Source organism: Schistocerca serialis, chromosome 6 (assembly GCF_023864345.2).
Source record: "Schistocerca serialis cubense isolate TAMUIC-IGC-003099 chromosome 6, iqSchSeri2.2, whole genome shotgun sequence".
Taxonomy (NCBI): Eukaryota; Metazoa; Arthropoda; class Insecta; order Orthoptera; family Acrididae; genus Schistocerca; species Schistocerca serialis.
In genome coordinates this window covers 84915270-85203627 of record NC_064643.1, presented here as the reverse complement: position 1 = coordinate 85203627, position 288358 = coordinate 84915270, and the positions used below count along the sequence as shown (strand labels likewise).

The 288358-nt window shown below is 43.1% G+C and overlaps 1 protein-coding gene and 1 pseudogene across 3 annotated transcripts; both read right to left on the bottom strand.

Moving 5' to 3' along the window:
- Positions 1 to 109417: 109417 nt before the first annotated feature.
- LOC126484094 (UDP-glycosyltransferase UGT5-like) lies at positions 109418 to 277723 on the bottom strand. Of its 3 annotated transcripts, none has more exons than XM_050107468.1 (8): positions 277648 to 277723; positions 229480 to 229570; positions 197773 to 198028; positions 191497 to 191751; positions 174360 to 174680; positions 160240 to 160462; positions 149959 to 150178; positions 109418 to 109881 (listed from the first exon to the last, which is right to left on the bottom strand). In XM_050107468.1, exons 3-8 carry the CDS (start codon positions 198013 to 198015, stop codon positions 109593 to 109595), a joined length of 1551 nt encoding a protein of 516 aa, XP_049963425.1. In that variant the 5' UTR covers positions 198016 to 198028; positions 229480 to 229570; positions 277648 to 277723; the 3' UTR covers positions 109418 to 109592. The 3 variants fall into 3 exon arrangements, with proteins under 3 accessions (XP_049963425.1, XP_049963424.1, XP_049963423.1); XM_050107467.1 differs by lacking the exon at positions 277648 to 277723 and adding an exon at positions 233582 to 233649; XM_050107466.1 differs by lacking the exon at positions 277648 to 277723 and adding an exon at positions 232868 to 233508.
- On the bottom strand, positions 125404 to 125520 carry LOC126485442 (5S ribosomal RNA; annotated as a pseudogene).
- Positions 277724 to 288358: the final 10635 nt, after the last annotated feature.

The following is a 288358-nucleotide window of genomic DNA, read 5'->3' as shown; positions in this document are numbered from 1 at the left end:
GTTCACCTTCTGAAAATAACAAAAAATAGTGTTCAGCCTCTTTTGTTTTCGGATTTTCGTTTTCCTTTCAGTATTTGTTCTACATGAACTGGTGTTGTCTGCTTTGCGTGAATTACCTTTCTCAACAGTTATACCGTCTATGATGTAGGCTGTGTAAATAAGTCAAAATCCTTTATAAAACAGTTGTTTTACTTACAAGGAAAAAATCTTCACAAAAGATCCATTTCATTCTATGTTTATAACAGGTGTATATTACTTGAGATGTTTATGGGATTTTTTTTGGCTTCATGTACGTGAAAATTAATGAGTAATTTAATTCAGTATCGTGTATTTAGATATAATCGGCGGGATAGTATATGATCAGTTGAAACTCATTTCCATCTTAACCCTATCCTCTCTTATCTCAGACAGAGCTAATATTTTCTCCTAAACTTCGCAAGGCCAGTATCTGACATGTGTACGTCTTCTCCTGCTTTCTGTTGTTGCCTAGAAGTTTTCCCATCATTCTTATCTCGCTTACATCTATGCAGTTATGTTGCAGGATGGGCCAGGAAACTGTCTTCCCCACTGTAACTCCATTGTCATTCGCGAATTTTACGTAATTAATAAAAAATTGAAATTTTTGCTGTGCGTTCGAGTGTCTAATGTTACTTTTAGTTGTCCGTTTTCGTGACAAATATTTTGCGTAATACAGAGCATAATGTCGTGGGATAAGCGTAACCGCTGTATCATGATAGAAAACACCATCTGAGTCGCTAAATTTACATATTTATTTACCGGTTTCAATCGTAAATATATCTAGAGCTGAAACACTAATCACTGCAGCAGACACCTTCGTCCCATACCCCTAAACTTGTACGTCGACCTTCAAGACATGTTGATGTTGCTAAGGAAAGCACAACAATTTAACAAAGTAGTAACATGGAAGGACTAGAAAATGTGCAGGAACAGAAATACCGCAGGTGTTCATGAGTTACCTCTGAAACTAGCTTTGAGGGTAGTAAGCGAATACATTTTCATTAAGATAGATCCACAAATTACCAATTGAGTTTAAAGTGACGTCACGTGTTTATCGAATTACCGGTCAACATGTTTATCGCATTACCGGTTATTTATTTCGTATCACATAGTACTAATTTTAGTATCTTTCATCGCGTGTGTAATAATGACCGTTAAGGTGTGAGTCAGCCTATGGAGCGAGCACTTGTACTCAACAACACGAACTAAGGTAACTTACAAAATTACAAGGCAACCTTCGTACAGGTGATGCGGTCTAAGGTGACAGTGTGAATATATTTTACTTTCTTGTCAGCAGCAATTTGAATTACCTATGTTCAAGGTAAAGCAGTAAAGACATGAGACCCAAAATACGGAGCGAATCCGAACTTCTGAAATTCTTGTGGGCAGTTTATGAGTATTTCAGTATAAGGGTTTCGTGGTCACCAGCCCTCCGTTACACAATAATATTATAATGATGATTTATTCAACTTTTTACCACATTTACCGACACTTCTTTGAAGTATCTTCACAATAGTCAATACGCTGTGATATGCAATCAACAAGAGATACGAATCCAAACAGTGTAACGCAAAAACTCTCAGACAATGCTAGAATACAGTCATGTGTCTCCTGTGGCTGCGGGAACAGTCAGCATAGAATTGTTGTCGCAGTCTGCCACCGCACTCAGTCAGCCCAGACACGAGAGGAAAGTCGGCCTGTTCTTCGTCAGTAAACTTATCCGCACTGCAGTGTATCAGTGTGACACTGTCGCAAATCCAAACCCAGGCATAAAATTACTGAACCGTACTGAATACAACATTGAGGACGAAGAGTCTAGCGGGCTTATTATTATCGACAGAAAGTACGATAAATAAATGGTACAAAGTTGTTTCCAAACAAGACACGCAACACGTACAGTGGGCACTTGCAATATTGCGCGTATGATTTCTGTGCAGTACAGGTACAAACAGGAATGGGAGTAGGAAACCAAACGAAATGCAATTACTCGGTGAAAAGCTACCAGAGCTCGTAGATCACTGATACCAAAATGATGAAAAAATGTCCCTGTCAAACCTCCAAATTTTATCGGTACAGTTCTACTTCACCTAGCCTGAAGAATCCTGACTGTAGGTAACAGTCGAGTATGAAGTATATCAGAGTAATACAACTCGTGTATCTGCTATCCAATAGTTGTGAAAAGAGCCGTCATGAAACCAGGATGCTTGCGTTATAATAAAGACGCCCTAGTTTTCCTCATCTCGATGTATTGCAGCACGAATTTCTGTTGAAAACAGAAATGTTAATACACGAGATTGTTTCGCAGTTGCGAACTCGAACGTAAAACAGTTGATTGCGTTTGACGATCGCTAGGTTTGTAGCTGCAGGAACACCTCTCATCGGTGGGTTCACAATGGCCGAGCGAACCAGCAGTGTTCCAGCTGCTGTTCCAGACGTGAAGCAGCGGGAGTAATACGTGCACTTGCGTCGGTATGGAAAGGTGAAGAACACGACCCGTGCGGTGTTAAATGAAGTGCGTAGCTGCAGTAATTACATGTATTGGGAGTTACAGATATACTAAAGTTAGCATCGTTTCGCACACAATACCACTCAGTTCGAGTTGCTATAGATGTAACGCTGTCTGTGACGTTCAGCGTTGGAAGCAGTGATATTACTTATTACAAGACCAATGCAAAGACGCAGAATTGCGCTTGCTACAGTAGGCCTCTCTGCTTGTGGTGAAAATCGATGTATTACTTGCATCAGTGGGTCTGGATTGAAAGTGCGTGTGGTAGGTAGTGCGAGTTCATGTTCTTCCCGACCGGCATCCAAAATTTTCTTGTTTACTATTGAGTTAACCGCACCAAAGATACAGTAACTCTAAGCACCTCCACAGTTAAAACTAATAATTTATTGTGACTCGGCTATATCGTACTAAAGTCGTGCCACGTTAAGTTATGTCTTTTTTTCTTGTCAGCAGATGATGGGTTTGAGTCTATTATCGCGATGCGAATAATGATTCTTGTTTAAAAGCGCAGTGGCATTCAACTTAAGTGTCTTGTTTTCTCAGAATAAATCTCAACACAACACTTTTTTTCACATTGACTTGATATTGGCAACAGCGACAGTTTTGCGACAAAGTTTCCACAGATTTTTGTAGAAGGTGCAATCAATCCGATTTTATATCTGTCAGTATGAATTATTAGCCTGCAGCTTCTATATTCAGTGAGATAGCGAACAACAACTTATTAGTAGCACATTGTAATTGTTCGTATATTAAATTGTTTTACGGAATGGTAAGCCAAGTAGCGAAAATTTTTGTTGTTGTTGTTGTTGTTCTGGTGTTCCGTATAAAGACTGCTTTGATGCAGCTCTCCATGCTACTCTATCCTGTGCAACTGTCTTCATCTCTGAGTAACTACTGCAATCTGCATTTCTCTGACTCTGCTTAGTGTATTCATCTCTACGATTATTACCCCTCTTGCTTCCCTCCAGTGTTAAATTGGTCTTCTCCACAATTCTATCCAGCACCTTCTCATTATTTACGTGATCCACGCGTCTAATCTTCAGCATTCTTCTGTAGCACCACATTTCAAAACCTCATATTCTCTTCCTGTCTAAACGGTTTATCGTCCATGTTCCACTTCCATACATGGCTATACTCCATGCAAATACTTTCAGAACAGACGTCCTGACACTTAAATTTACACCCGTTGTTAACAAATTTCTCTTCTTCAGAAACAATTTCCTTGCCATTTCCAGTCTACATTTTATATCCTCTCTATCTTGACCATCATCAGAAATTTTACTGGCCGAATAGAAAAACTTATCTACTACTTTAAGTGTCTCATTTTCTAATCTAATCCCGTCAGCATCACCTGATTTAATTCGACTACATTCCATTATCTTCGTTTTGCTTTTGTTGATGTTTATATTATATACTCTTTTTAACACACTGTCCATTCCATTTTTGTTCATTCAAGAGAATTTTCCTTTTCAGGTTGCATAGGCTAGAAACTCACAAACTTTGTGATGCGGCACACAAAATGGTGTCGGTAGACAATCTCGATTAGAAACGTTGACTTCGTTTGAATTTTGAAATACTTTTATAATCAAAACGCAAGAAAATTCAACGAAGATAAGAAGAAATGTCGATTAATGTTAATGGCAGCGTATGTCACGTAATTTGATATTATTTGCGTCCTCGCCATTTAATTTGCAACATAGTAAAAGACAGCACGGCGACTGAGGTTCTCCCTTGTTGATCGGCCCCCTCACCTGTAGCTCACTTTCAATAAAACACTTCTCTGTCTTTAATTGCGTTGTATTGAAATGTTACAAAATGACGCGGTTATAAAAGCAGAAGAATTTATTCATACAACCGATTGTAGGTGATTGCGTGCTTCGATTTTTTTGTATTTCTGGTACGTACAATAATTCGAGTAAAGAGAAGCCTCATACTAAACGTTTGGCTTTGCAAACCGCTTTTGAATACTCGAGCGCAATTAACACGTGACTCTTCGCATAGTTTTGTGGTCCTGTTGCGTTATTTTACACCTTGGACACTAATACATAATTTTCAGCTCTGCTGGCAGAGAAATAAAATGTAGCGTCACTTCAGAAAATCCTTTTCGGTGATATTATTTAGTAAACTTAAAGGAGGTAGGGACATAACTAGATATATGACTAATAATCTTCGTTTTAATTGCTTTATGCGTAATTTACGGAATAATCTTAGAAGTTTTTCTCAGCACATCGGTGCAAGCACGCTTTATCTTGTTCTTATTAATGATGAAACGTGATGAAATACATTTTATAATAATTACTGAACTGAACGTTGACAAAATTTTGATGTAAGTTTTACAATACGTTGACTACTATTGAGAAAATACCGTCGCTTTTGATATAGGATAATACTCCACACTCATTGCATTCTGCGTCTCTGTTCCAGGTCGTAAGGACTTCAGCCGAATGTAGCTCCATTCCACCGACATGCCCTGTATTGAAACTATCCTCATGATTTGCGAAATATAGCTGAAGAAATTCCTTAGTACAACCACACAAGCTAGTGTTCTATCTTTTTTCACATTAACAACATCACATATCGTTTTGTCCTAATATCACTTAATTGGAGTGCTTGCAGTATTGCATATCGATCAAACGTTTTTGCCGAGCGTCTTACAAACATTTACTGCTATTCATAAATTTCCGCGTCTTGCAGTTTAGCGTAATGCCCATTACTCATTGCATTCCATGTATCTGTTACAGGTGATGAGTGCTGATGCAGAGTGTAGGGCCGTTCCACCTCTACGACCTGTACGAGAGCAAGACGTGGAGATCTTGTTCAAATACCGTGAGTACCTTTTTGTGTGCTGAGGATACAAGTAGTAAGGATTCAAGTAGTGTAACGGTTTTGATGCAGTAGCTTTGTTACAGAGGTTGCGTTTGATATCAGCAACTTGTTTCCATATCCCATCTGCGTCTGCTATAATAAACACGAAATGAATGTAGCGTTGCAACGTCTTTGTTACTGTGTTGTTGTTCGCGTCATACATAACATGATCTGAGGATTCTGTGATATTTGCTAAGGATGATCGGTTCTGCTAGTCTTACAGCAAAAAGCACTGTAGCGATCATTTGTATTATGAGTGATGCCAGGAAAAGTCACGTTTAAGGGTATGAATTTTTTACTGGTTATCGTCTCTTCATTAGCCTGATAGCTAAGTAGCAAGGACAGATTCCATAAATTGCGTCTGTCAGTGAGTGAACTCTCTCCCGATGGAACTTTCAGCGAAATTCATGTGGTAGTAACAGAGTTACAGCAAACGCTGAGGAAAGCTTCATAGGTCTCCGGTTTAGAACCACCGTAGTGTGAGTCATATTTCCACTAAATACTGTACTGGTAATGGGTATAACACAGCCCTCTGTGATGGTCTGTGTTTCGTACTTCTTAAACACTAGATTAGTTCATAATTATTTATCACATCAAATAAATTTCTGTTTGCAGAGGGTGCTAACTTCATTATTATTTGTCCGCTAAAAGTGTCGACAACGTTGGGTAGCAGTAAGTACTGTAAGATGTATTCAGCTTTTCTGACATGCAAGAGCAGTAATGATAAGTATTATAGCTGTCTATGTACATACTGCAATTATGACACATTACTAGTCTGTGGCAGTGGATGACTGTGAGCTTTTGCAGATAGATGTTGTTTAGAGTGATGGTGAACGTTTATTTTACAGGCCACTGCTACCGCCATGATGTGCAATCTGAGCCGTCCCCGAGATCCGCGCTCACGTATGTAATATCAAACGTGGCAGCAGGTAAGGTGCAAGAGAGGCAAGGCGGAGGCGAAACAGCCCAACAGCAGCCGCCGCAGCAACACCGCGATGTGGTTGAGGCAGAGGGAGGCAAAGAGGAGGAGGAGGTGAGGGAGGCCAAGACCAGCCGTGGCCTGCTGCGGCGGCTGCTGGCCTGCTGCCTCTGCATTAGGCTGCCACGAGGCCGCAGGTCCAGGAGGACCAGCAGGTGAGTCCAGCCTGTTGTGCCGTGTGTTCAGAATTCTTCAGCTTGGAACTTACCATGTAGCACAGCTGAATTTGTGAATATGCTGTAATTACTGTCTCACACAGTGACCTCTAGGATTAGAGAGAGTGGGGGAGGGATGTTTGGGCTTATCCAGATTTATTGTCTGAAGCTGTGTGCTGGGACTTTAGTATTAGTTCTCATGCTTTAGAATTCTGGTTGTATGGAAATTGCTCAATGAAGTTCAAAGAATGCCCGTGAAGAATCTCCAATTCCAAATTGTAACAGTAACTCAAGGATCAACGAATTGGGTGATTTATGTCAGATATCATATATGTGTTTTAAACAAATTAATCGCAACTATATAACAGTTTTACATGGCTGCTACATGCGTAATTCCTTGTATGGATAATTTGTGTAAAACGATTTTAAATTTATGAATAAATAAAACTAAAAATATTTAATTTATTTCAGAGTTCATCCTGAAGAAGCGCCGACACCTGACACTCTTGCTAAAGAAGTGAGCGCTGCCAACGAAATCCCGGTATGTATTGAAAGAAACATGTACAGAACTTACATAATCTTTGTAAATAGATGTAAGATGTTACTACTTGTCCACTAGCCATTTCACTAGTTTGATTAATAGTTAAGTGAGTAATGATAGAGAATACTTGGCATCATTTCTGACCTGAAGGAAAATTGAAATATATGGTTAATTGTACTCATCACAACAGAAGCCTAGCGAAGCTTAATTTAAATAAGACTAGCAGTAAATAGTAAGTCAGTCTGTCTATGCAGTGTCATCTATGAGTCACGATGTAACCTTGGCTCTACCTGTAAAAGAAATGATATTCCGTGATTAAGGAAATGGTACAAAGTGAAAATTTGAAATTACCATCTTTTTATACTTTTCATTCTCTAGCACAGAGAGTACTGTGGATAGTTTGAGGTAGGTTCTACAGTCCAGATCTTGTCAGTCAAATGGCAGCTGACTTAGTAGTGAATCAGATGGTTCCCCATCAGGAAATGTTTAGGAAGGGTTTTGAAACTGTAATATGCTTTGAAATTGAGGTCAATTTTTCGACATACTTGCTTGGAACTGGAGAATAGGAATACATTTTAATTTATTTCTAGCACATATGACATTTTCTTAGAAAAAATTGTGATAGCTTGGATAGTTAGTTTTGTAATTAATTAACTTTTGATCTTCTTACTTTGTGCTGTGTACTTGTAACACTCATCATGAAGGTCACCGACTCTGTCCTGCTACACAGGCTTAGGAATATGCCCTAGATATTTTTAGCTGGGACATGTCCCTCGCCAATGAAAATTAAAATGGCTACAATTTCCTGTTTCTGTCCACTGTCTTCAGAGATTTGTTTTGGTTGTTAGCTGTTACAATTACCTCTACGTTATTCCAAAACAAGAAGCCTGCTGGGTATCACATAGGTCAAATTCTACCTGCATTAGCTGCTGGCTGGTAACATTCAAATTGGTGAGTTCTCATATGTTAACCAGAAATGCTACATTTTTAGAACAGAATGACATGAGTTAGATGTTGCTATTTCCTCCATATAATGACGGACTGGGATGTTACACACCATGATACAATCAGAAAAATTCCTGTCTTTATTCCTCTATGTTGTACGTTCATACACACACAACAGTCGTCAAACGATAATGAGTGAGGCGTAATCAACATAAAATTTCCCAAGTGTCATGCCTTTCTCGTTTTACCTGATGCGTTGATACACACATTGTAGATGAACATACGTTAATAAAAGAGTGTATGAGTACTGTCCATTTCGACTAGTTACCGATGCAAGAAGATGGGTTACAATAAACATACTTTGTTTGTCATTCAACATTTCATATATTAGCAATCAGAAGCATAGATGCTGAAGTGTTGTATGAAAAACAAAGTACATAACATTTTCACCAAGCAGTGAACAAATTGTACTTGACGGCAATGTCTTAATTGGAGAATAATATACAGTCTACAGGATGATCCCATAATGATGCTACAAACTCTCGGGATTGATAGAAAAGGGTAAATGTATCACCGTGAGGTAGGGGACCATGTCCAGTAAACGAGCGAGTCGAAAGTTATAAGCGAAAATTATTCTGGTGTCCCTGACAGTCGCCTTTCTGCAGCAGGCTCTTCGTTGTCCATACTTGGGAAGAAAGTTGAATCGATAAATAAAAAAAAAAGTTAATTAAGTTTGGACTCTAAAGTGTATACCTGAATAGCTATGAGCAGTTGTTAACTTTTACTACTGTGAAACGCATATCCTGTATTGAACAACTACTCATAGCTCATTAGGTATGTATTTTAGAGCCCTTGTTTACTGGATAATTTTGTTGTTTTGGTTCAAACTACCTAATCCCAAAACATGAAAAGCAAAGAATTTCCAGTAGAAGTGAACCTCTGTCAGAGGTATCAGAACGAATTTCGCTTGCAAATTAAGAATCTGTCGTTTCTGGCCGATAGTCCCATGCGTCGGATTGATATATTTATCCGTTTCCATCACTCTTGAAACTTTGTAACATCATGACGGACAAACACCTTGAAAGCTCGCATTCTCTGTGCTTTCGTCATTCACACCACCATTTACAACAATGATCTAACACTCAGCATAGAGAGAAATGTCTATTTAAACGGATCTAGCGTTTCGTTAACCCTATACTGACTGCAGTGTCTTCATCTGTTGCAGGACGGAAGTGTAGACGAGATGAATAACAGAAGATCGGAAAATCGGTTTTCTTTTGGAATACAAATACTGACAACTGTTTGTCTTGCTAGGTATATGTTTCACTGACGGGGAAAGTAATCCTGAATTAATCTAACTGTGTTTTCCCGTTGCAGGAAACATACTCGAAGGAGAAGCAAGAGCTGGTGTCTGCGTTGGTGCTGAAGCATTTCGGAAGCCCCCAGGACCGCTGCAGATGGGTGGAAGGGCTGCACGAAGATGCCGTCAGCGCAGAAGCAGCAGAGGTAACGTATTGTGAAAGCTTCAGCTACGCAAGCAGTGGTGAGTAGAACAATAATATAAACAGAAATTCGTATACACTAGGCACAGTAAACTGTAAATACAATGTGGTGTTACATCAAAGACTTAATCATTGCGTCACATTCAAATTTTCAACTGAAACTGTTTTATTTGAAGGAGAAAACTTTAGTCTCCGTAATGGTAGTAAAAACCTTTCAGTTAAACGGTTTAATTATCTGTTGCGAGCCTCATCCTGAATTCCGCTGAGTAACTTGTGTTGGGCGTAATTTATAATGCATAGCATGAAATAACGTAAGCAAATACATATTAGTATACTTCCTCTTATAAACTGTAGCGGTTTATAGATAATGAGTTTAGTAGTGTGAGTTCCATCTTTTAAAAGAGAAAACAGGAAAAAATCTTGAAATGTAATTATCGTAGTCTAGTTACCAGTCTTATAACGCAAGATCGAGAAAGGACGTGAAATAGTGAATACATTGTGATATAAAACAAAACAAAAATCCATGTAACCACTACTTCCTCGTAAATGTCCAACACTTTGCACCAACAGAGGACGAACATCTTAAGTATCTACATTCCTTGAATCTGTGTCAGATCTGTTATAAAAATACCGAGGCCGATCTTTTCAACACAGAGCTGTTGACGTTTTAAATGTCACATTAATTGAAATACTAAAGAAAATTAAGTTGTTTATTGGCGGTGTTTACATCATAAGAAGAACAGCGATAGACACTGAATTAATATTTTTGTATCATTGACCTAAAAGAAATCATAGCGAACTGTAGCAGCAGACACTGAGTAAGAATACCGGATTGAAACAGTGTACTTGCACTAAATCAACGTGAGTGTAATGTGGACTCCACATCAGCAGAGCTACAGATGTCCTCGTAGAGTTTCCACGTGTGGCGAGCTAGTTCGCAAGGCAGGGAGCTGGACCAGACACGAATGCATGCCATACGCTGGACTAACAGATGTTGGTTTGATTGACTGCCCAGCCTCAGTGAGGTTTTTAGGCGGTTCTTCATGCTCGTTTAGGTGAATGCTGTGCTGGTCCCCAGTCTCTGCCTCAACGTATACACAAGCAACTGGAATACTAAAACATAAAGTACAGTCAAACTTCCTGGCAGATTAAGACTGTGTGCCACACTGAGACTCGAACTCGGGACTTTTGTCTTTTGCGGGCAGGTGCTCCATCATCTGAGCCACCCAAGCATGACTCACGACCTGTTATCACAGCTTCAATTTCATATAAGCGCACAGTCCGCTGCAATGTGAAAATCTCATTTTGAAAACATCCCCGAAGCTGTGGCTAAGCCATGTCCCCGCAATTCCTTTCTTCCAAGTGTGCTAGGTCTGCAAGGTTAGTCGTGAAGTTTGGAAGGTAGGAGACGAGGTACTGGCAGAACTGAAGCTGTGAGGACGGGTCGTGAGTCGTGCTTGGATAGTTCAGATGGTAGAGCACTTACCCGTGAATGGCAAAGATCCCGAGTTCGAGTCTCGGTCTGGCACACGGTTTTAATCTGCCAGAAAGTTTCATATCAGCGCACACTCCGCTGCTGAGTGCAGATGTCAGTCTATAAAGAACAGTGTTTAGAGGATTCTCAGACAGGTGGTGAACACAGGTTCCCTCCATTAGGCTTAACTTATGGCTGAGGTGGCCAGCCAACAAGTAAAAATTAAAAACAAAAAACTGCCAGGTCGTGAGAACTGTGGACGTCGACCACGCTATAAATGTTCGGAGACAGAGATTATAAATAGCAACTGACGTGAGGATCCGAATAATTTATTTAGTATACCTGGAAAATTAGGCATTACGCACACTGGTTTAGGAATTAAACCTCTTAACATTTGTTTCTTACTCTAAGCCTTTTTTGCGGTAACCGTTGAAATCGTATCGTATGTGATTTAATTGTTCAGTAGGAGGAAATGTTTCAGTAAGAAAACAATGTTGTCAAACACACAAATTTTAAAACCGTGATGGCGTAAAGTATATGAAAATACAGGTCTTATATTACAGAATGTGCAGTGAGAGTATTAATTATATATAATAGATAGCTACATATTTATCCAAAACTTACGCAAAATGTGTAACTTGCAGTATTTCATAGTACTTCCGAGGTTGCTCAGATGTATAGAAATGCTCTGATTTTTTTTTCCGGCATATTTTCCCCAAAAGTTACTTAAAGCTGCGCTTGTGTATTTGCAAAGACTGAACTAACGCACAAATTAATTACTTCCCAAATCTAAATTCCTGTCACATTTCGAAAGTTGGGTAGGAAAGCAGCGGCAAGAATAAACAGATGACTGTGCATTTTACACGCCTCAGCTAGTCTGAGAGTAGAACACATGCAGTTTTATCCAGTTTACGATGTAAAATATACTTCGATATTTCGAGAGTACTGAACCACTGAGCAAGAACTCTTCCTCGTATCCACAACTCTCACATCCTGTCAGCACAACATGGAATGCATGCATCTTTACAAGACACACATAGGCGCTAGAACTTATATTGCACTTGTCGACAAGAGTAAGCAATGTCACCACCATGCCAAATCACTTCTGACATCAAAGCCAGTCAAACATTATAGTGAAGTCATAAAATTAACTATTTTCCACATCTGGGATGCTTCCATGTTTCATTATGTTTATCCACATGTAGAATGTCTGCAAAAAACACGCCAGCAGTGGAAAAAGTGCAGTGTTGACAACGTGTATCACAATGTCTAAATTAATTGTCACACTGTTATTACCCACACGTATTTGTCATACGGGTTTGCAAATCATTATTGTGAATAATAAGTATACTATTTTCACGCCAAATATACATGTCGTTTATGAAAAGTAACAGACAGTTCACGTTCTAAGTTAGGCCTACAACATCGAAACTATTCTAACCAAGATAAGTACTATTTGAGTACAAAAAACAAATACGCATTTTTGAATGTATAATTGAGCCAACTCATTGAGGAGTAACGCCAGTTTAGGAAGGGTGAAGATAATAGACCATATTGAAGATTGCGACTATTATAAAAGATTATACCGAGTCGAGGCGATGTCTCAAAGAAACACATTTACAGACAGCATTTCCTCTAATCAACACAAACATGTAATGAAAACACCCCACATTCACACAACACACACAAACGCTGATGTAAGAAGGAAGGTATAAGGTGCTTTACTGTGATATATTACCTAAAATGGAGAACAACTGCTTTGTTTATGCACACATGTCATAGGTGGGTGACAGAGATGTCAGAAGTATAACTCCAGATCCCTATGACAATTAGCTCAAGATGGAATTGCATTATTCCTCAAAATATGAAAGATTTCTACAATTACATCTACATCCATACTCGCAAGCCACCTGACGGTGTGTGGCGGAGGGTACCTTGAGTACCTCTATCGGTTCTCCCTTCTATTCCAGTCTCGTATTGTTCGTGGAAAGAAGGATTGTCGGTATGCCTCTGTGTGGGCTCTAATCTCTCTGATTTTATACTCATGGTCTCTTCGCGAGATATACACAGGTGGGAGCAATATACTGCTTGGCTCCTCGGTGAAGGTATGTTCTCGAAACTTCAACAAAAGCCCGTACCGAGCTGCTGAGCGTCTCTCCTGCAGAGTCTTCCACTGGAGTTTATCTATCATCTCCGTAACGCTGTCGCGATTACTAAATTATCCTGAAACGAAGCGCGCTGCTCTCCGTTGGATCTTCTCAAACTATTCTATCAACCCTATCTGGTACGGATCCGACACCGGTGAGCAGTATTCAAGTAGTGCACTGTCACCCACTTCCTTTGTTTTCGGACTGCATTTCCTTAGGATCCTTCCAATGAATCTCAGTCTGGCATCTGATTTACCGACGATTAATTTTATATCGTCATTCCATTTTAAATCACTCCTAATGCCTACTCCCAGATAATTTATGGAATTAACTGCTTCCAGTTGCTGACCTACTATATTGTAGCTAAATTATGAAGATCTTTCTTTCTATGTATTCGCAGCACCTCACACTTGTCTTCATTGAGATTCTATTGCCATTCCCTGCAGCATGCGTCAATTCGTTGCAGAGCTTTCTGCATTTCAGTACAATTTTCCATTGTTACAACCTCTCGATATACTACAGCATCATCCGCAGAAATCCTCAGGGAACTTCCGATGTTATCCACAAGGTCATTTATTTATATTGTGAATAGCAACGGTCCTACGACACACCACTGCGGCACACCTGAAATCACTCTTACTTCGGAAGACTTCTCTCCATTGAGAATGACTTGCTGCGTTATGATATCTAGGAACTCTTCAATCCAATCACACAATTGGCCTGATAGTCCATATGCTCTTACTTTGTTCATTAAATGACTGTGGGGAACAGTAGCAAACGCCTAGTGGAAGTCAAGAAGCACAGCATCTACCTGGGATCCCGTGTCTATGGCCCTCTGAGTCTCGTGGACGAATGGCGCGAGCTGGGTTTCACACGATCGTCTTTTTCGAAACCGATGCTGATTCCTACAGACTAGATTTCTAGTCTCCAGAGAAGTCATTATACTCGAACATAAGACGTGTTCCAAAATTATACAACTGATCGATGTTAGAGATATAGGTCTATAGTTCTGCACATCTGTTCGACGTCCCATCTTGAAAACGGGGATGACCTATGGCCTTTTCCAATCTTTTGGAAAGTTACGCTCTTCTATAGTCATACGATACACCGCTGCAAGAAGGGGGGCAAGTTCCTTCGCGTACTCTGTGTAAAATCGAACTGTTTTCCCATCAGGTCCAGCGGCCTTTCCTCTTTTGAGAGATTTTAATTGTTTTTCTATCCCTCTGTCATCTATTTAGATATCTATCATTTTGTCATCTGTGCGACAATCTAGAGAAGGAAGTACATTGCAGTCTTCCTCTGCGAAACAGCTTTGGAAAAAGACGTTTAGTATTTCGGCCTTTAGTCTGACATTCTTTGTTTCAGTACCATTTTGGTCACAGAGTGTCTGGACATTTTGTTTTGATCCACCTACCGCTTGGCATGAGACCAGAATTTTTTAGGATTTTCCGCCAAGTCTTTACTTTCGAATTCATTGAACGCCTCTCGCATAGCCCTCCTCACACTACATTCCGGTTCGTGTAATTTTTGTTGTCTGCTTGGCTTTTGCTATGTTTATGTTTGCTGTGAAGTTCCCTTTGCTTCCGTAGCAGTTTTCTAACTCTTTTGTTGTACCACGGTGGCTCTTTTCCATCTCTAACGATCTTGCTCGGCACATACTCATGTAATGCATATTGTACGATGGTTTTGAACTTTGTCCACTGACTCAACACTATCTGTACTTGAGGTAAAACTTTTGTGTTGAGCTGTCAAGTAGTCTGAAATCTGCTTTTTGTCACTTTTGCTAAACAGAAAAATCTTCCTACCTTTTTTAATATTTCTATTTACGGCTAAAATCATCGATGCAGTAACCGCTTTATGATCGCTGATTCCCTGTTCTGCGTTAACTGTTTCAAATAGTTCGGGTCTGTTTTTCACCAGAAGGTCAAATATGTTATCGTCACGAGTCGGTTCTCTGTTTAACTGTTCGAGGTAGTTTTCAGATGATGCACTTAAAAGAATTTCACTAGATTCTTTGTCCCTGCCACGCGTTATAAGCGTTTGAGTCTCCCTGTCTAGATCCGGCAAATTAAAATCTCCACCCAGAACTATACCACGGTCGGGAAATCTACTCGAAATATTTTCCAAATTTTCCTTCAGGTGCCCTGCCACAACAGCTGCTGAGCCAGAGGGCCTATAGAGACATCCAGTTACCATGTTTGAGCCTGCTTTAACCGTGACCTTCATCCAAATTATTTCACATTTCGTATCTCCGTCAATTTCCTTCGATACTATTGCACTTTTAATCGCTATAAACACGCCTCCCTTCGATACTATTGCAATTTTATCGCTATAAACACGCCTCCCCCTTTACTGTCCAGCTGATCTCTGCGGTAAACATTCCAATCTGAGTTCAGAATTTAATTACTGTTTACATCTGGTTTCAGCCTACTTTGCGTCCCTAGTACTATGTGGGCATTGTGACCGTTTATTAATGAGAGCAGTTCTGGGACCTTTCTACAGACGCTCCTTCAGTTTATTATTACCACATTAATATTGTCATTCCCTGTTGCTTTTTGCGTACTGCTATCTTGTCGTGTCTCAGGAGGCGTCTTGTCGGGCCTAGGGAAGGAATTCTCTAACTTAAAAAACCCACATGTGTGCTCCACACGTACTCCGCTACCCTTGTAGCCGCTTCCTGCGTGTAGTGCACGCCTGACCTATTCAGAGGGACCCTAAATTTCTCCACCCGAAAGCGGAGGTCGAGAAATTTGCACCCCAGATCTCAGCAGAATCGTCTGAGCCTCTGGTTTAAGCCTTCCACTCAGCTCCAAATCAGAGGACCGTGATCGGTTCTGGGAACGATACTACAAATAGTTAGCTCAGATTTCACCCCGCGAGCGAGGTTTTCTGCCTTCACCAACTCCGCCAACCGCTTGTATGAACTGAGGATGACCTGTGAACCCAGACGGCAGGAGTCATTGGAGCCGACATGAGCAACCGCTCCCGGTACACGTGAAGATGTCTCGACAGCAGGGACCGTGGGTGAAGCATGTAACACCTGGGGTGTACCATGCGACCCACCAGTCTCCCCACTGCTGCTACATTCCGAGACAGCAGCCTAAAGACGGCTGGCCGTGGCCATCAGCACGTTTAGCTGTTCGCGAACAGTGGCCAGCTCCTCCTGCGTCCGTACACATCAGTCACACATCCTATCCATCCGAAGAAATCAACAATTTACTGTAGAGAGTTAATCAACTTTTAACTAGACTGCTAATTCACTACAGGCGGATAATAGCTGGCTAAACTGTGGTTACTAGACACTTATTGGTGGAAACAATGAAAATACGCACTAACTGCCTCTGGATTGTATTCAAAACAAACACGAAATCTATGGAACACTATTACTGGTACTAGAAAATTAAAGCTTCCTAAAAGCAGAAACACATGGAAAAAGAAGTGAGGCCGGCCGCGGTGGTCTCGCGGTTCTAGGCACGCAGTCCGGAACCGCGTAACTGCTACGGTCGCAGGTTCGAATCCCGCCTCGGGCATGGATGTGTGTGATGTCCTTAGGTTAGTTAGGTTTAAGTAGTTCTAAGTTCTAGGGGACTGATGACCACAGCTGTTAAGTCCCATAGTGCTCGTAGCCATTTGAGCCATTTTGAAAAAGAAGTGACACGTAAGGAAAACACAGTTAATATTTAAATTTACGTGGCTTGCTACACAGCAGATGTGAAGCAGACGGCAGTTACGACGACACTAAGATTACTGGCACTACAGCCGACTAAAGTGACTTCGTACACTTTGCAAAAACACTGGTTTCAAATTAAATACTTCCACATCTAGAGAGCCTTAGTCCCTCTTACAAAAATTTTATGGAGCCATAATTCCGATTTCAAAAGTTTGTTTCATAATTAGCGCCGACTATATCCAGTCATGTGCAATAACTGCCATCGATTTATGTTTCCTAAGACACGTTATCTTCGCTTCTTCTAAAATGGTGCTGAAAAATAGCCTGTTACACCAAGAGTAGGCCGAGAATGCCTAATTTCTTTCACTGCCTGCCTAGAACTGTATCGTGATATTATAGTTTACATCTTTTACACATAATTTATAAGGTTTACTGTGCTATTTTTCTTATAGCACTTGTGATTAGGCATGGAAAGATCATACCCTAGAGTTCACTGTCATTTTATAGGTACCAGTATGATGAATATGTGTGGTAAATAACAGAGTAATATTTGACTTAAGCATTATTATACTCAGCATAAAGACTGTAATTTTTTCATAGCTAGAATGTCTTTTCCAGATGTGTTAAATGTGAAAGCAGTGTTGTGATACTTGACAAGTTTGTGGAAATTAATTGATCTGAGGGGGTTTTCTGTACTGTTAGAATGACTTTGATGTCAGTCGGAATTTGACATACTAAGAACAGTGTTTACTCTGTTCAGCAGTAGAAATACTCACAAGGGAACATTCTAAGATTTTTGATGATACTTGGTGGATACATAAAGTGCAAATAATGGTATAGTTATTGTCTCGTTTTGGCCATTTTCACTGTTAAGGGGTATAAACAAACCCAAAAGGTAAAGAGTCATTTTAGGATTAGAGGGAATATCTTCAAAACCACAAAATATAAAAGAAATGTGTTCATGTAATTGTTGAAATGTAATTAACATTCTTCAAGCCAGTATAACCAATTTTTTTATAATTTGAAGTTTTGTAAGTTATCTTACCACAAGAATACCTTGTTAATACTGCCAAATGAAGGCTTTCGTTACAACATAAAGTACAGAAACACTCACACCACATCCATCCACACGTAATGAAGCTCGTACCTGAAATGCCATTTTTGAAAATACGTTGTAAATAATGCACTGTCGAAATATTTTCAAGACACCCACTTGAAAAACCAAAACGTCCATTATCATTCTGTTAATTTATTTTTATTAGCTGTGTTTTATGTTTCAAATTCTAATTTTACATTTTAAGTTCAGTTATTTCTTTGTTTTTAGACGACAATTTCACAAACATTTATTTTGTTACTTGAAAATGAAATGTTATGTTAAAAAACCATTACAATAATGACAATATGTAAAGAAATGTATAAAACATAATGTATCGTTACGCGAGAAATGTAACATGAATGAAATTTCTTCCCTGATACACTGAGCAAGCAGCGAATATTATACAAAATTAAGCAGGAGTGTAAGATTGTGGAAGTCGATCTAGTAGGTATAACGATTTGTACCACGCATATTTCAGTACATTGGCGATCGTTGGTGAATGAAACTGATTATGTGGTAGTGACTGAGCAAGATAATATTGCTTCTCAAGTGGAGATGTACATCATAGTCATTCAGCAGTATTAGATACACTATGAAAATGTTCTCACAAAGTTGTTCAAACTTCGAAAGCCATCTAAGTCCATCAGCTTTACCCGGCGCATCAAGGTACTGGGATCTCCACATGAACAAGTTCCATATACTCAAGTGCAGAACTCAAAATTGTTCTTTCATACTTATCACCCCAGGAATCTAACTATAATACAATATTCTCCCACCCTGCGGAAGAAACCTCTGTCAAATGTGTCGATTTGGTCGGACGGTAGTTTCAGCAGATTTCGATGCAGTCACAAGAACATTTAGTGCTTTAAAAGGAGATCCTCGAATTCCCAGTCCAAAGTTTCCTTTAAAACCATGAGAAGGAGGTAAGCAATTTGCCAGCTGCAAAGCCTCTGAATCGTGTGAGTGAAGTTCTCTTTGTGGCGCGCCTCTGTAGCGTCTCACGATAAGGATCGCACAAAGAGTCAAACAGCGTGTGTACTGTTAGCGAACTCCAGTCTACTAGGACGTTGCATTAGAGTACTTACTGGTCAAACCATTATCCACTGAGGACAGTGGCTGGAACAAGCTCTTCACGACACAAGGATTGTGATTTCAGGGCATTTTTCTGTTATTAGTAGCTGTTTTTAAACACTACTATTTGTAGGATATAGAAGTGCTGCATCATGTACAACATGTCTTGTCACCACCGCCGGGGCCCAGTATACAGGTGCTGGCTGCAGACCACGTCGCGAATCTGCCGGGAGCTGCACTCATCGGCGTCTCCCAATCGCCACCTTCCACTGTATAAGCCGCTGCTGTCAACTCTTCAACGGTCTCCTCCGCCACTTGCTACTCCTGGGGAATTCTACAACGCCGCACGACAGCTGCACCTCACAATATTGTTGAGGCTCTCTCTCTCTCTCTCTCTCATGTTGCGGCAGCTACGGACCGTGGTCGAAAGCGAATCTCCTACGGTTGACCGTGATTTGAATACAGTCCTCAATTTATCGACGTTGGCGCGGACTACATGGCCTTATCGTGTGAACTACAACTACTAGACACCGTAACGCCAGCACAACACGCATCTCGCAGCAATGCCGTTGTGCCAGACCTGCCACAAGGACGATACAGACATCCACCGACTGGTTTACTCTGCGCCTATCGCCCTCATCTAACACAACGCGCCTCGCGATTTCAGTGACGTCTTTACCTTACCCTAACGACATTTCTTATCCGAGAATGAAGAGAAATGCAGTACTCTGGGTAATGGGCACTGCCGCTTAGTGCATAGTAAGTATTTCCTTTCCACGAAATTATTATAATTAAATACAATGAATATTTCAAATAAGTTTATGACATAAATGTGTAGCTACTACCATCCATTCTAATTCTGACTGAGAATGTGTGTGGAAATCAGAAATACGAATGCAGGAAACATGCTTGGAAAAAAAAATTCATACCGAAGGCAGGAAATTTAACTTTCGCTATCAGTTCTGTAATTATGGAACCGGCTTTTCTACACCTTCAAAGAAAAGCAATTTCATATGTTTTGATACTCCAAACCAAGAATAACAAACTAACTTTAGTAGTTCATTGTCTGTATCGTTAGAACAAGAGATGAAACAAAAGCATCTAAAATTTGAGAAATGAGTACTGACTTTTGTGAAGAAAAGGCATTTGCAGACAGTGCATTATCGATAAGTAACCTTAATGTTCATGTCCGCTATGAAATCAGATAATTAGGAACAGTTATTCTAATACACCTACATATAAACATTGTGAACGGATGCGTGCAGTTTGTTTTCGATAATGGAGACTACAATGTCCGCACTGGGGGTGGCCATGACACGTTTCATGTGGTGGGTGGAACTGCCTGCATAACACCTAAAACCGCTCTTCAGGTAGAGGACAACGTACCTCGAAAGTATGTTACTGCTCATGCTATTTAAAAACGAGGCATGTTTGATTTGCAAACTTACAGAGACCCAAGTACATCTGGCGATTGTAAAATAATTGCTGCAAAAATGGCTTCGCCGAAAGTAAAACCACTGTCATATGAATACGGCCGAATACTTAATTTGTTTTGGTTGACTGGTACCTGGTTAGAAGGCCCAGAAGAACGTAAAGCTGATTGTGACGGCTGCATGGAAATGCTGTATGCGACGAGAGAGTTCCAAACTTCCGCTGTAGTCCCTCTTACATTCATCAACTTGGCTCCTTCACATCCGTCAACAATTTATACGGCTGTTCTTCAAGCTGCCACAAAAGGGACCAGCAATGGATAAAGAATAACAATGGTGACTTTTGATCAGCCTTTGTACGCTAAAGCTCGTGAAATAGTAGGAACAGCACATGTAGACAGCCTTTTGAAGTCACTTTTCATTCGACTAGGAGGTTCTCACTTGTTAATGCCCTTTTTGTCAGCATTTGGATTCATCATGGCAGGAAATGATTTGGAGGAGTTGTACATTCCTGTCTATGCCAAAAATAGTGTTCAACAAATGATGAACGTGAAAGCTGACACGAAGCTTATTCGTGCTCTCTTCCTAGTCGAAGAGGCCATAATTGCTATATTTTTGAAAACTACTTAAGCTCTCTTTCGTGTGGTTAATGATTAGCTTAATGTTGTCTACTAAACTTGCAAGCATAGTAATACATCTTCTGAAGAATTTACGAAGGCATCTGTAGTGAACAGTCTTGTAAAAATTTTGGGAAACCAACTTCAACGTTCAGAAGAATCAGAACGAACACAAAGACTGTGGATGCACTTCACAGAAATGGTTCAACTTGTTCGAACGTATATTAGAGCTGAGAGAAGTGGGGACTTTCTTCTTTACCTTCACTGTGTACATCAAATGCTCCCCATTTTACATGCGTCGGGTTACTTAAACTACGCTAAATCTGCACAAGTTTACCTACAAGATTCGCTGGAACTTCTCAACTCAATGAGCCCAGAAAACGATTTGTTCGTTAATTGTGTTATTTCACCATCCGACGTTCTGAAAAGCTTTGGTCCGGAGTATGGGTTGACACTACCGTTGAACAGGTTTCGATGACATCCTTGAGTAGCATTGGTGCATTGACTGGAGGCAGAGGAATAACAGCGGCAACTATTGCAACTTGAATCAACACCATGCCAGTTTGTCCTAAGGTGTGTGAAGCAATGGAAGAATACGCAGGTGTGTGCAGCGTCTCTTCAGAGCAGCACGTGGAGATACGAGAGGCAAGGAAGAAAAGAAGCTGCAAGGACTTGCAAACTTTTGTTTCTTGGTTTGAGGAACACAATCTGTTTTCTAAAGCACCCTAACTCTCTTCCTTGTCAGCAGGGGTTGAAGCAGATGAAAACGTAAACTGTGATGAAGAGTTTGAAATTGGAACACTAGCCTTGAAACAGATTGAGAACAACACATTCAATGAGATACACTTGAAAAGAACGTTAGCTGTTAAGTTTCTAGCCTATGTAACCACGTCCATGACAATTAACAACAACACTGCATGTGTGAACCTTAACACTCTCTTACATCGGAGGGTGTGCATAGTAAAGAATGATGAGAGACTTGAAGAAATATTTGAAGTTTAATTATGTGCTTATCCTTTATCCTTGTTCGACGAATCTGGCTTGATGAGGAAGGAAAGCAAATCTTCAATGGTGACTGTATTGGTTTCAGATTGAAATGAATCATCGATGACCTCAGATTCAGAGAAAGTGACCTATATCATTGATGGAGTCACCTCCTTTATCCTGTTGTCTGGAAACGCCCAGCTATCTTCTGATAGATTTGAGAGCTATACACAGAAAACATAATTAGTCGTTATGGGCAAACAACTGTTGTTTTTGATGGATACAAGCAAGAAAACACAAAAGATGAAGAACACGTACCCAGGTCACGTTCCACTACTAACAATGAAGTGAAAGTAGATGACTCAGTCCATGTAAATATTAATTAAAGCAAATTTCTAGCTAACGCTAAGAACAAAATCAGCCTTATTTCTCTCCTTCCAGAGCACATGCAAAGAGGTGGTTCACAGTTCATCAAGCATCGGGTGATGCTAACTTATTGATAGTTTCAATAGCGATTGATGAAGCGAAGAAAGGAGTTGAAGCTTGTTCAGTTGGTGATGACATGGGCTTACCAGTCCTGTTGACTGTCCACACACTATCAGAGAACAAACTGAAAATCGTGGTACAAAAGAAAGGCAATCAGCATGAAAAAGTATAGACTATTTCTGACGTTCTGCGAGGCATTGGGAATATGAAAGGTGTACTCTTAGCAATATACGTCTTCACAGGATGTAACACTGTAACAACTACCTACAACAAGTGGAAAGTGCAAGCCAACAATGCTCTTTGTACGAAACCTCCAGTCTTCAACGATACCAAAGCTGACACCAGTGCAGTGACTGACGCTGGAAAGAATTTCCTTCTTGCGATATTTGGAGCCAAGAACATCAAAGGTCTAGATTGTTTTGGCTACCAATGTTACTTGCATGCTACTGCATGCAGCCTATACACTAATTGTTCAAGTTGGCTGCAGTTCCCCCCACTTCAGCAGCTTCCAGGCAGCATTCATTTAGAGCCTACCATAAGGTGCAGCAGTGGCGGAACGAGAAGAAGAATCCACACGAGTGGGGGTGGAAGAAGACTGGCGAACACTTCAGACCAATTACAACAGTACGTCCTGCAGCTCCCTGGGAATTACTATCCCTCGTAGTGTGCGCTTGCAAAGACGTATGCTTCAGTAGCTGAGAGTGCAGAAAGAGGGGTCTAAACTGCATGTGTGGTAATTGTTCAGCCCTAAGATGTGTTAACAGGGACACGAATATCATACATCAAGATCTAGATGAGGACTCAATACTGATGATAAACTTTACATTCATTTAAGGTCGCATTTAACATTCTACATTTTTATTCAGTATTACTGCTGAACACAGTTTATGAACTTCAAAAATTTATATAAAACATGATGCAATATACATCCAAAATGTCTTATTTTTTGAAGAAAAGCACCCAAAAGCTGCAGTTTTAAAAATAATAGGAATCAAAATGATACAATTATGTATCATGATTATTATACAGGTAATATTTTTATTATAATTCAAAAACATTTATGTTGCAAAGGTATTCATTCTTAATGCGACAATGTCCAGAGAAAGTTCAGAATGGGTTTCTCCGTACCACAGGTTTATATGGCCTAGGCCTGTGGAAGCCTCTTTTCCCTTAAAAAGTAGCGCCCCTTGAGAAGGTGGTGAGGTTGTCGTTCCTTCAAGGGCTTATCACTAACATACCACCGGCCACTAAAATCGCAGTTTACTTTTGCTTTTACAAACGCAATCATGTATAAAAGAGTAGTTTCCTTAGTGATAATGTCATATTTATTCTGTCATATTTATTCAAAAATTCTAAAAAAATACGAAAAATTGCTCTTTTTACACCCTCTGGAACGGTTCTTAGCAAGATTATGCACTGAGCCGTTTTTTTCGCAATTTAATGTAGATTATTTTTGTAGATGGTACTTTACGCGCTAATCTGTATAGTTCTCGAAATATTTAATCAGTACTGATAATCTACTAATTTAACAACATCTGCACCTCCCTTCACCCCAAACCCGACGCTTAAAATTGTGTAACGTTTTACCAAACAATATGTGGACTGTAGAGAGCAATTTGGACCTGGAGGGAAGCTTTTACTTTCGATGTCGAGGTTGGGGTCTAATTGCACAGTACTATTTCCGCGTAAAGCCCTGGGTCTCTGTTAGGCCTACTACGAACATCTTCATGCAGTAAATACTCTGTAAGTCGCGATATCGTGAGTGGCGAAGGGTACCTTGTATATCTGTACTTGCCATTTCCTTTCCCATTCAACTTGCAATTAGTGCGAGAGATAAAAGGCACTCTCTCGTATGCGTGTGTGCAAGCCCTCCTTCATCTTGTCTTTATAAGTCTTACGGGAAATGTTCGTTGGTGGCAGTAGAATGGTCTGCAGTCAGTTAGAAAATACGTTTCCCTAAATTTTCTCAGTCGCGTTCCTATTTGAGTTAAAGAAGCACTTCAGTGAATCGAACCTTCCAGTAATAAATCTATCAGCTTGCCTCGAAAATACTTCGATGTCTTCCTCTAATCCGACCTGTTGCGAATTCCAAACACTTGAGCAATACTGAAGAATGGGTGGCACTAGTGTTCTGTACTGCGGTCCCATTCACAAGTGAACCACTCTTTCCTAAATTCCTCCCAACAAGCCTATTCCCTTTGTCCTTCCGTTCTCGTTCCACTTCAGATCTGCAGTGTAGTTCTAGATACTTAATCGACGTGGCTATGTCAGGCAGTACAGTAGTAATGCTGTATTCGAACATTACGAGATTGTTTTCCTAGTCATCTGAATTTCCTTACATTTTTTCTATATTTAGAGCAAGCTGCCATTCATGGCACCAACTGGAAATTTTGTCTAAGTCGTCTTGTACCTTCATACAGTCACTAAACGCCTTCACCGGATTCTGTCTGTGGGTATTATGTATCCCAAGTAGCCCGCCATCTTATGTCCAAATTTTGAATTTTATCTCATCCATAATCGCCAAAAGCTTACAGTAATTGCTGTGAAATTTCATCATGCTCTTCCTACATTTTTCCTAGGATCAGTATATCAACATGCATCGTAACCTTGCCTTTCGGCGTCTCTGAGATTTCAGATCATAGTCCTGTGATACATGCTGATGATCAGACGTTCAGGTAAAATGAAGGTTTCTTAAACTGGAAGCAACGTCCACACCACAAGAAAGCTGTGTACTGGCGACAATCTGGGTAAAGTTCTGATTGCCAACAGCTAAAGGAAGTGCAGCAAGACTTCTTACTCCATGGAAGCGCAGCAAGACTTCCTTTATTGTCTCTGGTCTGTCCCTTGCTGGCTCTGTTAGGATATTTATTTACCGGTAATTAAGCAAGACCCTCATGGATCCGTCTTTTCTCTTCATACACCATAGTGGATTGTGTACCAGCTGACAGTTACTTCTATTACCCCTTCTTCCGACATTTTCTTCACTTTGTTCTGAATATTTTGCTTTTACATTACTCGCAGTTGGTGAGGATTGACAAAAAACTTGCGAAGTTTCTTCACCCTCAGTTTATATGAGAAGATCCCCACTCGTCCCCGGTGCATATGAAGCACTTCCACGTACGATTTCAAAACATGTCTAGTCCAGTTCATGCGATTCAAAATCTCATAGCTCCCCCCCCCCCCCCACCTCTTCATAAATAGCCCGAGTTTCGTCCTTATGGGCTTCCATTAACCTGAGTGCTATGACCCCTTGCCTTCTACCTTTTTCCACACAATTATCAAGATTCAAACCGGCAGTCTTCCCTGCCAAATTCACAGTGGTGAAGCTCTCTCAAATGCAAAACAATCTCGTACTTTTTAACAAGTCAAGCCCTAATATCGCCTATAATTTCAGTCTTTGTGCAAAGGTTGGATTAAACTAATATTAAGATCTATATTTACAACAGGATACTCGCATATCCCTACTTCCTCTTCCTCTCCCAATAACAAATTTCTAATTTTTTCAAAATGTGTATTCAAAGCTCCAGCTGTTCTGTTACATCAAACCGTTCATTGTTGAGCAGATCCCTCCAGTCAACTCCCTCATACCAGGAGTTCTGTTGGGGTTCAAGGCCTTCTAACGTGGACGATCTCCACTCTTCCCTTTCGTCTGTCTTCTCTCCAGTCATTATTTCTCCTGTCGTCGTATTTCCAGTTATCACTGTTTATTTTGTCAGCGTTCCTCCATTTATTTATGCTACCATAGGGTCGATACTGCGGCTTCCGACGAGGTTTGTCATTCCTTCTTCCTCATTCATTTCCATACTTTATTGGTGGATGGCGCCTTCCCCAATGCTGGTTGTTTGCTGGTTGATGTACTGGTGACAAATTCTCTCTATGAAATTTAGTGACACCCTGTTTTCCTTGCTCCTGTGATATCCAAGCTCACACAGTAGCTGCTGGAATTCTTTGACGCCGTGTAGCGATTCGTACTTCTTTTTGAATCTGACGTGAAAGTTTCGTCACCCAAAGTTGTATGATTTCGGATGGTTCCTATGTCGCTTCCTACCACATCTTTGGAAAATGGCACTGGATCTTGCCTTCTCGATTCTACGTAGTTTTGTCGTCACGATTTCTAATTTCACTTGTTCTTGTTTTCCCTTGCACCAGTATTATTCCAAAAATGTGGGGGTAAATTATTCATATGTCTTACATTGTGCTGCGATCTTTCGCATTTTCGTCGCCGCTTTCTATGTGAAGCGAGCACGGAGAAATCTAATTTTCAGAACAGGCGGCCAAGATTTTGATAACGTCTCGCGGAATTCTTTGGCCCACAACTACGGGTGTAGACGGTTGGCGACGTCCGCGAATGGTGAAAATTTCTGAACTAACACAAACTGCTTCCTCAGCTCCTCTTCCTCCATGCCACAAGATACCGTATCGGCAGTCACAGTGGAAGTTATTGATGGTTCAGAGCGTCGTGGCTCTTCTCTGACTTGTCATAACCTTTCGTTTAGATCTCTTCCCTGTTGTGTTATTCTTCGCTCTGAATCGCTACACTATCTTGTCGCTTGTCTCTTGTCGAAAACTTAAGCTTCTCTATTTCTATCGGTTGTGCTCCAGTGTCTCCTTACTCTGGCGGTTTATGGTTTCTTGCACATTCGCATCAAATGCGTGGTGACCGTCTTTCTCGTTTGCGTTGCTGGCCTCTGTTGCTTGCCTGCTTGGTCGTTTGGTGCTCGCACACTATAGTTGAATTCTTTTATCTTGGCGGCTCGCGCATGCCCGCCCAGACGCGGGAGATTGCTGCGTTGCCAGTTGCACACGACGCACGCTCCAATAGAAGCAGCGCCATAGTATAGCATAGTTCGCAAGCTTACGTTTAGGGGGGAGCGCGCAGTTCATGAATTAAAGCCACCATGGCCGCATTAACCCTTCCGCTGCTTCAAAGACGTGCTCCCTGCATTCCGCGCTGTGCGCGATTTTGTCACTGCACTGCTCGCCTGTGCTGACACATCGTGTTCCGACTGCTTTGACACTCTTTATCATTCGATTCCACAAAAACTATTTGGCCCAAAAATTAGATTTTTACACATCTTCTTGACTGATACCTTCCCCCCATAATACACTTAATTTTGCTTCGATGTTCAACGCAGTTATTATGCCCCATTAAATATAGTAAACCATTGCACGAAATTTTGAAGAGTTTGCAGAGGTAAAAGTCCATAGAGTATACTTTCCGTATGGTCGATTTTTGTTGCCACTATTTCATATAAAATTTACTGTATAACAATATCTCATTTAAGTACCACATAGGTGTTGTATGTAATATTGAGAAATATTCCGTCTTTCGCGACTGTAACAAAAGTTTTATTTACACTGAGCACGTTTGGCTGTATTTTAAAGCACTTTAATCAATCACAAGGAAGTAGACAAAATACATTAAACAAAACTGTGGACTTACAAAAACATTAGGACTTGAATATACCGTCTATCAGTGAAGTGCTCTGAGCTATGTGAAATATAATTTTTGTGTGTGGCACACACAAACATCATTTATTTGCTAAAACACTGATCAGCCAACACAAACGTTGAATATTGTGTTACCGCAGCACAAAACTACGAAAGGTGACTTGGCAATGGAGGAGACAGAATACTGTCCACTGAAGATGCTTCAAAAGAGAAAAACGCGTCTGGTCTAAATAAGTCGCTTATTACAGTTGCAGAAGTATTTCAGTACCATTGGTAAAACTGCGACTGTGGAACAAAAACAAGAAAGAGAACATGCGTACCATTGTGTATGTGCCATACCTTTCATTGACTGAAGTGCTTTAAAATAAAGCCAAACGCGTCCGATGTAAATAAAACTTTTATTACAGTCGCGAAAGACGGAATATTTCTCAGTATTACATACGACACCTATGTGGTACTTAAATTAAATGAGATATTGTTATACAGTAAATTTTATATGAAATTTAGGTATCTTGTCCACATTTCATTCTCAACATTGCGGCAACTAAAATCGACCATACGGAAAATATACGCTACTGACTTCTACCTCTGCAAACTCTTCAAAATTTCGTGCAATGGTTTACTACATTTAATGCTGCGTAAAAACTGCGTTGAACATCGAAACAAAATTAAGTCATTTAAGGGGGGAAGGTACCTGTCAAGAAGAAGCGTAAAAATCAAATTTTTGGGCCAAATAGTTTTTGTGAAATCGAATGATAAGTGCGTCAAAGCAGTGGGAACACCATGTGCCTGCACAGGCGAGCAGTGCAGTGATGACAAAATCGCGCACAGCGCGGAATGCGGGGAGCACGTGTCTGCAGCAGCGAAAGGGTTAATGAAGAGACAAAGCACTAGAAATTTCAAAAAATTGCATTCAAACGAATTTAATTCGTGAAGTAAGGCACTTTGATTTTGTTTTCAAATAATGAAGATTTAAAGCATTGAACAAGGTTTGAACGCACAATCTGTCGCATAGCAGTTCAACACCTTCGCCGTTACGCTATGGCGACCCATTCTGCTACAGTAGGCTGTGAGGGCTATAACACGTTACGCAAAATACTGACAAACACTGTTTGTATGACTATGAATTACTCACGCTTCGTCGAAGTACAATAGGAAATAAACAACTGCCGCTGTTCTTTATTGCGAAAAAGCGGTTCGTGAGATTGATACAAACACCTTTCCTTGCTATCGCCTGAATTAGGAGTCTTATTGCTTGTTTGGTTTAATTAATTAATAGAATATGAATCAATTGGTATAAAGAATGCTTTTTCCAAACTTACTATAAAAGGATGTCTGCTATCAAGACATTGCTTTTGTTCTATTACTTTATTTATGACTGAACGTTTCTAAAACTGAAGACACTCGTCCATGCTCTGCACTGCAGTCGAGGTCTGGCAACGTCGTTCTCTGTTCATTGGCTGACTGTGTTTTGTGACGTCAGATGCGCAGAACGAACCTAAACTCGGCCGCCAATATAAATGACGCGCACTTTAGTATGCACAGTATTCTTATCTCGCGTACTGCATGCTGTGGTTGAATGTGCGTGATAATATTTCGTGTGAGTACGACCCTGATTTTAAATTATTGATAAAACTCTAGTGGACGCAACGGATAACAAGACACATACACACAACCAACGCACTCAGTAACGGGGACAATAACCGCTAGCATTTTTTAAGGCCCACGCCCCTATTCCTACTGGCTTATCAAAAGGGAAAAATGGGATTGCTAGTTGATTTGGCATTATTTAGAAAGCTAACAAGGAAAAAATTGGTGGTAAGGTCTTAGGGGACGAAACTGCTGTGGTCATCGGTCCCTAAGCGTAGATACTAATTAATCTAAATTAAACTAACTTAAGCTAAGGACGACACACACACTCATGCCCGAGGGAGGACACGAACCTCCGACAGGGGGAGGCGCGCGAACCGTGACAAAACGCCCCTGACCGCGCGGCTACTCCGCACAGCAGCTAGCAAGAGGTTCCTTGCTCTTGCAATTATCGATTTGAGCTTTGAGGGACGAGAGGTAATTTTCTGAAATATCTAACACTTTTTTTTAAGGGGACTGAAATTTTATTACAAATTTAGATGTTATGATTGAACATAATCTCGATACTACTGTCTGTGCTGACAAGTACTGAAATAGCTAATTGGTGTCGTATTATGAGCCGATTATTGGTCTCACCATGGCGAGGCTGAGAGGAATTCACTATCACACACCAGGGCACAACCCTTTCATGCCTCGCCACGCTGAAGTACACCGCGAAACACTATGCGAAATGCCGCTACTATATAAATTAAAATCAGAAGGGCGACCGCACAGAGCTGGGAAACTACCTACAGAGATGCTTGAGCAGATCATTTTCAAGTGAGCCGAGCGGAAGAGGGAAAGTTGGCCTGCGAACGGTATCTAATATGATGCACTGCATTTCAAATCTTACCGCCTTCCAGACGGAGCGTCGTTTTGTTCAAGGGTTTTCTGCCTTCTCCCCATATTTCTTGACGTCGTCATCAGATTTCTGGTTTATAGCTCTTATGTGTTTGCCTATTTTTTAGTTAATTTGAAAATTTGTATCTTTTGTGGTGTCACCGCCAGACACCACACTTGCTAGGTGGTAGCCTTTAAATCGGCCGCGGTCCGTTAGTATACGTCGGACCCGCGTGTCGCCACTATCAGTGATTGCAGACCGAGCGCCGCCACACGGCAGGTCTAGAGAGACTTCCTAGCACTCGCCCCAGTTGTACAACCGACTTTGCTAGCGATGGTTCACTGACAAAATACGCTCTCATTTGCCGAGACGATAGTTAGCATAGCCTTCAGCTACGTCATTTGCTACGACCTAGCAAGGCGCCATTACCAGTTACTGTTGATACTGAATCGTGTACCGTCAAGAGCGACGTTCACCATTTATAGATTAAAGTTAAGTATTCCACCAGCTACGTACGTATTTTCTAAATTCTAATTTCCTTGTCCTGTTCCAGACCTCACGCCAGCCTGCGTGAGCTAAAACGCGTGCCTTTCGGCTTCCTCCAGTAAACCGGTGTTGGCTCTCCTGCCAACCACAACCTCTTTTCTCATGAAATCGTGCGTGCCTCGTCTCTTCAATCTCCTTTAAGAGATTCTAGCCCTTCTCAAGCCGTTGCCCTAGTTGTCTGAATTGTGTGTCATTCTTCTCTTCGCTTTTCTTATAACTAGCTACATTTGTTATTTGTTTCCTCAACTCTGTTTAAACTGCTCGTGTTGGAAGGTCCGCAGATCGAATACCGTAGGTGGTGGTGGTGGTGGTGGTGGTGGTGTGGGCTCGCAGTCAGCGTCAGTCTGTGCTGCCCTTTTCACGGCCAGCAATTCCCTCATTTTCTGCCTCGGGTCAAGTTTGGTGATCCTCTGTTCCACTAATTTCTCCCTCAGATATTTCATCGCTGTCTTGTCCCTGATCTTTATTTATCGTGTTGGTTTCATCCTGAGACTCTACTTCGTTCAGTTCACTGTAAACTATTCCCTGACGTGCTAAACTTTACACCCTCGCTCTCGCAAACCGTGGCGTACCAGAACAAAGATATTAAATTATAAACGTACCTGACTTTCAAAGCAAACCTGATCACTTTTACACTACATTTGTCAATCATCACATACACTCTAATATTTTTTCCTCTACTAACATGCAGCAGAGATGCACACAAAACAATAATAGCCACTCCTAAATTTCAACGAGAAATCTCCCTCTCGACAACACAGACACTACAAACCGAACAATATCATTGAGAAAATACATAAATGGTTACGTACCAGAACCCAAAACTACTTTACATTTTGTGAATTTAATTGTTTTTAAGATAGTGACACGTATCCTTCTGTTGTGCAACCTAACTGCTGCGTCAGGAGGTCGCACATCAGCGAATCCTAGGGAGGTGTGGCCAGAATATGCCTGGTGACGTTCTAAAATCTGTGTGTTGACACTCCAGGTTAGTGAACTGGAATCCACGGAGCCGTCACAAAGGAGTGCAAGGGTACCCTCCAAAATGAAATGGCAAGGAAAATTACGGCTGTTAAATGAGCCGCTAATTACAGTTACTCGATTTATTCCAATAAAATAATTGGTAGACAAATGACAACCTGTTGCGAAGTTATTATTCCCGCACAATAATAAACAAAACAAATGCCAACCTGTGGCAATATTAATAACAAGACCTTGGCATATCTGGTGACAAAAGGGGTTGGGAGGAAATATCATAATAATGATTTAATTGTAATCATGGAGTGCCCAATGACTGTCAAGATTTTAATTGCAAACAGATCCTACGACAGAACGGTATGTCACACCTGTGATCAGAGGTGAACGAAACTGTTCTTTGGCGTTAAAACACAAGTCCCCCGACTGATGCTTGAAGCAACCAGATTACTATAAAATGTCTTTAATGTCCATGAAGAAAGACCTAAAACTGCACACCAAACTCAGATTTCGAACTAGTCGCCTAATATAAATACTGCAACTGCAGACAGAATCACTAATATACGTTTTAAGGAAGCCAATTAAGTTTCTGGTTTCTGCCAACAAAACACGGAAACTGAAAAAAAGGTATTTATTGCGTGTTGCTGCTGGTGTACTTTAAATACGATCAGAATCTCTTAGGATCTTCTGATTTCGAGAAAGTCTTATTGTCGTTGCAGTTTAAAACATCACGCACTGAAGGCTGAGCTAAGTTTGGAGCTTAAGTAAAAATCGCCAATCTTATATTTATTTATTTTGTGTAAGTCTCTCAGTTGGCTCAGATACTATTTCTTTGAATTTAAGCTGTATATCATCTAAGTTTACATTGTTGGTTGGTAAGGAATGGAGGCTTTCTCTTAGGAAGACTCCAAGCCTGATTCTTTTAACAGGTATATTTTCGTTTGCTTTTAGTGGATTTGGATGATATCAGACTCGTTGCAACTACCTTGTGATCACAGATCCCAGTGCACCTCATGGTGCTCCCTATTTGCTCACGATTATTTGTTGCTAAGAGGTCAAGTATGTTTTCGCAACCGTTTACACTTCTATATGAAGATGGTATGTGTTCTTTCGGGAATGTCTGAAAGAACAAATACTATCTTTATATAGATAGGGCTTGCCGGCCAATGATTTTCTTCAGCACGGATGCACTCACATTGCTCAAACTCTCACGGGAATCGGTAGATTGCCTGCCGCTAGTTATGTGTATATTAAGGAGGGGCAGTACACATGTAGTGTGTGGACAGTAAGTTGGAAATGTGGGTCTCACGGGGAGCGTGTCAGAGATAAGTCCCTCCAATCGCACTATCGTCTGTGTCCTGGTGGCTCAGTCGGATAGAGAGTCTTTCGTGTAAGCAGGAGATCCTGGGTTCGAGTCCCCGTCGGGGCACACATTCTCAACTGTCCCCGTTGACATTTATCAACCCCTGTAAGAAGCTAATGGACTGGATTTCATTGTAATTTCATTTCCACTTCTAGTGCTCTCCTGAACCAATTGCGCAAAATAACTTTCTGACGATGTTTTATACCTACCACAGGCAGTGAATACGTATTTTCGGCAACAAATCGCGGGCACATCCAAGTCACCATCAACTTCTGTCGTATGGACGGGGTACCTATTTGTGATGAGACTGAAGTTATCTTTGAACTCTTCAATAAATGTCTCACACTACTCGAGAGTGATAAAAGGAACCATTTATTAATTTATCCCTGCTGTTACGTGTAACCTCTACCCTTACTAACTCACAGGCATTATCTACTTCAACTTTGCTACGGGATAAACTACTGCCAAAAGCGTAAAAGGCGCCGCCTAAAACTGAATTTAATCTACGCTTTCTAAACGCAGTTAGGCCCTTTATTAAAATTTCAACTGAACGTATCTCCGACTTTAGCCAACTTTCGGTAGTCTACATACTATTTGAACTCTGAATTGCTGGAATATTTTTCCTTACACTACACAAAAATAGCACACACCACGGAAGCAGACCCAGATATGAAGATTTTGTTGCACTGCGTTCGCTCGTCTTGGCGTCGTTGATTGTACAGTGTCCAGAACTCAGTTGTGCCCCGACATTTTGCACGTCGGCATAACCTTTCAGTACAACAAGGCATGACCTTAGTGCACTCTGATAGTGGACAATCGCGTGTTCTCATACCCAAAGTGTTGCAAAAGGATGTATTGCGAATGGTACACCATGGACTGTACTTGGCAGAGCATGGACGGCCACATAGAAAGGATGATGCCACAGTGTCGGGCATTCGCGGAAAGCCCATCCATCTCACGACAGACATTCGCAGTTTTGCGTGCAACTCAATCCCCATGGCAGTGAGTGAACATAGGCTTTGCAGCATCATTTCGGAACGCTCATTGTCTGATAGTGGTAAATTCTTGTAGAAAGTTCCCATATGTTGTGCCTGTGGCTTCTACCACATCGCGTAGCGCCATTCAAGCGTAGTCCTCCATATTTTGCATAGAAGGTTTCCCAGAAGCACATGTGTTATACAACGGATCACAGTTCACTTCACATTGAACGTTGTTGTGAACGAAACGGCATTCGTCTTCTAACAAGTGCTTCATTTCACCCCTAGTCCAAAGCAGAAGTAGCATCATGCTCACATTTAAACAACAAAAGGCCAAGCTTAGCACCACCCACACACGGGAACAGGCGCTGCAAATCTTAAGAGCCAGACGAGCCTTATAGATGCATGCTGTAACTATTGCACACTATGGAAATGATAACGTGAAGAAGTTATGGCCCTACCTATGAATTCTGAATTTGTGAATTACAAAGGATGAAATATAGCAAGTCAGTTAGACTTGAATTCGTTGTACTTATAAAGATCACAGTTTAGTTAGTAAAGCATTAGTCATTTCGTGTTAATTGTGCTGCACGCTTAGGTGCATACTAAAACAAGCTATTGACAATAGTTGACTTTTGATTTCGGTTTGTGCATGAAGACAATTTAAATTGGCCATGATGTTGTTTGCTGACAAATGGCCATGAGATGAGCAGCGATTTCACCGCGTCGACGACGGAAATAGCATTTTGTGACCCTTAAATCGAGCCCACATTGGTTTGAGGCAGCTTGCAGAGCCCTGCGGCATGTCGCTTTCTAACAGGCAGGCGGCCACTGCAAGGTGTGGAGAGGGTAGTTTGCGGCCGACAGTCGGTTTATAAGGCCTATGAGAGGGGGCGCCTTTGGACCGCCAAATAGTGAAGCTGCGGATGCAGCTGATCAAAACTCAACAATCTCTTTATTAAGATCAGTGTCAAAGTTACGTTATAAAACTAAATCTGTGACTCTGCCATTCATCAGTTGTGGTTCCCTGTTCATTCACTTCATTCAGGTTCAAGATTTGTGATAGGAGGTCGACTCATATGACATACTCAAAAAAATATCTATAGTAATGCAAATTATATGGACAATACATATCATCTGCAAAACATACTGATATTAATCACGTTCTGGAAATACTGAAACATGTTAGAGATGTCATGAACACACAAATTCACAAGAGATGTGTGGTGTCACCGCCAGACACCACACTTGCTAGGTGGTAGATTAAATCGGCCGCGGTCCATTTAGTACATGTCGGACCCGCGTGTCGCCACTGTGTGATCGCAGACCTAGCGCCACCACAAGGCAGGTTTCGATATACGATAGAGCACTCGCCCCAGTTGTACGGACGACATTGCTAGCGACAATACGGACGAAGCCTTCCTCTCATTTGCCGAGAGACAGTTAGAATAGCCTTCTGCTAAGTCCATGGCTACGACCTAGCAAGGCGCCATTAGCCTTACATAGTTTGAGAATTATAGTATAAATGTCTCAAGAAGAATGCTGTAGTCATCAACTAATAAAGTTAAGTATAAAGCAGCTACGTACTTTTCTTGCTACCATTCAATAGTTATCCTGTTCCAGAATTGACGCCAGTCGGCGTGTGTGTACGCGTGCCTTTCTTTCGGCTACCTCAAGTGGCGTAACAGTCTTGTTACGTCACTACAGATTGGCGACGAGTCTACAAAGGATCTTGTGTTTTACTTTGCCCTAATTTATTTGTGTCATGGCTTCGCCACATTCTCCAGATTTACTGTCCGAATTTTATCGCTTGCAGAATCAGCAGACGCAGGCGTTATTGGATGCTCTTGGACAACTCGTCCAGGGTCAACGTGCCATTCAAACCGATGCGGCCGCCGCCGCTTCACCGCTACCGCAGCCACAACTCGCAGTTGCACCGCCTTTTAGGCACTATGACCCGAACCACGAGACTTGGCAGGAGTGGTCCCGCCAGTTTGCCTTCCACCTCGCCGCCTACAGAATTCAAGGTAATGAGCGGCAGCCGTTTTTGCTTTCTTGTGTCGGTGTCCACCTACCGTGTGATAGTGAAATTGTTTCCCCGACGCGACGTAGCAACTCTGTCCTACGAGGAAATTTTGTCTGCTTTGGATGCCTATTTCAAAGAAACAGTTAATGTGGTTGCAAAACGGTATACGCTCTTTCGTACAAAACGTACGGCCGGTCAAACTAATAGGGAGTGGGTAGCGACATTGCAAGGACTTACTAGGGAGTGTTCTTTTGACTGTGACTGTGGTCTTTCTTATTCAGATACAATGGTACGTGATGCAATTGCACAGAACGTTTCTGATGTTCGCATACGGGAGCAAATATTGAAACTAGTTAATCCCTCCCTTCAACAAGTGATAGACATATTGGATAGACAAGACACACTTGACTGTGCTCAGGAATCTTTTGAAACTTCGCCAGCCGTGTGTAACATTAACCGGCCCGCCGGGCGCGCTCGCGCTGCGCGGCCCGGTAAACTGCCCTCGCGTACACCAACACAGCTGCCGCCGCGCTCTAAACCAAGTGTGCCGCGCCAGCCCACAAATGCAGTGAAATCGTGCCCGCGGTGTGCTACTAGACATTCGCGTGAACATTGCCCGTCACGCCAAGCTATTTGCTTTTTTTTAGCCCGCATCTCGTGGTCGTGCGGTAGCGTTCTCGCTTCCCACGCCCGGGTTCGATTCCCGGCGGGGTCAGGGATTTTCTCTGCCTCGTGATGGCTGGGTGTTGTGTGTTGTCCTTAGGTTAGTTAGGTTTACGTAGTTCTAAGTTCTAGGGGACTGATGACCGTAGATGTTAAGTCCCATAGTGCTCAGAGCCATTTTTATTTGCTTTTTCTGCAATAGGAAAGGACATGTTCAAAGTGTTTGCCAGAAAAAGCTCCGATCAGACAATCACAATCATTCCAGGCCCTTTGCTTCGCGCCGGAATCGAACCAATCACACTCAGGATCATGGACCTTCGCCCATGGACATTCATGTAGTTAATTCCGATTCGTCCAGTGCCACTTTCTCTAACAGTGACTGTGTTCGTCCCACAAAAACTGTGCGTCGACGTCGCCGGAAATCACGTCAATTAGCAAGTGATTCTGTACCAGTGTCTATTCCTATTGCACAAAACAGTCGCTCTTGTCGTCCACAGGACAATAAACTTTTTGTGGACTTAGACTTTGAAGGCAAAGTGATACCATTCCAGCTCGATACCGGGGCTGCAGTTTCATTGCTCAATCACGAAACGTACAAACAACTGGGCGCACCTCCGTTGCGTGCCGCAAATGTTAAGCTCACTACATATTCCGGACAGACACTTCCTGTGTTAGGACAGTGCACTCTTCTTGCAACATACAAGGGACAAACCAAACTTGTGTCGTTTTACGTTCTTCGTTCTTCTGCAGTGAACTTGTTTGGCTTAGATTTATTTCAGTTGTTTAACATGTCTATTGTAAATCAGATCCTATCAGTCAATCAGACTGTGCCTTCAGACAGTGTTTCTCGCTTATGTGACGAATTTGCAGACATTTTTGCACCGGGCTTAGGTTGCGCTAAAAACTATGAAGCACATTTGGAACTGAAGGTCAACGCGCAACCGAAATTTTTCAGAGCGCGCAATGTTCCCCACGCATTGCGTGATGAGGTCGCAAGAACATTAAACGATCTAGAATCACAGGGTGTAATTGAACGTGTGCAAGCTTTTCTCTGGGCCTCACCCTTAGTAATTTTGCCAAAACCTTCCGGCAAATTGACTTTCCGTGGACTTCAAGGCCACAGTGATTCCACAACTAGTGACTGCTACTTTTCCTTCGCCCCACCCGGAAGATCTTTTTGCTAAACTGTGCCCGGGTAAATATTTTTCGAAGTTGGATCTAGCCGATGCGTACTTGCAAATACCTGTGGACGACGAATCCCAGCGCGTATTGGTGGTTAACACGCATCTTGGATTGTACAGGTTCAAAAGACTGCCGTTCGGGTGTGCATCCGCCCCTGCATTGTTTCAGCAGTATTTACAAACTATTTGTGCGTCGGTCCCTACTGCCGCAAACTATCTGGACGATATAGTGATCTCCGGACAGACAGAAGATCATCTTGCGAACCTACGAACGTTATTTCAGGTCTTGCGACACAATGGTCTTCGCTTGAGGAAGGACAAATGTGTGTTTTTTGCTCGTGACTTACCATACCTGGGCCATGTCATCAATGCCCAAGGCATACATCCGAGTCCAGAGCACCTCCGTGCCATACAAGATTTACCTTCCCCTCGCAATGTGAAACAGCTACAGAGTGTGTTGGGTAAAATTAACTATTATCACAAATATATGCGCAATGCCTCTTCCATTTCAGCTCCGCTTCATCGCTTACGCCGTAAAGGTGTTCCGTTCGTCTGGACGACGGAATGCGAACGCGCCTTTCGCCAGTTGAAATCGGCGTTGCTTTCTAATACTTGCCTCACGCCTTTCGATCCCCAGAAACCCCTTTTGTTGATGGTAGATGCATCGGATTTCGGGATCGGTGCTGTGCTTGCGCACAAAGTTGGCTCCCATGATCGCCCTATTGCCTTTGCGTCCAAATTGCTCTCGTCTGCGCAAAGAAATTACTCGCAGATAGAGAAAGAAGCTTTGGCTCTCGTGTTTGGTGTTACTAAGTTCCATGATTTCTTGTATGGTCGTCACTTCACCATCATCACAGACCACAAACCTTTGACATCGCTTTTTCATCCGAACAAGCCTGTACCTCCGCGTACAGCGCAGAAATTCATTCGCTGGTCTATTTTCCTCTCGCAGTACCGCTACGATATCTTGTATCGGTCCACTGCTAAGCACGGAAACGCCGATGCGTTGTCCCGTTTGCCGGTTGCTGAGGATAAAGCATTCGATTCTTCCGAACTTGCTTGCCTGTTCATTGATTCGGAAACCGATGAAGTGGTAGAATCGTTTCAGATTGATTTTCGTCGTGTAGCTACAGCCACAGCTGCTGACCCTGTCCTTGCTACTGTTTTGCGTTTTGTTGCTACGCAATGGCCTTTGTCAAAGTCTCGGATTGCGGATCCGTTGGTTCGCCGATTTTTTTCTCACAGGGAGAGACTTTTTGTTCGACGTGGTGTCTTGTTGTTGCGTTCTGTTAATGATCAGTCCCGAGTCGTGGTCCCACGTTCGTTACAGTCCTCTGTCTTACGGCTTCGCCACCAAGGACATTGGGGTATAGTGCGAACGAAACAACTTGCTCGTCAGCACTGTACTTGGTTCGGAATCGATGCTGCGATTACGAATATGTGTTCTTCTTGCATGGCGTGTGCCGAACAACAATCCGCACCGCCGCGGAAAGTCTTTGCATGGCCAAAAGCCACTTCCCCTTGGCAACGCTTGCACATTGATTTTGCTGGTCCATTCTGGAATGCTCGATGGTTGGTTCTGGTCGACGCCTTCAGTAATTTTCCATTTGTTGTCCGGATGTCTTCCACGACGTCCTCCGCCACCATCCAAGCGTTGTCTGCTATCTTTTGTATTGAAGGTCTTCCGCAGACTATTGTTTCCGACAATGGCCCACAATTCATGTCCGCAGAATTTGTCATTCTGCCAGGCCAATGGTATTCAACATCTGACATCCGCGCCGTTTTCGCCTCAGTCAAACGGTGCCGCTGAACGATTGGTCCGGACTTTCAAGTCACAGATGTTGAAGTTGAAAGAGTCGCATTCTCGGGAGGACGCATTGTTGCTCTTTTTGTCTTCGTATCGCTCTCAGCCCCGAGATGGTCGCTCGCCGGCTGAGTTGCTCCATGGTCGTCCTCATCGCAACTTGATGTCTTTGCTGCATCCGCCGCAACAGGTTCCTGTGCAGCGGCAGACTCCTGCTTTTGCTCCAGGCGACGTTGTATTCTATCGCAACTATCGCGGTTCACGGCGTTGGCTCGCAGGGCGCATTCTTCGCTGCCTCGGCCGCGCGATGTATTTGGTTTTGGGGGCCTCTTGTGAGGTGCGTCGGCATCTCAATCAGCTGCGCCTCTGTCGTCGCACGGGTTCTGCCGCTCCCCGTCTGCTTTCAGCGACGGTGCCGTCCTGTCAGCGCCCTGGGGACCCATCTACTGGCTCGCCTCATCCCCAGGTGTTACCGACGATGCCTTCCATTTTGCCCCACGGCGGCGCGCCGCCGCAGCAGCAGCAGCCGCCGCCGCCGCCGCCGCCGCCGCAGCCGCCGGTACTCCCGCCGGCGCCGCCCGCATTCGACGCTTCGCTGCAGCCGCCATGCGCCTCCCAGGGTCACGCGCCGCCGATCGCTTCCCGTGACCAGCTGTCCTCCGCCATGGAACTCCCGCCCGCTCCGGACCACATGACGTCATCGCGCGTCGGCTACCCCGACGCAATGGAGGTCGACCCTTCGGCCCCTCCTGTTTCTTTACGGGCGCATACACCGCATGTTGACGTGCACCCTGGACTAGGTTTTCAGGCGTATCCTAGCTCCCCTCGGACCGAATGGCCGGGTGCGGGTGGAACAGCCTCGCCTGTTGTTAGGCTCCCCACCTCATCGCATACGTCAACATGGGGTCCTCCCCACGGCGGGCGGAAGCCTTATCTCACGACCGTTCGCCGATTTGCGGGGGAGGAATGTGGTGTCACCGCCAGACACCACACTTGCTAGGTGGTAGATTAAATCGGCCGCGGTCCATTTAGTACATGTCGGACCCGCGTGTCGCCACTGTGTAATCGCAGACCTAGCGCCACCACAAGGCAGGTCTCGTGATACGAACAAGCACTCGCCCCAGTTGTACGACGACATTGCTAGCGACAATACGGACGAAGCCTTCCTCTCATTTGCCGAGAGACAGTTAGAATCGCCTTCTGCTAAGTCCATGGCTACGACCTAGCAAGGCGCCATTAGCCTTACATAGTTTGAGAATTATAGTATAAATGTCTCAAGAAGAATGCTGTAGTCATCAACTAATAAAGTTAAGTATAAAGCAGCTACGTACTTTTCTTGCTACCATTCAATAGTTATCCTGTTCCAGAATTGACGCCAGTCGGCGTGTGTGTACGCGTGCCTTTCTGTCGGCTACCTCAAGTGGCGTAACAGTCTTGTTACGTCACTACAAGATGTTTATAAAAATTGAGCTCTTTTATACACAGTGAGGCATAGAACAAGTTGAGTAACATTGAAAAAAACATAAAATATGAACCATCCAACACTATGTTTAAATTTAGTCATGTTTGCAAATGCGTGAGCAATTTCTTTGAACCTAAATGACATTTTGCACACAGCAGCACGATGTTTCAACTTACTAAATACTTTACATGTCAGAATATGGTATGAATATTATATATAATGTGGCAACGCCAATCAAATTTAAAATGAATCTATGTATGAGCGTAGCAGTCTTAAGGACAACCATGTGTAAACTTACCAGATCAACAATTAATTGGTAAGACATGTGACAGAAAAGAAACAGGACAAAATGCGTGACAATTAACACACAAAACATTGAAATTCTGCAGGAATTATATGAACACAAATTTTATGAACACAAATCATTGAACATGAATCTGGTATTGTGGTAGTATTATTCCGATCATCACACATGCACTGAGGTTACATTTTTCACATGCGTGCTGTGGGGATTCATTGATTCACAACATATGGTGGGAGGTAAGTGGATTAGTTTGTTGCATCACCCCCTGGTTGTCACTCACGGCGTGAGTTTGATGATTTGGGTAGATTCCGTCAGTACAATGGACAGCTGTGGGTCACCTTCCAGTCTGCTCAAATATGATAATTACTGGGGAGATAGGCTCACTGGGTGTGGCATCACCTTGCTCTTCGATGACGTGGGATTCATTTCCCCATTGTGTCAGTCACGTGGAAAAAAGGTTGGTGGAATATACACTCTGTGGTGTTTTTAATTTTCATGGAGCAGAGGTGCTGTGACTGATGCTGGTCATTTATTTGGAAACTCGACTGTAACATGAATCTGTGTTGCTAACCAGCTTGCTAGAGCTGAACAATATACAGTTGCGGAGGCTTGGACAGTCGCTCTGCGCTATCAAAGGGTTTACTTGGGAAGATTGTGCTGATCGATACACAGTGCAATGGCAGATAGTATCAGGATTTTCGTGCTGTGAGAACAGAAATATTTTAGCAAGTAATAGTTATGTAGCACACTAATATGTTGTGGTACAGACAGGCTAATGGATAAAAATCACCAACATGAGAAAAAGTTCTTTGCATTATGGTAGAGAAGACTCTTTCTGTCATGAATTCTCAAAGTTAAAGTATGTTTTGGTACAGCGCCATCATTACAAATCCTTAGTAGGGATGGAAAAAACCGACCGATTAAAACCAATATTGGTATTTTTGTTCTGGGAACAGGTGTTTTTCGGTATTTCTTTGGTCTGACTTATAGCATGGTACTTTTTCATTTCTCAGTAATATCCGGTAAAAACGGTATATCAGTTTGCCATAGCAGCAGTGCTAAAACTGTTAGTTTTTAATACTTTTGATAAAGTAATGTTTATTCATAAAATTTCGACTCCTTTGAAATGTTTTATTATTACAGAAATTGGCAACAGCGACAAACACTGTTTTAATAACGACGCCTATAGTTAGAAACTATCAACAAAGAGATGACATAAAGATAGGTGCAGCATTTCAGAGGAAATAACGCACCTGTTGCCATGTGGCAAGGCCTATTAGACGGCCAGTGTGTACATGCGGTATGTCACCACCTGTGGAAAGGAAATCTTCACGAAGTGCTGTAGCAATGATATACATGCCCTTAATTTTGAGATTGCTTCAGGTAGAAAAATTGACACCATCGAAAGGTGACGACGCTTTCTTACTTCGGCATTTGCTGTCGCTGTGCCTGTCCGCTTCACTTTCACAATGTTTGCCAGTGACAATGCAACCAATATACACTCTTGGAAATTGAAATAAGAACACCGTGAATTCATTGTCCCAGGAAGGGGAAACTTTATTGACACATTCCTGGGGTCAGATACATCACATGATCACACTGACAGAACCACAGGCACAGAGACACAGGCAACAGAGCATGCACAATGTCGGCACTATTACAGTGTATATCCACCTTTCGCAGCAATGCAGGCTGCTATTCTCCCATGGAGACGATCGTAGAGATGCTGGATGTAGTCCTGTGGAACGGCTTGCCATGCCATTTCCACCTGGCGCCTCAGTTGGACCAGCGTTCGTGCTGGACGTGCAGACCGCGTGAGACAACGCTTCATCCAGTCCCAAACATGCTCAATGGGCGACAGATCCGGAGATCTTGCTGGCCAGGGTAGTTGACTTAAACCTTCTAGAGCACGTTGGGTGGCACGGGATACATGCGGACGTGCATTGTCCTGTTGGAACAGCAAGTTCCCTTGCCGGTCTAGCAATGGTAGAACGATGGGTTCGATGACGGTTTGGATGTACCATGCACTATTCAGTGTCCCCTCGACGATCACCAGTGGTGTACGGCCAGCGTAGGAGATCGCTCCCCACACCATGAAGCCGGGTGTTGGACCTGTGTGCCTCGGTCGTATGCAGTCCTGATTGTGGCGCTCACCTGCACGGCGCCAAACACGCATACGACCATCATTGGCACCAAGGCAGAAGCGACTCTCATCGCTGAAGACGACACGTCTCCATTCGTCCCTCCATTCACGCCTGTCGCGACACCACTGGAGGCGGGCTGCACGATGTTGGGGCGTGAGCGGAAGACAGCCTAACGGTGTGCGGGACCGTAGCCCAGCTTCATGGAGACGGTTGCGAATGGTCCTCGCCGATACCCCAGGAGCAACAGTGTCCCTAATTTGCTGGGAAGTGGCGGTGCGGTCCCCTACGGCACTGCATAGGATCCTACGGTCTTGGCGTGCATCCGTGCGTCGCTGCTGTCCGGTCCCAGGTCGACGGGCACGTGCACCTTCCGCCGACCACTGGCGACAACATCGATGTACTGTGGAGACCTCACGCCCCACGTGTTGAGCAATTCGGCGGTACGTCCACCCGGCCTCCCGCATGCCCAGTATACGCCCTCGCTCAAAGTCCGTCAACTGCACATACGGTTCACGTCCACGCTATCGCGGCATGCTACCAGTGTTAAAGACTGCGATGGAGCTCCGTATGCCACGGCAAACTGGCTGACACTGACGGCGGCGGTGCACAAATGCTGCGCAGCTAGCGCCATTCGACGGCCAACACCGCGGTTCCTGGTGTGTCCGCTGTGCCGTGCGTGTGATCATTGCTTGTACAGCCCTCTCGCCGTGTGCGGAGCAAGTATGGTGGGTCTGACACACCGGTGTCAATGTGTTCTTTTTTCCATTTCCAGGAGTGTATGTGGCAGCCTCAACCCCAATATCGATCATGATTGGCTAGTCCTTCATCTCGATTAGAAATTTTCGACCTATGTTTGACGTATACGTTTATTAGTGGCAGCAACAGCAACAAAAAAAAAACTGAAGATGGATTATTTCAGAAGCCTGTTATTTTGAGCGGTTTTAATACTCAGGTTAAACTGGACACAAAAAGAACTGGTCTAACTGAAAACCTGTTGTTTCAGGGATGACCACCATCCCTTGTCCTGAGGGTTCCCATAGTGTACAGGAATCCCTCTGACTCACCGGTGAAGGTGGTCTGCCTGCACCAGCTGGGTGACCCTGACAATAGCCGCCACCAGCTGGCTGGCCGCCTGGCCCTCCTCTCCTCTACAGCATCAGCGTCCTCACCTCCCCACCTTGTGTCATTCTGCACAGTCCTCAAGACCAGACTCAGTACACTGATCCACTACAGTATCAAATATAAGCTAATAAATGTCTCTAAGAAAATGACTTCGCAAATGTGGAGTGACTGTGTTGTTGTTGTTGTTGTTGTTGTGGTCTTCAGTCCTCAGACTGGTTGGATGCAGCTCCCCATGCTACTCTATCCTGTGCCAGCTTCTTCATCTCCCAGTACGTACTGCAGCCTACATCCTTCTGAATCTGCTTAGTGTATTCATCTCTTATAATTGAATGTGAGCTCTGCTGATGGCATCATGCTGGTTTATTATTGTTGAAATTTGGGTTTAATGGATTTTTAATTAGTATTAGTCCACATTCTACTCATGCCATCCCTTAACTGTTAATTTGCAAGCATATTAATTCTAGTTGTTCATGTAGATCAAGCAAACAGAGAATGATCAGTTAAACACACATTGTGACACAATGTACCAGTTCATTAATTGAATAGTAACATTCACATATTGTGAGGATTCAGCTCGCAAAGCAGTAGTTATATGACACATAAAATCAACTTCAAATTCCCCTAACAGCTCTGCAGTAAGGCCAGTTCTACAACTGTTCAAAGAGAGAGAAAAATCCTTACTCAAATCAAGTTATGTTAGGAGAGTAGCCTCAAGAAGAACCTGTTTCACACCACTGAATTCAGTTTGCACCTAGGCATCCCAACTCCGCAGAGCATTTTTACCCGTATGTGCGCAAAGACATGGAGTAACTAAAGTATTCAAGTTGATAAAGCGTTTACTACAGTTCAACTTCAGTCAGTTTTAGCAAGATCCCTGTCGCCACAGAATAACAATAACCATTTCAAACAGAAAATTTAGACCATAAAAGCTTGGTTGGAGTAATTACACTGAATCAGTTACTTCTAAGCATAGATGTCACGCGAGCGCTATGCACCGAATCTCACACACTGAACTGTGCTATGACGCTGCACACATGAGACAAAGACGACTATCAAAATTAAAGAGTCATTGTCAGTGGGCAGAGATTAAATTAAATGATGTAGATGGTTTAACCAGCAGTAGCTGCCATAATATAGCAGTAACGCCAAGCAATATGAAAGAGATATGTGCAAAATGTAGCACACATGCCGATGCAGAAGGATATAGAACCCTGACATACTAAAATCAGACCTCTGTATGCTACAATGCATTCTACAGTTTTCAGACACGCTGACTAATCTAACACATCAATGTGCCCGCTACAGATATTTTCTGCTTTAAAGATATAATGAAGATAAGTTGTTACACTCTTTCTGAAATAAGGAAGAAAAATAATATTGAAAGTTCTAAAGGAATTAGCCGAGCTCAGAATAAGTCCGAACGTTAATTTGTCAGACTGATGACAAGAGGCATTACGTAAAGATGACGTATATTTCGGACATGACAGATGCAACCCAAACTGCCAATAACATTATCTTATGTCAGTGGTCGATAGAACTCTTTTCTTTCGGATATCTCACAAAGGATTATTGTAAGAACTAACAGTAAGTTCAATGACAAAAAAAATACATCATCACAACTCACTTTCAACTGGCTACCGACCAAATGACAATACTCATTTATTGAGAAAATTAGCTTTATTAATACCAATGCATTTTCATAGCGCGCATTATCAAGGGTGGGGCGTGGGGCGTACTTAATGCCCATCCTAAAACATAGTGAAAAAATATTAAATTCGTTATTTATTTTTGTCTTACATCAACAACATAGTTTTTGAAGACATAATGATGTGTAAGTAGAGACCGCAACCCGAGAATGTCTCTTAGCATACTCTTACCAACAACAACACACCTAGAGTAATGTGTAATACCAACGGGACGTCGGAGTACTTTACGTCCAAGCAAAAAAATATTTAAGAAACGCAGATTTGAATTTTACTGACAACTTGCTAGTTAGAGATGTTGATGTGTAAGTGAAGTCCTGAACCTGGAAATACTGAATGACACTCATCAGGGAAGTAACTTCTACACTTAAGGCTTAAATTTTTGTGTTAACTTTAACTGAAGAATTAAAATAGGGGATCTGGAAGAATAATTCGTTAAAAACAGTAAGCATATTTTCCAAATTTTAAAATTTAGTGTGAATGACTAGATAACAATATTTCCAAATGGTGGGCATGAAGTGCCCCCGCCCCTATCTATCCTTGGTATTGCGAGTGTTAAGACAATGATTTGAGATCTTTTCGCTAAATGCACATTCGACTAATACCAGCCTTATTGCAGAACCATTATTCGTTAGCATAACTTTACCGCAATTGTAGTTCGTCAGTCAGCCGCTGTGGCCGAGCGGTTATAGATACTTCAGTCCGGAGCCGCGCTGCTGCTGCGGTCGCAGTTTCGAATCCTGCCTCGGGCATGGATGCGTGTGATGTCCTTAGGTTAGTTAGGTATACGTAGCTCTAAGTCTAGGGGACTGACAGCCTCAGATGTTATGTCCCATAGTGCTTAGAGGTATTTGAACCATTTTGAAACAGCTAAGTGTTGATACACGCTGAAAGAAGGCCACAGCTCAGACGTGCCAGTGAGCTGTCATTTGTATTAATGACGTCACGTTGGCACCAAGGAGTCACCACATTTCTGCCCCGTACCATCGTGGACGCGGCACACGATGGGGAGGGTGACACACCCCCTCTTACCCAAATTTCACCCCGTCTATTGATGCGTCTGCGATAGACGTCAGAACCGCGACTCCCAGGGCTGCAATCACACGGCTTCCTAATGGGTGGCCGGGAAAATATTTCAGACGTCCCTACGCTGAGAATCGACACAAAATGGTCCCAGGGTGTGTCATAACGGCGTCGATGAAACCACCCCTTCGTTCTGTGCCTTGTCAGGGTGATTTGATGTGATAGTGGGAAACATTACTATCCTCTCACTGCCGTTATTGACGGATCATTTTGGAAACTGCTTCGGAAAAGAAATACCCTGTTAGATGGCTATTAGGTCTCGGTGGATCTGTTAGACCATAGGCAAAGGAGACAACCCACCTTTTGGTCCAGATGGACTGGCCACTAAGGTAAATGCGTTTCCGAACACCACTGGCCGTGTGATTATAGAGTGTTTGCTCCTAACAATCACTCAAAGCTCTTTTATTTAGTTGAGGACGAGCGTATTAGCTTAGCTATTCTTTTAGCCCCAGATAATGCTTTCGCAGTAGTCTATCACACTCAACAGCACACACGGCGCGGAATACCACGAAACAGAGATTAGCACTAGCTCAAGACACAGTGACAGAATATTCCTGCAGTGGACTATCTATATATATATCACGATTCAGGATATAGGTTATTTATGCTTTTATTAAGCTCTGTCCCAAGAGTACATTTTACAGAATACAACAGTGTAGTCCTACGAGCCAGTAGCTGCTGTCTATTCACAGAAAAAATCCATATGTAGTTTATTTATCATCTCTCTGAACTTAATGATTATTACAAATTTAGTATAAATTTAGCGACTCATCAGCCGTCTTTCTTTTATGAACCATTCCAATACGCACTTCACTTCAAGTGTGAAGTTCTTTCCACTCGGAAGTAAAAAAAAAATTAAATAGAGAATTGCTATTCCTCAGTTAATACCTGAGTCTAATCGCTCGATAATACTTCAACAGCCACTTTTAATAATTACAAATTATTTTAGATAATGGGGTTTTATGCCGATAGCGCTGTAGTGTCCTCAGGTGGTGAAACCAAAAGTACATGCATTTTATACGCTCATAAAAGGGCAATAGGGTCTCTCTATCCAGTGGGTGTCGTATATTACAGAAACTAAAATATATTTTCATCCACCAATGTGTTAACGTAACTTTCCGCTTAATTATTCACGTAGTTTATTTCGATAGATAATCAGAGCTTTCGTGAACACACCACAGTAGTGTTTGCTACAGCTCGAATTTTATTGATAATTAAATGAAACGACTGCTTTCGCTGCCTTATGAGTCGTACCTAGAAATAATTACCTTGAAGTTGTAGGTTATCGCTCCTCTCGCAAGAATATCATAAATTTTTTTGCTCTGTTTAACTTCAATTTATTTCTTTGAATGAAACAAATACGCCATCTTAGAGCAGTGGTGTTCCTTGTATCCAACACAGTTTTAACAATACCAGCGACAAGCTCAGTGATTACAGCCACGGTCGTTCTCCTCACACATATAACTAAAAATGTATCTTTCCTGTTCTTCCTTTCTTTCAAAAATATTAATACTGTTTTCTTGTGGTTATTACTTCAGATTATTTATGATATCTAAAGCAACTACTTTCATTATTGATAGTTAGTATTTCTGTCGTTGTGACTCAACGATATAATACTCTTTTAAAACTCTATTCCTAACGACAGTACCATATAACTTAACTATCACCTTGCTGACGTTTATGAGCATAATTAGTCGCGGGTGAAGGTTATTAGCCTGATTTCGAGAAAAATAAAGAAAAAACTCTATTTTGTGTTGTTATAGAAAGAACCTGAGCTATATTTGGTAATAACTCTTTCTTCCTTAGCTACATACTAACATTTCACAATAATACTACAATGCCATATTGTGACGTTCCAGTCTTTAATGGGTTCATTTTAGGGTTAAGGTGTGAGTAGGTAGGGATCCAGATTTCTAGTTTAGAACAAGATTTTGTTTTATTTTCAATAAATAGTCATTGCTTTACTAATCCAAAGCGAGGAAACTGCGTGTTGCTTAACGAAGGATTGTGACGAGTGTTCTGTTACTTCTCCATACAGAATCCCATTTAAAAAAATATTATACCTCTTAGTCGAGGTATCATCAATCACTGTTCTTTTCTCTTCTAAGACGGAACAGCGCTGACCCCCCCCCCCCCCCCTCCAAGTAAAAAAAAAAAAACCTTCAATTAATTCTCTGCAGCATTTCAATAGCTTCCACATAAAAAATTTCCAACAATTCCATCCATAAAACAGTCGTGAACCACCTTTTGTGTCTCCACCAGACCAGTCATCTAATACGCCTACAATCTTGAGTTTAGTAACGAATTGGTAATCAACCAATTTCTCTCAACAGTAAACCAGTGAACGGATAAACGGACAACATGACCTCATACAGTTGTTTAAGCTTGGGAACGAAGGACAAATTCTCCACTAAGTTATCTCTGCAGCATTCACTGCGTTTCGTGAAACGTTAACATCGGTCAAGAACCGCAACGTTTACCAATATTATCATCCGAAATATTTCATCAATAACCACATACACAGAACCTTCACCAATGTCGTTCTAAACCTCTAAGTACTAATTCACAGCACCAGATGCCAGCTACCAAACGCTTTTGTAAGTCTATCTCTGGCGCTACAATTATTCTCTTTGGTACCCTTATTACGATCTAAACCGACGTAGAACCATTTACCGGGCCAAAGGAACAGCACTAGATTCGTACAACAGTATAAAATTTGCATTTGCTCGGCTGCGGGGTTGAGCGGGGATTCGTAGCAACTACAGCTCCCGACATGAAGAAATTCCCTGCCGCCCGAGCAAAAACTGCCCTGCCAAATGTGTAGTAAGGCCCGTCCAAACTCCCAGTCCTCTAGTTACAATCATTTTACAACATATCGCACTGGACTCGCATTCGGGATGACGAAGGTTCAATCCTGCGTCCGGCCATCCTGATTTAGGTTTTCCGTGATTTCCCTAAATCACTCCAGGCAAATGCCGGGATGGTTCCTTTAAAAAAAGGGCACGGCCGACTTCCTTCCCCGTCCTTCCCTAATCCGATGAGACCGGTGACCTCGCTGTCTGGTCTCCTTCCTCAAAACCAACCAACCAACCAACAACATATCGAACAATACGTTGTACTCTACCATAACCACTAGTTTACATCTCCCACAAACTTCACTCTTTCTTAATACTTATGATAATCCTGAGGCCGTCTGCCTTCTGAGTGAATTTCTTTGTATTTTTCTTCTTTTCTTTCTTTAGTTTTAGTTCATTCCCACTTCTTAATATACATCTACAGGTTACATGTTCTTATCATATCGTAATAATCTTACCGCTGTTACAATTCTGTTTTTCGCTACTTCATTTAGCAATATAAATTCAGTTCTGTTGATAACCTTTCTACTTCACCCACATTCACACGTTCATTCTTACCACAACGCAGGGTACAAGTCCTTCTCTACACCGTCTTTCCCACAAAATTATGTTTACCATTACTTTTAGCAACATTAGCCACCAAGTACTTCTTAATATGGTGAACATTACGTTTCCCTACTTCCTTATCATTATTAACTTCTTTCAGCACTACTGCCATAGCATGAGGAATACTTTTAACAATAAATGGTCATTCAAACAGGTAGAAACACTTTTTCATATTATTATTTAATTTCTGACTTATATAATGTCCACTTCATAGCGCTAAATCTCCTATTCTGAAAGGGTTTACTTTCCCTTCTCTTCCAAATCTTCTTTGTCTAGTTTCAGCACTCTTCTTTAAATTGGTATCTACACGCTTAATTACTTCATATCTAAAGCTACGTATTACAGGTGGATATTTAATCTTGTCAAAAAGACGATACATTTGTATCTTGCCTCCTGTTATCTCTCTAGGCGCCCCTACAGTATTAGCAGGAGGCTTATCTTTCAGTACCCTCTCAATTTCTCGAATAAATTTAGGCCAAGTCAAATGCCTAACCGCAGAACAATTATGTTCAGGCCTCCCAATCAAGCGGATAATGCTCGCTCAAGGATTCGATTTGGGTGACGTTTGGCTATTAACAACTCTTGTACTTTGTTCTGTTTCAAGAACTCTTGAAATTCGTAAGACACAAATTGCCCTTCATTGTCTGACAAGAGTCGCGATGGTGTCCCTACGATAGGGAAATAAAACTCTCCAGGATATGCATAACCGTATTACTGGTCGCCACCATCACTTGACACACTTTCACAAATTTGGACTAAACCTCCAATACATGCACAGCAAAAATCTCTCTACCAACCTCTCTTGACAATAGTCCTAGAATATCAACTGCTGAAATATCTCACACAAACCCTTGGGTACTACTGCAACATGCTGCACTCTATCTTTCTGATTCTTAATCTTCGTTTATTGGCACACCTCACAAGTTCTCTATTCCTTCCTAGCTATCCTACGCTTACTCTTTGCATGCAAAATAATAGTTATGTAAGAGTGCAATACACTAGTTTATTCCAAAATACCCATAAACTCTGTTACAAATTAAGTTGGTACTGCGACTCTTCCTCTAAAAGGTCGTTGTAAGTTGCTAACAAATAAAACGTCGTTACAGCTAATCCACTTCCCTTTCACTGGTTTCCCTACTTCACATCCTTCCTTGATTTTTGTAAGATATTTATCCTTGTTTTGTTCTCTACTAAGATTTTTTAGTAATATCTCTAACTCTTTCTTATATTCCGAATGACGAACTTTGGAAACTGAACTCCTTCCCAGTTCACAACTCCATTCGCTTTCCATTCCACAGACAGGCGAGATAGTGCATCTGACGCAAAATTATCCTTTCCTATAATATGTCGTATTTCTAAATCATTCTCCTGATGAAAAAGAAACCATCGCATCAAACAATTGCGCAAAAGCTTCCTCATCCTTAAAAATATCAATGGACTTAGTACAGTATGAAATCCAATCTTTCTCCCATTGGACATACACATAAACTTTTTTATAGCCCTTGCCACTGCTAAAGTATCCTTTTCAGTAACTGAGCAATTCCACTCTCAGCTGATTAACATACAACTGGCAAATGCTAACGTCACTGTTCTTCCGTCATTTACCGTTTCCTTGACCACCTGACTAACCAATCCAAATCTTTAAACATCAGCAACCACACAAAATTCTTTGGTCATACCTGGATGCCCTAACAATATAGGATCACAAAGTTCTCGTACCAAAGCATCAGACTCTTGCTGACAACTCTCATCCCCTCTCCAAGATGTAGTCATTTATGACAACATGTTGTTGTTGTGGTCTTCAGTCATGAGACTGGTTTGATGCAGCTCTCCATGCTACTCTATCCTGTGCAAGCTCTTCCATCTCCCAGTACCTACTGCAACCTACATCCTTCTGAATCTGCTTAGTGTATTCATCTCTTGGTCTCCCTCTACGATTTTTACCCTCCACGCTGCCCTCCAATACTAAATTGGTGATCCCTTGATGCCTCAGAACATGTCATACCAACCGATCCCTTCTTCTGGTCAAGTTGTGCCACAAACTTCTCTTCTCCCCAATCCTATTCAATACTTCCTCATTCGTTATGTGATCTACCCATCTAATCTTCAGCATTCTTCTGTAGCACCACATTTCGAAAGCTTCTATTCTCTTCTTGTCCAAACTATTTATCGTCCATGTTTCACTTCCATACATGGCTACACTCCATACGAATACTTTCAGAAATGACTTCCTGACACTTAAATCTATACTGGATGTTAACAAATTTCTCTTCTTCAGAAACGCTTGCCTTGCCATTGCCAGCCTACATTTTATATCCTCACTACTTCGACCATCATCAGTTATTTTGCTCCCCAAATGGCAAAACTCCTTTACTACTTTAAGTGCCTCATTTCCTAATCTAATTCCCTCAGCATCACCCGACTTAATTAGACTACATTCCATTATCCTTGTTTTGCTTTTGTTGATGTTCATCTTATATCCTCCTTTCAAGACACTGTCCATTCCATTCAACTGCTCTTCCAAGTCCTTGGCTGTCTCTGACAGAATTACAATGTCATCAGCGAACCTCAAAGTTTTTATTTCTTCTCCATGAATTTTAATACCTACTCCGAATTTTTCTTTTGTTTCCTTTACTGCTTGCTCAATATACAGATTGAACAACATCGAGGGAGAGGCTACAACCCTGTCTTACTCCCTTCCCAACCACTGCTTCCCTTTCATGTCCCTCGACTCTTATAACTGCCATCTGGTTTCTGTACAAATTGTAAATAGCCTTTCGCTCCCTGTATTTTACCCCTGCCACCTTTAGAATTTGAAAGAGAGTATTCCAGTCAACATTGTCAAAAGCTTTCTCTAAGTCTACAGATGCTAGAAACGTAGGTTTGCCTTTCCTTAATCTTTCTTCTAAGATAAGTCGTAAGGTCAGTATTGCCTCACGTGTTCCAGTGTTTCTACGGAATCCAAACTGATCTTCCCCGAGGTTGGCTTCTACTAGTTTTTCCATTCGTCTGTAAAGAATTCGTGTTAGTATTTTGCAGCTGTGACTTATTAAGCTGATAGTTCGGTAATTTTCACATCTGTCAACACCTGCTTTCTTTGGGATTGGAATTATTATATTCTTCTTGAAGTCTGAGGGTATTTCGCCTGTTTCATACATCTTGCTCACCAGATGGTAGAGTTTTGTCAGGACTGGCTCTCCCACGGCCGTCAGTAGTTCCAATGGAATATTGTCTACTCCGGGGGCCTTGTTTCGACTCAGGTCTTTCAGTGCTCTGTCAAACTCTTCACGCAGTATCATATCTCCCATTTCATCTTCATCTACATCCTCTTCCATTTCCATAATATTGTCCTCAAGTACATCGCCCTTGTATAGACCCTCTATATACTCCTTCCACCTTTCTGCTTTCCCTTCTTTGCTTAGAACTGGGTTTCCATCTGAGCTCTTGATATTCATACAATTCGTTCTCTTATCTCCAAAGGTCTCTTTAATTTTCCTGTAGGCGGTATCTATCTTACCCCTAGTGAGATAGGCCTCTACATCCTTACATTTGTCCTCTAGCCATCCCTGCTTAGCCATTTTGCACTTCCTGTCGATCTCATTTTTGAGACGTTTGTATTCCTTTTTGCCTGTTTCACTTACTGCAGTTTTATATTTTCTCCTTTCATCAATTAAATTCAATATTTCTTCTGTTACCCAAGGATTTCTACTAGCCCTCGTCTTTTTACCTACTTGATCCTCTGCTGCCTTCACTACTTCATCCCTCAAAGCTACCCATTCTTCTTCTACTGTATTTATTTCCCCCATTCCTGTCAATTGCTCCCTTATGCTCTCCCTGAATCTCTGTACAACCTCCGGTTCTTTTAGTTTATCCAGGTCCCATCTCCTTAAATTCCCACCTTTTTGCAGTTTCTTCAGTTTTAATCTACAGGTCATAACCAATAGATTGTGGTCAGAGTCCACATCTGCCCCTGGAAATGTCTTACAATTTAAAACCTGGTTCCTAAATCTCTGTCTTACCATTATATAATCTATCTGATACCTTTTAGTATCTCCAGGGTTCTTCCATGTATACAACCTTCTTTCATGATTCTTAAACCAAGTGTTAGTTATGATTATGTTGTGCTCTGTGCAAAATTCTACCAGGCGGCTTCCTCTTTCATTTCTGTCCCCCAATCCATATTCACCTACTATGTTTCCTTCTCTCCCTTTTCCTACACTCGAATTCCAGTCACCCATGACTATTAAATTTTCGTCTCCCTTCACAATCTGAATAATTTCTTTTATTTCATCATACATTTCTTCAATTTCTTCGTCATCTGCAGAGCTAGTTGGCATATAAACTTGTACTACTGTAGTAGGTGTGGGCTTCGTATCTATCTTGGCCACAATAATGCGTTCACTATGCTGTTTGTAGTAGCTTACCCGCATTCCTATTTTCCTATTCATTATTAAACCTACTCCTGCATTACCCCTATTTGATTTTGTGTTTATAACCCTGTAGTCACTTGACCAGAAGTCTTGTTCCTCCTGCCACCGAACTTCACTAATTCCCACTATATCTAACTTCAACCTATCCATTTCCCTTTTTAAATTCTCTAACCTACCTGCCCGATTAAGGGATCTGACATTCCACGCTCCGATCCGTAGAACGCCAGTTTTCTTTCTCCTGATAACGACATCCTCTTGAGTAGTCCCCACCCGGAGATCCGAATGGGGGACTATTTTACCTCCGGAATATTTTACCCAAGAGGACGCCATCATTATGTAATCATACAGTAAAGCTGCATGCCCTCGGGAAAAATTACGGCTGTAGTTTCCCCTTGCTTTCAGCCGTACGCAGTACCAGCACAGCAAGGCCGTTTTGGTTATTGTTACAAGGCCAGATCAGTCAATCATCCAGACTGTTGCCCTTGCAACTACTGAAAAGGCTGCTGCCCCTCTTCAGGAACCACACGTTTCTCTGGCCTCTCAACAGATATCCCTCCATTGTGGTTGCACCTACGGTACGGCTATCTGTATCGCTGAGGCACGCAAGCCTCCCCACCAACGGCAAGGTCCATGGGTCATGGGGGGGTATGACAACATACACTCCTGGAAATGGAAAAAAGAACACATTGACACCGGTGTGTCAGACCCACCATACTTGCTCCGGACACTGCGAGAGGGCTGTACAAGCAATGATCACACGCACGGCACAGCGGACACACCAGGAACCGTGGTGTTGGCCGTCGAATGGCGCTAGCTGCGCAGCATTTGTGCACCGCCGCCGTCAGTGTCAGCCAGTTTGCCGTGGCATACGGAGCTCCATCGCAGTCTTTAACACTGGTAGCATGCCGCGATAGCGTGGACGTGAACCGTATGTGCAGTTGACGGACTTTGAGCGAGGGCGTATAGTGGGCATGCGGGAGGCCGGGTGGACGTACCGCCGAATTGCTCAACACGTGGGGCGTGAGGTCTCCACAGTACATCGATGTTGTCGCCAGTGGTCGGCGGAAGGTGCACGTGCCCGTCGACCTGGGACCGGACCGCAGCGACGCTCGGATGCACGCCAAGACCGTAGGATCCTACGCAGTGCCGTAGGGGACCGCACCGCCACTTCCCAGCAAATTAGGGACACTGTTGCTCCTGGGGTATCGGCGAGGACCATTCGCAACCGTCTCCATGAAGCTGGGCTACGGTCCCGCACACCGTTAGGCCGTCTTCCGCTCACGCCCCAACATCGTGCAGCCCGCCTCCAGTGGTGTCGCGACAGGCGTGAATGGAGGGACGAATGGAGACGTGTCGTCTTCAGCGATGAGAGTCGCTTCTGCCTTGGTGCCAATGATGGTCGTATGCGTGTTTGGCGCCGTGCAGGTGAGCGCCACAATCAGGACTGCATACGACCGAGGCACACAAGGCCAACACCCGGCATCATGGTGTGGGGAGCGATCACCTACACTGGCCGTACACCACTGGTGATCGTCGAGGGGACACTGAATAGTGCACGGTACATCCAAACCGTCATCGAACCCATCGTTCTACCATTGCTAGACCGGCAAGGGAACTTGCTGTTCCAACAGGACAATGCACGTCCGCATGTATCCCGTGCCACCCAACGTGCTCTAGAAGGTGTAAGTCAACTACCCTGGCCAGCAAGATCTCCGGATCTGTCCCCCATTGAGCATGTTTGGGACTGGATGAAGCGTCGTCTCACGCGGTCTGCACGTCCAGCACGAACGCTGGTCCAACTGAGGCGCCAGGTGGAAATGGCATGGCAAGCCGTTCCACAGGACTACATCCAGCATCTCTACGATCGTCTCCATGGGAGAATAGCAGCCTGCATTGCTGCGAAAGGTGGATATACACTGTACTAGTGCCGACATTGTGCATGCTCTGTTGCCTGTGTCTATGTGCCTGTGGTTCTGTCAGTGTGATCATGTGATGTATCTGACCCCAGGAATGTGTCAATAAAGTTTCCCCTTCCTGGGACAATGAATTCACGGTGTTCTTATTTCAATTTCCAGGAGTGTATTAAGGTGCACAGAATTCATTATAGTACGAGGAATATTCCTTCTGTAAAACCTAGAAAAGCCCTCAGCTTTTACCAACTTCTAGGGAAAGGACAACATTTAATTGCCAACAATTTCCTTGGGTTAGGTAATGTTGACTCCTGACTTACAATGTTTCCCAAAAATTCCCTAAGATCTTCAACTTTTAAATAACATGTCCGTGTGTTTCTTCCATGTTCTAGACACTACTAATACATCATCAACATATACAAATACTTTACTTAATAATTATTCTCCTAAGGAAATATCTAATAACTGAATGAACTCTGATACACACAATTCAATCGAAATGGTAGAACTTTAAACTGATAATTTCGCGTGTTAAATAGAAGAGTCGCGTAATTCCGCAATTCCACAGCGAGTATAACCTGGAAATGGCTGGCCATGAAACCAACCATACTTAAATATGTACTATACAGACACCCATTTAGGTCGCACTGTACCGTTTCCTCTTTACATCAGTTCAAATAATGTAACTGATCTAATATTTCCAAGAGGCGTTGGACCTGAGTCCTCACTCCTCTACCAGTCATTCTCTAACGCCATCTGGTAGTCGAGTAACAAGTTCTTCGACGAGATGCAACTCGATTACTTCATTTGAACGGTAGTTCATGAAATTGCGGTTTCCTCCCCAGCTCTCGTTGTATTTCTGTCAGCCAAACTACTCTAGTCTTAGTTTGTGTTGGATACTCTATGACGAATACTTTGCTTTAAAAGCTTTAATAAATTGATGAATAGTTGAAAATACATTTAAATTTAACATCACACTTATATTATTACCCCATGACTCTGGAAGAACGCCTCCAAACGCTTTAAGAAAAATTAAGGGATGCACACAACCAATAGTGTCGAATGTAGGAAAATGGTTACTACTGTCTCTCAGTTCCACTACGCGAACATACTCACTACAGTGAGACTTACTTTTACTAAAGGTGTGTGAAAATCCCCATAATCCTTCTCATATTTCCTTCGATCCACTATCAGCGCACTATCTGTACTACTACATGGAGTGGAACACACACAAGTCCGATTATCACCATCAGGTTTTCGGTTAGTGCTGATTTTGTTCTGGTTAAAACTGCCTTCAGATACTAAAAGGTTAGCATTTTTCACATTCTGTACTACCTATCTGTGTACCTTAGTTATTCAGTCTTATACACTAGTACTTAACTTATTAATCTCGGAATTAACTTTGACGTGGTTGCTACTAATCTGGTCAGTCACATCCTGAAGCGAGGGACTAATGGACGTTTCCTGTTCCTCTTTTGCTTCATTTAATTTTTCCTCAAGATTTCCTATTTTTGTACTAACATCTGTAAACTCAAGAGTAACGTATTATTTAAAACTGCTTAAGTCCTGTTTTGCTCTAACTAACTCATTCCTTGAAACATTGTTGACCTTGTGACAAGTTTTCAATACTCTGTTTTGTCTACCCACGGAATGTTTAGTATCTTCCTCAGCCTTCTTACGAAACTGTTTAATGTCCTCTAGAATTTCTGATAAGAGTTGTGGATACTGCTCTGTCATTTTAAAAAATACTCTAGTATTTCCTTTAAATATCCGAACTTTACTTCACGAGCGTTAAATTCTCGAAACCCCCCAGGGGGTCCACAACTCTTTTGTGGACACGTGCGTAGCGAGCACGGGACCCCGAGCTAATGTGGCCCTCCTTCCTTTCCGGGCTGCATACCTTCCCTTCCCTTTCCGCATCCCTCCCCGTCCCCCATCTTCGCCCCCCCCCCCCTCACCTCTGTCTCTTTCCTTCCCTTTCTCCCCCTCTGGGAGTATGGTTTGTGCCTACGTCCGGAGACGGACGCTCGAAACTGTTCCAAATTCCTTGCTTTTACACTTGCAAGTCCTCGTCCTTCCTCTGTCCTTCTCTTTTCCTTCCCTCTTCTCCTTGCCCTTTTCTCCGCTGCGGCGTTTGAGACCCCCTTTTCTTTCCTTTCCCTTTCTCTTTTTTCCTCCCTGTGCGTGTCTGAAGGCCGACCCACGCACTTCCATGCGTAGCCGGTGACGGGGTAACGCGTAATTCCCCGCCCCGGGTAGACAGGTAGGACACGTACGTACCCCCTGGTAACGGCCAGGCCCAGGGAGGGGTGATTACCCGAGCTGATACCTTCCGAAAGTGCCGATTGGTCCCTCCGTCCGTCTGTCGGGAGGTGTGACCTGAGGTGTGAACAATCACCTAAGGCGGGTGTGCCCTCGGTGAGGGCCCCCACAAGGGAGGAGCGCGCCATCGGAGACGCCGGTAATCATGGGGGATTCTTCCGCAATGGTTTCCTCACCTTCCACTATGTCTGCTCACAAACGTAAGTTCACTGAGTCTCAGCCACAGACGGTTCTTCCATCGTTGCCACAGTTCCTTGTTGTTTCTCGGTCTGACGAAGGTCACGACTTTTCCACGGTCAACCCTTTCATTATTCAGAAAGGTGTCGACGCAATTGCGGGTCCTGTAAAGTCTTGTTCCAGATTACGGAATGGTACCCTGTTGTTAGAAACACACAGTGCCCTCCAGGCTCAAAAATTGCTGCGTACTTCTCTGCTCCACACCTTCCCTGTCCGGGTGGAACCGCACCGTACCTTAAATTCCTCGCGTGGAGTCGTTTATACACGCTCCCTCGATGGATTGTCTGACGAAGAAATTCAGCACTACCTGTCTGACCAGGGCGTCACCGCTGTTCATCGGGTTATGAAAAGGGTTGACTCGAACATCATTCCAACCCGCACTGTCTTCTTGACATTTGACAAAGTTCAACTCCCATCAAAAATCAAAGCAGGCTATGAGATAATTTCCGTTCGCCCTTATGTCCCAAACCCTACGCGTTGCTATCGATGTCAGCGGTTCAATCACACCAGCCAGTCCTGTTCCAATCCGGCCAAATGTGTTACGTGTGGCAAGGATGCCCATGAGGGTGCTCGTCCACCTCCATCCCCTCACTGCATCAACTGTATGGGTGACCACGCTGCTTCCTCTCGAGATTGCCCCGTTTTTAAGGATGAAAAGCTCATCCAGGAAATAAGAGTGAAGGAAAAGGTGTCGACCTTTGCTGCTCGAAAGTTACTCGCCAGTCGACAGCCCACCGTGCCTCAGAAAGGAAAATACAGCATTGTCCTTGCTTCTCCTCGGCCAACAAAGGAGGCGGCCACGCAGACTTGCGACCTCACATTTAGTACCACGGTCGTCAGATCGGCCAGCGCAAAGATCGCCCGTTCAACCTCACCACTTTCGCCTGCCCACTCTATGGCTCACCCCTCGTCAGGTTCTGCTAAATCTCGAGCCCAAAAGTCAGACGCCAAGTCTTCGAAAAAAGAGCATTCTCGTGAAGAGTTTTTACGTACCGCAACTTCACAACCATCGGTTCCTCCTTCATCTAAACATCATACCTCCAAGAAGGCTACGAAGAAACACAGTTCCTCTCCTTCTCCGCCAAGGCGTGTCCCAACTACAGCACCACCTGGCGGAAATCGCCCTCAGCCATCTTCTGTGTCGCCGAGGCGCACTGCTGGTGGCCGGTCAACTGGCCGATCGTTGGTGGCAGGGGCTGCTCCTGACCAACCTATGGATCAGGATCTTCTGCCTTCGACTGAATGCCATTCCATGCTATCGGTCGCAAGCTCTGAGCAGTCGTTGAGTTGACAGCACCCTTGGTCACGTTTCTCCATTTTCTGTTCACCCTATGTCCATTATCCACTGGAATATCCGCGGCATTCGCTCCAATCGGGATGAATTGTCGATCCTCTTACGATCCTACTCGCCGGTCATCTTCTGTCTTCAGGAAACAAAGCTGCGTCCCCATGACCGCTTTGTTCTCCCTCATTTTCAGTCCATCCGATATGACCTCCCCTCTGTTGAAGGCACTCCAGCCCATGGAGGACTCATGATTCTGCTCCATGATACTCTCCATTATCACCCAATCCCCTTAAACACTTCCTTCCAAGCTGTCGCCGTCCGTCTTTCCCTTTCGGGATACACGTTCTCTCTATGTACGGTATACATTCCATCGTCTACACCAATGGCACGAGCTGATCTCCTTCATCTTCTTGATCAGCTTCCACCCCCCTATTTGCTGGTTGGGGACTTCAATGCCCACCACCCGCTTTGGGGATCTCCACATCCTTGTCCACGTGGCTCACTATTGCTAGGCGTCTTCCACCAAGCGGATCTAGTCTGCCTCAACACTGGGGTCCCCACATTTTTGTCTGCCTCCACGGCAAATTTATCTCATTTGGACCTTGCGGTCGGTACTGTTCCGCTAGCTCGGCGCTTCGAATTGTTCGCCCTTGATGATACACACTCGAGTGACCACTTTCCATGTGTTCTTCGACTGCAGCCTCAACTGCCATATATGCGCTCGCGACGCTGGAAGTTTGCCCAAGCCGATTGGACACTTTTTTCGTCTCTAGCGACATTCGATGACCGTCGCTTTCCCAGCGTCGACGATGAGGTCACACATTTTACCGACGTTATTCTCACAGCTGCGGAACGTTCAATACCACGCACCTCCGAATTGCCCCGGCGCCCCCCAGTTCCTTGGTGGAACGAGGCATGCCGGGACGCAATACGTGAGCGGCGACGTGCTCTTCGCATTTTCCGTCACCATCCAACTTTGGCCAACTGTATCCGATATAAGCAGCTCCGTGCGCGATGCCGTCGCGTCATCCGCGATAGCAAGAAGGCAAGCTGGCAATTCTTTATTAGCTCATTTAACACCTTCACTCCCTCCTCGGAAGTTTGGAGTCGGCTTCGACGGTTCTCAGGCGCGCCTAGTTTCTCCCCGGTCTCTGGGCTCACTGTCGCGCATGATACCTTAGTGGACCCCGTCGCAATATCTAACTCATTGGGTCAGCACTTTGCTGAGACTTCGAGCTCTTCAAATTACCCGCCAGCGTTCCTCCCGAAGAAACGTGCAGCGGAAGTGCGACATCTTGCTTTCTACTCTCAAAATCGCGAAAGCTACAATACTGTTTTCTCCATGCGCGAACTCCAACATGCACTCTCTTCTTCTCGCTCCTCCGCCCCAGGACCGGATGGTATCCATGTCCAAATGTTGCTGCATTTATCAACCCATAGCCTGCGCTACCTCCTTCGCCTTTATAATCGAATTTGGACCGACAGTACCTTTCCCAGGCGATGGCGGGAAGCTATTGTCGTTCCCGTTCCGAAACCTGGAAAGGACAAACATCTCCCCTCTAGCTATCGCCCCATTTCTCTCACGAGTAGTGTCTGTAAGGTTTTGGAGCGTATGGTGAATTACCGTTTAGCTTGGTGGTTGGAATCCCGCAGTCTTTTAACACCAGCCCAATGCGGATTCCGACAACATCGTTCTGCCGTTGACCATCTTGTTGCTCTCTCCACTTATATCATGAACAATTTCCTCCGGAAACGCCAAACGGTAGCAATATTTTTTGATCTGGAGGGAGCATACGATACCTGTTGGAGGACAGGCATCCTCCGCACACTGTTCTCTTGGGGCTTTCGAGGCCGGCTACCCCTTTTTCTTCGCGAATTTATGGCAGAGCGCACATTTAGGGTGCGGGTGAACACTACTCTATCCCGTACTTTCTCCCAAGAAAACGGGGTACCCCAGGGCTCCGTGCTGAGTGTTGTACTGTTTGCCATCGCCATTACTCCAATTATGGATCGTCTCCTTCCTGATGTCTCGGGCTCCCTCTTTGTGGACGATTTTGCGATCTACTACAGCTCTCAACGGACCAGCCTTCTTGAAAGACGTCTTCAAGGATGTCTCGATCGCCTCCACTCGTGGAGCATCGAAACCGGCTTCCTTTTCTCACCCAGTAAGACCGTTTGTGTTAATTTTTGGCGACGTAAGGAGTTTCTTCCGCCCTCCTTACATCTAGGTCCTGTCAACCTTCCGTTTTCCGACGTCGCTAAATTCTTGGGTCTTATGTTTGACAGAAAACTGTGCTGGTCCTCCCACGTTTCCTATCTTTCGGCTCGCTGTCTGCGTTCCCTTAACACCCTCCGTGTCCTGAATGGCACCTCTTGGGGAGCGGACCGAGTGGTCCTTCTCCGCCTCTATCGCGCCTTAGTGCGCTCGAAATTGGATTATGGAAGCATAGTCTACTCCTCTGCTCGGCCGTCTATTCTTCGGCGTCTCGACTCTATCCACCACCGTGGATTACGTTTAGTGTCTGGAGCTTTTTACACCAGCCCTGTGGAAAGCCTTTATGCTGAGACTGCTGAACCTCCGCTATCCAATCGGCGGGCAGTCCATCTGAGTCGTTATGCTAGCCATCTGTCTTCCATGCCTGCTAATCCAGCCCATGACCTTTTTTTCGACGCCTCCCTTGATGTCGAGTATGCAGGCCGCTCCTCCTCCCTACTACCCCCGGGAGTCCGCTTCCGTCAACTGCTCCATTCTCTTTCCTTCCGCTTTCCTAAAACCTTCTTGACAACTTGGGGTACAGCACCGCCTTGGCTCCGTCCCCGGATCGACTTGCTCAGAGACCTATGTCAATTTCCCAAGGATGGTACCCCTACACTTGTTTACCGTCGGGCATTTGCTGCTCTATGTGCACAAATGACGGAAGCCACATTTATTTACACCGATGGCTCGAAAACACCGTTAGGTGTAGGGAGTGCCTATTTTGTTGGCGACACCCCAAATCACTTTCGGCTTCCCGACCAGTGTTCGGTTTATACTGCGGAGCTTTACGCTATTCTCCAGGCTGTCCACTACATCCGCCGCCATCAGCGGATACAGTACGTAATCTGCTCAGATTCTCTCAGCTCTCTCCTAAGTCTCCAAGCTCTTTACCCTGTGCACCCTCTGGTCCACCGGATTCAGGACTGTCTGCGTTTGCTCCACCTGGGGGGCGTCTCGGTGGCGTTCCTCTGGCTCCCAGGACACGCTGGTATCTGTGGAAATGAGGCGGCCGATATAGCGGCCAAGGCTGCAGTCTCTCTTCCTCGGCCAGCTATTCAGTCTCTTCCGTTTACCGATCTACGGAGCGGTTTATGTCGCCAAGTTGCTCATTTATGGCATGCGCATTGGTCAACACTTCCCCATAATAAATTGCGGGAAGTGAAAGCCCTTCCTTGCGCATGGACCTCTTCCTCCCGAACGTGTCGTCGGGAGGAGGTAATTTTAGCTAGACTTCGGATAGGGCACTGTCTTTTTAGTCATCGACATCTTTTAAGCGGTGATCCTCCCCCACTCTGTCCCCACTGCTCTCAGCCGTGGACGGTCAGACACCTTTTAATTGAATGCCCCTATTTTAATCCGTTACGCTCCCGTCTACAGCTATCGCCTGATCTATCGTCGATTTTAGCAGATGACACGCGCTCAGCTGACCGCGTTCTACAGTTTATTAGTGACAGTGAAATGACGTCAGTCATTTGAAGCCTTTTTTTTGGGGGACAACCAACCCCTTTCTATAGTGGATTTTTGAGCATTCCTTCTGCCTTTAGTTTCTCAAATTTTATGACTTTGTTCCCATTGCTGCTGATTTTAAATTTCGTTTTTTCCTGTTTTCTACGTCACGGGCTGGGCGCTAATGACCATAGAAGTTTTGCGCCCTAAAACCACAAACAAAAAAAAAAACAAAAAAAAATTCTCGTAACCACACTCAAACAAGTCACAGTCTGCTTGGGTTATCACTTGGCACAAAATAACTCCTTACAGTCCTTAACTCTATTCGCAATTGAAAAGGAATAGCTGTCTGACAACAATCCCAAAAACATTCCTCTAATCAGATAAACAAATAACTCTTGTTTTATTACTTAACGTTATTTGTCCTCCATTCTCCGGAACCTTTCGAGGTGGCTACAAATAGGTCGCCGTTGGTAGGCGCAGTGAAGACATCAGAGGCGCAGCACGAAGTACAATCAGGCTGCATCCTCGTTACGCCTTATCTGTACTCGACTATGTCCCATTTGTCATAAAGTGATTTGAAGTACTATAACTAATCAAACCAATATTCATTTCTTTTATTTAATTATATCGACCGTTCCACTGTAAATAGATCCACTCTCGTCTTCAGGTATGTTCTGTACCATTTTCAGGAAAATAGCTTTTTCTATCACCTAACGCCCTCAGAGTGTACCAACTTTACTATGTACAGTCAACAGTACAGCCTGTATTACATTGTCTATGGACACCTGTACTAATCCTTACTGCTATATGTCCTCATAACAGACAACTATACTATTATCACACTAAAAGTACTGAACGATTAGTTTGTATCCTGTTTCTGGAAAGAAACAGCTTTTTGGGTAGCTGCGAAGTTTCGCTGCATCTTCTGTACCGTAGACAAAAGGGACAACCTGTCTCCTGTCCAGATGGACTGCAACTAAGGTAAATGCGTTCCCGAATCGCAAAGGCCATATGACTAGCGAGTATTTGCTCCCAACAGTCACTCAAAACCTGTTTATTTGGTAGAGGACAAATTGGTTACCTCCAGCTATTCTTTTAGACCCAGGTGTATTGTTTCTCGGTAACCTGTCACACTCAGCAAGATACACAGCTCAGAATATCAAGAAACAGGCATTAGCCCTAGCTCAAGACAAAGCAGCAGACCATTCGCGCGCCGGCGGCGGTTGCCGAGCGGTTCTAGGCGCTTCAGTCCGGAACCGCGCCACTGCTACGGTCGCAGGTTCGAATCCTGCCTCGGGCATGGATGTGTGTGATGTCCTTAGGTTAGTTTGGTTTAAGTAGTTCTACATTCTAGTGGACTGATGACCTCAGATGTTAAGTCCCATAGTGCTCAGAGCCATATGAACCATTTTTTAGACTATTCGCGCAATGGACTGTCTGTATATATCACGATTCAGAATGTAGGTTATTTATGTTTTTATTAAATGCTGTCCTAGGTGTACATTTTAAGCAGAATACAGTGACATAGTTACATGAGACAGTAGCAGCTCTCTATTCACAGTAAACTGTGAACTTTTAAGATTATTCCACATTTAATGCAAGTTTTAGCGATTTGTTAGCAGTCTTTCTTTTGAAGGTCAGAAATCACCAATACACACATCACTTCACGTGTACTGTTGGTTAAACTCGGAAGAAAAAGAAAATAAAGCATTACTATTTCTGTGTCAGTAACCATAGTCTAATCACTCGGTAATACAACAACACCCACTCTCATAGTGAAAAATTATTTGAGATACTTGTATTTTATGATTACAGCGGTGCGGTGTTATCTGCTGCCGAAATGAAAAGTAAGTATGAATTAGTAATTGCGAAAACACCATTAGTCCAAAAATGCAAATTTTACAAAAGGAGAAGAAACTGTATACTAGATGTATGATGAAATGTAGGTTGCGTGCATTCAATTAAAAATCAGCTATGTCTGTTAGCTAAATTTTAACAATAAAATAATGAACTGTAAATTTACCACGTTGCTTGTAGCATTTTTTTTTAATATTATGAACTTATTATGTGGTATCGGAGGGAGAACATTTTACACTAACATTTTAATATCAAAGTTTGTTAATGTTACAAAATATTAGTTTATTATATAAGTTTAATATACAGTATTACTTCTAGAATAGCTTCACACCAAATGTTTATTTTTTTAAAAAAAGACATTGACACAAATCTACGCAAAGCTTGTTGTAAACGACAGATTTCTCTATGAATCATCTCCAGGAATGTCCACAGAGGCCACTGAGCCAGATCCAGATAAAATGTTTTGTACTCTTCAGGAGTATACAGCATTAGTCGTCCGACGTCTTTCAGTATTTTGACATTGACTGGAACTATGTTGTTATGTGCCATTTATGAAGGCAACTTTGGTTGTGTGAGGGTCATGTGAATTAAACTGTACTGTTCTGGTCCGTACAGTTTACGTAACTGTCATCAAACAAACAGTATTGCTCATAGAATTTGGGCCACGATTTGTTGTAAACCAAAATCCCTTCTGTGTTAACAACCTATACTTGAATATTTTGATTTTTGGACCAAGTGACCAACTTTCCAATATAACCCTACAAGGAGTATATTCTGTCTTGTTTTCCCATCACTCGTTTTACGCAAGCAGGTTTACGATGACATGCTTAAACTATATGACCACGCACAGCAGAACGCTAGAACACACATTTGGATCTGCCGGAATTTCGAAGCATTAGCTTAATCACTGAGTCGTTCCTGTATTATGCTGGGGACACGGCAGAGAACACGCGCTATTCTGAAACACATTTATTAATCACTGTCCTGATGTAATCAACCAACAACGATCACATTTCGTTATGTCCTTTGTCAGCTGTATCTTCATGGTACAGATGTAACTTGGATCTGTTGCTTTTTAGGAATGTAACACAGAATACATTAACGTTACGTCGACGCAAATTTAATGCTTCCTGCACTGCGAGCTCAGGAATCTGCAGATACTGCATGTAACAGAAACATAATGACACCACATGCTCATTTTCTGCACACATCTTCTTTACTGCATCCATCTTTGAACTGAATTTTCCTACTACCTTTTTTATGTACCATTAATTCCTCATAGCTGTAGAATATGCTATATCGTTGAACGATTGCCTCTCAGTTTTCGCTGCAAGTGACTCAAAAGAACATCAAATTCGGTTAGTGGCTGCTCAGAGCATAATTAAAACACTCAGTGAAACCCCTGAAATATATTTCATATGACGTGCAAATGTAGCTTTATGAGCATTTCACAAATAGTTTTTGCAAACAACTCAGCATCTAAGTAACACATTTCTTCGGTAGAGTTATGCGTGATATTCATAGGGGATGGTTTAATATGCTTCTCAGTTATCTGCAAGTCTGGGGTGCCGCATTGCTTGCAGTAGCACATCCTATCTGTCTTAGGGTTCAACATTGTTTTTCACACAATACCAAAAATCGTCGCACACGTTCATTTTCAGTGCCAAAAAGGCTGCAAAATTCCGGTTTGCACACTTTGACAGTCCCAGCTTCTGTAGTTAACACGCGATATCGATAATTTTTTTCCGGGGTCTTTTGTGCACCACGCCTTCTTTCTCGATCAGCCGCGTGAGGTATCCATTATGCGTGCTCTTACTTTCAAACTAATGAAATTTACGGAATATTTCAATCTATTCGTGATCAGAAATCACATTTCGATACAGTTTCATACACCTGAAACATATCAGTACATGATTATCAATGTTATATGACAGAAACTGACATCACCATGCAATCCGGAACTCATGTTGTTTCTACCAATTTTTGTAATGATAACATGAGTCCATTTGCAAACATAACTTATTTGTCTGTCTTTGAGGAAAATAAAAATTTTGCCTTTAATGTTTTTATAGAAAGAAGCTTCCAGATATTTTATAACAATTCTTCCTCCTCCTGTTAAATCGTAAGTTTCTTCAGTGCTTTGTCTTACTGAGACTTTTCATTCTTTAACTGGTTTCTTTTGTGGGTAACATATGTGTAGGTAGGGAACTATACTCTAATTTTAGAATACCAACTTATTTTTGTTCCAACAAGTAACAACGGTTTATTCAATAGAAACAAACACTACTGCAGGGTGCTTACCAAAGATTTGTCACGAGTGTCCTCCAAACATTTCTCTACACAGAACCCCATTTATAAAAAAATAAAAACAAGATCGCCATCACCTCCTTGGACCCTGACATAAACTACTTGAAATTATAACTGAGCAAACAACAACTCAGCCTCCTCAGGCAATGGCTAGCAAAATCTACCGACACCCCAATAATCTACTCTGACTCCGCTGGACCACTCGGCAATCCTAAAATGCATAACAGAATGTACGATGTGAAAAAAATTATTGATAAATAGTTCCAGAAAGTCCTTCGCTATTATGGGGATCTCTGAATATTATTCAGCATTATAGTCTCTTTGTCGAAGTCGACTTCCTGTCGCTAGTAACAGTGCTGTCGTCTTCCAAAATCGAACAGGGCCACAACCTCACCACCATCCCCGAAAAATCACCGTCAATTAATTACGTGGAGCATATGAATAGCTTCCACTTTACAAACTTCCAACAAATTCTTCCATGAAATAGTCTCGCATCACCTGTTGTGTCCTCTTGACCTGGTGAGTCACCTAATCCGCTTTCAATCGTGACTTTAGCAACGAATCAGCAGTCAGTCGAATTATGTCATCAATATACCAATGAACACGCAACCTGGCCACATACAGTTAAGTAAGGCTCAGAGTGAACTCCCAACTGTGTGATTGCTCCAGCACACACTGCACTTGGGGAAATCCTATTATCGGTCACGAGCGTCAGTTCTGTCCAGTATTATCATCGCAATCATTTCATCAGCAAACGTATAGACGGGGCCTTTACTATCCTACTCAAACGCGCGGGAAATGCTAAACTCTTTTCGGCTAGTATGTGAAGCAGCCAATCAGATCATCCCCAACACTTCTATACTCGAGGCATTTCTAATGCCGGCCAGTCAGATTAGCACAAGTAATTTAGATTAGAAATGTCGTAATTTCAATACTAAATAATATTTAACGAAAACAAAATGCGATTTCCTTCCACAAAAGACATTACTAATAAATTTAATACTCTATGCCATTTCTGACTGCCTTTTACAAAATCAAGCTCACTCGGACTTACGTCACAAATTGCCCTATTGCGCAGCAATTTTCTCACCCTTGCATTTATATACTTTTAGTAAAATGTCACATTATCACTCTACGTATGTCCCTCATTTACTCTCTGTCTCTCCAAAGCAGTCGCACAACCAAAGTACAATGAAATAATAATTTTCCAACGTACTTCTAATTACGTCAGAAATCTGTGTTAATGAAACTAGAGAAATTCCATAAAATTAAGTTATACGAACCCATACTCTTGGGTGAAGTTTGAATTGATTCTACAGATGAATACATTACAGTCCCTAATACGGGGCCGGCCGCTGTGGCCGAGCGGTTCTAGGCGCTTCAGTGCGGAACCAATCGGCCGCTACGGTCGCAGGTTCGAGTCCTGCCTCGGGCACTGATGTGTGTGATGTCCTTAGAACTACTTAAACCTAACAAACCTAAGTCTAGGGGATTGATGACCTCAGATGTTAAGTCCCATAGTGCTCAGTGCCATTTGAACCGTAATACGGTTTCACAATGCCGGCACGGATATTGTGTGTATTAGGTAAAATTTTACATCTTCGAAAGCACAGAAGTTTTTGATATAAACTTGTAACAGTATGATTGCGTTATCCATAGAAGTTGGTATACCAAGTATGAAAACGTATTGCACGCAGCGTTAAGCAAGTACAACGCTCGTTCTGCCCAGGAGAGGGGGCAAGACGAGATAGACAGACAGAGGTGTAAAAACAGTGAGGGCAGAAGAGAATACGTGAAATGCACGAGGCGTGTGAGAAAAGTATCGAGACGGGCAACAATGCGAGCGATCTGGTAACGCCGTGTTGTTCTTCTTATCCAGACCAGTGCTTTTATCCATTCTTGATACTCAGTCTGAGTTTCACCTCTGAACACCCATTTTGTGACATCTGAGAACTCCATCAGTAATGTGTCGTTCTTATTCTCTGTTACGAAAATGGAACAGCGGTATTTAGAGCAAAGTTATGCCACCAAGTCTGATGTTGAATTGGGAAATAAGCGTGTGTGACATTAGATCACTAAAAACCGGCCCTTAGGAATCATTTCTATCAAGGGCACAAGTTTTTACTGTGGCAAATAGATTTAGGAAGGCCGACAACACGTTGAAGCAGAACTGTGCTCAGAGAGAGACTTCAACTTCAAAATCCGGCCAGAACATCGAACGTGTGTGGGCTATTGTGAGATTCTTTCTCCACGACAAAACCGTCAAGCAAGAGTTTTAAAAAGACGTCCTTTAAAAGCCAGGAAAAGGGTGAATCGACTGAGGCCGGACATTACAGGCAGGTGGATACTGCATTGTGACAACACTCCACTTCAAGTGGTCGCATCCATCACGAATTTTTTGACCTCAAACGTAATTCTGTTCTTCCATAGCCCCACTATTCACCTGATATGAGTCTCTGCCACTTTTGTTTTCTCGAAACTGAAAAATATCTGAAAACGACATCATTTTAGATCACTGAAGAACATTCAAAAGAGTGTGACAGACATGTTAAAGGATCTACCAAATGAAGTCTTTCAAGTCTGATACCAGTACTGCAAACAACTCCACTGGAGTGCACCTCCTGAAGGGAACTACTTTGGAGTGGACAAAATTCTTGTTTGAAAAAATTGTAACTATGATAAAAAAAATCATTCTCATTACTTTTCTTACACATCTTGTACATGACATAGCTACACTTACCTGGGCCAAAGTGCTTGTACAAGGGTTGTATTCTCATAAACTGTACTTGTACAATATGTGTTCTTTGTATGCTATTTTTGCATTTGGGGAGAATGCACTGAATGAAGTGTACAAGGAATTAATGCTTTATATTTTTCCTGTTCTTGGTTTGATACCATAGCGTTGCATCGGTGCCAATGCTAAAATTTAATTTATTCTAAACTTCCTTAATCCCAGTACTTTCCGTAAACAAAAGTGATATTTTTTCCTGGTGCTGTAGGTTAGCTTGTGTCATGAGGAAGCAAGACAACTCAGTCGCAAACACAGCGCTCCACATCAACCCAGGAGGAACAAGACTACGAGGAAGACCGGCAAAGAGATGGACTGACAACGCCAGGGGAGACATGCACGTTGTTGCCTTAAGACCAGAAGATGTCAACTACAGGCAGAAATGAAGGAGATGTAGCAAAACAGCAGACCCCGCAAGTCGCTAGTAATGCTTGGAAAGAAAGAGAGAGTAGGTCAGCTTGTATTAATTTTCCTGTGTCATATTCTCCCTTATATCCATGAAATTTTAATTGTGGAATAGACTGCAATGCCGAGGCGTCACTAGCGTTTAATTAATGCAACTCTGAATTGGTTTACATGGATCTCAAGTGTGATGGAATACTTCGAAGCTATTACTGTGATAACCACTGTAACATGCACTTTGGTCTGTCTGTTTTCTTTCCCTCATTTCAGTTTCAAACTATATAAACTTCTTACATCCGAGTGCTCACACACTTCCAACAATGTAATGCATCACCCAGCCCTCCTTTCTGTTGGTGTTATAGTATCCACCTCTCTAAAAGAGGGTTAAATAACAGAATTTTCGAAATGTATTTCTAGTTTCTCAATTCCATAACCTGGCTTGTTGTACATTACAAAATATCTTTGAGATTATAATTTACTTTTTTTCTGTACAATCACAGTTCTCAGGCTCATGTGTACTTCGTCAATAGGTATAATAATAACCATTTAATATCTTACTTCCCATTCACATCATTATTCTACATCTGCATCTACATGGATACTCTGCAAATCACGTTTAAGTGTATGCCAGAAGTTTCATCGAACCACCTTCACAATTTTCTATTATTCCAATCTCGCAAGGCGCGCGGAAAGAAAGAACACCTATATCTTTCCGTACAAGCTCTGACTTCCCTTATTTTTTCGTAGCGATCGTTTCTCTCTGTGTAGGTTGGTGTCAACAAAATATTTTCGCATTCGAAGGAGAAATATGGTGATTGGAATATCGTGAGAAGTTTCCGCCGCAACGGAAAACGCCTTTCTTTTAATGATGTCAAGGCCAAATCCTGTATCATTTCTGTGACACTCTCTCCTATATTTCGCGATAATACAAAACGTGCTGCCCTTCTTTGAACTTTTTCGATGTATTCTGTCAGTCCTAAAGGGTAAGGATCCCACACCGCGCAGCAGTAATTTAAAAGAGGACGGACGAGCGTAGTGTAGGCAGTTTCCTTAGTAGATCTGTTACATTTTCCAGGTGTCCCGCCAATAAAACGTAGTCTTTGATAAGACTTCCACCACAACATTTCCTGTGTGTTACTTCCAATTTAAGTTGTTCGTAACTGAAATACCAACGTACTTAGTTGAATTTGCGGCTTTTAGATTAGACTGATTTATCGTGTAAACGAAGTTTAACGAATCCCTTTTAACACTCAGGTGGATGACCTTACACTTTATTTATTTACGGTCAGTTACCAATTTTCGCACCATTCAGATATCTTTCCTGAATCACTTTGCAATTTGTTTTGAACATCCGTTGATTTTATTAGCCGTCACCTGCAAACGACCTAAGACGGCTCCTCAGATTGTCTCCCAAATCGTTTATATAGATAAGGAACAGCAAAGGGCCTATAACACTACCTTGGGGATCACCAGAAATCACTTCTGTTTTACTCGGTGACTTTCTGTCAGTTACTACGAACGGTGACCTCTCTGACAGGAAATCACAAATCCAGTCACATAACAGACGATATTCCATAAGAAAGCAATTCGCTACAAGCCGCTTGTGTGGTACAGTGTCAAAAGCCTTCAGGAAATCAAGAAATATGGAATCGATCTGAAATCCCTTCTCAATAGCACTCAACACTTCATGTGAATAAAGAGCTAATTGTGTTTTAAAGGAACGATGTTTTCTAAACCCATGTTGGCTGTGTGTCAATAGACAGTTTTCTTCGAGGTAATTCATAGTGTCTGAACACACTATATGTTCCAAAATCCTGCTGCATATCTACGTTAACCATATAGGTCTGTAATTTAGTGGATTACTCCCACCACCTTTCATGAATATTGGTGTGACCTGAACTTTCCAGTCTTTGGGTACGGATCTTTCGTCGAGCGAATGGTTGTAAATGATTGTTAAGTATGGAGCTAATGCGTCAGCTTACTCCGAAAGGAATCTAATTGGTATAGAGTCTGGACTAGAAGACTTGCTTTTATCAAGTGATTTAAGTTGCTTCACTACTTCGAGGATATTTACTTCTACGTTACAAACAGGAAACCGATCTTACCCCAGCGTACCACAACTGCTTCGGTTCAAATATCTCGACTGTACAGAACCCTGATCCACCCTGTTGTTCTATATGGCTGTGAGACATGGAGTATCCGGAAACAGGACTTCCATAAGCTCCTTGTATTTGAGAGAAAAGTGCTTCGGAAGGCCTTCGGTCCGGTTCTGGATGCAGATACAGGGGAATGGAGGATCAGATACAACCAAGAGCTTGAGGAACTATACCAGCAGCCCAACATAGCAGGAACTGTCAAAGCCAGACGAATGCAGTGGGCCGGCCATGTGGCCCGGATGGAAGATCACAGATGGCCTCGGAAGCTCCTGGATTTCACACATGCAGAAAGAGACCGCCAAGGAGACCCAAGAAGCGTTGGGGGGATGGACTCCATGAAGATTTAAACGAAGTGTCAATAGATGTGAACGGATGGTGGATAGCAGCAATGGACAGAATACAGTGGAGGAGGAAACTTGTAGATGCGTGCGGCCCACAGGGCCTAGTAGTAGTAGTAGTAGTAGTAGTAGTAGTAGTTACTCATGTTGGCAGCCGTTCTCGATTCGAATTCTGGAATGTTTACTTCGTCTTCTTTTGTGAAGGCATTTCGAAAGGCTGTGTGTAGTAACTCAATGTCGCTACGGCAACCCTGTGTTCACTAATCGGTGTATCGGATTTGATACTCGTTATTAACTCAGAATTATTTGTTGCTAAGAGGTCAAGTATGTTTTCACAACCGTTTACTATTCGCGTGGGCTCATGAACTAACTGATCGAAACCATTTTATGCACACCTTCGGAATTTCGCCAACATATCGAGGATAAATTAAAGTCACCACCAAATGTTACCCTATGAGTCGGGTACGTGTTTGAAATCAAACTCAAGTGCCCTTTGAACCTTTTAGCAACTGTATCATCTAAATTGGTAGGTAGGTAAAGGATCCTATTATTATTTTATTCCGGTTGCTAATAATGCCCTCTGCTCATACTAACTCACAGGAAGTATCTGCTTCAGTTTCACGACAAGTTAAACTACTTTTAACAGCAACAAACAGGCCACCGCCAACAGTGTTATCCCATCCTTTCGGAACACCGTTAGGTTCTTCGGAAAAATTTCCGCTGAGCTTATATCCAACTTTAGCAAGCTTTCAGTGCCTTTAAATATTTGAGCATCAGTGCTTTCTATCAGCAATTGGAGCTCTGATATTTTCCCAACACAGCCCACAACTGCCAATTATCCCACTCCTTATGATTGCCCGGATCTTGCAGACTGAGTGGTTTCAAATTATTAAACAAATTAGTAATAATTAATGACAGTCGTAATAAGCCTAAGAACCACAGTTTTGTTTCAAAATTATGTTTTAAGTATCAGATAATTTCATAGTTCCCGCCCCCCCCCCCCCCCCCCTAAAACCATGGACCTAGCCGTTGGTGGGAGGCTTGCGTGCCTCAACGATACAGATAGCCGTACCGTAGGTGCAACCACAACGGAGGGGTATCTGTTGAGAGGCCAGACAAACGTGTGGTTCCTGAAGAGGGGCAGCAGCCTTTTCAGTAGTTGCAGGGGCAACAGTCTGGATAATTGACTGATCTGGCCTTGTAACACTAACCAAAATGGCCTTGCTCTTCTGATACTGCGAACAGCTGAAAGCAAGGAGAAACTACAGCCGTAATTTTTCCCGAGGGCATGCAGCTTTACTGTATGATTAAATGATGATGGCGTCCTCTTGGGTAAAATATTCTGAAGGTAAAATAGTCCCCCGTTGGGATCTCCGGGCGGGAACTACCCAAGAGGACGTTGTTATCAGGAGAAAGAAAACTGGCGTTCTACGGATCGGAGCGTGGAATCTCAGATCCCTTAATTGGGCAGGTAGGTTAGAAAATTTAAAAAGGGAAATGGATAGGTTAAAGTTAGATATAGTGGGAATTAGTGAAGTTCGGTGCCAGGAGGAACAAGACTTTTGGTCAGGTGAATACAGGGTTATAAATACAAAATGAAATAGGGATAATGCAGGAGTAGGTTTAATAATGAATAAACAATAGGAGTACGGGTAAGCTACCACAAATAGCACAGTGAACGCATTATTGTGGCCAAGATAGACACGAAGCCGACGCCTACTACAGTAGTACAAGTTTATATGCCAACTAGCTCTGCAGATGACGAAGAAATTGATGAAATGTATGATGAGATAAAAGAAATTATTCAGGTAGTGAAGGGAGACGAAAATTTAATAGTCATGGGTGATTGGAATCCAAGAGTAGGAAAATGGAGAGAAGGAAACATAGTAGGTGAATATGGTTTGGGGCTAAGAAATGAAAGAGGAAGCCGCCTGGTAGAATTTTGCGCAGAGCATAACATAATCATAGCTAGCACTTTGTTTAAGAATCATGAAAGAAGGTTGTATACATGAAAGAATCCAGGAGATACTAAAAGGTATCAGATAGATTATATAATGATAAGACAGAGATTTAGGAACCAGGTTTTAAATTGTAAGACATTTCCAGGGGCAGAAGTGTACTGTGAACACAATCTATTGGTTATGAACTGTAGATTAAAACTGAAGAAACTGCAAAAAGGTGGGAATTTAAGGACATGGGACCTGGATAAAATGAAAGAACCAGAGGTTGTACAGAGTTTCAGGGAGAGCATAAGGGAACAATTGACAGGAATGGGGGAAAGAAATACAGTAGAAGAAGAATGGGTAGCTTTGAGGGATAAAACAGTGGAGGCAGCAGAGGCTCAAATAGAAAAAAAAAAAACGAGCGGTAGTAGAAACCTTTGGGTAAAAGAAGAAATACTGAATTTAATTGATGAAAGGAGAAAATATAAAAATGCAGTAAATGAAGCAGGCAAAAAGGAATACAAACGTCTCAAAAATGATATCGACAGGAAGTGCAAAATGGCTAAGCAGGGATAGCTAGAGGACAAATGTAATGATCTAGGGGCTTATCTCACTACGGGTAAGATAGATACTGCCTACAGGAAAATTAAAGAGACCTTTGGAGAAAGGAGAACCATAAATATCAAGAGCTTTGATGGAAACCCAATGCCAAGCAAAGACAGGAAGGCAGAAAGGTGGAAGGAGTATATAGAGGGGTCAATGCAAGGGCGATGTACTTGAGGACAATATTATGGAAATGGAAAAGGATGTAGATGAAAATGAAATGGGAGATACGATACTGCATGAAGAGTTTCACAGAGCACTGAAAGACCTGAGTCGAAACAAGGCCCCCGGAGTAGACAGCATTCATTAGAACTACTGACAGCCTTGGGAGAGCCAGTCCTGACAAAACTCTACCATCTGGTGAGCAAAATGTATGAGACAGGCGAAATACCCTCAGACTTCAAGAAGAATATAATAATTCCAATCCCAAAAAAGCAGCTGTTGATAGATGTGGAAATTACCGCACTATCAATTTAATAAGAAACGGCTGCAAAATACTAACACGAATTCTTTACAGACAAATGGAAAAACTGGTAGAAGCCGACCTTGGGGAAGATCAGTTTGGATTCCGTAGAAATGTTGGAACAATTGAGGCAATACTGACCCTGCTACTTATCTTAGGAAATAGATTAAGGAAAGGCAAACCTACGTTTCTAGCATTTGCAGACTTAGCGAAAGCTTTTGACACTGTTGATTGGAATACTCTCTTTCAAATTCTGAAGGTGGCAGGGGTAAAATACAGGGAGCGAAAGGCTATTTACAATTTGTACAGAAAGCAGATGGCAGTTATAAGAGTCGAGGGGTATGAAAGGGAAGCAGTGGTTTGGAAGGGAGTGAGACAGGGTTGTAGCCTATCCCCGATGTTATTCAATCTGTATATTGAGCAAGCAATAAAAGAAAGAAAAGAAAAGTTCGGAGTAGGTATTAAAATCCATGGAGAAGGAATAAAAAATTTGAGGTTCACCGATGACATTGTAATTCTGTCAGAGACAGCAAAGGACTTGGAAGAGCAGTTGAATGGAATGGACAGTGTCTTGAAAGGAGGATATAAGATGAACATCAACAAAAGCAAAACGAGGATAATGGAATGTAGTCGAATTAAGTCGGGTGATGCTGAGGGAATTTAATTAGGAAATGAGACACTTAAAGTAGTAAAGGAGTTTTGCTATTTGGGGAGCAAAGTAACTGATGATGGTCGAAGTAGTGAGGATATAAAATGTAGACTGGCAGTGGCAAGGAAAGCGTTTCTGAAGAAGAAAAATTTGTTAACATCGAGTGTAGTTTTAAATGTCAGGAAGTCGTACCTGGAAGTATTTGTGTGGAGTGTAGCCATGTAGGGAAGTGAAACGTGTACGGTAAATAGTTTAGACAAGAAGAGAATATAAGCTTTCGAAATGTGGTGCTACAGACGAATGCTGAAGATTAGATGGGTAGATCACATAACTAATGAGGAGGTATTGAATAGAATTGGGGAGAAGAGGAGCTTGTGGCACAACTTGACTAGAAGAAGGGATCGGTTGGTAGGACGTGTTCTGAGGCATCAAAGGATCACCAATTTAGTACTGGAGGGCAGCGTGGAGGGTAAAAATCGTAGAGGGAGACCAAGAGATGAATACACTAAGCCGATTCATAAGGATGTGGGCTGCAGTAAGTACTGGGAGTTGAAGAAGCTTGCACACGATAGAGTAGCATGGAGAGCTGAATCAAACCAATCTCAGGACTGAAGACCACAACAACAACAACAACAACATGATTGCCTGAATCTTGCAGACTGAGTGGTTTCAAATTACTAAGCAAATTAGCAATAATTAATGACAGTCGTAATAAGCCTAAAAACCACAGTTTTGTTTAAAAATTATGTTTTAACTACCAGATAATTTCATAGTCCATAAGAAGCTGATGCCTTTCGACCACAGACGTAACGATAACCATGACTCGCTGTTGAAAGCTGCTGCCCGCTGCCTTTTCTTACTTAATATGGGGGCGTTATGAAGCGCTGTGCCTATTGGTCATTCTGATTTTCTAATTTTTTTTCATAGAATTGCTCTTTTTCAGAGCATAGTGACTCAGTTAATTGGGCAACTATCGAAGATAACAACACAAAACACGTAGCGTTACCTTCAATGTAAATGATGACGTTCCTAGAGAATTCACATAAAAAGTTATCCTGAACGGTTTCAGCGTATAGTAGGGAATTGGCATCAGAGTGAAAAACTATCTGAATCACTCCAGTTTATTTTCCTTACCCAGATTTGCATACTCACGATAGACATAACAACAAATATGTGAAAGACGTGAATTGGTAGAATGTAAGACATATTTTGGTAGTGTATGAAAATCGCTAATCATGTGGATAAATGCACAGGTTGCGCATTCAGTAACAGAAAGTGACTGACTGGCCGACAATGTTATCACAGTTATAGTCCACCCGTAATTTAAGTGTGTCGTATCAACAAGGAGCGGCGCTGTACAATTGCCAACACTTTTCTGGATTCTAATCTGGTACGAAACTAGTGGTAAGGTTACTACTTAAACAAGGCAATTTTCCATAACTCGACACATGCGGTACTCTAAAAACTTTACGCGTGTGGTGCGACATTAAACACAAATCATAAAGGATTATCGTTTCATTGGTATTTACACTTCTTCTGCTGCAGGGCGACTGCACAATTGGTTACGAAAATTTTGCACTTGGTGTTTTGCCTGGCTGTAGCATTGATTTGCCTTTGTATAGTCAAAAAACCTGTTTACTTTAACAATACAACCACCTTTAACCATTCTGTTGTGCGTTACAACCATTCAGCTCAATATTCACGAATTGGAAATTCTAACTGGAATAGCTCTACTTAAAACTATCTTCACTTATAGGTCGTCGTTAGTAGAATGATTAGTACGAATTTTAGAGTATGGTACGTTTCTCATGTGAAAGGAAAAATTGAATTATTGTTACTTTTTACTCAGAACTTGCTTTATATGTAAAATTTACCACCTCTTTCTGGTCACATACTGTTTTGAGTGAAAATCATTTCAAAAACTAAGTTTCATGGTTTTACCTCAAACTATTCCTAAGCCGTGGCGTCTCTCTCTAGGTTATGATGTAGACATATAGCATTCTCAAAGGGAAAACATCAAATAAGTGAGATGAAACACGTGGTTACCACAAAAAAAAAAAAAAAAAAAAAAAAAAAAAAAAAAAAAAAAAAAAAAAAAAATGAACAGCTTCAATTATACAGAAACTATCTGCATTAAATATAAATATCGAACTGAAAGCCATTTACATACACGGTTGTACTAAATATTACAGGCTGTTTTACGCGTCGGATAGAAGACAACTAATAATTTCTCAGAGGGTGGTAACAATTTTAGATCGATTCTGTTTACGGCAAAATTAAATTCAGTTTTCGACACACATAGTTAGATGTGAATTAAGCACGAAGCTCACATGTTGCTAACGGGTGTGGTTAGTTATTCCCATAAACAACTCAGACAAACAGTGTAAAAGAAGCCTTAAATACTTTCTGCGTGCGTTTCGCATGTCTTGTGCGAGAATCTCCACTCGGGTTTAACACACTGAATTATTTCAGGAGCTATTCTTGTGCATTCAGTCCGTTTGACGGCTCGACTTTAATCCTCCAAAAACAGTAACATCGATATTGCAAAAGAGACGCCACACGCAACAATGAACGACAGTTGACGATCGCTAAGGTTATATCCGCGGAAACGCATCCCTTCATTCACTTCAAGATGTCGCAGCGGGTCGGAAGTGTTCCTGTCTCTGTGCCGGAGGCGAAGAGGAAGCCGTACTACGTGCCGTGGCACGAGTACAGAAAGGTAAGTGATATGTTGCACACGGTTTCAGGTAAGATCCGTAGCAGTGGAGAGTGCACAGACTAGAAGCTACAGAATTCGGATACAGTGTGCAGCGCTCCTCTTTCATAAAACTACTTTAATACGGACTCAGCGACTTTGGAAGTCACGTCCAACGATATTACTGATTATGAAAGACAAAGATACTGCAACACAGTGTAGTCGTTATTTCTTTACTTGAAATGTGGGTCGATTTGCGTGGTTTTGTGTGCTATGCAGTTCGTAAATAGACGAAATGTGGTGGTGGTGGTGGTTTTTGGGGGAAGGAGACCAGAAAGCGAAGTCATCGGTCTCATCGGATTAGGGAAGGACGGGGAAGGAAGTCGGCCGTGCCCTTTGAAAGGAACCATCCCGGCATTTGCCTGGAGCGATTTAGGGAAATCACGGAAAACCTAAATCAGGATGGCCGGACGCGGGATTGAACCGTCGTCCTCCCGAATGCGAGTCCAGTGTCTAACCACTGCGCCACCTCGCTCGGTAGACGAAATGTAAAAGACGTTGTGTATGACTATCGAAATTCCCTTATCGTTGATACACATTTCGAAGTGCAAGGATTAAATCACTCTAGTTTCCATTTTGTATCTATTTTGAGTTTCAGTAATAATTTGTTGAACTGGCGTGAACTTAGAGCGTGTGCAACTCATCCGTAGTTCGTTCCTGATGGTAAACCGTTGTCGTACGTCGTAGCCAGTCTGGTGATAGTACACGGTAGCAACTGAAAATCAATCACTTCGGTTTTTTTCCCGACTTTAACTCCATTTCTGAAACTGTGGCTAAAAATTGCTCCGAGTGAAGAAAATTTGCGTCTAGTGAAGCAGGGGATACAACCCGTCGGCTTTGATCAATGACGTCATACATTAGTCACACATAATAATGCCTCCACTTCGAGGCATAGATAATAAAGCAGTTCTGTGTTCTGGATAAGCGCTATCATCGCACATTAAAATAATTATTCGTAATGATATTGAGGTAATTTGGAGTATTAGTTTGTTATTGTAGAACAATTTTTAGTGTCTTATTTTCGTTTATAGGAATGGATTTGTCTGTTTGTGGGTATGTAATTTTCGTTACTGTCTGTCTAGGCGAGCTTCGGTTATTCCTCGATATTTCCGTGTGATAAGTTCACTTTCCCAATAGCTTCTTTCACTGTAGTTCACTATTTTGACATATTTCACTGTTTCATGTTTGCACCAATGTGTGTATTTTAGTGTTGTGAAGTACGTAACAGAAATTTCTCAGCTGTCGATCTTCTATCGTTTCCCAGCACTAGTATCAGTACGACATTTTCGAATGTGTACTTGCTATATTACAGGCGAAACCCCTGACACAACTACAACTTGTATCTCGTTCTTCACTTCGCCTTTATACTGACGACACAACTAAAATTTGTACCCCGTCCTTCACTTATCCTTTACACTGACACCATATACGATCGTATGTCAATTGGCGAGCAAGATATAAATGTTGCATATACCTATATAGCTTAAGTAACGAATGGGATACTATTAGCGTGCAAGACAACAAGAAAACTGTATCCCATAGTGAAGTACGGGATACAAATTGTACATGTGTCGTCTTCTTGTCTCCGTGTAGTTCAATTGAGGTACAGGTTGCAAATGTATCTTACGTCTATTTCCACCTTTTCGTTACCAGTGTACATATATAGAGGTCAACGGAAATCTGGTATACATATATTACATACGTAGGCCCTTCTGTCATCAGTAGTACTAACAAGGGGAGGCCGCCAATTGTGAAATTCAGATTCGATTCATACTGCGCATAATAAAAGCTCATGGCCAGAGGTGTAATGTGGCAAAGCACCAAGATGCACTTCTTAGCCGTTGTCGAGAAAATCGACAGTTAAAAGAAACCGTAGCGGTGGAATACTCTCTACGATGAATAATTTTCCACAGCGTTGTGGTGCAGCGGTAAGCGGTCGGGTTCGTAATCCGAAGGTCGCCGGTTCGAATCTCACGCCCTGCAAACTTTTTTTTTTAGTATTTGTTTTTTGTAATTCATATATATATATATATATATATATAATTCCCGGCAATCTGTTGCAACAATTATGCGTATAATAAGTTGTTGAAAGTCATTTGTCGTGGAAAAACTGGCGACTTCGAACATCATTATGTTTTCCGCAAACAAAGTTGTATTTCACAAATATTATTAATTGTCTTCGTAATGTTAACCACGTATAGTTAACGGAAGACGTAGAAACGATATTCCGAAACGAATACGTATAGTCAAACGTTCGAATTAGAATAGAAACCCCACGAACACAAATTTGCTGTGGCAGGTATGAAATATAAACTCCGTTACTCGCTCGTTACACTTGAAGGACAGATGTTGAATGGGCCGAAACGAGCCGCCGCATAACAGCGTAGTTGCATGCTAACTTCGAAAGAAGGTAGATGCTGTCCCTAGCGCAACTTATAACATCGTCGAAAATCAGTGCGGACGGGAGAGCTTTGGTATACCCTGTTAAACAAACGGAAAAATGGAGGCGGTACAATTGGAGCGCGATCCGCCTTCACCATCATGCATAAGCAATATATATATGAGGCACTGAGAGCACAAGCGGACTAACCCCGGAGAAGTCAATATGGAGGAAACAGGTCTCATAATACGGGCCCACAAATAATGTATGTTTGTGATACATTGCAGCCTTGTAACATGCATATGATGTAACTGTGGTTTTATTGAACAATATTTTGACATAGATAAATTACAAAAGTACTATATAGTAGAATATTAGCAGTTTTGTTGTGGCTTAGTCCATTTTCGCTCCAAGTAGTTGAACATTCTCAATGACAGGTCCGTTAGTACGCTGATGCATGTGACAATAGTATTCATTACTAGTATACATTGTACACATTACATGTACCATTTTACATTGGTTTCTGTAATGTTACGCATTGTGTTACATTTCAAAATCATCCACAGGCAATGTTTCTACAGCATTTGATGACGTTTGTAAAGTTTTGTAGAAATCATGATGAAGTGGAGGTACATACGGAAGCAAACTTAGCAGATCCTTCTTTTTTGCCTCTGTAATTACATTTCCATTAGGATAAAGCAGTTCGAGATTGCTGATGCATGTGGATGTTCGTTTGGCCACATCAATTTCCTGAAATGGCTCTTGGTTTTGGTTCGAGTATTTATACAATATTTTGAATCTGTTGGTTGCTTCATACCGCAGCCACTGTATGTTCAACCATTGTACTTTACAATTGCCAGAAGACATTTTTCGATTCGTGATGTTTCTTTCGAGTTGTTTTGTTGAAAAGAAACATTCCGCATTCGTATTAATTACCTTGAATGGATTCCTTTTTCTGGCACTCACTACCACATCATTCCAGTGTTTAGGACGGTAAATATTAGGAAAATACTTTTTTCGTTTCTGAACTAAGCCAAAATCCTGATCACAGGGCAGGTACGAGTGTCCGCTAACTAAAAATTTATGGTCTATTTCCTTCACAGAGAACTCTGAGCTGTTGACAATGTATTGGCACAGTACAGCAACCTTTATGTTTCTATTCTGGCCTCCGCACTGATCAGAGTACATAATTAGTTTTTCAGTCCTGACAAAATTGCGTATGAAGTACAGCAAACAAGAACTAATTTCTTGTGGCCCTCTCGACGCAATGGATTCATGCCACAGAAACATGTATACATCATCATTGTGCATATTGTGGATGCCAAAGCAATATGTCCACAACTGACGTTTGTAATAGCAAACTCCAGTTGAGATGATCGGTGTAGGCAAAGTTTTCATCAAATCAAATGTTATCACTGTAACGTTACCATCTGATTTGCTAAGCAATGTATCACTATGTAAACCTGCCCGTGCATACTCAGCTTTTTGCTGATGGAATTCACGTTCTGCAATTAACTCCGTCCTCTCCTTATCATTATCGGCAGCTGTTATTTTTACCTGCAAAGCATCACATGTTCGACAAGAGTCGGACACTGGTGGATGAAATGACAAATTGAAGTTTTCGTAAAAAATTTTGCGGAAAATAAAATGAGAAACGGGCATTTGCTCCTCTGCACAGTACAGTGAATACATGACTGATAAATTTAAATCTGGTCCTAAATACTTTCTACCGTTATTTTTATGATACGCATAATGGCTTTCATACGCCGGGAATTTTTCTATGAAACGTTTTACTACATCAACTTTGTGCCGAGGTGTTTTATTACCAGGTTCACCTTTACCTCTACCATCACGAGGAGGGGTGGCTTTTTCCCCTTTATTCTTGAGTACCCTATCGATTCTTCCAGCAGATACGGCTAAAGTATTCTGAAAGAATCTTTTGCACACCCTCGTTTCAGACCCATTTGAATTGAGCAAGTAATACAATCTCGTCTTCTCCCTACGTGAATGTTGCTGACCTACGTAAGACCGTGCTTTATCAACGACTTTAATCATGGTAAACAGGAAAGCCGACTGCAGATCGTGGCTGCCTAAATTATAAAACTCATTGAACACTTGTTCCTGCTGTTCTTCGTTGATGTGTTTGTGGCACTCATACCGGCACGTACACTCGCTGATTTTCCGCAATTCCTTTCGAGGTACAAGGTTACCCTTACGGTTTACATACTCTTGACCTAGAGCTCTCCGTTCTTTCCTAACGTTACGAAGCCATTTATCTTCGTTTCTAAGGCGCTTCTTTCCTCGGCTCCGTACCACGGCATCGTCGTTCGTCTCTGGCACGTCCTCTGGAACAGTTGTTGCTGCAGCCGTGCTCGCTCTCGCGTCTCCCGGCACTTCCCCATCGGACGCAAACATCTCTGTAATAACAATATCCATCCCTCAATGTAATATTAACTACACTACAGTAATGGTCAACGTGTGCATTGGTATTCACAGGCGAAGCAATTGCTCAACACAACTCGGCGGGCGGTAAAACATTGTTGTACACATAACATTACAAGTGATCGTTACTTGATTACACAAAATAGCAATACATAAAGTATTGTTTGTATGTCATTCTGTTTTCGGATGGAAAACAACCTGCATTTTCTGAACAAAGTCACCATTCGAGATACGGTACATCTAGACGTGTTTGCATATGAACGCGTTAGTGTACAATCGACAATGTTATCCGCAAAAAAGGAATGGAACACAATACAAACTAACCTTCCAATTGCTCCTCCACGCTTTTCGCAGGGGCTGCCATGCTGATCAACTGAAATACACGTCCACGTGGTCACTGGTCCAATACGTTGTTCCACACTAAATACACAAGTCTTTCGTTCGCCGGCGTCACGCGCAATGGCAGTGGACGGAGAGCATAGAGCACAAATGGACTATGACGCATAGTCCACTCCTGCTCTCAACGGTATCTATCGGCGGTTGAGTGCAACAGCAATGTTTACGTTGCTACATTAGACAAACCTTCAGATAAACAAACAGATCAACATGCATTGCATAATACTCGTATACTGTTATCACAACATGTCAATACCTCAAATTCACAAAACGTGTGGGTTAGTCCGATTGTGCTCTCAGTGCCTCATATATATTTGAATTACAAAAAACTAATAATAAAAAAACTTGCATGGCGCGGGATTCGATCCGGCGACCTTCAAATTACGAACCCGAGCGCTTACCGCTGCGCCAGAACGCTCTAGAAAATTATTAATCGTAGAGAGAATTTCACCGCAACGGTTTCTCTTAACTGTCGATTTTCTCGACAACGGCTGAGAAGTGCATCTTGGTGCTTTGCCACATTACTCCTCTGGCCATGAGCTTTTATTATGCGCAGTATGAATCGAATCTGAATTTCACAATTGGCGGCCTCCCCTTGTAATATGTACGTAAGAAAAGACTGTTAGTAATAGCGGAGACGAAATAAACAACACATCTACAATTTGTCTCCCGTGTTCCACTTAGGGTTTACTGAAGCGGAGGATACATCGTTCGAGAGAAGGACAGGACAGTAATGCTAGTGAAAACGAAGATATCGACTTACGACAAAGTCCTATTCAAACTGTACTTAAGCAACACACTTCGAATGAGCTTTTAATTTGTATCCGGTGTTTCATTTACGGTTTAGTGAAGCAGGGGATACATAGTTCAAGTGAACAACAGGACAGCAATGCTAGTTGAAACTAAGAAATCGACGTACGCTGAACTTGTATCCCGTACTGCACTTAAGCAATACAGTTCGAAAGAGTTTCGAGATACAACTGACATACATGTGACGTGATGTATTCTTTGCTAGTAATATATTTCATTCATTTATTTCCATTGTATTTTTCGGAGAAGTACTAAGATACAAACACGCGATATCGTTAACATGAAAATACTACTGGCCCTTATATATGTGAAGTATAGTTTTTCTCTCTTGCATTCCTTTGTTTCTCAACATTCTTCTCAGCTCTTTCATCTTTGTAATACATGCTCTCTGGGCAATTCTGACGTCATTGGTCAAAGCCGACGGGTTGTATCCCCTGCTAAACTAGACCCCCCTTTTTAATAAAGTTTTACTTTTAAGTATATTTTCCTCTACGTCAGTACTACACAATAAGTGTTCTTCCTCATTAAATGTTTCCTGCAACATAAACTTTCATAGTAGGTTAGAAAACATCTTGGAGATAATCTTTCCTGAAAAATCATGATTACAATAAGACACAACACGTCACATCCACAATCAATTCCAAATTAGCACATGCACAAAGTATCATTTACAAATAAAATAAAGTATATAGCCTTGCTCAATTAATCTCATTTGTCATTTCCTATAGAGTGTTTTTTGTGCATGTTGTGTTCATGTGGATTGTGGTGTGAGTGTGAATAGCAAATCAAGTGTCTATCATATCAATTAATATATCAGGTTCAGGGCAGCAATTATCTCCAGTCATTTAGTCTGTCAGTTTGTCTGCAGGGTATTAATAAATATAATCAGTAACTGTGCTTTGCATGAAAATTGTTAGTTCTTCTTGTGTCTTATCTTCTTGCTGCTGCTGTTATTGCTGGTGCTGTAAAATGTAGATACTTAAGATTATAGCTTATATCTTCTTCCTCTTCCAGCTTGAAGTACCAGATGTGACTTACCTTGTTGTTGTATCAGAATACTCTGCTAAGTGCTAAAAGTTTTCAAATCTTTGTGAGGGTACAAACCTAAAACTCCCTTATTCTTGGGGTTTTGTAACAGATATGCTCCAGGGTGTGGTATACCAATGATTGAGTAAGGACCTTCATATAATGGACGCCACTTGACATTACGTTTTAGAGGTGATGACGATTTGTAGTAAGTCTTAAGTAAAACTTGCATGCCTATTGTAAAGTTTAGCCTTCTTTTCATATTAGCACCATAGTTCTTATTTCTAATGTCAGCTTGTTCAGTAATTGCAATGAGTACTTCCCTCACCTTTTCCTCATGTGAAGGTTTGGTGTCAGAAAATTTTGGTAGTGGGTTGCTCCATTCATTAGTTTCCTTTGTGTCAAACATGATTTCTCTGGGAGTATAGGGTGTGTTGTATATATTTAAATTGTTGTGTATTTCCTCAAAAAGTGCTAGGCAATGTATCCAGTTTGTGTGCTGTGTTGAGGTATAAGTTCTCATGAATCTATTTAACTCTCTAAAAATTCTCTCACAAGGGTTGGATGATGCATGAAACTTTGAAATAAAGATACTCTTAATGTTATTGTCCTTTAGAAATTTTCTCCAGGTGTAATCTACATAATACGTGGCGTTATCTGATAGAATGGCTTTAGGTTTTCCACAGTATGGCATGTAATCATTTGTGAATCTTCTCATGATGGTGTTTGCTGTGGGTGACTTAATGGCAAAAAGTTAATGTGCTTAGAAAATATGTCATAAAATGCTAGAATGTATTTGCAACCTCCAATGCTAGTTGGATGAGGTCCACTAACATCCGTACAAAGTATCTCTCTAGGTACAGTGGGTAAGATAGAGTGCAAATCTGTTTTGGTGGATTGATATTGTGGCTTGGATTTTTGACATACGAGACATTTGCTGATAACATCATATATTTTTCTTCTCATGTTTGGAAAATAGCAATATGTATGTAACTTGTTTAGACATTTCTTTGTTCCGTAGTGTCCCGAAACTGTGTGAGTGTGTGCAACGAGATTGTGTACAGAATCTTGTGGTATGCAAACGCACCAGTTAGTAGCATTTGTGGGTCTTTTGTAGAAAAGTATGTTGTTGTGTAACATGTATCTGTCTTGTAAAGTGTCATTGTATTGTTGTGTTATGATTTGTTTTATTTTGTACCAGTGTGGATATGAATCTTGTAGTGTTGCCATGTTCTTGCATAGGTCTTTGTAGTATTGTGTAAACTGTTTGTCTTGCATGAGCAGTATTCTGTAGTCGTGTGTGTTCTCAAAGTCTGTATTGTTATGGTGTAATCCTTGCGGTAGTTTTGAAAGTGTGTCAGCTATTATGTTGTCTTTTCCCTTGATGTGCTTGATTTCAAAAGAGTAATTCTGTAATGCAAGTGCCCATCGTGTAAGTCTAGGATGAATGAGTTTCCATGACAAAAGGAAGGTAAGTGCTTGATGGTCAGTGTATATAATGGTGTGTCTTCCATACAGATAATAATTAAACTTTTTAAATGCCCATATAATAGATAATGTTTCCAATTCTGTGGTGGAGTAAGATCTTTCACATTCCGTTAAAGTCCGACTGGCAAAACCAATGATCTTAATATGTTCGGAAGTTTATGTTTTAACAAGTTGAAATAAACAACATCCCAAACCAATGTTTGATGTATCACAAGCAATACAAAAGTTCAAATTGAAGTCTGGATGTTCCAGCATGTTAGAACTTACTAAGGCTTCTTTGATTTTAGTAAAGTCATTTTCACAGTCTTGGTTCCAAATCCATACCTGGTTCTTCTTTAATAAGTTTAGTAAGTATCTGCTATTGAGGAACTGTTTAGGTATGAATCGTCTGAAAAATGAGCATAGACCGAGAAATGATTTTAACTGTTTCTTTGCAGTGGGACTGTGGAAATGTCTGATAGCATCTAATTTTGAAGGGTCAGGTTTAATGCCTTGTGTGTTGATGATGTGTCCTAGGTATTTGATCTCAGAACAAGCAAATCTAGATTTACAAAGATTGGCAGTGATTCCAGCTTGTGTGAATCTGCATAGTAAAGTGTTCAGGGTATCAGTGTGTTCCTTCCATGTTTTTGAGGCAATCAGTATGTCATCTACATAGTGTGTAACAGTTTCTAGTAAATCATCACTGAGTACAGAGTTTAGTGCAGTAATGAATACTCCTGAGCTTACATTTAGGCCAAATGGTAATACACAAAATTGATAAGTTCTGCCACCAAACATAAAGGCTGTATATTTTCTGGATTCTTTGCTTATTGGCACCTGCCAAAACGAATTTTTAAGGTCTATTGTAGAGAAATATTTTGGATCCAAGAATTTCTGAAACTGTTCGTCAAGATTTTCTGGTTGTGTCCTCACAGGTAAGATAATTTGGTTGATAGCTCTTGCATCTAATACTAACCTGATACTTCCATTGCGTCTTTTCACTAGGGCTACAATATGGAGATGTTGATGGTTTTATAATATTCCATGTAATCATTTTGTTTAGTTCTTCCAAAACCGCAGGTCGCAGAGCTAGAGGTACATTGTATGACTTGTGGTAATAGATTTGGTGAGGCTTGACTTCAATCGTATACATATATGTGTTGATCCTACCTAGCTTACTAGTGAAAACATCCTTATTCTTAAGTAAAATATGTTTAAGCTGGGATCTCTCCTCTTCATTAATAGCATCACATTCTGATAACTTAGAATTAATTTGTGTAAGTACATCATTCACTACCTCACTGTGTGATACAGGTTGTCGTGTGGAATCTATGTCAGTCTCACGTATAATCTGTATCTTGTAGCCAGAACAGTGCTTGTTATGGTCTACTAGTTGAGAGTCCAAGTTCAAAACTATGTCTCTGCCTTCATACTTAAAATAACAAATACCTTTGGAGAAGTCTACAGTGCAGTCCTTCTCGCAAAGAAAATCAATACCCAATATACAATTGGCAGCAAGGTTTTGGACAACTAGGAAAGGCCATTGTACAATTCCATTTCCCATATTAACGGTCACAAATACCTGCTTATTAACTCTACTTGACTTATTACCTAATGCAGTTAATATTAAACAGTTTTGAACTGGGAACTGTGGTATCTTAGAAGTTTTCTTCATCATAGTATAAAAATTGTGAGAAATCACACTGACAGCAGCTCCTGTATCAATAATTATGTTAGTGGGTATACCTCCTACAATGCCTGAGGTGGAAGACAGTACAAATCTTTTCTTTACATTGTGACAGTGTGTGTTGTCATTTATCAGATCATCAGCTAAGTTTCCACTTTCATTATATCTTAAGAACAGTGTAGGCAACTCTTGTTGTGTAAATGCTAATTTTTCTTGTTTCACAGTTTCACTAGCAAGTGTGTATTCAAACACAGTTTCTAGATTGAAGTTGCCCCCCAAATGTTCCTCAGTCACAACCTGGGGCTCAGTAATGACTGGTTCTAGTTTACCTGGTTTGTCTGGTCATTGGCAAGTGTAGTTGTAGTTTCATTAGTTACCTCAATAATATTTACATTAGGATATTGTCTTTGCCAATCGCCTGTCTGTTTTCGGCTGGCTGAAGTCACTTGTTGATTTGTGTTGCTTGTTTGTGCAAAATTCCCTTGTGGCATCTGAGTATGATTTTGTGGTGGCAGTTGCTGTGTTTGCCACTGTCTCACATAGTACTGGTTGTCGTTCTGGTTAAAGTGCGGTGTAGGTGTTCCATTTCTTTTGTAATCTGTGTTGTTGTTTCTTTGCCAGTGTTTCTGTTTGGCTTTGTGTCCGTTGTTGTTTCTGTTATTCCTACTTGAATTAAAATTATCGTTTCTTCGTTTTTTGTACGGGTTATCTCCCTGTGTATAGTTACAGTTATTGTTTGTGTGCAGCTGTGAGTTGTGGTGATTGTTTTGCACGTTTACTGTGTGTTGTGAATTTTGCTGCGTGTTTGGTAATGTAGCAATGTAGACATGTTGATTCCTACTGCGTGAGTTGTGTGTTGGTTCGTGTTCTTCATACAGTAAATCAACAGCATCTAACTTTTCCAAAAAATATTCAGGATCGTCGTCCGGTAAGTACAGTAATTTCTCTTTAATATTAAAAGGAAGTCTTGCTTTCAGTGATCGGATCACATCTTTTGTTTTCACTGGTTCATTAAGGAAGTGTATCATGTTTAGGTACATCTCGAAATATCTGCGCAGGTTGCCGTTTTTAGGATTGAAGTGTTCGGGTTCAGTGACTTTTTTGCGGATACGTTCCTGCACAGTGGGTGACCCAAACTTATTCAAGAAGGCGCGTTCAAACTGCTCGTCTGTTACACATCTGTCACTTTCATGGTAAGCTCAGACAGCAGCGTCCCCTTGAATGTAATCCACAACGTACGCAATGCGTTTGTGGTCGCTCCACGAACGTGGGAATGGGTTCCTAAAAGCTTTTAAGAAGATGACAGGGTGTACAGCGTTTTTGCCTGGTATAAAAGGTTGGAATTTACGGTACTTGAATAGACTTTCTTGTTCTTCGTTACGTGTTCGTCTGTTCCTTTCCGTGTAATCATTGAATTCTTCCCTGTGTGTACATGGTTCTTCATCAAAATGATAATCGTATTGTATTTCTGGAGATGGGTATCTGTTGCTATGCGCGTCAGTGTATTGTGTATTTGAGTGTTGAATTTCGTGTGTGTACATGTGATCATTTCCGAATCGAGATTTTCTTCTATGTGTGTTAAAATGTGTTGTGGGTGTACTATTCTGTTGTGCTTGGCATTGAGTTGTCTTTGCTTGCATATCGTCATCGATTACTTGCCTATTGTTCATGTATTCCACTACACAATCGTGCACAATACGTGGCAATTTGTTTTGTATACATTCTTCAAAAATTTGATCTTTGTGTGCTGTCCATTGTTTAAATTGTGAATTAATGCGCGAGAAATGGGGTTCTGCCTCTCTCTGTATTGTTGTGTGAATCTGTTTGTGAATGTCAGCTACGTTTGTTTCTATTGTATTCACCTTTAAATTAATTTCGCCATATGCGTGCGTGTTTGATTCTAATTTGCAATTAATAGTGTCACAGGTTTTTGTCAATTCATGGATGTCATTGGCATTGTCGCTTTGTCGTAACTCTAAATTTTCAAATTTTTCCGTAAGATCGTCGACCTGTTTGGAAAGACGTGTATTAATTTCATCTACCATTTGAGTCAGTGTGGCGAAGTCTGATTTTATCTCATTTCTGAAGGCTGCATTGTCTGTCATTAATTGTGTGAATTTTTCTTCATTATCTTGCTTAATATTGGATATGCCTTCCAAAATTGAATTCAGTATAGCGGCAAAATTTTGATTGCAAAATGAGCTTGCCGCCGCCGCGTCATTAGACGTGACGTGGTCTCTCACGTTTGGTTCTGAATTGCTCCTTTCGGCGTTTGTGTGTGTGTGTGTGTGTGTATCGGGTTATTTTGATGTGTTTGCGTGTCTGCATTAATTTCTGTGTCTGAATGTGTCTGTGTATCCATGTTTGCATTACTTGATTGTTGTTCCATTGTGTACTGGTGTCGAGTTTTTACCATATCGTCAATAAATTGCGTGCAAGAAAAATTGTTTAAACGCGTAGTGTGAAAATGTACTGCTAATGTGTTTGTTTAAATGACTGAGAATGATTGAGAGATGACTTTCAGGATCGAAAGTAGCATACGTGTTAATGGTGACTAGCCATGCTGCTTGAATCTTGTGCAATGTCGGCCATATTGTGCAACGTAACTTGCGTATTGTTGGATCGGAATGTAATCGTCTGAATAATGAGATTTCGCGGAATTTGGAAAAAATTACTGAATGGAAACTGAATATTGAATTTAATGCTGAGAAAAATAGTTTTGAATGAAAAATGTGCTTGGAATAAATTGTGGATGGGCGAGTGCTGCGTCTTACCGTACATGTCGTCTTGATGCGAAGATTGCATTTCCAGTCCAAATTGTCTCCAGATTTTATTCGTTTTCTTCAATATTCTCGCCACATAGGTTGTTGCCGGTCAGGATGTACATGAAAAAGAACAATTAGTTGTAGTACAGATACAATAATGAGTCCTGGCACATAGTCGCCAGTTTAACTAATAAAAAATAAAGTAATAATATAATAATTTATACTAATAATATGTAATAATAATATATAATAATTGTAATTATTGTTTTGGATAAGTAAGTAATTGAGAGATTAAAATTTACGCCGTGAATTTATCGAGCATCGCACGTCCGAAAATGTACGGAACGTAGCCAGGGCTCATTATATATATGTTTTGTAGACAAAGTCTGCTATCTGACCTCAGCCTCAATCATGAAAATGGAGTGACTAAAACTACTAAAAACAAAGAAAAGCATACGATTAAATAAAACATATATTCATTTTAACTTGTACATTACGATATAACTGACACTTACGTAAAATTCTAGATAAATAATGACAGATCATTCACAAATGAGAGCGACTTATTAATTCTGCGCCTCTTTTCTGCTAATAAATATCAATATGGCTAACCGTGGAGCCGCACAAAATATTATGTCCTTCTAAGACAACGAATGACATCAGAGTATGCTGATGCCTACTGGCTGTGACAAGAGAGCGGTGTTAATTCCTTTATTTTGCTTTCTCTTGTCTTAAAAAATCGATTCATATGCTCTAAGTGCAGTAAATTAAATATTGTCTATGCTCGAGTGCAAATGGTTACTTAAAGGGTCCAGGTCAGCGCAATCCACGTTCATTTTCCGAGATGATAAATAGCTAGGGAGAATGGATTGGACATGGAGTGCATCAGGAGGAAAAACATCAGGCACGCATCTGATCTGGAATGTGGAGGATTCAGGCGAGAGCAATACATATTCATTTTGAGGGATGACTAACGAATTTCCGCAATGAGTCCTGTTTTCCCACAGGCTGAGCATTTGGCTTGGCAACTGTAGATGTTAATGCTTCAAGAAACAATTACTCCAGGAAGAGAGGTGTTGATGGCGTCACCTGCCCATTGTGCTTTTGCCTGCTGCGAGTGTTTCAGACTGGGGCTAGAGCCAATGAGTCGGGTGGGTGGTAACCATCTGAGAGTGACCCTGCAAGGCTGCTGGGCATCTAATATTGTTGAAAAGCCCTGAGGATGGGAAGACATGTGTCCAGGGAAGGGTTCTTAAGCTTAAGGAGATCATTATAGAGTCCTCCATCAGGTGAGTCGACAAGAATCATGTCCCAAAATGAGGATGGTCGCGGAACATTCACCTCTGTTCACGTAATAAATTACCTCAGGCATAATTTCATTCCTAAGATTTTTCGCTTCTTTTGTAACATGTCGTGAGACAGTTGTCGGCTGATGCATAATAGTGCTTTCGGACAGTTTTCTAGAAGTGGCTGCAGTGTCAACTAATGTTTGAGCGAGATTCACAAATCCTTCACCTCCAATAGCTTCACATGATCTGAGGTCTCGTGCACCCATGGACATATATTTGTCAGTAATCTTGTCTTGAACAGATTTGGAAAGACGTTTCTGGTCAACGCTTGTCACTTGTTTGTTAGACACACACGAATGGCATGAAAGTGATTTCCCTAAATCACTCCAGGCAAATGCCGGGATGCTTCCTCTGAATGGGCACGGCCGACTTCCTTCCCCATCCTTCCCTAATCTGATGAGACTGATGACCACGCTGTCTGGTCTCCTTCCCCAAACCAACCAACTAACCAACCAATGGCATGAAATATGCGAAGTGTCACATGTTACTTTAGCGTGCACATAAAATTCATTTCATTCCACACAACATACATAATTAACGCTGTTACCATCGCCATCTACTATAGGCTCAAATACAGAGGAAATTCATCTTTTGAGATTTGGATCAGGCTCGATGCTTCAAATGGCTCTGAGCACTATGGCACTTAACATTTGAGGTCATCATCCCCTATACTCAGAATTACTTAAACCTAACTGACCTAATGACATCACACACATCCATGCCGAAGGCACGATTCGAACCTGCGACCATAGCAGCAGTGCGGTTCTGGACTGAAGCGCCTAGAACCGCTCGACCACAACGGCCGGGCAGGCTCGATGGTTCTGTACTCACCAGCCATTAGTTTTTGCTTTATTTCCCGTTTTCTGTGCATACTTTCCTTTTTTTCGAAGCACTTGTTGAAAGGTCTCTGCTGGATTCCTTTCATGTTAATTTCTTAAATCTGTTGTCATTTATGGCATAAATTCCTCTTCTAAATTTACTGTGGCGTTTCTGACTATCTGGGAGGAGACTGAGAAGTGGAACGTGTTACTTTTACACATGAACAAGAACGATCTGTCACACTACTACACTATAAAACACAGTTTATATGTAATTCATGTCACACAGTCTCATATGGAATCTACATCCGCTTTCTTTTATATACTGTATATGATAAGATACTGTCATCCCCCTTCCCTTCTGTGTCAGAGGATGAATGAGCAAATGTATTTCTAGTTGCATGCTTGAGGGTAGCAGACAAGCCTGTCTGCTAGAGAACAGTAGGGCCAACGCCGGAACAGGTAGCTACGCTTTCTAAAAGCAGAGAGGTTTCTATTCTTAGTATGGTCCTGTCCGTCCTTTGTCATGTTGGTATAGGAAGCTGCCCCTCTGGCCACTTCCGTTTTGTATTTGTGAGCCACCCTCAGGAAGGGACCATGGCAGTCTGTCTGCGGCGAGCGTCTGAAGTGGTAAGGTATTCGGCTAAGCGCGTGTCTGCTAAGTCCGTAGGACAATGGATTTCTTAAGTTCAGCCTAACTGAAAATTTAACCACCTTTATTTCAGGTTTAGCTCTAAAATATCTAATGTTATCTTAAATTGCAACGCAGTGTAATTCGAGTGTGAAGTTCAGAATATATTCCGGTAGTTGCTTTGGCACTACTTTGTGAGTAAAGTGGAACCACGTGTTGATCAGTAACTCTAACTAGCATCATCAATCTTCAATGCGAATGTGCGTGAGATTATAACGTCTCGTCTTGACAATATTTTTCAATATGGCATCTTTTCTTTATGTTCAACCCATATGGGATGTACTTTGTGAGACCAGTACCACGTGCTTATACAATTGTTTGACCCATCAGGTTAATAGTAAGACGATAGTAACCAGTTTGAGGTTTTTCTTTTGTAAATTGCTTTTCGATCTAATTTATTTTAATTATCAAAATTATTGTGGAGTTACACTCTTTGTGTAAACCAAGTTGACCGCATGAAGCATGTGGTGTAATCATCAAAGTAGCCCTCAGCTATTCTCCTCGGGAAGACACAGAGAGTTAGTATGAATTTAGTATACCAGTGTGTGGTAATTACATGACGGACAGGATTGCGCTACGAACGTAAATTCTTTGATAGAAAATTGAATCGGCTGGTTGTGGTTAATTTCCTCTTGCATACGTTTCAACGTTCTTCGTGTGTCATTTTATGAATGCAGTGTTGTATGCAGTCTCCCAATCTTGGCTCCATATTTGATGTGTTCCGTAAGATTACAAACTCACATTTTCACAATCCTAAATAGGGCACCAGTTTAGTTATGAATCAAGTTTAATATGCTGAAATTTCAATGATCAATGTTAAAATAAATTTCCAAAAATAAACTGATTTATTTCTTTTTATTTAAATTCTCTTTTTTATATATATATCACCGGTTGTCGTATGACTATTAAAAGATTATCATTAATGTTAGTCTGGTTGGGAATTTGGTAAGCTAGACTGGATACCTGGTGAAACAGTTGCTCAGTAATGCAAGGTTAACTTCCCCAGACAGCTCACAGCTTTTAACCCACTTTTGTGGTTGTGAATAGCAGCACCGCTTACACCACAAATTAAACCAACAACGTTACATTGTAATTTCCACACTCATCTCCTGTAGAAAGAAAAACATGAAACTCTGTTAACGTAAGGTCAGTATTACACCATCACTTGTATTCGACATATAATAAGACAAAGTGTATTTGCAAAACACGAAGTACGAAGTTAAAAATACGATTTGCTACAATTTTTTAACGATTCCCGCCTGATTTATTTATCCTCATCGCAATACGATTGCTCTTTAAAGGACCTCGAAGTAGAGGAAAACAGTACTCGTTACTTTTGATTCTCCCCTCCTATTTTCCCTTTGTACCTACTTCTGTGTTCAGTTAGATACCCATAATACAGGTTCCCATAACTTCCACTGACGCCAACTGCTCCCAAGATAACTAAACTAACTCTCAACACCCATCTCATAGATTAAATAACAGTGTAGCTAATAAGTTAGTGCTCTTGCAAGGTTAAGGTGTTTAAAATTAGGATTTAAACAGTGACAAATATGTTATAATATGACTGAAGAGGCTGTGAAGTGCCTTGGTCTTGAATATCGTTTCCACTGCCTCCTGTACGCACTTTTCAATAGGTTCCGTAATGCCCATGGCGTCAGATTATATGGTGGCTGAGGACAGGTCGAGGTCAGATCGAAGTCAGGAGGCTGTCCGACCACCACCTCAGGCGTGGGTGATTAGCAGCTTGATAAGTTGATTCCTGTTTACTGTTTGTACAGTAAAATACAATGGGTGGAGTACTAGTGGGTGTTTCTGCATAAGGTTAGTGCCCATTATGTGCTGACCAGTGCGTGGCTCACAGCCACAGTGATGGCACCACCTCAAGTATCGCCGTGAAGCATTCCTCCCCATGCTGTCAGCATGCAGTGCCATCTGCGCTGTCCTAGACGGTTAGCAAATTTGGAAGAGAATGACCAGGGAACACACAATCCTGCTGTAGACTGTTAACAGGAATGGAAATCGCCAGCAACAGAGTCTGCCCTCAGGAAGAGGAGCTGGGCAGCCAAAATGGCTCACCCCTAGTGATGCCAGAAGAGCAGCTGCACATCTCTGGATGGGAACCAGAGACCCTAAGAGTGGAAGGTGGCAGCAGTTGTATTGTGGTGGAGCCCTCCAGCAGACGACTGGTCAAAGGTGCTTGTACTCTTCTCCTTGATCTCCACGTGGATGACAGTGCTACAGCGAACAGGGTCTAAGCCACAGGATGGGCTTCATGCTCGATGGAAGCTCATAGACGTAGTTGATAGAAGGGAAGACAGGGATAGTTGGGGTCGCTCATGAAATATCGATATTGTTCTCGGAGATAAAAAGATGTTTTGATGATAGCACTCCATTTTCATAAAGAATGATCTATTTGTTAAACTGGATTTAAAAAAAATTCTCCTCTTGTTTATTGTACCAGCAACAAAAAATTTTACACATATGCACCCTACACCAGCACGAGCCTCATCTTGGTATAACAGTAAAGTTCAACAGTTACACCCTTTTAAGACCACATTAAATTACATCATTTATTTAAAAGTCATTAAAATACCTGATTTGTTTATAATAGTGTGCTACAACCTCATTGTTAGCAACATATAAACTTATGTAATGTATTGTGACGAAATAGGTTCCAGTATCACATCAGGACATGGTCTCACACCTAAAAGGATTTCACTGCCATTAATGCCCACAAACTTAAATGTAATTTATTTGTTTCTTATCACACAGGTCACATTCGTAGTCATCAAGCACTGTACCAACAGTCCCATGCTAGATGGGCGCATATTCCACGAAACATGCACTGAAATCGTCACCATCAGATTCACCTTGCTTGACACACTATTTCCCTTGCGTTGGACTCGACAGAATCTGAGTCATACTGTTTCGTTGAGGTTTGTTCCTATATCATCACTTTTCAGTTTTCATTTTAGTTTAAATTATTTTATGCCAATTTTCTTTCTCCCACTTACCTTCTTGCTTTTCATTCCTTTTTTCTTCTGTTTTTTTTTTATTTTTTATTTCAAGTTTTCCCCTCACTGGTGTAGACAAAATACGTCAAAATGATGGTTAGGTCTTCATGCTTTTGGAGTTACTTTACCTGCCCAATCCATGTAACCAGGAAATGGTGAAACGAAGTTCTGTTGGCATTGCAAAACAGTTGCTAACAGCCGGGTTATTCTTTTCAAACTCCAATTGAGACTGGAGACTAGGTGAAGTGATGTGGTCAAGATTTAGGTCAGTTAACAGTAGTGCCGTACTAAGTCTTGATGAGGTGCCAAAACAACCATCAGTGGCATCTCATATGTGACCGGGAATTTTTCGGGATTATGCTTGTGTTGCTATATTTGTTACTGGTTGGTTCGATGAACATATGAGTATGAAAGAAATGCTCCGTGAACTCGAATGGAAATCCTTGCAGGGGTGAATATTTTCTTTCCGCGAAATGACACTGATAAAGTTCAGAGAACCTGCATTTGCAACACACTGCAGAACGATCCTCTTGCCACCAACAAACATCTCGCATAAGGACTGCAATACAAGAGAAATCAGAACCCCTACAGAAAGTTTTTTTCCTCGCTGCATCTGCAAATGTAACAGGAAAAGGAATGACTAATAGTGGTGCAAGGTGCCCTCCACTATGCATCCTATGGTGATTTGTGGTGTATGAATGTAGATGCAGAATAATGATGACTGTTGAACAGGCCTTATATTTCAAGAGAAGGTTATATTCTGTTTGATATACAACATTTTCTGTTTTGATGCTTTCTTTAGTTCCTTATAGGGAATCACTCATTAACAGTTTTCATATCCAGCTGCAGTTGTTCTGAAGTTCACTTAACTTTATCAATTGGTCTAACGTAATTTCTAGGCATGTGAAACAAAGATGTAAAACGCATGTCAAGTGAAGATGATGCCAACTGGGAAAGAAACTGACTGCCATTACCTCATGTCAGTTACCTCTGTTACCCCCACAGCTACCGATATGCTATTTCTGATGCCTTCATACAAACTAAGGAAATATTCGGCATTAAAAGCAAATGTAGTACTGGGTAGTGCAGTTACTACAATTTCGTTCACGAAGTTGTCATTTGAGTACCTACCTTGGTGTAAAAACAGTTATTTCTTAGATGAAAATCTTTGAAATGCAGCTTCACTGCTCTAGAGCTGAATAGAGTCTCCCAATATGGGGGTATCATTACCAGTAGTTCCCTCAATGGCCACTAGGTAGTAGCACTTGCTAAAGTGCTCATGCATCGTGTAAGTTCGCCTGTTTCTGATCACCATTATCTGACTAACGTCATTAACTCAATCTACTATACACTATGTGATCAAAAGCATCCGGACATCCCAAAAAATACGTTTTTCATATTAGCTGCATTGTGCTACCATCTACTGACAGGTACTCCTATATCAGCGACCTCAGTAATCATTAGACACCGTGAGAGAGCAGAATGGGGCGCTCCGCGGAACTCACGGACTTCGAACGTGTGCAGGTGATTTGGTGTCACTTGTGTCATACGTCTGTACGCGAGATTTCCACACTCCTAAACATCCCTAGGTCCGCTGTTTCCGATGTGATACTGAAGTGGAAACGTGAAGGGACACGTACAGCACAACAGCACAGGCCGACCTCGCCTGTTGACTGACGGAGACCGCCGACAGTTGAAGAGGATCATAATGTGTAATAGGCACACATCTATCCAGACCATCACACAGGAATTCCAAACTGCACCAGGATCTACTGCAAGTACTGTGATAGTTAGGCGGAATGTGAGAAAACTTGGATTTCATGTTCGAGCGGCTGCTCATAAGCCACAGATCACGCTGGTAAATGCAAAATAGCACCTCGTTTGGTGTAAGGAGCGTAAACATTGGACGTAGAACAGTGGAAAAACGTTGTGTGGAGTGACGAATCACGGTACACAATGTGGCGATCCGACAGCAGGGTGTGGGTATGGCGAATGCCCAGTGAACGTCATCTGCCAGCATATGTAGTGACAACGGTGGTGGTAGGGTGCTGTCGTGTTTTTCATGGAGGGGGCTTGCACACCTTGTTCTTTTGCGTGGCACTATCACAGCACAGGCCTACATTGACGTTTTAAGCACTCTCTTGCTTCCCACTGTTGAAGAGCAATTTGGGGATGGCGACTGCATCTTTCTACACGATCGAGCACCAGTTCATAACGCACGGCCTGGGGCGGAGTGGTTACATGACAATAACATCCCTGTAATGGGCTGGCCTGCACAGAGGCCTGACCTGAATCCTACTTGGGATGTTCTGGAATACCGACTTCGTGCCAGGCCTCACCAACCGACATCGATACCTCTCCTCAGTGCAGCACTCCGTGAGTGATGGGCTGCCATTCCCCAAGAATCCTTCCAGCACCTGATTGAACGTATGCCTACGACACTAGAAAATATCATCAAGAATCCTTCCAGCACCTGATTGAACGTATGCCTACGACACTAGAAAATATCATCATGGTTAAGGATGGGCCAACATCATACTGAATTCCAGCATTACCGATGGAGGGCAGCACGAACTTGTAAGTCATTTTCAGCCAGGTGTCCGGATACTTTTGATCACACAGTGTAAGTCTGCAGGGGATAGAACTTCTGACAGAATGTGAACTAAGTGGATTGATGAGAACCATAAAAAGAGTACTTTAAGTGAGGTGCTTAGGGTCCAAACTGATTATTTTGTCTTTTATTTACACAAGCATCTTGCTAAATATTGCAGCAACTTAAACAACTGTTGTAATTGACGGTCAGTAGTCCCAACGCATGTATTACAACTGTGGGTAACATGTTTTACACACTTTCTCAAATATCCCTCCTGTTCTCTATTCTGCAATGAGACAAGCAGCTAGAGTCTTGTCACACTGTTCAATTCTCGTTTCTATTGGGATTTCACACAACAATGACTCCATGTAGGAAATAAATCCGTCATGTACATACAGTTGGTTATATAGAGGATGTCCCATTTATCTTGCACACCCGAAGTAACTTTTTCTCCAGAGCGAAATAAGAAAAAGTATCAAACGAATGTTGTGCAGCTAGCAGACGTACATTAACCAGAACGATCGCCTTTCTTATTACATTGTTCAATACGAAGATATGAAGAGCAATAAGTCTTTTTCAAGCAGCACATTGTATTTGTTTATTCGGTAATCCACTTCCTCTCTTCAAGACCTGTTCAAAATCGTATCACAGGGTATCTTTCACGTAAACATGAAATTGATGGTAAACAAACGGACAGACAAGGACAATTCTCACTGGTGCTTTAGTCAACCATCTTCATTTTAAGATCAGTGTGAATACAATGCAAACGAACGAAGAGGAGGTAGAAATGCTACTCATGTTCTTCCCTTTTTATCCCTACAATGGATTACAGTACCAGAAAACGGTATTACAGATCCTTTTTCTGTTTCATGTTAAAATGAATGTTGTGTTTATGTGCACATATGGTATATTTTTGAACAGTTCTTAAGGAGAGGAAGTGGATTGCTGATTAACAATGTAGGTTGCTATATAAAACAGACATACTGCTGTTCATATCTTCGCAATGAACAAAGCTAGAAGAAATGGTGGTTAATGTGCCCTGGTAGCCAAACAACATTTACTTGTGTTTTTGGATAGGTTCGCCTTTAGCAAAACACAATTTTTTTTTTTAACGCAAACATGTTTCACTGCAGTTCAATGGGCTTTTATTTTATGGCTGTTAAAGATAAAGAATGTTCTTTACTGTTTGTTTACAGTTTGTATACTGTTTGTATACAATAAAGAACATTCTTTACCTTAAACAGCCATAAAATAAAAGCCCACTGAAGATGTTGCAACTGCAGTGAAACCTGTTTGGATCAACAAACAAAATTGTGTTTTGCTAAAGGCGGACTCTATCCAAAAACATATGTATTGTTAAGGCAAACACGTGAAAAAAGAACTTGAACCCCAAGATGAACTTTTACTTGACACCGTGGTCAAAGTAAATGTTGCATATTGCCGAAACTCTAGTATTGAACATTGTGATGCAGAAATACGTTACGATACCAATACATTGGTCTTTTTTTGTAACGTAATTCTTTCACTGTAAGGGAGCAGTATGGGCAGTCTATGGCAACTGTGTCACCTGCAAACACTACAGTACTTGTGCTGTGATTCATTACAATAGTTGTGTTGCTTCAGGATAATCCGGACAACAATAACATACAACCAGTTTTCGTATAGTCACTGTAATCGTGAATGGAATAGGACAGGTGGAAGTCGCTGTGCGTCAAAGCGATGTCTCTAGAATCTGTAACATGTTTCTAACGAGAGGGTCAGCTGAAGATTGTCACGGTAGTGGCCACGGGAAAAAAAGGAAAAAGAAACAGGTGTGCGAGGACGATATCTGCGTACAACAGCAAGCAGAAACATTCAACACACTGCTACACGTGTATGGTGGCAACCGAAACAGCTACAGGAGTGCAGGTGTCAACACAAACTATCCGAAATGGGCTCCATGAGCAGGGATTGCACGTCCGGAACACTTCTCGAGGCTCCTCTTCTAAACAGGGTCTGGAGAGAGGCTTGTATCGCACGTGCACGAAACCGCTCGTTGTGCGCCAGCCAGCCGTGGGACACAAACGCTTTTTTTCTGACGAGACTTCTGTCAGTCTCCATTCTAGCAACTATTCGTGTGTGGAGGCAATGAGAACAGTGTTTACACCCTAGCTGTATCGTAGACCGCCACCTTTATCGAGGCGGTTGAGTTATGTTTTGGGGTTGGATCAGGTATGGCTGCAGGACACCCCTTGTGACTACACATGAGAGGACGACTGGTATGACGTGTGGGGATGGCATCCTTGCACGCGTTGTGGCTCCATTTGATAAACTTATTGAAGCGAGATTCACGCTGATGGACGGACACTGTCTGCTCCCATCGTTAAAATTTCTGAATACCTACCTAGTGGAGCACAAAATCAGTCGGATGGAATGGGCTCCTTGTTCTCCATATGTCAACTACACTGACAATGAGTGTACCATACTAAAATGTGCCGCTTGCAATCGTCCTGTCCCACCAGAGACCTTACAGAACCTCATAGAGTGTGCTGTAGAGGAATAGGACAATATTTCACAGGCTTATCTGGGCATTTTGGTAAGGAGTATGTAGCCGGCCGAAGTGGCCGTGCGGTTAAAGGCGCTGCAGTCTGGAACCGCAAGACCGCTACGGTCGCAGGTTCGAATCCTGCCTCGGGCATGGATGTTTGTGATGACCTTAGGTTAGTTAGGTTTAACTAGTTCTAAGTTCTAGGGGACTAATGACCTCAGCAGTTGAGTCCCATAGTGCTCAGAGCCATTTGAACCATTTGTAAGGAGTATGCCTAACCACATTCAAAAGTGTCACCAATTACGAGGAGGGAAAATTGGATGATAAAAAATGTGTCATGGAAAATGAAAGTTAGAAGAAACTCTTGCCTTTGCAGTAGAATCTTTTGTAAGATTTTATTTTTGTTTTTTCTTTTGTTTGTGTTTATCGTCTGGAAATATGTTTATATTCTTTATTTTTGTTTTCTTATGACTGCACCTGACTGAACAAAATCAGTTTTGTTGCTTATTGATAAGTAATCAATATGTGACGTTTATCTTGACCACTCTATAGACGGTGTGAACAGCGTTAGACGTTATCATTGTGAAGGATATCAAGAAGCCGCGTACTCGCCTGAGACAGCGTTATCAGCAACTGACAGAATTTGAAAAGGGTCTCACTGTTAGACTCCATTTGGCCCTCTGGTCGAATCGTGCAGTATCCCAGTTTTTCGGGCATTCAGGTATGACAGTAGCCCGATGTTGGACTCCATGCGAACGTGAGGGTAAGGTTCTAGTCTTCCATGGCTGGCCATCATAAGGCAGGGTCGCTGTATTGTGATTCAAGTGCATCATTACCCTTTTGCATCCTGCCTGCCATCCGAGAATAAATAATGGAATCTTCTGTTATGTTTTGGTTTTTTTTATTTGTTTGTGTTTATCAAGTATAACGCTGTGTGGCTAGGGCCTCCCGTCGGGTAGACCGTTCGCCTGGTGCAAGTGTTTCAAGTTGATGCCGCTTCGGAGACTTCCGTGTCGATGGGGATGAAAGGCCGATGATAAGAGCAATTCAACACCCAGTCCCAGAGCGGAGAAAATCTCCGACCCAGCCGGGAATCGAACCCGGACCGTTATGTACGACATTCCGTCGCGCTGACCACTGAGCTACCAGGGGCAGACTGTTTATCAAGTGGAAATGTATTCATCTTCTTATTTTTTTTGTTACAAATGTACCTAACAGAACAAAATCAGTTTTAGTTCCTATTATGTGCAGTACTGACAATAAGGCGATATGCAACATTTGTTTTGGTCACTGTACGTATGTTATTTTGCTTCAGGATAAAAAGTTATTTGGGATGGTCGAAGTTTTTCTGTAACGGCATAGAATATCCTATAGGTGCATTAGTAATGTGAAATCAACTAAGAAAATTAAGCTGCATCATGATAGCAGAATGATACGCCCCTGTGTGAGGTGCAGTCTCTGTAATTTTACACCCATGGTCTTTCCGTGGGATGTACGAAAGAGAAAGCAAGATATTGGTTGTGTTGTATCCTGCCTACTCGTCAAATATGGGGTACCTAGGAAACCTGCTTTCCTAGATTGCTAGACAACAATTCAAGCAAATCGTATTAATGAATTTTATTACAGAGAATAAATGACAACATTTAACTTTGAAAAATACCAATGTGTCGCAAGCAAAGGGCAACATGCAGTATAAACAATGTCCTTTAGTATAACGATTCCAATACAAATGAAGTAATACAGTGGACGCTTCTATCCAGGTCTCTGGTCTTGACGCTTCTGTATAACTGGGCCGCGACCAGTCGGGAGTGGCGTTATGTTCCCTTCGCCTAGAGGCTGCTGCGGTCGCGTTGTCGTCCTAGAGACGGGTTTGTCAGCGTGCTATTGGCTGACGTTTTGTTCACGGCCCCCTCTGCTCTAATATTCCCGCCTTGCGTGCCGGCGCTTGACTTTACGCCAGAACATGTTGACTCTTCAAGAAATGTATGCTCTCAGGATTTCAACAGTGAACCACTCTGTCATGCAGAATACCTCTCTTGCAGTGACTTCTGCTGGAGTTGGTTGAGTACCTCTGTGCCACTTCTGTGCTTTCTAAATGAAACTATAACGAAACGCACTAATCTTATTTGGATCTTACAGGGTGGCGCACAACATGTGTTACCAATTGTTTCTTTCACAATTTACGACGCACATTAGATATCCCGATGGGATCTGTACAACAGTACCAGCAGAGCTTGGAAAATCAAATGAGTTACGAAATGACGTGAAATTCACGCTACTGCCGCTAGGAGACTAGTATGCAGCAATGGCTGACAATGGAAGACTGACGACACAGCAACGATCGGCAATTGTTACTTTTTCATGAAACGGAAAGCCTTGTTGTGACTCAGAGGCGTTTTCGACGACAGTTTAACACACGATGGGTCACTTGCAAGAAGACCATCCACAGGTTGTACGATAAATTTGTACAGGAAGGAACAGTATTGGAAGCGAAGCGGCCTCGGCCTAAGCCTGTTGGTTCACCGGAGAATATTAAAGCGGTACGAGTTGCTGTACAGAGAAGTCCCGGGAAATCCTGTAGAAAGGCACCAGTGCAACTGGGAATATCCAGACGCTCCGTTCAACACATTCTTATAAGTGACCTCCATTTGTACCCATACAAGATGACCTGTGCACAGAAGCTCACTGAAGAACACAAGCAGAAGAGTCTACTGTTTGCTCAGTGGGCGGAGGATAGGGAAGAAACTCTCAACAACGTTTGGTGTTGAGACGAGGCGCATTTTCATTTAGACGGTGTGGTTAACAAACAAAATGTACGCTTTTGGGCCACTGAAAACCCACAAGTGCTTCATGAACGACAACATTATGCTCCGAGGATTACAGCGTGGGCAGAAATTTCCAGTCACGGACTTATTGGACCCTTTTTCTTTGAAGAAACTGTGAACAGCGAGCGTTATTTGAGCATGCTTCGCAATAGCTTCATTCCACAGCTTCTTGCTACTGCCTTGCCCTTCAACACGCAGTGGTTCATGCAAGATGGAGCAAGGCCACATACAGCAAACACTGTCTTGGAATTTTTACACTAGCATTTCGACATGCGGATCATTCCACTCAGGTTTCCAGGTCGCTTCAATGACGGACAAAATGGCCCCCCAATAGTCCACACTTCAATCCATGTGACTTTTTTTCTTTGGGGGTACTTAAAGAAAATAATTCCCGAAACGTCCACGTGATTTAATGGAGGTCAGATGACTTATTCTTCAAGCTTGCAGTGAAATTATGGAAGACATGTGCCGTAGGGTAATCACTAACTTCAGTGGTTAGGAAACGAAATGGTGGACATATTGAGCATGTGCTGAGTTAGAACAAATCTTCATGGACGGCGCTTCATTGTAGCATCTATTCCTTTCAGATTTTATTGACAATAAAGTTTATATTCAAAAGCAAAATGGTAACACATTTCGTGCGCCACCCTGTATATACTTCTTCTATAATGTCTGTCTGGTACGGTTCCCAGATTGACAATCAGAATTCATACATTGGCCGAATGGGAGTTTTGTAAGCTACCTCCTTTGTGAGTGCACTACACTTCCTGACAACTCTTCCAATGAATCTCGATTTGGCATCTGCCTTGCCTGAGAGTGTTTTTATGTCATCGTTCCACTTCAAGTTGCTTCTTAAGCAAATTCCCTGATATTTAGTGGATGTGTAGTAATTCAATAATAATCCATCTGTGTATGTTTGATACTATCGAGAGAATCGTCAGTCATTGTGTCTATAGGCAGGAAATCTAAGTTTAACACTTGTATAAACAAACATATGTTCCGCCATGCAGTGGTCAAGCATCTGCTATCATAGGATCACAGAACGAAGGTCTTTTATTCTAGCACAAATGAAACATGCTACCATCATAAATGTCCCTTATTTGCAAAAGAGAGAGAGAGAGAGAGAGAGAGAGAGAGAGAGAGAGAGAGAGAGAGAGAGAGAGAGACTTATAAATTCCTTCTGGAACGTATATAGTGTAGGTTGAATGTGTGAAGCAGCAAAAACTCCACTGATTATGACTGCAACAACTGATGAAAACACTTTTTTAATGGAGTCTGTCGAACTCCTCCAAAATGCCATAAAAAATACTAGCAAATATATATAGTACTTATGTTCTCTGTAAACCCACTATCTGTTGTTATTTGCAATAACAGACCAATTTGGCTCTTTCGACTAGTTACAACTTGCACAGCCCTTCGCCAACTCATTTGGTCTTCTTTTTGTTAGCTGGGACCCTCCTCGGCGTGCAGCACCTCAGCAGCGCCCGTGCACCAAAGAAGAGCAGCGCCACAGAGAAGACGACCGCCGCCACCACGAAGGCAGCGACGTCCAGCAGCAGGTACTGGTACCAGGCCAGGTCCAGCACCGCAGACCTCAGGTGCGGCGCCCCCCGGTGCCTGATGACGTACTCCACCCAGTAGACAGCCTCCTCCATCGGAGGTCGAGGTCGGTCCCGGAACAGCTGCGACACTTGTTTGGCGCGCTCACGATACCTAAAAACAAAACATCCATACTGTGTTTTCCATCGCTATCGTAAGCCACGTATCACCGCCACTTGAGAAATCAGTGCTAAAAGCAGCTTTTGCCAACCACCTGCTGCATTCTTGCCACTATTTTGATAATACGAGTATTTGATCAGTAGATGCTTCCTCTGTTACGAGCAGAAGGACATACAAGGAGTGGAGTAATAAGAAAAGGTGTGAGACATGTGCCTCCAAAAGAGTCGCTAAAAGTAAATACGACCAGTCTCATATTTAAGTGGAAGCGATTTATTTAGCAAAGCACAGTTTGTCTTCTACGGTACTTACAAACTTCAAATAATAACATATTTACATCTGGCGTTTCTCATGATCTGTCGAGGTCACTTGATTATGTACATCACGTTAATCTATCAAAAACCTTAGGTTTTATGGAGCAGATAGCTTTACAAACAGGTTTAAATAATAATTAATGAAAGAAATGTAAAACGTTCTGCTGGCTTATTCAAATAATGTTGGAAGCTGAGGAAAGTTTAGTGACGGGGATAAATCACGAAATAAGGCCCATAAGGCGCAATTTTGCATCCACTCCTATTCCCTGTATACGTGAATGACCTCTTACTTCATATTCATGACGCAGAAAAAATATATAAAATTTTTCTTTTCAGTGAAACTTCGAAACGAAACATGTGCTAACTGGAATGATACCACTTTGATACATCCGAATACCTTCAAAGTAGCTACCGAAGGACGTAGTCCATTGGGCCAGCTGGGATGACCATCGTTCAAATCTGCACTGGGTATTCTCATTAAGTTTTCTGTAAACCTCTTATATATAGTGAAGGTGCAGTTAAAGTATCAGATACTACCTAACTTCTTGAATAGGTACCTACAAGATGATTGTGGGCGAACACCACATTCTATACTTGGTGCCTTACTATTACTTTTTCTGTTATGAGTACTTTCTTTCTAACAAATGAGTTGGAGCTTGTACCAGGCTTCGTCTCAGTATTCTGTAGAACCAGATCCTCCAAATCTGATGTATGCACGGTCCGTCGGCTCCCTACACGTTCGTCTGCCTGATAGGACCCATGACCACACAGAGGCCTAAAAATGTTGTATGAAGTAGCTGTGAGGGTACTTGTTTTGGTATAGTCGTGCTGCCTCTCGACCGTTTCCATCTGCTTGGCAGTACGCAAACACCTTCTCGGCTTGTTCCTGATACGAATACCGGACCATTCTGCTGCTTGCAGTATGCTGAGTCAATCCCACAGCCTGCAACACACGAGAAACACAAGGCACGTGATCAAAGGAACTGTCATTCGTCAGCATCACCTGTCGAGGGAACGATGCATTCACAGACAGGTGTGCATAGGACATTTTTCCCTCCATTTCCTGCCAGGAATCCGTCATTGTAGTTTGTCGGTCTTATTAATATTCACCGTTTATAAGCATGGAACGATTTTCACTTTTGGAACGCAATAGAGCGGCGATTCTGCATGACACGATCTCGACAATTCCACAGTAGATTTCTGGAGCTGTGTGGCACCAGACAATTACGTACATGAGCCGTGCGTGGCTCGTGTTCGTGCCGTATCTCATTTGACATCCTGTTTTTCACTGTACTACCACCTCGTTATCTTAATTTCAATTACTGGTGTCACTGAGTTGCCGCCTTGCCTGCCCGTGAGCGGCAGCAGCGGCGCTTATCGATATAAGCCCTGGCATATTATCTTTGGTGACTGCTATTACTTCTCGGTTGTCATGTGTTCGGAGTGAGTTGGGATCTGCCAGTGAGTTGGGAGGCGCTAGCATTGCAGTTCGGACACGGCAGTGTCTGACTTGGGACGCGGCTGCAGTGAGGTCCGGACAGCCACGACTCGCCCGACAGTTGCCGACACATATCACTTGAGTGCGGACCACCTTGGTTGGTCGTCGGTCGGTCGTCTCGACGGACGACGTGTATGTTGGCCGTCGATCGCTTATGAGTTGGCTGCGTGTGCCGACTAGTGATTCGTCCTTGTCATTGCACAATCGCTGCCATTAGTATTGTCTAGCCCTTCGTGCAAGTGTTCGTGAAACTGCGTGTAGCTTGTGATGTCGACTGCTCAGTTATTTTAGTGCTGTCTCCGAGCTGTTGTGTGGCAGTCGGTCGGTTGGTGTGGATCAGCCAGGAAATCTCCGCGTGGCGCAGTGGGCCGGGCTCGCTGGCAGCCTCTACCCAGCGTCGGAGAGTGTGGGAGCTGCTCCGGTTGCTACGAGGTTCGTGGCTCACCGACCCAGGACATCAAAGTTGAGTGGTGATTTAATTATCGAAGCGAGTCTGTTCACGTTGTGCCGTTGGTTTTCATGGTTGGCTGTTGGGGGTATTCCCGTGAGCAACAGCGAGTGTTCGAGTTGGAAAAAGTTTGGCCACCATCCGGTGGACTTTAACTGTATTTTGGTTATTTGAAGTCCAAATGCACCAGCGGAATTTTCCGCCTTGTGGCCGTTACCGTTTCGGTTACCTGCCCTGGCCGCTGACGTAAAATTCAGGCAGTGTCCTTTCCTCACCGTGTTGTCGCGGTCCGACACGTGTGTGTAGTTTTGACAGCTTATGCATATTTGGTCGTAGGCGGCTACGCCTTTTACGTTTTGGCTTTGGAGTTCCTTGTGTACTGCTCGGGTGGAAAGCAAGTCGCCTTGTCGGTGGGTCCGTTGACTGCCTCTTGGTGGGGCTGCCGGCAGATGGGATATAGTTGGGCCGACTACCTGTTTCCCTTAAGCGAACGTTAATATATCAAGTGCAGATCGACCCCCGGAAACTTCCGAGCGCCACTGGCTGTACTACCTATTCTTATTGATGTTTGTTTGTGTATTTTAATGGCTCATAGCCGATGGTTTGAATTTGTATGCTTTTAGTTGGGTTTTAAATAATGGTCCTTCTGCCTTTTGAATTGTGTTTTTCAGACATGGGCTTTCAGCCGTCTTAAAATTAAAATTCCTTACTTGTTAAGTCATAGATTGTTTGGGCCTTCAGCCTCATTTGAAATATTATTTAAGAATAAAACCTTGCGCTTTCTGCGTTTTGAAAATTTATTATAGTTGTGTTTTAAATCATGGGCTATCAGCAGTTTTAAAAATTGAAGAGGTTGCCCCTTAAGCCATATGATTGTGTGACATATTCAGTCGATAGTTAAGCTCGGAAATTTGTGCTGTAATGTTTGGGCTACTAAATAAAGTTATATGTGTTCGAGTGTAACTGGCAGCCGCTCATTTTTGGCTCCTTTCCACAATTCCAACTACCTATTCCGTCCTGTGATTTAACCAGGCGTTTCACTGGGACTGCCGCATACTGGCTAGCCGGAAACTATAAGCACCAGACCAAAGAGCGAATATCGATACACACCGCTGCTGCCACACGGCATAACCGCAATAACCGCGGGAAACCAAACGCAGAGTAACAGTCAAGGTTTAAACCAACGCATAAGCTGGGGCCAGCACGGCTCAGTACAGATCACGTTATTCCCGTAAATTATGGCCCGGTGGTTTATTGACGCTGAGATGGCACCCGATAGCATTCCATATGTCTATCATCGGGTTTAGGTCAAGCGAGTTTGGTGGCCAAAACATCAAAGTTAATTCACTGTCATGCTCCTCAAACCATTCTAGCACAAGTCTGACGTCGGCAGTAATGTTCACGTAGTCAACAGCTGTTATGGAGCACTCGGTTACCACCTCAGGTGGCACGGAAGCTCATGTGCCAAGCTGCGCAGGTGAATGTCTCCCACAGCGTAATACTGCCTCCTACTGCTTACCCGATCTGCGTCCACAGCTGGGTGCATTCACAAACAACAGCCGACCGGGTCTACCAATAAACGTAATTCATCGGATCAAGTGAGAAGTTGAAATTTAATCAAGGTCCAAACAAGACGGTTACGTGCTTACTGCAGTCATTGTTGCGTTGCCGTCGGGTCAACAAGGGAACAGCTAATGGTCGTTGCACCATCGTTGTACTCTGGCATCAGATCTGCCACAGTTTGGCGTCTACTCCACGTTCTGTGACGAGGCGTCGACGTCCAACACCATGTCACCTGCCCATAGTTTCATCCTTCTTCAACCAGATTGGCGTACATGCTCAAACAGCCGAGTGGCTTCGCCGTGTCCAAGATGTCGGCGGCCAGGTGTCGGGCAGCAAGAATCTGCCCTCTGTCAGAATTGTCTATGTCATGGATCTCTCCATTTGCGGCCTGGGTGACTCTCCAGTCGTCTCCGCTCCGCTTGTACACGGTGATTCAGCTGACCGTACCGACGCCGTTTTATGCAACCCGCAGTGTTATATCTGGCCTTCATAAACCACGCGAGAGATTTTCGTACTCTCTCGCTCGAACCGTGCAAACTGTTGGTCATACAGAAAAACCGAACAGGACCTTTTAGTTGGAAGTGTATTGTAGTTAAATTTTGACCCGTAGTACGTTTTCGCTGGAGGCTACGGTTCTTGAGTTATTCAACAAAAAAGAACAAAAGCGACCTTCAGCCGCACATCCACCTCCACACTCACACCTCACCAGTCAAGATTTCTGGTGTGTTGTTCTTTGCTACCGAAGTACAAAACAATGCGAGTACAGGAACTATTCCCGATATTCGCCTCCAGCGTAGTAAGCTGTTTCGTTAATGTTACTAATTTAAACGCGCCCATGAGTCTAACGAAGTGGAAATGAGTTTTGTAAACTTTACTCTGAAATTAATTACGTTGACAATTCGATCCAAATTTAGCCCTCACAAGCAGAGTAGTTTCGTAGTCATAAGGCCTGACGAATAGAACTATGAAATTGTTTATTTTATGCTGTTAAAATTCACAAAATTGTTAGATAAAATTTACACAGACGTCAGTTTTACAATGTGTAGGTGCTCGACTAAGCGGATGGAGTATATTTTTATCTACTTATAAATATTTATAAATGAAGACCAAAAATGGTCGAATGCGGCAAATAATTGGCGCAGTCGCAAATTTTTGCACGTACAGTGGTATGAAGGAGAGCAACGAACAACATACAAGAAGTCCTGAACGATAGCAGCTGAGCCTGGAAATGGTGATGTGTTTGTACCTTTTTCTTGACTAACTCGAAAATTACGGCCTCTTGCAAAAACGTATCCCAGTGCAAAATATAACTGCGGAATGGAAATGAATAATAGGCTAAGTGCCAAAAGACTGGTTCCGTGTTATTCAGTGTTTGTGGTTTTATAAAAATATTTTAGTGAAAAAACCTTAACAATATTGTTTTGTTTATTTTCTACAGTAAGAGTCACACAACAATTGCAAATTTGTTAAGTTCCCATCCTTTTATCAACTGAAAAAATATTTTATTCTGAAAAGCGCAGAACGCGGTAAATGTCATCGGGAATAGACAAAACCAGGTAAGTGGCAAGAAAGAAATCGCTACCATTTGTCAGTTTTGTTAATAATAAACATTTTTCAGATGCATTTTACAGATACACTATCCTGTGATTAAATTATTTTTAATCCTTATTTTAATATTATAGAGCACAAATCAATTTTAATTGATTAACTGTTCTAACAATGTTGAGCTAGCATTTAGTGCAGACCCTTTTTCTTTTCAGCTGACAAGTTGGTTTCGTTGTGACGGTAAAACATAATTGTTTATTATGTAAACGGCAACCCCTTTCTTGAACATCCTGTAGGTGCTGCAGTCTTCAAGATCGTTACACATTGTTTTCATCTTCACGAAGCCAGGTGCAATTCTTTTCACTGGAATCCAACTAGATTAGGAAATATTTATTTTCGTTGTGTTAATATGTGTATCAGCTGTTTTTTTTAAATAAAAAAGTTCCAGGCTGGAGCACTGTAACCACAAATGGAAGGATTGTTAGGTGTTCGAATTCTCCATAAGTTTTACAAAGTTCCTAGGTACTGGACATTCTTCCAGTCTCTTGCGTTTTTCAGCCTCGGCAAAATCTCTGTCACACGCTGCGAACAGTTACAAAGTTTTGTAGCACTTAACCAGCCTTAGCCTTGTCAATGGGCCTGCGCATACTGCTCACGCTATCTTTTTGGCCTTACACGCACTGCTAGAAATGATCGTAGCGCTTAGTCCGCTTTTCAGATAGTTGGCAGCAGCACTTGACGTGACTTTTCGGATCCAACTAAATAAAAAATTTTTTTGGCACTTAGTCTTTATTGATTTCCTTTCTAGAACTACATTAAATTTCACACAAAAATGTCCTGTTCATTTTCACTGTACGACTGATAGTTCGCGCGTAGCGAGCGGGAGAATATGAAAATCTAACGAGTGATTTATGAAGGCCAGATGCAATATCGCGCGTTGCGTAAAACGACAACGGTAGGGGCTACTGAATCACCCTGAGTGTACTTTCGTTAAATCTTCACGTACGTGGAACGCCATCTGCAGCATTCTGTCTCGCGTTGGACAGTGGTCATAGTCATCAGCGTCTATGTAGCAACGGGAAAAGAGGAAGTTGGCCAGATCTTAAAGTATGGTGCGACGGACCGACACCCTTAGTGCATCACAGTAACGAGAGAGAGCGAGAGAGAGAGAGAAGCCGCTTCGCCACGATTTACTTACTGCCGTGAGAGTTTTCACAGAAACGCTCTACAAACTGCGATGGAAAACACTTCGAGGAAGCCGCTGTGCGGCGCGACGAACTTATTCTCACAACTCCACCAGCCACTCTCCAAAAAGAGTCCAGAAAGACATATTATCGCCTCATTCATGTACACTGCCTATAGACGAAGCCAGTAAAATTACACACCTCTGTTATCGACACCCTGCTGCCTTGCGGTCGGTGTGCGTTACGCTTCCACAACTTGAGTGCGACATAAAACTGCGCAGGAGGCCTGCAGCCACGAAGTAAACTTGAGGAGACTTATGCCACTGCCGAATGACTGCCTAGAATAAATGGTTGCACGCTGTTCAGGAATTCGTATTTATTCACGCGTTTCAGGAACAGCGCATCATTAGAACAAATGCCAAAGAAAAGTGCAGAGCCGTAAACGCAAGCGTAATTGACGAAAGTCACTAAGAGTGAATTTACAAGCGGTGTTAGAAAGAATGCTCAAAAACCTGACATATCGAAAAGAAATGTCTCCGTACACAGTACGGAGTCACATGCGTCAGCCGTCGGCGCAAGTAGTCAACTCATAAACAGATGACATGCAAAAGTTACGCAACAGAAACTACCACCAGGTGGCGGGCATATATAAGAACAGTGGAGCTATTTCTGTCCTCAGAAATAACAACTTGATATTGAAACACAACGGGCAGAACAGGTACAAAGATCTAATTACAAACCTAAAAACATATAAAAACAAGAGTACACACAACACTGCATAGCGCATACAAGAAACAACTACTGGCGTTCCAATTTTTTTTTGAGTAGTCAGTCTTCTGATTGGTCTGATGCGGCTCCCGAGGAATTCCTCTCCTGTGCCAACCTCTTTTATCTCAGAGTGTCACTTACAACGTACGTCCTCAATTATTTGCTGGATGCATTCCAATCTCTCTCTTTCTCTATAGTTTTTACCGTCTACAGCTCCCTCTAGCACCATGGAAATACAACTTAATGTCTTAAGAGATGTCCTACCACCATGACCCTGTCTTGCTAGTATTTTCAATATATTCCTTTCCTTGTCAATCCAGCGGAGAACCTCCTCATTCCTTAACTTATCCGCCCACATAACTTTCAACATTCTTGTGTAGCACCACATCTAAAATGCTTCGATTCTCTTCTGTTCCGGCTTTCGCTCAGCTCATGTGTCACTACCACACAATAATGTGCTCCAAACTTTCTCAGAAACATGTTTATCAAATTAAGGCATGTACAAGTTGTCTTAGCCGAGAATGCCCTTTTTCCCAGTGCTCGTCTGCTTTTGATGCCCTCCACGCTCCATCCGCCACGAGTTACAGTACTGGCCATTAAAATCGCTACACCACGAAGGTAACGTGCTACAGACGCGAAATTTAACCGACAGGAAGAAGATGCTGTGATATGCAAATGATTAGCTTTTCAGAGCATTCACACAAGGCTGGCGCCGGTGGCGACACCTACAACGTGCTGACGTGAGGAAAATTTCCAACCGATTTCTCATACACAAACATCACCGTTGCCTGATGAAACGTTATTGTGATGCCTTGTGTAAGGAGGAGAAATGCGTACCATCACGTTTCCGACTTTGATAAAGGTCGGATTGTAGCCGATCGCGATTGCGGTTTATCGTATCAAGACAATGCTGCTCGTGCTGGTCGAGATCCAATGACTGTTAGCAGAATATGGAAACTATGGGTTCAGGAGGGTAATACGGTACGCCGTGCTGGATCCTAACGGCCCCGTATCACTAGCAGTCGAGATGACAGGCATCTTATCCGCATGGCTGTAACGGATCGTGCAACCACGTCTCGGTCCCTGAGTCAACAGATGGGGACGTTTGCAAGACAACAACCATCTGCACCAACAGTTCGACGACATTTGCAGCAGCATGGACTATCAACTCGGAGACCATGGCGCGGTTACCCTTGACGCTGCACCAACGACAGGAGCGCCTGCGATGGTGTACTCAACGACGAACCTGGGTGCACGAATGGCAAAACGTCATTTTTCGGATGAATCCAGGTTCTGTTTACAGCATCATGATGGTCGCATCCGTGTTTGGCGACATCGCAAATTGGAAGCGTGTATTCGTCATCGCCATACTGGCGTATCACCCGGCGTGATGGTATGGGGTGCCATTGGTAACACGTCTCGGTCACCTCTTGCTCGCATTGACGGTTCTTTGAACAGTGGACATTACATTTCAGATGTGTTACGAGCCGTGGCTCTACCCTTCATACGATCCCTGCGAAACCCTACGTTTCAGCACGATAATGCACGACCACATAGATAATATTGTGGGGAAGGCGATCCAAAGGTTGCGTTTCATTGGCAGGGCACTTAGAAGATGCAACAAGTCCACTAAAAAGACAGCTTACACTACACTCGTTCGTCCTCTGTTAGAGGTGTGGGATCCTTACTAGGTGGGATTGACGGAGGACATCGAAAGGGTGCAAAAAAGGGCAGCTCGTTTTGTATTATCACGTAATAGGGGAGAGAGTGTGGCAGATATGATAGGCGAGTTGGCATGGAAGTCATTAAAGCAAAGACGTTTTTCGTCGCAGCGAGATCTATTTACGAAATTTCAGTCACCAACTTTCTCTTCCGAATGCGAAAATATTTTGTTGAGCCCAACCTACATAGGTAGGAATGATCATCAAAATAAAATAAGAGAAATCAGAGCTCGAACAGAAAGGTTTAGGTGTTCGTTTTTCCCGCGCGCTGTTCGGGAGTGGAATGGTAGAGAGATAGTATTATTGTGGTTCGATGAACCCTCTGCGAAGCACTTAAATGTGAATTGCGGAGTAATCATGTAGATGTAGGTGTAGAGGAAGCAGAATTCTTTTAACTTCATCTACTTTGTGATCACCAATCCTGATTTTCTCCCATTTATTGTTTCTGCTACTTCTCAATACTTTCCTCTTTCTTTGATTTACTGTTAATCCATATTCTGCACTTATTAGACTTATTTCCATTCGGCAGATCCTGTATTCTTCTTCACTTTCACTGAGGAGAACAGTGTCATCAGCGAATCTTATCATTGATATCCTTTCACCTTAAATTTCACCTTAAATTTTAATTTCAATCTTGAACCTTTCTTTTGTTTCCGTCATTGCTTTTTTTATGTATAGATTGGACAGTAGGGACGAAAAACCACATCCCAGTCTTACACCCTTTTTAATGCGATCACTTCATACTTGGTCGTCCACTCTTACTACTCCCTCTTAGCTCTTAAACATATTGTGTATTATCCGTCTTTCCCTATAGCTTACCCCTATTTTTCTCATAATTTCGAATATCTTGCAGCATTTGAGATTGTCGAATGCTTTTTCGAGATCGACAAATCAAATGAACGCGTTTTCACTTTTCTGAGATGGTAAAATGACGCTATTTGCGACCACGTAAGTAAATGAACAAGTTGATAATAAAATTATACAGATGTATGAAGAGAGACCTAACACGGAACCTAAGTATCTCTCCTTCTACGTACGCATAAACTGAAGCCACTACTCGCGTCTGCCTGCACATGCAGGTTTATCTCAGGAACTGCTGCATGGGTTTTGGTGTGGTTCTACCCAAATAAATATTTCATACAAACTGACTGAATTCTGCAGAATTCCAGTTAAGCTGTGAAAACGATGTCATCGCCTACCTCAACTCTACAGACCAGCTGTGTCTCAAGAACCCATCTGGCGTCGTGCTCCAGCAGTAGAACGGGTTGCTGGAAATCAAAAGGTTGTGAGCCCCAATCCTAGCTGGCTCACTTTTTTCACTCTGCCTTTCAAATTAGCATTGACCTCTCACTTGTGAATACAAACATTTCGAATTATGACGAGAACTTCAAACTGCCAACTACTTCTTCCCTCACATAAGCGATCGCGATTGGCACTCTTAATTCACTGCAAATTCCACGAACAAAGGGCAGTAAGCTACTTAGCTTTGACGATAACCATTTCATCATCAAGCTGTGACGTGAGAGAATTTGAAATAATCAAAAATTTTTAACTTATAGTTTCGCTGCAATCGTCGGAAATCGGTTGCACAGCGGAAAAACAAGAAAATCCAAAATATGTGATTTTTTTTATTTATTTTTGCCACAAGTAAAGCGTATTCCGAAAAACTGCGTCAGCGAGTTTAGGAACTTTGCTTCGTGTACATACAGTACATTGCTTCAGCAGAGCAGCATGAGCCGTGGTAAAAAAACTGCTGCTTTGAAGAGCGAGCCGCAGCGCGTTGTGTGCGCCCTCGCTATCCGCTTCTGACGGTGGCGCCGCTGTGGTAATCGCAGCTTTGGTGCCTCCCTCTGGTGGGAAAGCGGAAAGGTTGCCTGTTCACGTGCACTTAAGGGGCGCTATGAGCTCTGTAGGGGGGAGTCGGTCAGTCGAGGCGAGTCTAGTCAGTTGGTCAGCCGGCTCAGAGTGGGGCAGTCAGTGTCTGTCTGTCGTCGGAGTGCGAGTATATCTGTCGTTTGGATCAAACTTTTAAGGCCAGTAACTGAGAGTCTTGCCACTCCGCCAGTAACAGAACTCAGCTAGTGGTCGCCCGGTCGGGGCTGAGTTCCCTGCATCTGAGTCTGCGCGTTAGGCCGCTAGTCTGCTCGAGTTGCTCGGGCGGTTGGATTGGTCGGCTGGTCGGTCGCGCACTGATACACGAGATGACTTGTCCGCCTTGAGCGTCGGCGCATGTGAGGTCCTCACGTGAGTCCAGTGGGCAGCACCGTATAGAAAGGGGTAGTGGCTTCGCGGTTCACAAGGGAGCAGGACCACGACATCGGGCTGGCCGGGGCGAGCTGCGTTGCCGTGAGACGGGAGATCGGCGCGCCTTCCTGCGTCCGTTGAAGCAGATGGCAGCGGACGGTTCGGGAGAGCGTTGGGGGTGCTGCGCCAGGTCTTCGCCAGAAATCGCAGTTTATTAGAAGTTTAGTGATTGGAGATATGTTGTTTCATTTACTTGTTAAATTCTACTTGTTTTCTTGGTGAGGCCACCAGCCGCTTTGTTTTGGGGTCGTCCCACCATTCTTCTCCGTTTGCCCACCCACGGGAAGGTGGTTATTGTGAATTGGGTGGTCCGTTTTTCCCTTGTCGAATTGGGGAGGTTTAGAGCAATCTGCGGTTCGGGTTGCTTAGTAAGCAACCCCCCTCCCTCCCCTCTTGTCAATCTGCCATACGTTAATAGCTACCTCTGTCATGTTTGTCGGATTCGGTGTTAACGAATTTATTGCTTAAAGGACGAATTCTTGAAATATGTTTCTATCTTGCTTATCATCTTGGGAGGTGGTATACGTGTAATGTAGAGCATGTTGTACATTTTATGTAAGTGTGCATATTATGGGTTTTATTTAAATAGTCATTTTAGGTTATAAGCTTGCCACCCTTCGCCCGTAAGAGTATTTTTTTTTATTTTTTATTTTTTTTTAAATTGCACTTTCGGTGGCAAATAATTTGCGGGTTGTACCACTTCCATTCCTCTTACGGGGTGCATAGTTTACATGTTTGTATGAGTTGTTAAATTTTTTTGTTTAAAGTAATCTGGTGTGTTGCAGATTTGCACTAGTGTACTCTTTCAGAGGTTGTTGTGAGCGGTCATGACTACGGCCGTGTTGAAAGGGAGCAGGCAAGCTTCTCAGCCCGAAGGCTCCTACTGTTAATATTGTTCTTTGCCTCTAAATAAAACTGTAACTTGATATTTCGTGGGTACTTTTCTGTTTATAATTTTAAATCTGTTTTGAAAAACCTTTTAGGAATAAAGTCACCTTTCTTAAAGGTAATTTTCCAACAGTTACTTCCTGGCAACTACTTCCACGCTCACCTAGTGTGATTAAATGTGTCAATGTTCTTGATGAATCGCCAGTAAATAAACTAAATTTTTTAAGAAAAGATTTTGAAAGTAAATTCGCAGTTCACAGCAGATGACTCAACATTCAGCTTTCTGCCTTCCTCGAATCAAACCTAGGTGTGAACATGGTTCTTTGCGTGGCCACGGTGGCGAAGTTTGCCATATAAAGTCCACGACACAGATTTGTAGCAATGAGTCCCAACAATCCATCACAGTGTGTGCCCAACTTCACAAGCTAAACGAGGTGAACATGTGCAGCGTACGTGTATTTTCTTATTTTTTTCTTTTATCTGTGCTACCTCTGACATCATCTGATACATATTGAATCACTGACATATACACCCATGGTTTGCGTGTAACTCCAAACGCCAATTCTGTATGCAATGCCCGAAATTCGTGCTTTAGGACAACTTTTCTTCCGTGCGCTACTTACATCGCCAAAGTTATATATATGAAAGCGATAGTGATGATGATGATGATGATGATGATGATGATGCCGGACACTGTGGCCGAGCGGTTCTAGGCGCTTCAGTCCGGAACCGCGATGCTGCTACAGTCGCAGGTTCGAATCCTGCCTCGGGCATGGATGGACTTAGGTTAATTAGGTATAAGTAGTTCTAAGTTCTAGGGGACTGATGACCTCAGATGTTAAGTCCCATAGTGCTCAGAGCTATTTGAATCATTCTGATGATGATGATGATTGGTTTGTGGGTCGCTCAATTGCGCGGTCATCAGCGCCCGTACAAAGTCCCAATTTGAGACCTGAGTTTCTCCTGGCGTATACAACTTTCAAATAATTTTTTTACACAGTCCGTTCTTTATACAGTCCAATATTGCCACTGTCACGAGTGGTGGTGATGATGATGATGAAATGATCAGGACAACACAAACACCCAGTCCCTGGGATGGGAAAATCCCCAACCCGGCTGGGAATCGAACCCGGGACCTCGTTATCCAGAGGCAGGAACGCTAGCCGCCGACATATGAAAGTGATGATATCCAGTAACTTAACGCTGAACGCTAGGCAGCAGCCTGCAAACAAAATTCACTAACCATCCAAGTCGTCTCGCCGTGAACACTTAATGTTACCCACTCAAAGAAGGGTCGGATCGCTAGTACATAACAAAAATATGAGTGTTACAACAGCGCATAAACCACACAAGGCACAATTAGGGCCGGTAAGGAAAGAGAAGAGAGGAAAACAAGGAAAAGAAAGAGGTCGGGGGGGGGGGGGGGGGGGGGGGGCAACTTTCTGAGCGTTCTGTGTAACACCTTTTGTAAATTAACTCTTCGCGACTTTCGTGAATTAAGCTTGTGTCTATGCCTCTGTTCTTTTCTTTGGCAGATGTTATGATATTGGGCTGCGCCTGAAACGTGGCAATAAATAAGAGTTTCTGAACCGCAAGTGACCAACATATTCAGCAGTGGCATACGTTTCCTCGGCTCCACGCTTACATTTTAAAGATTTACATAAACGTTTCTTTCCAGGAAGCGTCTCCCGAAAATGCTTATTTCCGGCCTGCATAAAGTGGTTCCACGAACAGGAACCAAAGCGCTCCCTGAAAAGCTCTGGCATTCATAAATATTCTAGCCTCTCAGCTAGCGCCCCCTTGCCAATCGCTTAATTTGTTTTCTTCCTTCACAAACTATGGCCCCTTTCCACACGTAATATCAGAGTGTATTAGTGTGTCAAGTTTAGGTGATAGTAATGGTTGTGTGTATGCGGTGTGGTGTCGTGTTCATGTTGTACGATAAGACAAGGGTAAGAGCGAAAAACGATGCCGGGGCACAGCCTAATGCTCTTGAACAGTACGAAGACAGGACCAGCGGGCATAACGCCCGCATCAGACGTACGGCTCACACGCCCTCACTCTATGAGACACTGTGACAACATACTGGGACAAAGTCTTGTCATTCCACCAGCTCTCCTGCCCCACGCCGCACAAATGCCTACGATAAAAGTACTTTCGTCAGCACTCCTCGAAACGGGTACCACTGAGCCGAACGTCAGCATATAATCCCGCACTCATAAACTTGGTTGTCACATCATGAAATCACTTCAGTGGAAAATTCAGTGCTCGGCACGAGTCTTGGGACAACAGAGAAATTCCGTTTAGCTTCTCCGCTAAGTTCTTCGTCGAGGTGTTGAAAAACTCTTTTACTTTCCCAACAGGTTGCGTTTATTGATAACCGTCAGTGGAATGTTGTGTGTTAATTAATACTGTTACTGATGTGACTGCAATAAAAGTACCAGACTTGTCTAAAAGCAGTGGAGAGTACGTCCACCGACTGTCCAAAATATACATACAGTTCCGCCAGATCATCAAGTCACTTTCGTCCTCATCCATCCTGCATGATACCCCTGAAGTATTACCAACATTTCCGTCAAGAAAAACAAAAAGATGTAGAAACAGGACACCTGCACTAAATTAAAAATGGCGAATATGACAGTTCCTGTCAAAAAGCTCACAGTTCCTAGTAACTGACCGAAAGACATCGAGTAAAACACAAGGGATATCTGGCGTTATCCAAGAAAGCGGTATAGGCCCCTGCTGTTCCTAATCTATACAAATGATTTATGAGAAAATTTCAACAGCCGCCTTAGATTTTTTGCAGATTGTGCTGTCATTTACCATCTAGTAAAGTGACTAGAAGAACTGCGAAATGATTTAGACGAGATATCTATAGGGTGCCAAAAGTGGCAATTGACCTTAAATAATTAAAAATTTGAGGTTATCCACATGAGGGCTAACAGGAGCCCGTTAAATGTAGATTATGCAATAAATCACACAAACCAAGTATGTAAATTCAACTTAATAGCTAGGGATTACAATTACAGACAACTACAATTGTAAAGATCACGTAGGTAATGTTGCGGGCAAGGCGAAACAAAGCACTCCATCTTCAGGCCACAACTGGCCCACCGGGACCACCCGACCGCCGTGTCACCCTCAGGCTGAGTGTGTGGAAAGGAGGGGCGCGTGGTCAGCACACCGCTCTCCCGGTCGTTACGATGGTTTTCTTTGACCGGAGCCGCTACTGTTCGGTCGAGTAGCTCCTCAATTGGCAACACGAGGCTGAGTACACCCCGAAAAACGGCAACAGCGCATGGCGCCCGGATGGTCACCCATCCAAGTGCCGGCCACGCCCGACAGCGCTTAACTTCGGTGATCCGACGGGAACCGGTGTATCCACTGCTGCAAGGCCGTTGCCCAAGTCGAGGAAAACGCGGTGTTTTATTGGGGGATACCTAAAAGATGCAACAAATCCGATAAAGAGACTGCCTACACTACGTGTGTCCGTTATCGTACTGCTGTACGTTGTAGGAGCCCTACCAGACAGTATTGACGGAGGACATGGCAAAAGCTCACACAAGGGCACCTCGGCTTTTACTGTAGCGAAACAGGAGAGAGAGTGTCACGGATATGGTTGCGAGTCGAGGTGACAATCATTAAAACAAAGACGAAATCTTTTCATGAAATTTCATGCATCAGTTCTTTGCTTAGAACGCAAAAATATCCTGTTGGCGCACACCTACGCAAGGAGAAACGATCATCGTCATAAAATAAGAGAAATCAGCGCTGGCACGGAACGATATAAGTGTTCGTTTCTCCTGCGCGGTCTCCGAGGGTGGAACAGCAGAAAAATAGTGTGGAAGTATTTCGATGAACCCTCTGCCAAGCACGTAAGTGTGAATTGAGGAGTAAATGTAGATTTAAAAAAAAACGAAGATACTGCAGTTATCGCATTAGTGCTATGCAGAAATTCCAAGATGGCTGAAATAATTTACGAGCCCTCGGAAAAATGGCTATAACTTCGGGAGCAACGCATATGGCTCCACAGCCTTGCAAAGATTTCGGGCTCAGACAGGACAGGGAAGGGAATGGGATTAACATAGGGGAATTCCCTTGTTCGGCGTTTATTACTGAAGTTGTCCTATCAGAATACCACAATTAACATAGGTTTTGAGGGAATTAATTTATTTCTGTGTTATAGAGCATCGTGTTCACGGACGTACTTCCATTATTCGTGTTTCACTGGACCTGTTTATCGACGAGATGCTACCAGCTGTCCTTATCACCGCGAATTCAGAGCAGCTGCAAGGGCGGCCGATATACTGGTCCACTTTACGTGAAACCAAATTACGCAACACAGCTGTTTGAGAATGCAACAGCTCGGGATATATTATGTCTGCCTTTCCCTTGTATTTCCTTCTCCCTTCGGGCTAGTGATACAATATCGCGAGGCTTAAAAAGAGACATTAATTTCCCCTTGTTAGAATGTTGTTGTTCTCACAATTTTGCATCGTTAAATAGCGCAGCATTTTCTGCACTTTCTCGACGAAGCCTTGCCAGACACGGTCGTCGTCGTTCTGCGACAAGTGGACGGCGTGTCCGTGTCACGTGACTAACTTGACACCGGCGCTCAGCCTTCTTTTCTGCGATGATAACGAGACGGACACACAGCATCGCATCACAATCCGACTCGACAGATCACAAGCAGAGCCTTGTTCTATCACTGATTTGATGCATTGCACCAGGGCTTAATTTCGGTCTGAACGGCATTTCAGCACCTCCTAGGGATTTTTTTAAATCTCGTTGGAACAAGCCGGCACTGCAGATTTTAAAACTGCAGTTCGTCAGCGCACCTGACGATGGCGACATGTCTGATCGCCGAAATATTGTGCCCGTTGGACACTATGGACCGGCAGTACACCCGTGGACTGTTCGGGCAAGAAATATGCCGGGAGAAACTGAAGAATCACAACTGTCTTTTGTTTACGACCGCCAGCAACCTAGAGAGATAGATGTGTAGTGTAACCAGGATGAGTTGAGATTCGTTCCGAAGTTGGGATGGGAAAATTCGACCAGTTAAAAGCGATACCGGTTCTGAATAACCAGTAGTTTCCGGTATTTGTTTGGTCTCCGTTTTAACAGGTATATTTCTCTTTTACTGATAAGCGGGTGTAAAACCGATGTATCAATTTGGCGTAGCAGCGGTGCTCAAATTCATTGTTTCAGATAAACCTTTATTTAAAAAACAGTTCGGTAGGCTTCTGAAAGACTTGTATCGACTTTGAATGGAATTGTTTCTGATAGGAGGATTCGACTTACGAATCGATATATTATAGAAAAAGTATTTATGAACAAGCTGGACAATAAATATTCGCCATTGGTTTAAGTCATTATGGAATTTTAAGTATTAACATATAATTGTTCCCGGTAAATATTGTAGTTTGCCCTCTATCTAAATTTTTCACTTGAATTTCTTCAAAAAATATTTTTGATTTTGTCAGCAAAAAATCAGCTCCACTGGAAATTCTCGTTACAAAGTAGACTAAAAGATGGCTTTTCATTCTAAATACGATAGTTACAGAAAAAGAACGCGAGAAATTTTACACACAAGCTTATTAGCCTACTTGTCTGCCTTTTATATGTAGCAGTAAAAAATGGAAGTTGTGGCATGAGTAATAAATTAAAAACTTAACAACTCATTCACAGTTTATAATAAAAACAGAAATTAGTTAATATGCTGCCGGTGTCTGCGTAATATGCCTTTACCTGCTTCCAGCCTTGAGAAACGGACATTGTAAGATGAAAAACAGAGTTCTCCACCCTTAGTTTTCACTCATTGGCACTGAATACTGTTGATGCCCAAATAGTTGTGTGATCCTCGATTATAACAAGACTTTTTAACAGAGATTTAAGAAGTGTGTACGTGAATACTGGTGCATTTCTTGTAGTTCCTCATTGCTTCTCGAGAAATGAAGCGAACGGCGGACGGAATGTTTTCTTTTATTTACTTATTTTATTCGATAGTTTGATTCTAGGCATCTTCAAACGCACGAGGCGAAAGTCTGAGGCAGTCGTAGAATTTTTCAATCTCTGCCAGGTACTATCGTTTATTTATGGAAATAATAGCAACAAAAATATCGAAATTCGGTTACTTCAAAAACCGGTTATTTTGAGCGGTTCTAACAGTTAGCTTTAACTGGAGATGAAAATAATCGGTGTAACAGACAACCGATTGTTTCAGCAATAACTGCCGTCTCTATTCAGACGTTGTGAATGGTTCATATCGCCTTTTGTTTAAGACAGCCAGCAACCTCAGCGGCCTACTAGCATGAGACGACTCGTGTTACGTATGTCACTGAGAAATAAATAATGTGAAGAGTCTTTGAACGTGAGGTCTGTATAACGTGCTTTAACGAAATCTACTGTGTCTTAATCTATGCCATAGCTTCTGGCTAAAAGTTAGCAGCCTTTCGAGCCGATAAGGAAAACACAAGAGGAGGAGGTATACTTGGATAATGCCGGGCGATACGGGAAGATTTCGGTTAGATTACATCCTGGTCAGACAGAGATTCCGAAATCAGATACTGGATTGTAAGGCGTACCCTTGAGCAGATATAGGTTCAGATCAGTGATGGAGAGTACGCTAAATATTAAGAGATTGGTCAGGAAGAATCAATACGCAAAGAAGTGGGTTACGGAAGGAATGACGAGGTACACTTGAAATTGTCTAAGGCTGTAGATATAGAAATAAGGAATACTTCAGTAGGCAATTCAGTTGAAGAGGAATGGATGTCTCGAAAAGGGATAAGCACAGAAGTTGGAAAGAAAAACATAGGTACAATGAGGGTAACTGTGAAGAAAATATTGAAATGTGTGTGAATTCCAAAGGGGCCAAACTGCTGAGGTCATCGGTGCCTAGACTTACACACTACTTATACTAACTTAACGCTAAGAACCACACACACACACACACACACACACACACACACACACACACACACACACACACACACATGCCCGAGGGAGGACTCGAACCTCCGGCGGTTGGGGCAGCGCAATCCGTGACATGGCATCCCTACCCGCAAGGCGTAACGAAACAGTGGGTAACAGTAGATATACTTCAGTTGATCGATGAAAGAAGGAAGTACGGAAATGTTGAAGGAAACTCACGAATACAGAAATACAAGTCGCTAAGGAATGAAATAAATAGGAAGTGCAGGGAAGCTAAGATAAAATGGCTTCATGAAAATACGAAGAAATCGGAAAATAAGTGTGAGCTGTGCGTGGCTCGTGTTCCCGCCATTATGTATTTTACACACTGTTTTTAACGTACTTCCACCTCCCTATGTTAATTTAAATTACTACTGTCACTGAGTTGCTGCTTTGCCTGACGTTAGCAGCGCGTATCGATATATCCCTTCTCGTAGTATCTTTGCTTGACTGCCATTACTTCCCGCTCATTGTCTGTTGTAAGTTAGTTGGGATCGCCAGTTCGAGTCGCGAGTTCGGGTCTACCGGTCAGTTGTAACGTGTCTGGAGCGCAGTCCGGATCTGCCAGTCTTGTCAGGTTGTGTGTGTGTGTGTTGTTGTCGTTATTTACACTGACGACTAGTTTAAATTTTGTCAGCGTATTGGCTCTGAGAGGTTGGTCGCCTCATCGGGCGACGTGTAACTGGTTCTCTGAGCGCTTCTGGGCCCCTTCAGTTACCATCTTGCAGAACTTGGGTCGCTCCTTTCCTGGTGCAGGGATGTCGTTAAGCCAGTGGGCGTGTTTCCCCCTCACGGTTGCGTCCAAGCCAGTATTTCCGCCGTCGTGTGTCTGGAGGTGAGTGGGAGACGCACCAGCAGTTCAGTCGCAACGGGGCAGCAGTCGCGGACTTACCAGCAAGCAGTCGGTTGGTTGTTGCGGACGAGGGAAGTTATCTCCGCGGGGTGCAGTCGGCTGGGGCCGCTAGCAGTCCCTGCGCACTTTCGGAGCGTGTGTGGAGCTGTCCGATCGCCAGGAGCTTCATGGTTCACCGACCCAGGACGTCAAAGTTGAGTAGTGGTTTCAAGTACCCAAGCCACGTCTATTCATGTTGTGGTGGTTCGCTTCGGTGGTTTGCTGTTGGGGAGTTTTCTGGTGAGCAACACCAAGTGGTTCTACTGCTGAGATTTAGCCGCCGTGCGGTGCAATTAACTACTTTCGTCGACTACGATTTGAGTGCACCAGTGAAATTTTCTGTCTTGTGGCCATTAGTGTTCTGGGCACAGATGTACATTGAGGCAGTGTTCTTTTGAGCGAAGTTAATTACTACCGTGTTTCAAATTCAAGTGTATCAGCGGAATTCTCTGCCTAAGGGCCGTTAGGGTTCCGGTTACCTGCCCTGGCCACTAACGTAGTTTCAGGTAGCGTCCTTTCCTCACCTGTTGTCGCTGTCCAATATGGTGTGTAATTTTCACGGCTAATACATACTCCATTGTGGATTATTACGTTTGTAGCATTGCAGGTTTGAGTTCTCATGTACTGATTGACGGGAAGCAAGTCGTCGTGTCAGTCGGTCCGTGGCTGTCCCCTGGTTGGGTTCCGAAGGATCAAGTATAGTTGGGCTCACCACCTGTCTCACTTAAGTGAACGAGGGCAGACCGATCCCCTGGAGGCCTTCTGAGTGCCACCGGTGTTTAATTATCTGTTGTCAGCTATGTTAAATTTTAGGTTTATGGTTACTTGTTGGTTCTCAAAATTTTGCAAAATTAATATTTAAATTTATCTTTGAAGCTTAAACATTGATTACAGCAATATATTTTAAAATTTTGAAGTTTAATTGCGGCCCTCAGCCATTGGTATTGCACCTTGCATATGTTGCTTCTTTAAATTATTTTATTGCTATCTTAATTGGATTTTTATCTTGTTAATATTTCTTATTGGAGGCCTTCAGCTGTGAAAGAGTTGCATTCGGTAAAGATTCGGCTATGTGCCGCTTTGGTTGTAAAGGTTATTAAAATTACAGTAAATGACAGAAGCAGAAACTGACCTCAACCCTTGGCCCTTTCCACAATCTTATTACCTGATTTGCCCAGCGGGTTTAGCGGGCCTATCAAAGTGATTGTCGGAAGGACTGACTCAGCATATGGTAAAGTCAAAACAACCTTCGGTAAAATTAAAAGCAAGGGTGGTAACATTAACGGGAATTCCACTGTTAAATACACTGAAGGCCTCTATGAGGGGGAAGATTGGTCTGATGTGTTAGAAGAAGGAACAGGAGTCGATTTAGAACACATAGTGGATCTACTACTAGAATCAGAATTTAAGAGAGCATTAGAGGACTTTAGATCAAATAAGGCAGAAGGCATATATAACATTGCATCAGAATTTCTAAAATCATTGGGGGAAGTGGCAACAAAACGACTATACACGTTGGTGTGTAGAATGTATGAGTCTGGCGACATACCATCTGACTTTCGGAAAAATGTCATCTACACAATTCCGAACACTGCAAGAGTTGACAAGTGCGAGCTGTTAAGCTCATGCATCCAAGTTGCTGATATGAATAATATACAGAAGAATGGTATAGAAAATTGAGGATGAGCTAGATGACGATCAGTTCGGCTTTATGAAAGTTAAAGGCAGCAGAAAGGCATTCCGACGTTGCGGTTGGTAACGAAAGCAAGACTAAAGATAAATCAAGACACGTTCATAGGATTTGTCAGCCTGGAAAAAGCGTTCGACAACGTAAAATGGTGGAAGATGTTCCAAATTCTAAAAAAGTAGCGGTAAGCTATGGGGAAAGACGGATAATACAAGAGCCATGAGGCAATAATAAAAGTGAACGACCAAGAACGAAGTGCTCGGATTATAAAGGGTGTAAAATGGTTCAAATGGCTCTGAGCACTATGGGACTCAACTGCTGAGGTCATTAGTCCCCTAGAACTTAGAACTAGTTAAACCTAACTAACCTAAGAACATCACAAACATCCATGCCCGAGGCAGGATTCGAACCTGCGACCGTAGCGGTCTTGCGGTTCCAGACTGCAGCGCCTTTAACCGCACGGCCACTTCGGCCGGCAAAAAGGGTGTAAGACAGGGATGTAGTCTTTCGACCATACTGTTCAATCTGTACATCGAAGATGCGATGATAGAAATAAAAGAGAAGTTCAGAAGTGGAACTGAAATTCAAGGTGGAAGGATACCAATGACACGATTCGCCGATGACATGACTTTCTGAGTGAAAGTGAAGAAGTATTACATGATTTGCAGAATGGAATGAACAGTCTAATGAGTACAGAATAGGGTAAATCGAAGAAGGGAGAAAGTAATGAGAAGTAGCACAAATGAGAACAGCGAGAAACTTAACGTCAGGACTGATGGTCTCGAAGTGGATGAAGTTAGGGATTTCTGCTATCTAGTTAAAAAAACCAATGACGGACGGAACAAGGATGACATCAAAAGCAGACTAACAGTGGCAAAAAGGGCATTCATGGCCAAGAGAAGTCTACTAGTATCAAATATCGGCCTTAATTTGAGGAAGAAATTTCTGAGAACGTACGTCTGGAGTACAGCATTGTACGGCAGTGAAACATGGACTGTGGGAAAATTGGAACAGAAGAGAATCTAAGCATTTGAGATGTGGTGCTACAGACGAACTTTGAAAATTAGATGGAATGATAAGGAAAGGAATGAAGAGGTTCTGCGCAGAGTCGGAGAGGAAAGGAATGTGAAGAAAACATTGACAAGGAGAAGGGACAGGATGATAGGACATCTGTTACAACAGGGAATGACTTCCATGGTACTAGAGGGAGCTGAAGAGGTCAAAAACTGTAGAGGAAGACAGAGGCTGGAATACGTCCAGCAAATAATTGAGGACGTATGTTGCAAGTGCCACTCTGAGATGAAGAGGTTGGCACAGGAGAGAAATTCGTGAGAAAAGAAGAAGAAGAAGAAGAAGAAGAAGAAGAAAGGAAATATTCTTCTCCACTCGTCACGTCCCTTCCGGCGTGCCGGCCGCTGTGACCGAGCGGTTCTAGGTACTTTAGCCCGGAACCACGCGGCTGCTACGGTCGCAGGTTCGAATCCTACCTCGGGCATGGATGTGTGTGATGTCCTTAGGTTAGTTAGGTTTAAGTAGTTCTAAGTCTAGGGGAATGATGACCTCCGATGTTAAGTCCCATAGTGATTAGTGCCATTTGAACCATTTGAACCTTCCGCAGTGGCGCTCGATATCTTTTCCTGCCCAGCAACGTTGTTGGAAAATAAATTGACGCTCAGCTTTCAAGACTCTAAACTTGTGATTTTTATGACTGTGTGTGTGTGTGTGTGTGTGTGTGTGTGTGTGTGTGTGTGTGTGTGGAGTGGGGGAGGGGTGTGGTGTGTATGATTGAAAAGGTGCATTCCCGAACCTAAAATTTTAGAAATTAAGCACTGCAGGGCAAGAAGCCTCAGGATGTAACGTAGGACATCTTTTGACGAGATAATGTAAGCTGACACCTCTCCTTTCCTTGGTGGCTGACATCAGGCGTAAAAATATGTTTCACCACCGCGATTTCAACACAGAAAGTATGAGTGGCAACATGTTGCTGCCGAGCTCCTCCACTTCTGGAAGGCATCCGACACAATTCTCCACTGCCGTTTAGTGAACAAAAATACAACCTTACTGAGAATCTGAGCATATTGGGTCTGGGACATCCTTGCAGACAGAACTTTACAAGCCGTTTTCGTCGAAACACAATCGACAGCTGCTAAGATGATGCCGAGAGTACCCGAAGGGAGTGTTGTAGGGTCACCACTATTTACAAATTTTATTAGTGATCTACATTCTGGGGGATAATGTCGGCGGCGACGTGAGACTATTTGTGAACGAGGCTGTTGTCGTTATTATAGATAGGCTGCAGAGCCGCAAGACTGTACCGATATGTAGAGACACCTGCTAATGGTCGAAGACTAGTGCAGTAGCAGTAACAGTTGCCCCTGAAGTTGGACAAACGTAACGTATAATACACAAAAAGGCGAAAAGACTCAGTACTGGCGACAAGACATCGTAAACAGTAACTACCTAGAAGTAACCATCCGGAGCGGCATCAAGGTGAAATGACTACATTAAAGGAAATAGCGGGAACTACAGATTCTAGACAGAGATTCAGTGCGAGACTCTTAAGGAAATACACTGAAGCGCCAAGGAATCTGATATAGTCACGCGTATTCAGAAACATAGGTATGTAAACAGGCAGAATAGGGCGTTGCGGTCGGCAACGCCTATATAAGACAAGTGTCTGGCGCATTTGTTAGATCGGTTACTGCTGCTCCAATGGCAGGTTATCAAGATTAAGTGAGTTTGAACGTGCTGTTAAAGTCGGCGCACGAGTGATGGGACAAGGAATCTCCGAGGTAGCGATTAAGTGCGGAGAGAGTACGACCACTTCATGAGTGTCCGCGAATATCAGGAATCCGGAAAAACATCAAATCTCCGACATCGCTGCGGCCGGAAAAAGACCCTGCAAGAACGGGACCAACGACGGCTGAAGAGACTCGTTCAAAGGGTCAGAAGTGCAACCCTTCCGCAAATTGCTGCAGATTTCAATGCTGGGCCATCAACAAGTGTCAGAATGCAAACCATTCAACGAAACATCATCGATATGGACTTTAGGAGCCGAAAACCTTATCGAATACTCTTGATCACTGCACGACACAAAGCTTTACGACTCTCCTGGGCTCGTCAACACCGATATTGGACTGTCGGTGACTGGAAACCTGTTGCCTCGTCGCATGAGTCTCGTTTCAAATTGTATCGAACGGATGGACGTGTACGGGTGTGGAGACAACCTCATGAATCCATGGACCATACAAGTCAGCAGGAGACTGTTCAGACTGGTGGAACTCTGTAATGGTGTGGGATGTGTGCAGTTGGAGTGATATGGGCACCTTGATACGTCTAGGTACGACTGTGACAGGTGACACGAACGTAAGCATCCAGTTTGATCACATGCGTCCATTCATGTCCATTGTGCACTCCGAAGGACTTGGCCAATTCCACCAGGACAATGCGACATCCCACACGTCCAGAATTGTTACAGAGTAGCTCCAGAAACACTATTCTGAGTTTAAACACTTGTGCTGTCTGCCAAACACCCCAGACATAGACATTATTGAGCATACAGGTATCTGAAATGCCTTGCAACGTGGTGTTAAGAAGAGATATCCATCCCCTCCTACTCTTACGGATTTATGGACAGCCCAGCAGGATTCATGGTGTCCGTTCCGTCTAGCACTACTTCAGACATTAGTTGAGTCCATGCCACGTCGTGTTGCGGCACTTCTGCATGCTCGCGGGGGCCCTACACGATATTGGGCATGTGTACGAGTTTTGGCTGTTCAATGTATAATTCATCCACGAAAGAAGTGGCTTAAAAACACCAGTTACATCGATTCTAGAGTACTTTCACCAACCTGGGACCCTTGCCAAGTTGGACTGATAGAAGAACTAGACAACATCCAACGAAGAGCTGCTTGTTTCGTCACGGAATCTTTCAGTAGCGCGAGAGCGTAACGGAGATGCACATCAGTCTCTAGTGGCAGATGGTACAAGAGACGCGTTATGCACCACGAAAAAATTACTGCCGAGATTGCGAGGGCGTATGTCCGAGGAAGAGCCGTGTAACACATTACCCTCCCACATACGTCTCACGAAATGATCACGACGAGAAAAATCACATAAATTTACAAAAGTGTACCGACTGCCGTTCTTCAGAGGAGCGTGAGTGCAACAGTAAAGGGGAGATAAAATTCGGGTGACGGAAGTGCCCTCCGCACACGCCATAAGTTAACTTGCGGAGTATAGATATATATACAGATAAAGGTTTAACAACATCGAGCACTGAGGTTAGTTGAGATGTGATAGTAAGATGAATTTTTTTTGTCCTGGATGTTGGATCCATTAGTAATCTGGAGGAAGTTCTGGAAACAGTTGCTAGCCTACACGTGCAACTGGAAGTGAATGTAGTCAAATAAATGGCTCTGAGCACTGTGGGACTTCACATCTGAGGTCATCAGTCCCCTAGACTTAGAACTACTTAAACCTAACTAACCTAAGGCATCACACACATCCATGCCCGAGGCAGCATTCGAACCTGCGACCGTAGCAGCAGAGCGGTTCCGGACTGAAGCGCCTAGAACCGCTCGGTCACAGTGGCTGGCGCTGAGTGTAGTCGTACACGCTTTGCCTGCAGATAAACTGATTGATTGTTCTCGAGTAAGGCAGTAGCCGTACCCGTTTAGCAGTTACAGTAACACCATTCCCCGTTCTCTTAAATAATCCAACTGCTCCGTTTTGAGAAAATTAGTTTTTCACGTATCTCAATGTTTATGACGTCACTTCTCCTCTACTACGTGTCGTACAAAAATATAATCTTGCAGGTAGATTGAGCGGTATGAGTAGATACTGTCTGCAAAATGTGTTGCGAAGAGGGTAAGTAGTACAGACTTAATACATTTGAAAGTCATGCCCCATTCCGAAATTTTACTGTATGAACAGCGATAATGCAGCAGGCGATAAACGTTTCTCCATTCATCATTTTGTGGGGGATGCCAGAAAGAAAAAGTTTCGGAAAGTTTTCATATTTTGTGGATAGTTAGTTAAAACTAAAACTAAACTCCGTCCGAACAGGCCATGAAGGCTCAAAGGTATCGACCGGCCGCCGTGTCATCGTCAGCTCACAGGCGTCACCAGATGCGGATATAGAGCGGAACGTGGTCAGTACACCGCTCTCCCGGCCGTGTGTCGGTTTACGAGACTAGAGCCACTACTTCTCAGTCAAGTAGCTCCTCAGTTTGCCTCACAAGGGCTGGGTGGACCCCGCTTGTCAACAGCGCTCGGCAGACCGGATGATCACCCATCCAAGTGCTAGCCCAGCCCGACAGCGCTTAACTTCGGTCACCTAACGGGATGGATAGTTAGTTGCAAATCGCAAAGTGCTCTCGTTCTCATACAGTGGACGTAACAGTCTGGGTAATTTGCCCGCTGCGAGTTAGCTTCTCAAAACATACACTGTGTCACAAAAAATTCATGCACTCTTTTACATTTCACAACTACAGTACACTTGTTTTCCCTTTTTAGGTACGACAGCTTGAAAATGACTGAATGCGGGCTGAACCTTGAGCAAAGGAAGTTCATTCCGAACTGCTACTGGAAGACAGAGAACGTAAGTAAGGCCGGTATTATACTATAAAGTTTCTTTGTCAAAGATTTGATCAAAGATGTGACCAAATATTCGTCAAATATATTTGACAAAGATCTTTGATGTGGCGCTAAAAAGGGGTATTACACTGTCATCATATTTTTCGTTAAAGTTCAAGATGGCTGACAACAACTTGTTATTAACCGCAGCAGTTGCATGTACCTCAATTGCGGAAGAGAAGCAGGGGAAAAAAGGAAACGTACCTGGGGTAAGCCGTGAGTTTTACGACGACACGATAAAAGCATTCACCAAACTTGTTACGTGAGCTTATAGTGGAGGACGTCAAGTCGTACATCAATTACTTAAGAATGGATGAGCATACATTTCTGTATGTGCTCAGCGAAGTTTATCCTCATATCACAAAGCACAATACTCACTTAAGAACTGCTATATCTGCAGAAGACAGGCTCACTGTAACACTCCTATTCCTTGCTACTGGAGAGAGTTAGGTTAGGTTAGGTTAGGTTAGGTGTAAGTAGGCTGTTTAGGTTCTTATATTGGTAACGCCGCCGCCACGTAGCGCTCTCTGTATGAAAATCACTGGCTGTGCTGTGTGCAGTCTGTGGCTAGTTCGCATTGTTGTCTGCCATTGTAGTGTTGGGCAGCTGGACGTGAACAGCGCGTAGCGTTGCGCAGTTGGAGGTGAGCCGCCAGCTGTGGTGCATGTGGGGAGAGAGATGGCGGAGTTTTGGAATTCGCAATACTGGATATCATGAACTGCTATATAAATTATGACTTTTGAACACTATTGAGGTAAATACACTGTTTGTTCTCTATTAAAGTCTTTCATTTGCTAACTATGCCTACCAGTAGTTAGTCCCTTCAGTAGTTTGAATCTTTTATTTAGCTGGCAGTAGTGGCGCTCGCTGTATTGCAGTAGTTCGAGTAACCAAGATTTTTGTGAGGTAAGTGATTTGCGAAAGGTATAGGTTAATGTTAGGCAGGGCCATTCTTTTGTAGGGATTATTGAAAGTCAGATTGCGTTGCGCTAAAAATATTATGTGTCAGTTTAAACACAGTCATGCATAATTTTCATAAGGGGACGTTTCATATGTCGACCCTTAGCTGAGGATACCTCACTGGAATCTTCTGATATTTTTCTTGTAGTTTGTGTAATTAGTGTAGCTATTGTTTATTGCCAGCGCGTAATTGTAGAGACAATCTCCTTTGTAGTTGCAGTCTTTCATTGTTGTACAGTAAAACAGTTGTGGCATGCATGTAGATTTGCACCAAGTATTTCGCAGCTGCGCTTGCAATTAACTAGATATTATTTTCAGTGCTATGTTAATGTGTTCTCCTATTTTTGCACTTCAAATTGTGCTTCTCTGTGTTATCGTGTGAAATATTGTGACAATAATGGCGTGTGAAAAACGTAACACGCCAAAGTAAACTGAGAAATGACAGTGAAGACGAAAGCAGTGTGTTAGCGCCACCGAGTAATGAATTAACTAATGTTCAGAGTAGTAATTTGGTAATTGTACATAGGGAAATGGAGCGGGCTGCAAACAATGGTGTAGACAGTGAAACAATTAGTGAACAGGGAAGCATTATCGATCAATCGGTCGGCAACAGCTTGCCTCAGGAATCCGAAATGAAAGGACACAATCTTGCAAATACTGTAGATTCAGGTGTTGCGTCCTCACCCTTTTCTCAAATAAGTCAAGAGACATATTCTGCTTTTCAAACTGCGATTATTGTCGGTTCAAATCCATTGCCGAATAGCACTGAGGAACATGTTTCAGACACCAGTGCATTGTTATTACAATTAATGCAACAAATGGGACAAAAGCTTCAAAAGTTAGACACAATGGAACAAAATCTTCAAAAGTTAGAGACAATCGAACAACACCAGAGACAAACACAGCAACAGTTAGACACAATGGAACAAAATCTTCAAAAGTTAGACACAGTGGAACAAAATCTTAAAAAGTTAGACACCACGCTTGAACAAACACGTGAAGATTTAACTACTGAGTTACATAACATCGAATCGAAATGTCAAAAAGTCTGTAATGACGTAAAAACACAAATTTGTGAGCATTTCCAACCTATTTTTTCGCGTCATGAAAATGCATTACAGAATCACGAAGCAGCCATAAAAGAACTGCAAACTATTGTTCATGAAAATCACGACACCTTGCAAGCTAAAATTGACTCAGTTGCATCTACCGATTCGGTTACACAACTTGCAAAAACTCAAGAAAACTTAAAGGACACAGTAGATACGATTTCAACACAAATGGACACTCTGAAACTTGGTTCAGAAAAACACACTGAGGAAATAAGTACACTATCGGAGAAAGTAGCCAAACTTTTGGATCAGTTCACTAACTTATCTGCAAAGGTAGATGATGATCTGAATGAAACAAGACCTGTAGCCATCACTCACACAGAAGAGTATGAACAAATTAAGAAATTCAAACAAAATCAGAATCAAATTAATACGCAACACCAAAGAGAAATCCGGGAAGTACAAGATCAGCTGACACAGGTAATACAAGAATTACGTATTTCAGAGGACATTCGCGCTCCAATATGGGAAGAGGGACATAGAAATACGGAACAGCCACAAAATAATAACACAGGGCACTTCGGAAATTATGAAAGAAATTGGCAAGGCACACCGAATTTTGAGATGGAACCGCCGAAACGACGTAACAATGACCGACATGCGACTCGCCGTCATTACGATTTTGACTATAAGCTGTTCATTACTACACGTACATTCAAAACGTTTAGGAATTCTGCCAACGACATTCATCCACAAGCGTGGGTCCATCAATTCTCTCATTGTATTCCTCCCAACTGGTCATTAGAACACAGATTAGAATTTATGTGTGGCTACTTAGAGAATGAACCAGCTGTAAGAATGCGATCGGTCATTCACGATTGCCACAGTGAAGGAGAATTTTACCATGCCTTCCTCTCAGCATATTGATCTCAAGCTACACAAGACCGAGTAAAACATAGCATCATGATGATGAAACACTTTGAACAATCTGAATTTTCCAGTCTTGTCAAATACACTCCTGGAAATTGAAATAAGAACACCGTGAATTCATTGTCCCAGGAAGGGGAAACTTTATTGACACATTCCTGGGGTCAGATACATCACATGACCACACTGACAGAACCACAGGCACATAGACACAGGCAACAGAGCATGCACAATGTCGGCACTAGTACAGTGTATATCCACCTTTCGCAGCAATGGAGGCTGCTATTCTCCCATGGAGACGATCGTAGAGATGCTGGATGTAGTCCTGTGGAACGGCTTGCCATGCCATTTCCACCTGGCGCCTCAGTTGGACCAGCGTTCGTGCTGTACGTGCAGACCGCATGAGACAACGCGTCATCCAGTCCCAAACATGCTCAATGGGGGACAGATCCGGAGATCTTGCTGGCCAGGGTAGTTGACTTACACCTTCTAGAGCACGTTGGGTGGCACGGGATACATGCGGACGTGCATTGTCCTGTTGGAACAGCAAGTTCCCTTGCCGGTCTAGGAATGGTAGAACGATGGGTTCTATGACGGTTTGGATGTACCGTGCACTATTCAGTGTCCCCTCGACGATCACCAGTGGTGTACGGCCAGTGTAGGAGATCGCTCCCCACACCATGATGCCGGGTGTTGGCCCTGTGTGCCTCGGTCGTATGCAGTCCTGATTGTGGCGCTCACCTGCACGGCGCCAAACACGCATACGACCATCATTGGCACCAAGGCAGAAGCGACTCTCATCGCTGAAGATGACATGTCTCCATTCGTCCCTCCATTCACGCCTGTCGCGACACCACTGGAGGCGGGCTGCACGATGTTGGGGCGTGAGCGGAAGACGGCCTAACGGTGTGCGGGACCGTAGCCCAGCTTCATGGAGACGGTTGCGAATGGTCCTCGCCGATACCCCAGGAGCATCAGTGTCCCTAATTTGCTGGGAAGTGGCGGTGCGGTCCCCTACGGCACTGCGTAGGATCCTACGGTCTTGGCGTGCATCCAAGCGTCGCTGCGGTCCGGTCCCAGGTCGACAGGCACGTGCACCTTCCGCCGACCACTGGCAACAACATTGATGTACTGTGGAGACCTCACGTCCCACGTGTTGAGCAATTCGGCGGTACGTCCACCCGGCCTCCCGCATGCCCACTATACGCCCTCGCTCAAAGTCCGTCAACTGCACATACGGTTCACGTCCACGCTGTCGCGGCATGCTACCAGTGTTAAAGACTGCGATGGAGCTCCATATGCCACGGCAAACTGGCTGACACTGACGGCGGCGGTGCACAAATGCTGCCCAGCTAGCGCCATTCGACGGCCAACACCGCGGTTCCTGGTGTGTCCGCTGTGCCGTGCATGTGATCATTGCTTGTACAGCCCTCTCGCAGTGTCCGGAGCAAGTATGGTGGGTCTGACACACCGGTGTCAATGTGTTCTTTTTTCCATTTCCAGGAGTGTATTTTGAAGAGATGTTGCATAAGAATCAATATCTTTCAAATCCATACAGCCCTTCAGAACTCATCCGCATTTGCTTAATGAAATTGCCTGAACATTTAAGAAATATTATTTTGGCAGGACGTTGCAAAGACGACATTGAAGCTTTTCAGGGACTCTTACAAGAATTAGAAATTGACACAGACAGTCGCGGGATGCTAAAACAGGAAAATAATCACTACAGGTCACATCTGTCACAATTCCGTGACGACAGAAACAATAACTGGACATAAGTCTATTCATACAACGCAAATCGTGACCAAAATAGACACCACCCGTATGACAACCACTGGCAGAGTAATAGTTACAGAGAGAGATCGCATTTCCGTAGTAATGAATATGACAGAGACACTCAGAAACAGACAATTTGGCAACCAGAACAATTATTATCATGGGAGACAGAATAACTTCAGACACAACGGTCCACCGTGCAGTGATAATTCAGGGAGAAATTCTCCACCATGTGACCAACAAGAAAGAAACTATGGAATATACCGACATGACGACAGACGATATGATCGTAACGACAGACCTGAATTCCATCAGAACTGGCGAGCTTCAAACAGGGCTGGGCCCTCTCGGCAAGGCGAATTTGTAGAAGTTAGGTCTCCTAATCCCAATAACGACATGCGCCAACAAAGAAACAGACAATGGCTCGCACCGCAGGCAGCCACTTGCGCCCGCTGGCTCAGGGAAAAATGACATTGACGCTAACCTTGAGCAAAATTCCAGTATTCTTTACAGACGAATACTGCATGATAATTGCATTCAAGTTGAAACTCTGCGTACTGAGAAGAGCAAAGGGTTACACCACATCTCACATGTAAAACCGTTTATTGAGAGATAAACAGTTTTTTAATTTAGTCTTTGCTACAAAATTGTTCACTTCACGTTACTAGTACTCTTTGTCACACTTACAAACTGTTAACATGCAACTATGTTTTAAAGCTAACTAACTATCCAGTCAAGAACATAGGTAACGTAGACAAGAAATTACGAATGCATTGTTATAGTGAACGGACGATGCAGTGTTGTTGTTTGTACATTCTTGCTTGTTAGTTGCACGATCGCGTACCGACTATAAGGCTCACATACTTGGAACATATACCGGCACTGCTAATGAGATTTTCATGCAACATTTTGGTTTGCTTAAGAGTGGATTCTGGATTTCAGGTGCTTTCTGTGAGATACCAGATGACACAGTGGTTAGTTTATGTGACAGCTCCACGATTTTATCACGACACTACTAATGAGTGACAATTTACAATGTTGCTTTTGCGGTGTTTCTGTTTTATATCTGCACAGTTTTTCTGAATTCTTCTGGAAAGTAAAACATGTTTTAGTAGTAACTTTTGTGGTATAGCTACAAGGAGACAGCCTTTCCCATAGCACAACAATACGTTACAGCACAGTACTTTCTTCATCACGGCAATAAGCGTAATATTTAAGATATCTATACGCAAAGCATTTCACTTTTGTTTATCATGAGGTAAGTACATTGACTTCTGCAGAACTTAGCTTTCGGAGGACAATACCTACGACACTTCCACAGAGATTATCTTACAACAAGACGCACAGTTTAGCGCTACAGTACACGTATTTGAGTGATTAATTTTGTACTTAAATCATTTCTTTTTAAAGATATTTGAAGTACAATGATACAAAGGTTTTCCGTAACACATTTCATTCCATTTTTGTAATCTGTAACACCTGAAGGTATAATTACATTAATCCTCAGGGGGTACATGCCTACTTTGTGTATCATGTGTTTGGCAAGCACAAGGAGCCCTAGCTAATATGGTATTTGCTTATACAACTTTACACATCGGTACCATATTTCTCTAACACATAATTACACAGCTATTTGATCATTTAACTGAGAGAGACAAACATTTTTTTACTACGTCAGTGACACATGTTTACGCAATTACAGAGTTGGATTACTTCACACTTACGAAATTGTATTTTGTCTGTACTTTGTGAACTGTTCATATTTTTTTGGTCCCATTGTGATATTATGAGAGCTTTGAATGGTATGGGATCACGATTTTTAAAGTACGTTTGAGGCAGATGACACTTTTGACATGAGCAGAGAATTTTTTTAGGTTTTGAAATTATTGGAGGAAGCTACTACGATTTTGAGAGTTGACTGAGGTGTAATGATGTTATTATTACGACGACTATGTGTATTATGCTGTTGAGGTATGTTTATGATCAATACGCTGATGCTATATGAGGAATTTGGTTATGCTATGTATTTATTATGATGAAATATTGAAGAAGTGTCGACGAATATGTATATGTGTAATAAGGTAAGGAATAATAGTAGTGGTTAGGGACTCTGATTTGTGAAAAAGGATGTTGGAAACCAAGAATCGTAATTTAAGCGCTATGAAATGTATGTAAATGCGTGAATGTATTACAATGCCGACGAAAATTTTTGGACACTGTTATATCAATAGGATTTTGTTTCTACAGCTTGGTAACGCTAAATTCTTGACCTGTGAAATATTTTTATATGAGACTGTCACTGTAGCGGAAACTGCTGTCGTAAATATTTCCGTAAGAAAGTTAAGTGACCACCTGCATGTAATGCGTCGTGGGCACCCAGCTGTGTCAGATGGCTGGAGAAAAAGATATTAGTGTGTGCCTTTTCAGAGGCACAGGTAGAAAAAAAAGGGAGGCCATTAACCTCGCTATTGACATTCCTTTATAGAAAGCACCGCAAATACGACACGCTCATTACTTGGAAACATTCTTACATCTGCACACCTGATTGTGACAAGTATCTTTCTACGAGAGTTCAGAGATTTTTTTACTACCTTATGAAATGCCATATGGCTAATGAATGATGTTTCATGCCTTACTTTGTACATATTTGCTCATTTTCTTTAATATCTAGTTCCTAGCTGCACTGCAGCACTGGCTAAAATAAAATTTTATAGATGTACTAATATAAATATTTTATGCCTACAGATCCAGTAAAAAGAAATAATTGTATGATGTACTTAAAAAAAACGAAGGAGCACAAAAACATTTCACAGGAATTGCATACAGAATTTTCTTTTCAAGTACTTGGTAATTTCTTTTGTAGAAAAATTTGTGGTGCACCACTTAATTTACATAGACATTAAGATGTGAATATACATTTCCCTTGTCTGCATTATTGTCTTTAGTGTAATGTTTTTTTCTGCTTGAGCTATGTCATGTTTACATATAAGTTATTTCATTTGTTGCTGCTGTCTGCCAAGCATAGTGTTACTGAATTTGACTTTGTGTTACTCTTCTAAGCCAGTTTACTACTGATTTGTTTTTCTTGTTTGCTGCACATTGCCATATATTAGTTGTAATATTGCAATTGCTTTGCTAAGTTCTATAATGCTGCTTGCTTCGCAAATCTGCATTTTTTTTTATTGCTGTTGCGTTAATTGTTTTGTGCTGCTGCATTGCCTCGTCCCTTAGTTTAGCATCTGAGCTCAGTAGATTTAAGTTAGCGTAAGAGGGGGTAGCCCATAAGAGAATGAGTTGCGATGAATTTGAAGAAATGCACTGAGAGGTTATACGAGAAAAATACAGAAAGCATGCTTGGATAGGATTTTTTTTGGTGGAAGAAAATGTTGAAATAAGACGAAAGATCTATGGAATGAAGTTTTGGGATGGACTGCAGTACCAAATGTTACACTGAAAACGAACCCTGTCCTTTCGTTTTGTGTTATCCCACTATGTGTTTGTGTACCCTTGTGTATTTGTTTTCTTCCTTTGTCTGTGTAGTTTCATAGAATTTTTTCTTCTTCTAATACTAAGCTACATTCACTATGATGAGGAATACTGTTATCCTCAAATATAATTGGCATTAATAATATGTTATTTACCTTGTAAATATGCTTAGACATTATTTATTCTGTTTTATTTTAATGCTCATGTGTAAAGTTGATATTTCAAAAGTTATTCTGATCTTTTATGTATGTACTCATGTCATAATTCCTGTAACACTGATGTATATGTTATTTCGATTCTTTTGTAAAGCCTGTGTTACTACAAATGTTATCTGTATCGTTATGTTCTTTAATGATGTATTTTGTGCCTTTGTAATTGTATTCTCATGTTATAAAATTGTAATTGACACCTGTTTATCAAACTAAGTAACTTGTAAGCATTCATTTCCCTGCACACATTTCTGTTGTTCATAGTATATGGACAATATGTGAGAAGTAGGGACTGTTAGTGTTTGCACGTGTGTTAATAATTCAGCAAGGGACTGGATAACAGCATTGCTGGTTGTAAGGACAATTCCAAAAACTTTGTGAGTGCACAAGTGGCGGTTTATGGACTTGCTATATTCTCCGCAAGACTCTTCGGGATGGTGAATGTGCACCTGCGCAGTCGCAACAGATGGCTGCTGGCCGTCTCTACATGGACTACAGTGGGTCTGCATCTTTGATGACTCACCAATATCATTATTTCTACAAGGACTGCAGTGGGTCTGCAGCTCTGGTGGCCCACCAATACCGTAATCTCTACCAGGACTACAATGGGTCTACTCTGTGATGACCTACCTACCAATATTCTTCAAAACTTCGTCTGACTCTGCTGTGGATTTGCTCTGTGGTGGCCCATTACCTGTCTGCATTTCAAGAGTCAGCACTGTTCAAATGGTTCAAATGGCTCTGAGCACTATGGGACTTAACATCTGTGGTCATCAGTCCCCTAGAACTTAGAACTACTTAAATCTAACTAACCTAAGGACATCACACACATCCATGCCCCAGGCAGGATTTGAACCTGCGACCGTAGCAGTCGCGCGAGTCAGCACTGTCTTTCCTTTGGAAGGACAACACTACTTCTTCAAGACTGTATGGAAATCCACTACTTCTGTGTGCAATTTCTTTTACTAATGAGACTTTGTGAAAAAAACTGTAATTACTATTATGATGAATGATCAGGGCTATCTTTATGGACTGTGAGAAAATTTTAGCTTTTGATCAACATTGTATCAATAAGAGTGTGCATTTGATTTCTTTGTTATTGTAATTACGATTATGAAAAATTTTAACAAATATGTATTGCCCAGTGCCCAAAACAATTTGTAAAATTTCTTGTGGGGAGCATGGGGGCTATGTAAGTAGGCTGTTTAGATTCTTATATTGGTAACGCCGCTGCCACGTAGCGCTCTCTGTATGAAAATCACTGGCTGTGCTGTGTGCAGTCTGTGGTTAGTTTGCATTGTTGTCTGCCATTGTAGTGTTGGGCAGCTGGACGTGAACAGCGCGTAGCGTTGCGCAGTTGGAGGTGAGCCGCCAGCAGTGGTGGATGTGGGGAGAGAGATGGCGGAGTTTTGAAATTTGCAATACTGGATATCATGAACTGCTATATACATTATGACTTTTGAACACTATTGAGGTAAATACATTGTTTGTTCTCTATTAAAGTCTTTCATTTGCTAACTATGCCTATCAGTAGTTAGTCCCTTCAGTAGTTTGAATCTTTTATTTAGCTGGCAGTAGTGGCGCTCGCTGTATTGCAGTAGTTCGAGTAACCAAGATTTTTGTGAGGTAAGTGATTTGTGAAAGGTATAGGTTAATGTTAGGCAGGGCCATTCTTTTGTAGGGATTATTGAAAGTCAGATTGCGTTGCGCTAAAAATATTGTGTGTCAGTTTAAACACAGTCATGTATAATTTTCATAAGGGGAGTTTCATAGGTTTGGTTAGGTCAGGTTAGCTTAGGTTAGGCCAGTTCAGGTCTCCGATCTTCTCAATCTATTTTTGGATTCAGGGTGCCTCACCTTGTAAAGCGTCTCATCAGCTTCATACATCTCTATTAATTTTGTTGTTGTCGGTACACACCAATTGTATTTAGCGGCAATGTTTATAAAAACATTACAGATGACAGAACGCTGCAGCGATGCTAGCGCTCCACGTGGTAACATTTCACATTGCAGTGAAGAGAAGACAAGCGACTTCTTTGATCAAATCTACAGCGAGCCCCTAGATTCGATCAAATATTTGACGACATTTGACAAAGTTCCCTATTACACCATCAAATTTCTTTGAAAGAGATATTTGATAAAGATATTGCACAACGAAATTTGATAGTGTAATACTGGCCTAAAGAGCAAAGTGAGTTCAGAGTGAAGCTTCAATGAGGTGCATCTACGCGACCCACAATCACTCGCCTGCGAGGTTAGTTTGAGGAAGAAGGAACGTCCAGAATGGGCAGTAAAGCCGTTCCGAAAGACCACGATCATCCGCCGGTCCCACAAGAGAAACAGAATTTATCGAAAGGTTTGAGGAATCTCCTATAAAGTCTGGCAGCAAGCGGCTCGTGAGAAAGTAGTTCTAAAAACGAGCGTCCATCGCATTCTGAAGCGTGTCCTACATAACTCCACGCTCTGAATATGGGTGATCATGACCGGGACATTGAGTTCTTTGAGTGGCATCGAGCAAGAAGCGCATAGGTCAACCATATCCCATACAAGGTTGTGTGGAGTGGTAAGGCCACTTTTAAGTTAAATGATTCCGTTAATCGTCACAATTGTATCTACTGGTCACTTGAGAATCCTCAAGTGACATTGGAAACCATGTTTATCTACCTGGAGTTACAATGTGGAATGATTTATCAGGATTTCTTTCAGTACACATTAACTGGTGAAAATTACCAGACCTTACTACGAGAGTACGCCATGCCACGCATCGAAGAGATGTTTCGGCGCTGAGAATGGTGTTTCCAGCAGAATGGAGGACCTCTCCTCTACCATCGTGACGTAACGGCCTACCTTAACGAACACCTACCGGACAGATTGATAGGACGATGGGGAAGTACCAAGTATCCTTCATGCTCACCAATTTGGATATACCAGGGTATAAAGTCTTTGCGAATTTCATTCCATGTACTAAAATGGGACAGTAACTACGCCTCGAGAACAGGCACATGAAGAATATATGCAGTCAGCATTTGAGGAAGAAAATGATAATGGACTCAAAGAAGCCAGTTGGAGTAATCTGCGAATGGCTCTACATTTGAATAGGGGCGATGCCATTATTTGACGATGTTGGCAGGCATGGGTGAACCACAGCCATACACAGTGTCAAGAGGGAAGCGGTCCACCTACAGAGACGACAGAAAGTGACGACCAAGCAATCGTCAGGGGGGCACTCAGAGCCCTGGATTCGTCATCATCAACATCGATATGACTTGCAACTGGTTCTCCAGTGACCACAAGTACAAGTAATAGGCGGCTCTCAGAGAGGGAGCTGAGCCAAGGCGCCCCTTGCACCACCGACTGCCACTTACCTCTGTATACCAACAAGCCCGCTTGCAGTGATGACGGGCATATTCGGCCTGAAGCCTCATTGACTGGAGAAGAATTGTCTTCGGTGACGAATTGAACCGATGACCAGCGCAGACGTGCCTGGAGAAGCCTCAGACAACAACGGAATGCCACCCTGACTGTCACCCGCCATATGGCCCGACACTTACGTGAGATGGTCTGGGCTGCCATGTCATTTCATAGCAAGACTCCTTTGGTTTCATACACACCACAGCACAGAAATTCGTCGACGATATTCTGCGCCCTGATTTGTTGCCCTTCAAGGCAAGCCATTCTGGGCTTACATTTCAGTATGCTAATGCCCGCCTGCACATAGTATATCTACAGCTTGTATTCGTGCTTGCCCAACACTACTTTGGGCAACAAGCTCGCCGCATCTCTCCCCAATTGGGAACGTTTGGAGCATCATAGGCAGCGCCTTCCAACCAGCTCGATATGTTGACGACCTAAGGGGCCAATTGGACAGCATTTGGCACGATATCCCTCAGGAGGTCGTCCAACAACTGCATCAATCAATACCAAGCCGAATAGCTGCTCGAATAAGGGCCAGACGTGGACCAACGCGTTACTGACTTGTTCAGTTTGCGAAGGTCTTTGTCTTGAATAAAGCATTCGATTTTTCTGAAATTGTAATCATTTGTTTGTCTGTACACGCGTGTCACATCTACCGACTTGTATCCCGCTCGGATAATTCCTTCATGTTGCACCTCGTTTTGTCTTAGAGTGTATGAAATATTGTAAATCAATCTTTTTGCCCCTGTAAGCCGCTAGACCGGCAACCTGCAACAGTGATTTGTGACGAGTGCATCCATTTGGTGATACAGACTGAGAGGAGTACCTGGCATCGTTGAGCAACGCGTCCAGAGCGCTGCTGAACGTGTCGTACGTGAGGTCCTGGTACTCCAGAAGGAGGCCGGTGCCCCTCTTGGCCGCCCTCGCCGCATTGGCCACCTGGTCACCGCCGAATGGAATGGCCAGCACAGGTACGGCGGCCATCGTCGTCTCCACCATGCTCATCTGACCGGCGTGAGTGATGAAAACACGCGTGTTAGGGTGATCTGGAACACAGGGGCAAGGCATCGCTGGTTACTTGTCGTCACTTTCACTTCATTTGCTTCATTATGAACAACACGTTGTAACCTCCCCCTCACTTATCGACCTTAATGACAGTGAAAAATTAAACCGCGTGTACCTAATGGAAATCTGGGAAAAGCAATCGTCACCGAAGTTAATTTGTCGGCAAAGAGCGACGAAAGGGTTACATCTAAATGAAAGGAAAAATGCAAATGAAACTGGTGGAAATTAATTTAGAAAAGGGGTAAAGTTAATAAAGAAAGTAAATGTGCGGCCGTTACGTTAACGATTAACTAGCGGTAATTAGATATTTGAGATTTGGGGGAAATTACGATCGCCAGTCCTAAGGACAATTACTATAGTAACTGAAAAAGAAAGGTTATTACACATATAATTAGCACTAGAAGCGTGGCAACTGAAGGTTGACACGTGTAGTGTGAAAATTGAAAGTTTGTCAGAAGTAATAAATTTCGCTACACTCTGACTTAATTTAGCAAAAGAATTAATAAAACCGGAAAATCGAAAATTAATTTAGTGACTGAAGTTAATAGTGAGCTTTCTTTCTGAAGCACATCGAAATTCAGTAAAATACGGTTAGTCTTGGACTACCTCAACAATCATTTCAAAAGCTACTTGGATCTACGCAATTTAGAAACAAGAGATTTAACTTTGAACTTGAATTAAATAATTCTGAACAATTAACAGCCTAGTAAAATTTAGTACGTACCAAGCTGAGCTGCAGTCACAGGTAAGCTAAAATATGGTAACAAAACTCGCACTCTTAAATTTTGCTTGTGTAATCTAAATATTGTAGCCAGCTATGAATACCTTAACTGAACTTTGAAATTAAAGCAGTGAAATCGAATGATGCTGCCGTTTGAACTTCAACGACACTCGGGTTCATTCCGGAAAAGGAAGGGACCCTGCTTGGTAATGCAATTGGGACAATGAGCAAAAAAGGTTCATGCTAAGTTGCTGTAATTTTGTGAATGGAACAATTTTAAAAGCTGAGGTCTGTCATACAATTCTAAAACTTTACGTGCTTCCAGTCTTCCTTGTTGGTTGATTGAAGGTTTGAAGTCGTCGATCGAGGAGGTGGCGACAGTCACTCATTGTCGGCCGTCGCTGTTGCAGAAGCTGGATGTTGGCGCACCTTCTTCTCGACACGGTCTTCAGCCGAAAACGGGCTCTTGATGTGCGCCAGCTAATGCTTCCCGTCCGCGACACCATGTCAGAAACTATCATAGCAAGTCGAGCGCAATTACATGCTGCCCAACCCCGAAAGCGCGGCAACTCGCGGGAGCGTCACACAACACACCTGCTCCACTGCACCACCCCAGCCTAAACTCTCCTCTGCCCGCGCTCCACGCGGCAGGGTTAACACTACCAAAGATCCTGAACACTTTCGTTCTCCACACGACCTATCGATGTAATCGTTCGATAGCATAGTTTTCCCTAGGCCAGACCCAGCGTAAAAATACAAATAATATTTACAAAACAAACAAATTATACATCGACATAAATGCATATACAGGGTGAGTCACCTAACATTACCGCTGGATATATTTCGTAAACCACATCAAATACTGACGAATCGATTCCCGATTCCACAGACCGAACGTGAGGAGAGGGGCTAGTGTAACTGGTTAATACAAACCATAAAAAAAAGCACGGAAGTATGTTTTTTTAACACAAACCTACGTTTTTTTTATGAAACCCCGTTAGTTTTGTTAGCACATCTGAACATATAAACAAATACGTAATCAGTGCCGTTTGTTGCATTGTAAAATGTTAATTACATCCGGAGATATTGTAACCTAAAGTTGACGCTTGAGTACCACTCCGCTGTTCGATCGTGTGTATCGGAGAGCACCGAATTACGTAGGGATCCAAAGGGAACGGTGATGGACCTTAGGTACAGAAGAGACGGGAACAGCACATTACGTCCACACGCTAGCACCTTTTTATTGGTATTTTTCACTGACGCACATGCACATTACCATGAGAGGTGAGGTACATGTACACACGTGGTTTCCGTTTTCAATTACGGAGTGGAATGGAGTGTGTCCCGACATGTCAGGCCAATAGATGTTCAATGTGGTGGCCATCACTTGCTGCACACAATTGCAATCTCTGACGTAATGAATGTCGTACACGCCGCAGTACATCCGGTGTAATGTCGCCGCAGGCTGCCACAATACGTTGTTTCATATCCTCTGGGGTTGTAGGCACATCACGGTACACATTCTCCTTTAACGTACCCCACAGAAAGAAGTCCAGAGGTGTAAGATCAGGAGAACGGGCTGGCCAATTTATGCGTCATCCACGTCCTATGAAACGCCCGTCGAACACCCTGTCAAGGGTCAGCCTAGTGTTAATTGCGGAATGTGCAGGTGCACCATCATCCTGATACCACATACGTCGACGCTTTTCCAGTGGGACACACTCTATTCCACTTCGTAATTGAAAACGGAAACCACGTGTGTACGTTTACCTCACCCCTCATGGTAATGTACATGTGGGTCAGTGAGAAAGACCAATAAAAAGGTGTTAGCGTGTGGACGTAACGTGCTGTTCCTGTCTCTTCTGTACCTAAGGTCCATCACCGTTCCCTTTGGATCCCTACGTAATTCGGTGCTCTCCAATACACACGATCGAACAGCGGAGTGGTACTCAAGCGTCAACTTTAGGTTACAATATCTCCGGATGTAATTAACATTTTACAATGCAACAAACGGCGCTGATTACGTATTTGTTTATATATTCAGATGTGCTAACAAAACTAACGGGGTTCCATTTTTCAAAAAAGTAGGTTTGAGTTAAAAAACATACTTCCGTGGATTTTTGTATGGTTTGTATTAAACAATTACACTAGCCCCTCTCCTCACGTTCGGTCTGTGGAATCGGGAATCGGTTCGTCAGTATTTGATGTGGTTTACGAAATATATCCAGCGGTAACGTTAGGTGACTCACTCTGTATATACAAATAGTAAAACAATTACAATATACAAAGACACAGAAATGTTATATCTTCAGGTAACAAAATAAGGAAAAAAATTTGCAGTGCAATAGATGGAAATAGGAGGATATGCATTTCCGGCGTTACAACGTGACGAGCGGCAGACCTGTTTCATTCAGATGTTTTATCTAGTCAGCTTCAAAAGTCAATATCTGAAATAGCGCAAATCACAATTTGGTGAAGAAATGACAGCACCAATCAATAATGATGATGATGATGATGATGATGATGCTGATTGGTTTGTGGGGCACTCAACTGCGCGGTTATCAGCGCCGGTACAAATTCCCAACCTTTACTCAGTCCATTCTCAACACTTTCATGAATGATGATGAAATGATGAGGACCACACTGACACACAGTCATCTCGAGGCAGATGAAAATCCCTGACCCCGCCGGAAATCGAACCCGGAGCACCAATCAAGACGATGTTATCTGCGAACCGCGACTAAGTACGCTCCGAATGATATCATCTTCACTGTCTGGCACGATTATAAAAATTTAAGTCTCTAGCGACTGATTAGAGCAGTGTAGGTGCGAGCACTAACATATTACAGACAAGAGCTTATATTTGTACTGAACTTGAACTTTGCTCTTTTGAATATAGGAGTCGAGGCCCCATCATACTTTCAAATCCACAACCTCCGTAGATTTATTTTTATATTTTCCTTGTGGCCGTTTGTTAGTTATAAATTTGAACACAAAGTATGGCAAGATCAACAGGGTCACACACTTTAATACCTAGCTGAAGTGCTCGAACCGACAGAAAAGGAGAAAATTGCCCAGAACACTAGGTTACTGAAAATAAAGAGAGCCTTATACAAAACACAGGGTATTTACAACAAGAAATGTCTGTATGCCTGCACCAAAATTCGTCACTACAATACTGTAATCGAACCTGAGGTGTTATACGCCAGTGAGACACTGATGTTACCCACGAAGGCCGACCTTGAGAACATTCTCACACAGGAAAGAAAAATCATTGGGAAAATTATTGCACCAAACCTCACGGACGAAGGATATAGGCTTCACTCCAGAGACATCACAGAGAAGTTCTCCAACATCACAGCGGACACTAGAAAGAGGCGACTAAAATTTTATGGACACATCAGCAGACTCCCACAGACCAGACACACAAACAGAAGCCTCAGGTACATCCAGCGACTCAAGACGACTGCACCCTGCATGACACGAGTCAAAATTGATCTGGAAAGAGCTCAGTTAGATCCAGCGGACGTCATGGACAAAGCTGTCTATAGATACGAGGTGTACGAGTGGGAATGATGAGAAAACAGCACCCAAAGGCCAAAGTGGACTGAAGAAAGGAAGAGAGGATTTTGTGAACAGGAAGAACAAGTAATCATGAATGTTTCGCGTGGTCTGATAAAAGGCATGTAACGTGTGTAATAATATATATACAGGGTGTTACAAAAAGGTACGGCCAAACTTTCAGGAAACATTCCTCACACACAAAGAAAGAAAATATGTTATGTGGACATGTGTCCGGAAACGCTTTCCTTCCACTTTAGAGCTCATTTTATTACTTCTCTTCTAATCACATTAATCATGGAATGGAAACACACAGCAACAGAACGTACCAACGTGACTTCAAACACTTTGTTACAGGAAATGTTCAAAATGTCCTCCGTTAGCGAGGATACATGCATGCACCCTCCGTCGCATGGAATCCCTGATGAGCTGATGCAGCCGTGGAGAATGACGTATTGTATCACAGCCGTCCACAATACGAGCACGAAGAGTCTCTGCATTTGGTACCGGGGTTGTGTAGACAGGAGCTTTCGAATGCCCCCATAAATGAAAGTCAAGAGGGTTGAGGTCAGGAGAGCGTGGAGGCCATGGAATTGGTCCGCCTCTACCAACCCATCGGTCACCGAATCTGTTGTTGAGAAGCGGACGAACACTTCCACTGAAATGTGCAGGAGCTGCATCGTGCATGAACCACATGTTGTGTTGTACTTGTAAAGGCACATGTTCTAGCAGCACAGGTAGAGTATCCCGTATGAAATCATGATAACTTGCTCCATTGAGCGTAGGTGGAAGAACATACTGATGAAACTAAAATGAGCTCTAGCATGGAAATAAAGCGTCTCCGGACACATGTCCACATAACATCTTTTCTTTATTTGTGTGTGAGGAATGTTTCCTGAAAGTTTGGCCGTACCTTTTTGCAACACCATATATATATAATGTGTGTAATGATTTCAAGCGTGTGAAAAACAAAACAAAAAATTCTTTCGCCTATTATCGTACAGAACTACACGTAGATCCATTTCAGTATCGTGTAGTCAATGTTTTGTCATCATAGTATGTAATAGAATCGAATCACCAGAGCCCCTCTGCTAGTAACTGGCGTGCTAAGCAACTACACACACCCGAAAACTGCCCACAGTTGCCACCTTTCACTTGAGATGGCTTCTTTTTTTTTATTATGGTGGCGTCTGACGTCATTCCTATGACGTCAAACACACTCATGTGTCAGAAGCAAAAGCTGTATAACAAATCAAATGGACATCTGTGCAGTTTCCAACGATGCTGAAGGCCAACTTCCAGTGTAAAACATTGCATAAAATTACACTGGCGGAAAAAATATCGCAACTCCAAGAAGGAGTTCTGTGACAAACGAAAGTTGGTAGGCGTGTTTCTACATCTGAAAGATGATGTCTATTCCAGTTTCACGTCAGTCGAATAAGAGTGACGCTAGTAGCGCCATTACGAGGATGCAAATCAGGTTTGCTTAACACACGCTACGATAAACGTGAGTGTTGGTTACCTTTGAGATTCGACGCGGTGAGCTGATGTTAGGCAAGAATGCTTTACAGGCACCAAAGACGCCATTATCAGCAGGTCCGTGAGTTTGAAAGAGATGGTGTAACACGGCTACGAGAAGCTGGATCCATGATTGTATGATAGCAGAAAAAACAATGGTAGCAGTTACTTCTGTATAATATCTGGGAGTATGCGTGCGAAACGATTTGAAGCGGAATTATCATATAAAATTAATTGTTGGTAAGGCGGGTGCCAGGTTGAGATTCATTGGGAGAGCCCTTAGAAAATGTAGTCCATCAACAAAGGAGGTGGCTTACAAAACACTCATTCGACCTATACTTGAGTATTGCTCATCAGTGTGGGATCCGTACCAGGTCGGGTTGACAGAGGAGATAGAGAAGATCCAAAGAAGAGCGGCGCGATTCGTCACAGGGTTATTTGGTAAGCGTGATAGCGTTACGGAGCTGTTTAGCAAACTCAAGTGGCAGACTCTGCAAGAGAGGCGCTCTGCATCGCGGTGTAGCTTGCTGTGCAGGTTTCGAGAGGTTGCGTTTCTGGATGAGGTATCGAATATATTGCTTCCCCCTGCTTATACCTCCCGAGGAGATCACGAATGTAAAATTAGATTCGAGCGCGCACGGAGACTTTCCGGCAGTCGTTCTTCCCGCGAACTATACGCTACTGGAGCAGGAAAGGGAAGTAATGACAGTGGCACGTAAAGTACCCCCCGCCACACACCGTTGGGTGGCTTGCGGAGTATAAATGTAGATGTAGATGGATGTTCCTTCCGTGATACTGCAGGAAGACTAGGCACGAATTTAGCCACTATACATAATTGCTCGCAGTAGCGGTCACGAGAATGTACGATCGCAAGAACATCAGGTTCAGAAGGCCCACGTGGCACTACCAAAATAAAAGACCATCGTGTTCGGCGTATCTCTCTGGCGCATCGTACTACATCTGCAGCAACTATTTGAGCAGCAGTTGGCACCACGTTGTCACAACGAACTGTTACAAATCGGTCACTTCGACAGCTCCGAGACAGACGCCCTGTAGAGTGCATTCCACTGACCCAAAACCACCGCCATTTGTGACTTCAGTGGTGGCAAGCAAGAGTTCACTGGAGGTCAGGGTGGAGGTCTGTTGTGTTATCTGATGAAATCTGCCATTAGCATCACAGAACGCTTCAAATTGAGGACACAAATTGTGGGCCAATGTCGGAGACAATAACTTCAGGAAGGCCCTCAACGCAAAAAAATAGACGTCAAAGCCAGAATAGTACTGGCAGATGTAGTAGAAGACATAGGTACAACAAAAGGACAGATTAAAACTGTGTGCCGGACCAAGACTCGAACTCGGGACCTTTGCCTTTCGCGGGCAAGTGCTCTGCCACCTAACCTACCCAAGCACGACTCACGCCCCGTCCCCACAGCTTGGCTTCTGCCAGTACCTCGTCTCCTACCTTCCATATCAGCGCACACTCCGCTGCAGAGTGAAAATCATTCTGCAAACATCCCCCAGGCTGTGGCTAAGCCATGTCTCCGCAATATCCTTTCTTTCAGGAGTGCTAGTTCTGCAAGGTTCGCAGGAGAGCTTGTGTATAGTTTGGAAGGTAGGAGACAAGGTACTGGCAGAAGTAAAGCTGTGAGGGCGGGCCGTGAGTCGTGCTTGGGTAGCTCAGTTGGTAGAGAACTTGCCCGCGAAAGGCAAAGAGGTCCCGAGTTCGAGTCTCGGTCCGGCACACAGTTTTAATCTGCCAGGAAGATTCATATCAGCGCACACCCTGCTGCAGAGTGAAAATCTCATTCTGGAAAAGGAAAGCTGCTGTACGCACCAATAACTATCAACCAGCGGGTGTTCCTAAAAGGACCCACAAAATCAAAATGGACGCGCTGCCAAGGCGCTGTAGGCGTCGGCCACGCAAAGAAGCGCTGGCGGGGAGCAGATTGATGCTCCGCGCAAGAGCGACAATTAGCAAGCAAATTCTCTATTTGTTGATGGATGTCGGCCCAAGTGCAGTGACGACGCGCTAATTGCTTCGTCCGCACAATACCCCAATGACCAGCGTGCAGTAAACGGAGAATTTCAGACTGCAGCGAACGAGGTACAACCACACGAGACTGATCACTGTCAGTTCGTAACAACATAACACCGTGGTGTACAGGCAAGTTGTGAAGTTGCACAAAGTAACGTCGAACAAGTGGAATACGAATATACTGCAAAAAGAGTCTGCAAAGAAGCCTCGGCCGCTGTCGCGGAAGCAATGCGACGAAAATCCACCGGAAAACCATCAGCTAATTCCTTATCTTTGCGAATCAATAAAGATTCATTGACAATTCGGAAGAATCAAACACTGCGTCAAGACCGATAGGTAGACGAGACTTCGCTTCAGCTTTGATCTACATACGACGGGTCTGAGCGTCGCATCCCATCCTCGTCGTCAACTTTTGCATCCCGCCTGGAAGGCGGCGCGTGGGTAAGAGCAGGAAAAGGTGAAAATCTCTCGGTATTGCAGTGTGAATTAAAATCACCTTTACTTTAGCAAAAAGAGTAATACATAAATTTGCAATGTGGTGCGAAGTGTCTCGGCCGTCTGCTCTTCATCAAATGGGCTGAATCTAGAGTGGTGCTCGCAGAGCTGAAAAGCGCCTGCTAGAAGAAGCTGTCGTCGTCGTCTGTCGTAGTGCCAACTTAACTGGCTCCTAAGCCGTGATTCAAAATGGTTCAAATGGCTCTGAGCACTATGGGACTTAACTGCTGTGGTCATCAGTCCTCTAGAACTTAAAACTACTCAAACCTAACTAACCTAAGGACATCACACACATCCATGCCCGAGGCAGGATTCGAACCTGCGACCGTAGCGGTCACGCGGCTCCAGACTGTAGCGCCTACAACCGCTCGGCCACTGCAGCCGGCAGTAAGCCGTAGCATCGTTGATATCGATACCACACTTTCAACATGTGCTAACATCAGCTTAGCACTGTATTTCCTTTCTTCTGCTGTGTTTCTTTGTACATCTACATCTACATCCATACTCTGCAAGCCACTTGATGGTGTGTGGCGGAGGGTACCTTGAGTACCTCTATCGGTTCTCCCTTCTATTCCAGTCTCGTATTGTTCGTGGAAAGAAGGATTGTCGGTATGCTTCTGTGTGGGCTCTAATCTCTCTGATTTTATCCTCATGGTCTCTTCGCGAGATATACGTAGGAGGGAGCAATATACTGCTTGACTCTTCGGTGAAGGTATGTTCTCGAAACTTGAACAAAAGCCCGCACCGAGCTACTGAGCGTCTCTCCTGCAGAGTCTTCCACTGGAATTTATCAATCATCTCCGTAACGCTTTCGCGATTACTAAATGATCCTGTAACGAAGCGCGCTGCTCTCCGTTGGATCTTCTCTATCTCTTCTATCAACCCTATCTGGTACGGATCCCACACTGCTGAGCAGTATTCAAGCAGTGGGCGAACAAGCGTACTGTAACCTACTTCCTTTGTTTTCGGATTGCATTTCCTTAGGATTCTTCCAATGAATCTCAGTCTGGCATCTGCTTTACCGACGATCAACTTTATATGATCATTCCATTTCAAATCACTCCTAATGCGTACTCCCAGATAATTTATGGAATTAACTGCTTCCAGTTGCTGACCTGCTATTTTGTAGCTAAATGATAAGGCATCTATCTTTCTACGTATTCGCAGCACATTACACTTGCCTACATTGAGAATCAGTTGCCATTCCCTGCACCATGCGTCAATTCGCTGCAGATCCTCCTGCATTTCAGTACAATTTTCCATTGTTACAACCTCTCGATACACCACAGCATCATCTGCAAAAGCCCCAGTGAACTTTCGATGTCATCCACAAGGTCATTTATGTATATTGTGAATAGCAACGGTCCTATGACACTCCCCTGCGGCACACTTGAAATCACTCTTACTTCGGAAGACTTCTCTCCATTGAGAATGACATGCTGCGTTCTGTTATCTAGGAACTCTTCAATCCAATCACACAAATGGTCTGATAGTCCCTATGCTCTTACTTTGTTCATTCAACTACTGCGGGTAACTGTATCGAACGCCTTGCTGAAGTCAAGAAACTCTGCACTCTTCGCCACTTTTTTTTTGTCGCACCTTGTATAAAACTTTCCGTAGCTGTGCTTAAGTTCGAGCTGCATTAGATTTGAGGTGGCAGTTGTCGAGATCGTAAGCGATAATAAATATATAAACACAAACATGTGACTCACTGAGCACGTCGTTCTGCGGCACCCACGCTGCCGTCTTCACGTTGTCCGGTAGCGACGGCAGGCTGGAGGCGTCCACCTTCCAGAGCACGCGCTGCTCCAGCCTGGAGAATGTGTCCAGCACGGCCTGCAGCTTCTCCGGAGAGAACGAGTCGGGTCGGAACTTTGAGCCGAGGCAGAAATATACCACACCTGCAGGGCTGTCGTCCATGAATTTCTGAATGTCCTGCAATAAAAACAACAGCACCCAGAGCTCTGCAGAATGAGTGTGGCCGTAGGTAAGGCTCACGCAGCATTACGTGACTGTTGAGCGCGTATACATTCTCGCACTGAAATCTGAGACTGTTCCACTCCATTGTTCTGATGTCGTCTGTGCCTGCCGCATGGACACTTCGAGAGTTTCGTGTCCGTTTCTCGACTACGCGGAACGCAATCACATTTACTGTAGTACAGTTCTTATTAATAAGGCACGTGCGATAATGTGTAACGCCAATCAAAATTTTTGTTGAAGGGTGTGTAGTGTGAAGATTTCATTGTGTTTAACGATACGTACGTCTTGATATCCAGGAAGAATTATCAGTCATACGTTTAGTACTTTAACTTAATCTTGATTTGGAGGGGGGGGGGGCACTAATTAAAGGTATTTCGTAAGGGATCTAAAGTATTAAATTTTACATGATTTAAAGCAATGTCTGTGTTGTGTACATAGTTCCGCGTAGCCAGCACGTACAAAACTTTCCCACTAGAGCGCGCCCCACTAAGCACAACAGCGCAGGCGCAGCACTTGCCCGTCTCCGCACTACGAGATGGCGCTGCCATAGAGACGGACCAAATTCTGCTCCCGCCGATCCGTGTATTAATATGTAACACAGCAAATGAGATTGCTGCTAACGTAGAACCTTTTCTCCTCGCGGATCACACTCGCGCAGTGATACATGAATGCGCGAGGTATTATAACAAGTTTACAGACCTCGGATTAGTCTGCCTGCATTTGTCTGCACCAGTCTGTACCAGTCTGCATTAGTCTGTACCACTCTGTATGAGTTCTACATTTGTCTGTACCAGTCTATAGTCAAGTTTCAGTCTGCGCCTAATAAGATTACCATATTCCTGTGCATAGCCATGAAGATAAATGTATAGACACTTTTTTCAAGTATCAGAGATATATGTGAGAATAAGATTAACGTACCAATACCAAAGGAACTTCAGATTGTCAGTTGTAAATAGCATCCAGAACCAAGTTAAGTAATTTTTATGCTTGTTGTTATTTTAATAAACGTGTGTTAAAATTAATCAAGTTTTGTTTAAAGTTGGTCACCGTCAATCTGCTACTCGAAGCGTGCAAGTGGCATTTCTATCATCTGACCTCACGGCAGAAGATAAACACGCCACGATAAGACCACGAGACATATTGCTGACACTCGCCTACTTTGTTAGAGCGACAAGTCAAATAATCTGATGGTGTGTGTACTGAAGGTCTTACAGTACGCACACCACAGTCTGTTAAAAGAATTCAGTATGGTGTATGACAACTCTGAGGAAGATAATGTTCAGAAAGAGTAATAGTTCATCTAAGTTCGAGTTTTTTCTGGATCATTAAACGGTTTCAATGCAACTGCAAAACAACCTGTTACTTATTTACGCAACATTTCAGTGAAGATTATCCTGACTAGTTAAATGAAAAATGCGTTTGGCAAAAACTTGCACTGCCACGCCTTGCACCGCTGACTGAGCAGCCATTATTATTTTCGAAAAAAAAAGGAAAAAAATAGTTTAATTTCCCAAGGATGCCTGGTAAAAGAATTAAAGAGGCAAACTGCTGCGACAGTGATCTATTTCCGCTCATCATTTTTGCAGTTCAGATAGAACAGAGCCGAGTTATCCATTGCCATGGTGGAAGTCTATTGCAGGGGCTGAACGAACCTTTTGTGAAAATATTAGGAAACGTTTTCATTTGCAAAATTTCATACGAATTCAACAGATGCGTTTTATAAGAAGGGACATCTTCGTTACGCAACAGTTAACCATTGTCTGTGATTGTTCTGTGGCAAAGCCATTCTGAGCATTAAATGCATTTACTGACAGCCAGATGCAGTTTAGATTAATTGGTATCACATACATGAAAAGTAATTAGCACAGTTATATTCGCATTTTAAAGTAGGGTAGCAAAGGCGATTCTACACTCATGCTCATAAATTAAGGGTAATTGCAGAATGTGGTGCCACACAACGTGGCACTAGACAAAACTGGCGCTAATAGCATAGGCACTTAGGGGACACACACGACACAGATCTGTAAGTCCACGGTATTGGTGATAAGTTGAGAAAACCGTCCCGAAACACATGTGCTACAAAATGCCACTGCTTCCTGCGCATGTACCCCGACACGTACACAGGCCGCCCAACGGGTTGGCATACCCTGGATCAGGTGGTTGAGCAGCTGCTGGGGTGTAGCCTCCAATTCTTGCACCAGTGACTGTCGGAGCTCCTGAAGTGTCGTAGGGGTCTGAAGACATGCTGCTATACGTCAACCGAGAATATCTCAGACGTGCTCGATAGGGTTAAATCTGGCGAACAGGCAGGCCTTTCCATTTGCGTGACATATTCTGTTTCAACGTACTCCTCCACGATGGTAGCACGGTGGGGCCGTGCGTTATCATCCATCAGGAGGAAGGTGGGACCCACTGCACCCCTGAAAAGGTGGACATACTGGTGCAAAATGACGTCCCGATACACCTGACCTGTTACAGTTCCTCTGTCAAAGACATGCAGGGGTGTACGTGCATCAATCATAATCCCACCCCACACCATCAAACCATGACAGGTCCCTTTCAAGGACATTAAGGGGTTGGTATCTAGTTCCTGGTTCACGCCAGATGATGGTTCAAATGGCTCTAAGCACTATGGGACTTAACATCTGAGGTCATCAGTCCCCTCACTTAGAACTACTTAAATATAACTAACCTAAGGACATCACACACACCCATGTCCGCGGCAGGATTAGAACCTGCGACAGTAGCAGCAGTGCGGTTCCGGACTGAAGCGCTTAGAACCACTCGGCCACAGCGCCGGCTCACGCCAGATGAAAACACGGCGATAATCACCGTTCAGACTGTACCTGGACTCGTCCGTGAGCATAACCTGGGACCACTGTTCCAATGACAATGTAATGTGTTTTTGACACCAGGCTTTACGGGCTCTCCTGTGACCAGGGGTCAGTGGAATGCACCTTGAGGTCTCCGGGCGAATAAACCATGTCTGTTCAGTCGTCTGTAAACTGTGTGTCTGGAGACAACTGTTCCAGTGGCTGCGGTAAGGTCCCGAACAAGGCTACCTGCGGTACTCCGTAGCCGTCTGCGGGCACTGATGGTGAGATATCGGTCTTCTTGTGGAGCTGTACACTGTGGGCGTCCCGTACTGTAGCGCCTCAGCACATTTCCCGTCTGCTGGAATCGTTGCCATAATCTTGAGATCACAATTTGTGGCACGTGGAGGATCCGTGCTACGACCTGCTGTGCTTACCAGCCTCCAGTCGCCCTAGTATTCTAGCCCTCATAATGTCATCAATATGTGCTCTTTGAGCCATTTTCAACACACAGTCACCATTAGCACATCAGAAAACGTCTACACACTTACTCGCTGCACCGTACTGTGACATGCACCAACACACCTCTGCGTATGTGACTGCTGCCAGCGCCACCGTGCGACGACCGCAGGTCAAATGCACCGCACTGTCACATCCTGAGGTGATTTAAAACCGCAAACCGCCCACCAGAGCGTTGTTTCACCATGTATCAGCATTATCCTTAATGTATGAGCATGAGTGTAGATCAGACACAGTAATCGGAATTTCAAAAGGTATTTGCTTTCACATTACTAGCCAGAGATTTTGGCGCACACGCACAGCTTCCAGTTACGAAGTAAAAGCTCGTAAGTTTCAAAGTGAAACACGCCCTTCGTTTTACATTGTCGCCACCGCAGTAAGCAATCTTCACTTCGCTACATTTGTTACCTCTTTGTATTGCTTTGGCTGAGGCTTTGTTTATGTAACTATTTCTTTTTCGGTACTGTAGTGAAAAACTATTGACTTGTAGTGAGATAACCTGTTGATACGAAAGTCTGCCGACTTGCGAACTGTACAGTAGCTTACAAGTTACGTGAGACACTCATCCGTATGTAGAATTCAGCTGGCGAACTGCATCTCCCCTGTTGTACAGTGGCAGTTCCATTTCTTTCTCATCTATTCTTTTCTCCTCTTCCAGTACTTTTACATCTTTTCACCACGTCTCATTTTTCTTTCTTCACACCACTTCACACCTGTTCACTCACTGCTCCTGCCTTGGAATCCTACCGCATTTAACTCTTTCCTTCTGAAAATCTCTCTTTCTGTTTAATCTTCTTATTTTATTTTGTTTATTTCTAAACATCTCTGACCTAAATTGTTGTTAATTTCTTTCATCCAACATACTTGAAGATATGTTTTGTCGGTCCACTGCCGTTCATACGTTATAAGTACCCAAATAATATCAATCTTTTTTCGTTACTGTTTCTGTTATTTTTTCTATAGTTTCCTAAATTTCATCATTTGTTCTTAATTTCCAAGCTTCTTTCCTTTCAATAGTACCAAAAATTTTCTGCATGACTCTTTCATCTATTATTTCTGTTTGTCTAATTTATAATTTGGTATTAAGCACTCACATTTTGCAATTCATGATTTTTTCCTTTCTTGACGTTCAATTTTTATTGCAAACTTTTTTTGCTATTCATACACCCTTTGCATTTTGTTTATCCTTCGCAGAATGGGAGATTTTTCTAACCCATTTCCTAACGTTATCTCTCCTAGATATTCGAAATTCCTATTTGCCCAATGTACGATTATAATTTTTTTTTAAATGCTAGTGATAAATTTAGTTTTATTTTTAGGGATTCTTCCACCTGCTCCACCGTCCGCACATTCCGAGAGACAGACTTGTACTTCTGCATCCGATCAACACATAGTATAGGAAAATCATCTGTAAGTACCAGGCAATGTATTTCACTACACTGTTCCTTCCTTCCCAGTTTTATTGATGATACTTGATATTCATTTAAGTTTTATTCTGCTTCCTTATGCTCCTTTGTAAGACACAGTCAAAGATGACTGGAACAAGCCATCACCTTGTCTTACAATTATATTTTATTTCATGTATTCTGGTAAATTAGGGCCAACATGCATTCTACATAGTTCACATTACATTCATTACGACACACATCTTGTAAGAGTTCTTACACCAAACATAGTATCTAACAGCTAAAATAGCTTTGACGTAAATAGTGGAAACAGTAGATGCTAGAGCATATAAAGAAGTAATTTATTTGTTCATGAAACAAGGAATTCATACTACAGGCAGGTAGATTTAAACTGAGGCCACTGACAGCAATCGCTGTGAGAGACGTGTGTGGGAGAGCAAGAGGAAGGTTGCAGAACACAGATAACGGAGACAGGGGCAAGGAAGAGCACCGCGCTTCCCATATGAGGGCTAAGTCCATGAAGGACAGTATCATTCTTTTCGTTTTCGCAACTGTCACCACAGTAATGGGATGAAAGGAACGACGACGAAACTTATTTTACATATTTGACACATTCGTTACTACGAAGAAACTGCTCTCACACCTAACGATAGCTGTAAAAAGCTTCTGTTGTATGAACGGTTTATTGCTTGTTGGCAATAATTTCGAGCAACAGCAAATGTAAACACGTAGGCGGACAAACCCATGATTTTGTGCGTATCGCACTTATATCTGAAATATTTCACTTCTTTGCATCGTCTGGAGGTATAAGCCTACGGATCTGTGGAATAGCTGTTTATCACGAAACCCACCTATTCTGATTACGATGGAAGAAATCGCCATTATGTGATTGTTGTAATGAAGAAGAAGTCGTGAACCACCTAGCAGTTTCTAGGACCAGATACGTCATAACAAAACTCTTTTATTTGAGCATTACTTACAGCAGATGTTCCCTTTACGACGAAGAAAACTGGACTTGTATTGAATGTTATGTTCAACCAAATAAATACAGGAGAGACAAAAACGTACGGCACAAATTGCAGAACACATTTTTCACACGTAGACGAAGAAATTATGCTTTGTTTCCAGGTTACAGCTCATTTTCTCCAGCTCATTAATCAAGAAAAATACACACGAACAGAGCGCTTCAGCATACCACATGTAACTCTTTATCACATGAGATGTCCAGTTACGCTCTCTGTGGGCACTGACACATGCATTAATCCGTCGTCGTAGAGAATCTCACATGACAATACGGCCACAGTGACTCAATGTCTTGTACTGGGGTTCATACAAAAGAGTTTTCAAATGCCCCGCAAATAAATGTCCTGTGTATTTAGGTCCGGAGACTGTCGAAGGCCAGCCAACTGGTGCACTTCTACCTGTCATCTGCCACTGAATCTGTTATTTAGAAGCCGACAGACAGTAACACTAACATTAGGAGGTGCTCCATTATGCATGAAGTATATGTTTTGTCGTCCGCAGCTCGTGGTCTTGCGGTAGCGTTCTCGCTTCCGGCGCACGGGGTCCCGGGTTAGATTCCCGGCGGGGTCAGGGATTTTCCCTGCCTCGAGGTGACTGGGTGTTGCTTTGTCTTCATCGTTCCCTACGCTCCTCGGGGTATGGGACTCATCATCATCATCATCATCATCATCATCATCATATGTTTTGTCACACAGCTAAAGGCACATCTGCTAACAGATCAGATACAACATTCTCTGCGAAATTATGATAACTTTGAGCCTGGTGGAAGAAAGTGACGCCCTACCAACGAATCACCGACAATGCTGCTCCAAACAGTGACAGTAAATCTTGATGACTTGCTTCAACAGTTGCGTGAGGATTGACGTCGATCCATACATGCCGACGGTGAAAATTTACAATCTGATCTGGTCTCGTTGAAATTCGTTGAGGAAAATGAGTTCTGACATGGAAAAAGAGTGGTTCCAGACCCATGTTAATATAATTTGTCTACATGAGATGAATACATTCTGAAATTTGTGCCGTGCATTTTTGTGACACCTTGTATTTGTTATCCGACTGTCTCTGCGTATAGTGGACACTACGTTTAGATATTTTGTATGATAGCTATGAGTCTTTTATAGTTATGATAAAATGTCTTTATGTACAGTTGCATAGTGGAGTCATGTTCCACTCGCTTGAGAATATAGTCATTTTTTTTTCTTTTTTCTGTGTGATGGTTAACGAAATTCTCATGTAGACTAGTCATTAAAAATTAGGGTACGTAATGGATATGGATATACAGGGTGGTCCATTGATCGTGACTAGGCCAAATCTCTCACGAAATAAGCGTCAAACGAAAATACTACAAAGAACGAAACTTGTCTAGCTTGAGGGGGGAAACCAGATGGCGCTACGGTTGGCCCACTAGATGACGCTGCCATATGGTTCAAATGGCTCTGAGCACTATGGGACTTAACATCTGAGGTCATCAGTCCCCTAGAACTTAGAACTAGTTAAACCTAACTAACCGAAGGACATCACAAACATCCATGCCCGAGGCAGGATTCGAACCTGCGACCGTACCGGTCGCGCGGTTCCACACTTTAGCGCCTTGAACCGCTCGGCAGCTCCGGCCGGCGCGCTGCCATAGGTCAAACGGATATCAACTGCGTTTTTTTAAATGGGATGTGGCGGTTTTTGCGTATCATCAAGTTAGACAAAGGCAATGAATATGGATGGTATGATACTCTATGGTATTCTGCGGTTTGAATTCACTCTTTTTTTTTTTTTTTTAGCAGTTGCATTGATTAGATTTTGTAAACGATACTGACAATATTATACACATGTATAATGCATTATTCATACTAAAACTTCTCCCAGATAATTATTTTGTTCAAATTGCACAAGAATTCCACCTGACGTAGTGTAGTAATGTTGACTGTAAGTTGTGTTCATATCAATAAAATTACAGATCGTACATCTGACCTTTTATAATTTTTGTCTTCGATGAATTTAAGTATTCTTGGCAAATTGATCATAAAAAGGAACCACAGAATACCACCCGCACACAACACTGACGTATGCTACCAGAAATATTTTTCTCCGTGATTCGTGCGTAGTTTAATTTTGGCCTCATACATCAGCAATGAAATCTTGTTCAACAACAAATACCATCAGCACTGCTCTTAGAAAATGCAGTCTGATTCGATTAATTTTTTCTTCTATAAATAGAGTTCAGTGCCACCGGTGCACATTTATTTCTTACACATCGGAATATTGTTTGCAGTTTCAAGTAATTTAAATTTGCCGCTGTGATAAAAGTTAAGATGGCGGCCAACAAAAGTTAGAGGATTTCTTTTTTAATTAAGATTTTCCTTTGCTCAATAAATAATTAATCATTTAAATTTATGCCGCCAATAAAAAAATTATTAAATTGTTTTGCAAATTAGTTTAACACAAACCCATGCTATTTTCAAATAGAAGTACAGGCGAAGTTGCTACATAATCGCAACTAACAATGGATGCGCTTCTTGCAGCTATGATAAAACAATTAATACAAAATTATAATTAAAAGAAGAAGTGAATTTTCAATAATTAATCATAAATAGTTTTAACGCATTTGGATCTATTTGATTTTACCAGCAAATGAACATAAAAGTACAATAATTTTACATTAAATGTTTTTCATTCAACAGACCTCAAATCGATTCGCGTCTTGCGTCGGCGACGTATATCAGAAGAAGACGACAAAAGGGTACAAAACAAAAGAAAGACAGATTAACAAAGAATGTGAAATAAATATTGTGTCTGTTTTAGATAGTTATCATCTTTTTAAGAAATAATTACATAATTGAATGAGTATCATTGAGTTGCGTAATTTTCTACACGTTCATATTCCACTCGTAATATATATATATATATATATATATATCATGGATGTTATAAGGAACCCTCATTTTTTATTACATATTCGTGTAGTATGTAAAGAAATATGAATGTTTTAGTTGGACCACTTTTTTCGCTTTGTGATACATGGTGCTGTAACAGTCACAAAATAATGGTTCACAATTTTAGACGAACACTTGGTAACACGTAGGTTTTTTAAATTAAAATACAGAACGTAGGTACGTTTGAACATTTTATTTCGGTTGTTCCAATGTGATATAAGAAACTTTATGAACTTATCATTTCTGAGAACACACACCGTGATTACCTGTAAATACCACATTAATGCAATAAATGCTCAAAGTGATGTCCGTCAACATCAATACATTTGGCAATACGTGTAACGACATTCCTCTGAACAGTGACCAGTTCGCCTTCCGTAATGCTCGCACATGCATTGACAATGCGCTGACACATGTTGTCAGGCGTTGTCGGTGAATCACGATAGCAAATATCCTTCAACTTTCCCCACAGAAAGAAATCCGGCGACGTCAGATCCGGCGAATGTGCGGGCCATGGTATGGTGCATGGACGACCAATCCACCTGTCATGAAACATGCTATTCAATACCGCTTCAACCGCACGCGAGCTATGTGCCGGACATCCATCATGTTGGAAGTGCGTCGTCATTCTGTCATGCAGTGAAACATCTTGTAGTAACATCGCTAGAACATTACGTAGGAAATCAGCATACATTGCACCATTTAGATTGCCATCGATAAAATGGGGGCCAATTATCCTTCCTCCCATAATGCCGCACCATACATTAACCAGCCGAGGTCGCTGATGTTCCACTTGTCGCAGCCATCGTGGATTTTTAGTTGCCCAATAGTGCATATTATGCCGGTTTACGTTACCGCTGTTGGTGAATGACGCTTCGTCGCTTAATAGAACGCGTGCAAAAAATCTGTCATCGTCCCGTAATTTCACTTACGCCCAGCGGCAGAACTGTACACGACGTTCAAAGTCGTCGCCATGCAATTCCTGGTGCATAGAAACATGGTACGGGTGCAATCGATGTTGATGTAGCATTCTAAACACCGACATTTTTGAGGTTCCCGATTCTCGCGCAATTTGTCTGTTACTGATGTGCGGATTAGCCGGGACAGCAGCTAGAACACCTACTTGGGCGTCATCATTTGTTGCAGGTCGTGGTTGACTTATCACATGCGGATGAACACTTCCTGTTTCCTTAAATAACGTAACTATCCAGCGAACGGTCCGGACACTTAGATGATATCGTCCAGGATTCCGAGCAGCATACATAGCACACGCCCGTTTCGCATTTTGATCACAATAGCCATACATCAAACGACATCGACGTTTTCCGCAATTGGTAAACGGTCCATTATAACACGGGTAATGTATCACGAAGCAAATACCGTCCGCACTGGCGGAATGTTACGTGATATCACGTACTTACACGTTTGTGACTATTACAGCGCTATCTGTCACAAAGTGAAAAGAGTGGTCGAACTAAAACATTCATATTTCTTTACGTACTACACGAATATGTAATAACAAATGGCAGTTACTCTTTAAAAAAAAAAAACGCAGTTGATATCCGTTTGACCTATGGCAGCGCCATCTAGTGGGCCAACCAAAGCGCCATCTAGTTTCCCCATTCAAGCTAGAAGAGTTTCGTTCTTTGTAGTTTTTTCGTTCGATGCTTACTTCGTGAGATATTTGACCAGGTCACTATCAATGGACCACCCTGTATAGTATCTAACTTTAATTCTTGACTCACCGCGTTAAATATTTGTTGCCTTTGGAACTCTTTAATTAAGCAATCTGCACATGGGACTGGATGTCTCTTTTACCCATTTTGTGATGTAGGTGAGTATGCAGTGTGTCTGCGTGCCACACAGGGAGCTCAGGTTCTATCGCGAGTACTGTCAAGAGGGGAGCAGCGCCGATGTGCTGTCAGAGTCTTTAGGAGAGTACTTCAACGGTAAACCGCGGTTTCGGTTTGGAAAGGCCGAGACTACCAGTTGAGAGAGCGGTTTGCTGACTACGTCATCCTCATAATGACGTCCAAACGACGCCTCAGGCAGAGTCACAGCAAAGCAGTCTGGTCACCTCTGGTTTTCTAGAATTTTACACCATACAGCTTCTCTAGAAGTTGCTCTGAAGACCCTCCTTCGACGGAAATAATATTTTGTTGTTTAACGTCCCATCGAGATCATGGCGTGAGAGAGTACCAACTTGGATTGGGGAAAGAGGTCGGCCCTGTCCATTTCGAAGGAACCATCCTGGTATTTACCTTGAGCGGATGGTTGAAAGGTAGTGTGGGTAGTTGGTTGATTGGGAGAGGAACAGAGTGGTTAAGGAACTTAATACATCGTCACTCACTCGTTCAAACGGTAGTCCCCTTGGCTACTGACACTAGCTGGAAGAAAAGAAGGAAGATTAGGATTTAATGGCCCGTTGACGACGAACTCCTTAGAGACGGAGCACAAGCTCGGATTGTGTCAAGGACGGGGAAGGAAATCGGCTGCGCCCATTGAAACGAACCATCTCTTCATTAACCTGGAGCGATTTAGAGAAATGATGGAAAACTTAAATCCGGATGGCCTGACGCGGGTTTGAACTGCCGATATTCCGAGTACGAGTCCAGCGTGCTAACCACTGCGCCACCTCGCTCACTGAGATTAGCCTGAAATATGATCTAATTGTTATAGTGTGTAGGACTAGTAACAATGAGGCACTGACAGCAATACTGATGTCACATGTGGGAAATAACTGGATGAGAGTAAAAGTGAAAAGGCTAAATATTTCTTGAAAAACAGAAGGGCTGACGATAAAAAAATAATATGACAGAAGCAGTTAGGTTGGTACTACCATGATAGATTTACGCAAAACACAGAATATATAGGTGTGGATACAAACAGCCGTACTTGGCAATGGGAGTCCAGCGCCTGACTGCTAAGTCACTACACTGATCAGGCAGGACATAACGACCAACCTGTCTACTATCGATACGAATCAGACTTGGCGATACAAACTTCACGTGGTAATTAGTGACAGCTAGTCAGACACATGCACGGCACACGTAGTGAGAGTGCTGTGTATTGAATGGGAAAGTATGTGACCTATCTGAATTTGACTGAAGGCACATTATTATGGCCTGGGGTCTCAACATGAGTATTTTGGAAACGGCACGACTTGCCAGGTGTTCGAGTAGTGCTGTGGTGAGTATCTTCAATGCATGGCGAAACCGAGGTGAAACCACATGCAGACATCGTGAGGTTGGGCGGCCAGCCCTAATTACAGATTTTGGACGTCGTACGCTGGGCAGACTGGTAAAACACGACAGGCGGTGAACTGTGGCGGAACTAACATCGAAAATGGTTCAAATGGCTCTGAGCACTATGGGACTTAACATCTGAGGTCATCTGTCCCCTAGAACTTAGAACCACTTAAACCTAACTAACCTAAGGACATCACACACATCCATGCCCGAGGCAAGATTCGAACCTGCAACCGTAGCAGCAGCGCGGTTCCGGACTGAAGCACCTAGAACCGCTCGGCCACAGCGGCCGGCGAACTAAAATCAGACTTTAAGGCTGGGCAGAGAACAAATATGTGTAAACACACAGTGCACCGAACAGTCCACATGATGGGCCTCTGCAGGCGACGACCATGTATGTGTCAATGTTAACACCACGACATCGGCAACTATGACTGTAATGGACACGTGACCGTCGGCATTGGACATTGGTGCAGTGGCAGAGCACTGCACGGGGCGATGTATCCTGAGACCTTCTTCATCACGCCAATGGGAAGGCGCAATCCATTATCTTTCAGGGGTTCAGCTCCTTGATACCTGTACTGTGGGATGGAGACAAGCTTTCAGCACCTCCATTATGATCTGCAGAACATTCACGTGGGCAGCCATGGGTCCATTGTATATCGTGCAAGGCGCTATGATTGCCAAGGAGTACCGCACAGTGGTTGCATACCATGTACACCTCTTCTTGAAAGTCATGTTTCCCGACGACAGTGGCATTTTTCAACAAGATAATGCGCCATTTCACAAGGCTAGGAGTGTGATGGTGTGGTTCGAGGAATATAGTGGCGAGTTCCAGTTGATGTGCTGGAGCCCTAGCTAGTTAGATCTGAACCCGATCGAACACATCTGGGATGTGGCTGCAGGTTGGATCAGAGCTCATCGACCCCTTCCATGGAATTTACGGGAATTAGGAGATGTGTGTTTGCAGATATGATGCCATGATGCGTCCATGCTGTTATCATGCCAAAGGTGGACGTACTGGCTACTATGGAGGTGTTTTTGCTGATCAGTGTATGTGCTTTAATCAAACTGAACCTATAGGGTTCCAGGGACCTTTTAAAGTCTCAAACATCTATGATGTATATATGCAGACTGTAACGATGAGTGAAATTTTCTCTGGAACCCTGTTCATTTGATTAAAGCATTTATTCCTGGCTTTCAGGCAGGATCCCACATTTCGATCGATGATGAGGTGCTATTCCAATGTAGTTGGAGATCCTCTGCAATGTTGTTCTAGTTTATGGGGAATACCAGTGCGCTGAGGCTCGAATGGGAATTTGGATTGGGGAAGAAGGCACACTGTGGTAGTATGTGCAGTTGTACGAAGCCACTCTGCTAGTGTGACGTAGTAGTTAGCGCATCTGACTCGTGAGCAGGACCGAGAGAGGTGGCGCAGTGGTTAGCACACTGGACTCGCATTTGGGAGGACGAGGGTTCAATCCCATGTCCGGCCATCCCGATTTAGGTTTTCCATGATTTCCCTAAATCGCTTCGGGCAAATGCCGGGATGGTTCCTTTGAAAGGGCACGGCCGACTTCCTTCCCCATCCTTCCCTAATCCGATGAGACCGATGACCTCGCTGTTTGGTCTCTTCCCTCAAACAATCCAATCCAATCTAGTCGTGAGCAAGACACCCAGTTTCGTATCTCAGCCTTGGCACTTAGTTTTATGCTGCAGGAATAGCTTGATGAAATCCCATCGAAACTTTGAGTGTCATTTTCTGCGAAGCTATTGCGTGTTGGCCCCGAAGACAAAACAGGTGTCCCTTTGTTTTCATCCGATCACCCTGCCAAGGTTCGAGTGTATGAGAGGGCGTCCTACGGCGTGTTTCCCCTGTAAGCCATCCAGAGTATGTTGAAGCTCATGCTATCTACCTGCGGAAGAGGTTTCGGTTCTGCGACGTGCAGACCTGCGACTTCTACGAGGGCGGGCACCTTGGGGATGACCTGGTCGATGCTCCAGTGGGTGTTGAGCAGCACGAGGCTGGCGTTGCGCACCAGGTCGTGCGTGGGCGGCACGCCGGGCCCGAAGGCCTCGCGCACCACGGCGTCCACCTGCCAGTCCGACAGCCAGCGGTTGCCGAGCCGCGTGTACACGTAGGCCACGGAGTGCTTCAGCCGCTGCCAGAAGGTGAACGGCGCGACCGCCTCAGAGTTGAACAGCTCCGTGTACGCCGGGTGATCCGGGTTCCCCACCTGTTCTGGCAACAAAAACACTCTTCTGTAAAGGTCAAATAGGGGCTTCAGGAAGTAAGTTACGCATATCGTCCCACGCTAAGACCGTGGCGCACTGTCAGAAGAAAGTACATATTCCGGGTTTCCTGCAAACACATTCCTGCTGCGATTCGGTTAATTGGAGCATCATTGTTATAAATATCCCGATAAAGTAAAGACAAATAAGTTCAAATGGTTCAAATGGCTCTGAACACGATGGGACTTAACATCTGTGGTCATCGGTCCCCTAGAACTTAGAAGTACTTAAACCGAACAAACCTGAGGACATCACACACATCCATGCCCGAGACAGGATTCGAACCTGCGACCGTAGCCGTCGCGCGGTTCCAGACTGAAGGGCCTAGAACTACTCGGCTACAGCGGCCGGCGAGAAATAAGTATTCGATAAATGTGAATGTATGCTTTCCCGGCGTATACAGCTGGCGAAGAGTTCTCGGGCTTCCAGCCGGGTGGCGGTGTCTTCAAACGGCGACGTGTCTACGAGTGACATACTCGTCATCTTCTGGCGAAGTGCCGAGACTTTGCGGATGCCGGTCCCTTTATACCTGCGGCGTGCCCCCCACCACTTGGCCGCGGGAGGCTGGGTCTAGAGGAGCCGGCGGGCGTGGTGGAGGGGGAAGCGGGTGCGCCGTTCATGTCTCCGTCAGAGCATTCCGGTCGCGTCTCGTGAACTGGACGGTTCTTGGTGCGTTTCTGGCGTATTGCGGCTAATGCTGGATTCCAGGCCGCGCTCAGTTGATAGCCTTCGTCCCTGTTCACAAGATTCTCGTGGACCCGTATTTCTATTGATTCTTTAATGACGCTATCCCAATAGCTCCCGGCTCGGCACAGCACCCTGGTGTTTTCGAAATCAAAGGTGTGGTTTTCTTTGATGTTATGTTCAGCTATAGCAGATTTCTCTATCTGTCCAAGTCGGACATGCCTGATGTGTTCCTCGCACCTTTTAGAGATGCAGCGCTGCGTTTGTCCAATGTACTGCACACCACATTCACAGGCAATGCTATATACACCAGGTGTGTTGTGTTTGAGTGGGTCTTTAGCTGAGCCGAGCAGCTCTTTCGTCTTCGGCGGTGGTCGGAAGACGATATTTATGTTTGATTTTCTCAGTAGTCTCCCGATTTTGGCTGATATGGGCCCCAAATATGGAAGAAAGGTGAGTCTCTTGTTAACTTCCTCTTCTTCTTCCTGAAATTTGTCAGCCTGTCTCCTCATGAAGGCCCTACCAATCTGTGTTTCACTGTACCCGTTTTTTTCCGAAATACCTCTCTTATGTGGTGTAACTCGTCTGAGAGGCTTTCTTTGTCACAAATGACGTGCGCCCTATGTACCAAGGTGGTCAGTACTGACTGGCGTTGCGCCGGATGGTGGCAACTGGTTGCATGGAGGTACAGGTCTGTGTGCGTCTTCTTTCTATATACTGAATGGCCTAGCGTGCCATCCGCTCTCTTCCTGATCAGTATGTCCAGGAATGGAATACAGCCATTCTCTTCCACTTCCATCGTGAAGGTGATATTCTCATGTATGCCGTTTAGGTGGTCCATAAACCACTCCAGTGCCTGCCTGCCATGCTGCCAAATCACGAAAGTGATAGTGGAAGAAGTGCCTGGGTTTACGGTGAGCAGTCTGTAGTTTTTTTTTTTTTTTTTTGTGGTTTTAGGGCGCAAAACTTCTATGGTCATTAGCGCCCAGCCCGTGACGTAGGAAACAGGAAAAAAACGAAATTTAAAATCAGCAGCAATGGGAACAAAGTCATAAAATTTGAGAAACTAAAGGCAGAAGGAATGCTTAAAAATCCACTATAGAGAGGGGCTGGTTGTCCCCAAAAAAAGCTTCAATTGACTGACGTCATTTCACTGTCACTAATAAACTGTAGAACGCGGTCAACTGAGCGCGTGTCATCTGCTAAAATCGACGATAGATCAGGCGATAGCTGTAGACGGGAGCGTAACGGATTAAAATAGGGGCATTCAATTAAAAGGTGTCTGACCGTCCACAGCTGAGAGCAGTGGGGACAGAGTGGGGGAGGATCACCGCTTAAAAGATGTCGATGGCTAAAAAGACAGTGCCCTATCCGGAGTCTAGCTAAAATTACCTCCTCCCGACGACGCGTTCGGGAGGAAGAGGTCCATGCGCAAGGAAGGGCTTTCACTTCCCGCAATTTATTATGGGGAAGTGTTGAGCAATGCGCATGGCATAAATGAGCAACTTGGCGACATAAACCGCTCTGTAGATCGGTTAACGGAAGAGACTGAATAGCTGGCCGAGGAAGAGAGACTGCAGCCTTGGCCGCTATATCGGCCGCCTCATTCCCACAGATACCAGCGTGTCCCGGGAGCCAGAGGAACGCCACTGAGACGCCCCCCAGGTGGAGCAAGCGCAGACAGTCCTGAATCCGGTGGACCAGAGGGTGCACAGGGTAAAGAGCTTTGAGACTGAGGAGAGAGCTGAGAGAATCTGAGCAGATTACGTACTGTATCCGCTGATGGCGGCGGATGTAGTGGACAGCCTGGAGAACAGCGTAAAGCTCCGCAGTATAAACCGAACACTGGTCGGGAAGCCGAAAGTGATTTGGGGTGTCGCCAACAATATAGGCACTCCCGACACCTAACGATGTTTTCGAGCCGTCGGTGTAAATAAATGTGGCTTCCGTCATTTGTGCACATAGAGCAGCAAATGCCCGACGGTAAACAAGTGTAGGGGTACCATCCTTGGGAAATTGACATAGTTCTCTGAGCAAGTCGATCCGGGGATGGAGCCAAGGCGGTGCTGTACTCCAAGTTGTCAAGAAGGTTTTAGGAAAGCGGAAGGAAAGAGAATGGAGCAGTTGACGGAAGCGGACTCCCGGGGGTAGTAGGGAGGAGGAGCGGCCTGCATACCCGACATCAAAGGAGGCGTCGAAAAAAAGGTCATGGGCTGGATTAGCCGGCATGGAAGACAGATGGCTAGCATAACGACTCAGAAGGACTGCCCGCCGATTGGACAGCGGAGGTTCAGCAGTCTCAGCATAAAGGCTTTCCACAGGGCTGGTGTAAAAAGCTCCAGACACTAAACGTAATCCACGGTGGTGGATAGAGTCGAGACGCCGAAGAATAGACGGCCGAGCAGAGGAGTAGACTATGCTTCCATAATCCAATTTCGAGCGCACTAAGGCGCGATAGAGGCGGAGAAGGACCACTCGGTCCGCTCCCCAGGAGGTACCATTCAGGACACGGAGGGTGTTAAGGGAATGCAGACAGCGAGCCGAAAGATAGGAAACGTGGGAGGACCAGCACAGTTTTCTGTCAAACATAAGACCCAAGAATTTAGCGACGTCGGAAAACGGAAGGTTGACAGGACCTAGATGTAAGGAGGGCGGAAGAAACTCCTTACGTCGCCAAAAATTAACACAAACGGTCTTACTGGGTGAGAAACGGAAGCCGGTTTCGATGCTCCACGAGTGGAGGCGATCGAGACATCCTTGAAGACGTCTTTCAAGCAGGCTGGTCCGTTGAGAGCTGTAGTAGATCGCAAAATCGTCCACAAAGAGGGAGCCCGAGACATCAGGAAGGAGACAATCCATAATTGGAGTAATGGCGATGGCAAACAGTACAACACTCAGCACGGAGCCCTGGGGTACCCCGTTTTCTTGGGAGAAAGTACAGGAGAGAGTAGTGTTCACCCGCATCCTAAATGTGCGCTCTGCCATAAATTCGCGAAGAAAAAGGGGCAGCCGGCCTCGAAAGCCCCAAGAGAACAGTGTGCGGAGGATGCCTGTCCTCCAACAGGTATCGTATGCTCTCTCCAGATCAAAGAATATTGCTACCGTTTGGCGTTTCCGGAGAAAATTGTTCATGATATAAGTGGAGAGAGCAACAAGATGGTCAACGGCAGAACGATGCTTTCGGAATCCGCATTGGGCTGGTGTTAAAAGACTGCGGGATTCCAGCCACCAAGCTAAACGGTAATTCACCATACGCTCCAAAACCTTACAGACACTACTCGTGAGCTAGAGGGGAGATGTTTGTCCTTTCCAGGTTTCGGAACGGGAACGACAATGGCTTCCCGCCATCGCCTGGGAAAGGTACTGTCGGTCCAAATTCGATTATAAAGGCGAAGGAGGAAACGCAGACTATGGGTGGATAAATGCAGCAACATTTGGACATGGATACCATCCGGTCCTGGGGCGGAGGAGCGAGAAGAAGAGAGGGCATGTTGGAGTTCCCGCATGGAGAAAACAGTATTGTAGCTTTCGTGATTTTGAGAGGAGAAAGCAAGATGTCGCACTTCCGCTGCACGTTTCTTCGGGAGAAATGCTGGCGGGTAATTTGAAGAGCTCGAAATCTCAGCAAAGTGCTGACCCAATGAGTTAGAAATTGCGACGGGGTCCACTAAGGTATCATGCGCGTCAGTGAGCCCAGAGACCGGGGAGAAACTAGGCGCGGCTGAGAACCGTCGAAGCCGACTCCAAACTTCCGAGGAGGGAGTGAAGGTGTTAAATGAGCTAATAAAGAATTTCCAGCTTGCCTTCTTGCTATCGCGGATGACGCGACGGCATCGCGCACGGAGCTGCTTATATCGGATACAGTTGGCCAAAGTTGGATGGTGACGGAAAATGCGAAGAGCACGTCGCCGCTCACGTATTGCGTCACGGCATGCCTCGTTCCACCAAGGAACTGGGGGGCGCCGGGGCAATTCGGAGGTGCGTGGTATTGAACGTTCCGCAGCTGTGAGAATAACGTCGGTAACATGTGTGACCTCATCGTCGACGCTGGGAAAGCGACGTTCATCGAATGTCGCTAGAGACGAAAAAAGTGTCCAATCGGCTTGGGCAAATTTCCAGCGTCGCGAGCGCAGATATGGCAGTTGAGGCTGCAGTCTAAGAACACATGGGAAGTGGTCACTCGAGTGTGTATCATCAAGGGCGAACCATTCGAAGCGCCGAGCTAGCGGAACAGTACCGACCGCAAGGTCCAAATGAGATAAATTTGTCGTGGAGGCAGACAAAAATGTGGGGGCCCCAGTGTTGAGGCAGACTAGATCCGCTTGGTGGAAGACGTCTAGCAATAGTGAGCCACGTGGACAAGGATGTGGAGATCCCCAAAGCGGGTGGTGGGCATTGAAGTCCCCAACCAGCAAATAGGGGGGTGGAAGCTGATCAAGAAGATGAAGGAGATCAGCTCGTGCCATTGGTGTGGACGATGGAATGTATACCGTACAAAGAGAGAACGTGTATCCAGAAAGGGATAGACGGACAGCGACAGCTTGGAAGGAACTGTTTAAGGGGACTGGGTGATAATGGAGAGTATCATGGAGCAGAATCATGAGTCCTCCATGGGCTGTAGTGCCTTCAACAGAGGGGAGGTCATATCGGACGGACTGAAAATGAGGGAGAACAAAGCGGTCATGGGGACGCAGCTTTGTTTCCTGAAGACAGAAGATGACCGGCGAGTAGGATCGTAAGAGGATCGACAATTCATCCCGATTGGCTCGAATGCCGCGGATATTCCAGTGGATAATGGACATAGGGTGAACAGAAAATGGAGGAACGTGACCAAGGGTGCTGTCAACTCAACGACTGCTCAGAGCTTGCGACCGACAGCATGGAATGGCATTCAGTCGAAGGCAGAAGATCCTGATCCATGGGTTGGTCAGGAGCAGCTCCTGCCACCAACGATCGGCCAGTTGACCAGCCACCAGCAGTGCGCCTCGGCGACACAGAAGACGGCCGAGGGCGATTTCCGCCAGGTGGTTCTGTAGATGGGACACGCCTTGGCGGAGAAGGAGAGGAACTGTGTTTCTTCATAGCCTTCTTGGAAGTATGATGTTTAGATGAAGGAGGAACCGATGGTTGTGAAGTTGCGGTACGTAAAAACTCCTCACGAGAATGCTCGTTTTTCGAAGACTTGGCGTCTGACTTTTGGGCTCGAGATTTAGCAGAACCCGACGAAGGGTGAGCCATAGAGTGGGCAGGCGAAAGTGGTGAGGTTGAACGGGCGACCTTTGCGCTGGCCGATCTGACGACCGTGGTACTAAAGGTGAGGTCGCAAGTCTGCGTGGCCGCCTCCTTTGTTGGCCGAGGAGAAGCAAGGACAGGGCTGTATTTTCCTTGCTGAGGCACGGTGGGCTGTCGACTGGCGAGTAACTCTCGAGCAGAAAAGGTCGACACCTTTTCCTTCACTCTTATTTCCTGGATGAGCTTTTCGTCCTTAAAAACGGGGCAATCTCGAGAGGAAGCAGCGTGGTCACCCATACAGTTGATGCAGCGAGGGGATGGAGGTGGACAAGCACCCTCATGGGCATCCTTGCCACACGTAACACATTTGGCCGGATTGGAACAGGACTGGCTGGTGTGATTGAACCGCTGACAACGATAGCAACGCGTAGGGTTTGGGATATAAGGGCGAACGGAAATTATCTCATAGCCTGCTTTGATTTTTGATGGGAGTTGAACTTTGTCAAATGTCAAGAAGACAGTGCGGGTTGGAATGATGTTCAAGTCAACCCTTTTCATAACCTGATGAACAGCCGTGACGCCCTGGTCAGACAGGTAGTGCTGAATTTCTTCGTCAGACAATCCATCGAGGGAGCGTGTATAAACGACTCCACGCGAGGAATTTAAGGTACGGTGCGGTTCCACCCGGACAGGGAACGTGTGGAGCAGAGAAGTACGCAGCAATTTTTGAGCCTGGAGGGCACTGTGTGTTTCCAACAACAGGGTGCCATTCCGTAATCTGGAACAAGACTTTACAGGACCCGCAATTGCGTCGACACCCTTCTGAATAATGAAAGGGTTGACCGTGGAAAAGTCGTGACCTTCGTCAGACCGAGAAACAACAAGGAACTGTGGCAACGATGGAAGAACCGTCTGTGGCTGAGACTCAGTGAACTTACGTTTGTGAGCAGACATAGTGGAAGGTGAGGAAACCATTGCGGAAGAATCCCCCATGATTACCGGCGTCTCCGATGGCGCGCTCCTCCCTTGTGGGGGCCCTCACCGAGGGCACACCCGCCTTAGGTGATTGTTCACACCTCAGGTCACACCTCCCGACAAACGGACGGAGGGACCAATCGGCACTTTCGGAAGGTATCAGCTCGGGTAATCACCCCTCCCTGGGCCTGGCCGTTACCAGGGGGTACGTACGTGTCCTACCTGTCTACCCGGGGCGGGGAATTACGCGTTACCCCGTCACCGGCTACGCATGGAAGTGCGTGGGTCGGCCTTCAGACACGCACAGGGAGGAAAAAAGAGAAAGGGAAAGGAAAGAAGAGGGGGTCTCAAACGCCACAGCGGAGAAAAGGGCAAGGAGAAGAGGGAAGGAAAAGAGAAGGACAGAGGAAGGACGAGGACTTGCAAGTGTAGAAAGCAAGGAAATTGGAACAGTTTCGAGCGTCCGTCTCCGGACGTAGGCACAAACCATACTCCCAGAGGGGGAGAAAGGGAAGGAAAGAGCCAGAGGTGAGGGGGGGGGGGGGGCGAAGATGGGGGACGGGGAGGGATGCGGAAAGGGAAGGGAAGGTATGCAGCCCGGAAAGGAAGGAGGGCCACATTAGCTCGGGGTCCCGTGCTCGCTACGCACGTGTCCACAAGAGAGTTGTGGACCCCTGGGGGGCAGTCTGTAGTGCCACCTCCTCAAAGTGTTCCATATTAAGATTCGCGATCCCTGGAGCAAGGGGAGATCCCATGGCCACTCCATCCACTTGTTCATAATGCTCTCCATTGCACTTGAAGTAGGTGGTCGTAAGTGCATATTCAAAGAGCTTCACTGTTTCAGGCTCGAAGTGCTGATTAAGGAGTGCCAAGGCGTCTTGTAGAGGTACTTTCGTGCACTTACGACCACCTACTTATCGTCTCTTTGTGGTCTTTCCGCGAAATGTAAGTTAGCGGCAGTAAAATTGTACTGCAGTCAGCCTCTACAAATTTCCTCAGCAGCGATTCACGAAAAGAACGCCTCCTTTCCTCTAGAGACTGCCACCCGAGTTCCTGAAGCATTTCCGTAACACTCGCGTGATGATCAAACCTACCAGTAACAAATCTAGCAGCCCGCCTCTGAATTACTTCTATGTCCTCTCTCAATCCGACCTGATACGGATCCCAAACGCTCGAGCAGTACTCAATAATAGGTCGTATTAGTGTTTTATAAGCGGTCTCCTTTACAGATTAACCACATCTTCCCAAAATTCTACCAATGAACCGAAGACGACTATCCGCCTTCCCCACAACTGCCATTACATGTTTGTCCCACTTCACATCGCTCTGCCATGTTACGCCCAAATGCTTAATCGACGTGACTGTGACAAGCGCTACACTACTAATGGAGTATTCAAACATTACAGGATTCTTTTTCCTATTCCTCTGCTTTAATTTGCATTTATCTATGTTTAGAGTCAGCTGCCATTCTTTACACCAGTCACAAATCCTGTCCAAGTCATCTTGTATCCTCCTATAGTCACTCAACGACGACACCTTCCCGATGCTATCGACAGGGGATCTCAAGTTGATTCCGTATTTCTAGGTTTCTGGAAAGCTTTTGACACCGTTCCTCACAAGCGACTTCTAATCAAGCTGCGGGCCTATGGGGTATCGTCTCAGTTGTGGGGCTGGATTCGTGATTTCCTGTCAGGAATGTCGCAGTTCGTAGTAATAGACTGCAAATCATCGAGGAAAACTGAAGTGATATCAGGAATTTCCCAGGGAAGCGTCCTGGGACCTCTGCTGTTCCTGATCTATATAAATGACTTGGGTGACAATCTGAGCAGTTCTCTTAGGTTGTTCGCAGATGATGCTGTAATTTACCGTCTAGTAAGGTCATCCGAAGACCAGTATCAGTTGCAAAGCGACTTAGAAAAGATTGCTGTATGATGTGGCAGGTGGCAGTTGACACTAAATAACGAAAACTGTGAGGTGATCCATGTGAGTTCCAAAAGAAATCCGTTGGAATTCGATTACTCGATAAATAGTACAATTCTCAAGGCTGTCAATTCAACTAAGTACCTGGGTGTTAAAATTACGAACAACTTCAGTTGGAAAGACCACATAGATAATATGGTGGGGAAGGCGATCCAAAGGTTGCGTTTCATTGGCAGGGCACTTAGAAGATGCAACAAGTCCACTAAAGAGACAGCTTACACTACACTCGTTCGTCCTCTGTTAGAGGTGTGGGATCCTTACCAGGTGGGATTGACGGAGGACATCGAAAGGGTGCAAAAAAGGGCAGCTCGTTTTGTATTATCACGTAATAGGGGAGAGAGTGTGGTAGATATGATACCCCAGTTGGGATGGAAGTCATTAAAGCAAAGACGTTCTTCGTCGCGGCGAGATCTATTTACGAAATTTCAGTCACCAACTTTCTCTTCCGAATGCGAAAATATTTTGTTGAGCCCAACCTACATAGGTAGGAATGATCATCAAAATAAAATAAGAGAAATCAGAGCTCGAACAGAAAGGTTTAGGTGTTCGTTTTTCCCGCTCGCTGTTCGGGAGTGGAATAGTAGAGAGATAGTATGATTGTGGTTCGATGAACCCTCTGCCAAGCACTTAAATGTGAATTGCATAGTAATCATGTAGATGTAGATGTACACCACAGCATCATCAGCAAAGAGCCGGACATTGCTATCCACCCTATCCAAAAGATAATTTATGTAGATAGAAAACAACAGCGGACCTACCACACTTCCCTGGGGCACTCCAGATGATACCCTCACCTCCGATGAACACTCACCTTCAAGCTATTTCTCCACCGTTCCAACCTCGAATGGCGCGCAGAAAAAATGAGCACTTCAATCTTTCTGTGCCAGCCTGATTTCTGTTACTTTATCCTGATGATCATTTCTACTTATGTAGGTCGGCGCCAAGAGAATATTTTCGCAATCGTATTAGAAAGTTGGCGATTGAAATTCCACGAAAACAACGCCCTCCGGTGGCACCAATATGAACTAAGCCAGTTGGGTTCTGGAGCTCGCTGTGAACACACTAAGTGCAGCCATCTTGAATGACGGTACTTGCGTCAGGAGAACGCCCTCTGGTGGCACCGATATGAACTAAGCCAGTTGCAGTCCAGACCCAGAGGAGAACACACATGCTTGAAATTGGTTAAATAACAAAGACCTCTTTTTTCTGCCATTTTCTTTGTGTAGTAGTGATAACAGCGTATGACGCATTATCATGTTGGAATTTGAACTTCTCGCCATTTTTCTGGGGGAGTGGAGCGTGGCAAATTTCAAACTTCCCACCAAAATCCGCCACTTTGGATGATGTCCTCACCGCCATCTTGTATAACGGTACTTTGTCCCAAAATCACCCTTGTTCCAATACTGTGGGGGTGTTGCAGGGAGAGGAGAGGCGTGGATGGGGGTTGGTGGATGGTGAATGGGGAGGGCAGGTGGGGAAATCCCATTATGTCACAATTTCGAGAGTACTCTGGTGGTGGTATTGTGAACTAGATCAGTCAGTCTGCAGTTGTGGAAGAGGGCAGGTCGTTGCCACCTGTATGTTTGGTGGCAGGAAGAACCATTATCAGTTCAGCATACTGCTAAAATCAGTGTACTGTCCACCACACAATGTAGCCCCTTAGAGTAATATTACCTACCTGCTGGATTAGCTGCAATTGCCTCTTGCACAGCTAGACTCCCAGTAGTTACCACAGGTGGCACGCAGCCCTACGGTAACCTGTCAGTGGTCCTGGTGCAGTACAGTAATGATGTTTCTGCTTGGAGCTGTCAGCAGTCTTGGCATGTGGGACAGTGCAGCCACAGTGGTTTCTAGCACCATGCATCTACTCAGAGCTGTTTGCAGATGCTGATTATTTTATACAGACTCCATTTTCGGTGCATGTCAGTGGTGTTAGTGTTCCATTTTCAAGATCTTTATAGGTGGAATTTAGGACACGTTTTTTATATCAGTTTTCACCATATAGTTGGGTGTTTATACATTGTTTTTGGTACCGCTTTTTGCAATATGCTTGGATCTTTATAGGCGAAGTTTTTGTTACCATTTTTTGCAATATGTTAATGGATCTGTAGCTGTGCTAATGATTTTTGTAGACTGATGATCTATAGCAGCGTAATTAGGGCACGTAGATACTGGAAATGGTAATACTTGAACCTTACTGAGCTTTTCCCACCAATTTCTAGCAGTATTGAAAAATTCTTCCAACAGGATAACACAGGCACATCAGAAAAACTGATGAAATAAACGAATCATTCCACACCAACAGCTCAGTCCAGACTGAGCTTTTCCCACTAGTCACCAGGGGACACTAGGGTCTATGGGAGGAGAGTTTATTGTAGAGGGGAGGGAGGTGGGAGGGTGGAAAACCCATGACATGATCCGGTGACAGCTTTAGTGCGATGTTGCCACATCTACCGACGCCATCTTGAATAAATCTGGCAGCAGTGCAGACTGCACCCATAATGACTCTCTGCTTCCACCCACAGACAACACAAGCTTTGCGAAACATTCTCAGTGGAGAGTTTGGAGGCATCCATTATACAGTCCAGATATGGTCTTGCACCATGCGATTGCCATCTTTCAGGCTAGCTGAAACAACATCAGTGGTGAAAGATTTCTATTGTTGAGGGTCTGAACCACTGGTAGAACGTTCTGACCAATACTCACAGAGGTTTGGTGACTGTGCTGAAAATGGGGTCATGTATTTGTGTCTCTTTCAATAGAAGTTACTTAGCCTGCTATAATAATGTGCAACTTACTTTTTGGTGTTCTCTCTTATCAGAGATTGCACATTTCACTAGCGAAATTGGCTCAATAGCAGATGAATTGGAGAAACAAGTGGCACTGTTGTTGAATAGTGTTTCCTTATGGGTACATAACCAGTTGTCGTAACTGTCCTCAATTTCTAGGGCAATATATATTTGTACACCTATCATATGATGACGGAATATGCTCAATTGTGTGTCGAGCCCATCAATTCTGAGCTGACTTCGCATCATGAACCTGAAGGGTGGTTTTCTCAAACATAGGAGAGTGCTGAGCAAAAGTATTTGAGGGTTTCACTTTAGGTTTTACACAAGCAAGTTGCCAAATATGGCTGGAATCGATTCGCCACGTCAAAGGCCTTCCCCTTCTCGCACTGTGACTCAGATATCAGTATCAACACAGCAGAATCACTGACATAGACAGCAACCTGCACTGGAAGACATCTCAGTCCGCACTAGGAAGCACTCACAACACGTCGAGTGGTGCCCTCAACTGCAATGCGTGGTCAGTATATGGGCACTGGGATCGATTGTGCAAGAACACTTCAGACCGTCAAGAAACTAGTGACAGCCCCTCCACTGATTGACGAAACCTGCTGGACCTTTGGACCTTCGATACATACTGAATAACTACAATGGATGACTCTGCTACAACGATGACTTGGCTATGAATTTTTGGACAGTCTGCTTAATCTGCCTTGTTCTGTATTGGGATCTAGTGACACTGAAATCTGTGTAGAATTGCAACACCCTGTAAAAATAGCCCAAATGAATCCAAATTTGGATGATGTATAATAACCAGTATAGCAGACAGGCAGCTGCTGTGTGGTGGGAAAGGTTAGTGCTACACCGAGCTGACTGAATGAAAAGCCATCAGATGGAGCAAAAACATGAAGTTCCAGTACACAATGTCGGTGACAAAGACATGAGTGTAGGTTTGAATGAAACAGAATATGGATTCAGGCGAATAGGTGGGCTTTTATTTGGCACGAACAGTTTACGAACTGTTTCACTTCTTGCATTGTAAAGGTGTTGAATAAATCGGTGTATTTATCAGTTTCAGTGTTGAATACTTCACACCTGCCGCACAGTGTAATGACCTGATAACGATGGCCACTCGTCGCAGCATGCACCACAACCTCAGAAGACTGGCGCACAGTCCTTGCTCTGTGGCGTCCCTCGTCCACTAGATGTGTGACAGGGCAGATGATTTGGAGAGTCCCAGAACCATACCCTTACCAACGGCGTGGCCCCCAAACCATTCTGACATCCTAGTCTTATGTTACTTATTCCAATTAAGTTCGAGTGTGGCGCCAGCCGCTGAATTTACATGACTATGCAGAGTATTTGTATCACCAGCTACTCATCTACTCTTTTTAAGAGAGTGACAAATTTCGGTTGAAAATGCTCGTCATCGTATGTTTACCTAAGCCAAAAGAGTGATATCAAACTATACTGCCTGACAAACGAAATCAAGCACCCAGAAGAGGAGGAGTAGAAAACAAACAGACACTTCATGGTTTGAGAGGGTATGTGGTGTTATTTCAGTGATTATAAAGTCCACTCAAATTTACAAAAAAATTTCACAGTATGAAACCAATTATTAGTTTCATGTTACATCCCCTCTGCTCTGGACGGATACAACAATTCTATTGGGAAGGGTATCGCAACGCCATTTTATCCTCTACAGAAGCCAGTGGGCCTGAATCTGTTGTAACTTGTTCTTGACATCCGAGATACTGACACTGGAACAGAGTTGAAGTCCACGCTGGTCCTACCATGTTCTGCCACAGACAGATCTGCGGATCTTGTTGCCACAGAACCTCATCATGCGGACAGTTAATACTGACACGTTCCATATGTGGATGAGCATTGCTCTGTTAGAAAGTGGCACTACGACAGTACTGCACGAGAGGTACAGTAATACACGAGAACACAGAATATCTGTCATGCATGACTGTGCCATCAGAGTTCTTGCAGCCACTACCGGCGGTGTCTGAAGTCATACAAAATGGCTCCGCACAGCATGACACTAGGAGGAGTGTAACTTTGCTTGTTGAAAGCATTTGAAAGATGGGACCTACACCCAGGTCACCACCGTACACTCAATGAAGGTTACCTGGGTAATAGAGAAACCCCAATTCGTCACTGACAGAATGCAACGCCATTCAATATCAGTGCATGCTTCCCAGTAACGACACAACTCCAAACACAGCCATTTGTGTTTTGATGTTAATGGCTATCTAATTCTCTAATACAGATGCTTCTAATCTGTGACCAATGGTCCAGAATGACACAGAATGTTCCAGGGTGCCCATTTCTTGTTCTCAGATGGCAGGTATTGATGTGAAGGGGTTACGATGTGCTTCTCTACAGAATATGGTGATCCTCCCTTGTGCTGCTCGGATGTCATGAACCAAAACCTCAATGCTGAATGCGCTGTGTACAAATGCTACCAGCTAGCCTTTGCAGACACATGTGATGGAGTCATGTTCGTAGTTCCTAGGTGGTTGCAAAGCACTGAGCACAGTTATGAAACACTCTCGGTATCCAGCTTCCAGGCAGAAAGACGGCCTCTGGCTCTGTGCTCCACGACCCTCCACCAGCAGAACTTGTTGTGAACCGCCACCTCTCTCTCTTTCTTCCTGTTCGATTGCATTCTGGTTCACTTCACCTAGACTGGCATTCAACCTGAACTTCCACCCCATGGTGAGCACCACGTAACCCTTATCACGGAATATATGCTTTCTTTTTCGCAAACCCTTCCCTTATTATTTGAAACTAACTTCCTGTACGCCCACTCTCAAGTCCCATAAGAAGCGCACTGACGATCTAGTGGCAGTCAAATGCGATGATACTCTCGACCGCCACACCAAAGGCTACTGGAGTAACCCCAGTCACTGTTCAGCTTTCCTCTCTCTCTCTCTCTCTCTCTCTCTCTCTCTCTCTCTCCCCGCACAGTGGCTATCACTTCATTGCTCATTGGAGTATGAGTATTCCAAATGACGAAACATTCGATGGTATCATCTGTGCCAAAAATACGGAATTAAATTATTTTCATTAATTTGTAGCGATGCAGTTTTAGCATATTATGCACATTTATCAGGGAAGGAGAAACTACACTGAAGAACTTATTGACAAATCCATGCTATACATCCATTGCTCCAGGACCATTACACGTAGCTTACACACCATCGTTTGAGGGACTTACAATATCAGGGGAGAGACAACTGACTGAAACCAACTATAGACAACAGATCAAGGCTGCGGAAGGAAGAAATATTCGACGATGAGGCATTAGAGACAAGAGCAAAGGCTATGGTTGGGAAAGAACAGGGAAGGAAATCGGCCGCGCGCTTTCAAAAGAATCGTGCGAGCATTCACCTTTAGCGATTTAGGGGAATTATAGAAAACGAAAAGTGTTGTAGCCGGATGCTGGTTAAACCAGCACCTTCCAAAATAAAAATCCATTATCTTACCACTGCACCACTTCGCTAGGTAGTTTAAGAACGTGACACCAGATAAACTACCACGACTATACAAGTTTATATGATCTTGGACTTTAAGAGTCAGTGCAGTTGAAGGCCCAATTAGAGTTTCTAAACATCATGACATAGGATCAAGGAGAATCCGGATACATTTCCGGGAAACCTCACTCCAAGCAGTTTACCTGTGAGTTAATCAAGCACAAACAATGGGTTACAAAAGTAGCTGATGAATATGCTGCAGAGCAGCCGTACCCCAGAGTTATTCGACGATCAGGATGTGAGGAGAAACGTGCAGCCGATGGAATCTGAGATATTCGTCGTTCTTCGAATAAGGCAATAGAATGTGCGGTTACACCGTGGATCCGTTTAGTCAGATGTGTTTTAAAAGGCAACACTCCTCCTGCGCCAAACCAAAACTGTGGGTCAAGGTGTATGGTTCGTCATTTGCATACGGATAAGATGACAGATATCCCCATATTACGATCACATGCCGCGCTCGTTTCTGTACCAAACCCTCTTCCATCCGTCATGTCCACACATGCACCATCACACCTGCTCCAGTGCTCCAGCACTGCGTAAGAAGCTGTACAGTCCCTCACAAATATATGGACAAGCCATCAGTCATCTCTACTATGTCCATATGGGAGGGATCATGTACCAGATCATTTTCGTGCGTAACTCCCTTCTATTTATCGGATCCATGCACGTGTGTCATCAGCCGCACAGTGTGGCCGCGCGGTTTGAGCCGCCAGTCACGGATTGCGCGGCCCCTCCCGCCGGAGGCTCGACTCCTGCCTCGGGCATGTGCGCGCGCGCGCGTTGTGTGTGTGTGTGTGTGTGTGTGTGTGTGTGGTGTGTGTGGTGTGTGTGGTGTGTGTGGTGTGTGTGGTGTGTGTGGTGTGTGTGGTGTGTGTGTAACTTACGCTAAGTTAGTTTAAGTGGTGTGTAAGTCTCGGAACTGAGGACCTCCAGCAGTTTGGTCCCTTAGGAATTCACACACATTTGAAAATTTTCGAACACATGTCATCGCACCCACTACGGTCCTCCACAGCACTGAACTAAAATTGAGTGCGAGGCTATACAGTTCGTCATGACCATGCAGACTATATGGTAGGTGCGCCGTTCGATGCTATCTCTGCTTGGTCCAGTACCAGTTGTTTCCGTTGGATCCTTATAGGGATCTCTGTTATACAAGCAGAGACATTTATGACAAACCTATTCGCCTGAGACCCACCATTCTATTCCATTCACCGACGATGTGTGCTGGCACTTGCCTTCATGTTTCCGCTCCATCTGACGGCTTTTCATTCAGTCAGCTCGGTATAAGATTGACCTTTCCTGCCGCAAAGCAGGTGTCTGCTGTACTGGTTACTATACGTCGTCCAAATTTGGATTCATTAGGGCTATTTTTACGAGCTGTTTTCAATTCCAAACAAATTTCAGTCCAGCTTCTTATCCAGCATTGATATGTTGGCCCATTAACAGTGTGAGTGTCTCTGACGAAACTTTTTCGGGGTTGGTAACACTAGATTTTTCTCCTAAAACCTACATAGCTTACTCACCGTGACAGCCAGAATACTGAATGGGAAGTGACGTACCCTGTCGTGCGTCCAGGCGAACGGGAAGCTGGTGGCGACGTTGATGAGCGGCACGCCCAGGTGGTGCGCGAAGGCTACCGTGCAGTCTGCAAAGTGGATGTCGGTGATGACCACGTCGTAGCGGTCAGCAGAACGCACCAGCTGCCGCGTCTGAGGCTGCGAGAACGCCTCCCTGCAGCCTTCTACGTTGCCCATCCAGCCATAGGCGTAGCCCAGCGTGATGGACCGCAACACAGGGATCATGTCCACCGACATCTGGGTGAGGAAAGTACAGTAGCCCTTAGTGATTCTAATGTTATGTGAGCCTCACTGCTTTTCTTTTTTTAACTAATTTGTGCCTGATTTTATTCCGAGAACCCCACTAATGTACGTAAATACCGTAAATGTAAATTTCATTCAAATAGTACTTTAAGTGAAGTGAAGCGCAGTTGGACAGCAACAAACTCTTTAGCGCGCAATCCCTGCAACGATAGTAGTGGTGAATCTTTGAGTATGGACTCTAAAAAAAAGAGTTGCCAAACATTTATGTATACAAATTTCCTGGAAGTGAAGAACAGAAATATCTTGTTTTTGGAAAAGGAGGTGAACTTCATTGTCGTTGCCATCTATCAATAGACAGATTTGTAAGTGTACAAAGTTCACTAAAATACAGGAAAAGAAATGCATTCTCTATAGTTTTCATTCAATAAGTAACAATCTCTCATAATTTCTCAAATTTTACAGTAATTGGATTATGTTCTTGTACAATAGTATGGTGCTGAACTCCACTGACCAATTTTGATGTAGCAGGACATGTAGTTTGAAGGAAGTATGTGTGCTAAGCAATCACTTTTTCTCACGAAAAGCAGATTGCTGTTTGATCTTATTTACTTGCAACAGTGGTCCCTTAGGTATGAAAAGCTACGAAAACTTGGGCTCAAAGCTATCCGCGAAACGGCCAAGTAACTAACAGAGTTGTATTTTAAACCTTAAAGAACAATAACTTCGCCGGCTTTGGTGGCCGAGCGGTTCTAGGCCCCACAGTCCCGATCCGCGCGACGGCTACGGTCGCAGGTTCGAATCCTGCCTCGGGCATGGATGTGTGTGATGTCCTTAGGTTAGTTAGGTTTAAGTAGTCCTAAGTCTAGGGGACTGATGACCTCAGATGTTAAGTTCCATAGTGCTTACAGCCATTTTTTCAACACATGAGGGGACGAAGCAAGCAGGACATACAGATCCGATTAGCGCTAGCAAAGCGGCCATTCCTGGATGAGTTGCCAGTATTAAACATCAGCCTTAATCTGAGGAGGGAATTTCTGAGAATGTACATTTGGAGAGCACCATTGTATGGAAAAGAAAATAATCGAAGAGTTTGAGATGTGGTGCACCAGAAGAATATTGAAAATTAGGTGGACTGATAAGGCAAGAAATGAGGTTTTCCGCCGAATTGGCGAGGAAAGGAACGCAGGGGAAACATTGACAAGAAGGACAGGATGATTGGACATGTATTAAAACACCAGATAATAACTTCCATTCTACAAGAAGAAGCTGCAGGGAAAGACAGAGATTAGCGGTCAGAAGAGCCATCACTAAAAAAAGTGATAGATGGAGGGCAGCAGTCAATTATGTTGTTCTTCGGAGAAAAACTGGAATGGAGTTATCAGATGTAAGAGAACGAAGCCTATTTTTGGTTATTTCTGAACAGAACTTGGCATGAATCAAGTCAGTACTTTAATTTTCATCTACCATACGGCATTAGACCCCTTTCCATGAGAAATGTAATCAACTGTCTGCAGAGCTAAATGAACCTAGTCCACAATGCTCTTGTTTTATGACATTCACAGATTCATTGCGTATCTTTTAGGTTTAACATTTTGTAAAGAGAATGTGAAACCTATATTTGAGTTTTAATAGTTTGATCAAATGGTAAAAGTTTAAAAAAAGCGCCAACAGCATCTTGCATCAGCGTCATTTAACCGAGAATGCGCCGAACTTCATGATTCGTTTTCAGACTCGTGCGCTCGACAACACCAAAAATGGCGTTAACTCTCCACCTGAAAACGGAAACTATGAATGTGAAGTATGTCGAGCCCGAGAATTCATTCTTGCATAACAGTGATGACTTCGGTATAATCGAAAAAGCTAGTAGAAAAGAACTATGCATTTAAGTGCCAGAGGAACGGCTCAAACCCTTAAAATCGGTAAAGAGAAGTAAGCCTAAATTTGCAGCCGTTTTAGTGATTGTAAATCAATTCTAAGCACCAAAACTTTGGAAAACTCCATAACTAACAGGAAAGGGAACGCACAAGGGCACCCTATCAATTGGACGTATATAGAGTGGCTGAGATTTCAAAATGGTTTGCCGTGAATTGCTAAATTCAAATAAACTTTAAACTAACTCTGTACTTCCTTTGCAGAGACTAATCAGGAAAAGAAAACACAAGTAAGAACTCTCCAGAGATAGCAAATGTGCATCAAGATTTACTTTATCAGTCTCTGCAGAGATAGCAAACGTAAACGTGCATCCAGATTTACTTTATCAGTTCGCAAGACCAGTGACTGCGAAAACGAGAAACGATATGAATACAACATCAGTGGTGCCGGTCGTGCCGCCGATGCGACACATATTCTAACAGAACATCTCTGTACACCCGAACACTCTCCCCAGCGACACAACTTTACAGGACGACGATGCTATTTCGTGTACCTAGCATGTTAACAACACTTCAATATGCAGGTGTGACAACTGTAATACTAAAGCAGCCCTTCTAAGCGGCACTTCTATGAAAACTGAAAGAGCGAAATGTCTTTGAGTTATTATAAACGGTGACAGATTTGTTTGTTTTGGAACATAAAACTAATATTGGTGATAACCTTATGTTTTATATTTTGGTTTACTTAGTCTACTAAATGGCGCCCAATTTTGGTGTAAACGTTTGTCTTTAATCTCCTTTCTGCAGCTCTGGAATACTTCTGCCATCGTCTGATCTGCATTCTGTACGGATAATTTGTTTACTCCATTCAACAAGTATTGTAAATCTTTCTAATTTTCTCAGCGAATCTTATTATATATATTTCCTCGCCTTGAATTTCAATACTACTTCTGAACTTTGTTTTAATTTCCTTCATTTCTCCTACGTTATAGCCGGAGAACATCAGAGGAGAACGACGGCATCCCTGCCTTGGCTTCGTTTCAATAACAGCATTTCGCTGCTACTCGTCCATTCCTCTTGTTCCCCCTTTCGGTTTTTGTGTACTGGGTGATTATAAACAAAATGCAGCAGCTCACAGAGATCTAGCGTGGGCTCTTATTACTGTATGCAGCGAAACTTGGTAGATATGCTAAAGTTACGCTTGGAAAAAAAAAATTAGTTCCAATTTTAGCCACGAGGTGCAAATCTGGCACTGTATGGCATCTCGTCGTCATCTCCAGTCCTCATATTGGACAAATTGTTTAAGCAGCAGTTAATCATCACTTGCTTGACCTTCTCTTCCCATGTCCCATTCCTAATCTATTACATGTGGAAACATTTCTATACGTCTTTCTTGTATTCACGGTGCCATATTTGCACCTGGTTAACAAATTTATAACTAATTTTTTCCGACGTAAATTGGTTCTGCATTTATGCATTAGAATATCTAAGAAGTTTTGCTGCCATACGATGAGGACAGCCCACACTGGACGTCTGTGGGTTATCACACTTTAATTATAGCCATCCGGTGTATTGTCCATCGCACAGTTTCCTCTGTGGCGCATACTCATTTTTCTGAGGATTCCAAAAATCTTGCATCACTTTACACTGCTGAATGCTTTCCGTAGGTGAACAAACCCAGTGGAAGTAGCTTGAGTTTTCTTAAATCTTGCTTCCACTATCAAGTGTTAAATTACGAACTACCTTCCGGATGCTGTTACCATATTAAAGCGAAACTAATGGTCGTTTAACAGCTTCTTAAGTTTTATTTTCCATTATTCTGTATGTTATTCTTGTCAGCGACTTAGGTGCTTGAGCCATAATGCTGACTGGGCACATTTACCTACTTTTGGCGTGTTTGGAGAGTGTGTGGGAAGTATGAAGGTATTTCTCCAGCCTCACAGTTTACACACTAACTTGAGTTGTGACTAACTTTAAGCTTTGCCTCGGCTTCTGATTCAGCATTACGCCGAGTTGACAAGTCGCAATATAAAGCACTCAGCGCGAACTTTTTATCACAATGAGCGGACATTTCGTAACGGACGCTCTTGGTGGATGTTCAGGAGCAGCCCAGCGTGTGTTTTACATCAAAGCATTGACTGAGCGGGCGTCACCGCACACCCTACCTCCCACTCGTAGTTAAGATTGCCTTTTTTATCCTTCTGTCTTCAGACTGGTTTGATGATGCGGCCCGCCACGAATTCCTCTCGTCTGTCTACCTTTTCATTTCTGAGTAGCAGTTACCAAGATGACTTGTATTTAGCCCGAATGGATAGTCGTGACGACGAAGATCCGTCTGAGAGATGAAAGCGTGAACTTAGTCTCTTTCCCAAACTATCAAAGTTAGCGAGATGAATGTTGTGCGTTCCTGCCTCAAATGTGAATAGCGAAAGAAATTCCAGCGCGGTTTGGAACGTTATCTCAGACGGAGGAAGAAAACTTGACCCGAAACTAGTCCATCCATTGTAATTACGCCAGCAGGGAATAATTTGTTATTGTTAGATTTCTAATTTGTCAGGTGTGAGTTCGCATACGTACATTTGAATCAATAAAGCAGGTGGTGTTATAAAGAATGACAATGTAATTTTTCATTATGAGACCGACAAAAGTTGGCAGTTACATAGTTTTCCTGTGAAAATGCAAATTATTTCTAAATTTTCGTTATTAGATAAAGCACGCTATTTTCTCTTATGCATCCTGACGGTGTCACTGTTACACAATCACATAGGAATACATGTGTACAGCATAACTAAAGTGACGTGAGTGTATTGCCATCAGCTGGTGGGACACCAGCCTGAAGACACACACAGCCGGCGGCTTCTGTCCCCCCCCCCCCCCCCCCCCCACACACACACACACATTATTCAGTGGCGATCAATTGTTCTGATACGATTAGTCTTGTAAACTCTGATTTTATATTAATTACGGGACAGTGCTGAGGAGAAACAGGCGCCCTTTTATTTCTTTTTCTTAGCTGAAGATGTCCCCCTTATGTGGCACGTTGCTCAACTTCCTCTGGTTTTACGTGTGGACTCACGAACTGTTCTTGGTTTGCTGTTGACAGCATGTGTGGTCAGACTGTCAGTGAATGCCTCTACCTGGCTGCTGGAAGTTTTTCAGTCAGGCCTCACACAAGCAGTTACAAATTTTCTGTGTTAAACATCGCTTGTTATTTCTTGAATTCTTTGCCGTTTCGGAGAAAGAGAGATACTTTACTCTCTGAAAGTTACCTGTCAAATATGGAAATTGACAGATGTATAACAATTCAAACGCTTCTACAGTTCTTGGCGATGGAGTAAGTAGGGGTGCATGACCGTCCCCCCCCCCCCCCCCCTTCCCCTGGATACACTCCTCTTTTTAAGGTACGTTCTCAGATACCAACGAAAGCTCCAGAATGAGATATTCACTCTGTAGCGGAGTGTACGCTGATATGAAACTTCCTGGCAGATTAAAACTGTGTGCCGGACCGAGACTCGAACTCGGGACCTTTGCCTTTCGCGGAAAAGTGCTGTACTATCTGAGCTACCCAAGCACGACTCACGCGCCGTCCTCACAACTTTACTTCTGCCATTACCTCGTCTCCTAACTTCCAAACTTTACAGCAGCTCTTCTGCGAACCTTGCAGAACTAGCACTCCTGAAAGAAAGCATATTGCGGAGACATGGCTTAGCAAGGTTCGTAGGAGAGTTTCTGTAAAGTTTGGGAGGTAGGAGACGAGGTACTGGCAGAAGTGAAACTGTGAGGACGAGGCGTGAGTCGTGCTTCGGTAGCTCAGATGGTAGAGCAAAAATGTTCAAATGTTTGTGAAATCTTATGGGACTTAACTCCCAAGGTCATCAGTCCCTAAGCTTACACACTAATTAACCTAAATTAACCTAAGGACAAACACACACACCCATGCCCGAGGGAGGACTCGAACTCGGCCGGGACGATGGTAGAGCACTTGCCCGCAAAAGGCAAAGGTCCCGAGTTCGAGTCTCGGTCCGGCACACAGTTTTAATCTGCCAGGAAGTTTCACCAATGAAAGTTTTTAAAATGCATTACTGGTGCAGAATATTACTGTGTCAAAACTCTTAAATTTGTTAGGCACCAGCGAGACACTCACCCCCTTGAGGTGGTGCCATTCGTCCCTGTGCAGCGCTATGTCGTGGTAGTTCCGCAGAGGTGTCTTCCTGGGGAAGTAGCTGAGCACCGTCACGTTGTGGCCCCTGGCTGCAAGCTCCGACAGCAGCCGGTCGAACATGACGAAGTGGCTGGGCGCCGAAAACCAGAGGGGCGCCAGGATGTTGGCTCCCTGCGAGCCCAGGCTGCCCAGCAGCAGGACGGCGACCAGCAAAGCATGGCGCATGGTGAGATCCCACCTACATTCAACACAAAGAGAGTGGATAGCATCTACAGTGAATACTATCACAGTGACTGAGCACCAGAGTCCATGCACACTCACGGACAGAAACAAACGGCAAACAGTCTGAGGCTAACTCCAATAACAAGGAAGTTCGTCATAAAACAAAACACGGAACCGTCTTAACTGGCAAGTGGAACCTTCACAGAGTGTGAACGATGTAAGAGAGAATGGTAGCACTGCCGATGTGCAGCCTACCCACTCGTCCAGTAATGCTGCTGGCAGCAAGTGAGACATGCGCCCTGGTTTTGTTCTCTCACCGGCAGTGCCAAAAGTCAACTCTGCAGTTGTGCTTCTAGCAGCACACATAGACACGACACCACATCTCCAACCACCCTCCCGCCCCCCCTCCCCGCACCCTCGGGGGAGCCAGTGCTGCAGGCATCAATGCAGAAACATGGGAAGGCAAGCAACTAGGTGGATTGGTGTGCTTGAGGAGGCCGTGGGGTCTGTCCAGGTGACACAGCGGCAGTGGCAGCGGCGGCACTGCAACAGCAGATGCATATTGACAGTGTTGGCCTCCATTGCCTCATCATGTTGCAGCACTGGATAGTCAGTGTCTCCAGCCTGGTAGCAGCATACAGAGTAAGTGACCCAGACGGTGTTGAGTCAGTGTGGGAAAGACATTGTACATGCCAGTGGCATAGAAACTGTATCATTGGTGGCGACAGATGGGTGCGGTTGATGACGGGCAGCCACCATCTATCATTGGTAGAGTGCCTGGCGCAGCTGGCGGTGATGTGTTGACTTCGTCAGTCCTCAATAGCTCCTCAAACGAAGGTGCCCTTGTGGTGCTCAGCACATGTAATGGTGCAGTGATTGCAGATGGACTCCCTGCCAGTGTCTGCCACGTTCGCGGGTGCAGCGGGTCAGTACTCAACTGAGGTTGCAGCTGGTTCTAATAGTAAGAGAGCAATATGTGGTAAGCGTCCAGAATGAACATTCACCAGCCACACATCACTAGCACCTTCGCCAATAACTGTGCCAGCCACTGACCAAAATACATGCCCAGGCAGAGGTGCCTGTGGTAAATCACAAAGGCTACAAGCTTACCTCAGATTGCAGAGCAGATGCAGCAAAGTCCTGTCAGCTGTCGAGGATCCCTGTCAGGCTTTTCCCATGCAGCATTGCAGTCAAGTAGGTTCAAATGGCTCTGAGCACTATGCGACTTAACTTCTGAGGTAATCAGTCGCCTATAACTTAGAACTAATTAAACCTAACTAACCTAAGGACGTCACACACATCCATGCCCGAGGCAGGATTCGAACCTGCGGCCGTAGCGGTCGCTCGGTTCCAGACTGCAGCGCCTAGAACCGCACGGCCACTCTGGCCGGCTAATATGCTCTGCCTACCCATTCGATTCCAGGTGAAGTGGTGCAAACGTGCAGCGGCAATAGCATTGTGGTTGCAGAAATCTGTAAACAGCGGCGATGTGAACTTAGGCCATTATCAGAAGTGATCATATGGGGGAATCCTTCAATGACCAGGGTGAGAGCCCACACTATAGCTTCTGTGGAGGTGGAGCACATGTGCAGGTCATACGTGCAATTTGACACTACATCTACCACCACAAACCACACATAAAATGGCAGAAGGGGTCTGAAAAATCGATGTGAATTCAGTAGCATGGCTGACGGGGCATATGTCACAGAGCCAAAATTCTTGGCGCCACTGCTTTCTGTGTGGCATTTATGGAAGATCTTTTCAAACACCAGTTAAGTGCCAGGCCAGCAGACAAAACATCGTGAAATGAGCTTCATTCGGGTCATACCTCAGGGACCATCCCCCAGGACCAGAGGGATGATGATCTGGGAGTTGCTCGAGTTGGTGCTAAGGAGGAGAGTGCCAACTACTGTCAGCCAACGATGTAGAAAATAGGTGCAGAACAGACCAGACTGCTTGGTGGTTAGCCACTAGAGCCAAGCACTGCACATAAAATTGACAACCTGTCAGAGCATGGTATCTTGCTGAGTGGCCAGTGCTATGTACTGGACTGTCACCAGAAGTCAGTGCCTCATGTGCTACAAGTGAGCAGAAATCTGGACACACACCAATTTCGTTTTCTTGAAGGCCAGGGCAGGTCCTACGAGTAGGTGTGACTATGTGCCCACATTAACATGCTATGCCATGGATCTGTAATGTATTTCATACTGGTACACACTGATAAACAAAACGCAAACTGCAGCCGTTTTGCTGTCCTGTCAGGAAATTGCGAACAGGAGCCAAACAGTGCTACAAATGGCTTATGGTCGATGATGAAATAGAATTTGGTCCCATAGAAGAAACCATGGCATTTCTGGACTATGAACGTCAGGACTAATGCATCCATTTCCAATTGATAAGAACTGTGTTGAGAGGCTGTCAACTTTTTGGAGCTGCGATATGCTGTTTAGAGCCATCAGTGTTTCTATGAGCTAAAATCACTCCATCCCCGCACTGGGAAGCGTCCACTGCCATTACAAAATTTTGCCCAATGCAAAAGTACCGATAGTGGATAAACATTCTGTTGTAGCCTCCTGACCAAACGAAAGGAGTATCTGTTTTTCGCAACTTATTCTGTGGATGAATTATATCCACTGAATTTGGGAAAACTTGGAATAAACTTCGCCCAGAAGCGACAATAGTTCGTTCTGCTTTCGCGGTTTGGGGAGGTTGTCGGTAGCCGCTACATGGTGCCTCGTAAGTTTGATGCAGTCCTTCGAAAGAAGGTGGCCGAAATATTCCATTTCTGTCTGAAAAAACTTTGACTTCTGCTGATTTATTTAAGGCTCATTCCTTGAAATTTAGTGAACAGAATTCGAAGATTGACAATATGTTGCTATGGTGAGGAACTCATGGCAATCATGTCATCAAGACAGTTTGCATAGCACAGAACATCCTGCATTAATACTTCAAAAATCTTTGCTAGAGGGTAAGAACGCACACAATGATGAACTGCAGGCACGATCCATGGAACAACTGAAGAAGGTTTTGACGAGCACACTGGGTTGAGAGGTGGTATTGAGCCGAAACTGTAGAGATGATTCTACCAATCAGTTTTTGAGAAACACTCACCACCCGAAATTTGAACGAGTATTCCTTCAGGGTGAGGAATAGCATAGATACAGGTTGGACGTTTATGGTGACTTAAAATCCCCACGCAAAAGAAGCGTCCCCGTACACTTCCAGATAACAAGCAGAGATGTATCCCACAGGCTGGCAAACAGAATAGGCAAGGCATGACAAAATTTGGGAACGACCATCGGGTTAGCGGTGATGTGGGTCTCGTAGAATTTTATAGCACCAAGTCCTAGCGGAAACTGTGACCCAAACTCGTGACGGATATCGTGTAACACCTGAAGTGGGATGGAGTCAGAAATGACATACACAACATCATGAAATTGAAAACCGAGAACTGTAAACATGTCAACACAAATATGTTCCCTGGTATAACACTTTCGGGGGATAAAAGTATGACAGCTGTGTGACAGGCTGCTACTGAATGTCATTTGAACTGGCCTTGGCCCGTGACCATATGACGATTGGTGGAGGAAAAAGAAGGGTGACTCAACACTGACACGTTTCAAGACTGACGAGAGACACACGGCCTGGAAAATGGAATGGCCGTTGCCGAATCTGCAGCGAAATATAAATGTTGATGGTAATATTGAACTCCTGTTTGAGCACCAGCGTGACACTATGAACCTCTAGAAACTTCACATCCACGTCTGAATACTGGCCGCGTGGGCATCCATGGAAGCAGTCACCAGGTGGCCTCATTTAGAGCAAGCCGCACACCGTGCCTGCCAGTTGCTGGCAGCGACTACGGACGTATCCGGACATAACCGGGAAACAAGGAGAAATTGTCAGGAAGAGCCACAGTCCAATGGCGAATGGTGCAAACAAGAAGAAAACGACGAAGGTGCCAGGGAACAATGCCATCACCGGGACAATGAACACACCAACGCTACTTCCACTATGCACTCAAACTGTTCAGATGCAACCTGTGACACTTCGAACGCATGAGACATCATCAGGATCTCCTCGACTGTGGGATCTTCTAAACGCAGCACGTCCTTACACACCTCACTGTCCGGAGCAGAACAGACAACGATGTCGCATATCAGAGTCGGCATAGGCCTGTTGACAATGAACACAAGTAAATCCGTACCTCTGACTTAAAACACAGGGGTCGGCTACCCATGCCTGATAGGACTGGCACGGTTTCTTTTGTTGCTGGTGAAAGCCCATATGGGAAGCCACAACGAAGGTTTGCTAAGGATAATAAGTATTGAGGAACTCCCACAGACGAAGAAATGACAATTCCGCAGGGTCCCAAGCTGCGAAATCCTGCTGCAAATGTCGGACATGTGAGTCACCCCCTTCCTTCGCCTCCTGGAACAGTGGAAATGCTGTAGGAAGAGATGGGTGTAGCGAGGGTGACTGCGAATGGACCATGGCACGCTGCGAAGTCGTAACCAACTGACAAAGGGAGTGTAACTGTTGCTGCTGCTGTTGTAACAACTGAATCAACGCCGGATTCATTGCACTCGCAGTATACGTGCCGGAAACTAAACAACTACATTATCAGAAACTTTTTCACTTGTAAGAAAATACACAATGAATCCAATTGCAATGACTGCAATTGCAATGACTGAGTACCACAGTACATTCATTCACTAACACGGACAGAAACAGTGGGAAAACATCCCGAGGCCAAAGGTGAACTCTGCTGTTGTGCTGGCCGCGGCGTACTTGGACAGCCGCCACAGGACGGCCTACAGTCCACCATATGACTCCATGTTTCAGTGTACATTACATGGGCTACAGAAGAAATAAGGACAACATTTTCTGATCAAAGAAATATCTAGGTCTCCAGTGTCACAGAGGAAACAAGCGAACAGAATATCTCGTCAACATCGATCGTTAACTGACAGACGTGACAAGAAATAACGATAACAGACGACATTCCACCAATACGAATTCGATTAAATATGAGAAGCAGAAATGTTAGATACCAATGTGCCGTCGACGTCGACGTCACTGGAGGTGAAGCACTACGTCTAATGATCGAATTGGCCGATGATCGGGCAGGAAATCGGCCCTGGACTTCGCAAAAGTTTTCCGCATTCTTTCTTGTGGAAAACTTAAACCCCGATGGCCAGACGAAGATTTGAACCCAATCCCTCCTGAATGTGAGCCCAGTCCCAGAACTACCACAACAGTGGAATTCAATTGGACCTTCATGGAAAAATCACTCAGCTGAACGTTCAGGCGCTGAAGATCTCGGCGTGTTGCAACAAAAGGAAACTATTGTCAATATCAGGCGAACTCAAAATGACAAAAGCAGTCTCCTCTGCACCTTACGTTTCCGAGTGACTTTTTTTGTTTGTTTGCACGGAGTAACAAAACAACAGTTCGAATTTCATATATCATTCGAGGTACTGAAATTTAAAACTCTTTGCCATTTTACGAGAGATTTGAGATGTGAAATAGGACTTCAGATCTTATTCGTCACAAGTTATCGTGCTCGTGAAGGACCAGTGTCTTTCGAAAACTGAGAATGTAAGACTGTTCTAACGGAATTACTCTAGTATTCTTGCGTCAAAAATTTGTATATAGACACAAGTACATGAAGAATTCTTTTCGGTGTTCCGTAGCTCAATCGATACAAACGGAACCGTTAGACGATAACTTTGTTGTACGTCTGTCCGACTGTTAAGACCCATTTTCCTCATGAAGGGCTACATGTCTAAAGTTGAAATTTATGTCACAAATCGAGGGTCGTTGCCCCACATTTTTTTCTCGGAACTTATTTGTTGCAGAGAGTCACAATTTGGTGACAATATACATCAATATGTCTTGTCATATATATCAACATGTCTTGTCCACGTCCTATTTTTCCACGTAGTTTCCATCACGTTCTGCAGCCGTACGCCAACGTTGTGGAAGAGCATGTATTCCCCTCTGGTATAAGCTCTTGTTCTGTAGGCGTAGCCATGTTTTCACTGCACTCTCGTCATCTTCAGAGTGTGTTCCCCGTACAGAACCTTTAAGCGGCCCAAAGAGGTGGTCGGCACGAGTAGGGACATCCGCACTATTCAGTACGTCTGGAACAGTAGCTGTGACGGGACGTCTCGAGCGTGGCTGATCATTGAGCTCTGTTTCTCCATTTCCTGAGGCTGTAACTTTCTTTACCCATCGCCCAACTGTACTCTTATCAACTGTAGCATGGTCCTACACTGCACAAAAACGTTTATGGACGTTCACCACGGTCTCTTTTTCTGCATACAAGAATTCAGAAACAGCACATTGCTTGTAACGTGAGTCATATGTAGACGCCATTTTGACGCTGTACTACGGCTCTGCCATCTGCCAGAACGGTTCGAAATTTCACCGGCGCACAGAACAAACATCAAATGTAAAGCACCAACAAGGACGTTTGTCTGTGTATATTCGTGGCTTTTTTTTAAAAAAAAATACGGAGAGTTACTTATTGAACGACCCTCGTACTAACGTCTATGGTCTCTAGGCGACGTAAATAATTTAGCTTCTAAGTCTATGAGATACGGCCATTTTTTGAAATTCGCAGACTGACTAATCGCAACCTACACGGTATTTTCCGTTTAACTACAATCATAAATATTTGCATGAAGTAAGGTTTCAAAGTACAAGTCCAATAAAAAAAATGAATTTGTAATTGTATGACATAAAAAATATTATTTGCCATAACAAACTTACACTGTGTTCGCATTTCGTAAAATATCTCAGGAACTGATGTAGAGATTTTGATTCTGGTTTTCATTAATAAGTAGAGTGATTCACGACGAAAGTTTGTGTGTGTAATTCACAAATATTTCGGACTAACCGCCTGAGCTACGATGAAATGAAATGCCCTGTCGCTGCGAAAGCGATGCCTCTACCGTCTGACGATGACAGGCATAAGACACTATCGTTGGGGGTCCTTCACGAACTGTTCATTCCCCATACAAACCTTCCCTGACAGTCTATGCCCACGACATGTACAGCATCTGGTAATGTGTCAAAGTAATACTAGTGATATTGCAGGATTGCACTTCCATTGTATGGGATGTAGCTCCGACATTCCATTAAATATTCGTTGAAGCATTCCACTGAACAATTTGACTTTTGCGTAACGGCAATAGCCCTATGGCCGGTTGTGCGTTCTCTTCTCTTGCTACTTCTGTCAACGTTACCTGCAATAGCAACAGGGACGATAGCAGATGTAGTCAACACACCTCAAATTGCAAAGGACGTTAATATAGCACCAAAATTAATAAAATAAATGAAAAATTACAATCGCGAATGTGAAAAACACAAAAAAATTCATATTTAAAATCTGAAATTAAAACATTCTTGAAAGTCTTTGAATTTCCACAACCAGTATCCTGCCAGTATCAATATCGATAACAGGCAAAAATCGTCGAGATTCTCAATTCTCCATACGGATGAGCTATCTACATAAAAGTTTGCGATGAACCTTCAGAGTGCGATTCCTAGTCGTATTCGTCGGTTTTCTTCTTTTCTTCCTGCTTATCAGTCTTTGACTGGTTTGATTCTGGCCTTCACTTTCCCTATCTTCTGCTAATATTTTCATCTCTACATTTAAACTACAACTGCACATAATAATTTTAGTCTGCTCGTCCTAGGGCTTGGACAACGTATCTGATGTCCCACTAACCTGTCCCTTCTTCTGTTAAAGGTTATACCTCTCGAAGCACATGGTCAGAAAAAAAACTACCGCCTGTGATTCTTTTCCTCGTCTTCATCTGCAAGGTGGCCAGAAACGGTCTGAAAAGCTTGTAAGGCTGTTGCAGGGTAGGTTGTGCTGAAAAATAAATGTTAAGAATAAAAAAAATTCGATACGTTGTGCCATTTCCGAGTTAATTAGCATTTAAGTTAACCAATCAGGCCCGCCACGTACAATTAGTGTAAGCTGTTGTAATGTTGATGATGGCACACCAGACTGCTCAGACTTTAGCTCAGGTTCGATCCTTACTACCGCCCCATGTCCAACTTTTGTATCGCTTTGTCATTCGGTTTTACGAAACCAAACGGCGAACTTGTTTAGCAACACCATCTCTGGCGAGCTATTTGAATTTTTGTGCGCAACGGCCGCACTGGCTAACTTCAATGCTAATTAACTCAGAAACGGCGCAACGTATCGAGTCTTTTTCTTAACAATTATTTCCCAGCACTGCCTACCCTGTAATACCATTACAAGCTTTTCAGATGTTTGTGACAACCCTGTACGTTAAGATGAGGCAACTAATTACTGGAAGTAATTCTAATTAATTATTGGAACTAATTCTTTTCTGACCATGCGGTGCGCGAGGTAACTAAGATCGTGTTGTCCATACGTGCGGTGAGCCAATCACCCATACTGCTGAAGCAACAGCTGCCTCTGAGGTAACTATGAAAATAAGACTATATCGAGAGAAAGGCAAAGAAGGAAAAAACAATTAGCTATTTCGACGAAACAGAATCTCTGCTGGGAAGGATACATGTATTATTAGCAGAGAAAACTTGCTCACAATTTTTTAATTGCAGTCATTAAGTAGCAGAGTCAAAACGTGGTCATTACATTGCTCTTTTGTTTTCTTTCAAGAACATCTGTAGCAGGGAATATTGCTATAATTAAATCACTCGGAAGCGAAGTGTATTTTCAGATGGCAGCGGACAGAAATTAGACGCTTATTACGATAAGCACCAAAGAGTCCTGTAGATCCCACTTACAAATAATTTTCCTGACATCCCATGATCTCCATTGGTTTGGTATGGGTACGTATTCTGAGTCATTTCTGACACAAAGTATCGTCGATCATGTATCGATGAGTAATGGGATTCCCCTAAACCCTCTTATTACCCTACCTGACAAAGGTCAGTTTCCCTATGCGTAAATTGGCGAGAAATTAAAAGAAATGCAACAAATTAAAAATGCCAGTAAAGTAAACACATAACCCAGTTGTGGTAGTGTATTTCCTACATAAGAAAGGTTGTCGTCCTATGTATAAGTTGCCAGAGAATCGAAGATGATGCATTGTCATGCTGGCTGACCTGGAATAATGGACCTGGCTCTATGATGTCACAGTCCAAGACTTGAGATACTGGTGACATCAGAATCCAAGATGGCTTGCCTGGAATACAAAATGCCGATCGAACATGGCGACCATGGCATACTTGCGAAGCTCTATGACGTCAGAATCCAATCCACTGGCACTGGCTGTATGATGTCACAATCCATCTCAGATCTATTGAGCTATTTATAGCAGTGTAGCATTCAGTTATACGGGTGCAACTCTGGGCGTATTGACACTGACTCTATGACGTCAGAATCCAAGTTCTGGAATACTGGTACTATGCTGTAAGAGGCAAAGGATGTTTGTGCAGGTCCAGGCTGGACAAAGAATGACCTACTTGGCATGTTTCCCCAAGCTACTATTCATTCAGAGGTATACAATCACTGCATATTGCTTCTCTTAACTCTAAGTTTGGATCTCTCAACTTGAGTCTTTCTTAAAAGAAACGGTGGAGGGATAGTGCTTTCTGGACACACATCTGTGCCGCCAACCCTACTTATTCCCCTAAATTAAAGTCAAACTGTATGCTGTGTCGTAGGAACACTTGCGTCTATATTTAAACAAATACCTTCCCAGGGAGAATTCCCTACTCTGCGGTCGCGAAGTTCGTGATCACCAGATTGGTCGAGAAGTCCGCAAATGCCCCCAGCCGCGGGATCCCCTCTTAAGAGCCAAGTCGCCCTTGAGTTGTGCCATCACGTACCGGTCACTGCTCCGTTCAAGGAGAAACCACACGCGTACTGCCGACTCGAAACTCTAACGTGAAGTGGAGTACAGAAATTTCGATTCCCAGCGCTAGTATGCTTTTGAGAGAGCACTGCAGCTACTGCCTGCATGATTCGAATTAAAATGATAGGAAACATGAAAAATGCAGGGACCATCCTTGTGCTTTAAAGCATATGAGAGGGTCAAAATTCACATAAATTGGAAATGGCCTATAACCCACACGTACTTTCTGTATGGAAACTGAAAAATCTAGAGATGGTCATTAATGGACACCTGTGCAATGGCTCTTAAGTACAAAATCGAAGTACTAAGCTTGTACAGTTCACTACTAAAATTTGTGTGTGGAATGGAAGGTGGTTATTTCATTGGCAGTAACATAAGCAACCATCACAGAGCCATCAAACACGCGAACTTCCATGCACCAGGCGTGTAACGGTAACATTTCAGTATGAAACATGCTTAAATTTATTTACAAGACTAATCGCACACGTCGAAAACGCAGCAAATAAATATTATGGGAAAGTATGATATTTCCCACAAGAACAGTGTTCAATATCACACTAGTACACGACATTTCAAGAAGAAAAACGAATCTATCGTCTCCATGTAGCTCCAAATGATGCCTGACGACTGTAGCACCGCCAGCGAAACACCACACTCTACTACCTTCGCCTGGTGCAAGGACTGTGAGCGCTACACCTTGAGAGTTCAAGTAGAGACCTTACAGCAATCGCCCAGTTATGTCCAGCAAGGGAGAACCCAATGCGTCAGTGTACAAAGGTGGTTTGAAAAGTTCTCGGAATCACCAAGAGAGGTCAGCGCTAGCGCAACGTGTTGTTCACGTGATATTCATTGGACCGTTGCCTGTAACCACGTGCCACGTCAGTGCTCTTGAAAGAGAGCTGTGGCGGTGATGTGGTTCTGTTATTATTTCCCCTGTAGTGATTTGCGAAGATGGAAAAAATCGAGATTCACGCAGTGATTAAGTACTTCGTAAAGAAAGGTACGAAAGCAAAGGACATTCATGCCGATTATCAGAGTACACTGAGGGACTCTGCTCCTTCATATTCAGCTGTTGCAACTGGACAAAAATGGTTCAAATGGCTCTGAGCACTATGGGACTTAACATCTGAGGTCATCAGTCCCCTAGAACTTAGGACTACGTAAACCTAACTAAGCTAAGGACTTTGAACATACCTGCTAAGGTTCAGTGACCGTGTCAAAATTATATTGGAACAAATAAGCCCTCGGTCACAAATATTAAGTCAAAATTGACCTGGTTTCGACGCTACTATGAGCGTCGTCTTCACAATTGGACTAACTGTTCTAAAACATATTAGGTATATAGTACATTAATAAAATTAAAGTTTGTACTGACTGGAAAAGATGCAGTACTTACAAGTCACATATTAAAAAAGATTTAAGCCGGAAAGGCGATGTCATGAACAGTTGTGAGATGGCGAGCCGCTAAGGGCTGCTCGTACTGTGAACGAGGGTTGCAACAAGACTGAGGTGCCCACTTTAGAAAGTGTGGGCAAGTAAACATGGTGTTGCTAGGAGTGCCATCTAGTAGCCGCAGAAACAACTAGGCTACTGTACATTCAAAATTACACACATGAAATTGTGATGCAGCTGTTTCAGGCATAACGTGAGCATTAATAATAACAGGATGAAGTTACATATTTATTTGTTTTAAATAGAGGTACATTTTGTAACGTAGAAAACGTTAGCCATGACATACAAGAAAACAGCAAAGGTGTGACAGGAAAACAACATTTCGGTAAACTGCATGAGGAAGTCTGAATCAAAGATGAAGCAATGGCTTTATACAGTCAAAAAAGTTTTTATTTCGCAGCTGTTGAGAATGAGGCCATCATGACGAGTGAGATGTTTGAAAATCTCCAATTCCTCTAAGACATCTAACCTACGCCCCTTATTTTCGGTATGCAGAATATTGTTATCGCCTATGGCCTTAGGCACGTTTCCAGTAATTAAGAGATGATCGGCAAAGAATGAATTTAGGGGACTGGTGCCGTTCTTTCTCAAAAGATGTTCTTTATATCTGATGGTGAAAGCACGTCCAGTTTGCCCTATATAATAGGAAGACCATATACCGCAGATGATCTTATAAAGATGATCCGACTTTCTGTAGTGGAGCGAACGGATTTCAAATTATGAATGAAGTTTCTCTTTAGATTATTATTTGTAGAGAAGGCAACATTCCAGTTGTATTTGTTGCGAAGCATGCGCCGAATTTGATACGAAATGGGTCCTATGAAAGGAGTAGAAAAACGTTTTCTTTGGGTTAATTTCAGTGCATGAGGTGTTGAGCGTGGTAGTTCTTGCAGTTTTCTTTTTTTAGGATATCGTCCACTATGTTAGGCGTATATTCATTATTGACTGCTATGGTTTTAAGTAAATTAATCTCCTCATTAAACTTTTCTGTTGAAAGTGGTATGGAGGTGGCTCGGTGGACGGCAGAGTGAAAAAAGGCCATTTTTTGGGACTGTGGATGAAAAGAGGAAGCAGGCACAATTTGGTCAGTATAAGTCTCTTTTCGAAAAATATTTAAAGTGATGTTATTGTCTTCTATTGTAAGAGTCAAGTCTAAATAATGTAATTGGCGGTTTTCGTTTTCGAGTTCAATAGTGAAAGAAATTTTTTCATGGAGGTCGTTAAAAAGTTTAAATATATGATCAATTATATCGGCGGGTCCGCTATAGACGAGTAGAATATCATCAACGTATCTTGCTTAAGAAAGGATACCTAGTGAAGCGGCTGCGACACGGTTAAACAGCTTTTTTCCAAGGAATTGGTAAAGATGTCGGCGAGGATGTCGGCTAAAGGGTTGCCCACAGCGAGCCCATCAGACTGCTGGTACAGTTGTCCGTTGAATTCAAAGTAGTTGCACTTGACAACGACATTAATGAGATTCATAAAGTCGGTAATCTGTTCATCTGATAGATCTTTTTTAAATTGACGTAAGTTTTCTTCCACAATGATGAGCGTCTCATGTACCGGGACATTGGTATAAAGATTTTTAATATCTAAGGAGAAAAGCTTGGTGTCTGAACTGCATACTAAGTTTTTAATATTTTGGAGCAAAACTTGGCTGTTAGGAACAGAAAAATTATTTTCGAAAACGAAGGATTTTTTCAAAGTTTCGTGTATAAATCGGGCCAAATCGTGATATGCGCTATTCATGCTATTGGAGATTGGACGTATTGGATGATTAGGTTTATAAATTTTGAACTGGGACCGAAGTTTAGGGGGCTGAAGTTTAGGGGGCTGAAGTTTAGGGGGCTGAAGTTTAGGGGGCTGAAGTTTAGGGGGCTGAAGTTTAGGGGGCTGAAGTTTAGGGGGCTGAAGTTTAGGGGGCTGAAGTTTAGGGGGCTGAAGTTTAGGGGGCTGAAGTTTAGGGGGCTGAAGTTTAGGGGGCTGAAGTTTAGGGGGCTGAAGTTTAGGGGGCTGAAGTTTAGGGGGCTGAAGTTTAGGGGGCTGAAGTTTAGGGGGCTGAAGTTTAGGGGGCTGAAGTTTAGGGGGCTGAAGTTTAGGGGGCTGAAGTTTAGGGGGCTGAAGTTTAGGGGGCTGAAGTTTAGGGGGCTGAAGTTTAGGGGGCTGAAGTTTAGGGGGCTGAAGTTTAGGGGGCTGAAGTTTAGGGGGCTGAAGTTTAGGAGGCTGAGGGTTCATATTGATGAGTAGTTTCTTTTGGAAAGGTTTTACAAGAAATTTTGCATTGTTAATGGCTGAACTTACTTCTTTCTGTAGTTTAGGAGTCGGATCATCATGCAGCTCCGATATGTTGTTTTCACTGAAGAAATCTTCAGTTTTAGAAATATACTCAGAAATATAAGCAGTGACTAGACAACAACCTTTATCGGATTTAGTTATTAAAGCATTTGCTGTTTTAAGTTTATTATTAATGGAAGTTACTAAAATTCTGTCGTTATGCGTAGCATTAGACAAAAAGTTGCATTTTTCTCTAGCATGCGGGTTACATCATACGCAATTCTGGCTTGAGACGCATTATCTATCTTATTATAATCGAGACCGATTTTTAAATCAACAAGCATATTTTCTCTCTCATTTATGTCTGACAGATTAGGCCTGACACTGTATTTTAGTCCTTTTCCTAACAGGACTTTTTCATTCTCAGTAAAGACGAAGTTGGTTTTATTTAAAATTCTTTCATGAAAGGCGTGACTGCTTTTTTGAAATGTATTCTGAGGGCATTTTTCATTAGAAAGCAGACAAAAAAGATTGCTGAGCTTATTCTCGTGTATCTGCATTATAACTATTTTACAAATCTCTAGATGTTCGTTAATTTGCGTCCACATGTCGTCAATATTAAAATTATAGTTAACACGATAAGTGTTTGTGATATTTAAGTACAAATGGTATGCTTCTTCGTCAAGATGGTCTTTTTTAGCGTATAGCTCTTTTATCCTATTACAAATAATATTCTTAATGATAGGTATAAAGGACTTTGGATTTTTCATACATAGAGAAAAATTGATGTAGGCTTTTGTATAAGTCGGGACAAGTCCCTTTTTTCACACTGCTTGTTAAAATAGATAGCCTTTCCGGCTTAAATCTTTTTTAATATGCGTCTTGTAAGTACTGCATCTTTTCCAGTCAGTACAAACTTTAATTTTATTAATGTACTATATACCTAATATGTTTTAGAACAGTTAGTCTAATTCTGAAGACGACGCTCATAGTAGCGTCGAAACCAGGTCAATTTTGACTTAATATTTGTGACCGAGGGCTTATTTGTTCCAATATAACCTAAGGACATCACACATCCATGCCCGAGGCAGGATTCGAACCTGCGACCGAAGCAGTCACGCGGCTCCAGACTGAAGCGCCTAGAACCGCACGGCCACACCAGCCGGCTGCAACTGGGCAAATGAATTTAAATTTGGTCGGGAGAGCTTAGATTATGTTCTGCGCAGTTGTCGGCCAAGATGTGTCACTACTCCAGAAATCATTGCAAAAGTGAATAAAATGGTCATAGAGGATCGCCAATTGAAAGTGCGTGAAACTGCTCACGCTTGCCAGACGTCATCTGAAAGGGAATATCATATTTTAATTGAATAATTAGAAATGAAAAAAATATCTGCAAGATGTGTGCCGCAACTCTTCATGCGGGCCCAGACACATGTGCCGTCGCCATGGCAAAATTACACGAACTAAGGTATGAATTTTTGTCACACCCGCCATATTCGCCTGATACGGCTCCGTCAGATTTCCAGCTCTTCCCAGAATTGAAAATTTTTCTTGGTGGACGAAGATTCACTTCAAACGAAGAACTGATAGCCGAAGTTAACCACTATTTTGCAGGTCTGGAGGAAACTCATTATCGAGATGGGATCAAGGCACAGATTGGACCAAGTGCATTAATCTACAAGGAGACTACATTGAAAAATAAAAAAATAAAAAGGTTCAGTGATTTAAGTACTATTTTCTATTCCGTTCCAAGAACTTTTCAAACCACCCTCATACATACTCTGCGGCTCACGGGACTCGCCACCGACTGCCGGCCTGCCGAAGTTGTGCTGTGGACAGCTCGCCTCTGACAACCCACAGTGCATGTCAGCCGCAGTGGACTGCAGTTAGAGAACAGAAGGGTGCCCCACATCACATCGGTTAGGAAGACACCGAAACAATTCTTAAACCATTGAATATAGTAACGGTATCAAAGAATATTGTAATGACAACACTGAATCTTGTTCTGAAATCTGCAAATATATTACAAAACAATCGATCTTCATATAAATCAGAGAATTTCCACATCAAAATGTATCTCATCACTATATCAAATCTACTCAGCAAATGACGCATGATAGCAGTCACATGATTGAATTTCATGTCAAATGGTTCCCAGCTCACCATGCATTCCACAATGCACACATGACATCAGACATGCCCTTAGAATTTGTAAAGTGAGACAGCTGACAGCATACATGTTGGAATTATGTAATACATTTATATCGGATATGAGAAAGTTCCAGAACATCGTTCTAGAATAAGTTATATTGAGTATGTTCGAGAAGTATCGATTGTGGTGACAGCTATGTTTGTGTATATATGCGTGAGTGATGAGGCGCAATAGATAGTCTTCGTGTGTCTTTTGTAAAGTGAACATATGTATATTTTAATAAAGGATTTTATAAGTAAAAGTGTGAACGTGATTCAAAACATGGTAGCAGAGCGTGGTTCTATTATTGAAAAGAAAAGTAGAAGTTAAATATTATATTGTGGCCGTCGCGTGTTATTCAGAAAGTTCGACATTGCTATTCCTGTATTTGATGGCGAGGACTATGGGAACTGGAAGCAGCGGATAATCATGTACCTAAAAATGAAGAAATGCCATACAGTGACTACGAGGGCAAAAGTGAGTTCAGACAACGAAACGTGGGATGAAGAGGACTTCAAGGCTATATTTATGGTGCAATCACAAATAAGCAACTAGAATTCGTGAGTGACAGAGAAAGTGCTTTCGAGATCATGAAGAAATTTGATGAATTATATTCGAAAGAGTCTACAGCTCTTCAAATATTATGCAGAAACAAGTTGGACAAATTGAGGTTAAGTGATTACAGTGATACAGGGACATTTTTCAGTGCATTTAAAAACTGTAAATGAGCTGAAATCTGCAGGCGCTAAAGTAACGGAAAACGAGAAGTTAAATTATATGCTGCGAACGTTACCAGAGTCAATGAGCTATATTGGGGACTTAGTGGACGTCTTGAAGGAAGAGGACCAGACAGTTGAATATGTTAAAAGTAAGATTCAATTATTGAATGCAAAAACTGGAAATGAAGAGGTAAAATCAAATGCATTTCACATGGAAAGAAAATTGAATTCAAGAAATCAGGAGCAAGTATGTTATCGATGCGGCAAAGCAGTCACTTCAAACGTGATTGTAACCAGGGAAGAACAAGCAACTGAGGCACATGGCATCGTGGAGTACATTTTCAAAGTAGCGACAGAGGTAATGGAAATATGCGGCGTGGAGGCTATAGCAATGTACAGCGTGGAAATTACGGCAACATGTAGCGTGGAGGTTATGGCAGCAGGCAACGTGGTCGAGGAGAGCAGCATGGTTTTAGCAGCGGTCGGCATCACAGCAAGCAAGGTTACCATCAGAGTGATCATGGTATGAGTAGTTTTATAACAGAGGTTAATTCTACGATAGGTCAAAATAGAACAGTAGAGTCAAGTAACAACAATCAAATTCAAATCAATTGGTTATTAGACAGTGGCTGTACTGATCATGTTATTAATAATGAGGAATATTTTTCTAAGAGTATAACTTTAAAACAACCTATAAATGTAAAAATTGCTGATGGAAAAATTTTGCAAGCTACTAAAGTTGGTAATGTAATTAGTAATTTTCCTGTCTATGATCAAATGGTTCCAATTAATATGCGAGATGTTTTCTTTGTAAAAGACATAGACAAAAACTTGATCAGTTATGCCAAAATTACAGATAATCACAAAATTGTATCGGTAGAGAATAATGCTAAAATTTTTAATAAAGCTAATGGATTGATTGCGATTGCATGGAAAGAGAGTCGGTTGTATAAAATGAGTAGTACTATTAATAAAGGAGAAGTTAATGTTAATGTTATGAGTAAAGACAATAATATGACAACAAAGGAAAAATGGCACCGCATTTTGGGACATGTTAATTTCAATTATCTAAATACTTTATGTAAACATCAATTGTTAGATGGGGTTCCTTCAGAACTAGAATCAGAATTTATGAAATGTAAAATCTGTATCGAAAACAAAATGCATAATGTTCCTTTTAAAAATAATAGAACCAAAGGAAAAGAAATCTTAGAAATTTTTCACACAGATCTAAATGGGCCTCACTCAACTACTGGAATGCATGGGGAAAGATATTTTCTTTCTTTCATTGATGATTACAGTAAGGCAGCTCGTGTTTACACCATAAAATCTAAAGATCAAGTATACAATTGTTTTGTAGAGTATATTAATGAAGTTGAGAATCTCACTGGGAAAACTGTTAAAAAGATAAGATGTGACAATGGGAAGGAATATTTAAATGAAAATGTCTATGAATTTGTGAGACAAAAAGGAATTGTATTGAATGCTTGTCCACCTTATGTGCATGAGCTTAATGGTACTGCTGAAAGGTATAACAGATCCATCATGGACATGTCTCGGTGTCTGCTGGCCGAAGCGCGAGTAGACACGAGATTTTGGCCTGAAGTGGTTTGTGCAGCAGCGTACCTCAAAAACAGAACTTTAGGTAACACCATTGAAAAGAAAACTCCTTATGAGATATTACTGGGGAGAAGACCTAATGTTAATCATTTGAAGTTGTATGGGAGTAGAGTTTTTGTAAGAGTACCTGAGCAACTGAGGAAGTCGAAATGGGATAGGAAAGCCGATTTGGGGGTTTTAATGGGTTATTGTGAAGTAGGCTACAGAGTGCTAATAAATAATAAGATAGTTGTTGCTCGACATGTGGACATTGTTGAAAGTGGTGTTAAATGTATTGGGTTTAAAGATTATGATTCAGTAAGTGAATATTCTAGTGATTCTGAACACGAAAGTATAGAAAATGAAACTGAACTAATAGAAAAACAGAAGGAAATTGAGAAAAATGAAAAGCTTTCTGATAATCATGAACCAGAGAAAGTACTTGAGTTGAGGAGATCATCTAGAGAAAGAAAACCAAAAATATTACATGATTATGTTTACAGCAATTTTATTTATGTAAACTTTTGCAGTGCAAATAGTCCGGAAAGCTTTGAGGAGGCAATTAACAGCGCCGAATCAAATTATTGGGAAAAAGCGATGAATAAGGAAATTGATTGTTTGAAACATGGGAATTAGTAGATAAACCAGTTGATAAAGAAGCCATTGATGTAAAGTGGGTTTTCACAAAGAAATCAGAAAGTGTTTACAAAGCAAGATTAGTTGTCAGGGGGTTTCAATGAAAAGAAGTCGTTGAGGATATTTTTTCTCCAGTAACCAATATGCAAACATTAAAGATTTTGTTGTCATACTGTTGTCAAGAAGGTTTGGTTATAGAACATATGGACGTGGAGACTGCGTTTCTAAATTGTAAAGTTTTATCTGAAGTTTATGTAAAGCAGCCACGAGGATATGATGATGGTACTACAGATAGAGTCTGTAAATTGTATAAAGCATTGTATGGTTTGCGAGAAAGCTCACGAGCTTGGTACAATTGTCTTGACGAGTTTTTAAGAAGTTTAGGTTTTAAAAGGAGTAAATATGATTATTGTCTTTATGTATTGCGAGATGGAGATGTCTTGATTTATTTGATTACTTTTGTCGACGATTTGCTCATTTGCTGTGTGAGAAAAGAAAAAATTGTTAAGATTAAGAACTTATTGTCAAAACGATTTAATATGAAAGATTTAGGTGAGGTAAAAAGATATCTTGGCATCGATATTAATTATGATTGTGAAACAAGAGTTATGAGTTTGAGTCAAGAAAAATATATTGATTCGTTAGCTGCGAAATATAAAATTGAAGATTCGATCTTGTACAAAACTCCAATGGAAGTAAATTTAAAGTTAGAACCAGCGTATGAAGATTGTAATGACGTTAGATATAGAAACTTGATAGGTGCATTCTTGTACGTAAGTTCGGGTACTAGACCAGATATTAGCTATAGTGTGAATTACTTGAGCAGATTCCAAAGTTGTTACAGTAGTACTCATTTTAAATATGCTTTGAGAATTTTGAAATATTTATATTTAACTAAAGATTTGAAATTAAACTATTGTAGGGATGAAAGTGCTGAGATATTAGATTGTTTTGTGGATTCAGATTGGGCAGGTGATAGTGTGGATAGAAAGTCAACTTCTGGTTATGTAATTAGATTATTTGGTAATGTTGTATTTTGGAAGTCAAGAAAACAAGCGAGTGTTACAAAGGCTTCAACTTTCGCAGAATATGTAGCATTGTCTGAAGCTGTAAGCGAGGTGAAACTTGTACATGATATTTTAGACATTTTTAATGTTAAATTTGAAAAACCTATTGTCATATATGAAGATAATTCAGGAGCATTAAATACAGCGAAGTTTGGTAATTTTACAAAGAATTCAAAATACATAGAAGTGCATTACCATTTTGTGAATGAGTATTATTTACAGGGACTTATTGATATTGTTAAAGTAGATTCAAATGAAAATGTTGCAGATATATTCACAAAGTCGTTATGTAAAGAAAAATTCATTAAAATTAGGAATATGTAAAACATCGAGATATAAATGTAAGGAGGTGTGTTGGAATTATGTAATACATTTATATCGGATATGAGAAAGTTCCAGAACATCGTTCTAGAATAAGTTATATCGAGTACGTTCGAGAAGTATCGATTGTGGTGACAGCTATGTTTGTGTATATATGCGTGAGTGATGAGGCGCAATAGATAGTCTTCGTGTGTCTTTTGTAAAGTGAACATATGTATATTTTAATAAAGTATTTTATAAGTAAAAGTGTGAACGTGATTCAAAACAATACAGAAAATCGTTGAATGTATGTTGAGTAGCATGTGGCAGTATTATGCATTGAACTGTCATGTTAAGGTGTTCCCATCCATGCTACAGATCAAAAACCACAACTACTACAAACACACTTGTTAATGTTTTGCAGAAATCTAAGCCTTCTGTCCACTTCTCATGTACTTTACGAAACTGAAGAATAATTCAACTCTAACCACTCTATGGATAGGAAAACCTTGGTATTTGTTCCCTCATCAGGCAGTTGTAGGAATTGCATCTGTCCCACCACCTCTAATGACCTCAATGTTGGCAGGGCATTAAACCCAGTCTCCCTTCCTTCTTTTCCTGCAACTATCACTAACGTTTCTGAAGACTCTGTTAACAATGTTTATGTAGAGGGCACCTGATTATTTAATGTAGAGGCCCTCTCATTCTTTAATCAGGCACTTTAAAAATTTGGTAAGTTGACTACAAAGTCATAAATAGTTTTGTAGTCTATGTAATCGAGTTCCATGCAATCTATATGTAAGTTAGCCATTATAGCAAACAAACTGTTGTTAATTTAAGTTATTCCACCAGTTTTTAAAAAATCTGAAAACTGCTTCCCAACTTCCATATGCACAATGTGGGCTTCTCATAACACCTCATGGACATTGTTACACAGTCTACATCTCCATGCTGAGCATGTGACATCAGATGTCCCCATAGGGTTTGTAAATGGACACAGCTGACATGCATGGAGAAAAACATTGACCATATACCAAGTAACGTGTTGCAGTACTAGCCACTGAATTATCACATTAAGGTGTTCCCATGTCTGACATAGATCCAAAGCCATGACAACAAGGAAACTGGCAGCTCCACACACATTTTGACAAATATAGGTGCCCTATTCGACCCACTCATAAATCAGACATTATATTCTGTATTTTGCTCATGTGGTGCCATCACGGGTCTGTATTTAAAACTGACCAGAAGTCAGGAATGCTAGCTTTATGTTCCAACACATTCCGATAAGATAATCAAAAGAGCAGTTTATATCACACACACACAGACACACACACACACACACACACACACACACACACACACACACACAGAGAGAGAGAGAGAGAGAGAGAGAGAGAGAGAGAGATTTTTCTATAGCCTATCTCATTTATTACAATATTTCCCCTATAACCTATGTTTATTTTTCTTACGATTTCAAACATCTTTTCACTGCCTCATCTGAAATCTACCTTCTTGACAGTCGAATTTGTTGCACACTCTTCCCACCATTGCAGAAATATGGTAGGAAAATACTCGGTAATACCCGTATGTTGGAAGAAACTGCGAGAAACTGTACCAGGAAACCTATCTCTTAGACCTTTCATTTCATGACAATACAAATACTGTGTTTGTTCTGCATATTATTTATAAAATACTTGAAGATTACATGGCACACATGGGAGTACTACTCATCTAACTTACAAGATAAAGTGCATTGGTCACTGTCATTATTGTTGGGGCTATAGCACACTTCAATAAGAGGAGTATCATATAAAACCAATACACTGCTATGTGCTTTACTGTTTTACATTCCAAGTGCTTGAAAAATGAGTCTGTAGACTTGAAACAGTTATTGGGGTGGGAGTAGGACATCTACAACTTGCTGATGGATATTGCTTCTGGTTTAGACAGGCCCATGTTGGTCACTACCCATAAAGTAACGATATAAGGAGATGTTGACTAAAAATAGCATGCTTCATCAAAGCAAAGTTTGGAAGCACTTCTATGTGTCCTCCTCTGATGTGCCACAGAGCCTGTCAGGAACCAGTTCTGCATCTTTCTCCAATACATCTAACGCTGCAACTGCTGAGGTGATTTCAGATTTGTTGTAGGAATTATGTACGTTATTGTAACACTACATGTGGTACCTCTGTACATCTAGTGTGGACTTATCTTAGGGGAATAAGTTGGAGTGGCAGCATGTGTTTCTTTAAAGACACAAGGTGAGAGATCCAAAATTAAGAGTTAAGGGAAGCAGTACGCAGTGACTGTACCCCCCTCAGTGAATAGTACCTCAGGGAAACATGTCAAGTAGAACAGCCTTTGTCCAGCACACACACACACACCTGTACCTGCACAAACATCCTCTGCCACTTGTGTCAGAGTGTCAGTATACCAGAACTTGGATCTGACATCACAGAGTCAGTGCCAGTATGCACAGAGCTGCACTTGTATATCTTCATTCTACACTTTTATAAGTAGCCTGACATGTCTGAGCTGGATGATGACGTCATAGAGCCATTGCCCGAGGCCCATGAGAAAGACAGGCCATGATGGGTATGTCACAGCACATGAAACTGCAGATCTTACAAGTGCCAGCAGCCAATACTGGCAAGGAGCGAGTAACTATTTCAGACGAGTTTAATAATTCTTGCCTGCACATTTAAATGCACGCAAGCTCTCAATTGCAAAAGACAAAGATAAGACATTTAGTAGTTACCTTTTCAAATGGCTCCAAGCACTATGGGACTTTACATCTGAGGTCATCAGTCCCCTAGACTTAGAACTACTTAAACCTAACTAACCCAAGGACCTCACACACATCCATGCCCAAGGCAGGATTCAAACCTGCGACCGTAGCAGCAGCGTGGTTCCGGACTGAAGTGCCTAGAACCACTTGGCCACCGTGGCTGGCAGTTACCTTTTCAATTACATATTGATTTCCTGTGGGCTTTGCACGGTGCTGAGCGTTCACGAAGTATGGTGGACGAGCCAACTAGTATGATGTCATAACTTTGTTGCACGACCCGTATATCTTGTTGGCCCCAGCCATTGATAGTATTTCCAAGTTTTGGATTCTGACGTCATAAAGCTATGTCAATATACTATGGTTGTCATGTTCCACAGCCATCTTGGATTCTGACATCATACTACGGCTGTGCCACTGTGCCAAGATTCAGATTATGAGATCAAAGAACCAGAGTCAGTACTCCATGTCAGCCAGCGTGACAATGCACCATCTTGGATTCTGTGCCAGTTTATATTCATGACGATAACCCTGCTTCTATAAGAAACACACTAGCACAGTAGGGCATGGTTTTGAATTTGCCACTATTTTTGAATACCCTGCCTTTTTCTAATTTCCTACGATTTTTTTTTTTTTTAATTTTCTGCCATTTTAAACATTGGGCAAGGAGGGCCTTGTCAAACAGTTAAAGGGGGGGAGGATGGTGGAGGGGGGGAGAAATCCCTTTACTCATCTATGACACTTTGCACCACAAACAGCCCAGAAAATTACTGATATGTTAATCTGGATTTGGCAATGTTAATAATTGAGGGTGACTGGATGCCCTTCCTTTTGCCACCCCATTCCACCCCTTCAAATGGAAATTTGTGTACTATAGTATGTCTTCATCCAGTGGAGATGTGAAAGTGGAAGAACGTTTTAGAAATTTTTGTGGATCGTGTAACTGAGGAGGGGTGTGGCAGCCAGTGTGTTCGATTCACAAACGTCAGGTCAGGGCACAGGCAGGGTTGCAGCATAACCGGTTCCAAATGGCAGTTGCTATAAGCACATAGAGGTGCTCTGCATTTGAAGAAATCATGTATCCTGCAAATTACATCTCTCACATGTTTATGTAGAATTTGTAGCCTACCAACATCATCAGTACTGACATGTCTCTGCAGAGGGAATAAAAATTCACTAAATATCTCACTATGGTCACGTTCACAGCAGAGTGCTAAGATTACTACTCACTGGCTGCCAGAGAGTGAGTGCATGACATCAGCTGCACAGAACAAGCCTAAACACAACTGTCTTTGTCTGTGACCCCAAATGTAGTCACGAGAAGCCACCTGAAAACCACATCCAGGGTAGCCAGCACTCATTGTTAATCCACCAGGTAGGGTCAATCTGGGACCCACATGCCTACCAGAATCCCAGATGCAGTGTACTAAAAAGCACAGCTATCTGGGCAGTTTGAAACTATTGTCTTATATAATGACAGCACTTTGTTTGATATATGGTACACAAAAATTTGAACATATTTAACATGAGATGTTACAAGCATATACACAGTAGCCTACTAGAAACAGTAACTTGCTGGATTTGCTTTCTTCATGATTCAACATGGGCCATAAAAATCATAAGTGCACTGGACAAAAAAATTAGTCGCCCCCATCATAAATCATAGTAATACTATGGAACACCAGTTCTATATTTTTAGGAGGCCTCAATGTGGTAGCGAAGAGTGTTAACAAATTTCTTTAATAATGCCACATAGAGATGAAGCCACACATAAATGATTAGAGCCCATGAAGCTACCAAATTGTGGGGATACTGATTAATACATTTCACTCAATGTTCCAAATAGTTCCATATGTTTTCTATGGGATTAAGACAGGGTGACTTAATAGGCCAGTCATATTGCAATACGTTGGCCCAGCATTTGTCAAACCAGAAACATATACATGGAGCCCTATGAAACTGGCTTTTAAAATACAGAAATATATCAATGAGACTGTTTAAATAAATATACCTGAAGGAGTGGTCCCAACAATGGTAAGAGAAACATCTCCATGCTGAACTAGACTTCCACATTTTGAAAACAGGCAAATACTCTGGTCATTTAGTGTCAATACTGAATAGTAGAAAGCATTATAAAACTGACCACTTGAAGTATTCTTAGAAATTAATCATCATAATATACCTTTTTCCATAATTGTTAAAGAAAGAACCTGGAATATATATACACACACTTCATTTTCAGTATCAAACATGTAAACTTTACTTCATTTTTATACTTTGTTTTTGTGTGGTTTTGTACAAAAAAAATGCTAAAGGATTAATACATAATGAGGTTGCACATATTTGCACATTTTCCCTCCTGTTTTCCTTGGAACTACTTTCCTTTAATTATTCCATGTTCTAAATAACGCATCTACTTCAAGTCTGCAGTGACTGGCTGGTAAATGTATTATCAGCACCACTAATGCTACAACCAATGGGCTTTTTCTTTTTTTATGTAATTCTGATTATTAACCCACTACTCATACAGATGAAACATCTCTCCAGCAGCAGCCAGCACACACTTTCACATATCAGGTGTCTTACTGCTTTAACTGCAAATCATGTGCATTAATTAATGCAAATGTTTGACAACTGAAAAAGTTAAGTGTTCTAACTAGTCAATAATGTTCATCATAAATGTTGTATCTGAAAGCACTCCAATGAGCTGTTTTGTGTGTTTTATTATTTATACATATGGTTTACCAATTGTGTCACATAAAACAATGTTGATTCCAGACAAATTAAACAGTATGAGATGATAACCGAAGATATGATGAGGATAAATGTGATGTATTTCTGGTGTTTACTGACTACAGCAGAGCAACAGACTGCAATATGTTCCAATAATATTAAACTATTTTCTCTGACATATTAGTTGGAGTGCTATGTCATTATTGTACATTATAAATATGCAGATGTTATGTCACACTTTATTACTATGTATCTCATTTCTAGACAGTGAGAAAGCTGGCATATCTCGTTGAAACAGTAATTTAGCAATTTTGTGTTAACATGGTTCTACAATGTATAAAGTAGAATATTCCATAAATGTCAGTTATTCCAAAAAATTATCAGTGTAATTTTACACCAATTACGTGTACATATGGTGAAATGTGAAGTTTGGTATCTACCAGGTGAAGTTCTGGATCCATCTGCATAGTGACCCTTGTGTATGCCATTAGCGACTGTTGTTTGTTCCTTGCTATCATTACATGGCACATCTGCCCCTGGAACTATTTACCAGTTTAAGATCTCTGAACAATCATTATATATCTATCTGAAATGAGTGTGTCCAGATTTCTTTTCTTTTACCTAGTCCATGTTATCCTATCATTTTTACTCACCTTCCTTTCCCTACAACCGAAGTCTCTCATTACGTTCAAATTTTCATCTCCCTTAATAAACTGAATAACTTTGTTTAGCTCATCATAAATTCTTTAAAGCTCTTCATTATCTTCAATGTAAATAGGGATATACACTTGAACTATGTGAGTTTACTGTGGTGGGTCTAGGCTTTTGTCTGTCTTGGCTGTGATAATGCTTTCAATATGCTGTTCACTTTGTTATCACAAAAAGAAATCTGGCATTCCACGGGCAGGAGTGTGGAATGTTAGATTACTTAACTGGGTAAGTTCTAGAATTTGAAAAGAGAAGTAAATAATTGAAATTAGGTTTAGTGAGAATTAGAGAAATGCACTAGCAGGAAGAAAAGGATTTGTGGTAATGTGAGTACAAGATTAAAAAAAGAAAGGTGTAGCTGTCATTGTCCTAAAGATTGGTTTAAACAACAGTGCTTTAATGGGTATGGTCCCATGAGAGATGGTACACCATTGCCTTCCTCTGATCTCTGAACAGATGTACTCACAATTATGGGGATCCTACAGTTTAATATAGATTTCAAACCAATGTGCAACTAGGCAATTTTCACATTGATAAGTGCTCCCGAAGGTGAAAGAAGTTAAAAGGGACATATAAAAAACCTAGGAATGACAAAAGATTGAATCTGAGCTTTTCCAACCCATAGTTTGGCACTTTACCACAGCAATAAAGCAAATAGGGGAAACACACAATCAGGATCCATAATGAATAACAGAACAGAAATGCTGGTAAACTACTATGATAAGCATAGTGAACACATTATCATAACCTATGAAGACACAAAGCTAAGCCCCCCCCCCCCCCAAAATCCCCAATCATCCCAGATGATGAAAAGATTGGGTAAAATAATGATAAAATCTAAGAAATTATTCAGTTCACTAAAGGAGATGACAATTCAACTGTAATTTGATAGTGGGAATGAGAAGAAAAGGAGAAGCAGTACAACAAGGACATGGGCTGGAGGAGAAGAAGAAAGGAAGAGAAGCCACCTGGTAAACATTTGCACAGAGCACAATTTAACCACTGCAGACAATCAGTTTAAGAATCAGAAAAGAAAGTTGTAGAGGTGGGATAGGCCTGTGGACACCAGAAGGTTTTAGATGGATTGTATAACAGTGAGACAGAGATTATGAATTCAGATTTTAAACTGAAAAACATTACCAGGAAAGATGTAGATTCTGGCCGTAATTTATTGGTCATGAAGTACAGATAAAAACTGAAGAAATTGCAGAAAGATGGGAAATTAAGGAGATGGGATGTGGATAAAAGAACAGTAGTCACCAAGAGTTTCAAACAGAATAGGAAGAAATTATTGACTGACACAGGAGGAAGAAATACAATAGGAGACAAATGGAAAGGTTTAAGAAACACAATAACGAAGGCAGCAGATGATCAGATAGACAAAAACACAAATCCTAGAAAAATCCTTATATAACACATGAGATGCTGAACATATCTGGTGACAGAAGAAAATACTTTTAGGAAATGGAGCTGGCAGCAAAGAATGCAGTTAAAAAAAGAAATTGACAGAAAGTGTAAAATGGCAAAACTGGCATGGCAGTGGGATAAATATGCTGTAGTATGCCCGACTATGAGAAAGACAATGCCATGTACAAGAAAATTATAAAAACCTTTGTAGAAAAGAAATGCAGCTCCATGAATATCAAGATCTCTCATGGCAAACAAGTACAAGTGAAATGGGGAAGGAAGCTGAAGCAGAGGTAAACAAGAGAATTAAACTTACCATGTATATCAAAGGAAAATTCAGTTCATAAAATTAGTAAATTATGAGACAGATCTCTGTCTACCCTCTTCCCTCATCCTATCCACAAGTGAGTCCCTTCATCCTAACATTAGTGTGACCTGCCCAGCCTTTTCTTTCTGTTTCCTCCTCAATAAGGCAACTACTTGCTCCAAAAGCTAAGAAGAGCATCACTTTAATGTGACTCATTTGACACATTATGCCTCTTGAGGATATTTGAGAACTTACTGACTAGAAAATCTGTCTCACACTTTATTAAACTTATTGTGGAAAGAGAAAATGAAGTAAATGATGATGAGATAGCAGAAGTCACCCTGAGAGAAGGATGTGACACATCACTGAAAGACTTAAGTCAAAGCACTTTGGGCAGATGATGTGCCCTTAAAATTATCCAGAGCCTTCGGTGAACCAGCCATGACAAATCTGTTCCACCTGGTATCCAAGATATATGAGACATGCAACATGCACTCAAACTTTGAGAAAAATGTAATAATCCCGGTACCAAACAAGTCAGGAGTGTATATGCATTAGCAAATCATGAGCTTAATAAATCATAGTTGGAAAATACTAATTCAAATTATCTAGTGAAGAATGGCAAGATTGGCAGATGCCAACCTTGGATGAGTTCAGTTTGGTGTCAAGAGAAAAGTAAGTACATGCAAGGTAATACTGACCTTACAACTTATTTTAGAAGATGGATTTAAGAACAGCAAACCTACATTTTAGCATTTGTAGATTGAGAGAAAGATTTTAACAATGTTGAGGAATAAACACAAGTGTGGGTGAAAGGTTATCTACAAGTTGTACACAAGATAGGCTCGAATCAGTGTCACAGCACATGAATGGGAAGGGGGTGGGAGGGGGAGTGTGGGAAGAGTAGTTCAGATGGGCATGGGACAGCACTGTAACCTGTCCCCCAGTTTATTTGAATTGTATGTTGAGCAACCAAAGAAAAAAAACTAAGAGAGTTAATTACAGATTGAATAAAATAAATAAAATCTTTTAAGATTCAGCAATGATATTGTAATTCTCTCCACAATGGCAAAGGACTACAGTATCAGTTTAAACCATTAAAAACTCGGTTTCAGGTTAAGCATGGTTTAAACAGATTTTGAAAGGCTTTTTGATAGGCAACTCCTTCTACTCTTTAGATAAATATCTTAACAAGGACTGTTAGACCAGATTAAGTAAAAATGTCTGTTATATTACAGTTCTGACAGCACTTGGTCACAGCAGCCAAGATTAAGTATTTTGTATATGATAAATTCACTAAAAGTGCATAACAATGTTTCATTCTGACAGTGTATTAATTCTGTAAATATTAACTGTTCCATTTTACCATAATGTATTCACCTCTTTTGACAATCTACTGAGAAATGATCAAGGTACTAAGTATTATATTCAAATGTTTTATATTTTTATGTTATACTTTCTGACATGTTCCACACCCATGAGAATCATCACATTTTTGGGTCTATAGAAACTGAATCTGACCTAATCTTAATAGAATGGATAGTAATAATAATAATAATAATAACAATAACAATAATAATAATAATAATGTCATGTGACGAGGGCCTCCCGTCGGCTTAGAGAGGTTATATGGGAAATGGTAACAAAAGTAAAACAAGGATAATGGAATGCAACCGAATTAAATCAGTCAATGCTGAATGAATTAAATCAGGAAACAGACATTAAAAGTGGTACGTGAGATATGCTATCTAGCAGTGTGATAACTGATAATGGCTAATGCATAGAGGATACAAAATGCAGACTGGCAATAGCAGAAAAAGAGTTTCTGTAAAAGGCAAATGTTTTAACATGTAATATAACTATAAGTGTTAAGAAGTCTTTTCTGAAAGTATTTGTCTGGAGTACAATCTCATACGGAAGTGAAATGTGAGCAATGAGCACTGCAGTCCTGAAGAAGCTTTTGGTCTGTGATGCTACAGAAGAATGCTAGAATAACTAATGAAAAGGTACTAATTTGAACTGGGGATAAAGTTGATTAAAATAAAGGATCAGGATTGACTGGATGTCAAGTGGATGTAGGATGCAATAATTTAGTCACAGTATTTCACTCACATTGCTGTTTTCTTAACCATTATGCGACCTACTCGTGTTACCGCTATTTGATTTTGCATTGACAACCCTGTACTCAGCTCATGACAAATTCTGTTCTTTTTACAGCCACATTTCATGAACTGCCCCTACAACTTCATCCTCTGTATTTCTGTATCCAAGTTCCCTAAATTATCTGCCCAATTAAGGAATGCAACATTCCATGCTATGACCCAAAGGTTGGCAGTTCTCTGGTGATGATGACGTTGTTGTTGTTGTTGTTGTTGTCGTCTTCAGTCCTGAGACTGGTTTGATGGAGCTCTCTACAGTAAAGCTGCATGTCCTCGGGAAAAATTATGGCTGTAGTTTCCCCTTGCTTTCAGCCGTTCACAGTACCAGCACAGCAAGGCCGTTTTGGTTAGTGTTGCAAGGCCAGATCAGTCAATTATCCAGACTGTTGCCCCTGCAACTACTGAAAAGGCTGCTGCCCCTCTTCAGGAACCACACGTTTGTCTGGCCTCTCAACAGATACCCCTCCGTTGTGGTTGCAACTACGGTATGGCCATCTGTATCTCTGAGGCATGCAATCCTCCCCACCAACGGCAAGGTCCATGGCTCATGCGGGTAGGTGGTATCTTTCTGAAAAGGTCCCAGCTGGAGATCCTCATGGAGAATTTTTTGTACCTCCAGAATTTTGTACAAGAAGATGACAGCATCATTAAACTGAACAGTGGCACTTCAAGTCCTTGGGGAGTATAACGACTGTAGTTCGTTCTTGCTTTCAGCTGCCTGCTGTACGAAAAAAGGAAGGCCATGTTGCTAAGGAGATCAGTCAATCAGACTATTGCCTCTGCAACTACTTAAGTCTGTTGCTTCTTCTTCTTCTTCTTCTTCTTCTTCAGGAACCATGTGTTAGTCTGGCCTCTCCACATAAATCCTCTAATGTGGGTGTACCCACCATTGGGTTACCTGTATCACTGACATGCATACACCACCCCATCATGGCAAAGTCCATGCTCTGTGGACATTATGATGATTACTTCATACTATCAACTGCATTGGAGGTGATCTCAGAATCTAAACACAACTGTTCTCCTTATTACAGAAGTCTATTTGACCAGGTCACATAAATATAATCAATGATTACTAGATTCAGTGAAATTAAATGGCCATCTTCAGATCATTTGTATTAATGAAAATAGTATGTCTCCACATTTCATAGTTGGTCAGATTGGTATTTTTTTCCTGAAGGTCTCACTTGTCAAAACTTTGATGTAATTTAAGAGTCACACTGGCTCTCTGTATTCTAATGGTATTTCTGCAACAACTTACCTTATATAGAGTGGTTAAAGTGCATGTATGGAGTCAGTAGCTCTTCCACTGCATGCAGGAGAGAAACAGCAGGTAGAAGATGTGGAATAAACTGCAAGGTAAAAACAAATGGTTCAGTTGGTAAAGCATTTTCCATAACGACACAGGACTGAGCTTTGATACAACTCTACTCAGGAGATTGATTCTACATTTGCTTTCTGCAAGCTACAATCTGTTTTAACTAACTTCAGGGAAATATTCTGAAAGTGTAAGTGGCTCATTGCTGATTCTCATTTCTTATAGTAGTGACTTTTCTGATGATATGTTATATTACTTTTATACAAAAATTCATGTAGCCACATACCCTTCAGATCTCTGCAATAATGTTTCTAACAGTTTTATCGTACTACATCTATAATCATTAATTCCTCATTCTCCTTGATTATTCATGATGGTTACTCATCAAATATAATACTTTTGACTATGTTGAGGAAAAGTTTTCAAAGAAACTGCCAATACTTCTAGGAAAATATAACAGTTACCCAATTCTTCATAGACTGTCCACTAGTCAAAATGAAAAATTTATTATGACAGTGTTACACCAGAAAGGAAAGAAGATTATGGTTTCCATTCTGACAGAAACATGTTCATTAGAGTTGGACACAAGTTAGAATTGGAAAAGCATGGAGAAGCAAAACAGTCATGCCCTTTCATAAGAACTATCCTGGAATCCATATTAAGTTACTTAGAGAAATCCTGGAAAACCTAGACCTAGATGGCTTGAGGGAGTTTGAACTAGCATCCTCCTCCATGCAACCTCCCCCCCCCCCCCCCCTTTGGCCCCCACCCAAGCCACCTTACTTTGGGTGTTACACGAGGACAATAACAATGAAATATCTATTTATTGCTTTGATACTTTCTAGCATATTATGGTCTACAAGAATTTTTGCAATTAATTTTACAAGAAGTTGATCACTAAATAACGTCCGAAGCAAAATTACATTTTGCTGCTTCCTTATGCTCTGGGAATTCATCATATTTCTTTTTCTCACTGGGTGATCACCATAACAAAATATCTAAATCCTAACATAATATCTATTGTGGTTGCAAACACAACCTAATACAAATTATAAGTTTTTTGTTCTCTTAACCTTGTCACTGGTTTAGTACAGTTTCCCACTGAAAATTATTATTCAGTAATTGCCTGTCTTCCATTGTGAAAGACATGAAACAAACTGAAGCATACATGTACAGATGAAACAAGTTTTTAAAAAGTAATTCCATAGACGGCATTAACAGTTGACTATTGTTAAGTCACAATATTCTGTCTGAGCCTAACATAATGTGACCCTAAAAGGAGAGTGAATACAGGCGTTCTCGCCTAGTTGCACTGATGAATCCTTCTCTTGAAACCAGGTGAGTAATATATTCATTTTGGAGTGATATTTCAACAAGTTTCTTACTTATCTTCACCATAGGTCTTTGCGCAGATCTAGAAGCAGCCCTTCCTACACAGCTCTGTAATATGTGCTTTTAAGACGTTCAATTATTGTTTGACAACGCTGTCTTTCAACATTATATACTCTCTAAAGAAAGATAATAAAATTTCCCAAAATGTAACAAAGAATATTGGTGCTGGAATTCACACAAGCATAAATTTACTGTGCATAGCACTCAGTATTATTTGTGGCTACTGGTCATTTCCTTGGAGTGAGAACTTTGCTGTTTCAAGAAACCTGAAGTAACTAACAATTCAGTAAAAGGAAGAATTTGACCTATCAACCACACATTGGCTCAGATCTGTGAAATAAAGATGAATTGGGATGTGATGTCTTTTGTACAGAGATACAATAGCCATTCTTGTTATGGTGGGTATATTACACATACTGAATTTTGATGAATAGTTTATATTCAACATTTTGATTTCATAAGTCAGAGTAGATGGGTGATATCAGCAGGATTAACATTTCACAACAAAGGGATTGCTATCCACTTACAGCTAGTAGTGGGGCAGTTAATAGGCATATAAATGTCCAACATATTACTGACTGTTGGAGTCTGACCATCAGTGATAACCACCACTGTAACACAGTCTTCGTCCGAAGTCAACACATATTTCTTTAAAATAGTGAACATGATCAAGGTTACATTTGATACACATACGCTAAGTGGTAAGCCCAAGATATATGCCCATAAAGAGAATAGCTTTACTAAGCTTACTGTTTATGACTGAGCTATTTTCAATAGGACAGTTCTGCATTTTTAAATTGCTGCTTATGTTTGTAACACCAATGTCACGGCATCCCGCTGTCAGTGGACACTGGACTTGTAAAAAGCATCAAGTTCTAAGAGTATAGCTTTTTAGGTGTATAATAATCCTTACAAATCTGCCAAACAGTGACTGCCTCCAACGCAAAACATGTGCTAAAATAAACTAGTGCTTACTATACACCAGGTAAGAATGACATCACATTGTTAATAAGATATTACTAGCTCTCACTAAAGAAAGATTTTATTCATACCAAAGGTTGTTTAATACTTTAAATGATCTGATTGTGCATTGTTAGTGACACACTGTTAATAATTACACAAAAAACTCATTTTTCTATGTTGCACAGATTCTTGTGAAACAGGCAAAAAAGTGTTCTCTCTTTTGAAATTAGCTACTTCATCTTAATGTTATAATGAGATAGGTCTTCAACTGTCCAACTAACCAATACAATTATTATTCCCCCCAAGATGATGTCCATCCTACTCAGTGAAAAAAACCTTTTTTGTTGCCAGATTTAGAAAAACAGCAAAAATGTCAATGGAGAATTCACACATCACAAAATGATGTGAACCATGGCAAATGAATAACATGAGATGAAAAACATTAACCAGATTTTTAATAACAGGAAAATATTGCCACTAAAATATTACTCAAGTCAAAATTTTAATTAAGCAATATACACAATACAATATGTACAAAAAGTGTACGTAAATTATCAATACGTAGAAAGTAAGGCAGAACTGCTGTTGATCATACAATGACCATGACACAGAAACACACACAAAAGCACGACGAACTGATGACGGAAAAAAAACGGACAAAACACTTGGACAAATTAATAGTGCAAAAAAACTGTCACCTTCCAAACAAACCTAGATCTCGGCCTATGGTGCAGAGCAGCCTGTCACCATAGCCCAAATCCAGGAATGCAGCCACGCACTAGCCATTCACTAGTCATCTCCAATAGGAATGCTTCACTCAAAATACCAATTTCTGTTGTGTTGTTAATTTATTCCCATGAGAATCCTTTAGAATTCTGAAGAAATAAATATCTTACATCGATTGAACTAGCAGGTGCTTACATACAAACGCAAACTATCCCGTGAGAACATATGTAGGTAGTTTCTTAATACTTACAAAGTTTCTAGGACCAGCTGCAAGTGATGTTCCTCGGAACATATTTGTTCCCTACGTGTCGCTCCTATAGGGATCGCAAAGACAAGAGTACACTAATGACAGCACGCTCATATGCATTTAAAAAATCTTTCTTCACGCGATCCATATGTGGATGGAACGACGTCCTGGCACAATGAGACATACCCTCTGCCATGCGGTTTGTAGAGTGTAGCTGTAGAAAATTAATCAGCCTAACGATAGCCAATAGCAGTTCAGGAATTACAGGAAAAACAGCAGTCCTAAACGGGTCCTCAAGACCAAGAATAAACGAAGCTGTACGTTACTACCAGACTAAGTACTACATACTTTAAGCACTTTGCGATAACAATAACTTATTATCAAACACTGATCAATGCTTACGCAAAAAAAATTAATTTGCCTTTTTTTGCAGTACGCATTACGCTTTGAACAAGTTCTCCGATACTTCAGTTTTAGCAACTATGCTTCAAAAACATTACTACCGTTATTTCACACAAATGTATCAGTATACTGAATTTTGTTTGTTTCCTACACCAGTAGCCGGTGAATATCCAAACAGTATTGCACGACTCCGACATTAGCTGAAATATTTGATATTCGATACTGTAAATCAAGGCGAAGATCTTATTTTAGCTGTATAAATACATTTCTGTTACAAATGGTGCATATCACCAATCTGAAATTTCCTTCACTCACAAATCTTGATTCTCATGCGACGAAATGTCGTCTGCAGAAGCATGTAAACAATAACACTCGTGCACGCTGCCAACCTCACACCTGTTGTTCTGCGGAATCATCATCGTCCTCATGAAGCGAAATAAAACAAACGTGCCTCACGTCGGATCTTTAAATAGTTCGAAATTGGGTTCCAGTTATGAAATAAAGAGCACTATAGCGACAAAACCATCCACATTTCTCACATAGCATTTGTACATCAACGGAACGATTGTGCTATTTTTTCAGTTTTATAACTCGTTATTAGTCTCAGCGGTGACATGACATTTACATTTGTTGAAGCAAATTAAGAATTGCTTAAAACTGGAAGTGTGAAATTTTTACGCACTATAGATAGTTCAATAACCATTTAGACATCGGCACTTTTATATCAGGAATCTGAAATTCTTTGCTATTCAATCCTAGTAATCGATGATAATAAAAAAAACTAATAATGCAAAAATATAAGTTTTCCTTCATTCCTATTTGTTTCTTATTGGTGGGGGGGGGGGGGGGGAAGAATTCCACAAGAAAACTAGGAAGAAAGCTGCCTTTCATACTATTTTAGACATTTTGTGTTATAACAATATGCTGAGTACAAATATGCGATAGCCGGCCGAAGTGGCCGTGCGGTTAAAGGCGCTGCAGTCTAGAACCGTAAGACCGCTACGGTCGCAGGTTCGAATCCTGCCTCGGGCATGGATGTTTGTGATGTCCTTAGGTTAGTTAGGTTTAACTAGTTCTAAGTTCTAGGGGACTAATGACCTCAGCAGTTGAGTCCCATAGTGCTCAGAGCCATTTGAACCATTTGAACAAATATGCGATAGGTAGAGCCTATATATGTATACACATTGACTACAACCAGACCTCTGTGTTATGCACTTAAGACTTTTGAACTGATCGATAATAGCGGGTAAAATTTGAAAACAGCTCTTTCTTTTTAGCGACGAATTAACTTTCAGTTTCCAAACTTGGTAGACCTTGGCCGTCGAATTTGCCTCTCCCCTCGCAGCTCTGGTAGCAGAACTCTTCAGTGGACCATCTGCTGCCAAAATGCTTGTTCATTGAGTTTCTGTTCTCACAACAGAGCACTGCTAGTGCTGGTTGATAAATTAATTCAACACTAGGATCATTCGTTAGCTCCTTTTTAGAGGAGGCAAAAACCTTGTACAATCAGAACAATTTGCGAAGACAGATTTGTGGTCTCTGACATTTCTGACGAGTTCACATTCAAATTTAAATTTTTTCATCACATTATTGACATTAACTCAATTACGAGTCAGAGCTATGCAACTACCTACAGGTACCTAAATGTTAAAAAATTACTTGTTTGTTAACAAATTTGATAGATATACATCTACACATTCAGCAATGGATGAAAGTGGGCACTTTATATCAAGAAATTGATAACATATGTCCCATATGAAAATAAAATGCAACACACAAATCATTTAACATTTGTCTTTTTTTTCCAAAATTTCTTCTCATTTTCAATTTTTTTCAGTACAGATGAAATATAATATATTTGGATATTTATTGCTACTCCATAATTACTGAGAGTAGCCTATACAGTTCAAGAGAAACCAGATAAGTTTCAATTTGTACTGTGATTTGATGTTTTTTGACACTTCATATACACAGAAGCAACTGTTCGTGAAATACCTCATTTTTCCCTCAGATCACTAACTATTTTTTCCTTAAGTATCATGATTACTTGAAGAATTTTTTTTTTTCAACTCTAGACTTCGTGCTGGTCAATTTGATACTCCATTTGTCCATTTTCCCACTCGTCATTTGGCTATGAAAATTCGCCATGCTAACCACTTTGAAATCTTATTTCTACTTTCCTCACTCGTATCTCTAGATAAGGTAGACGTTCATGGAGGAATAATCATCATTAAGTAGATGAAAACATAATTTCTTGACGAAATTCTCATTCGTTCAGCATGGCCTACATCGCAGTAAAATAGGCGACTGCTCTGCCCCAGTTCTCACAATCGTAATAGAGCTATCAGTTTCGGTAGTACGCTCTAGAAACGGCTCAAGATTCTTGTGATCATGTCAGTAACAAGGTGTACAACTCCCAGAGAAACAGTTCCGCTGAATTTCTGCAGACTACTTTCATACACAGGGTGTTAAAAAAGTAATCCATACTTTGACAGGTTGTAGTATGAAGCAAAACAAGAAAAAAAGTTTACTAAAGAATACCTAAGAGCTACGAACTCTTGCTCAACAGAAGAGTGTGTTTACACCATAGCGAAGATGAGCAGGTGCTTGGTTCAAATGGTTCACATGGCTCTGAACACTATGGGACTTAACTTCTGAGTCATCAGTCCCCTAGAACTTAGAACTACTTCAACCTAACTAACCTAAGGACATCACACACACCCATGCCCGAGGGAGTATTCGAACCTGCGACCGTAGCGGTCGCGCGGTTCCAGGCTGTAGCGCCTAGAACCGCTCGGCCACCTCGGCCGCCCGAGCAGGTGCTCATAGTTCGTGAGGTACCCATTGCAGGGCCCATGTTTACTGGACATTTTTGTCTTATTTTGGTCCATGCTACCACTTCTCATAACATGGAATGGTTTTTTGTAACAACCTTCACATCGTGATAGAACAAGTCCACTGCAGTGTGAAAATTCGTTCCGGAAAGATGATTTCAGATGCGTAAGAGTCACAAATGAGGTATTATTTGAAAATTAGCTAAATTTATGAAATGTATTCGCAATTGCGAATTCTTTTCTGACATTAGCTGCAATAGGTATGAAGATGTGACCTACCAATAACACATGTAAATACGTATTATAAGCCTCTACGGGCAAAATGATGGTCGTAATTCTGACATTAAATATGTTTGTCTCCATGAAACCTCATGGTGGGACTCCAAGTAAACTTGTGTGCAGGCGATGGGGTCGTAGACAGTGAGACATTTGGAAGTTTAGTTCGGTCCCAGAAGCATACTGGCATAGCGGAAGTTGTTAAGGCGACTGCGACAAGCAGGAAATCCGGCTTCGAATCCTGGTCCAGCACAAATATTCGTTCCCCCAGGGAGCTCACGGTCCTTTCGAAGTTCGTGTGTGGCGAGCACGGGGCCCCGAGCTATTGAAGCCTTAATTCTTTCCCGGGCGGCATTTCCTTGCCCTTCCCCTCGTTTCCTGTCCTTGCCCCTTCCCCTTCGCCCTCTTCTCTCACTCTCTTGGTGTCCTTGTTGATGTTGGCCCCGCTATCCTCCTGGTTATGTTGGCTTTGCAATTTGGTTTTGACATTCTCTGGTTCTCCTCTGGGGTTTGACCTCCATTACTAAATTTCTATTCTGTAGTGTGAGCCATTTGGGGAAGAGCACCTTATATAGTGTCTCCAACGTGTGCCCTCCTAGTTCCTTCCACCTTTTCCTTCATGTCGTTGTCTGATGCCAGGGTGCATAGCCAGCACGGTAACCAGCCTGTGTGGTTGGGTCACTATGTACCCTTTTGGTTGAGCCCCCTGAAAACACAGGGATCACACTTCTGATACCTGAGCTGTGACCTCCTCATGTAAGCCTAGGAGTGGTTGGTTGTTGTCCTGGAGCATCTGTACTCCCGGCAATGGCCACCGTGCCAGATGGCCCTTGCTGTGGCTGGGTGGTACCCATGGGAAGAGCCCCTGATCAGAGTGGGTGGTATCAGGGTGTACGATATGCAAATGAAACGCATATGGGTCCAGAACTCTGGCCGTCCTTCTGCGGCCGTCTCTTTGCATGGAAATGATTCTTTTAGTGCTGCTTCTTCTGCCCCTTTGGCCTTCCATGGCTACCCCCTGGGAGGAGGGTCATGCTCGTTGGGTAGGGGCAATATCTTTCCCCTGCTATCTGGTTTGCACCAGGACTGAAGGGGCTACTTTTTCCAATAACAAACCTTTATTTTTTGTGGAACACATTGAAGACAAGTTTGGTGAAGTGGGCTCTCTGAGTAAGATGCAGTCAGGTTTGTTGTTGATCAAAAGTGCCTCAGCTGCCCAGTCTGCGGCCCTTTGTGCCTGTAACCATCTTGGCACAATTCCTGTGTCCATCACCCCCACCAGTCTTTGACTATGGTTCAAGGTGTAATTGTTCACAATCACCTAATCCTTCAAACCGATGAGGAACTTTGGGACAGTCTTGGATGGCAGTGTGTTCACTTTGTTCGGAATGTTCAGAAGGATCCGAAGGACAATCACATTGATACTGGTGCCTTTATCCTGGCCTTTGAAGGGGATACCCTCCCTGAGAAGGTCAAGATTATGGTTTATTGGTGTGATGTGAAGCCGTACATCCCACCACCTATGAGACGTTTGAAGTGCTTGTGTTTTGGACACATGTCTTCCCTCTGTTCGCAGGCCCCTCTCTGTGGTGACTGTGGACCTTGACTCCATGAGGGGAGTTTCTGTGTTCCCCCTCCTGTGTGTGTTAACTGTCATGGCGATCATTCTCCACGTTCACCGGATTGCCCAGTTTATAAGAAGGAAAAGAAGTTACAGGAGTATAAGTCCCTTGATCGTCTAATCTACACTGAGGCTCGTAATAAGTATGCAAGTCTTCATCCTGTGTCCATGACGTCTAGCTATGCTTTAGTTACATCTTCAGCCCTTCCTCCACCTTCCTTACCCCAGTCTCGAACCCGTCTCCACCCCTCTACCCTGCGGTTCCCACACCCTCCCCACTGGGCGACTCTCCCTCTCCCCAGCCGGAGAAGTGTCCCACTTCTTCAGCTTCTGCTGGTCAAGGGAACCTCTCCCGGGATCTCCCTTCCCAGCACCTTCCAGGCCAAAGGTCTGCTGTCACACGATGACCATGAGAAACATGGTCTGTGGGCCCCCAGGTCGCCTGATCTCTTTCTGTCCCAGATCTTGCTGCAGCTGGTTCGTTTTTGCCGTACAGCCCTCCTCGATCTCTAACAGAAAAGAAAATGAAACACAAGTCCTGGGAGAAGGAGCCTCTGGTGTCGCCGGAGGTCCTCACCTTCGCAACCTGATTCTGACTTGTTCATGGATGTCGCCCCCTCCTTGTCGGTGACAGGTGGTGACCTGGCAGCATGACTGACTTTAGCCTGTTCACCCCCCATTTGAATCATCATCCTGTGATTATCCAATGGAATTGTAATGGACATTACTGTCACCTTCCGGAGTTGAAATCCCTTATTTCGTTTTACTCTGCAGCTTGTGTGGTTCTACAGGAATCTCATTTTACTGATCACTCACCGACCCTCCGTGGGTTCCATGCTTTCTGTCGCAGTTGGGTTGGCCCCCTGCAGGCCTCTGGTGGCGTTGGTACTTTGGTCCGTATGGACATTTCTAGCATGTGGATTCCTCTTCAAACTACATTGGAAGCGGTTGCTGTTAGAGTCCACCTGGACTCTGAGCTCACGGTTTGCAATCTTTATCTCCATCCTGACAGGACTCTTACACCTGCTGTCGTCACTGCCCTTATTAAGCAACTTCCTCCTCCCTTCCTCCTTCTTTTGGGACTTTAATGCTCATCATCCCTTGTGTGGCAGCGCATTTCCATCTAATGGGGGTCTTCTCATAGACTAGTTTCTTGCAGACCACACCTTGTGCTTTCTTAATGATGGCCCCCTACTCATTTCAGTGCCGGTCATGGTACCTTTTCTGCCATTGACCTTTCTCTTTCCACTCCCTCCCTCCTCCATTCATTACACTGGTCGCCAGACGACGACCTTTGTGATAGTGATCATTTCCTGTCGATTCTCTCGCTGCTTTCCCGCTCCCCAATTGACAGGTTACCTCATTGGTCTTTCCAACGCGCCGATTGGCCTCTATATACTGCACAGGTCGTTTTTTCTCCCTATTTGTCGGGTTGTATTGATGACGTTCTACGTGACGTGTCTGACCCGATTGTTCGCGCTGCTAGTCTCGGTATCCCGCGCTCATTTGGACCATTTCGCCGCCGGCAAGTCCCGTGGTGGAGTACGGCCATTGCCATTGCCATCCGTGATCGCCGTCGAGCTTTGCAACACCTTAAGAGGCACCCATCAGTTGCCAACCTTATTACCTTTAAACGCCTTCGCGCTAAAGATCGTTATTTAATCAAACAGAGCAAACGGATGTTTCTTTCTTCCCTCGGTTCTACTCTCCCTATGTTATGGGTATGCGCTACACTTTTGTCTCTCCAAGGTTGCCATCGGCAGTCTACCCTCCCAGGCCTTCACCTCCCGCATGGCCTTTGCACGGACCCATTGTTTCTCACGGAACATCTTGCGACCCATTTTGCAACAGCATCAGCATCAGCCTCCTATCCGGCTGCTTTCCTTCATCAGAAAAAACAGCAGGCCAAAGCTTCTGCCTTATGTTTTACCCCTTGTCAGTCATAATCTTACAATGAACCTTTTACTGAATGGGAACTTCTTTCTGTACTTTCTTCTTCTCATGATACGGCCGCTGGCCCAGACTCCATTCATAAGCAACTGCTTCAACATCCCAGTGCTCCGCAGCAGCAACATCTTCTCCAGTTGTTTAACTGTATTTGGCTTCAGAGTGACTTCCCTTCTCAATGGAGAGATAGCATCGTGGTTCCTGTCCTTAAGCCTGGTAAGAACCCCTGTTTGTGGACAGCTATCGACCAATTAGTCTGACAAACGTTGTTTGCAAGTTACTTGAATGGATGGTAGCCCGTCGGTTCAGTTGGGTCCTCGAATCTCGGGATATATTGTCCCCTTACCAGAGTGGCTTCCGAGAGGGACAGTCTCCGATCTATCATTTACTTCGTTTGGAATCTGCAGTTCAGCAGGCTTTTTCCCAGCGCCGCCATTTGGTTGCAGTATGTTTCGACGTTCATAAGGCTTATGACAAGGCTTGGCGCCATCACATCTTACTTACACTTCATGAGTGGGGTCTCCAGGGTCCACTCCCGATTTTTATCCGCCAGTTCCTGTTCCATCGGTCGCTCAGGTTTCGGATTGGTACAGTTTTCAGTTCTCGATGGACCCCAGAGAATTGCATCCCACAGGGTTATGTATTGAGTGTACTTCTTTTCCTCATTGCTATAGATGGACTTGTGGCGTCCGTCGTCCTTTGGTCACTCCTGCTCTGTATGTGGATGATTTCTGTATTTGGGTTAGTTCCTCTTCGATGGCCTCTGCAGAGCGGTAGCTCCAGGGAGCTATATGTAGTGCCTCTGCATGGACCCTCTCACACAGGTTTCAATTCTCTCCTTTAAAATCGCGTGTGGTCCACTTCTGTCACCATACTACGGTCCACCCTGATCTGGAGCTCTACCTCGATGCGCAACGATTACCTGTGGTTCAACAGTTTCGTTTCCTGGGTCTCCTTTTCGACAACAAGCACACTTGGCTGCCTCATATCAGACTTCTGAAGGTAGGATGTTTCCGTAAACTCAATGTCCTTTGCTTCCTTGCCCACACCTATTGGGGTGCGGACCACTCCATCCTACTCTGCCTGTATCGGGCTTTAGTGCTGTCTCACTTGGACTATGGTTGCAAAGTTTATGGTTCGGCTGCTCCTTCCACACTGCACCTCCTGGATCTAGTCCAACATCGTGGTTTACGTTTGGCCGCCAGTGCCTTCCCTACTAGCCCTGTTGATAGTTTCCTGGTTGAAGCTGGGATCCCCCCCCCCCCCCCCCTTTTCTGTTCGGCAGTCCCAGCTTCTGGTTTCTTATGCAATCGCTGCCCATTCCTCTCCCACTCATCCTTCCTATTCTATCCTGTTCCCAGACCGTGATTTTCAGCTTTCTTCTTTTTCTTGTTTCCCACTTTCCGTCCCCAACCCCCCCCCCCCCCCCGGTTAATTCCTTAGTTGCTCAGCCCCGGACTTGGATGGATCTCCGCCGAGGTCCGAAAGATTCCGTTTCCCGATGATGCTCCGTGATTTTTTTCCGTCGAATTTTATGGGGGTTTCGGGATGCTGTTGTTTTTTACACCGATGGCTCTAAATTTGCTGATCGTGTGGGATATGCCTTCATGTCCTCTGTTGGCAAGGAAAATTATCTCCTGCCTACTACATGTGGGGTGTTTACTGCAGAATTTATGGCAATTTCAAAGGCCAACTCCACCGCGTTTTGCTATGTACAGACTCAATGAGTGGTGTTCAGGCTATTGACCGGTTGTTTTTCCCGCCATCCCTTGGTCTCAGCCATCCATGACCGTCTCTCTGATCTTCACCGTGCTGCTTGTTCCGTTGACTTCCTTTGGGTCCATGGCCATGTGGGTACCCCAGGTAATGAGCATGCTGATCGTTTGTCTGAGGGAGCAGTCACTTACCGCCCCCCCCCCCCTTCTCTGTAACCCCTCCTGCAGCGGAATTACGGCTTCACATCATATCCCACTTTGCACAATCATGGGCCAACTCTTGGGAGGCTACTTCCCTGTCTAACAAACTTCGTGCGATTAAGGTGCCACCTGTCCCGTGGCGTTCCTCCTTCCGCCTCTTCCGAAAGGACTTGACCACCCTGTGTCGTCTCCGCATTGGCCATACCAGGCTGACCCACGGTTTTCTTTTGCGTAATGAGCCGCCCCCACTTTGTGGTTGTGGAGCCTTCCAGTCAGTAGCCCACATTTTGGTGGAATGCCCCCTTGTTTTGGCTCTGCGTACTGACTTCCCCGCACTTTGCCTTTAATATGGGCGGACGATTCCCAGATGGTTGAACTGGTTCTCAGGATCCTCTGTGAAAGTGGTTTTTATTCTCAGATTTAAGGTTTTTAATCTCACTCTTGAGTAGGGGCAGGGCGGTGAGGGTTGGGGTGTCTGCCACTGTAAGCTGTGTTTGGAGATTCCTGACTCCGCTCCCTGGCCAAAATCCTCTTTTCTTTTCCTTTTACTCTGTTTTTATCACTTTTTAGAATTGGTTAGTCTCCTTTTACAATACGCATTTCTACATTCTAGAGGTTGAACGCTTTTGAGTAGCAGGTGGTCTTGCCTGTACTGCATCAGATGTAGGATATTCCCTGCCACTAGCATAGCTTTGGGGTTGCTCACTTCTTGACTTCCCTCATTTTGTTTTCATCATTGACAACACGACTGCACTTTTAAGTTTTTTTAGCCTTTTACCTTTCATCGTTTTGACTTTTCTGAGATATAAATGTGTCTGAATGGACCACATTTGAAACAAGGGACTGATGACCTTGCTGTTTGGTCCCTTCAACCCCAATCAACCAACAAACATTCGTGTTTCACCAATAGGAAATATCTTCGTACCTGAAGCAGCTAACGTCAGAAACTCTTTGCAGTTCGAATAAATTTCATACGTTTAGTACAGTTGCAAGATCGTCAACAATGTCAGGTTTTTCACACGTTGTTAAAAAAAATCGGCTAAACGTTTGCTTAAGGAGCAATTACAGATTCACATTTTCCCAAAAGAGAAGCTGCTGTGTTGTCCTATGTTCTTCCTTCATTCGTCGTGAAGTACAGGTGTCTAATTTCAGCTAGGTATTCAAAGCATAGTGTAATGGAGCAGTATGCATAGCTGACCAAGCCTACTTGTGGATATGCCACATTACTATCGGTCTGTCCGCTTTGCAATACTCCAATATTAAAAACCATAGCTATTCAGCAGAGCTGTTCCACAGTGCTGTGTTTTACGTTTAAGGTTGAATATCCGTCTAGTGACGGAGTCATCAGCGCAAATTTGGATTGGGGAAGATGGGAGAGAAAACTGGCCGCTTCCCCAGGAGACGTGAGACACGAGGGCGACATCACCTCTCGCCTTGATAAACGTCTAAATGTTGCGAGGAAGAGAATCTACATTAGTTTCTTCTGGCATGCCGGATCCAGGGGAAACTACTCGTTGATTACTGGATCTCGTAAGTCACCAAATCGCAGATATGTTGGTCGCTGTTATCGCTTCCAAATAGTCCCTAGCCCTATCTGTGGGATTAGGATCGAGTGATTTAGCTGACCAGTCGAGGTGTGACAGGTGTTCGTCAAAGCAGGAATGGGCGCATGACGCCCTATTAACACGGCCGCAGTCATCATGGAAAACGCGAGTGTCCACAACACACTCGTCATGAAGATGTAGAAAAAAAAGGGCAAACTTTGGTCAGTGATAATCTTGAAATATACATCCTGGTTCATGTTCATGGTAACATGAGTGTGTGAGCCCGAGTAATGGTACGAAAATCGCTCCCAAAACTCCAGAGGATCACCTCTAGTCTCAGATGCGCCTTCCACACACTGCGATTTAAACGCCGTGTTGGATCATTTGCACACTGCATTTGAGAAAGAGGCGAAATGGCATCTCATCAGGCATTTCTATATGCCTGTAGTTAGCTGTGTTGTTTGGCCCATTGAAGACCTGTAACTTTACGTTCAGTTGTGAGTAATGGCGTTTCGCGAGGTAGCCTGCACCACATGCAGTTCCCTTTGCAGTGTTCGTTCGGAGACTGGTTGAGGTAGTACATTATACATTGTGGTAAGCTCCTATGTGACCAAATTGTTGAGGTCGTCATTCCCTAGGCTTACTCACTACTTAATCTAACTTAAACTAACTTACGCTAAGGACAACACGCACATAAGTGCCCGAGGGAGGACTCGAACCTCCGACGGGAGGAACCGCTCGAACCGTGGTAAGGCGCCCGAGACCACGCGGCTACCCCTCGCGGCGGTTGGGATAGTCCTGCATTCACTGGCAACAACAATTCCTGGCGGGTTTGAAATCGATTGTCACTGAGACGGCGTAACAGTCGTCTTTGGTCCTTGCTGACCAACGTCATTACACCTTGTCACATGGCTGTGCGTGATACCCCATTTCCTCCGGTTACTTCGACAGTTTGCGTTGACAGACCAGCAAACTGGGCAACTCCACTCAAGATGTAGTCATAGGCACGTCCAAACACAACAGGTCCTTTCTGCCATTTTGTCACGTCTCCACGTGACGCATCAGATCTCGCTGATTCGATACTACCGACTGGCGCATACAGACTACTTCACTGCCGGACCTTAAGCCAGCGGTGCAGGTTGGCATGACCGCCTGGCACCGATTCCAGACCATCCGCGCGCTCCAAAGCGAGCGGTGAGCTCTTTTGATGGGGTGCGTAATACAGCTGCATTGTCCGGTGAGCTCATATAACACTAGCGACTTACAAACATGCAATTCGCGGGCGTGGCTCGTTCAACACTCATTCAACACCTGATATCGCCTGAGATGTTCATTTCCGACCACTAATGTGGTTCAAAAAATGGCTCAAATGGCTCTGAGCACTATGGAACTCAACCTCTGAGGTCATCAGTCCCCTAGAACTTAGAACTACTTAAACCTAACTAACCTAAGGACATCACACACATCCATGCCCGAGGCAGGATTCGAACCTGCGACTGTAGCGGTGGCACGGTTCCAGACAGTAGCGCCGGCCACTAATGTGGTCTTTGAGGTGTTCCCCCGTTGTATCGACGCTGAATGTGTTGCAACTGCAACTATTATCACCTTGCAAATGATTCCGGAAACACAACTTAACAACTTTTGTAGACTATTTATTCTCTCTTGTAAACAGACCACTACTTTGTTACAGTTCTCTCTTCCTCTCTTTCTTCCTCCTCTCGCACTGTCTTCCTCTCCCATCTCTCATACTCACTCTCGTCCACCTACTCCTGTCTCCCTCGTTTGCACAATTCCATTGCAGCTTCTGTATCTAATCTACACTCCTGGAAATGGAAAAAAGAACACATTGACACCGGTGTGTCAGACCCACCATACTTGCTCCGGACACTGCGAGAGGGCTGTACAAGCAATGATCACACGCACGGCACAGCGGACACACGAGGAACCGCGGTGTTGGCCGTCGAATGGCGCTAGCTGCGCAGCATTTGTGCACCGCCGCCGCCAGTGTCAGCCAGTTTGCCGTGGCATACGGAGCTCCATCGCAGTCTTTAACACTGGTAGCATGCCGCGACAGCGTGGACGTGAACCGTATGTGCAGTTGACGGACTTTGAGCGAGGGCGTATAGTGGGCATGCGGGAGGCCGGGTGGACGTACCGCCGAATTGCTCAACACGTGGGGCGTGAGGTCTCCACAGTACATCGATGTTGTCGCCAGTGGTCGGCGGAAGGTGCACGTGCCCGTCGGCCTGAGACCGGACCGCAGCGACGCACGGATGCACGCCAAGACCGTAGGATCCTACGCAGTGCCGTAGGGGACCGCACCGCCACTTCCCAGCAAATTAGGGACACTGTTGCTCCTGGGGTATCGGCGAGGACCATTCGCAACCGTCTCCATGAAGCTGGGCTACGGTCCCGCACACCGTTAGGCCGTCTTCCGCTCACGCCCCAACATCGTGCAGCCCGCCTCCAGTGGTGTCGCGACAGGCGTGAATGGAGGGACGAATGGAGACGTGTCGTCTTCAGCGATGAGAGTCGCTTCTGCCTTGGTGCCAATGATGGTCGTATGCGTGTTTGGCGCCGTGCAGGTGAGCGCCACAATCAGGACTGCATACGACCGAGGCACACAGGGCCAACACCCGGCATCATGGTGTGGGGAGCGATCTCCTACACTGGCCGTACACCACTGGTGATCGTCGCGGGGACACTGAATAGTGCACGGTACATCCAAACCGTCATCGAACCCATCGTTCTACCATTCCTAGACCGGCAAGGGAACTTGCTGTTCCAACAGGACAATGGACGTCCGCATGTATCCCGTGCCACCCAACGTGCTCTAGAAGGTGTAAGTCAACTACCCTGGCCAGCAAGATCTCCGGATCTGTCCCCCATTGAGCATGTTTGGGACTGGATGAAGCGTCGTCTCACGCGGTCTGCACGTCCAGTACGAACGCTGGTCCAACTGAGGCGCCAGGTGGAAATGGCATGGCAAGCCGTTCCACAGGACTACATCCAGCATCTCTACGATCGTCTCCATGGGAGAATAGCAGCCTGCATTGCTGCGAAAGGTGGATATACACTGTACTAGTGCCGACATTGTGCATGCTCTGTTGCCTGTGTCTGTGTGCCTGTGGTTCTGTCAGTGTGATCATGTGATGTATCTGACCCCAGGAATGTGTCAATAAAGTTTCCCCTTCCTGGGACAATGAATTCACGGTGTTCTTATTTCAATTTCCAGGAGTGTATGTAGGATGATTTTCATTATGTCCAGAGAGTGACCGTTTCTGATGCCGCATGAATTTCCTACTGCCCCAACGCGAATCAAATCTAAAGGGAGAAATATTTGCCAGAACACGAACCTAATCTAAAAGCAGAAATATCACATTCGAGTACGTAAACATTCTGCGAATCGTGCAATTCAATCTTGAAAGTATTCGTTTTGATCTGCCGCTCGTAGCATTTCAAGTCTGTAATGGAAACTTTCGTCATTGAGACCTGTGGTTTCCAACCTGGGCTGGGCAGTAAATGAATCTTTCTGAACTGTAAAAAGAATGTCCGATTATAGTTTACTGATGACTCTACATTACTTTTTTAACTATCACTAATTTAATTATTTCTTTAGACTGTCGTTTTTCTAACGTTGAAAGATAGCTCTTAAAGCCCACTTTCATTTTTCCTGCATATGTTGTCTGGAAAACTGGGTCATTTACTGCATAGATGGTTTTCTTGTGTATTGTAGCCCGCATGGAAGAGAATACAAGTTGTAGAACAGCATTTATTTTATGTAACAACCAGCATCCTCTCCTCATCCCCTCTTTATCCAAGAATAATTTCTGCAAGTACAAATGTTTGGGTTGTGTAGTTCAAATCTTGGAGAAACAGAGGTTTTCTTGTGTTTCTAATTGTGTTGTGTGAACCGTATGCGACGCATGTTTCTGTCTGTTGCATGTGGAATTATATCTGACTTTACAAGTGCCATGTTAAACGAGGGAATGTAATTAAACAACGGTTCACAATATCTGTCTATAAACTGAAGTATTAGAAGGTTTGGCCGCTATACTGGAACAGAACACAATCACAATGAAATAAAAAAATTACAAATGCATGTAAACTACTTATATTTAAATTTAGAGGGTCACCTCACCAGGATCAGTTGTAGGGCAATAGTTTGGTTCTGAGACTCAAAACAAGTTTGAGTTTATGGTTCAAATGGTTCTGAGCACTATGGGACTTAACATCTGAGGTCATCAGTCCCCTAGAACTTAGAACTACTTAAACCTAACTAACCTAAGGACATCACACACATCCATGCCCGAGGCAAGATTCGAACCTGCGACCGTAGCAGTCGCGCGGTTCCGGACTGAAGCGCATAGAACCACACGGCCACCGCGACCGGCCAAGTTTGAGTTTAATAAGCTATTTATTTACCCTAAGATCTCGACACATACCACCTTGAAATAACGAAGAATGAGTTTCCATCGAAATTAGCATAAAGTGTCGTAAAATTGTCTGAGAAATTGCTCCAAACCACAAGTAGCATAAATTGATATATGATATTGAAACACAAAGCTCTCTATAAGCTCAATTTAATCGAGAATTCCCGCAAGCATTGTGGAAAGATACCTCATTTACGTGTAAGACTGCTTGCGAATTGCTGAAAGCTTCCCTGGTCTGTGAAACTCGCAAATGAAAAATAAACGAGTCCAAAACCCTTGAAACAGTACACTGGGGGGCACAAAAGTTATGGGATGCTTTCTAATATCGTGTTGGACCTCCTTTCGCCCGGCGTAGTGCAGTAACTCGCAGTAACTCGACTTGACATGGACTCAACAAGTCATTGGAAGTCCTCTACTGCCTCTATAGCTGTGCGTAACTGCGAAAGTGTGCCGGAGAAGGACTTTGTGAAGGAACTGCCCTCTCGATTATGTCCGGTAAATGTTCGATGTGATTCACGTCGGAAGATCTGGGTGGCTAAATCATTCCCTCGAATTGTCCAGAATGTTCTTCAAACAAAGCGCGAACAGTTGTCATCTGCTGACATGGCAAATTGTCCTCCGCAAAAATTCTGTTGTGTACGTAGTTCCACGTAGTCAGCGTCAGCGGGTACACAACTTTCCCACTAGAGTGCTCCCCGCTAAGCACAACAGCGCAGGCGCAGCGCTCGTCCGTCTCCGCACTACGAGATGGCGCTGCCACAGAGACAGACCAAATTCTGCTTGTGCCGAGCCACGTATTAATATGTAACGCAGCCAATGAGACTGCTGCTAACGTAGAACCTTTTCTCCTCACAGATCACACTCACGCAGTGATACATGAACGCGCGCGGTATTATAACGAGTGTACAGACCTCCAATTAGTCAGTCTGCATCAGTCTGCATTACTCTGCATTAGTCTATAGTCAAGTTTCAGTCTGCGCCTAATAAGATTATCATATTCCTGTACATAGCCATGATGAGAAATGTATAGACTCTTTGCCAAGTATCAGAGATATGTGAGAATAAGACTGACATACTAAAACCAAAGGAACTTCTGATTGTCAATTGTAAACAGCATCCAGAATCAAGTTACGTAATATCTATGATTTTTATTATTTTAATAAGTTCAAAATGGTTCAAATGGCTCTGAGCACTATGGGACTCAACTGCTGTGGTCATAAGTCCCCTGGAACTTAGAACTACTTAAACCTAACTAACCTAAGGACAGCACACAACACCCAGCCATCACGAGGCAGAGAAAATCCCTGACCCCACCGGGATCAAACCTGGGAACCCGGGCGTGGGAAGCGAGAACGCTACCGCACGACCACGAGATGCGGGCCTTTTAATAAGTATGTGTGAAAATTAATCAAGTTCTGTTTAAAGTTGGTCATCGTCAATCTGCTACTCTAAGCGTGCAAGTGGCGTTTCTACCGTCTGACCTAACGGCAGAAGATAAACACGCCTCGATAAGACCACGGCACATATTGCCAACACTCGCCTTCTTCGTTAGAGCGACAAGTCAAATAATCTGATGGTGTGTGTTCTGAAGGTCTTACAGTACGCTCACCACAAATACCATCATTGTTTGGGAACATGAAGTTCATGAACGGACTCAAACGGCCCCGAGCAAACACAGCCGACATGTTGATGGACCCACCACCAACTTGCACAGTGCCTTGTTGACAAGTTGGGTCCATGGTTTCATGGCGTCTGCGCCACAGTCGAAACCTACCATCACCTCTTAGCAACTGAAATAGGATCTCATCTGACAAGGCTACGATTTCCCAGTCGTCTAGGGTCGAGTGGATACGGTCACTAGCACAGGAGAGGTGCTGCAGGCGATGTCGTGCTGGTAGCAAATGCACTCGCGTCAGTCGTACGCTGCCACAGCCCATTAACGCCAAGTTTCGCCGCACTGTCCTCACGGATGCGTTCGTCGTACGTCCCACACTGACTTGTGCGGTTATTTCACGCAGTGCTGCTTGTCTGTTAGCACTGACAACCCTACGCATATGCCGCTGCTCTCTGTCGTTAAGCGAAGGCCGTCGGTCACTGCGTTGTGTGTGGTGAGAAATAATGCCTGCAACGCAGTATTCTCGGCATACTCTCGACACTGTGGATCTCAGCATATTGAACAGTATTCCCTAACGATTTCCGAAATGGAATGTCCTAAGCGGCTAGCTCCAACTACCATTCCGCTTTCGAAGTCCCTTAATTTCCGTCATGCGGTCACAATCACGGAAACCTTTTCACTTGAATTATCCGAGTGAAATTGACAGCTCCGCCAATGCACTGTCTTTTATACCTTCTGTACGCGATACTACCGCCATATGTACATTTGGTCATCGCTATCGGATGGCTTTCTGTCACCACTGTGCACAGTTAATCAGGAAACACAAGTTGCGTAGCAAATCCCGCAAATTGTGAGGTGCTCAGGAAGTGGATGGCTCTAATGCAGGAAACGTACGCCAGACCGCGTTGATCACCACCGTTTAAAGACCGCCCAAGTCGGCGCAGCAAGCGTGTACCCCACTCGGCGCCTGGACCGCTCTCCCTCTATGGCGGGACAAAGAGTATCCAAAATTTCTTCTATAAGGAGGACCTGCCAGACATTGCTAAAGTGACCAACGAGAATTTCGTTTTGGTTTCGCGAACACAGGGGAACCTTGCAGAAATTTCCCAGTCTTGGCTTGCAGAACACATTATCTCATGCAGGACCTTGACATCGGCCGCCAGCCTTGTTCCACTCTTTGGTCGATACCTTCACACCCAGGCCCGTTGGCAGGTAAGACGTATTTGACTGGATAACAAAACGTGGAGTGTAATGCTACGAATTTCCTCACGGTGGCCGATCAGAACTGCGGCGAGTCGCTCTTAGATCTGCAGAGAGGTGAATTGGTCACACTCAGTGATACACTAGCGGACTGCCTTCAAATGAAAAAAAAAAAAACCGCATTTGCCAAGAAAGCACGGAGCAGGGGCTTACTGCACCTGACTTCCACAAACTGTAGTGTGTTTGGGACCCACGCCCCTTCCCTAGATCCTTTCTCACTGATCCTCTGTGGTCTAGCCGGACCCCAAGACAAACACCGGGGCCAACTCGTTTCTAACGCGACAATCTGCAGCCTCCTTCCTGCATGGTATCAGACAAGTTGTTCTAGTCTCTGAGCAACTACAATAACACAGCTAATGCGGCAATTTGGACTCTCAGTCAGTTTTACCAGCAATTCAACACCTCAATATATTTTAATTTGCTTGAGTGTTCCTTTCAGTATGTATATTACTTCAGCTGTGAAAGACTATTTATAGGATTGTCTGCGATAACTTGCCTGGTATGGCAAAGAGAGCATTTTATCAGTTTTCAGTTATAAGAAAACTGTGCTTAAAATTGCTATGCACATCTGATTTAATAAGACTTGCCTTACGCATTGTGTGTTCCTTAAGTATATAAGAAACACAGTTAATATTCGAGCCCCGTTATCTAGTACGTCGAGCAGTCACGTCATGAATTTTTGTTTACATAATGAAGTGTGTAATTTATACGAGGTCTACTCGGGAACTGACATCCGATCGGTCGCGAAATGAAAACCATGTGAAAATAAAAAGGGTTTATTTGCGGTAGTTAGCTGCACCTTCCAGCTTCTCCTCTACATAGTCGCCTCTCCAACATAAGACATTCGTCGTAACGTTGTATCGACTTTCCAATACCCTCGTCATAGAAGGCAGCCACCTGTGCTTTCAGCCAAATCTCTACGCTGGTCTGGTCTACAGCTCTTTGTGTCAGAACGTTGTGTTCATAACCAGCGGTTCATATGAGCAGAGGTGAAACTCACGGGAAGCCAGTTACGGTCTGCATTGTGGCTGACCAAAGCTTCCCATCGAAAACGCAGCAGGATCACCTTCATTACCCCTGCAGAATGCCACGAAGAATGGAACGAATGACAGTTACCAGGCTCTTATACTTGGCGGGAGACACTATTTTCTAGGCTCCTTTACATGCTCACTGCGCTCTCAGAATTGACGTGACACGATCGACAAGCGTACTAGAGACACCGGCCAACATATCTGTGCAAAGCTTCATCGGATTTTCTCTGTGGTTTCCATTTCACGCGCCATCGGACCTTACTGTCCGAATAGCCCTCGTGTGTCAACAAGGACATGATCAATAAAGCCTCTTACGTTGCCCACTTAAGGTTAGGAGGTGTAATGAGTACAGAATCCTTTGATTTGGCCTTAGAACATATCGATGAATGTTTTAAAAACTTAAGGAAATGTTTACAGTAAGTAATTCTTTCCAGTTTGCTCCAAATGTTTGTAATTTAAAGGATGTTACGTTTGACAGTAGAAAACCAGTCTCTGTCTTGGGACAAACTAGAGTATTACATAGTTCACAATGTTTCCGCCTTGGACGTAATATTACTCATTACACCAGAACGGGATGAAGGTGTCACTAATATCAACAAATTCATCAAAGGTCATGTCCGTTAACACAGCAGGGCACATAAGGGACTAATGCAAAGTAATGATAGAACAGTACTTCGTAATATCAACAAAAAACTTGACGACCATCAGTCCATCATTGTTAGGTCGGATAAGGCTGTAGTCGTTACTAAAGAAGACCAGTACATGTTAAGCACATGACTTTTTCACTGAAAACAATGTGATGCGGTGTAGATACGTCCCTACTGCTAAATACGTGACACAGATAATAAAATATTTGAAAACCGCAACCGCTTATCCAGATTCCTTCCGAAGGAGGTCCTTAATACTCATGAAACCAGAAGTTTCACGTTTAAGGGTGTAATAAAAGGTACACAAAAAGGATTTTCCTACGCGTCTGATAGTTAATGCCAGAAATGGCGTGGAATGTGGTTTGAAAAAAATTATTGTACGATACCTAACGAAACAATATGTCCATCCCTCGTGGTTTACACTATGCAATAGTGCCCATTTAATTTCTTTCCTAACTGAACTGGCGGTACCACCAAAGTCCAAGCTAGCTTCTTTAGATATCAAGAATATGTACAACAACATCCCAACAGACCAAATAGTACACATAGGCTCTCAGGATTTGCACCCTCGTTGTAAATGAAGTATTACAGCTTCTGGCGCTAGTACACCAACATAATTATTTCTGCTTTGGAGAAACGAGGTCTGGCAATGGCATCGACTCCTTCATATTGTTTGGCCAATATCTATATGCCCAAATTAGAGTGTGATTATGTACAACAGCAATCGTGGTATGGTAAGAATATTGTCGGATGGTTTTGTTATGATGACGATGTTTTATTACTATATAAGGGTCCTAAAACAACTTGCGACACTTTTGTTGCGTACCTTAATTCACATCACACTAACATCCAGTCTACCGTTGATCATAGGTCTGATGATACACTCTTCTACCTTGGTTTTTTTTATTAATTTGACAAACGGTATTTTTTTCTTTTCGCATTTACCGTAAACCTTCGTCCACTGACTACGTCATTCATCAGTCTTTTAGTCACACCCCAAGCTATAAAACAGCCAGTTTTAGATCCTTTTTACTTCACCTTTACAATGTCCCCTTATACCGAGCAGTCTTAGATCGGTAATATAACATCATAGAACAGATTTTCTATAGCAAATTGATACAATGTCAGCTTTGTCCAGAACATTTATCGAGAAATACTGGTATCAGAAGGGAGATCGTATTCTTCCTCCGTCCATCCTGTATTTTTTTTTCATGACTTTAACACCTGTACAAGCCAACACGGTTAGGTATCACCGTTTACCGTGTCAACGCAAAATTTCAGAGCAAACAGGCAGCCATTTGAAAAAAAAAAAAAAAAAAAAAAAAAAAAACGTAATGCCGCCATTTTTCACATTAAAAAGCGTTGGAGTTAGGAAATTAGATGTAGACACAGGGAACGAACTAATGCCAATACCTATAAGGGTACGGGGTATATGCAATGAATTGTAACGACCGTCAGAGTAAGTGTTTAGGGCAAACAGGAAGGGGTTTTGAGACACGGTTCAAAGATAATCTTAATTTGAACAATACCAGATCTGCCAAGGCAACGTACCCACAGGATAGTGGCTAATCAATTATGAAGTAGAACACAATATGGAGATTTCACTCATGGAAAGAAAAGGAACAGTGTTGAATATTTTAGGAGAGGTATGTATTATAAGATCGAGTAAGCAGACACCTACGCAAGAACTGAACAATCAAACAGTCCTGAAACATTATTGAATTTTGGTTACTTAGGGTCTTTCGACTAACTTTAATGATGAGGTCGCTGTAAAATTAGGCTGAAGATTTCTTATAACGCGTTACATTCTGCCTGCTCATCCACTCATCCCCTCTTTCCAGTACCACCCTCCCCTGTCCTCGTTATTCCCCTTCCTCCCTCTTCTTACCTTTTTTCCTTTCCAGTTCTCTCACAAACCATCACCTCTTCCTCCTCTCCCCTTTTTCTCCCCCTATTCTCCACTATTCTATCTTTCCCTTAGGACTAGTGGTTTACGTCAGAACCTTGCTCCCATTGATCGTATCTTATGTACACTGACAAGCCAGAATATGAAGACCACTGCCCAACACGAAGTTGGATGCCACCTTGTGGCACTGTGTGCACGTGATAAGGTAGCAAAAGTATGTAAGTGGAGCGGACACGGACGGGGGATCACCCTAGGCAAGATATGGGCTGCAGATGGGGAAATCCATTGAGGTAAGTGACTTTGACAAAAGGTATGTTATTATTACGCAGAGCCCGCGAACGAGTATCTCGAAAACGCCGAAGCTAGATGAATGTTCACGTTCTACTGTGGTGAGGATCTACGGAAAGAGGTAGAAGGACGGTGGAACTACCACTAGGCGCTGAATAGTTGGAGGATTGTCTGCTCTGTAAAGTAGGATACATGGTTATCAGTGGCATCTCTGCCGAAAGAGCTCACTGCTGGTGGACACAAAAGAGTTTTGGAGCACATCGTTGATCGTACGTTGTTGAAAACGGAGCACCGCAGCAGATCACTCCCACATGTTCACGTGCTGACCCAATGGCATCGTCAGTTACGATTGCACTGGGCATGGGACCATCGGGATTCGACTGTCAAATAATGCAGACGTGTCGGCTCTTCGGGTGAATTAAATATTTGCCACACTAGGTCGATGGTCGTCCCCATAAACACCGTCATCGAGCAGAACGGCGTTTTGAAACGTACAGCGCGCCACGGGTATAGGATGGTGGGAACAGTATTATGTTATAGGAGACATTCTCCCATAGCACGGGACTTGTAGTAATCGAAGACAGCCGCGAATCATTTGCATTCTTTCAAAGTTGGCGTCTTCCCCGACGGCGATGTCATCTTTCAGCAGTATAAATTGTCAGTGTCTAAGAACCAGAACCGTGCTACGGTGTTTTGAGGAGCTTTACAGTGAACTCATGTTTCGGCGACCAAATTCGCCTGATGTAAATCCTATGGAACCTATCTGGGTCGCTATCGGGTGCCATCACCGCGTACGCAAATCAGCGGCCCGTTACTTGCGCGAATTACATGGCCTGTGCGTAGAGATCTAATACCACATAGCTCCACAAACCTGACAACTAACTGTCTGATCCACGATACGCAGATTTAGCTATGTATTTCGTTCCAAACATGGAAAAACAAGTTACTAAGCAGGTGGTCATGTGATTTGGATCAACAGCATCCTCTTTTATATTTATACCATTATCTACGGCGACACAAATGCTGACGTTTTCTACCTATTCTGTAAGCGAGTTCCAAGCCAGAACAGCGCACTGCTCTCTTGGAACCTCACAGTCATTGCAGGAGCGCGCCTTGTCGCTTTCAGTGTTCTGCTGTTGCCTGGTCTCCGCATGTTCGCCACGGAGGCTAAGTCGCCCTACAACGCAGGAAGCCGATTTTGACGGCCATTTTGAATGAATTTTCGTTCCGCACACACATGCATGGCATCAATTTCTGGTAAGTGCCGTCCTTGGGTCTTCTTTCCTTCTTGTTCTTTAGTACGGTGAGAAATTTCACTTCACATAGGCTTCCATTTTAGGACCGTACCTACCAACTCTGACGATATACACATGCATGGTGAAAAAGGGGGTCGTAGACACAGGTGTATTCTCCGTTGTCATCTCAAAACTCAGCTGTTCAACAGTCTACACGGTTTCAGGTTACCACATGTGACTTCGACATTACTGTTTTACTTATTTTTTCGTTTGGGTTTACTTACAGCCCTTGTTGGACCTTCCTCACCTTGGTGCAGTTAGGAGAACTAACTCACACAACACGCATTTAGATAATATGGAACATTAGACCTTGTAAGTAATTTTATGATAGCGGCTCATGTCTTCTGTTACTAATTTTCGTTCCTTGGTTTAATTTTTTAGCATTAAGACTTCTGATGTAAGTAAGTCGGTAGTACGGCTCTATAATGTTTGGTATAAATATTTTTTACACAGAAATACGAGTACACCTGAGGACGTAACAGCATGTAACGAAACTGACAGTACCGGTCTCTGAGCGGCTGCAACAAAACAGCTAACGCAACCAACTGGACTCTCAATCAGTTTTACCAACAATTCAGCACCTCAATATATTTTTCTTTGTTTGAGTGTTCCTTTCAGTGTCTTCTTCCTGAGTTAGAAAGCCTTCTACTCTCCTCAAAAATAGCCAAGAAATAAGCAGGAAAATAACTAAATATCGCACAATGACAAGTGGCTGTCATGTCGCAGGTGCTACCCTCCTCAAGTTCTCCAACGAGGCAGAGCAAAAGGCTTATTTTCGCGTGAAAGCGTTCCCATTTATGTCTCTCTGAAAGACTGGAAGTGAGAACCACCCCCGTTCCCTTCACATCCTTCACGGTGACTATTATTTGTTGGCCTATTCGAATTGTTGACAAAGTTAATTCTCTGGGAATTAGAGTGTTTCTCACTCTTCCATCTCTCCGAACCATTGTCTATCCACCCCCTCTTCCCCATTCTCTTAAAAAAAACAGTCTCTCCTCTGGGCAACAGCTACAGCTAACATCTTTGGAAACTCTCTCTTGGTCTAGATGCCGATGTGGCATAAATGGATGTTCTTTGGAACCTAGTTTCGTACATTTTATGTTTCGGTTGGTGAAGGCACATAATTTGTCTTTCTGTTAGGAAACTGCTTCCTTAATTTCACTAAGTGTTCCGGAGCGTTTTTCATTTCGAATCGTGGAGTTATTTCGAGTAACGCACGCGAGTGATTTCTGCATTTGAGTTCGTCTACAGCAACACCAGCCACATGACTATTCTGCAAATTACAACTAAATGCTTGGCAGAGGGTTTGTCGATCCACCTTCACAATAATTCTGTCATTCCATCTCGAACAGCGTCGGAGAAAACGAACACTTAAATCTATCTCTGCGATCTCTGATTTCCTTTATTTCATTATGGTGATCGTTTCTCCCTATGTACCCTATTTAGGTTGGCGCCAACAAAATGTTTTTGCTTTCCGGAGAGAAGGTTGGTGATTGAAATTTCGTAAGAAGTTCTCGCCGCAACGAAAAACGTCTTTGTTTTAATGATGTCCACCCCAAACCCTGTAACGTGTCCGTAACACTCTCTGTCCTGATTATCGATAAGACATAACCTACTGCCTTTCTTTGAACTTTCTCGATGTACTCCATTAATCCTGTCTAGTAAGGATTCCAGATCGCGCGGCAGATTTCCAAAACAGGACTGACAAGCGTAATGTAGGCAGTCTCTTCTGTAGACCTGTTGCATCTTCCAAGTGTTCTGTCTATAAAAGGCAGCCTTTGGTTTGGCTTCCCCACAACATTTTCTTTTCGACCTTTCCAATTTAAGTTGTTCGTAATTGTATTTCCTAGATAATTTGTTGAATTTACGGCCTTTAGATTTAATTAATTTATCGTCTAACAGAAGTTTAACGGATTCCTTTTAGCACCCACGTGGATGACGTCACATTTCTCATTATTTAGGGTCAACTGCCAGTTTTCACACCATACATGTATCTTGGAATTCGTCAGTAGGAAAAGGGAGAGAAGGAAACATAGTAGGTGAATATGGATTGGGGGGAAGAAATGAAAGAGGAAGCCGCCTTGTAGAATTTTGCACAGAGCATAACTTAATCATAGCTAACACTTGGTTCAAGAATCATGAAAGAAGGTTGTATACCTGGAAGAATCCTGGAGATACTAAAAGGTATCAGATAGATTATATAATGGTAAGACAGAGATTTAGGAACCAGGTTTTAAATTGTAAGACATTTCCAGGGGCAGATGTGGATTCTGACCACAATCTATTGGTTATGAACTGCAGACTGAAACTGAAGAAACTGCAAAAAGGTGGGAATCTAAGGAGGTGGGACCTGGATAAACTGAAAGAACCAGAGGTTGTACAGAGTTTCAGGGAGAGCATAAGGGAACAATTGACAGGAATGGGGGAAAGAAATACAGTAGAAGAAGAATGGGTAGCTCTGAGGGATGAAGTAGTGAAGGCAGCAGAGGATCATATAGGTAAAAAGACGAGGGCTAATAGAAATCCTTGGGTAACAGAAGAAATACTGAATTTAATTGACGAAAGGAGAAAATATAAAAATGCAGTAAATGAAGCAGGCAAAAAGGAATACAAACGTCTCAAAAATGAGATCGACAGGAAGTGCAAAATGGCTAAGCAGGGATGGCTAGAGGACAAATGTAAGGATGTAGAGGCTTGTCTCATTAGGGGTAAGATAGATACTGCCTACAGAAAAATTAAAGAGACCTTTGGAGAGAAGAGAACCACTTGTATGAATATCAAGAGCTCAGATGGCAACCCAGTTCTAAGCAAAGAAGGGAAGGCAGAAAGGTGGAAGGAGTATATAGAGGGTTTATACAAGGGCGATGTACTTGAGGACAATATTATCTAAATGGAAGAGGATGTAGATGAAGATGTAATGGGAGATAACATACTGCGTGAAGAGTTTGACAGAGCACTGAAAGACCTGAGTCGAAACAAGGCCCCGGGAGTAGACAACATTCCATTAGAACTACTGATGGCCTTCGGAGAGCCAGTCATGACAAAACTCTTCCATCTGGTGAGCAAGATGTATGAGACAGGCGAAATACCCACAGACTTCAAGAAGAATATAATAATTCCAATGCCAAAGAAAGCAGGTGTTGACAGATGTGAAAATTACCGAACTATCAGTTTAATAAGTCACAGCTGTAAGATACTAACGCGAATTCTTTACAGACGAATGGAAAAACTGGTAGAAGCAAACCTCGGGGAAGATCAGTTTGGATTCCGTAGAAATGTTGGAACACGTGAGGCAATACTAACCTTACGACTTATCTTAGAAGAAAGATTAAGAAAAGGCAAACCTACGTTTCTAGCATTTGTAGACTTAGAGAAAGCTTTTGACAACGTTAACTGGAATACTCTCTTTCAAATTCTGAAGGTGGCAGGGGTGAAATACAGGGAGCGAAAGGCTATTTACAATTTGTACAGAAACCAGATGGCAGTTATAAGAGTCGAGGGGCAGGAAAGGGACGCAGTGGTTAGGAAAGGAGTGAGACAGGGTTGTAGCCTCTCCCCGATGTTATTCAATGTGTATATTGAGCAAGCAGTAAAGGAAACAAAAGAAAAATTCGGAGTAGGTATTAAAATCCATAGAGAAGAAATAAAAACTTTGAGGTTCGCCGATGACATTGTAATTCTATCAGAGACAGCAAAGTCCTTGGAAGAGCAGTTGAACGGAATGGACAGTGTCTTGAAAGGAGGATATAAGATGAACATCAACAAAAGCAAAACGAGGATAATGGAATGTAGTCAAATTAAATCGGGTGATGCTGAGGGGATTAGATTAGGAAATGAGACACTTAAAGTAGTAAAGGAGTTTTGCTATTTGGGGAGCAAAATAACTGATGATGGTTGAAGTAGAGAGGACATAAAATGTAGACTGGCAATGGCAAGGAAAGCGTTTCTAAAGAAGAGAAATTTGTTAACATCGAGTATAGATTTAAGTGTCAGGAAGTCGTTTCTGAAAGTATTTGTATGGAGTGTAGCCATGTATGGAAGTGAAACATGGACGATAACCAGTTTGGACAAGAAGAGAATAGAAGCTTTCGAAATGTGGTGCTACAGAAGAATGCTGAAGTTAAGGTGGGTAGATCACGTAACTAATGAGGAGGTATTGAATAGGATTGGGGAGAAGAGAAGTTTGTGGCACAACTTGACTAGAAGAAGGGATCGGTTGGTAGGACATGTTTTGAGGCATCAAGGGATCACAAATTTAGCGTTGGAGGGCAGCGTGGAGGGTAAAAATCGTAGAGGGAGACCAAGAGATGAATACACTAAGCAGATTCAGAAGGATGTAGGTTGCAATAGGTACTGGGAGATGAAGAAGCTTGCACAGGATAGAGTAGCATGGAGAGCTGCATCAAACCAGTCTCAGGACTGAAGACCACAACAACAACAAACATGTATCTTTTCTGCATCGTTTTGAAATTGGTTTTGATCTTCTGACGACTTTACTCTAGATAGGGAACGACAGAGAGTGTATAACGCTACCTTGGGGAATGCCAGAAATTGCTTCTCTCTTACTCGAAGGCTTTCCGTCAATTACTATGAACTGTGACCTCTTCGTTGTTTCTGCAAAAGTGTTCTGACCCGTTGTATGCACCACGGGATATTAGCTCCGTCATTTGTTAATTTGTTTGGTATAAATCTCTCAGTTGCTGCCGATACTATTTTCTTGATTGAAGCCACATCTGGTCTACACTGACAGTGTTAATCTGGAAGGAGTGGAGATTATCTCTCAAGAAGGAGTCAAGCGAATTTTTTATCACCCTTTGTTTGTACCAATATCGACCACGTGCCATCAGCAGTGATGTTTCTTTACTCACCTCTCTTTTGTTTAAAAGCAGCGCGTTCCTCAGTTCACGGCAAGGATGACGGCAACGTAGACTGATTTCCCGGAAGAAGTGGACTGACGAGTGCAATTGGTGGGCCTCTTGCAGAAGCAAGGTGAAGTTCTCAACTGCACAGCCAAAGCGATCAGCACCAGCGAGTGATTCGTTGTCTTGAAGTAGTTTACGTGATTTCGATCATGAGATTTGAAATTGTTCCTCTGTTACTGGCATAGAGACCGTTACACGGGTCGAGCACCATGTCGGCACCAAATAAAGATATCGGGCGCTGAGGGCTTCCCAATGAGTGGGATAAATGAGTCAACGCAGAATGAATCCAATTTGTGCGATGATTTTCAAATACCATGATAATTATGGAATTTATTCATTTTTGTGGGAAGGCTTTGACATCAGTTTAAGTCACTCTGTAGCACAGCCCCTTGCTCCAGTGTGGTTCAGTAGGGGCGGAGAAAGGACTTTTCCTCTTATTACTACGTTGCGTGTTTCTGTCCCAACCTTTGCGTGAATTCCCAGCTTTTATGCCCTTCTCTCTGAAATTTTTCACGCTGGCTGTTCTGCTGTAATTCTGTTTAAGACTGGCTACCTGCAAGTAAGGGACTGTACGACTTTAATATTAGCTTTATGTTACGTAATGTGTTTCGTGTGGCTTATTGGTCATTTTAATACACCGCCAGTTTAATCAGAATGCCTGTCACCAGGCACTCACACATCCTCTAGTTTGTTACTTCAAAGATGAAGAGATCATGTCAGTCCCTACTCAGAACCACCTCCAATAAGAATTTTACGCATAGTGGAGGTTTGTGTAATGTGAACTCCGGCACCATGCAGTCGATCAATAGTACAGGGACCTAACTGTTGCACAGTTTAATATTAGGGGCTAGATAAAGGTTGTAAAGTGTTCCAGTCGATCGAAATCGCACACACATTGGCCAAGGGTGAAACGAAAATTACATCAGTTTACTTGCTTCCTGCCTTTCAGCACTGCAGAACAAGCATCAAAGTTAATGGGATATGGCAAATTGCATTACTACCGATGCATAATAATAGGCAGTCCTCCTGGATTAATCAGTTCATGTAGAATGAGGTCAAAGTTATACGGAAGTAATAGAGTAACTGTGGTGTCACCGCCAGACACCATACTTGCTAGGTGGTAGCCATTAAATCGGCCGCGGTCCGTTAGTATACGTCGGACCCGCGTGTCGCCACTATCAGTGACTGCAGTCCGAGCGCCGCCACACGGCAGGTCTAGTCTAGAGAGACTCCCTAACACTCGCCCCGGTTGTACAGCCGACTTTGCTAGCGATGGTTCACTGTCTACTTACGCTCTCATTTGCAGAGACGACAGTTTAGCATAGCCTTCAACTACGTCATTTGCTACGACCTAGCAAGGCGCCATATTCAGTTACTAGAATGTTTTCTGAACTGATAATATTGTGAATCATGTATCGTCAAGAGCGACGTTCATCATTAATGCATTAAAGTTAAGTATCAAACTAATTACGTCTGCTTTCTGAATTCTAATTCCTTGTCATGTTCCAGACCTCACGTCAGTATAGTCCTTCCCTCCTCACGCCAGCCTGCGTGAGCTAAAACGCGTGCATTTCGGCCTCTACTAGTAACACGGTGGTGGCTCTTCTGCCAACACAACAGTAAGCCAGCATTTCATTCCTCCTGTCACACTGTAAACAGATCAAGAAGCTTGCAAATGCTCCAGTCAAGATTAAGGTGTTTTTTTTGTGTAGTAGTAGTTCTCTTGCAATTAGCCCTCCCCCTCCCATGATGCGAATTACTGTAGTTTTTCTGATGAAGCAGTTAGTTTTATGAGTGGTCCAAATAAATCAAATCTTCTTTTCGGCGAGCATGTAATTCTGCTTGTTTTTACACAGTTAACTACACTGCAGAATGGCGCTGTTGTATTCTTTGTTATTGATGATGGTGTGTTTTGAAGGGTAAATAATTTTTTTGTGTTCTTGGAATATATTTCTTTTGAGGGGAGACGCAATATGTTTCGTTTCATTGTTTGTCTCGTTATTCTCACTTTATAATTTAATTTAGAAGTGCCTTTGATGATGAGTCTCTGGTAATGCTACTATGATAGGGCAGTGGAGGCTGTTGATAATTTTCGTTTATGGGGCCCAGAAAAAGTCAATACACTTTATAACGGAATTGCTGCGAATTCTTTGTTACATCACCTTCATTTATATCATACTGCTTAAAGACACTAGAAAAATAGTAAATATGCAGTTGTAAATATAGGCTTAATCCAAGAAATACTGAAGCTAATAGTAAAGTATATACCGAAGTGGGTTTTTTTTCTAGGGCGTTTTCAGCAAAAAATTTTCCTCAGTTTTTTTTAAAATCAATGTAAGAATACTCGAGTTTCAACCACACAGGTCCAGAATACGGAACACTACCGAGAGATCTGCCCGTTTGCTGTTTGCAACATTTCTCGTTGATAATGGCGGTAAAAGTGGAGGGACGGGGTTGGAATGCAGGATCGAACATGCGTCACTTCTGTTGTGTGTCCCTACACAGCTAGCTCACTTCAGCAACAGAGTTTTTGTTGGTACTTCGGTACGGTACTGTAGGATCTCGAAGTCTGGCCACCGTATGTTGCACCTGTTTAAAGGTAGGCTACCTATTTTTACAGATTTCAGCCAACTGAAGACTGAACTGAAACTGTTTAAGCTAGACTGCTTCAAAATATTTGATAGACTAAACAGTGAACCGGAAACGTATCTGAAATATAACACATCATTTCATCTCAGTTTAATTTCCTGCCAGGAAAGCATTCAGTGAAAGCTCTGCATCTTATTTTGAAAAATATGCTGCAGATTTTGGTGCCAAATATAACATGAGTATCGATACAGCACTGCTAGTTAATGAAACAGCTGCTTTCAAATTTCAATAGAAAGATTTAATATAACGACGCACATAATAAAATAGAATTTACGGTGGAGTATGAAACTGACAATTGTTTACAGTTCCTGGACCTGAATATAAAAAAGCAGGGCAACAAACATGCGTTCTCCGTTTATAGAAAACAAACTACGACTGATGCCGTGATCCCGAATGATTCATGCCATCCGCAGGCTTATAAAGAAGCTGCTTTCCGTAGTCTCGTGCGTAGGGCAGTCAATATACCTGTGAGCGAGAAAGATAGGGAGACTGAAATTAATACCGTTAAGAGAATAGCGATGAATAACGGTTACAGAATAGATATGTTAGAAAACTGTTACGTAAAAGTAATAAGCGCGAAAAGAAAAAACCTGATGGAGAGAAAGTGAAAATTATCACCATGCCATACCACGGAACAGTCTCACAAAAGATAGCAAATATTTTTAAGCCATACGATGTTAAAATAGTTTTTCAGACTAATAACCTAGTGAGGTATAGCCTTAAGCACGATATTGGCGAGAAGAGAAATAAGTTTGAAAGATCGGGAGTTTATAAGATTCAGTGCAGAACTTGTGATGCAAAATATATAGGGCAGACAGGAAGATCATTCGCGATCCGGTATAAAGAACATAAAGATGCGTTCAGGTTAGGAAATTATGACAAATCAGCTGTTGCGAACCATATATATGAAACAGGCCATCCCCTTAATAGCATAGAAGATAACGTAGAAATATTGCATGTAGAAAAGAAAGGGAGGAAACTTGATTTACTAGAGGAATTCTAGATAGCTATCCGTGAAAAGAAACAAAGCAATATTCTAAATGCACAAGATAATTTTAAAGAAATGAGATTTTTTAGCGGGTTTTTAGAATTATTTTAGGGTAGGTATGCGACTTTAAAATTGTAGCATGTCACTGACGGAGTTGCGAGAGGCTATCGATGGCAGACCAATGCAATAAGGAAATAAGGCGCCCAATAGCATAGCGATACCGGCAAGCACACGGCTGTAACCACGCCACATCACCTAGGCACGTCAGTCCACAACAGCTCCCGAGCCGGCACAGTGCGACAGCATACTTGGTAGCTGTGGGACGGCCATCGACTTGTGTCAACAACTTCAATGTAAGACGAGGACCCACAGTCCAATATACTTTTGTTTTACTCTATGGACTTCCCAACTATTTGTGATGGTATTTTGTCTTTTTAGTCCGTTTAATTTCATGACATAGACTTTACAACCTGATGATGAGAGCATTGTCTCTTGAAACGCGTTGTTAAAATATATGTATAAGAATCGCGGTTGAATGCTAACAGTGATAACCAATAGAAAGACCTGATGAAGAACACTAACACATTCCCATTTGCATGTGTTGAAACTTTTGTTTTCGATGTTTGGTTTACGAGACACTTATCCAAACACCGAAATTACTTTGAGGATATTTATGACAATTTCAACGCAATTTCAGCAAATTAAAGATAATGAGAAACTACTTGTGGTCGAGTGCAGGTGAAGAAGACCGTCAAATTTAGCAATCTTGGCCATGGAATATGACACAGCTGCTACATTTTACTTCAGTGACATTATCAGTGAGTCTGCTGGGCTCAAAGCAAGGTAACGAAAAGTAAAGTTATAATAAGAACACAGTTCTTGGACAGAAATGTGTTCTCAGCGCAAAGCCATATTTCCTATCAATGATTCATACACTGTTAATAATTTAATAGGAGCAGACAAAACCTCTTCTTTAATAGAAAATTGATAAAATCAATGTACAATAGGTACCACAAACAGTAAGACCTAGATTTTGCTTTACTTTAAATTCTCTTAGAAAGTTTGTCCAATTTGCAATTTCTACATCTACATCTACATCCATACTCGCAAGCCACCTGACGGTATGTGGCGGAGGGTACCTTGAGTACCTCTATCGGTTCTCCCTTCTATTCCAGTCTCGTATTGTTCGTGGAAAGAAGGATTGTCGGTATGCCTCTGTGTGGGCTCTAATCTCTCTGGTTTTATTCTCATGGTCTCTTCGCGAGATATACACAGGAGGGAGCAATATACTGCTTGGCTCCTCGGTGAAGGTATGTTCTCGAAACTTCAACAAAAGCCCGTACCGAGCTGCTGAGCGTCTCTCCTGCAGAGTCTTCCACTGAAATTTATCTATCATCTCCCTAACGCTTTCGCGATTACTAAATGATCCTGTAACGAAGCGCGCTGCTCTCCGTTGGATCTTCTCTATCTCTTCTATCAACCCTATCTGATACGGATCTCACACTGCTGAGCAGTATTCAAGCAGTGGGCGAACAAGCGTACTGTAACCTACTTCCTTTGTTTTCGGATTGCATTTCCTTAGGAATCTTCCAATGAATCTGTCTGGCATCTGCTTTACCGACGATCAACTTTATATGATCATTCCATTTTAAACCACTCCTAATGCGTACTCCCAGATAATTTATGGAATTAACTGCTTCCATTTGCTGACCTGCTATATTGTAGCTAAATGATAAGGGATCTTTCTTTCTATGTATTCGCAGCACATTACACTTGTCTAAATTGAGATTCAATTGCCATTCCCTGCACCATGCGTCAATTCGCTGCAGATCCTCCTGCATTTCAGTAAAATTTTCCATTGTTACAACGTCTCGACATACGACAGCATCATCCGCAAAAAGCCTCAGTGAACTTCCGATGTCATCCACAAGGTCATTTATGTATATTGTGAATAACAACGGTCCTACGACACTCCCCTGCAGCACACCTGAAATCACTCTACTTCGGAAGACTTCTCTCCATTGAGAATGACATGCTGCGTTCTGTTGCCTAGGAACTCTTCAATCCAATCGCACAATTGGTCTGATAGTCCATATGCTCTTACTTTGTTCATTAAACGTCTGTGGGGAACTGTATCAAACGCCTTGCCGAAGTCCAGAAACACGGCATCTACCTGGGAACCCGTGTCTATGGCCGTCTGAGTCTCGTGGACGAATAGCGCGACCTGGGTTTCACACGATCCTCTTTTTCGAAACCCTTGCTGATTCCTACAGAGTAGAATTCTAGTCTCCAGAAAAGCCATTATACTGGAACATAATACGTGTTCCAAAATTCTACAACTGATAGACGTTAGAGATGCAGATCTATAGTTCTGCTCATCTGTTCGACGTCCCTTCTTGAAAACGGGGATGACCTGTGCCCTTTTCCAATCCTTTGGAACACTACGCTCTTATAGAGACTTACGGTACACCGCTGCAAGAAGGGGGGCAAGTTCCTTTGCGTACTCTGTGTAAAATCGATCTGGTATCCCATCGGGTCCAGCGGCTTTTCCTCTTTTTAGCGATTTTAATTGTTTCTCTATCCCTCTGTCGTCTTTTTCGATATCTACCATTTTGTCATCTGTGCGACAATCTAGAGAAGGAACTACAGTGCAGTCTTCCTCTGTGAAACAACTTTGGAAAAAGACATTTAGTATTTCGGCCTTTAGTCTGTCATCCTCTGTTTCAGTACCATTTTGGTCACAGAGTGTCTGGACATTTTGTTTTGATCCACCTACCGCTTTGACATAAGACCAAAATTTCTTAGGATTTTCTGAGAAGTCAGTACATAGAACTTTACTTTCGAATTCACTGAACGCCTCTCGCATAGCCCTCCTCACACTACATTTCGCTTCGCGTAATTTTTGTTTGTCTGAAAGGCTTTGGCTGTGTTTGTTTGCTGTGAAGTTCCCTTTGCTTCCGCAGCAGTTTTCTAACTCGGTTGTTGTACCACGGTGGCTCTTTTCCATCTCTTACGATCTTGCTTGGCACATACTCATCTAACACATATTGTACGATGGTTTTGAACTTTGTCCACTGATCCTCAACACTATCTGTACTTGAGACAAAACTTTTGTGTTGAGCCATCAGGTACTCTGAAATCTGCTTTTTGTCACTTTTGCTAAACAGAAAAATCTTCCTACATTTTTTTAATATTTCTATTTACGGCTGAAATCATCGATGCAGTAACCACTTTATGATAGCTGATTCCCTGTTCTGCGTTAACTGTTTCAAATAGTTCGGGTCTGTTTGTCACCAGAAGGTCTAATATGTTATCGCCACGAGTAGGTTCTCTGTTTAACTGCTCAAGGTAGTTTTCAGACAAAGCACTTAAAAAAATTTCACTGAAGTCTTTGTCCCTGCCACCCGTTATGAACGTTTGAGTCTCCCAGTCTATATCTGGAAACTTAAAATCTCCACCCAGAACTATAACATGGTGGGGAAATCTACTCGAAATATTTTCCAAATTATCCTTCAGGTGCTCAGCCACAACAGCTGCTGAGCCCGGGGGCCTATAGAGACATCCAATTACCATGTCTGAGCCTGCTTTAACCGTGACCTTCACCCAAATGATTTCACATTTCGGATCTCCGTCAATTTCCTTCGATACTATTGCATTTCTTATCGCTATAAACACGCCTCCCCCTTCACTGTCCAGCCTGTCTCTGCGGTATACATTCCAATCTGAGTCTAGAATTTCATTACTGTTTACATCTGGTTTCAGCCAACTATCTGTCCCTAGTACTATGTGGGCACAGTGACCGTTTATTAATGAGAGCAGTTCTGGGACCTTTCTATAGACGGTCATGCAGGTTACTATTAGCAGATTAATAATGTTATTCCCTGTTGCATTTTGCCTACTCCTACCTTGCCGCGTCTCAGGAGGCGTCTTGTCGGGCCTAGGGAGGAAATTCTCTAACCTAAAAAACCCACATGTGCACTCCACACGTACTCGGCTACCCTTGTAGCCTCTTCCTGCGTGTAGTGCACGCCTGACCTGTTCAGGGGGACCCTACATTTCTCCACCCGATAGCGGAGGTCGAGAAATTTGCACCCCAGATCTCCGCAGAATCGTCTGAGCATCTGGTTTAAGCCTTCCACTCGGCTCCAAACCAGAGGACCGCGATCGGTTCTGGGAACGATACTACAAATAGTTAGCTCAGATTCTACCCCACGAGCGAGGCTTTCCGCCTTTACCAACTCCGCCAACCGCCTGTACGAACTGAGAATGACCTCTGAACCCAGACGGCAGGAGTCATTGGTGCCGACATGAGCAACAATTTGCAGTCGGGTGCACCCAGTGCTCTGTATCGCCGCCTGCAGGGCCTCCTCCACATCTTGGATGAGACCCCCCCAGCAAGCAGACAGAGTGAACACTGGCCTTCTTCCCCGACCTTTGCGCTATTTCCCTAAGGGGCTCCATCATCCGCCTAACGTTGGAGATCCCAATCACTAATAAACCCCTCCCCCCGTGTGCCTGTTCGGACCTTGCTGAAGGAGCAGCCACGTGTCCACTCAGTCAGAACGGGCGATGCCACACGGCCAGCCTCCAGATTGACCCTCCGCCTCGTGCGCCGCGAACGCCGCTGAACCCGCCACTCCCCTTGGGGAGAGGGTGGCCCAACCGCGCCTGGTACCCGCGAAGATGTCTCGACAGCAGGGACAGTGGGTGAAGCATGTAACACCTGGGGTGTACCATGCGACGCACCAGACTCCCCACTGCCGCTACACTCCGAGGCCGCAGCCTGAAGACGGCTGACCGCGGCGATCAACACGTTCAGCTGTTAGCGAACAGTGGCCAGCTCCTCCTGCATGCGTACACAGCAGTCACAGATCCTATCCATCCTAAGAAATCAATTTACTGTACAGAGTTAATCAACTTTTAACCAGACTGCTAATTCACTAAAGGCGGCTGATAGTTGAGTAAACTGTGGTTACTAGACACTTCTTGTAGAAAACAATGAAAATAGCACTACCTGTCTCTGGACTGTATTCAAAACGAACACTAGCACTACTGGCACTGTGGCTGACTAAAGGGACTCTGACTGTATTCAAAACAAACACGAAATCTGTGGAACACTATTACTAGCACTCGACAATTAAAGCTTCCTAAAAGCAAAAACACACGGAAGAAGAAGTGACAAGTTAGAAAAATACAGTTAATACTTATATTAACGTTGCTCGCTGCACAGCAGACGTGACACAGACGGCAGTTACTACAATGATACATTTAATTTGTTGTGTGCAATATTTTTCGTGTATATAGCTCATTTAAATAATATTTTTCAATAACGCTTCACTTTTATTAAACCTGCCTCAAAATTACAACATTCTTATAGCAGTGGAAAATAATAGCAGAAAGGAAGTTTTTATGAGATGCTAAGGGGGGAGGGGTGGAATGGTGGAGCTTTGACAGTTTTGCCAGGGACGCAGGATCGCCTCCACTCTGCCTACTGCCCCTAGCCGGCTGGCCCCAAGTATTGTGTAGAGGAATGGTCAGGGAGCAAAGGGGGGGGGGGGGGGGGAGGAAGGACAAGAGGATTCTCCGGCTTGCGGGGAAAGGGGGGCGGGTGTATGCGCGAGGTCGTTCCTTCAGCGGGTCCACCCGAGCTGGTCCCAAGCCATGTGTCTTGGGGTGAAGCGGAGAGCACCTTGGCCAGGTCACTGCGACTGCAGTACGAGTTGCGGGTGTGGTGGGACTAGGGGCCACCTCCCGACTGCAGGCAGCACAGAGCAGAGTAACATCGCGTCTCTGCAACTCAGATGTGGAAACCGTGCCTCATAACCTACGGCGCGTGACACTCGTACTGCTTCGAACTCATATCATACTCAAACTGTTTGACATAATTCCGAAAAAACACACCGAATAAATTCATGTCACAAAATTTATGGTGGGGCTGGGTTCCGCTGGTCCTCAAGATATAGAGTTAAGTAGCTAAAATGTAAATGTCGTGTGACTAGGGCCTCCCATCGGGTAGACAGTTCGCCAGGTGCAAGTCTTTCGATTTGACGCCATTTCGGCGACTTGTGCGTCGATGGGGATGAAATGATGCTGATTAGGACAACACAACACCCAGTCCCCGAGCGTGGAAAATCTCCGACCCAGCCGGGAATCGAACCCGGGCCCGTACGATTGACAGTCTCTCAAGCTGACCACTCAACTATCGGGGGCGGACAATTAAGTAGGTGATGAATATGATTACCCACTCTAGCGAAAAACTTTCAGTAAAGATTAGTGATTTGCAAGGGGATGTTTTCGTAGGAGATACTTTAGAGGGACCAGTAGTCAGGTCGGCAGTACAGATGAGCCAGTGGCTGAACTTTTGGGTGAAACGAACAAAGTTGGAGGCGTTACGCAAAGAATGAGTACGGTTTGCCCTCCCCCATCCCCTCCCGCCTCACAGCAGCCGTTACACGGCGCCTAGCTGACGGGATAAGTGGAGGACAATGTTGTCCTCATGGCGCCAGGTGCCTGAGCAATGGCGATGAAGGCGAGCCCCATATCGACAGTAGCATTCAACATGAACGATTTCCAGACGCTAATGATGCAGCAGCTCCAAGCTCAAAATAAGAAAAGATTATCTGAGTGCGAGTCAGTAGGAAACTTGACGAACAGAATGCGAATCTGAATAAGAAAGTGACGAACAAAATACGGATCTGAAGGATTAGTTAGATATTATTATTGGAAAAAGCCAGGGTACTGCGCAGGAAGTATGGAAAGAGGTCAAATTTGGCACTGGATAACCTGTGGCAGGAAGAAATATGTGAGAAAGTCAAAGGCAGTAGTAACAGTCAAACAGTCCTTGCCAACTAACTCGAGAATCGAGTAACCACACGACAAAATGACGCAGCCTAGCACGTTGATGGTGCATCGAATGATCCACGTGAATGCATGAGATTTTGTGTGAAGTAAATAAAGAACAAACTGAGCTGCTACCTGGTGTTAGTAAGTGCGCTGTTCTTCATTGAGTAGATGTCTGGAGAATAATAGGTCATCTGTATGTGTCCATATCGCTGTTCGATGACTTTAGTCACCTCAGTGTTATCTGTTTGATCAAATGTAAAAGTACTTATTAGAAGCTAGTGGCCAGTAGTCACTCACGATCTCGAGGCCATCCCCAGAGACACAAAAGTTACAAGAGGTGATTATACTCCCCAAACTATGTATTGGCGCAATGCTGCAGCCATATGAACTTTCCTAATTATCTGGTATCGCGAGGCAATGGGCAAGCTTGCAATGACTTAGCCAGTCATTTCAGAGACACCACGTGAAATTACGCTATCTAGTTGTGGAAAGCTGAGGATGGAATTGGCGCCAGTGGAGCTGGACCAGATGGACTGTAAGAAAACCTCGTTCTTCAAAAGCTGGACGAAAGCACAGGTCACACCAATACACTAGAAGGGCAGCAACGTTTCTCCACAAAACTACTGCCTATTAATCTTGACATCAACTTGTTACAGACTCTTAAAACATATGATGAGTTCAAAAGTAATGAGATATCTGGAACAGAATGATATCCTACCTGCCAGCTAGCACTGATACCGAAAACATCTATTTTGTGAAACCAAACTTGCGTGAAATCCTAAATGTTATAGGTCAAGGCAGTAATGAAGATGCAGTATTTTTTCATTTCTGAAAAGCGCTTGACTCAATACCACACGTGCACTTATTATCGGAAGTTCAATGGTGTGGGGTATCGAGCGAAATTATTTTTTGACTGGATGAAGGATTTTTTTATAGGGAGGACGCCACATGTTATCTTTGATGGAGAGTCATCGACGGGAGTAGAAGTAACTTCGGATGCCCTACGAGACCCTTGCTGTTCATGTTTTATATTAATGACCTTGCAGACAATGTTAACAATAATCTCAGACTTTTCGCGGATGATGCAGTTACCTGTAATAAAGCAGTGTTTGAAAAAAGCTGCACAAATATGCACTCGGGTCTTCATAAGATTTCAAAGTGCGACAAATATTGAAATTTTGCATTAAACGCTCAGAAATGTAAAATTGCGAACTTCAAAAAACCAAAAATCGTAGTATTCTATGACCACATCATCAACGAGTTGGAACTGGAATCAGTCAACTCGTACAAGCACCCAGCTGTAACAGTTCGTAAGGACATGAAATGGATGGATCACATAGGCTCAACGTAGACAAAGCACGTGGCAGACTTCAGTTCATTGACAGAATACTGAGGAAAAGTACTAAGTATACAAAGGCGACTGCATACAAAACACTCGTGAGACTCATTTTATAATATTACTCAACTTTGTGAGACGTGCACCAAACGTCATCTGCAGTGGGTATTGAACATATTGAACATATACAGAGAAGAGCAGCATGAGTGTCATAGGTTTGTTTTACTTATGGGAGAATGTCAGGGAGGTACTGAAGAAACTGAACTGGCTGACACTTGAGGATATATGCAAACTATCCTGGAAATGCATACTTACAAAGTATCAAATACCTTTAAGTAGTGGAAAGTTTGTATTTCTTATAAGTGCTGTGCAGCAGCATCGTGCTACATAATCTGAGCGTGCACAATCCCGTTCATAATAACAGATAAATTATCCTTGTGCTTCAGCATCATACATAAGGACAGCACCGACAAGGAAACCGACAACTTGGTAGTACATCTGGTTAAATTTATTTTTTAATGGGTCGTCTGACCAGCAAGGTTGTATGTCAATTTTAGGATCGTGAAATGGAAATCAAGGTTGCCTTTAACTGAATTTTATTTACTCGTAAGTTCCACAAAAGTTAAAAAGGTGTCAAAGGAATAAGATAAATTGAATAATAAATTCAATCAATAAAACTTGACGCTTACACTGTGGGACGTATGGGACATACCAACGTGAAAAGAAGACTGTATGGAGAATGAAACACCAAGGTATCCTTATCTGTGCAGCTCACAGATATGAGAATATGAAAACACAATACAAACTGAAGTTAGATTAGTAACAATAATTGCATGCCAGAAACGTAAGGGAAGCGAACTGCTCAGATTGCAGACCGTGCTATAGTGAATTGCAGAAACTCACATTTCCTCAAACTCAGCAAAGTGTGCTCAGGTCCTATCTCCTCCGACGCTCCAACTCAGAACACATCCCCGCCCCCCTCCCAAAAAAAAAAGATTTTATTTCCATCTGCCCAACTTCCAAACTTTCAAAAGTTGAATGTGGAGGGGATATCTCCAAGCTATTGCAAATGTGACGGATGAGAAATGAAACAAAAGTTACGAATAATTTGGGAGAGGACAGCAAACTTCCCACTTTTTGTGTACAAGACCCACAATTGACCATCACGAGGTTGGCGCTGGACTGAAGCGGTGTCACATTGATTGGTCGGACTGTGTGCACAATGCGCTTGGTGGGACTACGCAGTCTCATTGGATAAACCAAATATTTGGAGCGAAACGGAACTGACGCTCCCATGGTAGCCGAGGGGCTTAGCCGTGTCTGGGTCTTTGAAGTTAGCGGCGAAAAGCAAAAATGCCGTGTTCGTTATTTCCCGGGGCCCACCAGGCGTTCACCTCCAGCACGTGGACCGTCACCGCCCCTACTCATAAAATGGCAGCGGGCTCAACAATGCAGGGAGGAGTGCTTGATCTAAAGAGACTCACAGACTGCCCTCTGCCGACAAAGGAGACTGGGACTATGATCCAGCTGTAACACTAGGAGCGCAATAAGCTCCTTCTTTTGGCACACATTTTCAGTGTCTACATATGTGATTTTAAAATAGTGGACCAAAAATGAATTGATATTGCACAGCATTCACATAACGAATGTAGAAATATAGCATAACCCCTGCATATTGCTCCTGTACGGATCGTGAGGACAAGATCCGATTAATGGCAGCATGTTCAGAGGCATTAAACATTTTTACTGCGCTCCATACGTAAGTGGAACGGGAAGAAGCCCTAATAACGAGTACAAGGGGTAGAGCTCTCTGCCATGAGCTTCACAATGTTTCGCTGAGTATAGATACAGACGTAGGTGTAGGTGTGCTTTTCCGTTAAGCTGTGCTCTGGCAAAGCAGGTTTATTTCCCTGTGTGAGTCTCACATTGCGTACATGTTCAGCAGGACGTAGGGAGTCGCAGCGCTAGGTCTGAATGGCGTAAAATTTTCTACTTTCACATGGAATGCGATCGAACCCAGGTGTATGGAGTCAAAGGTTCCTCATTGTTCCTTATGGTCGATATATGGGCCTGATATCATTCTTAGAAAGGGTTTGGTCGATTCTTGCTGTAACTGAACCAACGTGTTGAAAGATGAAGACACGAAGAGTCTCGCACTGGATAGGCTAGTGTGGACAGCTGCATCAATGCAGTCCTTGGACTGAAGACAGCAACGACAACAATAACAATTACATATGCACAGGCAGTGTTGTGGTGAAAAGCTTTTGTGTACTGTTTATCAACGAAACAAGACAGTATCCGATTGAATGAGACATGTTATATTTGTACTTATCTCTTAAATAATAATTGGAGCTGGCGAACAAAATTTTCGTTGTTGATTTTTCAATCTACGACTGTTTTCCTCCAATTACTTTTTTAAAAGTCGGTAGCCTGTCGATTCCAAAGTCACAAGAAGTACCTGTTACACATATACACCTAATCGTGACATCATCCACCTCGTGAAAAAAAAGTATAAGACAATAAAAAGTTGAAAAGCATATCATTCTGGTCGTGATCAAAAGGAGATTGTCACCATTAACGGTATAAGAGCAGGACGTACCGCTACCAAAAAAACGAATGGATGTACGAGTACAGGATGTAGACGCATGGTTGACGATATATGGCAGTTTGGATCTGCCCGTGAGTCGTGCACGGATATCCAAATGGTTGTCCTCCACTTGACGCAGACACTTCCTATTCTTCCGTCCATGGACCGCCGCATGCTGGCGGCATTGGGTTCGTATGTTTGCCACGGCTTGCTGTTCAACATGAGGACGAGACCCTCGCCCTCCCGCGGTACAGGGGAGGTTTAGGCGTGTATCACGTCCCTGGCAGAGCTATAGCCGTTTTCATCAGCCGTCACATGGCGCTGTGAGGCCGTTGTCCTACGTCCCTTATCAGCCCTAGCACCACACTGTCTATCAGCGCCTACCCAGCTTTCGGACGTCCCGCCACCGTTCTTTTACTTCCGCCGATTTTTCCTCGAACTGGGCTACGTCCATACAGCGCTACTGCCATACTGCCAACGCACTTGATATCCAGGCAGGCGATCAACGGCTTTCTTCAGTCGCAATAGTCATCGAATGTGGTTAAGGGGCAGCATCCCCGCGTCGACTGGCGTATCGTTTGCAAGGTAACTTACGGTCAGTGGGAAGCAAGTATACCGATCAGACGTTTACGGGATTCACCTCGCAGACACCCCACTGTGTGTCGCCAGTGATGTCCTGGACACAGAGGAGCATCGCCTGGTGTGCCGTTCTTGGTGCTGCAGATGCCGGTCTTAATTACCCGGACGACTCCTCACCAGATGACTCCTCTACTGCTTCTCTTTCGGGACTCGGGATACTTGCCGCAAGCGTGGAGAACTTTGTGAAGTGGAGTTGTGGACACGCAGTTTACTACTTGTTATCTGACTGCGAGAAATATATCCTTGACTTTTGGCACTTCTTTAAATAACGCCATTGTGCAATTGCCGGCAACACCCAAATACAGGCAATTTTTCTCGAATTTCCTTCGTAGTGTTTTTCTTAACCCACCCCAGAGTTTTGGTGTTACTGCAATGAGGAGTTGATCCCCGGCGTTTCCACTCTTAGATCAGGTTATTTTTTGGTCATCGGAATGTTTACAAAAAAACAATAATAAAAAACAAAGCAAATGCTAAATAAATAACTGATTTTCTATGTAACGCTACTCCATGTTCCTTAAACTTTCCTTGTGTCCTTTGGGAGGGAATGGAAAATGGTGGCCAGACCTCAGGTTACGACCCCTGCCCACTTTGTCAGCACCCACCCCTTTGGGAGCCAGAAAGGTTCCTTTAAGGAAAAAAGATGGTAAGGCGATCGCAGAAAAAGAAAAAATGGCGAGAAAAACGGATCCGACACCTGGTCTGGCACAAATTTTCACTGCCGTCATTCCTTTCTACAGTTGATGGTTGTCCATATTCACAATTTCCAATTTTAATGTATTTAAATAATTCATCTACAGGTTTTGGTGAGTGAGTTTACGGATATCAAATTATGTGGCATATATGGTAGTGTCTTTTAATTGCACTGACTTATAAGCTTAAATTATGTACACAACCAAGGGAGCATAAACCTTAACACTGGATATAAATTTCAACTTGATATCTCTGCCCGTTCCAGAGAAAAAGGAGTGTTAGCAGACGGTCGGACAGGCAGAGAAACGGACAGATAGTGATCGTAAAAGGCTTTCATTTTTTAGAGATTGAGGTACCGAATCGTAAAAAGGGTGGAAATGTATAAAAGGAAATAAAAATGTTGATTGCGTCCCATTCCGATGAGTTTTATGTTCTTTGAACTATCAAAACTGGAAACGTCTTTATAAGTTCGTCAGGTCTTTAAAAAAACACTATAGTTTCCAGCTGTTACCCGATTGGGTCTTCAGTTTGTTTACGCTAAAACTTGACTGAATGACACGAAGTTCGATGTTAGTATATATATACATGAAAAGTGGAGAATATTAATTTTATAAATTTCATCGTAATCATGTAACATTTAATTTCAATAACTATAATTAAATTTAGTTCAAAGGACTATTGTCTGAAGCCATTTGAAATAAAATAAGTAAAAGCACTTTACTGTGTACCGACGTGAAGAAGAGCATGGAAAATGCTAAAATAATACAAACAAGCAATCAGGAATCAAAATTTACATTGTGAAAATGTACAAAAAAAAAGTCTTGTTAAACAGAAGTCTTTGCACAGTTAGAAATGTCTCGGGAAAAAGTTTTGCGAAAAGAAATAAGGCTGTTGAGAAGTCCATACACTAAATTCGAGAAATCTAACACTGACAGTGAAAAATGATGTTCAGGATTAGGCTCGTATTACACGCTGTTACCGTCGCGCGTTGAGTTGGAAGTAAGGCCCAGGTTTCATCTGTAAAACTGTGTCCCTATATTATTTCTTTTCTCGATGTTGATGATCTGTTAATCTGAGGAAGGAAATAACTACAGCTGGCTGTGTTACAACTTACACGAGCGCCGCGTCACGTCACGACAGAGGAGAGCTGCAGAGGACGTGGGCAGCGTGCGACTCCCACCGGCGTAGCGCTTCCACTAGTCTTATCAGCTGTCCGGAGATACCAGCCGATACCAGCTGCCAGCTGCCGCCTCATGCCACAGCAGAGCGAAGGTCGACTGGCATGCAGTGTGCTCTGAGCGGAGGGGGCGGAGTTCAACAGCCGGGCAGGGAAACTTCACGCGTTACGGCGCATTGGTTCAAAATGGTTCAAATGGCTCTGAGCACTATGGGACTTAACATCTGGGGTCATCAGTCCCCTAGAACTTAGAACTACTTAAACCTAACTAACCTAAGGACATCACACACATCCATGCCCGAGGCAGGATTCGAACCTGCGACCGTAGCAGTCGCGCGGTTCCGGACTGCGCGCCTAGAATCGCTAGACCACCGCGGCCGGCTACGGCGCATTATACATCGCAAAAGCTGCGTTCGTAATACCTTCACGGACGACCGCCAGAGCAGAAAACGAGTACTCGCACTGGTTGACGATGCGAGTGATATTTACGTTGGCATTTAGCAAGACATCTTACGGTGTGTAGTGTAAGGAATTTCTCGTACACCTGTCGTTTTTCACCTTACTTGTTCCATTTTCGAATGATGAATCTAAACATCTACTAGCTACAAATCTCCGTATGAATTCGAACATTCCTGTTTTCCTCATCTTGGTCATTTTGCGAGACATACATGGAAAGAAATAACGTGTTGCCCAACTCTTCTTGGAACATAAGCTCGCGGAATTTCAACAGAAGACCTCTCCGTGATACACAACGCCTCTCTTTCGGCGTCTACTACTTGAGTTTGTCGTGTATCTCCCGAAGGCTCTTGCGCTTCCTAAAACTTACCGTGACGAAACTCGTCGCTCATCGTAGGATCTCCTCCAGCTCCTCTATTTATCCAACTTGATAAGGACCTAGACTCATAAGCAACAGCCAAGTGTTTTGTGAGCCCTACTTTCGTCCATGGGGCCGGCCGGTGTGGTCGAGCGGTGCTCGGCGCTTCAGTCTGGAACCGCGCGACCGCTACGATCGCAGGTTCGAATCCTGCCTCGGGCATGGATGTGTGTGATGTCCTTAGTTAGGTTTAAGTAGTTTTAAGTTCTAGGGGACTGATGACCTCAGATGTTAAGTCCCATAGTGCTCAGAGCCATTTGAACTATTTTTTTCGTCCATAGATTTAATTTTCATTAGACTCTCCCAGTGAATCTCAGCTTTTCCTACAGCCCGTTTTATACGACCGTCACTTCAGGCCATTACGGACTGTTACCTCACGTATTTTATGGTGGTTACTTTTTCTAATGATTTATTACTAAGAGCACAATCGAGTAACACATCTCTTCGCTTATATTGTAAGTAGGCAGTTTAGGTTTTTATGTTGGTAACGCCACGTAGCGCTCTGTATGAAAATCACAGACTGTGCTGTGCGTAGTCTGTGGCTGGTTGGACTCATTGTTGGAATATTCGCTTGTGTAGTGTTGTGCAGTTGGAGGTGAGCAGCCAGCAGTGGTGGATGTCGAGAGAGATGCCAGAGTTTAGAGCGGACGTGTGTCCGTCAGAAAAAGGAAATTTGTTTAGTTCAATGTCACAAAATTATAGACTTTTGAACGCTATTAACGTATGTATATAATGACTTTTGAACGCTATATATATATATATATATATATATATATATATATATATATATATATATATATATACACGTTAATAGCGTTCAAAAGTCTATAATTTTGTGACATCCAATTAAACAAATTTCCTTTATATATATATATATATATATATATATATATATATATATATATATATATAATGACTTTTAAACGCTATTAACGTAAATACATTGTTCTCTATCAAAATATTTCATTTGCTAACTACGCCTATCAGTAGTTAGTGCCTTCAGTAGTTAGAATCTTTTATTTAGCTGGCAGTATTGGCGCTCACTGGATTGCAGTAGTTCAAGTAACGAAGATTTTTGTGAGGTAAGTAATTCATGAAAGGTATAGTCAAGGCCATTCTTTTGTGGGGATTATTGAAAGTCAGATTGCTTTGCGCTAAAAATATTGTGGATCAGTTTAGTGATGATCAGAATAAGTAAAGAGAGAAATGTCTGAGTACGTTCAGTTTTTGCTCAGCTGTTTGAAAAACAAATAACGTCATTCATAATTTTTCTAAGGGGATGTTACAAAATATGCACAATAGATTACACATACTATTTACTTTGATGGACATCTGCAAGCCGTAAGGTCACTCACCGAACCTCTGCAGGTCTTTCTTCATCTTCTGGCATTGCAGCCAACAGCATTACACTGAGGTGACAAAAATCATGGTGTTGTGGTACGCACACACACAGATGACGGTAGTACCGCGTACCAAGGAATGAAAGGACACTGCATTGGTGGAGCTGTCATTTGTAATCAGATGATTCTTGCGAAAACGTTTCTGTCGTGACCATGGCCGCACGATGCGAATCAACAGACTCTGACACGGAATGGTAGTTCCAGTTAGACGTATGGGATATTTCATTTCGGAAATCGTTAGGGACTTCAACATTCCGAGACCGTCAGTTTCAACGCAGTGGCCTACAGCCTGAGTTTAACGACTGAGAGCAGCGGCGTTTGGGTAGAGCTGTCGGTGCTAACAGACAAGCAACACGATGTGAAATAACCGCAGAAATCAATGTGGGATGCACCACGAAAGTATCCATTAGGACAGTGAGGTGAAATTTGCTATTAATGGGCTATGGCAGCAGACGAACGACGCCAGTTCTTTTACAAACTGCACAACATCGCCTGCAGCGCCTCTCCTGAGTTCGTGAACGTGTCGGCTGGACCAGGGGCCAGTGGGAAACCGTCACCTGGTCAGGTGAGAGCTGATTTAGGGTTGGCGTGTGGCGCAGACCCCACATAGTTGGCAACAAGGCACTGTGCAGGCTGGCTGTGGCTCCCTAACCGTGTGGGCTGTGTTGAAACGGAGTGGGCTGGGTCCTCTTGTCCAACTGGACAGATCGTTGAGTGGAGATAGTTACGTTCGGTTACTTGGATATCGCTGTAGCCGTTCATGGACTTCACTCTCCAAAACAGCGATAGAATTTTTATGGATGGCAATGTGCCATGTTACCCGGTCACAGTTGTTCGCGATTGGTTTGAAAAACATTCTGGACAGTTTGAGCTAATGATTTGGCGACCCATGAAGCATTTATCGGACATAATCGAGAGGTTAGTTTGTGCACAAATTCCTGCACCCTCAACACTTCTGCAATTATAGACGGCTATAGAGGCAGCATGGATCAGTACACGTGTTAGTAAATTCGTGTTACAAACAACCAGGACTTGCAAAGGGGAGTGTTAACATAATACGAGGCGTGTTTTTTAAGTAAGTACCGTTTTGAAATTTAATAAAAAGACGTGCTAAGATATCACAATAATTTTATTTTTACATGAATGCCTGTACCTAAATCTACTTTTCTACATAATTTCCGTCAATATTGAGGCACTTGTCATAACGTTGAACCAGTTTTTGAATACCTTCCTCATAGAAATCTGCTGCCTGACTTGTTAACCACTGCATCACTACTGTTTTGACATCGTCACCGTCTTGAAGACGCTGGCCGCCCAGGTGTTTCTTCAAATGCAGGAACAGATGGTAGTCACTGGGCGCAAGATCGGGGCTGTATGGAGGATGATGTAGAGTTTTCCATCGAAAAGATGTGATGAGATCTTTGGTCTGATTCGCCACATGCGGGCGGGCGTTGTCTTGCAGCAAAACGATGCCCTTGCTCAACTTGCCACGTCTTTTGTTCTGAACTGAATGGCGCAGATTGTGCAATGTCTTACAGTAAGCTGCTGCATTGATTGTCTCATTACGAGGCAGAAATGCCACAAGCAATACTCCTTTTCTGTCCCAAAAAACTGTGCACATGATTTTCCGGGCAGAAATTGTTTGCTTAAACTTCACTTTTCTGGGTGAATCTGAATGCCGCCATTCCATGGACTGTTGCTTTGATTCTGGTGTAACGTAGGCCACCCATGTTTCATCGCCAGTAACAATTTGCCTTAAAAAATCATTACCGACGTTGTGTTACCGCTCAATGAAAGTCAATGCTCTGTCTAAACGTTTGGTTTTGTGCACGTCAGTCAACATTTTTGGTGCCCAACGTGTGCACAATTTTCGGTAATTCAAGTGCTCGGCCACAATGCCATACAAAACACTACGAGAAACACCAGGAAAGTCATACCACAAGGAGGAAATCGTAAAGCATCTGTTTTCTCTCACCTTATTGCCCACTTCCTGAACCAAACTTTCATTAACGATCAAAGGACGCCCACTCTGTTGTTCGTCATGCACATTTGTGCGGTCATTTTTAAATGCTCTCACCCACTTTCTTACCATTCCATCACTCATAATGTTTACTCCGTAAACTGCACAGATCTCACGATGACTACCGATCGCTTTTAGGCCTTTAGGACTAAGAAATCTTATAACAGCCCGTAGTTCACAGTCGGCGGGACTCACGATTATCGGAGGCATCTTAAACACTCAGTACACAACGTAAACAAGGAAGAAACAGACTGTAATGGCGTCAGTGCGTAGACAACAGATGTAGGTACCCAGTGCGCATGCGCAGAACGCCGACCGCAGCGCTGCGGCCGCGGTGTGGCAAAACGGTACTTACTTAAAAAATACGCATAGTATTTTTAATTGAAACCCATGTCAGGAGACGTATGTACAGGGTTTCAGTGATACAGCCGTTTGAAAAGATGTTCGCTACGTAGGTAATACGTATGCAACAGTGTCGTCATGAGGGGGGCGGGGGGGGGAGTAGGGGGATGGAGGCTGCTTACGTCAGATCGGCTGATGTCATTTAACTTTTACCCTTCCGGTTCAAAAATGGTTTAAATGGCTTTGAGCACTCTGGGACTTAACTTCTGAGGTCATCAATCCCCTAGAACTTAGAACTACTTAAACCTAACTAACTTAAGGACATCACACATATCCATGCCCGAGGCAGGATTCGAACCTGCGACCGTAGCGGTCGCGCAGCTCCAGACTGTAGCGCCTAGAACCGGTCGGCCACTTCGGCCGGCTTACCCTCCCGGACTTGGATCGATCCTCATTCGTGTGCCTGTAAGTGTTAGAGCAATATGACTGAGTACAACGACATGATGCTCCTGTATGGTGAAGCTCCGGTAATGGAAGAACTGCTCGTCGCCTTTATCAAGATCGTTCTCCACAACGTCCGACCCCATCGCATACGCTTTTCCCGACAATTCTGCAACGGCTTCGAGAAAAGGTACAACTCTCCGTCAGCAGGTGTGACTGGTGTTCCAAGGAGACGCCGCACATCCGAATAGGAAGAGGCCGTATTGCATCACGTTGAAGAGAACCCGTCAAATAGAACACGGGCAATTTCTTTTGATATTAATGTGTGGATATGCAAAACAAGTGACGGACTGTCTCACACCTTATCAATTATTTGTAAAAGTAGTCAGTTACCATTACGTTTTCTGAAGGTTGTAACACGGAGACGGTACATTTCCGGGCATGGGTTCCAGCTCAAAATATTGTCTACACACTCTCCTCCACAAATCCTACAAGTCTGTTACGGGAATTTCCGAACATCTGTATTGTTGCAGGGTTCAAATGGCTCTGAGCACTATCGGACTTAACTTCTGAGGTCCTCAGTCCCCTAGACTTAGAACTACTTAAACCTAACTAACCTAAGGACTTCACAAACATCCATGCCCAAGGCAGGTTTCAAATCTGCGACCGTAGCGGTCGCGCGGTTCCAGACTTAAGCGCCTAGAACCGCTCGGCCACAGCGGCCGGCATGACTTTTGTCACCAAAGTGTATTTTCATACAGCCTTAAGCTACGGACGTTATCCACAGAAACGCTTATATACAGGATGATTCCGTGATGGTGTTACAAGCTTTCACAGGTGATGGGAAAGGTTAGCTGTATCTATTTGATGTAACGAATCCTGGCCTGGTCGATTCGAAAGCTATAACTGAAAATCGTTCTGATACATTCGACAGCGGAATATTTGTACCGCTACTGTTATTGTTATGGTTGCAGAGCAGACAAATTTCAGAGGTGGCAGTATGTACCAAAACAAGAAAAAAGTGTCTAGTAAACATGTCCTCTAAGGTGCATATCTCAAGAGCTATGAGGACTAGGTTATCTTCGCTACCGTAAAATACATCTCTTCTACTGAAGAAAGGGTAGTGCCCGTACCCCTTGAAGTGTACATCCTAGAGTTCATATTTACTACATATTTTTTTCTTGTTTTAGTCCAGAGTATCTCCTCCAAAGGTATGGAAATCGAAGTGCTTGCAGTAGAGGAAATGTGTTTCACAGTATCGAAGACGATCAAGCGCTAATAGCTCATAAGGAATTCATTTTAGTTCTTGCTTTGGTCCATACCAGCTACAATCTTAACAACAGTACTAGTGTAAGTATTCCACTGTCAGAGGTATTAGAACGATTTTCGCTTATAACTTTTGACTCGGGCGTTCCCAGACCAACGTCCACTACCTCAAACTGATACATTTACCCTTCTCCATCATCCCTGAATCAGTGCAACGTCATCACGGCATCTCCCTGCCTATGTCATGTCCGAAAGAACAGATACCACCTTCATATAGTTAAGGCTAACCGGCCATTGACCTTCTTCTTCTGTGCCGATGCACACGAATTGCCCGAACTCTTACAGGACTCGGTAAGATTTTCTGCCGCGAGTAATGAGTGTAATGGGCAGGGGCACTACGAATGTAGTGTGTGAGCATTAAGTTGGGAATGTGGGTCTCACGGGGAGCGTGCAAGGGATAAATCCCTGCAGTCTCTGTATCCGCTGTGCTCTTGGTGGTTAGCCGGCACGGTAACTCAGTGTGTTCGGTCAGAGGTTTAGATGCCCTCTGTAATAAAAAAGCTGAGTTAATGGATCAACGACCAACTGAAACGGGTGTCTTGCGACGTCCGCACCGAACAAAAGAAAAAGATGGATGAAGCGTCTACCATGTAAGCAGGAGATCCCGGGTTCAAGTCCCGGTCGAGGCACACATTTTCAACTGTCCCCGTCGATGTCTATCAACGCCTGTCGACAGCTTAAGATCTTGATCTAATTATCATTTCATTTTCTCCTTGTCTATTGTGAACAGCAAGAGATCTATAACACTGCCTTCGACTACTCCTCAAATTGCTTTTCATCTGTCGATTTCGTCCCATTACGAACAAAGTGTTGACTTCCGTCTGCAGGAATTCCTCAGTCCAGTCACAAACAGGGTCCGATACTCTATGGGTTCATGAGATATGGCAACATATCGAATACTTCTCGGAACCCAAGGAACACAGCATGAACCAGGGCGACTTCGTTTATGGATTCTGGATTTCCTGGACGAACGGAGCGAGCTGTGTTTCGCAGGATCTGTGTTTTTGAATCCTTGTTAATTTTTTAGTGGACCTTTCCGTTCTCCAGAAACGAAGTAATGAGTGAGTATGAAACATGGTCCATAATTCCAAAACAGACCGATTATTGGCAAATAGTTGGGTGCATCTCTCCTACAGACTGTCTTGAAAACTGGTGAAACGTCCCCTTTGAAAAATTATACATGACTGTGTTTAAACTGACACAATATTTTCAGCGCAACACAATCTGACTTTCAAAAATCCCTACAAAAGAATGGCCCTGACTAACATTAACCTATACCTTTCACAAATCACTTACCTCACCAAAAATCTTCGTTATTCAAACTACTGCAATACCGCGAGCGCCACTACTGCCAGCTAAATAAAAGATTCAAACTACGGAAGGCACTAACTACTGATAGGCATAGTTAGCAAATGAAAGATTTTAATAGAGAACAAACAATGTATTTACCTTAGTAGTCATAATATACACTCCTGGAAATTGAAATAAGAACACCGTGAATTCATTGTCCCAGGAAGGGGAAACTTTATTGACACATTCCTGGGGTCAGATACATCACATGATCACACTGACAGAACCACAGGCACATAGACACAGGCAACAGAGCATGCACAATGTTGGCACTAGTACAGTGTATATCCACCTTTCGCAGCAATGCAGGCTGCTATTCTCCAATGGAGACGATCGTAGAGATGCTGGATGTAGTCCTGTGGAACGGCTTGCCATGCCATTTCCACCTGGCGCCTCAGTTGGACCAGCGTTCGTGCTGGACGTGCAGACCGCGTGAGACGACGCTTCATCCAGTCCCAAACATGCTCAATGGGGGACAGATCCGGAGATCTTGCTGGCCAGAGTAGTTGACTTACACCTTCTAGAGCACGTTGGGTGGCACGGGATACATGCGGACGTGCATTGTCCTGTTGGAACAGCAAGTTCCCTTGCCGGTCTAGGAATGGTAGAACGATGGGTTCGATGACGGTTTGGATGTACCGTGCACTATTCAGTGTCCCCTCGACGATCACCAGTGGTGTACGGCCAGTGTAGGAGATCGCTCCCCACACCACGATGCCGGGTGTTGGCCCTGTGTGCCTCGGTCGTATGCAGTCCTGATTGTGGCGCTCACCTGCACGGCGCCAAACACGCATACGACCATCATTGGCACCAAGGCAGAAGCGACTCTCATCGCTGAAGACGACACGTCTCCATTCGTCCCTCCATTCACGCCTGTTGCGACACCACTGGAGGCGGGCTGCACGATGTTGGGGCGTGAGCGGAAGACGGCCTAACGGTGTGCGGGACCGTAGCCCAGCTTCATGGAGACGGTTGCGAATGGTCCTCGCCGATACCCCAGGAGCAACAGTGTCCCTAATTTGCTGGGAAGTGGCGGTGCGGCCCCCTACGGCACTGCGTAGGATCCTACGGTCTTGGCGTGCATCCGTGCGTCACAGCGGTCCGGTCCCAGGTCGACGGGCACGTGCACCTTCCGCCGACCACTGGCGACAACATCGATGTACTGTGGAGACCTCACGCCCCACGTGTTGAGCAATTCGGCGGTACGTCCACCCTGCCTCCCGCATGCCCACTATACGCCCTCGTTCAAAGTCCGTCAACTGCACATACGGTTCACGTCCACGCTGTCGCGGCATGCTACCAGTGTTAAAGACTGCGATGGAGCTCCGTATGCCACGGCAAACTGGCTGACACTGACGGCGGCGGTGCACAAATGCTGCGCAGCTAGCGCCATTCGACGGCCAACACCGCGGTTCCTGGTGTGTCCGCCGTTCCGTGCATGTGATCATTGCTTGTACAGCCCTCTCGCAGTGTCCGGAGCAAGTATGGTGGGTCTGACACACCGGTGTCAATGTGTTCTTTTTTCCATTTCCAGGAGTGTATATAGCAGTTCATGACATCCAGTCTTACAAATTTCAAAGCTCCGCCATCTCTCTCCCCACATCCACCACTGCTGGCGGCTCACCTCCAACTGAGCAACGCTATGCGCTGTTATCATCCAGCTGCCCAACACTACAATGGCAGACAACAATGCAAACTAGCCACAGACTGCACACAGCACAGCCAGTGATTTTCATACAGAGTGCTATGTGGCGTTACCAATATAAAAACCTAAACAGCCTACTTACATAGCCCCCATGCTAACCACAAAAAAGTTTTACAAATTGTTTTGGGCAGTGGCCAATAATGATTTGATAAAATTTTTCATAATTACAGTAACAAAAATATCCAATGCACACACTTATTGGTACACTGTTGGTCAAAAGCAAAGATTTTCTCACAGTCCATAAAGACAGTCCTGATCATTTATCACAATAGTAATTACAGTTTTTTTCACAAAGTCTCATTAGTAAAAGAAAATTCACACGGAAGTAGTGGATTTCCATGCAGTCTTGAAGAAGTAGTGTTGTCCTTCCAACGGAAAGACAGTGCTGACTCTTGACATGCAGACAGGTAACGGGCCACCACAGAGCAAACCCACAGCAGAGTCAGTCGAAATTTTGAAGAGTATTGGTAGGTAGGACATCACAGAGCAGACCCACTGTAGTCTTGGTAGAGATTACGGTATTGGTGGGCCACCAGAGGTGCAGACCCACTGCAGTCCTTGTAGAAATAATGGTACCGGTGGGCCATCAAATGTGCAGAGCCACTGTAGTCCTTGTAGAGATGGCCAGCAGCCATCTGTTGTGACTGTGCAGGTGCACAATCACCATTGAAGAGTCTTGCAGATAATATAGCAAGTCCATAACCACCACTTGTGCACTCACAAAGTTTTTTGGAACTGTCCTTAGAACCAGCAATGCTGTTATCCAGTTCCTTGCTGAATTATTAACACACGTGCAAACACTAACAGTCCCTACTTCTCACATATTGTCCATATACTATGACCAACAGAAACGTGTGCAGTGAAATGTAACATACAAGTTAATAATATGATGAACTGGTATCAATTACAATTTTATAACATAAGAATACAATAACAATGGTACAAAATACATCATTAAAAACATAATAATACAGATAACATTTGTAGTAATAGGGGCTTTACAAAAGAATAGAAATAAACATATACATCAGTGTTACAGAAAATATGAGATAAGTAAATACATAAAAGATCAGAATAATTATTGAAACATCAATTTCACACATGAGCATTAAAACAGAACAGAATTAATAATGTGTAACATCTTCACAAAGTAAATAACATATTATTAATGCAAATTATATTTGAGAATA

Excerpts from the sequence above, each read along its gene's own strand:
- LOC126484094 (XM_050107468.1), bottom strand. The coding sequence starts at position 198,015 with ATGCGCCATGCTTTGCTGGTCGCCGTCCTGCTGCTGGGCAGCCTGGGC. Across the intron at positions 174,681-191,496 it reads TCGCCTGGACGCACGACAGG|GTGGGGAACCCGGATCACCC; the intron begins GTACGTCACTTC and ends TTGCCAGAACAG. Across the intron at positions 150,179-160,239 it reads GCCGCAGAACGACGTGCTCA|ATCACCCTAACACGCGTGTT; the intron begins GTGAGTCACATG and ends CCTGTGTTCCAG.